This window comes from Lissotriton helveticus, chromosome 3_1, assembly GCF_964261635.1.
Source record: "Lissotriton helveticus chromosome 3_1, aLisHel1.1, whole genome shotgun sequence".
Classification (NCBI taxonomy): Eukaryota; Metazoa; Chordata; class Amphibia; order Caudata; family Salamandridae; genus Lissotriton; species Lissotriton helveticus.
The window spans coordinates 1,543,137,861-1,543,426,218 of NC_136061.1; the positions used below are offsets into that span (position 1 = coordinate 1,543,137,861).

At 44.5% G+C, this 288,358-nt stretch overlaps 1 pseudogene across 1 annotated transcript; it reads left to right on the forward strand.

The window, feature by feature from the left end:
• The first annotated feature begins 102,273 nt into the window (after window positions 1-102,273).
• On the forward strand, window positions 102,274-224,288 carry LOC144823607 (sodium channel regulatory subunit beta-2-like; annotated as a pseudogene). Its single transcript, XR_013608820.1, has 4 exons — window positions 102,274-102,555; window positions 169,646-169,812; window positions 209,400-209,607; window positions 224,089-224,288. The product of XR_013608820.1 is annotated as a sodium channel regulatory subunit beta-2-like (transcript).
• The last annotated feature ends 64,070 nt before the right edge of the window (window positions 224,289-288,358 follow it).

The window sequence follows — 288,358 nt, forward strand, 5'->3', positions numbered from 1 at the left end:
GTCAGTAGGTCTCTATCGACTATACTAAACTTAATTGTGAGTGTCAGCTAGCTCAGAGGTCACTAGAAACTTTCTCGAATTCACAAGAAGAGATTTGTTTCTGACAACCGCATAAACATGACATTTTTGTTTCCCACTGAAATAAATATCTTCAGAGTCGTGGAAACAATAGATAAGTATTTCACTCAGTCAATCGTGCATTCTTTGTTTCTACAGAGTTTGCAGAGAAATAGTGAGACGGGCATTTTCAATAAAAGGTTTATTGAACAGTCTTCTTTCTCATGCAAGAGAGGTGAACTGCTACAATCAGTAGACAGAATGCAATGTATAACGCGCACAGCGAGAATAGTATTATAAAATAATACTGCAATAGCATTGTATGGTTTCTAAGCCATATAAAAATACATACATAAATAACATAGGCCATAATACTCAACTGGTGCTTCTAAAATATGCCTAATCCAATGTACCTAACCTAGGTCTAGTACGAGGGAAGAAGTAAGTATGGTCTTTAGCATAGGTTTAGTTTCTGCCAAGAATCTACCAAAGGTTTCTCTAGGTTCTAATCAGCTCCATATCTTAGAATGAAGGAGGTCTGGTACCTCTGTTTCGGGACTCGATTCCCCAATACCCCGCAAGGGGAGTCAGAAACACTGGAGCTGTATTCCCAGCAGTGGAGGGCAGCTTCCTGATCAGTGCTTCAGCTGGAGAGTCTGCATCCTGCGGCACTTGCTGTAGCGAGCTGCGTCAGGCAAGTAGGTCGTCGTACTGCTCCGAACCACCGTGCTTTGCCATATCAAGTGAAGGTATATTTATACCTTGAAGTTGTTTAGGAATGCCATGTTTTTTTTTTTTTTTTTAAACTTTTATTGAGCAATTAAAATAAAAAGTACAAAGATGGGCCTACAACCACACGGGCTGGCCGCTAATAGCAACGCACAACATAAGAAGCAAACGAACACTTCCGTGGCCAGGCACAAATCAGATATCAAGTATTGCTCAAACCATATGACAGGACATAAAATTTTTTGTTTTTTTCAAACATAGAAACAACTAACTCTAAACAAGGCGAATGCACAATAATCAAAGTCAGCCCAGAAGGCGGAGGGGAAAGCCACTAATCAGGAAGACGAAAGCACAGTCAATGGGACTCGGCAAGGCCGGGGGAGGGACAGCGGGGAGGACAGGAAAATCTTAGAACAATATGAAAATTTCGTGAACGCCAGCCTAGGGAGATAGGGTAACATCGGGAGTGTCAACCAAGGGAGGGGTACAGATGTCACCACGATATTCGTTCCACTGACTCCAAATCTTCGTCCACGCCCTGGGTCTGCCCCTAGCCAAATAGACGGTCTTCTCTCAAAACATGGACCAGTCCATGTTATCTTCCCACACCGAGACCTCGGGAGGTCTGGAAGCGCCCCAGAGTTGCGCAATGTCCCGTTTCGCGACCATGTATCCCAAGGTCGCCCATCGGGTCTGAGCCACAGAACCGTCGGTGGGTTCCCACACATTCAACAGGCATCGTCGGGCCTCAGGCCGCAGGGCAATACCAGTCACAGCAGTCATCACCGCAAGCACATCAGTCCAATAGGCTGCCACCACTGGGCACTCCCAAAGAATATGCAGAAATGTAGCACTCATCCCACAACCACGTTTGCATAAACCATCCGGGGAAAAACCCATTGCTACCAGACGCGGACCAGTTACATACACCCGGTGGAGGATCTTATGTTGAACCAAGCGAAGACGGGCTGGGATGGCGACCTCTTTCGGAGAAGAGAGTGCCGATTGCCAATCCTCGTCATCTAAGTCCAACCCGTCCCCGACCCAAACCTCCCTAAGTCGAACCAGTAAGTCAGCGCGATTATTAATCAGTTTCTTGTAAATCAGGGAGATAGTGCCATCGGGCAGGTGTCCATCCAGAATGCGGTCCTCAAGGGGGGAGGACTCGGGCAGTGGCACATCAGGAGTCAGAACTGAGGCCAGGGCATGCCGGACCTGCAGATACCGAAAAAACTCTCTGTCACTCAAGTCATACTCGGCCTTAAGGGCCTGGAAAGACTTCACTCCACCCTTCACACAGACATCACCCACTTTACATATCCCAATCATATCCCAGCAGTCAAAGCCCTTAGAGGACCAGAGACATCCCAAACGTTCGGAAGCATAAAGCGGAGTCGCCATTGTCAGTCGAGTCTCCCATCCCAAACTCACATTCGCGGCGCGCCACACATTGACTGCGATCCTGGACGGGCCCATAAGATGGCGCCCGGCCGATCTGGAATAAAGCGCTCTATTAAAATCCCCTCCCGGCAGCTGGAGTTTATCCATCTCAAAGGCCGGATCGCGACCCGGGAATACATTGCGTGGTTAATGGCAGACAGCTGGGTGGCCCAATAATATCTCTTGATATCGGGGAGCGCTATGCCCCCGTCGTACCAAGGGATGGTAAGTTTCGCCAGGGCAATACGTGGACGCCCGTCCCAGATCAGTTGTCTTTGAAGACTCTCGATCTCTCGGAAATAGGTAGCGGGAACGTCGTCAAAAGAGTTTTGAAGTGCGTATAGGAATCGTGGCAAAGACATCATTTTAAAAAGGGCAGCCCTGCCCAGAGGAGACAGGGGTAGCTTACGCCAGCGGGCCACGTCCAGTCGCAGTCTAAGAAGCGGGGGGAGGAGATTACGCTTGAACCGGAGTGAAGAGTCCAGTGAAATAAAGATCCCCAAATACTTGAAGCCAGATTGGACAACCTGGATAGGAAATCTGTCTGGCAAGGGGGGCAACACACCTGAAAGAACATACACACAAGACTTAGCCCAATTAATAACCAGACCCGAGTCAGCACCAAACGAAGTAAGAACGTCAAATAGTACATTTAAAGATTTACGCGGGGAAGTAAGATACAGAAGAATGTCATCCGCGTAAAGCGAGACGCGGTCTTCAAAATCCGGTGACCAACGGATCCCTTTGAGTGAAGGTTCCCATCGAAGCCACGCAGCTAACGGTTCCAGGGCGAGCGCGAAAAGCAACGGAGACAAGGGGCATCCCTGACGGGTCCCTCTACCAAGGCAGAAGGGGACAGAAACCCGACCATTTACCACCACCTGTGCCAAGGGTTTGGCGTATAACAACTTCACCCAACCAATAAACTCAGGTCCGAAACCAAATTTCTCAAGAGCTGCCCAAAGATAGGGCCACTCCACCGTATCAAAGGCCATCGAGGCGTCCAACGAAGCCAAAATGGCCGGCTCCGTCAGAAGCCCCGCCCTCGCAACAGCTCCGTGGAGACGACGTAGGTTAAGAGCCGTGTTGCGATGCGGGATAAATCCGGATTGATCCGGATGAACCAAGCCACCAATGACCGTCAAGAGGCGGGTAGCCAGAAGCTTAGCCAGAACCTTGGGTTCAACATTCAACAGGGAAATGGGCCTATAAGACGAACAAAGGTCCCGAGGTTTACCTTCTTTGGGAATAACAACAATCGTAGCCAGACGCTGATCATATGGGAGAATACCCCGCTCCCGGGATTCCAAAAACATAGTGCGAAGATAGGGCGCCAGCTTATCAGGACTTAGCTTGTACAATTCAATAGGCAATCCATTCGGGCCCAAAGCTTTGCCCGAACGGAGTGAGCGAATAGCCGTCGCTATCTCGTCAGGAATGCCATGTTTGACGTAAAGTCGGGCATATGAACGCCATGAATGAACCCCTACGGAGTAGATGTTCATTGTAAAACTAACTGAGTTCTTGGAAAAATCAATATTCAAGCAAGGGGAAGTCCCTAACCGCTTAAGCTGGTTTTCCACAAAATCGTTGTGATGTTTGTTGAACGGATGGAAGTAGCCATGCCTGTATTTGGGTTGCATGGGCTATGCCTAAATAAGGGCTTGATTTCTATGCCAATTTAAGGGCAACGAGAATTGTACCTATATAAGGGCATGAATGGGAAAATCCATTCGGAATCTAAGACGCCATACAACAGTGCAGAGTAGAGTGTCAGAGTGCTATGGCATAAAGTGCAGTGGTGTAGAGTGCAATGGCATAGAGTAGAGTGGTGCAGGGTAGAGTGCAGTGGCGTAGAGTGCAGTAGTGTAAAGTAGGGCGGCATAGAGTGTAGTGGTGTAGAATAGAGTGCCGTAAAGTTGAGTGGTGCAGAGTAGAGTGCAGTGGCATAAAGTACTGTGGTGCAGAGTAGAGCAGCATAGAGTGCAGTGGCATATAGTATGGTGCAGTAGAGTACAGGATGGGGTGGAAGGGAAAAGAAGCAACATGGAAGGCAGGCAGGAGGGAGAGAATAGAAACTACATGGATGGAGATATGGTAGGACTGAAAACACAGGCACTCATATGGAGTTTCTGAACAAATAACAAAGTAGCTCAAAAAAACAGAAGCAGGTGATGGACACAAGTACATGGTCAATGCCCCAGGGGAGAGCCAGACACAGAAGAGGAAATGACGCCTGCAGGCCATGACAAATGGGAGTCAAGCAAATCTGAGTGACACTGAATCTAACAAATGATAAGCTATAGGCACTCTGTAAGCCCACTGTATCTAAACAAAAGTATCACAGAGACAGGACATGCACTGTTTAGGCCAAACCTAAAAACTGGAGTATATCTTCTTTCTTTGCACTCAGGGTATTCTATGGTTCTCTTATTTTATTTTAGGTTCATAGAGAAAAACATATTTTAAACGCAGACCTTTTAGCAAGTTACATTTTTGGAAAATGTGCTGCTTCTTAATAAACTGTTGTGCGTTTATGCATTGCTCCAAGGTCATGCATTGTTCCATGCCCCACCGGGAGACAACATAGAGGCCGCAAAGGAGAATCCGAACAAATGCATATCTGGGTTTAAATACCCGGTATAAATTATAGAATGCCCCCTGGACTGCCTGAGGTTTTCATCAGCCCTCTTTCTATCTTCTGGAAGACTAATGGTCCAGGAACAGGAAGGCCATATTTACTTTAAAGTGGAATTGCTCATTTTTTTTTGGACCCTGGAACCTCAACCTCCTCAACAAGTGCTTATTCCCTACCTTACTCTCCTTCCCCTTTCTATGTATGCCAAGGGCGAAACATAGGTCCCACATGCCCCCTGTGGGGCAGGGGTGGCCCACTTCTTCAGTCCCCCCAATCCTTCGGGGTGGGACATTCCGGCCCAAAGCAGATGAATAGTATACATAGAAGATACTCTGCAGGTGGGGTCCCAGCATTTTACGTTACGCAACTGATTTAAGCCACGTTAGTGGTGCCATTTTATATTCTGTTACGAAACAAAATAAAATAAATAATGCATCCATGTACAAATGTGAAAAAAATCCTTGTGAAGCCTTTTAGAAAATAAACATACTCGATAATCATCCACCCACTGCAGAGCCCCTGCTGCAGTGTGATCTCTTGATTTTGAGCAGCTGAGGAGTGCTCCTTTTCTACTGCGCGTGCTTCCTGGTAAAAGGCGTTTATAAGTACACGCCATTTCACTGTGCCAAGAGAGGGCTGTGATTCATTTCGTTAATGCCAGACTACAGCTGCATCTTCTGAGCTGTTTATATATTGAACTGCTCAACCTTGGAAAGCAGAAAGTAGGATCTCCATCTGTGTGCAAGAAGTGCCCTTCCGATATTATATGAAAAACGCCTGAATTAAAAAAAATACATCTCTGTGCTGCATTAACTGAAAAAATACAACACAACTTGTGTTTCAGTAGATGGCATGTTATTGTGAAAAATGCACACAAGCATTTAAATTAGCATCCACATGTCTAATTAGCGGTCAAAAACTTCAAAACAAATAGGTATCCATGTATCCACCATGAGCTTTAATATTTAATTGCAGTGCGTCTTAAACAGAAATGTTCATAAATGCGAAATATTGCATCCTGGCCAAAAAACAGCTGGGGGAAATGATTTCAAGAACAATTTTGATTAATATTAATTTTGTCAAACTCTAAGGATCAGGAGAGCAGCATGCGAGAGAGAGAGCAAAAACACACATGCACTGTCATGCAGTGCTGAAAGAAAAAGAGAAAAGTAGTTCCCAAACAGTGAGCACTGGAGGGGTTGACGCCAGCCAATCCGAGAGATTGTAAAGTCCAGGCAATCAGAGAGATGGTAAAGAGACTGTGCTCCAGTGGAGGGACAAACACAAGATGGACAGGCTGAAATAAGGAAAGCCAATGAACAGAAAGCTTGCAAATGAAAGTGACAATAAGGAGAACTAGTGGTAACTTATGGATGGGCTACAAGCCCCCTAAATGTTCTAGGTAAGCCGACAGTATGTCTTTCACAACCACATAGCTTGTGCTGTCTGGTAGGCTTGACATAACCAAGGCCTTCCAGAGCGTTCCCTCACAACTTAAAGGAGAGGTGTGGCGCCGCGGCCAGGGCGACTGACGCTGGAATCTGGGGATCACGGTTCGATCCCCGGCACCGGCGGCAGATTAGCCCAGCACCATGTGACTCTGAGCAATGGCTTATTTAATCTTCCCGACGGCCCCCAGCGCCTGGAGACCCTTACGGGTGATTGTTCACGCTTTACAAATGTATAATTATTATAAGTGAGCACAGCAGACCCAGCAGCTGGAATGACACAACAAGCATTGGAAATGCAATAGGTCTCGCATTAGAAAAGTTGGAGTTATTGGTCTTGTAAATGACATATTTTATTTATTTGTTGGTTTTTAAAATTGCTAAATTGATGGCTTTGTCATTTACAATGCCAATAATTATAACTTTCGCGAATGTGACACCTATAGCATTTGGAATGCAACATGTTTTGTATTTACGTGACTTAGATGGCAGCTCTGGTCGTTAGGCCACATCTCTAGAGAGCAGGAGAGTGCAGCAGGGGAGAGAAGCACAGCAATGCAATAGGTCTCGCATTAGGAAAGTTTGAGCTATTGGTATTGTAAAGGACACATTTTTTATTTATGTGCTTGTTTTGAAAATAGCGAATTAATAGCTTTGTTATTTACAATGCCAATAGTTTTATCTTTCGCAAATGTGACACCTATTGTAACACAATATGTGTTGTGAGGGTGAGTGAGGGTGAGGGTGAGGGGTTGAGGGTGAGGGGTTGAGGGTGAGTGAGGGTGAGTGGTTGAGGGTGAGTGAGGGTGAGGGGTTGAGGGTGAGTGAGGGTGGGGTGAGTGAGGGTGAGGGGTTGAGGGTGAGGGGTTGAGGGTGAGGGGTTGAGGGTGAGTGAGGGTGAGGGGTTGAGGGTGAGTGAGGGTGAGGGTGAGTGAGGGTGAGGGTGAGTGAGGGTGAGGGTGAGTGAGGGTGAGTGAGGGTGAGGGTGAGTGAGGGTGAGGGTGAGTGAGGGTGGGTGAGGGTGAGGGGTTGAGGGTGAGTGAGGGTGAGGGTGAGTGTGGGTGAGGGTGAGGGGTTGAGGGTGAGTGAGGGTGAGGGTGAGTGAGGGTGAGGGTGAGTGAGGGTGAGGGTGAGTGAGGGTGAGTGAGGGTGAGGGTGAGTGAGGGTGAGGGGTTGAGGGTGAGTGAGGGTGAGGGGTTGAGGGTGAGTGAGGGTGAGGGTGAGGGTGAGTAAGGGTGAGGGGTTGAGGGTGAGGGGTTGAGGGTGAGTGAGGGTGAGGGTGAGTGAGGGTGAGGGTGAGGGGTTGAGGGTGAGTGAGGGTGAGGCTGAGTGAGGGTGGGGGGTTGAGGGGTTGAGGGTGAGTGAGGGTGAGGGTGAGGGGTTGAGGGTGAGTGAGGGTGAGGGGTTGAGGGTGAGTGAGGGTGAGGGTGAGGGTACATGCTTTTCACTTTCTTCAAAGGTTGTCCGTGCATCAAGGGTAGTTGACTGAACTTTAAGTATAATAATTGTACGTACTCTTCGGTGGCATTGAGCTCACACCCTCGAATGGTCTTCGGTAGTATTGTTTCCTGTAGAATTCTATTTCCTGCTTATAAAGCGCATGTCTCGGTCAGTATCAGCAAAGTGGTATGTGCATGTGAAAGTCGGAGAGTTGGAGGCGGTTAAGGAAATGCAGAACATTCTGCAAAAGTAATGGGAAACCATTTTTATCTTGAAACTGTTTTTAACCGACAGTCTTTTATTCCTAATCATAGATAAGTGGGAGTAATACAGGGACTGGAGCAGCAGCGCCTCAGTTTGGATTGGTGTGGCAGGCAGGAGAAAGTCAGGAGAGGGAGGAGAGGGAGGAGGGGGAACTGCTTGCGAAATGAAATTAAAAGCGGCCGGCCGGGAAATGCTCTCGGTAGCATTCGTTTGAAGTGTGAAGCAGGGGGCGGGAGCAGCCTTTGATGTGCGGATAATTAGGGGAGGAGCAGCCAGGAGATCCAAGCTGGGGAACAGATGGCTGGCGATTTGGTGCTGTGCACGCGCATTTTAGGTCAATGCCCTTGCGCATTGACCTAAAAGCCACGGGCACAGCACCAAATCGCCACAGTTAGGTAAGCTTGTTTAAAGCCCTATAGTCTCGCTTCTCGCAATGCGCATGCGCATTGATAGGTCACGAGACCTAAAAACCCTTGTAGCTGCAAAGTCTGGTTTCAGTGTGCCTCCTCATCTGAAGACCTCAGTGTACCTCAACTAAAGGATACAGTGCGTCCTGTCATGTTTCTCTCCTCTATTTGCCCTGATTTTTTTGCCACCCTCTGTCTTCTTCCCACTGGATTCTTCAGTGGGGAAGCAGATGGCCTTCGTGCCCCAACTCCATTTGTCCTGTTTCCCCCTTGGACCGCACCAGCATAGCTGTTAAATGCGCTGGAAGGTGACAGAGTAAAAGCAGCATTGCCAAAGCCAACAGGTTTCGCCTTCTCGAACTCTATTGGTTTTGTCAATTGTTTGACTTGTTATACAGCAGCGCGAGCTGCTGTGCAGCATGGCTTAAAGTTAAAAAAGAAAGCACTATGACGCGGTCAAGTCTAGCCACGTCATAGTGCTTTTAAAAAACATTAGGCCATGTTGTACAGCAGCTCACTCCAGCCATTGTGAAACATATCTATGAAAACTTGACAAAACCAATAGATTTTTCAGAGGTGAAACCTATTGTCTTTGACAATGCTTGTTCCAATTGCACAGATCTACTGGGTTATATATATTGTGCCTTTGCTGTGCCAATGCATTGACATAACCAGAGCACACACAACAGCAAGATGCACATCTCTACGGCACTGTTAAATAATACTTGAGCACTGTGTGCTCACAGAAGCATGCACAGACTTGGAAATCTTGAGGCATATGTACAAGCCCCTATGGCCACGGAAATGTCACTTTTTGTGACGTTTCCACAGCAATAGGGGCCTTGCCTTATGTACAAGGAAGCGTTAAGCCTCTTAACGTGGGTTAACGCTGCTTGTACATAAGGCACCCTTTAGCGTGAAAGAGGTGTGCAGTGGGTGTTGTGGTGGGCGTTCCACTGCAACGCCCATTGTATTTGACGCTGCCCCCTATGTACAAGGGTGGCATACATAGGAGGCAGTGCCAAAATAAGACCAGGAAAACCCTGGTCTTAAGGTGGTGAAACGAGGAGAAATGCATTATTTCTCCTCGTTTTTTCTTTTTTCATGTGTGCTGCCTTGTGCAGCACAATTTGAAAAAGCAAAATGCCATGGCTTGTTTATGTTCAGGAAGGTGTACCTTCCTATACCTAAACAAACCTTTTTAAAAATGCCATTTTGTAACTTTCATGTGTGCTGCATGATGCAGCACACATGAACGTTACAAAATGCACTTTTAGGATTGTTTATGTGCAGGAAGGGACACCTTCCTACACATAACCAATCCTCCCCTGCACACAGACACCCTTGCACTCTGGTGCAAGGGGGCCTGCGTTGGCGCTAAGTTGTGAAACTTAGCTCCACTGTAGGGGGAATTTCAAGGCTTCACCACATTCTTGTAAAAATGATGCAGCCTTGCGTTTCCGAAGTGGCGGAGCATGTCGTTAAGCCCAGGAGGCTAACAACACGCTGCGCAACTTCATTGTTCATATGGCACCTTGTCTCTTAAATGCCTAGAAGGAGTAAGCCTTTTGGAAGCAGCGTCCATGGTGCCATTTTAGAGGTTCTTGTAAACTCTTCCTCTGTACATTCTACACTAAATCACTTAGTGTGTGCAGTTTTAACAAAAGGACACGAGATGGAGGGTGGGAGGGAAAGAAGCAACAGGACAGCAGAAAACGCTGTGATGCGGCCAGCGCTGGCCATCTCATATTGTTTTGTTTTCATATGGGAATGGGTAATAGGGACAATGGGAGGGAGAGGGTTAAGAGGGGAAGAAGTAACATGGTTGGAGTGGTGCCTTGTACAGTACAGTAGAGTGGTGTGTCGTAGAGTGATGGAAAGTGTCGTAGAGTGGAGTAGAGTGTTTTACAGTGGGGTGTCGGGCATAGAGTGGAGTAGATGGTTGTACTATGCAGTGTTGGGGCATAAAGTGGAGAACAGTGTTGTATAGTGTCACTCATCATAGTAGAATCTTGTAAAGTGGAGTGGCATAGAGTGGAGTAAAGTGTGGTACAGTGGGGCAGTCTAAAGTAGAGTGCTGTATGTTGCCATAGAGTGGGGTAAAGTATTGTGCAGTGGAGTACAGTGAAGTGGCATAGCATCAGGTGGAGTAGCATCTTCTAGAGTATACTGATGTGGAGTCGAGTAGAGTGGAATGGTGTAGTATACAGTGGAGTAAATTATTGTAGAATGGAGTGGTATGTGGTACGGTGAATTGGAGTGGTGTGTTGTCGAGTGTTGCAAAGTGTTGTAGAGTGGAGTTGAGTGTCACAGAGTAAAGTGTTGTACAGTGGAGTGGTGTTGATTAGAGTAAAGTGTGGTACAATATGGTAGAGTGGAATGGGATAGACTGTTGTACAGTTGAGTGGCTTAGACCAGCATACAGTGGAGTGGCGTGGAGTGCAATAGCGAAGTACAGTGGAGCAGTGTCTCAGAAAGTGGAGCATATTAACTGGGATGCAGCAGTGTAGTGGGAGTTGCATAAAGTGTCGTAGAGGGGAGTACAGTGTTTGTAAAGTACTACAGAGTAAAGTAGAGTGCTATACAGTGGAACTGACAGGAGTACATTGTTGTAGAGTGTTGTGCTATACAGTGGAGTACAGTGGAGGGGCAAAGACGGTTGTTGAGTGGAGTATAGTGTTGTTGATCAGAGCACAGTAGAGTGATGTAGAGTATAGTTGGGTAGAGTGTAGTTGAGTAGAATGGAGTGGGGTACAACAGGGACATGACTACAGGGCCCGGAAGGGAACCGTTTCAATGTCCATTGCTTATATCCTTACAATACATAAGCAGTATGGTTTAAAAAGACCACATCCCTGAACACAGAGCCGCAGTACACATTTTATAAAGTAAAATAAGGAAAACAGCTGATAAGGATCACATGAAACATTTTCCACTCTACACATCAACCTGGTATTGCAGTACCTCCAGGAATGGTGCACTTCCCCACACGAGGCAATCAATGTTGTTCAAAGAAAGTCAAGAAAACAAAAGTATCACTTCACTGGCAAACTCTTTTAAGTGGTGCCAATGTGTGTGGGTGTGAATATCACCAACGTGACCTGTTTGCGGCTAATCTGTCCTGCTTTATTTAGTTTTTGATTTAGTTTTTGTATTTTTAACCTTTTTTTTCTCTCTGTCCGACGTAGCACTTTGGAATAGAAAAAAAATCAGAAAAAGACGACAGTTGCAGCAAAAGTGTTTCTTTCTTTTTTGGATCCTTTTCACAGGGTCACACATAAAGGAAAGGAAAGGAAAGAGAGGGTAAAAGCCTTTGGTTGAAGGACCATCACATTTTTTATTTCCTCCACCCTCTATCCCTTGGTTTCAGCAAGTGAGGAGGAGCGAGACAGAGACAGAAAGAGATTGAATAAGTGGAAGAAAAGAGAAAGGGGGGACGGAGCTGCTGCAAGCGGCAGGGCAGGAGAAGTGAACACTGTAGAAAGGTGGGTGGTGTGAGATGAGTGTGGTGAGGCGCAGGGAGATGGGGTTCATTATATTGAGAAGGAGCCCCCCACACCATGGTGAGGCAGATAAATCCATGCGATTGGTTGGATTTATTGCAAGTGGACCAAAGACGTGGATTGTGACAAAACATATGCAAATAAATAAACCATTCTTGCTTGTGGATTAAAAAGTTTCTGCATCTTTTTTTCTGTTAATGAGTTACACGCACATTTTGGGGATAAAAACAGCAGTGACTGTGCCCGTTTAATTTGTTATCATGACACTGCCTTAAAAATAAACATAAAATGCTGTAGGCGAGGTGGGGTTAGGGTGGCAGGGGCCATGCATCCTCATTTTTGAGGCGCTGTTAAAGCAGTGCCTAAAACTCATCTTTGTGTTTCAAAGCGAAGGGAATACCACCTGTATGCATTATGAGTGTGTCCAGGGCTTCAAGCATGTGCAGAAGAGCAGGGAACATTAAGCAAGCATGGTGTGGTAACACTCGTTTAACCCCTCCCATGCTCATGACGAGCTCAGCTCGTCATGAGCCACGGTACTCCGGTGCTCATGAGGAGCTCGTCATGAGCATGGGGGCGCTGTGCGCGCCCCCATTGCCCCCCAGCACAGCAGGGGAATAGCCCCAGCAACCAAGGGGTTAAGCCCACAGCAAAGGAAAACAGATAATAAGGATCACATTTAAACATTTTCCACTGTACATATCAACCATGTATTGTAGTACTTCCAGGAATGGTGCACTTCCCCATCCAAGGAAAACATTGTTCAAAGAAAGACGAGACGCTGGCAAACTCTGTATAGTGGCGCAAGTGTGTGTGGGACTTTCTCCGTCCGTGGGAAGTACACGTACCTGATAAACGATACGGCATCCTGGTGAAAGGAAACAGGGCACAGAGTCAGACGTTACCCACCCATCTGTTAATGGTGGCTGCGGCAGCCCTCCTGTCTGGGACTGCAGCACCAGGCTCAAGGGGGAGTGGGAGGGGCTGAAATATATGTATCAGGTTTTGATACTTTTTTTATATTATGCACAAAGGCAGAACAACATTTAAAACAAACAAACATTGCAACCCTTGTGCATAATATATATTTTTTTAAAGTCTGAAATGGTAGACGGGCTGGCGATTTGGTGCTGTGCACGCGCATTTTAGGTCAATGCGCTTGCGCATTGACCTAAAAGCCACGGGCACAGCACCAAATCGCCACAGTTAGGTAAGCTTGTTTAAAGCCCTATAGTCTCGCTTCTCGCAATGCGCATGCGCATTGATAGGTCACGAGACCTAAAAACCCTTGTAGCTGCAAAGTCTGGTTTCAGTGTGCCTCCTCATCTGAAGACCTCAGTGTACCTCAACTAAAGGATACAGTGCGTCCTGTCATGTTTCTCTCCTCTATTTGCCCTGATTTTTTTGCCACCCTCTGTCTTCTTCCCACTGGATTCTTCAGTGGGGAAGCAGATGGCCTTCGTGCCCCAACTCCATTTGTCCTGTTTCCCCCTTGGACCGCACCAGCATAGCTGTTAAATGCGCTGGAAGGTGACAGAGTAAAAGCAGCATTGCCAAAGCCAACAGGTTTCGCCTTCTCGAACTCTATTGGTTTTGTCAATTGTTTGACTTGTTATACAGCAGCGCGAGCTGCTGTGCAGCATGGCTTAAAGTTAAAAAAGAAAGCACTATGACGCGGTCAAGTCTAGCCACGTCATAGTGCTTTTAAAAAACATTAGGCCATGTTGTACAGCAGCTCACTCCAGCCATTGTGAAACATATCTATGAAAACTTGACAAAACCAATAGATTTTTCAGAGGTGAAACCTATTGTCTTTGACAATGCTTGTTCCAATTGCACAGATCTACTGGGTTATATATATTGTGCCTTTGCTGTGCCAATGCATTGACATAACCAGAGCACACACAACAGCAAGATGCACATCTCTACGGCACTGTTAAATAATACTTGAGCACTGTGTGCTCACAGAAGCATGCACAGACTTGGAAATCTTGAGGCATATGTACAAGCCCCTATGGCCACGGAAATGTCACTTTTTGTGACGTTTCCACAGCAATAGGGGCCTTGCCTTATGTACAAGGAAGCGTTAAGCCTCTTAACGTGGGTTAACGCTGCCTTGTACATAAGGCACCCTTTAGCGTGAAAGAGGTGTGCAGTGGGTGTTGTGGTGGGCGTTCCACTGCAACGCCCATTGTATTTGACGCTGCCCCCTATGTACAAGGGTGGCATACATAGGAGGCAGTGCCAAAATAAGACCAGGAAAACCCTGGTCTTAAGGTGGTGAAACGAGGAGAAATGCATTATTTCTCCTCGTTTTTTCTTTTTTCATGTGTGCTGCCTTGTGCAGCACAATTTGAAAAAGCAAAATGCCATGGCTTGTTTATGTTCAGGAAGGTGTACCTTCCTATACCTAAACAAACCTTTTTAAAAATGCCATTTTGTAACTTTCATGTGTGCTGCATGATGCAGCACACATGAACGTTGCAAAATGCACTTTTAGGATTGTTTATGTGCAGGAAGGGACACCTTCCTACACATAACCAATCCTCCCCTGCACACAGACACCCTTGCACTCTGGTGCAAGGGGGCCTGCGTTGGCGCTAAGTTGTGAAACTTAGCTCCACTGTAGGGGGAATTTCAAGGCTTCACCACATTCTTGTAAAAATGATGCAGCCTTGCGTTTCCGAAGTGGCGGAGCATGTCGTTAAGCCCAGGAGGCTAACAACACGCTGCGCAACTTCATTGTTCATATGGCACCTTGTCTCTTAAATGCCTAGAAGGAGTAAGCCTTTTGGAAGCAGCGTCCATGGTGCCATTTTAGAGGTTCTTGTAAACTCTTCCTCTGTACATTCTACACTAAATCACTTAGTGTGTGCAGTTTTAACAAAAGGACACGAGATGGAGGGTGGGAGGGAAAAAAGCAACAGGACAGCAGAAAACGCTGTGATGCGGCCAGCGCTGGCCATCTCATATTGTTTTGTTTTCATATGGGAATGGGTAATAGGGACAATGGGAGGGAGAGGGTTAAGAGGGGAAGAAGTAACATGGTTGGAGTGGTGCCTTGTACAGTACAGTAGAGTGGTGTGTCGTAGAGTGATGGAAAGTGTCGTAGAGTGGAGTAGAGTGTTTTACAGTGGGGTGTCGGGCATAGAGTGGAGTAGATGGTTGTACTATGCAGTGTTGGGGCATAAAGTGGAGAACAGTGTTGTATAGTGTCACTCATCATAGTAGAATCTTGTAAAGTGGAGTGGCATAGAGTGGAGTAAAGTGTGGTACAGTGGGGCAGTCTAAAGTAGAGTGCTGTATGTTGCCATAGAGTGGGGTAAAGTATTGTGCAGTGGAGTACAGTGAAGTGGCATAGCATCAGGTGGAGTAGCATCTTCTAGAGTATACTGATGTGGAGTCGAGTAGAGTGGAATGGTGTAGTATACAGTGGAGTAAATTATTGTAGAATGGAGTGGTATGTGGTACGGTGAATTGGAGTGGTGTGTTGTCGAGTGTTGCAAAGTGTTGTAGAGTGGAGTTGAGTGTCACAGAGTAAAGTGTTGTACAGTGGAGTGGTGTTGATTAGAGTAAAGTGTGGTACAATATGGTAGAGTGGAATGGGATAGACTGTTGTACAGTTGAGTGGCTTAGACCAGCATACAGTGGAGTGGCGTGGAGTGCAATAGCGAAGTACAGTGGAGCAGTGTCTCAGAAAGTGGAGCATATTAACTGGGATGCAGCAGTGTAGTGGGAGTTGCATAAAGTGTCGTAGAGGGGAGTACAGTGTTTGTAAAGTACTACAGAGTAAAGTAGAGTGCTATACAGTGGAACTGACAGGAGTACATTGTTGTAGAGTGTTGTGCTATACAGTGGAGTACAGTGGAGGGGCAAAGACGGTTGTTGAGTGGAGTATAGTGTTGTTGATCAGAGCACAGTAGAGTGATGTAGAGTATAGTTGGGTAGAGTGTAGTTGAGTAGAATGGAGTGGGGTACAACAGGGACATGACTACAGGGCCCGGAAGGGAACCGTTTCAATGTCCATTGCTTATATCCTTACAATACATAAGCAGTATGGTTTAAAAAGACCACATCCCTGAACACAGAGCCGCAGTACACATTTTATAAAGTAAAATAAGGAAAACAGCTGATAAGGATCACATGAAACATTTTCCACTCTACACATCAACCTGGTATTGCAGTACCTCCAGGAATGGTGCACTTCCCCACACGAGGCAATCAATGTTGTTCAAAGAAAGTCAAGAAAACAAAAGTATCACTTCACTGGCAAACTCTTTTAAGTGGTGCCAATGTGTGTGGGTGTGAATATCACCAACGTGACCTGTTTGCGGCTAATCTGTCCTGCTTTATTTAGTTTTTGATTTAGTTTTTGTATTTTTAACCTTTTTTTTCTCTCTGTCCGACGTAGCACTTTGGAATAGAAAAAAAATCAGAAAAAGACGACAGTTGCAGCAAAAGTGTTTCTTTCTTTTTTTGATCCTTTTCACAGGGTCACACATAAAGGAAAGGAAAGGAAAGAGAGGGTAAAAGCCTTTGGTTGAAGGACCATCACATTTTTTATTTCCTCCACCCTCTATCCCTTGGTTTCAGCAAGTGAGGAGGAGCGAGACAGAGACAGAAAGAGATTGAATAAGTGGAAGAAAAGAGAAAGGGGGGACGGAGCTGCTGCAAGCGGCAGGGCAGGAGAAGTGAACACTGTAGAAAGGTGGGTGGTGTGAGATGAGTGTGGTGAGGCGCAGGGAGATGGGGTTCATTATATTGAGAAGGAGCCCCCCACACCATGGTGAGGCAGATAAATCCATGCGATTGGTTGGATTTATTGCAAGTGGACCAAAGACGTGGATTGTGACAAAACATATGCAAATAAATAAACCATTCTTGCTTGTGGATTAAAAAGTTTCTGCATCTTTTTTTCTGTTAATGAGTTACACGCACATTTTGGGGATAAAAACAGCAGTGACTGTGCCCGTTTAATTTGTTATCATGACACTGCCTTAAAAATAAACATAAAATGCTGTAGGCGAGGTGGGGTTAGGGTGGCAGGGGGCATGCATCCTCATTTTTGAGGCGCTGTTAAAGCAGTGCCTAAAACTCATCTTTGTGTTTCAAAGCGAAGGGAATACCACCTGTATGCATTATGAGTGTGTCCAGGGCTTCAAGCATGTGCAGAAGAGCAGGGAACATTAAGCAAGCATGGTGTGGTAACACTCGTTTAACCCCTCCCATGCTCATGACGAGCTCAGCTCGTCATGAGCCACGGTACTCCGGTGCTCATGACGAGCTGAGCTCGTAATGGCCCATGGAACGTTCGCACGCTGCGCTAATTCCCCTGCTGTGCTGAGCGTTCCATTAAACGGGCGTGGTCGTGACGAGCTGAGCTCGTCATTAGCACCGGAGCACTGTGGCTCATGACGAGCTGAGCTCGTCATGAGCATGGGGGCGCTGTGCGCGCCCCCCTTGCCCCCCAGCACAGCAGGGGAATAGCCCCAGCAACCAAGGGGTTAAGCCCACAGCAAAGGAAAACAGATAATAAGGATCACATTTAAACATTTTCCACTGTACATATCAACCATGTATTGTAGTACTTCCAGGAATGGTGCACTTCCCCATCCAAGGAAAACATGTTCAAAGAAAGACGAGACGCTGGCAAACTCTGTATAGTGGCGCAAGTGTGTGTGGGACTTTCTCCGTCCGTGGGAAGTACACGTACCTGCTAAACGATACGGCATCCTGGTGAAAGGAAACAGGGCACAGAGTCAGCCGTTACCCACCCATCTGTTAATGGTGGCTGCGGCAGCCCTCCTGTCTGGGACTGCAGCACCAGGCTCAAGGGGGAGTGGGAGGGGCTGAAATATATGTATCAGGTTTTGATACTTTTTTTATATTATGCACAAAGGCAGAACAACATTTAAAACAAACAAACATTGCAGCCCTTGTGCATAATATATATTTTTTAAAAGTCTGAAATGGTAGACGGGCTGGAGGTGGTGGTGGGGGGACGGATGAAAGAGCCAACAGGAAATAAAGAATAACAAGCAGGAGGGAGGAGGAGAAGGCTTCTGCAGCCTTAAGAGAAGGTGTGTCGGGGAACTGCGGTTGGGTAAGTGCTAGCTGTCATGCCTGCAACTCCAGCTACGGCGAAGAATTCATTAAGAAAAGAGTGCTGAGAAGCTGAAAATAAAACGTACTGAGTAAAGTCACATCTAACAGGGGCAGTCCTCATAAAAGGTTTCCGCAATAGAAAAGGAGGGACTACTTGAGACAATACCACCCTCACCACCCAAAAAAGTATTTTCAAAAGACAGTCAAAGGAGCCAATTAAAAACATGGATGGAACATGTGCAGAGTCTAAAGCCCATATCCTGAGAACAACACATTTTGAAGAGACAGCGCAAGTGCTGCCTAGGGGAGATCTAAAAAGCTATAGGTCTGGAAAGTTTCATGGAGATTTCTCAAACAGGTGCATAGTTATTAATGGTGAAAAATCAGAGGAATTCCTATCTATGTTAACACATACTGTAACTACAGAGTGGCTACTATATATATATATATACATATATATACATATATATACATATATATATATATATATATATATATATATATATATATATATATATATATATATATATATATATATATATATATATATATATATATATATATATATATATATATATGCTAGCAGCCCGTCCCGACGTTGTCTGGGTATGAAATAGAATGTGTGTAATGTGTGTATTTGGCAAGGGCAATTTATTTTAAAATCTCGCGATAGACAACATTTCTTGTTTCATTAGAATAGGGACGGAGAAGGCCCAGCTGCAGCCCTAGTTGATGTTAGCAGGCGCGTGTAATTGGTGTAGTGATCCACCGTCTGAGCCCGGCTACAGCCCTGGTTGATGTTAGCAGGCGCGTGTAATATCGTTGAATGAGAGAGTTATCAGCCGCGGGTAAATCCATTTAATGAGAGAGTTGAGTGACAGCCAGTAGGAGGGGCTGCTGTAATTGTCCCCGCAGACACACTCATTTGCGTGTTCCCCCGCTTGAGGCCCAGATGCAGGCCTGTTTGATGTTAGCAGGCGCGTGTTCCCCCGCTCGAGGCCCAGCTTCAGCCCTGGTTGATGTTATCAGGCGCGTGTAATTAGTGTACTGATCCGCCGCCTGAGCCCGGCTAGAGCCCTGGTTGATGGTAGCAGGCGCGTGTAATTTTGTTGAATGAGAGAGTTCAGTAACAGCGCACAGGAGAGGCTGCAGTAACGTTACTTACCACGCCTCCAGGTGAACGCGTTTGTCACGCCCCCAGCACACGGCCACAGCAGATGATCTTCTGAATAATGTACGACCCACATGGCATGAAGGGCGGAACGTAGCACACGCCCCCAGTGTTTCTCACGCCCCCAGCATGCCCCTTGATGCGGCGCAATTGCGTTCACATGGCATGTCACGCCCCCAGGATGCGCAGCAACGTAATTGGCGCTTGTATGTACGACTCACATGGCATGAAGGGCGGACACAAGCCCCCAGCGTTTGTCTCGCCCCCAGCACATGCCCACAGCCCACGATGTGATGGCCGTACCACACGCCCCCAGCGTTAGTCACGCCCCCAGCCCACGCCCACAGCACAACGCAGACACGCCCACAAGGGGCTACTCTGCTGGCACGGTTCTTTTACCTTTTAAATGTATAGAGGAGTTGGCCTTACGGCTAAGGTGCTCGACCTCGGGCCTGGGGATCTGGGTTCGAGTCTTGGTAACGACGCCAAACATCCTATGATTCTGGGCAAATCACTTAATCTCCCCATGCCTAACAAAAATTAATGTGTGTCCTCATGTAACGTAACTGGTGCTATGTAAAGCGCTCTGATACCTGATTCAGTTCGGGTCAAGTTTGCGCTATATAAAACTCTGCAAAAAAAAATATATATGGTGGCCGTCTGCATAGCCTATGTCCTTCTGCTGCAACTGCCCTTTCTACGCTGTATTGGGTGTTGTGATTGGTGCTGTGGTTACTGAGATTACCCGCCTCAAAGGTTTGGGCTCTCTCTTTATATTATTAGTATGGATATATATATATATATATATATATATATATATTCACTGAAAAAACCATAGGTTATAGACCATATATAGTTAGGAATTTGCATTTACAAAACCTTGAAAATTCACTGAAAAAACCATAGGTTATAGACCATATATAGTTAGGAATTAGCATTTAAAAAACCTTATTTTACTCACACAAAACCATTGAAATTCCATATATAGTTAGTTGCACTAACTATATATCGCGCACCCGCAATCCACTGCTGATCATGTCACATATTACATCATTCATGACATGGTCAGTGACATCACTGATGACATCACTGATGACATCTCAAATGACATCACTGATGACATCACTGATGACGTCTCATTTGACATCATTCTTGTGCTAATACGATAAACCTCTTCAGACTCTAATATAACCTTAGATACACTCAGTGTATACAGACACTCACACACTGCCACTCATCCATGGAGTTACTCACACACCCAGTCAGTCATGCAAAGAAACAATCTCACCTCCATTTCTTCAACTATGCAGTTATACACACCTTACTTATTGAAACATATACTAACACATATTTACTCTCTTATACAATCCCTGATACAAGTTCACAATGATCGATACAACCACTCACTCATTCAGTGGCTCTCATGCACAGTTATTTATATATGCCAACTCTCACATGTACTGTGTTTTACATATGTACTTACTATGACATGTAGCATTGAGATATCCATTCACTCATCAATACACTCATGCACACAGTCAACTGCCCATGTAGCTGTTTCCACATGCACTCTTGAACTCATACACCTAGTGAATAAACTGCTCACACATCTATGCACAGAGTCACACACCTTCCAGCCACCCCCACACAAACTCAATCTCCCATAGAAATACTTGGGCAACCAATTAATAACACATATAGCCTCTCGTATAGCTAATGATCAACACATGCAGCAGTTTACATCACAACAGACATAATGATGCACAAATTAAGACAGTTTAGTCACTAACCCATGCATTCAGTGAGACACATTTAATCACTCACTCATACAGTCAGTCACGCACCTACTAAATCCTTCATCCAGACACTTATACATCCACTCATTCTTCAATATGTAAGACATATTTTAACTTTACAGAAACATACAGTCACTGGATGTTGTCATCAGTGATGTCATCAGTGATGTCATTTGAGATGTCATCAGTGATGTCATCAGTGATGTCACTGACCATGTCATGAATGATGTAATATGTGACATGATCAGCAGTGGATTGCGGGTGCGCGATATATAGTTAGTGCAACTAACTATATATGGAATTTCAATGGTTTTGTGTGAGTAAAATAAGGTTTTTTAAATGCTAATTCCTAACTATATATGGTCTATAACCTATGGTTTTTTCAGTGAATTTTCAAGGTTTTGTAAATGCAAATTCCTAACTATATATGGTCTATAACCTATGGTTTTTTCAGTGAATTTCAATGGTTTTTTAATAGCAAATATCATAAGCTGTCGAATGTCAAGTACGTGGTAAGTAAAAACATTTTCGTGTTTATGCACACTGATCTGCTTTGAATGCTGCCCCCCACCCCTCATTTCTATTAGGAGTACTCTCTCTTTGCAGATAGTGAAGGGTAGTTAACGCAGGCCTTTGCCCCCGTTGTAATCCGTCGTGCCTGCTTCTCTCTCCATTTGATTGATTGTTCTCTTTGGTTCATTCTCTATTTACAAACAAGCACAGAGTCGCAATACTCTGTTTAGTCTTTGCAGATAGCGAAAAATCGTGTAAAAAAACAAAAGGAATCGAGCAAAATCAGTAGGCCACTAATGGGATCTCTTTTTGACCTCCCTAAAATAGAAACATTAGGAACAACCTGTTGATAATACCAATGTGTATGTACATAAGCGGCGTTCATTTGTGTTCACAGTACCCCTTGTTGATTGTTTGAATCGACCATTGAATTGTTCGAAGTTGGTTCTCTTAAGAATCTTCTCTGCCTGCAAACGAGGAAGAATAGGAATATTCTCTCTCCCTTTGCAGATAGTGAAGGGTAGGTAACGCAAACCTTTAACACGTCGTGCCTATTTCGTTCCTCATTGATTGATTGTTTCCCCAAACATTGACTGTTTGGGAATTGGTTCTTTTTGGAGGTATTCCCTGTTTGCAAATATACGTAGGAAAATCTTTGCAAATAGTGAAAGGGTACGTAATGCGGACCTTTCTCCCCCGTTGTAATCTGTCATGCCTATCTACTCCCCACTGATTGATGCACCTGTTTCACCCGGACCATTTACTAGAGATACGTCATCTGGCCCGACCAGAGAGCACCCCTAGTGAAAAGGACATATGCAATAATAACGAAGTGATCACTGTATCCTGTTAACAGAAACTTTAGCATGAAACAACCTGGAAAGAAAAGAATAGGAAAACGAAAATCAGTAGGCCACTGATGAACATGAACTTTTATTAAACAACGAACAAAGAAACGATAACATAACGTAATGATAAAACCTATTAATGTCCTAGAAACAAGAAAACGTTAGAAATATGCCAGTGGTGAGAGACCAGAAAAACAGTAAGAGAAACCAAATCACCCCTCGCTGTCCCACCGCCTGCCACGCCAAAAAAATCGATAGACTAGGGAAAATGCAAGTCAGTAGAACATCCGCCCCCACTCTGGAAACTTCCAAGGTGGGGCAGGGTTGCGGCTACGCCCAGCCGGGAGCAGCCCATATAAGGCGGGTCCTGCTGCCATGCCTCGGCCAGGAGATCCTAACGTAGGGTGTAGCCGGAGGAGAGGCCGAGGCCAGCGGGACCCGGCCAGGGGATTGCCTTTACAACGCTGAAGAGTTGCAGGGGGGGGGAATGTCTCCTCGACCCTCCCCTCTCTCTCCCAGTCCGGCCCCAGTGGCCCTTGAGAGTTTCAGGTAGTCCCGCCACATGCTCTTCCGGTCCGGCCACCAACGGTCGGGGGGCCGAGGCCGACGGGATCCGGCTGCAGCCGATAAACCAAGGAACCCGTTCATGGGGCCAGAGCCAGGGGCGTCCGGCCGACATCCACCGGAACCCCGGCCCAAAGACGGACGGGACATTTTTTCTTTTCTCCTTCGTAATAGCAGCGGCAACACGCCAGGCACCACTTCTTTCTTCAAAAATGGCTTTGACAACACTGGGGGGGATGTCTTGCACATGCATCCGACCCCCCCCCCGTCCTCATCGCCACCGGCCATAACAAATGTCAAGCGGGGCGCCGTGGGGTGCACTGGGAGGGAGAGACGGTGCGAACAGGCCTCTCCCGCCTCCCCAGGTGGAGGCTTCCCAGCTGCACCCTCAGCGCTCCAGGCGCCCCGAAAAGGGTTCGTCCACTGTGGCGATGCTGCAACGTCTCGCCCGGCAGGGTGGAGCCCGTCCGCTCATGTGACCCCGCGATCGCCGGTAGCTGCCGAACTCTCAAAATGGCGATCGACCTGGCAAGAGCGGGCCCAGCATGAAGAAATGGCCCGGTCACTGGTTGACTCCACCACCGTAGTCCTCCACGACCTTGAAGATTCTACAGGAGCCGCGGGAGTCTCCGACCCCCGATGGGGAATGACTGCCATGATCGCCCGTGGAGTGACGAAACTGTATCCGCGGGACGTCGGCGCTCCCATGCTGGCGCCAGCCTCACTTTGAATTACTAGAATCCTGCAGACCTCAGTTCCGGTGAAAGCACAGTGTGACCCGGTAGGAAAAATTGTTGCACCCCCTCCCCTTTTGAAGTGATAGTTCAAACCACCGATCCTTTCCTTTGCCCTTTTAACGGAACTTTGGACTGCCTCCCCCTCTTTTACATTTTCTAGAGAAAACAAAACATTAACCACTACATTACCATAGCAGTTGACACCAGAACTGTTTTCAAATTGAAAACCAACAACATCTTCAACAGAATCCTTTTTGTTTCTGCTGTGACCCTGCTACAGCACAGGCATTGTCCCCAGCAGTAATTCTGCAATGCCGGTAAGAATAGCTGTGGTGCCTACTGGACTCACTCACCCCCGCAGCGCCCCACGCCGTTATTTGCTGGGCGGCAACTTACTAGACATCACTTTCGTGCCATCTAGATTTCAGCGCGTTCTGCTGCCTTGGAACTATTCGCACAACAGACTGCTACTGATGACCCACCCCCAGGCAACATCTTCTGAATTTTCATAATTTGAAAGAACTAGTAACATGTCCTCATCAGGAATTCAAAAGAAATTGCCACGGTCTCTTCGTTGTTTAAATGTTTTTACTGTTTTTGTTTTGTTGTATATATTTATATGTTATTAAAGTTTTATATTCCTACTACTTTGTTGGAGTGCTATATATTTTCAATGTGACACATAATTGTAAAAACTTTGATGTACAAAGAGTCATTCCTACAATCTTCCGCTTCAGACTCGGTCCCCTCCCCAATCACAATACAGGATGGTTTTCAGATAGTAGGAACACGTGTGGTGTGACGGATCTCATCGGGTGTGGGCCTTGATCTACTAAAACTCCTTTGAAGAGGGGTGATTCTTTACAGCTGGAGCCATAAACTACATCTGCAGGGCTAGCTGATAGCCTGGACAATCGGACACAGAGGAAGAGGAGTGTCAGAGGGTGCGGTAGTGAATAGGGCGAAAGGGAGGTGTCGGGCGGGCACAGAGTGTGATTCTCAGGGAAGAGCAGCGCAGATGGGGGGAGGTTTATTGCCCATGCATAAGACAGAGAGCGGGGGTGACCAGTGCCTGGGGAAGATGCTTGCGAGGGTGGGGAGCCATGCTACGAATCGACAGCGTGCAGAGAGTGGGTCTGGTCAAGGCATCTAAAATGGCTGCCGTGCACGACAAAAGTGTGGCATTTCAAAAAAGGCAAGATGGCGCAAACAATGTTTTTCAACACTTCCTCATTTCCTTCGAATCGAACGTTAACAGACGTTGGTGCATATTACCAAAGTTAAGCGATATTTATCGCTAACGATGCTTACCAACGAATTTTTTACCGCTAAGCATCGTCAGAAATTATCAAAGATAAACCTTGCTATTATCAAGGTTTATCGCAAATGCGATAAAAAACGGCCTCAATGCATGAATATCGCTAAAAAGTCAGCGATATTCATGCATTACCGAGCTAATGCTCTTAGCCATGTTATCCACCTCCCATTGGATAACATGGCTAAGAACTGCTCAGGGCAGGTGTTACTTTTTGGAGATATTCGCGCTTAGCGCGAATATCTCCAAAAGTTGGTAATAGGAGATATATATCTTGCATGTTGTAATGCAAATTATTGTGGTATATGGAACTCATACCATAATCTCTCAGGAAAGCAGAAACTGATCCTTTTGGGACCGCCTGAGAAGGCCTAGGGGGTGAGGGGTACTCTACTTTGCCCCCTTTTCACGTTCCGAACTATTTTATTTTACTCTCTTCTGTAATTACACAAAATAGCAGCGATAAGATGCATCAGAGACACACAGTGAGAGAAAGGAGGCCGGAGATGAAGAAGAGATGTCAAATACACATTGGAGATAATATAGTGGGAGAAGGGAAGTAAATATGAGTAAACTTACCATGTAACATAAAAATGTTGCACTCTATACTATAAGTCTCATTTTATACTACAATCACTTCGCTACAACCTCATAAATTAAAAATAAAAATGAATAATGTCTCAAACTATTTTTGATTTCTAAATATAAATTTATTCTTCAGAATTTTCTAAATTTGAAAGAACTAGTAACATGTCCTCATCAGCAATTTCCTCTTCAATCATCTCATCTGGAATCTCCTCATTAAAAGTCTGCAATGATGATTCTTGTAACTCTATGGTCTCCAAACATTCGATAAATTCGCCATCAACAGATTGATCAAAAAAATCATTCAAGTCATCTCCTCCTTGTGACAATATTTCATTATTGGTGCTGTCAATTTCAATCAATGTAGTGGAATCATTCAAGTCATCTCGTCCTTGTGACAATATTTCATTATTGGTGCTGTCAATTTCAATCAATGTAGTGGAATCATTCAAGTCATCTCCTCGTGACAATATTTCATTATTGGTGCTCTCAATTTCAATCAATGTAGTAGAATCATTCAAGTCATCTCCTCCTTGTGACAATATTTCATTATTGGTGCTGTCAATTTCAATCAATCTAATGAAATCATACAAGTCATCTCCTCCTTGTGACAATATTTCATTATTGGTGCTCTCAATTTCAATCAATGTAGTGGACAATGCAAAAGAAATTGCCACGGTCTCTTCATTGTGAGCCATTTTATTTTGAAATTGCTTGCTGTAAATTGCAGAAAAAAATGATCACTTTCATTTATCGTTTTTAGTAATACATAATATAAAACTAACTTTATCAAGTATTTAGTATAACAGAAGGACTGCAAATAAATAACAGAAAACATTTTTCAAATTATCTTCAAGTGTACAACATAGTTCCCCTTACAAATTAACAACTCACCTTTTTAAAAGTAGGAGAAGTGTTAGTACTGTGTAAATCAAACACCAGAAATTCACCACCAAAAATTCCTCACAAATGTACCTCAGACAGTAGTATCACAAAATGGCTGTGGTTTCCTCTCATTTGAGATATATACATAACCAATTAACTTTCATCACACACAAATACAAAACCAAAGTAACATTTTAATTGGTTCTAAATTTCAACACTTTCAAATGTGTTTTCCCCATGCAATTTTCCATAGGACATTTACATACGTCTACAGCCTGAATGGCTGAACGGAATTACACCAAACTTGGCAAAATGGTACATCAAACCTAAGAGGTCAGGAAGGATCTACTATGCCCCCTTATGGTCATTTGCCCCTTCGCTTTGGCCTCCTCTTGTCTCTCGATCCTACCGAGAGACAAGATGGCGGCCGCTACGGACTGTTTGTAATGTTGACAGACGCCGGAGAACCAATCAGCTTCGCAAAGCTCCGTAACGCGAAAAGTACGCGAAGCGGAGCGCTGTTACAGATATATATCTTTTTTTGAACGTTAATTTCTCAAAATCCACTGGAGCACATATGTTGAGACCTAGCAAAGGCACATCGGGCTACCAGTCCCTAATATTTTGCCAAGTTTCGTGCAAATCCATTCAGCCGTTCGATTATTGACATTTAGATACGTCTACAGCCTGAATGGCTGAACGGAATTACACCAAACTTGGCAAAATGGTACATCAAACCTAAGAGGTCAGGGAGGATCTACTATGCCCCCTTATGGTCATTTGCCCCTTCGCTTTGGCCTCCTCTTGTCTCTCGATCCTACCGAGAGACAAGATGGCGGCCGCTACGGACTGTTTAGAATGTTTACAGACGCCGGAGAACCAATCAGCTTCGCTTCACAAAGCTCCGTTGCGCGAAAAGTACGCGAACTGGAGCGCTGCCCGGTCCGCTGTTACAGATATATATCTTTTTTTAAACGTTAATTTCTCAAAATCCACTGTAGCACATATATTGAGACCTACAAAAGGCACATCGGGCTACCAGTCCCTACAATTTTGCCAAGTTTCGTGCAAATCCATTCAGCCGTTCGGGCTAAAAGTGAGGCCAACCGCCCTATGGAAAACTCAATGTTAAAAACACGTTTTGGGACCCCCCTTTTTTCTCGACCCCCCCTGGACGAACCCCCCCCAATTTTCAGGGGCTGCTCAGAAACAAAATGTGCCATTTTCCTGAAAATTTCAGCCAATTCCGTCCACAAACGCCAAAGTTATTAGACATAGAATTTTCAAAAATCCCATAGAGAAAAAATCCTAACTATATATACCTACTGGCGACCGCCAGTAGGTAATATATATATATATATATATATATATATATATCTATATATATATATATATATATATATATAACACAGGTCTGTCCCACCTTCCTTCGAACAAACGCCAAAACAGTGTTGCCGCACATAGCGCATTTCGGCTGGCTCCCCAGCCTTTTTCAAACGTATATATAGAGTGTTCTTTTGGTTCGCTAATTACTTTAGCCCCGTTTGAAGAATCTTCACAAAACTTTAAAAACAAAAAGTTAATTCACCGCAGCTCCTTCCTAGAAACTTTTGGGGGATGATCTTTCAAGCAGGCGACGAAAAAAATGAGGTCCCAAAACACGAAATCCCCATTCATTTTTCATATCCGTCTTTAGACAAGTCAAAAGAAAAACTGCTAAACTGAAGTACACCAAATTTGGCAGGAAGCTAGATCTTGGTCAACAGATTGAGCGTTTTGTGATATGATATATATATATATGTGCTGTGTGCTGAATAAAGATACTTTGCCTAAACCTGGAGTGCTTTAACTCTCTTTCTGGAACGAGAGGGGGACCTAGGAGCTTTTATATATATATATATATATTACCTACTGGCGGTCGCCAGTAGGTATATATAGTTAGGATTTTTTCTCTATGGGTTTTTTGAAAATTCTATGTCTAATAACTTTGGCGTTTGTGGACGGAATTGGCTGAAATTTTCAGGAAAATGGCACATTTTGTTTCTGAGCAGCCCCTGAAAATTGGGGGGGGGGGTTCGTCCAGGGGGGGTCGAGAAAAAAGGGGGGTCCCAAAACGTGTTTTTAACATTGAGTTTTCCATAGGGCGGTTGGCCTCACTTTTAGCCCGAACGGCTGAATGGATTTGCACGAAACTTGGCAAAATTGTAGGGACTGGTAGCCCGATGTGCCTTTTGTAGGTCTCAATATATGTGCTACAGTGGATTTTGAGAAATTAACGTTAAAAAAAGATATATATCTGTAACAGCGGACCGGGCAGCGCTCCAGGACGCGTACTTTTCGCGCAACGGAGCTTTGTGAAGCGAAGCTGATTGGTTCTCCGGCGTCTGTCAACATTCCAAACAGTCCGTAGCGGCCGCCATCTTGTCTCTCGGTAGGATCGAGAGACAAGAGGAGGCCAAAGCGAAGGGGCAAATGACCATAAGGGGGAATAGTAGATCCTCGCTGACCCCCTAGGTTTGATGTGGAGGTTTTAAAAGGGCCCCGCGGGGCAAAAAAAAAAAATAATAATAATAATCGAACGGCTGAATGGATTTGCACGAAACTTGGCAAAATTGTAGGGACTGGTAGCCCGATGTGCCTTTGCTAGGTCTCAATATATGTGCTTCAGTGGATTTTGAGAAATTAACGTTCAAAAAAAGATATATATCTGTAACAGCGCACCGCTTCGCGTACTTTTCGCGTTACGGAGCTTTGCGAAGCGAAGCTGATTGGCTCTCCGGTGTCTGTAAACATTCCAAACAGTCCGTAGCGGCCGCCATCTTGTCTCTCGGTAGGATCGAGAGACAAGAGGAGGCCAAAGCGAAGGGGCAAATGACCATAAGGGGGCATAGTAGATCCTCGCTGACCCCCTAGGTTTGATGTGGAGGTTTTAAAAGGGCCCCGCGGGGCAAAAAAAAAAAAAAAATAATAATAATCGAACGGCTGAATGGATTTGCACGAAACTTGGTAAAATATTAGGGACTGGTAGCCCGATGTGCCTTTGCTAGGTCTCAATATATGTGCTTCAGTGCATTTTGAGAAATTAACGTTCAAAAACAAGATATATATCTGTAACAGCGCTCCGCTTCGCGGAGATAAAATTATATCTGTATTACCTAGCTGTTGCTAACACCAGTTAGCGACGGCTAGTAGGAGATAGCGACCATCTTGGGCCCCACTTTGCATGTGAGTGATATTTATCACTAATGACATGCAAAGTGGGCATGCCAAGATGTTAGCGACTGGAAACAGTCGCTAACATCGCTATGTCCTATTATCAACTTTTGGAAATATTCGAGATAAGCGCGAATATCTCCAAAAGCTAGCACCTGCCCTGAGCAGTTCTTAGCCATGTTATCCAATGGGAGGTGGATAACATGGCTAAGAGCATTAGCTCGGTAATGCATGAATATCGCTGAGTTTTCAGCGATATTAATGCATTGCGGTCGTTTTTTATCGTATTTGCGATAAACCTTGATAATAGCAAGGTTTATCTGCGATAATTTCTGACGGTAAAAAAATCGTTGCTAAGCATCGTTAGGGATAAATATCGCTTAACTTTGGTAATATGCCCCAACGTCTGTTAACGGTCGATTCGAAGGAAATCAGGAAGTGTTGAAAAACATTGTCTGCGCCATCTTGTCTTTTTTCAAATGCCACACTTTTGTCGTGCACGGCAGCCATTTTAGATGCCTTGACCAGACCCACTCTGTGCACGCTGTCGATCCTTAGCATGGCTCCCCACCCTCGCAAGCATCTCCCCCAGGCAGTGGTCACCCTCGCTCTCTGTCTTATGCATGGGTAATAAACCTCCCCCCATCTGCGCTGCTCTTCCCTGAGAATCACACCCTGTGCCCGCCCGACACCTCCCTTTCGCCCTATTCACTACCGCACCCTCTGACACTCCTTTTCCTCTGTGTCCGATTGTCCAGGCTGGTCCTAGGGTATCAGCTAGCCCTGCAGATGTAGTTTATGGCCACAGCTGTAAAGAATCACCCCTCTTCAAAGGAGTTATAGTAGATCAAGGCCCACACTCGATGAGATCCGTCACAGCAGAAGCGTTGCTATTATCTGAAAACCATCCTGTATTGTGATTGGGGAGGGGACCGAGCCTGAAGCGGAAGATTCCAGGGATGACTCTTTGTACATCAAAGTTTTTACAATTATGTGTCACATTAAAAATATATAGCACTCCGACAAAGTAGTAAGATTATAAAACTTTAATAATTTATAAATATATACAAGAAAACAAAAATAGTAATAACATATAAACATTTTTAGGGAAAAACAACGAAGTAGCGGTCGGCTGTGCGAATAGTCCCAACGCAGCACAACGTCCAGATTTCCGGCGTGGGGCGTCGCGGGGGGTGGGTCATCAGTAGCAAACTGTTGTGCGAATAGTTCCAAGGCAGCAGAACGCGCCGAAATCTAGATGACACGAAAGTGATGTCTAGTAAGTTGCCACCCAGCAAATAACGGCGTGGGGCGTCGCGGGGGGTGGGTCATCAGTAGCAAACTGTTGTGCGAATAGTTCCAAGGCAGCAGAACGATGGCACCAAGGTGATGTCCAGTAAGTTGCCGCACTGGTTTTGGTATCCTACAATGCTGCTCCGAATAACGGCGTGGGGCGCTCCGGGGGAGGCGGCGTGAACGGGCCTCTCCAGGTGGAGTGTCATCTGTTGTAGTGGGGCGCCCCTTTACCGTTTCAGTTGCCATTCCGTCCGTTTTTGGTCCACTGTGTCAAAAGCCGCAATTCAGCTGAGTTGCGCCCACTCTTGCGGTGCAGCGATAGGCGGCTGTCACAGGACTCTCAAAATGGCGGCAGGCTCTTTCCTTTTTGGGCCTGGTCCACTGAAATGGCCCTGGGACACCTTGGAAATCGGACGCTTGTCTGCTAGGTCTTGGACCCCATTCTCGAAAGCGTCCCCTCCGCCTTGAGAATTCATCAAAAGTTTTGGGGGCCCCGACTCCTGCAGGCTTCTGGTGGGGAGCGGCTGCCATGATTGCTCACGGAATGACCACGACGGAGCTACGAGATGGTGGTGCTCTCATGCTGACGCCAGTTTAGTCTGAAACATCCAGAAACAAGGTGGGGCTTTCATCGTTTGGGGAAAAAAAAAAAGTTTTCATCCAATGAAAAGTGTTGTTTTTAGGTCATATGATCAAGCCTTCCATCATTAGGAAACCAAAAGTAAAATGAACCAATGAAAAGTTTTATAAACAAGTCACATGACCTGTTATGCGGCATAGGGTATAAAACGCGGAGAAAATACGTTGGCACGTGAGGCGGCGTCAGTAGCGGACCGATGTGCGAATAGGCCGAAGGCAATACAACGCGCCAAGATCCGGATGGCACCGAGGTGGTGTCCAGCAAGTTGCAGCACTGGTGTGGCCATCCTACAATGCTGAAAGTCGGCGTGGGGCGCCCCATTGGCCTGTGAGTTTGCGTCAGTAGCGGACCGATGTGCGAATAGGCCGAAGGCAGCACAACGCGCCAAGATCCGGATGGCACCGAGGTGGTGTCTAGTAAGTTGCCGCACTGGTGTGGCCATCCAACAATGCTGAAAGTCGGCGTGGGGCGCCCCGTTGGCCTGTGAGTTTGCGTCAGTAGCGGACCGATGTGCGAATAGGCCGAAGGCAGCACAACGCGCCAAGATCCGGATGGCACCGAGGTGGTGTCTAGTAAGTTGCCGCACTGGTGTGGCCATCCTACAATGCTGAAAGTCGGCGTGGGGCGCCCCGTTGGCCTGTGAGATGGCGTCAGTAGCGGACCGATGTGTGAATGGGGCCGAAGGCAGTGCAACAATATTTTCGGAATAGAAGACACCACTAGGCGCTGAGATGCCAAGATCCGGATGGCACCGAGGTGGTGTGTAGCAAGTTGCCGCACTGGTGTGGCCATCCTACAATGCTGAAAGTCGGCGTGGGGCGCCCCGTTGGCCTGTGAGTTTGCGTCAGTAGCGGACCGATGTGCGAATGGGGCCAAAGGCAGCCCAACAATAGTTTCTGACTGACACCACAAGGCGCTGAGATGCCAAGATCCGGATGGCACCGAGGTGGTGTCATAGTTGGGAGTTCTGAGCAGCGGTTGTAACACTGTCTGAAGCTTATTTGCAGCTGCTGCAGCTTCACTACGCGTCAAGATCCGGATGGCACCGAGGTGGTGTCTAGTAAGGTGCACTGGTGTGGCCATCCTACAATGCTGAAAGTCGGCGTGGGGCGCCCCGTTGGCCTGTGAGTTTGCGTCAGTAGCGGACCGATGTGCGAATAGGCCGAAGGCAGCACAACGCGCCAAGATCCGGATGGCACCGAGGTGGTGTCTAGTAAGTTGTCGCACTTCTGTGGCCATCCTACAATGTTGAAAGTCGGCGTGGGGCGCCCCGTTGGCCTGTGAGATGGCGTCAGTAGCGGACCGATGTGCGAATGGGGCCAAAGGCAGCGCAACAATATTTTCTGATTTGAAGACACCACAAGGCGCTGAGATGCCAAGATCCGGATGGCACCGAGGTGGTGTCTAGCAAGTTGTGGCACTGGTGTGGCCATCGTACAATGGTAAAAGTCGGCGTGGGGCGCCCTGTTGGCCTGTGAGATGGTGTCAGTAGCGGACTGATGTGCGAATGGGGCCAAAGGCAGCGCAACAATATTTTCTGACTGACACCACAAGGCGCTGAGATGCCAAGATCCGGATGGCACCGAGGTGATGTCTAAGTTGCGGACTGATGTGCGAATGGGGCCAAAGGCAGCGTAACAATATTTTTTGTATGGAAGATACCACTAGGCGTTGAGATGCCAAGATTCGGATGGCACCGAGGTGATGTCTAGCAAGTTGCTGTACTGGTGTGGTCATCCTACAATGCTGAAACTCGGCGTGGGTCGCCCCATTAGCCTGTGAGATGGCGTCAGTAGCGGACCGATGTGCGAATAGGCCGAAGGCAGCACAACGCGCCAAGATCCGGATGTCACCGTGGTGGTTTCATAGTTGAGAGGCACTTCATCTGCAGTGGGGCGCCGAGATCCGGATGGCACCGAGGTGATGTCTAGCAAGTTGCTGTACTGGTGTGGTCATTCTACAATGCTGAAAGTCGGCGTGGGGCGCCCCATTAGCCTGTGAGATGGCGTCAGTAGCGGACTGATGTGCGAATGGGGCCAAAGGCAGCGCAACAATATTTTCTGAAGAGAAGACACCAAAAGGTGCTGACATTCCAAGATCCGGATGGCACCGAGGTGGTGTCTAGCAAGCTATGTAAATGTAAATGTAAATGTACAGGAATTTATATAGCGCAAATCACCAAGCGGTTTCTAAGCGCTTGCTTAGGGAACCCGTCCTGGTATTCCCCTGTGAGATAACCCTGGCAGGGTATCCGCAAGGTGAAAGCCAGGCATCCCGCCGCGAGGGGCCGTTGTGGAGATTAAGCAAGCTATTGCCCAGAGTCGCAGAGTGTGAACCCGTGAATCGAGTAGGCACCGGAGCGAGAATTGTCGAGTCCATGGACATTTTAGGACTCAAGACCCCGCCGAGCCGGGAATTGAACCCTGGTCCCGGGCTGACCTCTGCTTCCAGGTCTGCCTCCTCTAACCAGTGAGCCACACTTCTCTGCTATGCAGTTGAGTTGTGTGCGCACTTGCGGCGAATAGGTCGAAGGCAGCATAACAATGTTTTCTGAATAGAAGACACCACAAGGCGTTGAGATTCGGTTACCACCGAGGTGATGTCTAGCAAGTTGCCGCACTGGTGTGGCCATCCTACAATACTGCTCCGAATAACGGCGTGGGGTGCCCGAAGGGGGGGGGAGCCGGCGTGAATGGGCCTTCCTAGGTGGAGGCTCGTCTGCTGTAGTGGGGCGCCCCTTTACCGTTTCAGTTGCCATTCAGCTGAGTTTCGGCTGCTCTTGATGCTACAGCGACAGGCGGCTGCAAGAGGACTCTCAAAATGGCGGCCTGTTCTTTGGATTTGGGCCTGGTCCACTAAAATGGCCCTGGGACACCTTAGAACTCGGACGCTCGATTTTTTTTTCCTTCCCGGTACGTTACACGCTTCATCTGCCACGATGAACTCTCCAGAGGAACCGAAAAAAAATATAGTTGTGGTAACTATACCATGCATCGTCATATGGAGAGGTGGCACCAATTAATTATAGTGCTGCATAAAAGAGAGATTTGGAGGAGAACCCCTGACCTGCTAGTACATTCATCAAAGAAGTGGCACTGAGAGCTTCAGAGGCAAGGGAAACGGTCCCAAATATTTAGAAGAACTTTGGAAAGATTAAAATGACATGTTTAGATTGTGGCAAACTAATTTCATGTGGACAGATGAGTGTTACTCTAATAAATACAGCATATGAACATCATCATAGTCGATGGTTGGTAGAGACATTTTGACTATATCCTGGACCTGCCCGTCCTCGCCCAAAATGGCGCCGGAATAAATGGGACTCGTAACTCCTTGTTGTGTACTGGTTGCAGAACCTTGAAATCACGAGATACGTATGCAGTTTTGAAGCACATGGCGGGCGGGGACGAGAATTGATTGAATATTTCGACATCCCTATTGATATTAAGTTCTGATGTGTTATTGATTACTGTACTGTTGAAAGTTCGAATTAACGTCACCCATGGTACTTGCCCGCAAATGTATATCTAGATAATTTTATTGTAACTGGCCCTGTCGTATTTTAATTATAAAATGTACGTCCACCGATTCCGTAACTGTTAGACACCTTAGTTCTTGCAACCTAATGGCCCGCCCGTTACGTTCCTCTACAGTGTAAATGTCTATTCATCATATACGATTACAGTTTGCTCCGTGGCAGGCCCACGTGGTTATAGGCTCGTATTTGTATAATGAAATTTTCACAATAAAGGTTTTTAAAAGAAAACATGGTAGTAGTATATACATTGGTAAAGTTTTTAATAATAGTGACTGTTTTAGAATCATTAAAAGGCAAGTGAAATAAAGCAGACCAATTACATGAAGGGTAAAAGGTATAATACGAAGGAACGCAGTAAAGATAAATGGTCAAGGGCTGTTGTGTTTTCTATTCCTGCAACATAAAGTGATCGATAAGAATCTCATATTCAGGCGTATCGGCGACTAAGACAGCAGGTCGACCCTCTTTTGCTCAACGGCTCCGTCATGGGACGAAGAAACGCTCTTTTTCTCGAAAAAAGAATATATTTTACTTGCAGGACAGTTGTAAAATTTCCGGGAAAGTACATTAGCCTGGAACATTATAACATATATTTAAGAAAAAATAATGTTCGGAAGTAATGAAAAGCATAATTTTTAGGTCATATGACCAAGCCTTTCATCATTACAATAAGAAAAGTAAAATGAACCAATGAAAAGTTTTATTAACAAGTCACATGACTTGTTATGCTTACGTTACGCGCTGCGCGCCCCGGATGACTTCCGGATGCGCTAACGCGGCGCGTCATATGACGCATTACGCGACAACGCAGGTACAGAATATAGTCAAAATGTCTCCACCAACCAGCGGCCGGAACACAACCCCTTTCAGCAGGCTAAATAGTTCTGTTAAATGACAACAGAAGGGACAGGCAACAAGAACCATCAGTCAAAGAGGGGAGGGCTAGTTCTTCTCTACCGGGTTACATTGGGGCGCTACCGGAACTGATCGAATTGGTAGTCTACAGTGTTTCTGGATGTTTCAGACTGAAGCTGGGGTTAGCATGAGAGCAGCACCATTTCGTAGCTCCGTCGTGGCCATTCCGCAACCAATCATGGCAGCCGCTCTTTATCGTTATTTTGGGCGGGGTGGGTGGCGGAGCCGAGCTGTTTTGCAGCCATCATTGTGTGGAGTTCAGTTCATCTCACTAGTTTTGTATTTGTCATGAGGGGTTGTTCCTAATGTTTCTATTTTAGCGAGGTCAAAAAGAGATCCCATTAGTGGCCTACTGATTTTGCTCGATTCCTTTTCTTTTTTTTTACACGATTTTTCGTTATCTGCAAAGACTAAACAGAGTATTGCGACTCTGTGTTTGTTTGTAAATAGAGAATGAACCAAAGAGAACTAATTCTAAAACAGTAAATACTTGGATAACAATCAATCAAATGGAGAGAGAAGCAGGCACGACGGATTACAACGGGGGCGAAGGCCTGCGTTAACTACCTTTCACTATCTGCAAAGAGAGAGTACTCCTAATAGAAATGAGGGGGGGGGGGCACCATTCAAAGCAGACCAGTGTGCATAAACACGAAAATGTTTTCACTTACCACGTACTTGACATTCGACAGCTTATGATATTTGCTATTAAAAAACCATTGAAATTCACTGAAAAAACCATAGGTTATAGACCATATATAGTTAGGAATTAGCATTTACAAAACCTTGAAAATTCACTGAAAAAACCATAGGTTATAGACCATATATAGTTAGGAATTAGCATTTAAAAAACCTTATTTTACTCACACAAAACCATTGAAATTCCATATATAGTTAGTTGCACTAACTATATATCGCGCACCCGCAATCCACTGCTGATCATGTCACATATTACATCATTCATGACATGGTCAGTGACATCACTGATGACATCACTGATGACATCTCAAATGACATCACTGATGACATCACTGATGACATCTCAAATGACATCACTGATGACATCACTGATGACATCTCAAATGACATCACTGATGACATCTCATTTGACATTACTGATCACATCACTGATGACATCATTCATGTGATAATACGATGAACCTCTTCAGACTCTAATATAACCTTAGATACACTCAGTGTAAACAGACACTCATAGACTGTCACTCATCCATGGAGTTACTCAGACACTTAGTCAGTCATGCAAAGAATCAATCACACCTCCATTTCCTCAACTATACAGTTATACACACCTTACTTATTCAAACATATACTAAAACATATTTACTCACTTATACAATCCTGGATACAAGTTCACAATGATCCATACAGCCACTCACACATTCACTGGCTCTTATGCACAGTTATTTATATATGTCAACTCTGACATGTACTGTGTTTTACATATGTACTTACTTTGACATGTAGCACTGAGATATCCATTCACTCACCAATACACTCATGCACACAGTCAACCGCCCATACAGCTGTTTCCACATGCACTTTTGAACCCATACATCTAGTCAATCAACTGCTCACACATCTATGCAGAGAGTCATACACCTCCCAGCCACCCAGACACACACTCAGTCTCCCATACAAATGCTTGGGCAACCAATCAATAACCCATACAGTTAATCATATAGCTAATGATCAACACATGCAGCAGTTTACAGAACAACAGACATAATGATGCACAAATTAAGACAGTTTAGTCACTAACCCATGCACTCAGTGAGACACATTTAATCAGTCACTCATACAGTCAGCCATGCCCCTACTAAATCCTTCATCAAGACACTTATACATCCACTCATTCTTCAATATGTAAGACATATTTTAACTTTACAGAATTATACAGTCACTGGATGTAGTCATCAGTGATGTCATTTGAGATGTCATCAGTGATGTCATCAGTGATGTCATTTGAGATGTCATCAGTGATGTCATCAGTGATGTCACTGACCATGTCATGAATGATGTAATATGTGACATGATCAGCAGTGGATTGCGGGTGCGCGATATATAGTTAGTGCAACTAACTATATATGGAATTTCAATGGTTTTGTGTGAGTAAAATAAGGTTTTTTAAATGCTAATTCCTAACTATATATGGTCTATAACCTATGGTTTTTTCAGTGAATATATATATATATATATATATATATATATATATATATATATATATATATATATATATATGTATATATATATATATATAAAAACACTCTACCACTGCTTGTAATACTTATCACAGAACACGGACCACGAAATGAGTGCTGAGAGCTTTATTTAATGTCAGCCATTATATATATATATATATATATATATATATATATATATATATATATATATATATATATATAAATATATATATATATATATATATTCACTGAAAAAACCATAGGTTATAGACCATATATAGTTAGGAATTAGCATTTAAAAAACCTTATTTTACTCACACAAAACCATTGAAATTCCATATATAGTTAGTTGCACTAACTATATATCGCGCACCTGCAATCCACTGCTGATCATGTCACATATTACATCATTCATGACATGGTCAGTGACATCACTGATGACATCACTGATGACATCTCAAATGACATCACTGATGACATCACTGATGACATCTCATTTGACATCATTCTTGTGCTAATACGATAAACCTCTTCAGACTCTAATATAACCTTAGATACACTCAGTGTATACAGACACTCACACACTGCCACTCATCCATGGAGTTACTCACACACCCAGTCAGTCATGCAAAGAAACAATCTCATCTCCATTTCTTCAACTATACAGTTAAACACACCTTACTTATTGAAACATATACTAACACATATTTACTCTCTTATACAATCCCTGATACAAGTTCACAATGATCGATACAACCACTCACTCATTCGGTGGCTCTCATGCACAGTTATTTATATATGCCAACTCTCACATGTACTGTGTTTTACATATGTACTTACTATGACATGTAGCATTGAGATATCCATTCACTCATCAATACACTCATGCACACAGTCAACTGCCCATGTAGCTGTTTCCACATGCACTCTTGAACTCATACACCTAGTGAATAAACTGTTCACACATCTATGCATAGAGTCACACACCTTCCAGCCACCCCCACACAAACTCAATCTCCCATAGAAATACTTGGGCAACCAATTAATAACACATATAGCCTCTCGTATAGCTAATGATCAACACATGCAGCAGTTTACAGAACAACAGACATAATGATGCACAAATTAAGACAGTTTAGTCACTAACCCATGCATTCAGTGAGACACATTTAATCACTCACTCATACAGTCAGTCACGCACCTACTAAATCCTTCATCCAGACACTTATACATCCACTCATTCTTCAATATGTAAGACATATTTTAACTTTACAGAAACATACAGTCACTGGATGTTGTCATCAGTGATGTCATCAGTGATGTCATTTGAGATGTCATCAGTGATGTCATCAGTGATGTCACTGACCATGTCATGAATGATGTAATATGTGACATGATCAGCAGTGGATTGCAGGTGCGCGATATATAGTTAGTGCAACTAACTATATATGGAATTTCAATGGTTTTGTGTGAGTAAAATAAGGTTTTTTAAATGCTAATTCCTAACTATATATGGTCTATAACCTATGGTTTTTTCAGTGAATTTTCAAGGTTTTGTAAATGCTAATTCCTAACTATATATGGTCTATAACCTATGGTTTTTTCAGTGAATATATATATATATATATATCACTGAAAAAACCATAGGTTATACACCATATATAGTTAGGAATTAGCATTTAAAAAACCTTATTTTACTCACACAAAACCAATGAAATTCCATATATAGTTAGTTGTACTAACTATATATCACGCACCCGCAATCCACTGCTGATGATGTCACATATTACATCATTCATGACATGGTCAGTGACATCACTGATGACATCACTGATGACATCTCAAATGACATCACTGATGACATCACTGATGACATCTCAAATGACATCACTGATGACATCACTGATGACAACATCCAGTGACTGTATTTTTCTGTAAAGTTAAAATATGTCTTACATATTTATGAATGAGTCGATGTATAAGTGTCTGGACGAAGGATTTAGTAGGTGCATGACTGAATGTATGAGTGAGTGATTAAATGTGTCTCACTGAGTGCATGGGTTAGTGACTAAACTGTCTTAATTTGTGCATCATTATGTCTGTTGTTCTGTAAACTGCTGCATGTGTTGATCAGTAGCTATATGAGTAACTATATAGGTTATTGATTGGTTGCACAAGCATTTGTATGGGCGACTGAGTGTGTGTGTGGGTGGCTGGGAAGTGTATGACTCTGTGCATAGATGTATGGATTCAAAAGTGCATGTTGGAAACAGCTGTATGGGCGGTTGACTGTGTGCATGACTGTATTGGTGAGTGAATAGATATCTCAGTGCTACATGTCAAATTAAGTACATATGTAAAATACAGTACATGTGAGAGTTGACATATATAAATAACTGTGCATAAGAGCCAGTGAATGTGTGAGTGGCTGTATGGATCATTGTGAACTTGTATCCAGGATTGTATAAGTGAGTAAATATGTTTTAGTATATGTTTGAATAAGTAAGGTGTGTTTAACTGTATAGTTAAGGAAACGGAGGTGTGATTGATTGTTTGCATGACTGTCTAGGTGTGTGTGTAACTTCATGGATGAGTGACAATCTGTGAGTCTGTGTTTACACTGAGTGTATCTAAGGTTATATTACAGTCTGAAGAGGTTCATCGTATTATCACATGAATGATTTCATCAGTGATGTCATCAGTGATGTCATTTGAGATGTCATCAGTGATGTCATCAGTGATGTCATTTGAGATGTCATCAGTGATGTCATCAGTGATGTCACTGACCATGTCATGAATGATGTAATATGTGACATCATCAGCAGTGGATTGCGGGTGCGTGATATATAGTTAGTACAACTAACTATATATGGAATTTCATTGGTTTTGTGTGAGTAAAATAAGGTTTTTTAAATGCTAATTCCTAACTATATATGGTGTATAACCTATGGTTTTTTCAGTGAATTTCATTGGTTTTTTAATAGCTAATATCAAAACCTTTACAATGTATTATTCTTTAAAAAGAAAAATATTTTTTACATGTTTTTTATACAATTTTTTTTTTATTTTTTTTTTTGTTTCGCTCCCAGTACGCGTACCGGTTAGCTTCCCGTTAGCTCAATCCGGAGGCGCGACCCGGTACGCGAACTGGTAAACGTTCCTTTTGCGCACCTCTCGCGTTACAAAACAACATCGCGACGCTTCGCGTCAGCATGACGTTTCGCGTTCTCGCGTAATACGTCATATTACGTGCTACGTTCGCGTACCCGGAAGCGCAGCGGTACGCGAACCGGAAGCGATCCGCGGCGCGGCGCCGACCGCATAACGTAAACATAGCAGGTCATGTGACTCGGTAATAACACTTTTCATTGGTTCATTTCACTTTTGGTTTCCTAATGATGTAATACAAGGTCATGTGATCTAAAATGGACACTTTTCATTGGTTTAGAACTTTTGTTTTTCCCAAATGATGAAAACCCCTCCTTCTTTCATCACTCTGACTTTCATCTTGGTGAGAGAAAGACCCTTTATTGATACTTTGTGATGGCTTCATTAGTAGCTTCAGCTGGTGCTAGCCCACCACCTCCACCAAATCCAAGAAAGAGAGGACCACCTGCAGAAGTAATTTTGCAAGAAGAGGAAGAACAGGAAGAGGAGGAAGAGGAGGAAGAGCATGAGTTTTTGCCAGAGGAGCCCAGGAGGTACAATCGGAAGGAGAATTATATCTGGCAATTCTACAGAATTCCTGAGGGGCAAAAGAAAGTCAATGCACGTTACGTGTTTTGCCGCATATGCGGTGATAGATTGTCAAGGGGCACTGATAAAAAATACAGTTATGGCAATCATACTATGCATCGGCATATGAGTAGGTGGCACCCAAATAATTATAGTGCTGCCCAGCTACGTGACGAACAACAAAATCCCCTCCCAATGGCAAGAAGATCGGTGGTTCCAGAGGTGTCGGGACCAGAGGCGAGGGAGATGATCGCAAACATCCAAATGTTGTTTGGGCACGTAAAGCAAGTGTGCGTGGAATGTGGCACTTTCATCTGCTACAGAGAAAGTAGCATCACTTTGATTTTGCGAGCAATTCAAAATCATATTAATGTTTGTACGAGACGCACCAAAAAATAAATTCTTTTTTTTTTTTTTTGCTCCTGTTGAGCCCTTTATAATGGATCGTTTTTGTTTCCCCCCCCCCAAAAAAAACCCAAAAAAATTTAAAAACGTTCAGAAAATACAAAAAAAGTAAAAAAATGTTCAAAAAATACTAAAAAAAATATAAAACAACAAAAACATAAAAAAAAAAGTTCTTTTCAGAACTAACTCCCCATTATAAAAAAATTGGTAGAATATTTGGAACTCTGCCAACCTCTATTTCTCTTAGTTCGCTCCCGGAGCGCTACCCGGTACGCGTACCGGAAGCTAACCAAAAAAAATATTTTTAAAAAAAAAGAACAGTAAGTATAAGGTAAGCAAACAGACAGTTATGTTAAAAGAAAGACAGCTCTAGGGAGTAAACTAAGGATACTGTTACCTACAATCCACTGCTGATGATGTCACATATTACATCATTCATAACATGGTCAGTAACATCAACAGCAGTGGATTGTGGGTAACAGTATCCTTAGTTTACTCCCTATAGCTGTCTTTCTTTTAACATAACTGTCTATTTCCTTCCCTTATAGTTACTGTTCTTTTTTAAAAAACATTTTTTTGATCAGTCATAAACAGTGACATTAATAGAAACAGAGAGAGTGAACAAGAGTGAAGAACTATGGTCCTCCTCAGCCACCCTCAGAAAACCAAGGGGGTCAAGATACATCTACCGTGCCCCCTTCTACCCATTCTGAACATTATTTGCCCTCCATCTTGTATCTTAATTCGACCGAAACACAAAATGGTGGACTGCCATAACGCTGCTGGTTTGCGAACCGGGCAACTTCCCGGGAAGCGGTCCAAAAAAAAAAAAAGTTGGGAAAGTAATTCACAGACACTAAGAGTAATAGAGATGGAGTGAGTGAACAAGACTGAGGAACTATGAGAACAGAGGGACTGAGAAAAAGAGTGGAAGGAGTTGAGTAAATAGGTAATAGAGAAAGGAATGAGGAAAGTAGCAAAGGCAGGAAACTGAGGATTAAAGAAGTGAAGCAGTGGATCTAATAGTAGGTGAATGTGATAGAAATGTAACGAAAAGAGTACAACTATTTACCTTGTAATTGCCGTTAAATTAATCACATTTTATTTCTATACTTTCAATCTGTGAAAGAGAGAACCAACATTTGAAAAAAATTAAAATATGTATTTAAAAATTACAAAAGACAAGGGAAAATATTGAAGGACAAATAGTTTTTCAACAACTTTGACACTGACAGAAGCTTCTGCTTCTCCAGGTCCTCTACACAATCCTAAAGATATACATTTTAAACTAACAGTATCTTGATGCAGATGAAGTGAGGCCTATCTTAAAACATGGTGCATCTTTTGCATTGCTCTTGTTTCAGAAAAGTGTCGCTTCAGTATGCCAATAACATGTCTCCTATCCAGAGATTTGTTTGAGGTGAGGCCTACTCAGAGTTCAAGATGAGATTTACACTTGTTGAAGTGTACAGAGGAGATAATATCTGTGAAAGTCTACTAATGAAGTGAGTCATGTCCACTGCACTCTTCAACAAAGTAGAAACCTCCTATGTTTCCCTGGACAGACCTAAACTTGATCTGCACAATGTGATTCGTAATGATAGGAAACACAGGTGATGTAATTGAAATATGTGCAATTTATTTTGCTCATTTCACAATCACATCACTTGTGTTTCCTTTGCTTAGGTATCTCATTGTGCAGATGTAGTCCAGCATATGAAAGAATACGTAGAAGTGCAGCACTGCATACAATAAATTTAACACTTACAGAAAACTCACCTTCTCCATGCCTCCTACACAGTTCTACATATACATCATAAATGCAAACAGTACAGAATTAATTATACATGTTAAATGGTTTATTTTTGCTGTTCTCAGAATGTATCAAAATTCACTAAAAACAGTGACTTGAAGGTATTCATCATGTAACAGCGGGGAAAAAAAAACACAATCAAAATGATTGTGTTTAAAAAACCCATACAACATCAGAAATTAAAATTCAGAACTCCTTAAAGTTAACTTACTTTCCATGACGTCCAAGGATGTCCTATGAACAGCTTACACTCTTTTGTGCTGTTATTACTTTCAGCCCGCCACTTTCTGAAAGAAAACCTCCATCGTTTTTAAAAACACGTTACATGCAATAAATGACTTCTTGCTCTCTACCACTATTTTCCACAAGGCCAAATCTAGTCAGAGATATTTATAACTCTTGGATTTCTTGTAAGCCAATCCCATCATTTGGCATTTCCGCAACTTTCAGAATTAAAATGTTGAAGATCATTTTCACAATCCTGGAATAGTAATATCTTCCCCTTCTTGCTCAGTCATGTTCTACATTTCCTATGACACTGATACTGCTTAATATGAAGCAGACTTACACTACCTCTATGAGTACTACAATTATTTAATTCTCTACATCACTTTTAATCACAAAGCAATGTAAAACAGTAGACAGCATTGCAGACTTACATTCCCTCTACTCCATGTTTTGATTGGCTGCTTCAATTAGCTTATGAAAAGAAACAGTTTTTCTGAACTCATTTAAAGTGCACATACATCTCCATGATGTCCAATCCTATGATTAGAAGTTATGTCTCTGAACTACACTTATCCTCAAGGCCAAATTGTGTAGGAGCCATTAGAACTTCTTGAAATTCCACAGATCATATCCCGAGATTATTTTCCTAAAATTTTGGTTTTAAAAACACCAGGTAAGAGTTTTTAAGGTCATACGGCAATTTTTTTTTGAAAATTAAAACAGAATCATTGCAGAATGACCAGCCATTTCTAGACTTTAAATAAGCTGTGTAATGTCCTGATGATATTGAAGGGCCGTCATGATATATAATTGCTGTAGTTACAAAAGTCCTTCCTGATATTGACAACTGCGAAGCTACAAAAATTTTTATTAAAGTTGTCAATTTTGTTCCATCAGGCCTACATCGTTGGAACATTAAAATGACGTACTGGCCATATGTTCGTATAAATAATGTGGACATCATTTCAGATTTACATTGGCTACACTCCATGTTGTGATTAGCAGCTTTTACTAGCTTATTAAAGGAGACTGATTTACTGTCTGGCAAAGTTAAATATATAAATCTTTCTGAGTCTACACTAGTAGTACTTGATACCATACAGTTCTCGCAGTCATGCTGCCATTGATAAGAAAGCCCAAACAGCTGATCTACATCTACACCTTCAGCATGTAATACATCAAGCATATACATTAAAAACTCCTGACAATCTTGCTGAATATTTTGAGAGAATTGTGTTTGGCCTGAACATCTATCTAACAGATTTCTAATTTCAGACACACTTTCTATGTTTCTTCTATCAGTGGTACATTTCTCTAACACAGAATTTAACAAACTGCAAAATCTTTGATCAGAATTGACCACAATCTCTTCTTTTACATTTTTTAGAGAAAACAAAACATTAATTACTACATTAGCATAGCAGTTGACACCAGAACTGTTTTCAAACTGAAAACCAACAACATCTTCAACAGAATCCTCTTTGTTTCTGCTTGTAATTTTAGGTTCATTCACTTTTTGTCTTTTTGCTACAACCTCCCCAGTATTGTTCTCATTTCTTCGTTTCCGGCCTACCAGACGTTTCTCAAACAAAGGAAACTGAGGCAAATGTGGCGCATACTCTCTTCTTAACCTATTGTATTCCTTAACACAATCTAGATCTGCACAAATGTTTCTGACATCACACTCAATCAAGTACAATCCCGATAAAGTTCTAACTCGTGACAATGCCACATATGCCATACCCTCCTTGAACACAGAACTGCCAATATTCACCAATGCAGTGTCTACACTTAAACCTTGCGATTTATGAATTGTCACCGCATATGCCAAGCAAACAGGGAACTGCTTACGGCGAACATATAAGTCTTTTACAAGCAAAAATCTAGCAGAACAACGAGCAATTAGCTGTACTTCCTCAATGCCATCAAATTTAATTTTTAAAAATTCAATTCCATCTCTATTTCTGTATTTCACAAAATCAACAACATTACCCATTGATCCATTTACCAGACCTCTTTCAACATGTAAATTCCTTCTTAAAATTATACGGCAGTTCAAGCACACATTCAGAGTCTTTTCAAAACCTGCAGTTTTAGATATACTCTTCTCTAATGAATCCAATTTTGTTTTCAGATTCTCAGACAAAATAATTGTTGATCCCATATGCTCTACTCTATCAATAGCTTCCACTTTCACAATCTCTTGCTTTTCTAAATGCAACATTTTGTTGTTAAATTTGGCACATTCTGCAAGAGTTGGCATCAAACATATTCCAGATTTCTTATCAGTAATTTTCTGAAAAATATTCTCAGGCACAACATCTTGTTCTGATATAAATTTGACAGTAATCGTGCATGTAAAGCTTCTTTCCCATGCTCGGTCACTTTTCCAATTCTAACATCTTGTAGAATAGTCTTGTAAACTTCATCCTTTGCCTGACGCATATTTTCATGCAGTTCAGCATAATTGAAGTTTAACCATATATTGACGTTGCCAATGCTGCCTAGGCACTTCCTGGTATCTTCATGCGTGAGCATTTTGAACACAGGTTGCCCTTTCACTGGTGTCAGCTGCAGAAGATCTCCGAAAACAATGATGTGTTTGCCACCAAATAACACATCATACTCTGTTTTGAGAACTTCTTGCATCCTCAAATGCACAAAGGCAAGCATGACATTGGAAACCATGCTTACTTCGTCAATGATAAGAAGTTTCATTTTCCTCAAGATTCTTGAAACTTCAAAACAAGCATCTCCAGATAGCTTGTGATATTCTAATTTGTTGTCATGCTCCACTGGCAGCATCAGTAAACGATGTAAAGTAATCCCTTTAATATTATGTGCTGCCAGTCCAGTTGGAGCAGTGACAACACAAGACAGCGATGACTCTGTCCTTTCCTGCAAATAGCATGAAATTGCTTTAATGAGGAAACTTTTTCCAGTTCCCGCTTCTCCACTCACGTACAGTCGGACAGGCTTCAACGACGTACATGAGCACTCTTTCTTATCATGACTTAATCCATGATCAATTTGCATGGTAACTTCGTCATATATTTTCCTCTGCTCAACGTTGAGTTGCCTTTCCAACTCTTCTAAGTTAACCGCATCCTCTTGAGCATGTGCCATGGCTCTTTCCACCTCATTCATAGCAGTGGCAGCTTCATTTTCAATAAGAGGTCCTCCTAGTGGATCCTGACTCAATGAAGCAGAACTCTGACTGTCCTGAGAACTGTCTCTGGCAATCTCGGCTGCAATCGTTGCTTCCTGCTCAATTTCCGCATTCAACATTTCTACATATTTGGGAAAAGCAGGACATTCTATGGTCTCCTTGGCGGCATTGAAAGAGTCTTCGTAACAGAGGAAATCTCCAAGCAGTTCCTCTTCTGCACGCCAAGGCTTGAAAAGTTGCAAAAGTGCTAAATAGAAAAACTCCTTTTTTTCAGGAGATTCGCCACTCAATTTTCGATGGTTTATCAAGTGGCATTTTCTTTGCTTGACCAGACATCCCTCACTTCCTATTACAGCATACACTCCTTTCTCAGTATCTTCTTTGATGTTCCTCTTGAACATGTAATTTTGCAGAACCTCATACAGACAAACATTCTCTAGGTGACTGCTTCGATTTGGATAATATGTATCCAACATGTTTGTCTTCAAAATGTCGGTACTGTTTGGCTCCTTTTCCGCCAAATACTCAATTTCCCGCACAGGTTTGAGAACTCGATTACGCGTTGCAGCAAGACCAAGACTCGCCCAAACGATACTCCTGGACTTGGCATAGAGACTTGCTGAAGACAACCGGTCAGAACATTCGTACGCTCCGATTTCTCGATGCGACAACATCTTCAGACTGAAACTGTACAACTTCTTGCTGAGGCTCTTTTCATGGGAAATGTCCTCCCACATATCCTTCAATTCTGTCTTCTCTTTTTTGGTGATGTAAGACGTCACATACCGAGCCACAGCCATACAGTTATCAGCCACAAACTGTATATCCATGTTAGCATTCCACATGGACAAAATCACCGGGTTGTAGTCGTTGATGTACTTGGACTCTTCGTTCCTCTTCAAATTGTAAGTGTTTTTAGGTGATTTCTTCATCACATTATGTCGCAGCGACGACATCAAACTGTTTACTCTTCCTTTAGAAATCACCGGTCGTGGAAAGCCGAAACGACATTTGGTGTAGAACTTGTCTTTGTTTCGGAATTTACGACGGCAGTACTTTCCACATCGATGGCTTTGGAAACGCAGAACTTTTTCTCTTAGGCTTTTCTTCTCCTTTGCGTTTGGAACAGCACACGTAGAATACTGTTGGATGAAACTCATCACTGAGTCTTCTGGATCCGTTCCAAATTTAGGTGCATCCTTGATCCACAGCAACATATGTATATGAGGAGCACCTCTTGCTTGGTACTCCTTTCTCCAGAAGAAATCCAACACCTCTCCAAGAGGTGGATTCTTCTTATTCATGATGAAAGACATCATAGCTTCAAATCTATGATTGAAGTACCTACATACATTGACTGGATCCAAAGAGCACAGTTCTCCGGGTGTCTTGAATTCGATGTTTTCTACGTTAGCATTTGCCTCTCGTAGAAATTGAAGTAAGTCTTCCCAGCCATACTCGGCACAACTCAGAGTGAGGAACCATGTGGGAGTACCTAAGTTCCTCAGCATACATTTTAAATCACCATGACGACGGTACCAGTACTCATTAGTACCACGCTGACACGCCATGAGATTAATCAGGTGAGAATCCAAAATACTATCTTGGACATTCACTTTATCCATAAAATCACTTGCCGAGATGTTTTGCATGTGTATACCACTTTTCAAGATGTGGTTCACTGCATATGACAGTCCAGACAGATCGCTTTCAAACAGGAGATGAAACAAATAAGGAATGCATTGTCGAAACCTAGCATCTCCTGCATACAATCGCAAAGTCCGGTATTCAGAAGCAGGAATTTGATGAGGTCGCTCATCATATCTTCCTCCCTGACCTGTTGGAAAAAGCTGTGGGAAACACCGAGCTTCCAAACTTTCCTCCCAAACACTAATGGGACTCCCTTTGGCTTGTTTCATTTGAAACAACTCAATAGCATTCCCCATGACTTCCTTTGAATGCAAAGGATGAACACTATAATGTTCATATATTTCCTCACTAGTAGAGGGTTCTACTTTCTCAATTTGACCAGCACACAAATCGCTATCCTCTTCCTCACTTACTTCCTCTTCTGCAACATATACATTCTTATAGTATTTATTATTTTTTTTCAAATACAATGTTGCCTTTTTAACTTTCCTAACATCTACTAAATCTTGCCATATTTTCTTATTCTTTGTCGGAACCCCATTAACTAAGATAACCAGAGGTTCCTCTTCCACTTTTTCTACTCCAATTGTGTTAATGTTTTTCTTGAAATCTAGAGGCAAATAAACAACTCTTCCCTTTAATCCTCTCTGTAAATCTGATGGAGGCAATTTCCCTGTCTTTGGCTCCATTCTTACAATAGCCTGAAAGGGATGGATACTTTGAATCAAAATAGATTCATAAGTATTTAAGTCCTTCAATTCAGAAGGAATCTCAACCAATTCCAGATTATTATGAACTGCTCTAGCAGGCATCTGGTTTTGTTTTAATTTGTTACAACAATAAGTACACACACGTTGATCCAATCCCAAATCAAAACAATTTTCTACCATCAAGTATGTTGCAAAATCCTTCCATTCACTATTATTTTCCCTTTCACTTTTTGCATATAAATCCACTAACTTAGTCTGATTCTTATAATAAGTGCGTCTACAACACACACAAGTGAAATTAGGCCTCTCACTTGATTTCATGTCAAACGTCGCAATTTCCCTCTGGAAATTATCTGTACTGGAAACCTGTACACTATCTTCCAAATGACCCTCTACTTCTTGCTCAATTTCAACATTCTCCTCTTTACTTCCAAAGTAACAAAACTCAATTTCTTCACATATATTCTTCACATCTATTTCAGAACCATGCAAAAGAGCAGCGCATAATTGTTTCATCATAATTGCTGGACTCTTAGCATAATACAACAGTCTAACTAACTTCCTCACTTTGTTATGATGCACTGCTAGCATCCTGAAATGATGAAAAACACTCTGGCATACTCTCCTGGAAAGACAAGCCAGTGAATGACCATGCAAACCTGTCACTTCTCTCACTCTGCAAGGATCTAATTCTTGCAACAACCTTATTTTCTGCTTCAAACTTTTCTTGTTAAATGTCCGTACAAAATCACAAAGCAAATTGATGGAATCCTGTCGCACACTGCAAATACTACTACACTTCCAGGTGTACACAGGACCCTTAGCACGTCTTCCTAAAACCTCATTACCTAACAACTCTTCTGCCTCTGTTGTCACAAGTTTTTCTTTTTCAACTGGACAACCATCTTTCACTTCATAAGCACGACCACTGATGTCAACTGCATGCACCAAATCATTATCCTGGAAATAACTCTCTTCATTAAAAAATGCCTCACAGCTTGAACTATGTATCCATTCTCCAGAAAAAACTTCACAAAAATTACTACGATTAACTATTCTCTTCCATCTACTATTTCTTTTGAAATCAAAAATTGCCTTGTTTAGCTTCCTAATTCTATTGATTATCAAAATAAATAACTTACGTTTAATTTCAAAAGCCTGATCAATAACTTTCTCAACTTTTTTTTTTCTCCTATAAAAAACTAATTTCTGTTGACCTTTCTTAATATTTTTTAACAAATTGCCAATTATCCTGTTACGGAACATTCGTTTACGAATCTCCCTAAACTGTTGTTTCCTTCTACTATCATGCACAGATTTATCTCTTGCTCTAGCAGTAACATTTTCATTTGTCCTTTTCTTTCCATTTGATTTACTTGTCATGTTATGGATTGAAACATTTTCTGTACTAATATTTTTTTTATTAGAAATATTTCTTATGAAATATTTAGAGCTCTTACCCGGTGCTTTCTTCATGGCTTGAGAAATCTTTTTGTTAGAGGACTGCTGCGTTTTTTTTTTCTCCTGCTGTCTTTGACGTTTTGCAGCCTTTATCTCTCTTATTTTTGTAGGCATATTTAAATCTTGAAATGATCTGCAGTTGAATCTGAGGAAAAATATAATAAAAAATGTTATTAAACATTATTATCAAACAGTAAATCAGTAATAGTGATCAAAAACATAACACACTACTTGACAATTTAATTTGAAGATTTTTTAGTCATTGCCATTTTTTGGGAAAAGTAATGGTTTGCAAATTTATGACAAGGACATAATGGTGTATGCTTCTCTATAAGGCATTTCAGTATCTCTAATGTCATTTTTCCCATATTACATTATAAGACCTTTCCCCATGAAGCACATTCCTTGTAAATATGCTCCCACCTGTGCATTGCAAATTTAGATTTTGACTGTTTCAGACACATAGCCATGTTGAAAGTGACCCAAAAAAATTGCAAACGTTTTAAAAAAAAACATTCATGTGTCTTAATGACATTTTAAGTCATTTCCCCATGGACAATGTTTTCTAAGTGGCACAAAAGAGGTATACACCTATCATAAAACAATAACAGTGATCAAAAACTTAACACACTACTTGACATTTTAAATAGAAGATTTTTTTAGTCAAATTTACAATACAGAAATACCAGAAAAGAAATGACATTTATATTTATGTTACCTATGCTATTTTATATGTGAATCTGATCTAATTTTATGAGCATATTTTAATATTTTATTGAAGACACTACACATAACCTGTTTTTGAAGGTGTCTTTATTTTTAAATTAAACGGTTTACCTTTTTACTTTTTATTGATTATAAATTTAAAAAATAAATGTTTATAATTCCAAAGGCTCAAGCAGGTCAGCTTCCCATCCTATATCATATAATTCGGACAAATCTGCATCCTCATCACGCTCTTCTTCATCCTCAGGATTTAAATCATCCAATGGATCAACATCCACTGATGTTTCAATTACAAGTTCAATGATGAGGTCAAAATCAACTGATTGCAGATTGTCGCTCATGTTGAGGTTGTCTTTATCTTTAAATAAAGATAACAACAATGAGATGTTGCAGAGTAAGAGACAAATCTCACAGATTATAATAGTAAAATTATTTAACAAGAGTAACATTTTGCAGCTATTATTTAGCCATGTCCAGCGATGCTGAGCAGGTGAAGCCTATGTCTAATTTTTCACTGAACAGGACTCATCTGTTCTTAACCTTGGATAAGCCTCAACGACTCTGTGTCCCCTGCACATACTCAAATGTTAAAGTGCAGATTTATATTAAATGGCACATCCCCAGGCATGCACCAGTTAATGTGCACCACTGCTTTACCACCCATGGTGTGCCGCATTTACAATCAGATAGGAGAAAGCTGCTTCAAAACCCTGCGCCTGCTTGAAGCTGGCATAGGTCTTGACGCAGCATTGTATAGATGGGGCACCCCTGAGCCTTGCTGGAGCTGCATCGCACTTACGATACAACTCCAGCAATGCGCCACCTTTACGGCACAGATGCGTCACGCATCTGTGCCGTTTTTGCCCCATGCTGCGCCGCATTGTAAATGCAGCACAACATGGGTGGCGGAACAGTGGCGCAGGATGACTGTCACATCCCTGGTGATGCGCCACTCATCATAAATCTATCCCTAAGCTTCTTATCTTGTTACAGATGAACTGCCATATGTATCATCAAAATATTTTACATATTATAAATAGCAAATTTTAAGGAATAAATAGCGATTCTTTACTATTCCTAATTTGCAATGAGCAAATTGCTAATTGCAAATTACCCATTCATTTTCATAGGCTAGGAGGCTCATAGGAATTAATGTTGCAAGTTGTGATTAGCAATTAGTTCATCACAAAATAGGATTTTTTTCAAGCGTGCAGGGGTATCTCAAGAACACCCTGCTGCACCCCTGAAAAAGAAATTTGGGAGCACATGGCACACCTACATGCCCTAATGGCATGTATGGGCGTCATATGGGACCTTTTTTTTTTTTTTTTTAAAAATGCTTTTTGAAAAGAATTCGCAAATTACCACAAACTAGAAGTTGGTGGTAGTTTCCAAATCCTTAATATCATTTTTTACATATTTTTTTTTGATACATTGCATTTAAGGAATCACAAATTTTGAATTATTGACATTTTAAGTAATTTCCACATGTGCAGTGTTTTCAAAATATAATTTGAAAATCGTTTTTGGGGAAAAGTAATGGTTTGCAAATTTATGACAAGGACATAATGGTGTATGCTTCTCTATAAGGCATTTCAGTATCTCTAATGTCATTTTTCCCATATTACATTATAAGACCTTTCCCCATGAAGCACATTCCTTGTAAATATGCTCCCACCTGTGCATTGCAAATTTAGATTTTGACTGTTTCAGACACATAGCCATGTTGAAAGTGACCCAAAAAAATTGCAAACGTTTTAAAAAAAACATTCATGTGTCTTAATGACATTTTAAGTCATTTCCCCATGGACAATGTTTTCTAAGTGGCACAAAAGGGGTATACACCTATCATAAATCTGTCCCTAGCATTATAAATGATTAAATCAGGATGACAAAGATGTGGCCTATCCAGAGGTTTGTTTAAGGTGAGGCCTACTCAGGATTGCAGATTAAAGTTACGCTTGATGAAGAATACAGAGGAGATAATTTATTGTAAAGGCCTACCAATGAAGTAAGTGATTTCTACTTCATTGCACCAGTCATCATAAATGTATCCATAAGCTTCTTATCTTGTTAGACATCAACCGCCATATGTATCATATAACTATTTTGCATTTCCAAAAAAGCGAATTTTAAGGAATAAATAGCGATTCTTTACCATTCCAAATTTGTTTGAGAAAATTGCTAATTGCAAATTACCCATTCATTTCCATGGGCTAGGAGGCTCATATAAATGAAGGTGCAATTTGCGATTAACAATTTGCTCATCACAAATTAGGAATTTATTCCAAAGGTGCAGGGGTGTCTCAAGAACACCCTGCTGCAACCCTGAAAAAGAAATTTGGGGGCATATGGCGAACATAAATTTTAACAACATTCCTTTACCTCAAAAACGATTTTCAAATCATAACTTCAAAACACTACACATGGGAAAATTACTTAAATTGTCCTTAAGACACATAAAAGCGTTTTTTGATTGGCTTTCCTGCATGGTAGGGTCACTTTTAACATGGCTATGTAACATAAACATTCAAAATCAAAATTTTCTATGTACAGGTGGGAGCATATTTACAAGCAATTTGCGCCACAAAGAAAGGTCTGACATTAAAATGGGAAAAATAACATCAGGGACAGTCAATTGCCTTATAAAGAACCATACACCATTATGTCCTTCTCATGAATTTAAAAACAATTCCTTTTTCCCAAAAACGATTTTCAAATCATAATTTCAAAAAACTGCACATGAGAAAATGACTTAAAATGTCATTGAAACACATGAAAGCGTTTTTTGATTGGCTTTCCTGCATGGTTGGTTCACTTTTATCATGGCTATGTAACACAAACATTTATAATTAAAATTTTCATGCACATGTAAGAGCATATTTACAAGCAATTTGCGCCACAGAGAAAGGTCTTACACTAAAATGAGAAAAATAACATCAGGAACAGTCAATTGCCTTATAAAGAACCATACACCATTATGTCCATGTCATGATTTTATAAACAATTCCTTTTCCCCAAAAACGATTTTAAAACCATAATTTCTAAACACTGCACATGGGAAAATGACTTAAAATGTCATTAAAACACATGAACGCCTTTTTTGATTGCCTTCCCAGCATGGTTTGGTCACTTTTAACATGGCTATTTAACACAAACATTCAAAATCTAAATTTTCCATGCACATGTGAGAGCATATTTACAAGCAATTTGCGCCACAGAGAAAGGTCTTACACTAAAATGAGAAAAATAACATCAAGGACAGTCAATTTATTATAAAGAACCATACACCATTATATCCTTGTCATGAATTTAAAAACAATTCCTTTTCCACAAAAACGATTTTCAAATCATAATTTCTAAACACTGCACATCAGAAAATGACTTAAAATGTCATTAAAACACATGAAATCATTTTTTGATTGGCTTTCCAGCATGGTTGCGTCACTTTTAACATGGCTATATAACACTAACATTCAAAATCAAAATTTTCCATGCACATGTGAGAGCATATTTACAAGCAATTTGCGCCACATAAATCATAATTTTCTCCTTAAAGCACACTATTCTCTATCTAAAGTAAAGAAATATTTTCTCACCTTAGCAAATACTTTGAGTTTGAAAACAGTCTAAGAAACACACCAATTTGTCTTCAGCAGAGCAAAAGGTATGCACTCCAGAGTCTGCAGCTATCAAAAGCACAGAAATGGTGTAATTCTTCACACATATTTCTCATGTCACCCAATCAAAACTCTTCCCTCACTTTTTTTCAAATGAAAACCCTTCCCCCTCTGCCCTTTCTGCCTATTTTCCATAGCAACCAGCTCTTGGAGAAACTCTGGTGTTTGCAAATTCACACAACAATGTTGCAATTGAACTCTGAACTCTCAGTGCACCTGCATATCCAGTGCTTTCTTTCATTTAATGATTTTTTATTGACCACTCAAAATACATCTTTCAAACAACACATCTGTGCACCCTAACTTTCTGTTTTCATCAATCAAAATCCACCAATCACTGTTACTACTTCATGAACACAGAAACTCCACAGTTTTTTTCATTTCAAACTCACATTTTTTCAACTGCCATTTCATTGCCACACTTCATCTGACTGCAGGAGAACCTTCTCTCACCATGTTTTCTGTCTGGATTGTTGGTCATAGTTATATTCACTGGGCTCAAAGGTACGTTGAAAGCAGGAATTTACCTAACCTCAATTTACAAGATGTGGAAATTAAGTGGTTTGGCCACAGAGGATTAAAATGTCACCAATTGATACCATTGGTGAAAACCTTTATGCATTTGCCAAAACCTGACCTGTTAATTGTGCACTGTGGAGGTAATGACTTGGGCACTTTGACTGGTGTAGGTCTGGAAATGCTTTTAAAGGACACCTTTGAGCAATTAATGGCACTTTTTCCTCAGACTGCCTTGGTATATTCAAATATATGCCAAAGACAGAAATGGAGGTGGTCAAACCAATTTTGTCCACAAATTGAGAAGTCGAGGAAGCATGTAAACAAATCTGTTTCAGCTTACATGAGAGACCATGGAATGGGCTCCCTGTACAACAATAACTTGCGTTACTACATGCAAGATATCTACAGAGGAGATGGAGTTCACTTCTCAGATGAGGGCAACAGAGTTTTCACTCTGAATTTAAAAATGTGCATTGGTACCTACTTATAAGTACCAAAATGTACCATAAACCCAAAAGCTCTTCTCAGAGCTACCCTACATCTAATCACTCACAATTATTATTTTACTCTAACTTTTTTCACTAATTTTCAACAAAGTACACTCCCTGGGGCGCTACCCGGTACGCGTACCGGGAGCTAACCTCGCGAAATTTTTAAAAAAAATGTTTTTTTTTCGCACATATAAACCTCCTCAGCCACCCTCAGAAAACCTAGGGGGTCAAGATAAGTCTACCGTGCCCCCTTCTACCCATTCTGAACATTATTTGCCCTCCATCTTGTATCTTAATTCGACCGAAACACAAAATGGTGGACTCCCGGAACGCTTAAGGTACGCGAACCGGGGCGCTCAACGGTTCGCGTACCGGGTCGCTCCCTGGGAAGCGCACCATCAAAAAAGGTGGGAAAGTAGTTTACAGAAAAGCCACTGAAGACAATTTCACCAAATATAGATTAGCTCATACTACATACCAATCCCTACCATTTTCACAAATTTGATTGGAATTCCATTTAGCCATTTAGCCTGTAGACCTCTCTAAATACCGTGAGGTAAATTACTTCACAAAACACATCTGAAATGTTGGAATTGACAACCAATTAAAATGTTACTTTCATTTTCTACTTTTTTTACCTCACATTTGATTGGTTATGTACCCGAATATATATAAAGGAAGAGAAGGAAACACAGCCATTTTGACTACTACTTCCTGGTGTACATTTCAATAGGATTTTCATTAATAACTTCAACTTCTTTTTAAAGGTAAGTTGTTATTTTTAAAACTGAAGTATATTGTGCACTTTAAGTTAATATGGCAAACTTTTTCTGTTAGTTATATACTATCCCTCTGTAGTACTTATAAATTTAGATACACTTTTTTATATTCCTACTTCCACTCTGATACTATACACTGCCCAAAGATAAATTCTCTGTTAAAAACTGCCTATCTAAAATTAATCCCAACAGTGCCCTACCTCTACTAATATATATTTTTTTTATGCAAATTTCAGGAAAAATGGAAAGTGAACAAAACATTTCATTTGAAATTGTCCTTCCAGAGTCCAACACAGAAATCATTGATCCAAATGAGATTGAATTTATGGATGAAACTTGGGACCAAGAACTACTGCAATGTGTGCAAGCAGTAGATAACCTCCTTGCAAATGAGGACATTTTACAACCTCAGAGACTACAATCTATATTCCATGATTATGAAATTTCTGACAATGAAATGTTAGAAAGTTTAATAAATTATGAAACACAATAAAAAAAGCTTAAAAAAAAAAAAAAAAAATCAACAAAACCAACAATCAATTAACATACAGCATTTGAAAAGTCTATCATTCATTTTTCATTGTGATACGCTCCCCAGAACGCTTCCCGGTTCGCGTACCGGGCGCTAACCACGAAAAAAAACAAAAAAAAATTTTTTTTTTTTTGCTTAGCGGGGCCCCTTTAAAGCCTCCACATCAAACCTAGGGGGTCAGGGAGGATCTACTATGCCCCCTTATGGTCATTTGCCCCTTCGCTTTTGCCTCCTCTTGTCTCTCGATCCTACCGAGAGACAAGATGGCGGCCGCTCCGGACTGTTTAGAATGTTGACAGACACCGGAGAGCCAATCAACTTCGCTACGCGAAGTTCCGTTACGCGTCAAGTACGCGTACCGGGGCGCTGCCTGGTCCGCGCTTACAGATATATATCTTTTTTTGAACGTTATTTTCTCAAAATCCACTGCAGCACATATATTGAGACCTACAAAAGGCACATCGGGCTACCAGTCCCTACAATTTTGCCAAGTTTCGTGCAAATCCATTCAGCCGTTCGGGCTAAAAGTGAGGCTAACCGCCCTATGGAAAACTCAATGTTAAAAACACGTTTTGGGACCCCCCTTTTTTCTCGGCCCCCCCTGGACCAACTCCCCCCAAATTTCCAGGGGCTGCTCAGAAACAAAATGTGCCATTTTCCTGAAAATTTCAGCCAATTCCGTCCACAAACGCCAAAGTTATTAGACATAGAATTTTCAAAAAACCCATAGGGAAAAAATCCTAACTATATATACCTACTGGCGACCGCCAGTAGGTAATATATATATATACACACATATATATATATACATATATACACACACTATATATATATATATATATTTATATATATATATATGCATACATATATACATATATGTATATATATACATTTGGTCTAAGCAGATTGTCATTGAAAGACTCCGCTAAAATTCACTTCTGCAGGTGCCACTGCTTCTTCGTCCTCAGCAGTCCCTAGCTCCTTGCCGACCCCGTGCCTCTTTCACCCCCTCCTCCTCCTCCCCCACCTCCGCCTGGAAGTATCTCTATATTTAAGAGTCTGACGTGTGCAGGTGTCAGGTGCTGTGATTTGAGATGGGGGCCGCGGAGCCGTGTTGAAGCCGTTCCCACTCCAGCCCGGAGTCCAGCCCTGCCAGGCTACTGCTCTTTAATGCGGTTCCAGCTTCACGTCGCCGCCGCAGTGCATTTTCTGGCCTCTGTATTCGGATTCAGACCGTGCTGTCTGTCTGCAGTGAACTCAGAAGTGGTGGTTCAGGCCTGTGCGCAACTCTAAAATATTTTCAGTAAATTACTTTCGTGGCTTCATACTAAGGGTGAAAGTGCGGTGTAGCAGGTGGTGGAAACCCGTATTTTATTTTATCTGCTAATAGGGCTTGGTTTAGGAGCATGACGATCTGCTTAGACCTAATATATTAGCACACGATGTACCAAATTTACGACAGCAATCGGGGATGGTTTGCAGTTTGAATTTTGCACAATATCGCGGAGACGTACTGAGGTGAAACGCTTGTTTTTCCTAATTCAAGGAACATTGACAAAGCCAATAGATGTGTGTTCTCTCGAATGAAAAGATTTTTGCAGCTTCACTAACAGAGAGAGAACTGGCATTAAACGAGGAGCAGCAGTGCCAGCTTCTTGTGCCCACAGAGCAGTGGGAGCTGCCACCACCCTCCGGAAATGTACACCGAGACCGTATCCCACCTACTCCACCATAAGTGGGGTCACCAGATGTCTCCAAGTCACCGGGGTGTCTCTTTCAACTTGCATGCTTTCTTGCCTTTTTTTCCTCATCGCAAAATGTTGTTTTCATGTGTGTTTGCCCAGTTAATCAGTTGAGCGGAACAAAACGTACATTTTACAAAACGCATTCTTTTGTTAAATTACATCCAAGGATGAACACAAGGGGGCAGCTTGACTAGCCCCTTGTGCCTTCTTGCGCCGCCATTACGTCACCTTTTTTGAATCAAGGGTGGCGCAAATAATGCGGCCTATTTACAACCTGACGCATCTAGGGAGATGCATCACGTTGTAAAGCCCTGCGTCACATTATGCCTGCTCCAGGTATAATAATTGCAGGGTGGGCGTTCCCATGCAGGAAGGCCTCGTAAAAGTGGCGCAGTGAAATCCACAAGGTTTCAGTGCGTCACTTTTAGGACGCCACTGCGTCAAAACTTTATGCCTGCTTGAAGCAGGTGTAAGGAGTGACGCAGTACAGTAAGTATAGGCCTCAAAATACATTGCTGGAGCTGCGTCCTGGTTGCGACACAACTCCAGCAATGCGTGACTTTTGGAACAACAGATGCGTCAGAATTTCTGACGCATCTGTTAATCCTTGCGCCATGGTGCGCCGTATTGTAAATACAGTGCATCCATGGTGGCACAAGGGTTTCTCAGGGTGGCGCAGGGAAAGTGACGCATCTCTACAGATGCTTCAATTTCTAAAATCTGCCCCAAGGTTCTCTGGTTCCCAGTGACAATTTAAGGATTTTGGGGGCCCAGGGCCAGACATAGTCTAAGGCAGTGGCGGCTGCTTACGCTGGAGAGTGGTGAGGGCGGGCAAAACAATAAACTAGATTAACTTAATGCCAACATGCATTACATTATAATTTTGAAGGTAAAATATTTAATTTTAAAATGGTAATGTGGTGCATGTTGGCAATCTAGTTATACATACAGGCATAAAATACCTTTAAAAAAAGAACTGGAAATAAAAGTCACTTACCTCCGTCCTTGCTGCGGTGTTCTTCTCTCCTCGAGCGAGCCCCAGCCAAGTCCCCTAACCAATCCTGGTGCTGCTCTCATGCTGTATGAGAGCAGCACCAGGATTGGATGGAGCAGGCTTACTCAGCGCTCCAAAGAGCACTGAGGGCTTTGCTCGGTCTCAACCCAGCCGTCCAAGACAGCTGGGTTGAGAGGTTTGAAGTGCGCATGTCTCTGGCTTTCGCAAGACGGTGGCAAAAGAGACATGCGCACTTTAAGGTGCTCAGCCCATCACTCCTCTCTGCTGCTTCCAGTGAGCAGTGGCCAAGGAACAGCCATGACAAGGCGGGGATTACCACGCAATGCCATTACAACGCGGGGATTACAACGAAAGTCGTTACAACGACTTTCGCTGGAGGGCGCTGTTGGATAGGGAATAGTTTAATTTTCTATCCAACACCTTCCCTACTGTCAACGTGGGCTGGAGTTGGAATAGAAAATTAAACTATTCCACTATCCAGCGCCCTCCAGCGAAAGTCGTTGTAACAACATTCGTTGTAATCCCCGCGTTGTAATGGCACGCGTGGTAATACCACGCGTTGTCATGACATACAACCCTTTTATTATCATTTGTTTTTCACAGGGGGCATTTTAACTAGTGAGGCGATGCTCCTCCACCTTAGCGAAGGAGCCGCCCCAATTACTCAGGGTCAAACGCATCGTGTCTTCTAACACTGAGAGCGAAAAAGAACTTAATAACATGCTAGATCGATTCAAGACACGAGGATATCCCCAGGAGATACTAGACAAAGCAGCTTCCCGCTGCAAGAAGACTAATCGTCAAGATCTTCTTCAAGTCAAAACAAAAACAGAGAACACACGCATGGTGGTGGTAGCCAAATACTCCGTCATCAGCAACCAATTTAGAAGAATCATATCGAAACACTGGCCACTGTTGAGCACCGAACCAGATTTTCGAGGTGCTTTTGCGCAACAACCCTCCTATTACTTACCTAGAGTTAGTGTAGCGTGGTCCCAACTATCCTACAGCCTCTGGACAGCTCCATTCCTTCTATCGACTTTCACATTCCACTTACTTAGTATATGGTTTGTCGTGCCCCTAGGGCACCATTGTAATTTTGTGCAACTTATCGTATTTTTCCTAAGAGATTGTCATGTGCTTAGCCCTCTGATCTCATAAAGAGTTCAGAGGTGTTTGTTATTAATAAATATACTGTTTATTTTCATAACAACCTGTGTGGTGTCCTTTCATCTGGTATTCAAGGGGTTATATTGTGGTAAAACAGCTGGCTTCACATGCCAAAAGAGTTTAGCCTAAGACTGCTTTGTCCATGCTACCATTAGGATAGATGGTCTATAAGATTGACTTACAACCAATCACCATAAGGGTTGTTTGGACTGATACAAGGTGATCACTAGAACTAGTGAGCATCATATATCAGGCCAACTTCTCACATTGGTGGCAGCGGTGGGATTTGAGCTTGCTGTTGTTTTTTACCACGAATAATCTTGAAATATCATTTGAAAGATCACATAAGGTACTATAGGTACATATAACAAGCTTAGAAATACTCTGAGTTCTACTGAACCAGCTGTTGTAGTAGAAAGGGCCTAGCACACCCTGACTACGACTCTTAGCAAGGGATCAGTAGGAAAACCCATAGTGTAGGTAGGTGCATCACTTACACCTCACTAGAAAGCATGTCTACCCACGGAGAGACTTCAGAGACTCCCCTAGTGGTTAGTGGCCCTCCACAGGTCCTTTCCAGATATGCAGCTCTCAGTTTCCAGGAGATGAGACAATTGTGTACCTCCAGGAAATTGAAACAGGGTTCTAACCCTACCACTCCTTTTCTGTTAGGTCTCTTAGAGACATATGATGCCAGAAGGGCTTCTACTGCAGGCCCCTCTAATCCAGATGGGAGCATGCCCCCCTTAGAAGGCACACCTGGTGATCCAGACTCCAACCTCCCTGAAGCAGAGAATGAAGATAGGGAAGAAGGGGATGTATCTGAGGATGAGGCAGAAAATTGGCAACCTTTGGTCAGCAGACTTACAAGGGCCAACTTAGACCTACATAGGGAAGGAACTGGGGGACCCCCAGTGCTGACCCTTAGCAGGCCTAACTTTGGGGTTAGGAGAGATAGATCTCCTTCTAGGGACTCCAATAGATCTGTGCACTCTCATGCATCTGCTCAGAGGAGAATGACTTCCCCTCAGAGGAGAGAGCATGAAGCAAAGATGAAGGAAGTTAATCTGAGGATCCAAAGGGAAGAACTTGCCCTTGCCAAGGAGAAACTTGCCTTTGCTAGAGAGCAACAGTTGAGTGGGTTAGCACCCACTGGTGGCAGCAATATCCCTAAGGATAAAGACAGGAGTTTTGATAATAGACACCTGAGTAAAATAGTGCCCTCCTATAAGACAGGAGATGATATCCACAAGTGGATAACTGCTTTGGAGAGAGCCTGCAAAGTACAGCAGGTGCCCCAGAGTCAATGGGCAGCTATATTGTGGCTCTCCTTTGAAGGTAAAGGTAGAGATAAGCTCCTCACTGTTAGAGATGAGGATGCTAATGATTACCAAGTCTTGAAAACTGCACTGATTGATGGGTTTGGCTTAACAACTGAACAGTACAGGTTGATGTTCAGGGACACCCAGAAAACTCAGGCTCAAGATTGGACTGACTTTGTTGATTGTGTCATTAAGGCTTTGGAGGCTGGTTACTGGGAAGTAAAGTTACTGATTACACAGGATTGTATAATCTAATTATGAGAGAGCAAATTTTAAATAATTGTCAGAACCAGTTGTTGCATCAAAACGATTCAAAAGGGGGTGGTGATGGACAGAGTATCTGAATTAAGCAGAACACTCCTACCCAGGCAAAAGATCAGGGCTTGATCCATCACCGTTTTTTAGCTCACTGCACCATCCCAGTTCAGAACCTGGCTACATGCAAATTAGTCTGACCCTGGCCCAGTGCATCATGGGAACAGGGCAGACCAAACTACCAAGCCAATTCTTTACTGGAAAGGAAACAAGCTTCCGGGGACCGGTTTCTGGCATTACAGCCGTCTTCGGCCCAGCTTGCTTGAATCCTGATGGTGCAGTGAGCAAGGGACTCACATCTGAGCATACCCTTCCACACTTGTGGTGGCCAAAACGATTCAAAAGGGGGTGGTGATGGACAGAGTATCTGAATTAAGCAGAACACTCCTACCCAGTCAAAAGATCAGGGCTTGATCCATCACCGTTTTTTAGCTCACTGCACCATCCCAGTTCAGAACCTGGCTACATGCAAATTAGTCTGACCCTGGCCCAGTGCATCATGGGAACAGGGCAGACCAAACTACCAAGCCAATTCTTTACTGGAAAGGAAACAAGCTTCCGGGGACCGGTTTCTGGCATTACAGCCGTCTTCTGCCCGGCTTGCTTGAATCCTGATGGTGCAGTGAGCAAGGGACTCACATCTGAGCATACCCTTCCACACTTGTGGTGGCCAAAACGATTCAAAAGGGGGTGGTGATGGACAGAGTATCTGAATTAAGCAGAACACTCCTACCCAGTCAAAAGATCAGGGCTTGATCCATCACCGTTTTTTAGCTCACTGCACCATCCCAGTTCAGAACCTGGCTACATGCAAATTAGTCTGACCCTGGCCCAGTGCATCATGGGAACAGGGCAGACCAAACTACCAAGCCAATTCTTTACTGGAAAGGAAACAAGCTTCCGGGGACCGGTTTCTGGCATTACAGCCGTCTTCGGCCCGGCTTGCTTGAATCCTGATGGTGCAGTGAGCAAGGGACTCACATCTGAGCATACCCTTCCACACTTGTGGTGGCCAAAACGATTCAAAAGGGGGTGGTGATGGACAGAGTATCTGAATTAAGCAGAACACTCCTACCCAGTCAAAAGATCAGGGCTTGATCCATCACCGTTTTTTAGCTCACTGCACCATCCCAGTTCAGAACCTGGCTACATGCAAATTAGTCTGACCCTGGCCCAGTGCATCATGGGAACAGGGCAGACCAAACTACCAAGCCAATTCTTTACTGGAAAGGAAACAAGCTTCCGGGGACCGGTTTCTGGCATTACAGCCGTCTTCGGCCCGGCTTGCTTGAATCCTGATGGTGCAGTGAGCAAGGGACTCACATCTGAGCATACCCTTCCACACTTGTGGTGGCCAAAACGATTCAAAAGGGGGTGGTGATGGACAGAGTATCTGAATTAAGCAGAACACTCCTACCCAGTCAAAAGATCAGGGCTTGATCCATCACCGTTTTTAGCTCACTGCGCCATCCCAGTTCAGAACCTGGCTACATGCAAATTAGTCTGACCCTGGCCCAGTGCATCATGGGAACAGGGCAGATCAAACTACCAAGCCAATTCTTTACTGGAAAGGAAACAAGCTTCCGGGGACTGGTTTCTGGCATTACAGCCGTCTTCGGCCCGGCTTGCTTGAATCCTGATGGTGCAGTGAGCAAGGGACTCACATCTGAGCATACCCTTCCACACTTGTGGTGGCCAAAACGATTCAAAAGGGGGTGGTGATGGACAGAGTATCTGAATTAAGCAGAACACTCCTACCCAGTCAAAAGATCAGGGCTTGATCCATCACCGTTTTTTAGCTCACTGCACCATCCCAGTTCAGAACCTGGCTACATGCAAATTAGTCTGACCCTGGCCCAGTGCATCATGGGAACAGGGCAGACCAAACTACCAAGCCAATTCTTTACTGGAAAGGAAACAAGCTTCCGGGGACCGGTTTCTGGCATTACAGCCGTCTTCGGCCCGGCTTGCTTGAATCCTGATGGTGCAGTGAGCAAGGGACTCACATCTGAGCATACCCTTCCACACTTGTGGTGGCCAAAACGATTCAAAAGGGGGTCCCTTGCTCATTGCACCATCAGGATTCAAGCAAGCCGGGCCGAAGACGGCTGTAATGCCAGAAACCGGTCCCCGGAAGCTTGTTTCCTTTCCAGTGAAGAATTGGCTTGGTAGTTTGGTCTGCCCTGTTCCCATGATGCACTGGGCCAGGGACAGACTAATTTGCATATAGCCAGGTTCTGAACTGGGATGGTGCAGTGAGCTAAAAAACGGTGATGGATCAAGCCCTGATCTGTTGACTGGGTAGGAGTGTTCTGATTAACTCAGATACTCTGTCCATCACCACCCCCTTTTTGTAATTATTTTGGCCACCATGAGTGTGGAAGGGTATGCTCAGACATGAGTCCCTTGCTCATTGCACCATCAGGATTCAAGCAAGCCGGGCCGAAGACGGCTGTAATGCCAGAAACCGGTCCCCGGAAGCTTGTTTCCTTTCCAGTGAAGAATTGGCTTGGTAGTTTGGTCTGCCCTGTTCCCATGATGCACTGGGCCAGGGACAGACTAATTTGCATATAGCCAGGTTCTGAACTGGGATGGTGCAGTGAGCTAAAAAACGGTGATGGATCAAGCCCTGATCTGTTGACTGGGTAGGAGTGTTCTGATTAACTCAGATACTCTGTCCATCACCACCCCCTTTTTGTAAATATTTTGGCCACCATGAGTGTGGAAGGGTATGCTCAGACATGAGTCCCTTGCTCATTGCACCATCAGGATTCAAGCAAGCCGGGCCGAAGACGGCTGTAATGCCAGAAACCGGTCCCCGGAAGCTTGTTTCCTTTCCAGTGAAGAATTGGCTTGGTAGTTTGGTCTGCCCTGTTCCCATGATGCACTGGGCCAGGGACAGACTAATTTGCATATAGCCAGGTTCTGAACTGGGATGGTGCAGTGAGCTAAAAAACGGTGATGGATCAAGCCCTGATCTGTTGACTGGGTAGGAGTGTTCTGATTAACTCAGATACTCTGTCCATCACCACCCCCTTTTTGTAATTATTGTGGCCACCATGAGTGTGGAAGGGTATGCTCAGACATGAGTCCCTTGCTCATTGCACCATCAGGATTCAAGCAAGCCGGGCCGAAGACGGCAGTAATGCCAGAAACCGGTCCCCGGAAGCTTGTTTCCTTTCCAGTGAAGAATTGGCTTGGTAGTTTGGTCTGCCCTGTTCCCATGATGCACTGGGCCAGGGACAGACTAATTTGCATATAGCCAGGTTCTGAACTGGGATGGTGCAGTGAGCTAAAAAACGGTGATGGATCAAGCCCTGATCTGTTGACTGGGTAGGAGTGTTCTGATTAACTCAGATACTCTGTCCATCACCACCCCCTTTTTGTAATTATTTTGGCCACCATGAGTGTGGAAGGGTATGCTCAGACATGAGTCCCTTGCTCATTGCACCATCAGGATTCAAGCAAGCCGGGCCGAAGACGGCTGTAATGCCAGAAACCGGTCCCCGGAAGCTTGTTTCCTTTCCAGTGAAGAATTGGCTTGGTAGTTTGGTCTGCCCTGTTCCCATGATGCACTGGGCCAGGGACAGACTAATTTGCATATAGCCAGGTTCTGAACTGGGATGGTGCAGTGAGCTAAAAAACGGTGATGGATCAAGCCCTGATCTGTTGACTGGGTAGGAGTGTTCTGATTAACTCAGATACTCTGTCCATCACCACCCCCTTTTTGTAATTATTTTGGCCACCATGAGTGTGGAAGGGTATGCTCAGACATGAGTCCCTTGCTCATTGCACCATCAGGATTAAAACAAGCCGGGCCGAAGACGGCTGTAATGCCAGAAACCGGTCCCCGGAAGCTTGTTTCCTTTCCAGTGAAGAATTGGCTTGGTAGTTTGGTCTGCCCTGTTCCCATGATGCACTGGGCCAGGGACAGACTAATTTGCATATAGCCAGGTTCTGAACTGGGATGGTGCAGTGAGCTAAAAAACGGTGATGGATCAAGCCCTGATCTGTTGACTGGGTAGGAGCGTTCTGATTAACTCAGATACTCTGTCCATCACCACCCCCTTTTTGTAATTATTTTGGCCACCATGAGTGTGGAAGGGTATGCTCAGACATGAGTCCCTTGCTCATTGCACCATCAGGATTCAAGCAAGCCGGGCCGAAGACGGCTGTAATGCCAGAAACCAGTCCCCGGAAGCTTGTTTCCTTTCCAGTGAAGAATTGGCTTGGTAGTTTGGTCTGCCCTGTTCCCATGATGCACTGGGCCAGGGACAGACTAATTTGCATATAGCCAGGTTCTGAACTGGGATGGTGCAGTGAGCTAAAAAACGGTGATGGATCAAGCCCTGATCTGTTGACTGGGTAGGAGTGTTCTGATTAACTCAGATACTCTGTCCATCACCACCCCCTTTTTGTAATTATTTTGGCCACCATGAGTGTGGAAGGGTATGCTCAGACATGAGTCCCTTGCTCATTGCACCATCAGGATTCAAGCAAGCCGGGCCGAAGACGGCTGTAATGCCAGAAACCGGTCCCCGGAAGCTTGTTTCCTTTCCAGTGAAGAATTGGCTTGGTAGTTTGGTCTGCCCTGTTCCCATGATGCACTGGGCCAGGGACAGACTAATTTGCATATAGCCAGGTTCTGAACTGGGATGGTGCAGTGAGCTAAAAAACGGTGATGGATCAAGCCCTGATCTGTTGACTGGGTAGGAGTGTTCTGATTAACTCAGATACTCTGTCCATCACCACCCCCTTTTTGTAATTATTTTGGCCACCATGAGTGTGGAAGGGTATGCTCAGACATGAGTCCCTTGCTCATTGCACCATCAGGATTCAAGCAAGCCGGGCCGAAGACGGCTGTAATGCCAGAAACCGGTCCCCGGAAGCTTGTTTCCTTTCCAGTGAAGAATTGGCTTGGTAGTTTGGTCTGCCCTGTTCCCATGATGCACTGGGCCATGGACAGACTAATTTGCATATAGCCAGGTTCTGAACTGGGATGGTGCAGTGAGCTAAAAAACGGTGATGGATCAAGCCCTGATCTGTTGACTGGGTAGGAGTGTTCTGATTAACTCAGATACTCTGTCCATCACCACCCCCTTTTTGTAATTATTTTGGCCACCATGAGTGTGGAAGGGTATGCTCAGACATGAGTCCCTTGCTCATTGCACCATCAGGATTCAAGCAAGCCGGGCCGAAGACGGCTGTAATGCCAGAAACCGGTCCCCGGAAGCTTGTTTCCTTTCCAGTGAAGAATTGGCTTGGTAGTTTGGTCTGCCCTGTTCCCATGATGCACTGGGCCAGGGACAGACTAATTTGCATATAGCCAGGTTCTGAACTGGGATGGTGCAGTGAGCTAAAAAACGGTGATGGATCAAGCCCTGATCTGTTGACTGGGTAGGAGTGTTCTGATTAACTCAGATACTCTGTCCATCACCACCCCCTTTTTGTAATTATTTTGGCCACCATGAGTGTGGAAGGGTATGCTCAGACATGAGTCCCTTGCTCATTGCACCATCAGGATTTCAAGCAAGCCGGGCCGAAGACGGCTGTAATGCCAGAAACCGGTCCCCGGAAGCTTGTTTCCTTTCCAGTGAAGAATTGGCTTGGTAGTTTGGTCTGCCCTGTTCCCATGATGCACTGGGCCAGGGACAGACTAATTTGCATATAGCCAGGTTCTGAACTGGGATGGTGCAGTGAGCTAAAAAACGGTGATGGATCAAGCCCTGATCTGTTGACTGGGTAGGAGTGTTCTGATTAACTCAGATACTCTGTCCATCACCACCCCCTTTTTGTAATTATTTTGGCCACCATGAGTGTGGAAGGGTATGCTCAGACATGAGTCCCTTGCTCATTGCACCATCAGGATTCAAGCAAGCCGGGCCGAAGACGGCTGTAATGCCAGAAACCGGTCCCCGGAAGCTTGTTTCCTTTCCAGTGAAGAATTGGCTTGGTAGTTTGGTCTGCCCTGTTCCCATGATGCACTGGGCCAGGGACAGACTAATTTGCATATAGCCAGGTTCTGAACTGGGATGGTGCAGTGAGCTAAAAAACGGTGATGGATCAAGCCCTGATCTGTTGACTGGGTAGGAGTGTTCTGATTAACTCAGATACTCTGTCCATCACCACCCCCTTTTTGTAATTATTTTGGCCACCATGAGTGTGGAAGGGTATGCTCAGACATGAGTCCCTTGCTCATTGCACCATCAGGATTCAAGCAAGCCGGGCCGAAGACGGCTGTAATGCCAGAAACCGGTCCCCGGAAGCTTGTTTCCTTTCCAGTGAAGAATTGGCTTGGTAGTTTGGTCTGCCCTGTTCCCATGATGCACTGGGCCAGGGACAGACTAATTTGCATATAGCCAGGTTCTGAACTGGGATGGTGCAGTGAGCTAAAAAACGGTGATGGATCAAGCCCTGATCTGTTGACTGGGTAGGAGTGTTCTGATTAACTCAGATACTCTGTCCATCACCACCCCCTTTTTGTAATTATTTTGGCCACCATGAGTGTGGAAGGGTATGCTCAGACATGAGTCCCTTGCTCATTGCACCATCAGGATTCAAGCAAGCCGGGCCGAAGACGGCTGTAATGCCAGAAACCGGTCCCCGGAAGCTTGTTTCCTTTCCAGTGAAGAATTGGCTTGGTAGTTTGGTCTGCCCTGTTCCCATGATGCACTGGGCCAGGGACAGACTAATTTGCATATAGCCAGGTTCTGAACTGGGATGGTGCAGTGAGCTAAAAAACGGTGATGGATCAAGCCCTGATCTGTTGACTGGGTAGGAGTGTTCTGATTAACTCAGATACTCTGTCCATCACCAACCCCTTTTTGTAATTATTTTGGCCACCAGGAGTGTGGAAGGGTATGCTCAGACATGAGTCCCTTGCTCATTGCACCATCAGGATTCAAGCAAGCCGGGCCGAAGACGGCTGTAATGCCAGAAACCGGTCCCCGGAAGCTTGTTTCCTTTCCAGTGAAGAATTGGCTTGGTAGTTTGGTCTGCCCTGTTCCCATGATGCACTGGGCCAGGGACAGACTAATTTGCATATAGCCAGGTTCTGAACTGGGATGGTGCAGTGAGCTAAAAAACGGTGATGGATCAAGCCCTGATCTGTTGACTGGGTAGGAGTGTTCTGATTAACTCAGATACTCTGTCCATCACCACCCCCTTTTTGTAATTATTTTGGCCACCATGAGTGTGGAAGGGTATGCTCAGACATGAGTCCCTTGCTCATTGCACCATCAGGATTCAAGCAAGCCGGGCCGAAGACGGCTGTAATGCCAGAAACCGGTCCCCGGAAGCTTGTTTCCTTTCCAGTGAAGAATTGGCTTGGTAGTTTGGTCTGCCCTGTTCCCATGATGCACTGGGCCAGGGACAGACTAATTTGCATATAGCCAGGTTCTGAACTGGGATGGTGCAGTGAGCTAAAAAACGGTGATGGATCAAGCCCTGATCTGTTGACTGGGTAGGAGTGTTCTGATTAACTCAGATACTCTGTCCATCACCACCCCCTTTTTGTAATTATTTTGGCCACCATGAGTGTGGAAGGGTATGCTCAGACATGAGTCCCTTGCTCATTGCACCATCAGGATTCAAGCAAGCCGGGCCGAAGACGGCTGTAATGCCAGAAACCGGTCCCCGGAAGCTTGTTTCCTTTCCAGTGAAGAATTGGCTTGGTAGTTTGGTCTGCCCTGTTCCCATGATGCACTGGGCCAGGGACAGACTAATTTGCATATAGCCAGGTTCTGAACTGGGATGGTGCAGTGAGCTAAAAAACGGTGATGGATCAAGCCCTGATCTGTTGACTGGGTAGGAGTGTTCTGATTAACTCAGATACTCTGTCCATCACCACCCCCTTTTTGCAGTTGTTGCATCAGCACTTGATTGACTCAGATCTGACCTCTCCCCAAGAATTGGGAAAGAAGGCAGACAGATGGGTCAGGACAAGGGTCAAGCAGCAGAACCAGAACCAGGGTGGTGGCCAGAAGAAAGCAGACCAGAAGGGTAATACTGAGAATAAGCAAAATGACCAGAAGTCTTCAACAGGGCCCCAACAATCTAAGGAGGGTGGGTCCCAGAATTCCCAAAAGAAGAAGAATGATGGTCCTAAGAAACCATGGTGCCAATACTGTAAAAGTAAGACTCACTGGTTTAGTGAGTGCACCAAGAAAGGCCAAACTCCTACCACTACTGTCCCTAAGACACCTGCACCCCCTAGTACAGTTAGTAGTGGTAGTGTACTTCCCAAGGCTATAGTTGTGTTAACCCTGGGAACTGAGGTGGATTCTGACTTAGTCAGAATACCTACTCAGGCAGTTCTTGTTTGTACTGGGGACATGGATATGACCCCTACTGTAAGTCCTAGTACTCTGGGCAAATACAGGCAAACGCCTTTAATCAATGGAAAAATGGCTCAGGCCTACAGGGACACATGTGCCAGTGTCACCGTGGTGACACCAACATTTGTGGACCCTGACCAGATCATGCTAGGTTCAGACTACCTAGTGACCAATGCTAGCAATGTCACTACCAATCACAGTATGGCAGTTGTTAATTTCTCCTGGGGAGGGGTAACTGGCCTCAAAAGGTTTTTTAGTTAGTTCAGACCTCCCAGTAGATTGTCTTTTGGGCAATGATTTGGAATCCTCACTGTGGTCAGATGTGGAGTACAGGACTCATGTAGAAATGCTAGGTCTCTCCTCACATGTCCTTGCTGTGATCAGGTCACAGGCCAAGAAATGCCCAGCTGAACAAGTGCTGGATCCTGGAAGAATGGACCAGACACTACCCAAGAGGAAGAGCAGTAGGGGTAAGGCTGAGCCTTCCCCCCTGCCTCAGGTGGGGGATCAGCTCTCACAGGAGGCTGACCCAAAGACCCCAGAAGGAACTGTCCTAGAAGAACTTGAACCTGAACAGGTTGAGTTTCTTGGGACAGGGGGACCTTCCAGGGCAGACTTGAGACAGGCACAGTTAGACTGTTCCTCCCTTGAACCCCTCAGACAGCAGGCTGCTGCTGAGGCTGCAGGGAATGCTACAGGTGCCCATAAGGTATATTGGGACGATGGACTCCTATACTCTGAGGCAAGAGACCCCAAGCCTGGTGCTACCAGGAGGCTGGTCATCCCTTGTCTCTTAGAGGTTTCCTTCTCACCTTAGCCCATGAGATTCCCCTTGCAGGTCACTTAGGCCAGAACAAGACTTGGGACAGGCTTGCCCCACACTTTCACTGGCCTCATATGTCTGGGGACACTAAAGAGTTTTGTCGCTCATGTGTCACCTGTCAAGCCAGTGGAAAATCGGGTGGCACAACAAAGGCCCCCCTTATACCACTACCTGTGGTGGGGGTACCCTTTGAGAGAGAGGGGATAGACATTTTTGGACCAATGGACCCCCCAACAGCATCTGGGCACAGATTTATACTGGTGGTAGTGGATCATGCCACCAGGTATCCAGAAGCTATTCCCCTTAGGACCACTACAGCTCCTGTTGTGGCCAGGGCCCTACTTGGAGTTTTCTCCAGAATGGGGTTTCCTAAGGAGGTTGTCTCTGACAGAGGTGCAAACTTCATGTCAGGATACTTGACTGCAATTTGGAAGGAATGTGGTGTAAATTACAAATTTACCACACCCTATCACCCACAGTGCAATGGGCTTGTTGAGAGATTCAACAAGACCCTAAAAGGGATGATAAAAGGGTTACCTGAAAAGCTTAGGCGAAGATGGGACATCCTTTTACCCTGCCTCCTGTTTGCTTACAGAGAGGTCCCACAGAAGGGGGTTGGCTACAGTCCTTTTGAGCTTCTGTTTGGGCATCCTGTAAGAGGACCCCTATGTCTTGTGAAGGAAGGATGGGAGTTACCTCTCAAAAAGCCTAAGCTTGACATAGTGGACTATGTACTTGGTCTCCGCTCCAGGATGGCAGAGTACATGGAGAAGGCATCCAAAAACCTTGAGGCCAGCCAATAACTTCAAAAAGCTTGGCATGACCAAAAGGCTGTCCTAACTGTGTATCATGCAGGACAGAAGGTGTGGGTGTTGGAGCCAGTGGCCCCAGCAGCTCTCCAAGACAAATGGTCTGGACCCCATACCATCATTGAGCAAAAGGGAGAGGTCACCTACTTGGTGGACATGGGAACTCCCCGAAGCCCCCACAGGGTGCTTCATGTAAACAGGCTCAAGGCATTTGTCAACAGGGAGGACATGGGCTTGCTCATGGCCACAGATGAGGGGCAGGAGGAAGAGAGTGACCCTCTCCCAGACCTGCTCACTCAGAACCCTGATGATGGCTCAGTAGATGGTGTAGTCTTTTCTGACAGCCTCTCTGAACATCAACAAGAGGATTGTAAACAGGTTCTTCAATCCTTTAGACAAATGTTCTCACTGACCCCCAGTCAGACAAACTGGTGCACCCATGAGGTGGACACTGGTGACAGTCTGCCTGTCAAGAGTAAAATCTACAGGCAACCTGACCACGTCAGGGACTGCATAAAGAAAGAAGTTCAAAGGATTTTGGAATTGGGAGTCATTGAACCCTCAGAGAGCCCTTGCGCTATCCTGTAGTTCTAGTGCCAAAACCTCACACCCAGGATGGTAAGAGAGAGATGAGGTTTTGTGTAGACTACAGGGGTCTCAATGCTGTCACTAAGACAGATGCCTATCCAATACCTAGGACAGATGAACTGATAGACAAGTTGGCTTCTGCAACTTTCTTAAGTACATTTGACCTAACAGCTGGTTATTGGCAGATCAGGTTAGCTGAGGATGCCAAGGCCAAAACAGCATTTTCTACCCCAGGAGGTCTTTACCAATTTGTGGTGATGCCCTTTGGTTTGAAAAATGCACCTGCCACTTTTCAAAGGTTGGTGAACCAAGTTCTCACTGGGTTGGATGACTTTTGTGCAGCATATCTAGATGATATTGCTGTCTTTAGCTCCACCTGGGAGGATCACCTGATCCACCTGAGGAACGTTTTGGAGGCCCTGCAAAAGGCAGGCCTCACTATCAAGGCCACCAAGTGCCAGATAGGGCAGAGTCAGGTTGTGTACCTGGGCCACCTTGTGGGTGGAGGCCAGGTTCAACCCTTGGAGAGCAAGATACAGGCCATAAAGGACTGGGCTCCTCCAACCACCCAAACACAGGTCAGAGCTTTCTTGGGCCTGTCTGGTTACTATAGGAAGTTTGTCAAAAATTATGGGTCCATTGTGACACCACTTAATGACTTGACAAGCAAGAAAATGCCAAAGAAAGTTCAGTGGACAGTTAGCTGTCAGGAGGCATTTGATGACCTAAAGCAGGCCATGTGTACTGCACCTATTCTCAAGAGTCCTGACTACTCCAAAACCTTCATTGTCCAAACAGATGCATCTGAGTTGGGTGTGGGAGCTGTTCTATCTCAACTGAATATTGATGGTCATGACCAGCCTGTTGCTTTTATAAGCAGAAGGCTGACCCCTAGAGAGAAACGTTGGTCAGCTATTGAGAGGGAGGCCTTTGCTGTGGTTTGGGCCCTGAAGAAGTTGAGGCCATACTTGTTTGGAACTCACTTCAAGATTCAGACCGACCATAAGCCCCTCTTATGGCTAAATCAGATGAAGGGTGAAAACCCCAAACCTCTTAGGTGGTCCATTTCCCTACAGGGGATGGACTTTACAGTGGAGCACAGACCAGGGACTGACCATGGCAATGCAGATGGTCTCTCCAGGTATTTCCACTTAGAACAGGAAGACTCACCTGGTCAAGGTTAGTTTAATGTCTCTAAGTTTGGGGGGGGGGTTATGTAGGAGAGTGGGTTCTGAAATCCTATGGTCACCCCAGATTTTTGCTTTTTGCTTCACTGGTTTACGACTTTCCCTGGCTGTGGGCCTGCTAATCAGACCCACAGCCTAGCTGTTCTCTCTCTAAATTGACAACCATGTACTTTAGGTGCATTTACCAATTGGTACTGGGCCACCTTATCAGTCCCTGTACAGTGTACCTTAGGTATCCAGGGCATAGGTGTACCCAGGGCCTACCAGGGGCTGATAAGGTGGCTGAGTATCAATTGGTAAATGCACCTAAAGTACATGGTTGTCAATTTAGAGAGAGAACAGCTAGGCTGTGGGTCTGATTAGCAGGCCCACAGCCAGGGAAAGTCGTAAACCAGTGAAGCAAAAAGCAAAAATCTGGGGTGACCATAGGATTGCAGACCCCACTCTCCTACAGCAACCTCAAATAAATCCTCACGAGACCAAGTGATCAGCAACAACCAGAGACATATAAGGGACTTTTGCCTTGCTACAGTTGCAGCAACTTTCATAACATCATACCCGGGAATCAGACCTACCACCCGATGAAAGGCCATAAAATTAAATTGAAAGTCAATGCCACTTGTAATTCTTCAAACGTCATTTACATGTTAAAATGTCCCTGTGGTTTATGTTACATAGGCCACACGGAGAGAAAAATACGAGTGCGAATACTCGAACACAAAAGCAACATTCGGACTAAAAATATGAAGTCCACAGTCGCCGCACATTTTCTTGAGAATCAGCATACAGTGGCACAGTTGAAATATCTTGTTTTGGAACAAATCAAACCCACCAGGAACAATAAAAACACTCTCCTGAAATGTGAGAATTATTGGATCCGCTATATGGCCACGATGCAACCGAACGGGTTGAATGATAGGATGGAATTCCTATGCTATCTTTAATAGGGTTCAATATTGCTGTGATGTTGTTGAATCAGTTTTTGTCTTACATGCGTTTATGTTGTTCATTGTATTTTAGCTCATTTGCAATGTGACTGTTTTCTTTATTTTCACCATGACATGTCATTCACAGTCACCACATCACCGATTAGTGCACATTTACCCTCCCGTTTATTAACCTCCCATTCACTTCACACCGTTCTAACATGGCGACCACTTTACAAGCCAAACACATAGTCCTTTTTTAGCGTTGGGCACGACCAGACCCTCGGCTTTAACAACACGCTTTACGTTGAGATACTACCCACCACGCCACAAGTCATACGGCAGCGCGGTTACACAGCGGAGGCTCTTCTCTTTCGAGTAAGTACCTCACATGAGGTCCTTCACAGCGTTCGCACCGTTAGCACTATTTGTAACCAAATGCATATATTAATATCTTTCCAGGTTTTCCTGAGAACTCGTAGTACACGTGAGTGCGATCCACTGTTAGTCCGACTTATTTATCAGGTGTACATACACGCCTGCACCCGTTATTATTTTAAAACCGAGCACTGGATGAGACGCGCATTTTTAACTTCACTCACAGAGTAATTCGCGCATTAGTCGTACTAATCACAGTCACACAGCCGTTTGTTTGACACTTGATCACAGTTTCCGAGAGGAGCATGTTTCTCACACCAACTCACTTTCAGTAGGACAAGGCATGGCATGGACGCACACTATAACCCGCATCACCTATCTTAACAGCGCCTAGTGCATCAGCTTTACCGAAGTGTTCAACCATTAATGGACACATACTTTCTTTACTTGTAGAGTAATCCCCTGACGAAGGGCTGACTGGAAGCCCGAAATGCATTGGGAATAGCGAGCAGGGAGAATTATATTCATGGCAACATTGTAACTGTGATGCATTGGATTATTGGATATAACCATGAAGAGAATGAGTTGAACTCAGAATAAAAAAGACTCTTAAATTTGAACCACTTTGATTGTACGGAACTTTATCAAATTCACAAAAGCGCATAAGACCACCCTGGTCTCTCAGAGCAGTGCACTGAGGAGTCTTCCCCCTGGCTGGGGCAGCCTTGTAATAGTCCTTGTCATATTTCTCGCTGTGTGGATCAGATAGCGAGTCCTCTGTAGCACGCCACAGACAATTAACCTCAGAAAACAACGGATCTATCCGAGCGGTGCTAGTCCCATTCACTCCTTTTGTCAATTCCTAGAAATGGGTCAGAGCTAAATTCATAGCCATTATATGAGGGAAAAGATCTATGTAAATGGTGGGGTGTGATACTTCCCTCAAATGCCAGCAAACAAAACAAGTAAAAAGATTTCTTGCAGATGATTTAAGGGAGAGTAGACTTCTCCCCTGAGAATGTTTTGAAACTTTTGGGATCAAATTTGCTAAAGCGTTGCATACCCTTACAGGGCATTCATGAAAGATTCTAATGCTTTCATGGTGCACCAGGGAAGCATGGCCTTTCCTAGGAGAAGATCTCATTTTTTTCAAATGTCTTAAGTCAGAAATGACTTCCACTATACCAGGATCATAATTTTTTCATGGGCGAGCCCCTTATGCCAAGGAGTATATACAATATGACAGTGCCAGAAATTTACCATGGATACTTCAGCCACAGTCCTGGGTACCTCTAAAAATTCCCTCCGATATAGAAGGGTCAGCATTTTGCCATTGACAACCCTATAAAATCAGTACAGGAAATCTTATGATAAGAATTACCTCAAATATCATTTGCAACATCTTGCTATGGAGCCACTCCATATGCTAAGAATTAAAGGCATCATGTCATGGCCTTCAGCCAGGTGTGTTGATGCATGTTCTGTGTCCCGGCCGCTGGGTATGGCGGGGCTACAGGTTTCTCTGTTAGACAGTTCTAATCCCCACAGCTAATGATGGTGTACTAATAGAAGCATGTCAGGGCCTTCAGTTCGCCATAGGTAATACTTCCCATCCATATGTTATTAGTGCCCTTGTCCATAAGGCAAGTATGCCAGTATGCCAGGCCTGCTTCACACTTTCAAGCATAACACACATACACTCACACACATTCATTCTCTCACACACACATTCTCACTATATCTCTTGCACTCTTTCGTACATTTGCACTCTGTCACCCTCAGCCTCCCACAGACACACCACTCACACTTCCATTAGTCAATCTGCTTTTATTGTGTTAGAAAAGCTTGCCCTGCTGTAACTGCTATACCTGCCTTGTCGCTTAGTGAGAGTATAACATACGGGTTCACCCAAATGTAGTCACTGGGACCTGGGTATTATCAGTACTGAGAAAGAGGGGTCCCAGCGTATGGTCATTAATTATCACAATTCAAATAAAAATAAAGGAACAGTAAATAAAGCTACACCGTTTTATTCACCATGTAGCTATATGTTCAGTATCATATCTTGAATTCACAATTTACAAAGGCTGTGAGGTGCCCCAAAAGAGGAGGGAAGGAGGTGAAGGTGAGGGTGGTATAGAAGGGAAGTAGTGACAGTAAAAACAACAACCAAATGGTGCAATTATATCTATACGTTAATTTAAATATATAAACTAACACAAAACCATCGGTTCATTAAATCACTTGTTTGGAGATCATACTTCACAAAATACATAAATGTTATAATAGTGGGGTGAAGTTGATGATTCAGAAACAATTGTCGACGTTTCGACCCTCTAGAAGTTGCAGGAAATAGTGTTACCCTTGCTGCGGGGTCTTCATCAGGACAGGGAGGGGGCAGACAACCTAATTAAATAGATATAAAAAATCAATTAATTATTGCTCCTGACACTAGGTAAGCAATGAATGTAGCACACTGACAGCATTCTAGCATACCAAAATCAATTGTCGCTCTTTTTCGGTCTACCGAAGGATGGTGGACATCACAGATGTGTTTCAGATCCTATGATTAAAATAGGGAAGACATTAATGCAAAATCGAATCCTAATCACTATTGTTACTATGGCACTGAAAAGGCTGGAAAGGCACTTACATGCTGTGCCGGAGACGATAAGTCCTCTGTTTATTAGGAGTGGCGTAGACGATAAGGAAGAAACGAATCACATGTGGAGGTCACGGAGACTCTGTCAAAGAAAGACAGGGATGGAGAAACCTAGTTACCGATATAAACCGGGCTAGTGACGGTTCTGTGGCGTGCACCAGTAAACGGAGCTTACCCGAAGGCAGACTTCACGGGACCTCGTCCACGTTAAACCGTCGTCGGAGCCACCGGCACCACGTACTGTCAAGAAAAGGATCGGGTTACCTCTTGTTTATCAGAATGAGTATAGCATGTGAGAAGAGCCGTGATATGAACGGGCTGCGCTACTCACCAAAGACGGACTGAATCCGAAGTCTACGAAGCTCGCGTCTCACAATGGCGAAATGCGCTTCCTGTTGGACTTGTAACTACGGCAACTGCATCACGTGAGCGCACAGTTGCACTGTAAAAAGACTTAATGTCAGAATCGGAAAAATCCAGTTCTATCGTTATATTCCACGAAACCTTACAAAAAGTAAAAAAAAGGGGGGGGTTAAGGGAATTATCATACCCATGTAGTCTTTTAAGTACAACCAAACCCAGATTGTGGAGACGTCATTGTATTGCGTGAAACCTTGTACAAAGGGGGCCACAGACGGGTTGGTAAAGGGAATCGTCGGATGGATTACAGCCAAACCAGGTAATGGAGGCGGAAGACACTAATATGGTTTTATGATGAGCTGTACATTCTCTATGTGCGGGCCATGTAATATTCTTATACCTACCCGCAATCTATTGTTGTGGTTCACCCCTGCCAGTTGTATTAATCATCAACAAACATTACACCTGGCTTGAGTTATGAATCACGTATATGTTACCATCTCAATACATCAACATCACGTGCCGATCATGATATAGCTCATAACTGATTGAATCATTTCATATAGTCCATATGTACACCATCGTAGTGCGGGGAGAAAGTAAAAGATATTAGCAACATACAACCCACATTTGTCACATGGTTATCTCATAAATGGCGTACCAATCACAGGATGGTAAAGGCCATACAGATCAAAACTGCCCATAGGACCAATATCAATACATCAACATCACGTACCGATCATGATATAGTTTATAACTGATTGAATCATTTCATATAGTCCATATGTACACCATCGTGGTGCGGGGGAGAGAGTAAACGATATTACCAACATACAACAAATCACATTTGTCACATGGTTATCTCATAAATGGCGTGCCAATCACAGGATGGTAAAGGCCATACAGATCAAAACTGCCCATAGGACCAATATCAGAAAGTGGGCTAAAGGTAAGCTAGGGCAAAGTTGCCTATTGAAAGAAAGAGCTGTCAAGTTCATTGAGGCCATTTTGAATAGAGTAAAAAAACAGCATCCATTTTAACTCCCGTCTGTTGAGAATATTGGCAATACTGCCTCCACGAGGTCCCAAACTGGCTTTCTCAAGCACAACCCATTGTAGGCTGTCTGGGGAGTGGGAGGCTGATTTAAAATGGTCCACAAGTGGTGCCCCCTGTACCTCGCATCTAATCCGGCTCATATGTTGAAGGTTTCTCATTTTGGCCTTTTGTTGAGTTTGCCCAATATAGATCAGATTGCATGGACATGTTATTGCATAAATGATGTTAGAGGTATTACAGTTGCTGTGGGATTTGAGCTGAACTTTGCGTTGGTTATGCTCGAATTCTTTGGTTTGTATGGTGCTACTGCACGCCTTGCACTGCCCGCACCTAAAGTGACCGATGATTGGTGGAAGGTTCCATAAAGAGGTGATAGTTGGATCATCTGGAGTGGATATTAAGGATCGTACTACATAGTCTTTAATACTTTTTGCCTTCCTGAAGGCATGTAACGGTGTACTGGTTTGTTGGAGGTCATCTGCAATCAAATCCCAATGTTGACTTATGAAGCGCTTTATTTTGTTACTCTTGGTTGAGTACGTGGTCACACAGACCATCCGCTCATGTTGTTGGTCAATTTTGTCTCTAGGGGTGAGTAATTCTTCACGAGGGTAGAACCAGGCGCGTTTCCTAGCTCTTCTCACTAAACGTTGCGGGTATCCACGCTGTTGGAGACGATTAGCAAGATCTTCTGATTCATCAAAATAATGATCTTTGTTAGAACAATTCCTACGAATCCGCAGGAACTGTCCGAACGGCAAATTGTCACGTAGTCCGCGAGGATGGTGGCTGTTGTATTGTAAAAGGGAGTTCCTTTCGGTTGGCTTACGGAAAAGTGTTGTGAGTAAAATGCCAGAGTTTTCATAGATGGTAATGTCCAGGAACTCGACGGTGTGGCTGTCAGACTGGATCGTGAATTTAAGATGTGGGGATTGTTGATTGAGCCATGTATGAAACAATGTCAGTTGATCGGAATCACCATCCCAAATTAATCGGATGTCATCGATGTATCTCATCCAGAGACCCACATGGTCTCTGAATGGATTGATGTTATTCAAAACAGTATCCTCCTCAAATGCTGACATGTAGAGAATTGCCACATCAGGAGCAAAGGGGGCCCCCATAGCTACTCCCTTTGTCTGGAGATAGAACTTGTTTTTAAATATGAAAAAAATGTTGGTCATAGCTATCCTGAGTAAGGCAGTGATGAACTCAGTGGGTACTGTCACTGGAGCAGGTCGTTGATGGAGACATCTAGTTATTACAGCAAGGGCTTCCTCTTGGGGAATACTTGTATATAAAGAGACGATGTCACATGTGGCCAAGATTTGGTGTTGTGGGTCAAAGGGTAAACTCTCCACAATATTTATTGTGTGCATCGTGTCGCGCAGATTTGATTTCGTAGATGTCGCAAGCGGTTTCAGAAAAAAGTCAATATAACGCCCAAGGGGCTCAAGCATGGAGCCACAGCCTGAGACGATGGGACGTCCCGGGGGGTCAGTCATGCTTTTGTGAATCTTCGGTATAGTATATATGGTGGCCAATCTTGGATTCTTAGGATTCAAATACTGGAACTCATTTTCTGACAGAAACCCTAGTTCCAACCCCTCCTGAGTCAATTCCAGTATCCCAAGGGCTAGGGCTTTTGATGGATCAGATCTAAGTTGTTGATAGCTGACACCATCATTCAATTGTCGAGAGATCTCAATTTCATACTTGGACACATCCTGAGCAACAATGGCCCCCCCCTTTGTCTGCGGGTTTGATGATAACCTCTTTGTTGAAGGCAAGTGACTGCAGTGCTGCCTTCTCCTTGATGCTTGTATTGAATTTGGTATAGGTTTTGTCTTGCAGTGTTTTTTGTACATCTCTCCAGACAACAGCCTCATACGCCAGAATCTTGTGTGACATTGTACCAGATGCAGGGACAAATGTAGAGGGTGTCCTAAGACCAGTGTGTGATAGTGTATGAAAATCACTGAGTTACGAAAAAAAATATTTTAAACGGATCTTTCTAAAAAATTGAAAAAGTTCAGTACGTACAGTAAAGTTATCCGGTCTGTTAGTGGGAACATAGGATAGTCCTTTACTTAATACTTTCAATTCATCATCATTGAGGTTGTATTGTGATATATTGACAACTGGGCTAGGGGTGGCTGCAAGACTCACCACCGATAGTTCTTGTTGCGAGTTGTCCTTTCTCCATGTTGGTCCTGCTGGAAGTGGACCTGCTTCTGGGCTTGGCCTCGGCCGCCATCTCACTTCGTGGTGTCCTGTTGTTGGCCTCGTTGTTGTCCCCTGGGCTGATAGTTGCCCCTGCCTCTCAGGGGTCGCCATGATCCTTGGCCTTGTCCTAAAAAAGGAGGATACTGTGGATGTTGCTGGTAGCCGTAGTCTTGGTAGTTATAAGAGTAGCTCGGGCCCGCTTGGTCTTGTTCTCCCTCTGAACTGTAGGATGAATCAGAGAAAGTAGAGTAGTTACGTCTGCCACGGTAGTTTCCACGACCTCTATTGGTAAAACGCCCCTGATTATCCTGGCGATAGTAGTCGTCTTGGAGGTAAGGATAGGTTTTCTTCTTATCGTACAGACGAATGTCACAGGCAAGTTTCTCCAATTTACGATTCTGTGTGGTTAGATCGAAATCCTTGAGTGACGCCTCTATGTTATTTAGCGTTTCCTTAGCACTGGCAAAGTTGGCATCAGCTGATATTTCTGCCTTGAGTGCTTTGATCTCGGCTGCAATCAGTTGGATCTGTTCAATAGCAGTTTCAACCCCTAACACCATCCAATGGCGTGAACAGTTGTTGGCGACGTAACTGAACCCCTCCTTGAACTTGGGCACCTCAATAAAGATCGCTGGTTCAATTTTAATTTGTAGGCCAACTGGAATGATGTTTTCTTTGAGATATCTCGTGAGTAGGTGACCGTGCCACCGGGTGCGGACTAGTTTCTTCTCTAACCGTTCTAGGCATGATATTTTGTCCTTTAAAGTAAAATCGATGGTTGGGATATTGGTGGATAGAAAAATGTTATCTGGGTTTTCAAGAAGCTTATCGATGTATTCTTCAGAATAAGAGAGGAGTTCCCTTTGAACCATGGTGTGCTAAATAGAATTAAATTCAAAGAAGAAGAAGAACCTCGCAGACCAGCGTCTGCTCAAAGTAGAGTATAACATACGGGTTCACCCAAATGTAGTCACTGGGACCTGGGTATTATCAGTACTGAGAAAGAGGGGTCCCAGCGTATGGTCATTAATTATCACAATTCAAATAAAGATAAAGGAACAGTAAATAAAGCTACACAGTTTTATTCACCATGTAGCTATATGTTCAGTATCATATCTTGAATTCACAATTTACAAAGGCTGTGAGGTACCCCAAAAGAGGAGGGAAGGAGGTGAAGGTGAGGGTGGTATAGAAGGGAAGTAGTGACAGTAAAAACAACAACCAAATGGCCCAATTATATCTATACTTTAATTTAAATATATAAACTAACACAAAACCATCGGTTCATTAAATCACTTGTTTGGAGATCATACTTCACAAAATACATAAATGTTATAATAGTGGCGTGAAGTTGATGATTCAGAAACAATTGTCGACGTTTCGACCCTCTAGAAGTTGCAGGAAATAGTGTTACCCTTGCTGCTGGGTCTTCATCAGGACAGGGAGGGGGCAGACAACCTAATTAAATACATATCAAAAATCAATTAATTATTGCTCCTGACACTAGGTAAGCAATGAATGTAGCACACTGACAGCATTCGAGCATACCAAAATCAATTGTCGCTCTTTTTCGGTCTACCGAAGGATGGTGGACATCACAGATGTGTTTCAGATCCTATGATTAAAATAGGGAAGACATTAATGCCAAATCGAATCCTAATCACTATTGTTACTATGGCACTGAAAAAGCTGGAAAGGCACTTACATGCTGTGCCGGAGACGATAAGTCCTCTGTTTATTAGGAGTGGCGTAGACGATAAGGAAGAAACGAATCACATGTGGAGGTCACGGAGACTCTGTCAAAGAAAGACAGGGATGGAGAAACCTAGTTACCGATCTAAACCGGGCTAGTGACGGTTATGTGGCGTGCACCAGTAAACAGAGCTTACCCGAAGGCAGACTTCACGGGACCTCGTCCACGTTAAACCGTCGTCGGAACCACCGGCACCACGTACTGTCAAGAAAAGGATCGGGTTACCTCTTGTTTATCAGAATGAGTATAGCATGTGAGAAGAGCCGTGATATGAACGGGCTGCTCTACTCACCAAAGACGGACTGAATCCGAAGTCTACGAAGCTCGCGTCTCACAATGGCGAAATGCGCTTCCTGTTGGACTTGTAACTAAGGCAACTGCATCACGTGAGCGCACAGTTGCACTGTTAAAAGACTAGGGCCCAGATGTAGGTAAAATAGATTTACCGATTTTTAATTACCGAATTTTACCGATTTGGTAATTAAAAATCGGTAAATCTAAGGGGTGGATATGTAGGTATTCCGGATGTGCTGGAATACCGATTCTGAAGAATTCGGTATTTACCAATTCGGTAAATACCGAATCGGTAATGCCCATTCATTCCTATGGGCTTTGAAGCCCATAGGAATGAATGGGCATTACCGATTCGGTATTTACCGAATCGGTAAATACCGATTTGCACAAGGGTGCAGGGGGTGTCCCTTTGACACCATCTGGCACCCCCAAAACAGGCTTGGGTGCCATGTGGCAGGCATGGGCAGGTCCGCCTGTCACATGGCATAGGTGTGCATGCACACATGTGCATGCACACCGGAATCGGTATTTTACCATCAAATTGGATTTGATGGTAAAATACCGATTCTGTAAGGCCTCTGGGACTCTGAAGAGTCCCACCTACATCTCGGTGCCTCAGAATCGGTAAATTTACCGATTTTTTATTTAACCGAATCGGTAAAATTACCGATTCGGTAATTTTACCGATTCGTTAAAATAATGCCCCCTACATACCTGTCACCCATATACCGGTGGGTAACGGCCGAAAATACCGATTTTCGGCCGTTACCGACCGACCTACATCTGACCCTTAATGTCAGAATCGGAAAAACCCAGTTCTATCGTTATATTCCACGAAACCTTACAAAAAGTAAAAAAAGGGGGGGGGGTTTAAGGGAATTATCATACCCATGTAGTCTTTTAAGTACAACCAAACCCAGATTGTGGAGACGTCATTGTATTGCATGAAACCTTGTACAAAGGGGGGCCACAGACGGGTTGGTAAAGGGAATCGTCGGATGGATTACAGCCAAACCGGATAATGGAGGCGGAAGACACTAATATGGTTTTATGATGAGCTGTACATTCTCTGTGCGGGCCATGTAACATTCTTATGCCTATAACTTCTAGAGGGTCGAAACGTCGACAATTGTTTCTGAATCATCAACTTCACGCCACTATTATAACATTTATGTATTTCGTGAAGTATGATCTCCAAACAAGTGATTTAATGAACCGACGGTTTTGTGTTAGTTTATATATTTAAATTAACGAATAGATATAATTGCGCCATTTGGTTGTTGTTTTCACTGTCACTACTTCCCTTCTATACCACCCTCACCTTCACCTCCTTCCCTCCTCTTTTGGGGCACCTCACAGCCTTTGTAAATTGTGAATTCAAGATATGATACTGAACATATAGCTACATGGTGAATAAAACGGTGTAGCTTTATTTACTGTTCCTTTATCTTTATTTGAATTGTGATAATTAATGACCATACGCTGGGACCCCTCTTTCTCAGTACTGATAATACCCAGGTCCCAGTGACTACATTTGGGTGAACCAGTATGTTATACTCTACTTCGAGCAGACGCTGGTCTGCGAGGTTCTTCTTCTTCTTTGAATTGAATTCTATTTAGCACACCATGGTCGAAAGGGAACTCCTCTCTTATTCTGAAGAATACATCGATAAGCTTCTTGAAAACCCAGATAACATTTTTCTATCCACCAATATCCCAACCATCGATTTTACTTTAAAGGACAAAATATCACGCCTAGAACGGTTAGAGAAGAAACTAGTCCGCACCCGGTGGCACGGTCACCTACTCACGAGATATCTCAAAGAAAACATCATTCCAGTTGACCTACAAATTAAAATTGAACCAGCGATCTTTATTGAGGTGCCCAAGTTCAAGGAGGGGTTCAGTTACGTCGCCAACAACTGTTCACGCCATTGGATGGTGTTAGGGGTTGAAACTGCTACTGAACAGATCCAACTGATTGCACCCGAGATCAAAGCACTCCAGGCAGAAATATCAGCTGATGCCAAATTTGCCAGTGCTAAGGAAACGCTAAATAACCTAGAGGCGTCACTCAAGGATTTCGATCTAACCACACAGAATCGTTCAGAGGGAGAACAAGACCAAGCGGGCCCGAGCTACTCTTATAACTACCAAGACTACGGCTACCAGCAACCTCCACAGTATCCTCCTTTTTTAGGACAAGGCCAAGGATCATGGCGACCCTCGAGAGGCAGGGGCAACTATCGGCCCAGGGGATAACAACGAGGCCAACAACAGGACACCACGAATTGGGATGGCGGCCGAGGCCAAGCCCAGAAGCAGGTCCACTTCCAGCAGGACCAACATGGAGAAAGGACAACTCGCAACAAGACCTATCGGTGGTGAGTTTTGCATCCACCCCTAGCCCAGTTGTCAATATATCACAATACAACCTCAATGACGATGAATTGAAAGTATTAAGTAAAGGACTATCCTATGTTCCCACTAACAGACCGGATACATTTACTGTACGTACTGAACTTTTTCAATTTTTTAGAAAGATCCGTTTAAAATATTTTTTTCGTAACTCAGTGCCTTTTCATACACTATCACACACTGGTCTTAGGACACCCTCTACATTTGTCCCTGCATCTGGTACAATGTCACACAAGATTCTGGCGTATGAGGCTGTTGTCTGGAGAGATGTACAAAAAACACTGCAAGACTAAACCTATACCAAATTCAATACAAGCATCAAGGAGAAGGCAGCATTGCAGTCACTTGCCTTCAACAAAGAGGTTATCATCAAACCCGCAGACAAGGGGGGGGGGCATTGTTGTTCAGGATGTGTCCAAGTATGAAATTGAGATCTCTCAACAATTGAATGATGGTGTCAGCTATCAACAACTTAGATCTGATCCATCAAAAGCCCTAGCCCTTGAGATACTGGAACTGACTCAGGAGGGGTTGGAACTAGGGTTTCTGTCAGAAAATGAGTTCCAGTATTTGAATCCTAAGAATCCAAGATTGGCCACCATATATACTATACCGAAGATTCACAAAAGCATGACTGACCCCCCGGGACGTCCCATCGTCTCAGGCTGTGGCTCCATGCTTGAGCCCCTTGGGCGTTATATTGACTTTTTTCTGAAACCGCTTGCGACATCTACAAAATCATATCTGCGCGACACGATGCACACAATAAATATTGTGGAGAGTTTACCCTTTGACCCACAACACCAAATCTTGGCCACATGTGACATTGTCTCTTTATATACAAGTATTCCCCAAGAGGAAGCCCTTGCTGTAATAACTAGATGTCTCCATTAACGACCTGCTCCAGTGACAGCACCCACTGAGTTCATCACTGCCTTACTCAGGATAGCTATGACCAATTTTTTTTTCATATTTAAGAACAAGTTCTATCTTCAGACAAAGGGAGTAGCCCTGGGGGCCTCCTTTGCTCCCGATGTGGCAATTCTCTACATGTCACCATTTGAGGAGGATACTGTTTTGAATAACATCAATCCATTCAGAGACCATGTGGGTCTCTGGATGAGATACATCGATGACATCCTATTAATTTGGGATGGTGATTCCGATCAACTGACATTGTTTCATACATGGCTCAATCAACAATCCCCACATCTTAAATTCACAATCCAGTCTGACAGCCACACCGTCGACTTCCTGGACATTACCATCTATGAAAACTCTGGCATTTTACTCACAACACTTTTCCGTAAGCCAACCGAAAGGAACTCCCTTTTACAATACAACAGCCACCATCCTCACGGACTACGTGACAATTTGCCGTTCGGACAGTTCCTGCGGATTCGTAGGAATTATTCTAACAAAGATCATTATTTTGATGAATCAGAAGATCTTGCTAATCGTCTCCAACAGCGTGGATACCCGCGACGTTTAGTGAGAAAAGCTAGGAAACACGCCTGGTTCTACCCTCATGAAGAATTACTCACCCCTAGAGACAAAATTGACCAACAACATGAGCGGATGGTCTGTGTGACCACGTACTCAACCAAGAGTAACAAAATAAAGCGCATCATAAATCAACATTGGGATTTGATTGCAGATGACCTCCAACAAACCAGTACACCGTTACATGCCTTCAGGAAGGCAAAAAGTATTAAAGACTATGTAGTACGATCCTTCCTATCCACTCCAGATGATCCAACTATCACCTCTTTATGGAACCTTCCACCAATCATCGGTCACTTTAGGTGCGGGCAGTGCAAGGCGTGCAGTAGCACCATACAAACCAAAAAATTTGAGCATAACCAACGCAAAGTTCAGCTCAAATCCCACAGCAACTGTAATACCTCTAACATCATTTATGCAATAACATGTCCATGCAATCTGATCTATATTGGGCAAACTCAACAAAAGGCCAAAATGAGAATCCTTCAACATATGATGCGAGGTACAGGGGGCACCACTTGTGGACCATTTTAAATCAGCCTCCCACTCCCCAGACAGCCTACAATGGGTTGTGCCGGAGAAAGCCAGTTTGGGACCTCGTGGAGGCAGTATTGCCAATATTCTCAACAGACGGGAGTTAAAATGGATGCTGTTTTTTTACTCTATTCAAAATGGCCTCAATGAACTTGACAGCTCTTTCTCTCAATTGGCAACTTTGCCCTAGCTTACCCTTAGCCCACTTTCTGATATTGGTCCTATGGGCAGTTTTGATCTGTACGGCCTTTACCATCCTGTGATTGGTACGCCATTTATGAGATAACCATGTGATAAATGTGATTTGTTGTATGTTGGTAATATCTTTTACTCTCTCCCCCGCACTACGATGGTGTACATATGGACTATATGAAATGATTCAATCAGTTATGAACTATATCATGATCGGTACGTGATGTTGATGTATTGATATTGGTCCTATGGGCAGTTTTGATCTGTATGGCCTTTACCATCCTGTGATTGGTACGCCATTTATGAGATAACCATGTGACAAATGTGGGTTGTATGTTGCTAATATCTTTTACTCTCTCCCCGCACTACGATGGTGTACATATGGACTATATGAAATGATTCAATCAGTTATGAGCTATATCATGATCGGCACGTGATGTTGATGTATTGAGATGGTAACATATATGTGATTCATAACTCAAGCCAGGTATAATGTTTGTTGATGATTAATACAACTGGCAGGGGTGAACCACAACAATAGATTGCGGGTAGGTATAAGAATATTACATGGCCCGCACATAGAGAATGTACAGCTCATCATAAAACCATATTAGTGTCTTCTGCCTCCATTATCCGGTTTGACTGTAATCCATCCGACGATTCCCTTTACCAACCCGTCTGTGGCCCCCCTTTGTACAAGGTTTCACGCAATACAATGACGTCTCCACAATCTGGGTTTGGTTGTACTTAAAAGACTACATGGGTATGATAATTCCCTTAACCCCCCCCCCCCCCTTTTTAGGGCTCGGACTCCTTCCCAGTGAAACTGGGAGGAGTTTGAGAACTAATGTTAAAGGAGAAAAAAAAGAAGAAGTATCTCCTAGGGCCTTGGAGAGAGAAATTCCAGACATTCCTTAGCGTTTTCTGTCATCTGGTCAGTGATTCGTCTTCCTTGTGTTTTCGTTTTAATAGGCTTGAAGTGATAGGGTAAATGTAGTTTAGTTCCGCCATTTTGGGCATATTTCGTGCGTGCTCGCGCTAAGAAGTACATAAATTATAATTAGGAGCTGTCAGGGTGCCTCCGTTAGTGAACGGGCGCGTTCACAATTCTGCAGCGCTCAGCGCGCAGCTTCCTTGTTGTATTAGCAGCTGCTTAATGTATGTCCGTTTTTCGAGATTATATTTTATCGGTTTTTTGAAGATTACATTTTATCATACTGTGTTGTTTTAAAATCTTGCAATTCAGCCACAGAAAGCAGAGAACCCCACGCGCCTTTAAACCTGTAAGCAGACACTCGTCCTCCGTCACTAACCCTCCCAGACCTGAACTCCGTGCTAGTCCCTCCTGCACGGCCCCACCGACGCACCCAGTGTGCCTGAGCCCAGCAGCAAGCAGCCCCCAGCCGTCTATGAGTGGCTCCTTCCAAGCCTAATTTGTCAGATCCCGTTCTGCACAGCTGGGTGGGCAGCCCTCCAACAAATGGCAGCTGATAGCGACAAGCAGCAGGGAGGAGACACAACCCCCTCGGCAAAGCTGCCAGAGGCAAGTAGGCGTGGTATTTAGATGCCCTCTGCCACCCGGCACGGGCACAAATGGAGCTTTTTAAACACTGCTGAAAAGGTGAACGGGGCAAGAAGCCGGACGAACTCCGGATCAAGAATTCCACTGTATCAGCTGCAGCAATTCTACCATACCAGTCACAGTAGTACAATTATATATTGCGCACACTGATTCCACCCAGCTTTGTTCTGCAGAGACCTTGCCCTGATGCCCCAGAAAAATTCTTTAAACAGATTGTTTTCAATTGCGTTTTCCTTTGATTTAATTTTCTGAGTGGTGTGTGAGTGTCGATTACAGACAATTTGCAGAGAAATATGTTTGCTTTAACGTAACATCCATAAAAAAAGGTTATTTTAGATCTAAAACAGGACCACATGTGAGAAATGGGGGGGGGTCACAGAGATTACTTACAGTGATATTATTTCAAGATAATAATTTATTCTGCGTGCGTTGTTCGGGTGCAGGGGGAGGCTCTACGGACAGGAAAACATATTTAGACACAACTAAACAAAATCATGTATTCAGCCACAGAAACCCAAGGGCCCCACACGCCTTCCAAATTGTGAGCAGACACTCGTCCTCCGTCAATAACCTTCCCAGACCTGAACTCTGTGCTAGTCCCTCCTGCACGGCCGCATCCCAGTCCTTTACTTTACTTCAATATTGTTGTTATCTCCTGTATTGGGTATTTACTGGGTATCAGTGCTTCAAATGAAAAAAAAAATGTTGGTGCTTCTCAGAGGTGTGTTTCTTATAATTTATTGCAAAAGCTTTAACAAATTACCTCTAGCCTGGTGTCTGGGTTACACAGTAGAGAACCCACTGGATGAAGTGAACCCTACCCTTCCTGCCTGAGCCTCCTAACACTTACTCCGTACCTGTGAAATACCTCAGCGCTTAAACAATAAATGTACGAGCATTCTGTGCATTTAATCCCACCTGTGCCTTTTTCCTTGGCATCTTAAACCCCAGTGTTGGCCCCATGTTCAGTTTCAATCCTGGGCTCTCCATTGGCTCATTGTGTGATCGCTGTGAGGTTATGCTATCCTCCTCAAACTCTGTACCAGTTGGATTCAAGGTGAGGCGTCTGTAAAAAGTGGCCCCTGTACACTATACGTATGCCAGTGCCACAGAGCCTCTCCGAGGCCCCTTTTTGCCTCATAGGGATGCCATCCAAGGCGTTTGGGCACTTTTGTTGCTTTCCATTCCTTCTTTCCCTTTGTCGACAACCCATGTGTCCTCCGTACAAACCGGAATACAGACCACTCTATAAGCATTAGGTGCTGTTGAGTGCAGAGTGCTGTGTGCTGTTGAGTGAAGAGTGCTGTATGCTGTTGAGTGCAGAGTGCTGTGTGCTGTTGAGTGCAGAGTGCTGTGTGCTGTTGGGTGCAGAGTGCTGTGAGCTGTTCAGTGCAGAGTGCTGTTGAGGGCAGAGTGCTGTTGAGTGCAGAGTGCTGTTGAGTGCAGAGTGCTGTTGAGTGCAGAGTGCTGTAGAGTACAGAGCGCTCTAGAGTGCAGAGTGCTGCTGAGGGCAGAGTGCTGTTGAGGGCAGAGTGCTGTTGAGGGAAGAGTGCTGTTGAGGGCAGAGTGCTGTGTGCTGTTGAGTGCAGAGTGCTTTTGAGTGATGTGTGCTGTTGAGTGCAGAGTGCTGTTGAGTGCTGTGTGCTGTACAGTGCAGAGTGCTGTACAGTGCAGAGTGCTGTACAGTGCAGAGTGCTGTACAGTGCAGAGTGCTGTAGAGGGCAGAGTGCTGTAGAGGGCAGAGTGCTGTAGAGGGCAGAGTGCTGTAGAGGGCAGAGTGCTGTTGAGGGCAGAGTGCTGTTGAGGGCAGAGTGCTGTTAAGTGCAGAGTGCTGTTGAGGGCAGAGTGCTGTAGAGTGCAGAGTGCTGTGTGCTGTTGAGTGCAGAGTGCTGTGTGCTGTTGAGTGCAGAGTGCTGTGTGCTGTTGAGTGCAGAGTGCTGTTGAGTGCTGTGTGCTGTTGAGTGCAGAGTGTTGAGTGCTGTTGAGTGCAGAGTGCTGTTGAGTGCAGAGTGTTGTGTGCTGTTGAGTGCAGAGTGCTGTTGCGTGCTGTATGCTGTTGAGTGCAGAGTGCTGTTGAGTGCAGAGTGCTGTTGAGTGTATAGTGCTGTTGAGTGCAGAGTGCTGTTGAGTGCAGAGTGCTGTGTGCTGTTGAGTGCTGTGTGCTGGTGAGTGCAGAGTGCTGTGTGCTGTTGAGTGTAGAGTGCTGTTGAGTGCAGACTGCTGTTGAGTGCAGAGTGCTGTTGAGGGCAGAGTGCAGAGTGCTGTTGAGGGCAGAGTGCTGTGTGCAGTTGAGTGCAGATTGTTGTGTGCTGTTGAGTACAGAGTGCTGTTGCGTGCAGAGTGCTGTTGAGGGCAGAGTGCTGTTGAGGGCAGAGTGCTGTTGAGGGCAGAGTGCTGTTGAGGGCAGAGTGCTGTTGGGGGCAGAGTGCTGTTGGGGGCAGAGTGCTGTTGGGGGCAGAGTGCTGTTGGGGGCAGAGTGCTGTTGGGGGCAGAGTGCTGTTAGGGGCAGAGTGCTGTTGAGGGCAAAGTGATGTTGAGGCCAGAGTGCTGTTGAGGCCAGAGTGCTGTTGAGGCCAGAGTGCTGTTGAGTGCTGTGTGCTGTTGAGTGCTGTGTGCTGTTGAGTGCTGTGTGCTGTTGAGTGCTGTGTGCTGTTGAGTGCTGTTATGTGCTGGGTGCTGATGAGTGCTGTGTGCTGTTGAGGGCAGAGTGCTGTTGAGGGCAGACTGCTGTTGGGGGCAGAGTGCTGTTGGGGGCAGAGTGATGTTGGGGGCAGAGTGCTGTTGGGGGCAGAGTGCTGTTGGGGGCAGAGTGCTGTTGGGGGCAGAGTGTTGTTGGGGGCAGAGTGCAGTTGGGGGCAGAGTGCTGTTGAGTGCAGAGTGCAGAGTGCTGTTGAATGCAGAGTGCTGTTGAGTGCAGTGTGCTGTTGAGTGCTGTTGAGTGCAGAGTGCTGTTGAGTGCAGAGTGCTGTTGAGTGCAGAGTGCTGTTGAGTGCAGAGTGCTGTTGAGTGCAGAGTGCAGAATGCTGCTGAGTGCAGAGTGCAGAATCCTGTTGAGTGCAGAGTGCAGAATCCTGTTGAGTGCAGAGTGCAGAATGCTGTTGAGTGCAGAGTGCTGTTAAGTGCTGTTGAGGGCAGAGTGCTGTTAAGTGCTGTTGAGGGCAGAGTGCTGTTGAGGGCAGAGGGCTGTTGAGGGCAGAGTGCTGTTGAGGGCAGAGTGCTGTTGAGGGCAGAGTGCTGTTGAGTGCAGTGCTGTGTGTTGTTGAGTGCTGTGTGCTGTTGAGGGCAGAGTGATGTGTGCTGTTGAGGGCAGAGTGCTGTGTGCTTTTGAGGGCAGAGTGCTGTGTGCTGTTGAGGGCAGAGTGCTGTGTACTGTTGAGGGCAGAGTGCTGTTGAGTGCTGTTGATTGCAGAGTGCTGTTGAGGGCAGAGTGCTGTTGAGGGCAGAGTGCTGTTGAGGGCAGAGTGCTGTTGAGTGCTGTGTGCTGCTGAGTGTGTGACTATGTGACAGTGTGTGACTATGCAGGGTGACATTGGGAGTGTGCGGGTGAGCAGTGTGTGAATGTTACGGGGCAGTGTGTGAGTGTGCAGAAAACACCACACACACATACACCACACACACATAACGCACACACAAACCACACACCTCAGTCTCTCAACACCACACACTTGTCACCACTCAACACAACACACTCACCACCACACTCACTCCCCAGGCTCACCCCCACAGACTCACCAGCACACACTCACCAGCACACAGAAAACAACACACACACAACAACACACCCCCAGCCGTCAATGAATGCTTTCACCATGCACAAACACCAACAGCCATCATCCATCTGTGCACGCTTTTACCAAGCACACACCCACCAGCCGTCAGTGCACCCTTCCACCAGGCACACACACCTCCAGCCGGCAGTGCACTTTTCCACCAAGCAATCGCAGTATGGTACACTTTACTTTTAAACATATTCATATAAAGCACAGCATGCCACCATTGGTAAAATTACAATTCAACCAACATACTTCCACTACACACCACATGCACACACTCCATAACACATGGCAAAAAGACATTGGCATTTACAATGCCATTAGCTCAAACTCAAATAAATCCGAGCCCGATTGCATTTCTAATGCTTGTTTACTTTTTGTAAGGTTTCGTGGAATATAACGATAGAACTGGGTTTTTCCGATTCTGACATTAAGTCTTTTTACAGTGCAACTGTGCGCTCACGTGATGCAGTTGCCGTAGTTACAAGTCCAACAGGAAGCGCATTTCGCAATTGTGAGACGCGGGCTTCGTAGACTTCAGATTCAGTCCGTCTTTGGTGAGTAGTGCAGCCTGTTCATATCACGGCTCTTCTCACATGCTATACTCATTCTGATAAACAAGAGGTAACCCGATTCTTTTCTTGACAGTACGTGGTGCCGGTGGCTCCGACGACCGTTTAACTCGGACAAGGTCCCGTGAAGTCTGCCTTCGGGTAAGCTCCGTTTACTGGTGCACGCCACATAACCGTCACTAGCCCGGTTTAGATCGGTAACTAGGTTTCTCCATCCCTGTCTTTCTTTGACAGAGTCTCCGTGACCTCCACATGTGATTCGTTTCTTCCTTATCGTCTACGCCACTCGTAATAAACAGAGGACTTATCGTCTCCGGCACAGCATGCAAGTGCCTTTCCAGCCTTTTCAGTGCCATAGTAACAATAGTGATTAGGATTCGATTTGGCATTAATGTCTTCCCTATTTTAATCATAGGATCTGAAACACATCTGTGATGTCCACCATCCTTCGGTAGACCGAAAAAGAGCGACAATTGATTTTGGTATGCTCGAATGCTGTCAGTGTGCTACAATCATTGCTTACCTAGTGTCAGGAGCAATAATTAATTAATTTTTGATATGTATTTAATTAGGTTGTCTGCCCCCTCCCTGTCCTGATGAAGACCCCGCAGCAAGGGTAACACTATTTCCTGCAACTTCTAGAAGGTCGAAACGTCCACAATTGTTTCTGAATCATCAACTTCACGCCACTATTATAACAGTTATGTATTTTGTGAAGTATGATCTCCAAACAAGTGATTTAATGAACCGATGGTTTTGTGTTAGTTTATATATTTAAATTAAGGTATAGATATAATTGGGCCATTTGGTTGTTGTTTTTACTGTCACTACTTCCCTTCTATACCACCCTCACCTTCACATCCTTCCCTCCTCTTTTGGGGCACCTCACAGCCTTTGTAAATTGTGAATTCAAGATATGATACTGAACATATAGCTACATGGTGAATAAAACGGTGTAGCTTTATTTACTGTTCCTTTATCTTTATTTGAATTGTGATAATTAATGACCATACGCTGGGACCCCTCTTTCTCAGTATTGTCGCTTAGTGAAGCTTAATAAAAACATAACCCTGTTGCTGTCCTCTTAAAATATCCAAAGTGATTTATAAACAGAGGTGAATAAGAAAACTGAGCTTCTTGTCTAAAGTTGCCCCTCTCTTTACTGCCCTGCTCTCCTCAGACGCATTATGACTAGTTTTACTTTCCAGAAACCTTCCTTTCTGGGCATTGTTTTTTAGTGTTACACTACATAAGGGGCAGTAAATTGCAGAAGCCTGCTCGATCTGGGGTAGAAACTAATAGGACTGCTGGAAAAGAGGTAGCCTACCACTTAAAGCAGTAGAGTTGGGAAGTCTGCAGCACCTCTCCTTGGAGTGGATGGAAGTTCAGCCTACTGCTACGCTACCTGTTAACATTTACAGAATAGTGAACAAGTGAAGTGGTGCACTACCCTGGTCGTCTGTTTCAGTAAGAATAAGTAGTCATTTTCCTTTTGTGAAAAAACATTCTTCATTCAGATATTGCAACAGATATGTGCAAAATGCCTCAGCCAACGCGTTTCATTCAACGAGATTGAACTTTGTCAGGGCTGAAATGAGGTGTAACATAGATAATATAAGTATATACACATGACAACATGGGCACAGGACAAAAAAGAAAATAGGTATTTATGAAACACAATAAATAAGTTATACTACAATACCCACAAGGGACATAACCAAAATTGTAATGGGACTTATCCAGCCTATTTTCCTGTGCAATTTCATTCCTGACACCATCACCTTTTCTGCTTGCTTCTTTTCTCATCAACCTTTGCTTTTCTGTTTAATGCTATCCTCCCAAGTTCAATCTCTTTGAACGAAACTCGTTGGCTGAGGTCGTGGGCAAACTACCATGGTCTTCATATATCAGGGACTTATGTTATAGGATAGGCAACCCAAACATGTGGAGTAACCCTGAGGCAGTCTGCCCAACAATTTCATATCCAGATTTAGTTAGAGCCTATAGATCTCTCAAATTAGCCGCCATTCAGGGGAACACCCAAATTGGCCATCTAACAGCTGACTTTTTAAATATTAAAGCTGAGTACATCATTGAGTCTTTTCCAGATGATATACAACCTATTATGGCAAGAAAGCTGTACATCCATTTTAGAGTGGGGACACTGCCACTTCTTGCCTTTACTAATAATTGGTCAAAAGCCTCCGCCTTTGGGTGCCCTGTCTGTAATAGTGTAGATGAGTCTGACATTCACGTCTTTTTTTTGCCCTGGCTATAAAATTGCCAGATGGCGATGGCATGTGCCACTTTGCAAAAATTTAGGTTTTAGGCAGTGTATGGAGGCATATAGAATATTAAGAACTGATACTCACCCATCTATTGTATTTACTGTGTCCCGATATCTGAATTCTATGTGGATTAGACGTAGGCTGCTGCTAAATCCAATACCCCAAGCATAAGGCTCCCATATTGTATATGTTGCCACATTTTATCTATTTTTAATTTTTTAACCAATTTCTCAGCTAAATTTGAATCCTTTTTATATTTTGTATAAATTACAGTTTTAATGAAATTAAACTGGACAGTACCAAAATAACACATGGCCACCTTTTCATTAATGATTGTGGTTGCAAACTGTGTATTTGATCTGGCAGTTGTTGGACGCTGATCACTAGTCCTTTATTTGTTTCTCTTTGAATTTCTATTGTGCGATGAATTTTAATGTTGGTAATTTCCAAATATTTTTGGTTTTTATTCTTATGCACTATTTATGTTTTGTGATTTTATTGGTAATTACTTTGTATGGTTTAGTCTGACTGAAATAAAGTTTATTGGATTGAAAATAGTGCTTGGAGGCTGTAATTAAAGCCTACCGAGCAACAACACATGTAAAAGGGGGTATCCTCATGGGAGGTTACAAATGAAGACAAGGCGGTACTAAGGAGTGACTAACAAGCCTATTAACAAATCAGAAGCCAGCGTTTACGAAGGACAATGACACCAGCCAATGAAAAATATGGACGGAGAGCGTGCGGGGCTTAAAGTCCGTATTCTAATACAGCATGCCTCGCAGAACAGCGCATGCGCTACCCAGGTTTGACCTAAAAAGCAGGAAGGAAAATAAAAAGGAAAAGTGGAAAAGGGGATACAACTAACTATTAGGCATATAACATCCCTCAGCACCAACACACCCTTGTGAAAAGTAGTAGGGACAGTTGGACCTAGTTGCTTTGCTCCCTAAGTGCCTTTGTGGTATCATCAAAGTGGGGTGTATTATAATTTTCTGGCTACCCCCTTAGTTTTCAGCACCCTTAAAGATCTGGCACTGTGTCCGGCAGCCATGCTGTTACCCAAAGTAATGTGTCTTGCTACTTCTAGCGCTTTGCACTTTTGCCTGTGCTTCTTCTTTATCAGTTATGACATGCATTAATTATGGCATGGCTGTTTGTTCCCTCTGCACTCTTTCTTGTGCTTTCTTTAGCTGTTGTTCTCTAAACTTGAATCCACTACAGCACAGATGCCTGCTGCACTTTGCACTCTGCACTTTCTCTAGTATTTTAACTACCGCTCTCACTGAGAGGAGTTTGAGGTTTTCACTTCATTATGTTGGTAAGTTGTTGACTATGGTTCTGCAAACAGTATGTTTTTAATTATAATGCATTTGTTTCTGCCTGTACAGAAGTACTCTTGTGAAGGTTTATATTAACTGAACATTAAATTATTTACAACTTCTCTAACTCTAGCCTCCGCCCTGCACCTTGTAGAAAGGTAATCAGGGGCGTTTCTAACACTGTTGCAGCAGGTGCAGTGGCACCAGGTCCCAAAGTCCTGAGGGAGGAGCCCATTGAAACTTGGCAATGCTGTATTTTACCCAACAGTGAGAGGGGCCCTTTCCCTTGCCTGCCACTGGGCTGGCATTCTTGCTACTCTACTGAAGATAATGCTTTAAGGCTAAAAATACAAGTGTGCTACGAACTTGTTTGTTTAAAAGATCTCTTTGTATTTTCTTTGGAGCTCACAATCAGGTCCACTGGAATAATGTGATTGTGCGTCCGCGACGATTTTCGCATAATTATATATTTGCCACATAATCCATCATCTGCTGCCTAATCTGCAGAATTTAACAAAAAATTGTAGTTTCAAGCTCAAACGGTTCTCAAAAGTTACTAAAAATGCTGCGGCACGTGTTGCCGCTCCGTGGAAAGACTTTTGCAAAGGTCGACCGGTGACCTTTCTGTAGGTTATTGCTATATTTGGGTGTTACATTGGTAATAATGAGGTGCTCCAAATACCCAGACAGGATTAACAAGTGAACAAAGTACAAAATAATGAAGTAATACTAGTAAAACATGTGCTGCATTACGCCGCATAATTTGCCTTTTGTTGCCGCATAATGTACTCAACCCTGTTGCATAATTTGGCCCTCTCTTGCCGCATACTTCCAGTGGCCCTGCTCATAATGTACTTGGGCTCATGGGTGCCTCATATTGCCGCATACTTCCAGTGGCCCTGCTCATAATGTACTTGGGCTCATGGGTGCCTCATATTCCGTAGCAAAAGACACACAATTGATGGACGGAATGCAGAACAAATCAAAACATTCACCCCCAGTCAAAAGATCTTGGTTAAATCCATCGTTCTTTAGCTCACTTCACCACCCCAGTTTAAAGCTGGCCATATGCACATCAGTCGTGACCCTGTGCCTCATGGGAACAGTCCAGCCCGAACTGCCAAGCCATGCTATCCCTGGACCGGAAACAAGGTTCCTAGAACGGGTTTCTGGCATTTCAGCCGTCTTCAGCCAGGCTTGCTTGAATCCAGTGGCAAAGTGAGCAAGGGACTCACTTATGGCGGCCAAAGCGGTACAAAAGGGGGTGGTGATGGACGGAGCATCTGAACCAATCAAACACTCACACCCAGTCAACAGATCTGGGTTTAATCCATCACCGTTCTTTAGCCCACTCTGCCACCCCAGTTCAGACATGGCCATATGCAAATCAGTCTTGACCCTGTGCCTCATGGGAACAGCCCAGCCAGAACTGCCAAGCCAGGTCCTCCATAGCAGCAGCTTCACCTTGAGCCTCTTTACTTGTATTCATTCATCGTTTAGTTTGTGAAAGCCTGTGATTTTCTTGTCCCTGCCAATATCCCTCGTCCCTCTCTAGCTCTGCCTTTTCCTTTATTATTTTGTAAGCTTGAAAGCCTCTATTTCCTCAGCAGCATCGGTTTTTTCAGCAGCGTCGGATTTTCTTCATTACATTTAGCCAGTGTTTACCTTTTTTTAAGGACTCTCTGTCATGGATTCCATTTTAGTGAACGTGTAAAAACGCTGAGTCGGTGAGGGAGGCAGTAGGTCGACCTTGAAACTGCATAATGCACTTAGACTGTAGTCATATTTGTATTGTGGCTCTGTCAACAAAAGAAAGTGCACGCAACTTCTTGACTGACGTCTGCAGCTTCTGTCGAGGGCGGATCTACAGCCTGTGTGTGTGGTGGGGAGGGGAGGGGGGGTGGTATGCCCCTGCTGCACCATGCCAGTCACCTGCTGGATTCCAGCAGGGAAACATCCATTACAACGAAACTTTTACAACGCACTACCATTACGACGCAACTTTTACAACGCAAACCATTACAACGCATAGCGCTGGGGGGCGCTCTAGGATAGGGAATGTATTTAATATACTATCCAACACCTTCCCTACTATCCACGGGGACTGGAGTTGGAATAGTAAATTAAATAAATCACTATCCAGCGCCTAAAAGCATTATGCGTTGTAATGGTATGCGATGTAAAAACCGCGTTGTAAAGGCATGCGATGTAAAAGTATGCGTTGTAACGTCATACATCCTTCCAGCAAGATGCACCGGCTGCTCGGATGTGTGGCTGATGTGCAGGTGACATGTTCCAGTTCCGTTCAGATGTGCTAATGATGCAGGAAAAATATGCGTGAAGCTGGTAGGCCAGACGTTGAAATCCAGGTGTAATCACTCAGCGCGTTAACGCACGTGCTGCGGAGCTCTGTCTACCGCGCAGGTCACAGATTTCCATTCCAAATGAATAACTCGACGTGCTGCTCACCTACATTTGTGATAGGTGTTAACACTAAGTCAGGCGCTAAAACAACAGTGTGACGGCTCAGTGGACTGATGAAAACCAGTGAAATAGTTAAAGGGGGTGATGCACCTGTAGAAGGCGCGTGCAGTGCGCCTGCGTCCAACCTTATTCATTATTTTGGATGAGGCTGTGGTCCTCAGCATCTTTATAGCAGAGAGAGCTCGGAAGTGAGGTGCCATCTGTTCTCTCTCCTATCCCCACCTCCCCTACAGAGACGACATGATATTTTGTGGCAAAGGGGGAGGGGCATCTCCGCTTTCACTCTTTTCTCGGCTACCCACTTCCCATCCTTCCCCCTCGGTGGCACCTGCTCCTCGTCTGCAGAAGGCTTTTTACACATCGATATAAATCAGGACATGAGCGTCATCGCGACTTGAGTGGTTATCGGCCGGATAATATGTGACTGTGTTGTGTATGTAATATAAGCGCACCCCTCGCCCTGGTGCCAGCCCCGCTCGGCTCCCTGCGTAGAATGCGCTTTCCCGGCCCTCCCGCGCAGCGCGCCCTGAATTCTACCAACCAAAGAAAACACCACCCCCAGCCCACCCACCCACCCACCCCCACCCCGAGTGCTGGCCGCTCCCGCCATGTTTCAGGCGTTATCCAGGGCCGGGGAATAAAGCAGCGTCCGGGACATAGACCGAGCGGCTCTTAGCGCCTCAAATAGCGCATCCCACCAGAGCACCGCAGCGCGCATCCATGGGGAGCAGGGCGACCCCCGGGCTCCTGCTGCTGGCCGCCATTGTATGCAGTGGTAAGTGGGGTGGTGGTAAGGCTCGGATCCGCGCACTGCATGCGGAGGGGTGGGGGCTTTCTCCGCAGCCCACCCGAAGAGGGGCATCCCCCGTCACCCTGCAGTGCAGGGGATGGGTGCAACGGGAGAGGGGTGGGGGCAGGGGCATGCCGAGGCTGCTGCGCACACGGGTTTAATGCGGCAGCGCAAGGGGAGGGGGGGGGGGCAGTGACTGTGCAAAACGCACCGAAAGCATCACACTTTCACGAGGAATGCCGGAGAGAGAAAAAAACAGTTTCTCTTTACATTTCTGGCCTATCAAAAAAATTAATGCGAGCTTTGGGACTGCCCTGAGAGCCCTGCAGGGGTAATTTTTAGATGGCGGTACATGCTGCCCTTTTACCGTTTCTAAGCGCTATAAATGACAGATGTCACCCATACCACATTTAATGGCTTGCCAGCCAGGGATCGAAGGGTCCCCCGCAGCGCCGCGTTTCATAACTTGCCTTATGCGTCACACGGTTAGTGCCGCACCATTGCTTTGGGGTCCCTGTGTGTGGAGTCCTTCTGTGCACAATGGCCTTTATGTTTGAGCCGCCTGCACACTGCCCCTTGGTTCGGAGTGGCACTGGTGATGTTCGGCTGCACCACTGTGCCCTGTCCCTGTTTCTGGACTGCTGGGGGAAGGGATTTGGGAGTCTGGGGCAATAGTCTGTCACTGCTCTCGGGGTAGAGCGTCAGCAATGCACCCCTGCCCTGGTTGTGTTTAGGGGGTACGGGGGGACCTGCGTTTTGCACTACTGACCTGCGTGGCAGAATTTCAGGATGGCGTTTCTGTGAGAGGTTAGAGCTGTGGCCCTGCCGCACTGTCCAGACTGGAAGAGCAGCAAGTTTGCTCGTCTGTCCTGTGTAGCTCAGCTGTGCCATGGTCCTGTGTGAGAGCTGCACTATCGAGTCCCCTGCCTTGTGTAAAGGAGCTGCACGGTTGCACCACTGTCCTAATGGTCCAGCAAGGGGGAGTGGCATTGCTACAACACTGTCCTAATGGTCCAGCAAGGGGGAGCTGCATTGCTACACCACTGTCCTAATGGTCTAGGAAGGGGGAGCAGCATTGTTGCACCACTGTCCTAATGGTACAGGAAGGGGGAGCTGCATTGCTGCACCACTGTCCTAATGGTCCAGGAAGAGGGAGCAGCATTGTTGCACCACTGTCCTAATGGTACAGGAAGAGGGAGCAGCATTGTTGCACCACTGTCCTAAAGGTCCAAAAAAGGGAGCTGCATTATTGCACCACTGTCCTAATGGTCCAGTCAGGGGGAGTTGCATTGCTACACCACTGTCCTAATGGTCTAGAAAGGGGGAGCTGCATTGTTGCACCACTGTCCTAATGGTCCTGGAAGGGGGAGCTGCATTGTTGCACCACTGTCCTAATGTTCCAGGAAGGGGGAGCTGCATTGCTGCACCACTGTCCTAATGGTCTAGAAAGGGGGAGCTGCATTGTTGCACCACTGTCCTAATGGTCTAGAAAGGGGGAGCTGCATTGCTGCACCACTGTCCTAATGGTCTAGAAAGGGGGAGCTGCATTGCTGCAACACTGTCCTAATGGTCCTGGAAGGGGGAGCTGCATTGTTGCACCACTGTCCTAATGTTCCAGGAAGGGGGAGCTGCATTGCTGCACCACTGTCCTAATGGTCTAGAAAGGGGGAGCTGCATTGTTGCACCACTGTCCTAATGGTCTAGAAAGGGGGAGCTGCATTGCTGCACCACTGTCCTAATGGTCTAGAAAGGGGGAGCTGCATTGTTGCACCACTGTCCTAATGGTCCGGGAAGGGGGAGCTGCATTGTTGCACCACTGTCCTAATGGTACAGGAAGGGGGAGCTGCATTGCTGCACCACTGTCCTAATGGTCCAGGAAGAGGGAGCAGCATTGTTGCACCACTGCCCTAATGGTACATGGAGGGGGAGTGGCATTGCTGCGCTACTGTCCTAATGATCTAGAAAGGTGAAGCTGCATTTCTACAACACTGTCCTAATGGTCCGGGAAGATTGAGCTGCATTGCTACACCACTGTCCTAATGGTACTGGAAGGGGGAGCTGCATTGCTACACCACTGTCCTAATGGTCTAGGAAGGGGGAGCTGCATTGTTGCACCACTGTCCTAATGGTCCGGGAAGGGGGAGCTGCATTGTTGCACCACTGTCCTAATGGTACAGGAAGGGGGAGCTGCATTGTTGCACCACTGTCCTAATGGTACAGGAAGGGGGAGCTGCATTGCTGCACCACTGTCCTAATGGTACAGCAAGGGGAAGTGGCATTGCTGCGCTACTGTCCTAATGATCTAGAAAGGTGAAGCTGCATTTCTACAACACTGTCCTAATGGTCCGGGAAGAGTGAGCTGCATTGCTACACCACTGTCCTAATGGTACTGGAAGGGGGAGCTGCATTGCTACACCACTGTCCTAATGGTCTAGGAAGGGGGAGCAGCATTGTTGCACCATTGTCTTAATGGTCCAGGAAGGGGGAGCTGCATTGTTGCACCACTGTCCTAATGGTCCGTGAAGGGGGAGCTGCATTGTTGCACCACTGTCCTAATGGTCTAGAAAGGGGAGCTGCATTGCTGCACAACTGTCCTAATGGCACAGGAAGGGGGAGCAATAATGTAAAGAATGCTAGGGCTACTTCAAAAACAGAGACAACTTCTTATGTCATGATTAAAGAGAAAACACAATAGCAACACACAAGGACAAACTAATTTAGAAAAGTACAAAACAATTTATTTGTCTAATGATATTATTTCATTATTTAGTATTTTATAGACAGACACATGTAAAATGGAAACATTATTACTGTCAAAGCATTAAATATTAGCACAACTCTCACAGGCGCACAACAATCTTACCTCTATCACACAAAACCATACATACTAAAATCACACAAAATATACATAAATTGTCATAATTCATATGTTACAAATAATTATCATTATCAGAAATGAGGGGGACCGAGGAAACTATAATTATATTGGGATAAGTTGTCCGATCCTCTAGAATTGAGCAGATGTGGGGCACTTGTACTATGCACCACTGTCCTGAAGGAGGCGCTGCGCTACCGCCCCGCTGCTCCGCGCATTGCGGGGTTTTCATCCTATAGCTGCTAGATTAAGTGACAGTTCCAGGCGGTGGCGTAACGAATCTGAGTCCCACCCCTGCAAGGTACACGGAGGGGCAGCGCTCCGAGCTTAATCAGGAGCTCCCAGGGCAGGGTACTGTGCCGAGGAGGCCCCTCGAGCACCCCTCCTCCCCTGCACTGCGGGATCCTATGCTGCTCTACGCCACTGGTTCTGGACTGTGTCAATCTACCATAGAACCAATCACAGAGCCAGCAGTTTAACAGGGAGAGCAGAGAGGGCCAAGGGTCTGGCTTGGCTCTAAGATCCATAATAACAGTGACACATCACCATACATTGCCTGAAAATCATGTGAAAATAGAGCAAAGACTCTTCACAATTCAAAACAGAACATTTATTTAACGTGTGAAGCGTTGCACTTTAGTGCATGCGAGTGTATTGTAACTTTGAGTGAAATTTAGAGCTGGTACTTCATAAACATATATTTAGAAATATTCATGCACACCCCCATTGCACGACAACGACGTCACTAGTGAACCAAGAGTGCACTCTATATGTGGCCTTCCTTTTTATTATAAATGGGACAATAATCTCGAAAAATAAAACTTTTACCAGAGAGGCTTTTGTACAACGCACATCCTGCAGCAATGTATTTCAAAGTGCACTCCAGTGTGATGATAAAGGAAAAGAGGACACAGTCAAATAATGTAATTGCCTAGGATTACACAATTTGCTCAATCAGAGAAGACCGGTTTGCACTAAGGTAGTTTATATTGTGCAATTCAGCTGCTGGACGGGTATCTTGCCCTCTGCGGTTTCATATCAAAGGTTAATGCTTTGTCTTTATTTCTTTGAGGATCTCCCTGAGTAAACCTTGGTCAATAAATGCAGGTGAAACAGATGAAACATGTTACATTGAAACAGAAGATTTTCTACAAAAAATGACAACGTTGCTCATTTTAACATCAATTTCACCAGCTTCCCCTGACTTCATATAAAGATTGATTTCATGGAAGGCTCAACACCCAGATCCCTTACCCGTTCTTCCCGCCCTGTCCGTTATTTTACTTAACACCAGGTCAGCTGTTAAGCATCACCAGGATTTATTTGTGCTGCTTGATACCCACCAGCCTGACATGTTGCTTTTAACAGAAACATGGTTTTGTGAATCCTCCCTGCCTTCCCTTTTGGCCGCTCTTCCTTCATCTTATGTGGCCCTCCGTGCTGATCGGTCTGGGGGTAAGGCAGGGGGCGGCGTGGCCCTTATAGCTCGTACTGAGCACAACTTTCAACTTGTGTCCTCCTCTCCCATTATCCCTACCGAGCACCTGGTGGCTCGCTCCCTTGCTTTTTCTCCCCCACTTACTTGTTTATTAATGTACCGCCCTCCCCAGTCATCCCATTTGTTTTTACCAGCATTTCAGGACTTAGTAGCCACTTTAGCAATTAATCATACTTCAATCCTGGTATTAGGGGATTTTAATTACTGGCCCCTAGACCTTCACGAATGTTCTGCCTCTAAGCAATTTTCCGATTTTCTTGTATCCCTTAATTTTGTCTCGCATTTACAGACTCCTACACATATTCACGGCCATGTACTTGACCAGGTCTGGTCCCTCAACATCTTGGTCTCCTCCATGACCGTGTCCCCCTGCCCTTGGTCTGATCATGCCTTGATCTTCTTCTCCCTTTGCCTTAAGTCGATAGCTAAGAGTCCGCTTGCCAAAAACACCTGGGCGCGGAAATGGAACAGGGTAGATCTACCTGCACTGTCCTCTTCCCTCTTGAATTCTGCACCTAATCTAGAGGGTTTACCTTCCATCTCTCAAGCCGCCGCAATCGAGACTTGGCTTGTTGGAGGCTGTGACAAGGTAGCCCCATTTCGCCGGATATCAATCCGAAGACCTAAGGAGTCCAATCGATGGTTCAGCGACGACTTAAAGGAAAGAAAGTTGACTCTCAGGCAGGCCGAGAGACAATGGAGACGGCATTATTGCCCCTTATTAAAAACTCACTATACGACTCTACTGAGTGATTATAAAAGGGCCATATTAGGTGCCAAAACTGCATATTTTTCAGCCAAAATATTGGTGGCAGAAAATCAACCTAGGGAGATCTTCTCCATTGTCCACGACTTGGCCTATTCTGATAGGGCCACTCTGAAACCCCTCCCCACCCAGTCCCTCTGTGATTCTTTAAACTTATATTTTCTGGAAAAAATCAGCAACATTAAAGCCAACATTCCCCTTCCCTCCCCTACTTTTGTTGAGCCTCACCTCCCGGTTATCCATGGTTGTCTTTCTTCTATTCCCCGGCTTACTGAAGAAGTGTTCCTGGCAATACTTCCAAAAGTAAAGTCTGGATCTCCGGCAGATACCTGCCCAGCTCACATTTTAAAACAAATTTATACTACTTGTCCCAATCCGCCTATCTCCTTCCTCAATAGCTCGCTGGCTCAGGGTGTGGTAATTCCAGCTCTTAAATCTGCCACCATAGTGCCCATCCTGAAGAAGCCTGGTGCGGATCCTTCCGCTCCAGCTAATTACCGCCCCATCTCTCTTTTGCCCTATTTGGGCAAGGTGTTGGAGCGACATGTAACATCGGTCCTTAGTGCCCATGTAGAAGCCAATGGAGTCCTAGCATCTCGCCAGGCAGGCTTTCGACCTAGGCACTCCACCGAGTCCGTCGTGGTGTCGGTCCTGAACAACCTCAGGGAGGGTATGGACCAGAACAACTACCAGGCCCTGGTACTCCTCGATCTCTCCGCCGCCTTCGACACGGTTGATCATACCATCTTACTTTCCCGTGTCGGAGCGGCGGGAGTCGGGGGCTCTGCCCTGGTTTGGCTATCATCCTTCCTGAGGGACCGCACCCAGGCGGTCCGGTTGGGGGACTTTTCAGCCACACAACTCAAGGTCACTTGTGGTGTTCCCCAGGGCTCTTCTCTATCCCCTCTTTTGTTCAATCTCTATATCTATCCTCTGATCTTTGCTCTTCAACAACTGGAGGTCACCGTTTATAATTATGCGGATGACCTCCAGCTTATCTTTTCCCTCTCTCCTCCCTCCCATTCTATTTCCAACTTTCAGACTATTAAGATTTTCATCAGGGACTGGATGGACCACAACCATCTGAAGTTGAACCCTGATAAAACAGAACTGGTCCTTACGGGTGGTCCCTCCAGTCCCTGGAACTCTTTATTCTGGCCTTCTTCCTTAGGATCCCCTCCCACTCCCTCTTCCTCAGTTAAAACTTTGGGCGTCAAGATCAATAATCAACTTGATCTTCATTCACAAATTAATTCTGTTGTCTCTTCTTGCTTTCTTGTTCTCCGAACTATTCGCTCTGTTTCTCGTTTCTTTTCCTCCCCTGCACTTAAACTAATCATGTCCGCTCTGGTGATCTCCCGGCTGGATTACGCTAACGCGCTATACAACGGCATACCGGCGTATAGTCTGCGGAAGCTCCAGCTGGTTCAAAACCAGGCGGCCAGATTGGTGTATGGTCTGCCTCGTTCCCATCACTCCACCCCCTTACTGAAGGCATTACATTGGTTACCAGTTAGGGAGCGATCCCTTTTTAAAACTGGCTGCATGGTCTTCCAGGCGCGCCAGGGTACGGCTCCTGCCTTCATATCTTCCTTGTTAAAGGAGTATACCCCTGTTCGGGAGCTTCGATCATCCTCCCAATCTCTTCTCCATGTACCCCGCTACCGACGCAAGAAATGGGGCGGAACCAACTTCTCAATTTTGGCACCATCCTTTTGGAACTCCCTTCCCGATCACTTACGTCTAGCTAGACATTATTCCCTCTTTCGAAAAGACCTCAAGACTTTTTTGTTTACCCAGGCTTTTCCCAACGTTTTCTGACTTTAAATTCCCCTTCACTGGCTTGTTGTTCTCACTGTCAAACTAGCTTTCATAAGCGCCAAGAAACCGCATGGTGTATGTTGCGCTATACAAATATTTTAAATTCAAATTCAAATTCACCTACAGTGAAGCCAATGACACTATTAACAAAGGTCTGGGGGAGCCCACCAGGGTCACGTGACTCAGGTGAATGGGGGTGTGGCAAAGGTGTTGGAGACTGGGGTAAGAAACTGGGCACAGCAGCAACATGAAGGCTTGGCTGACACGAGATTCCAAGAGGACTTCAAGCTGAGCTAGAGCCTGGCATCCGACTGGAGCCTTCAGCAGTGCTTAAGTTGAGCCAGTGGTTTCTGGTGTTCGACACTGGCACTTATTTGCCAACACCGATACTTATGACAGTCTGCCACATGGTGGCGCTGTTTGTCTAATTTAAAGATGAGCTGACAGCATTAGTTTATTTATTAAATACACATTTAAACGGACTAACACCTGCTGCCCAAGCCATTCTCATGGCTTTGAGGGCCTGGAATAGTCTGAATTGCCACTCTTGTAGGAGTGTGATGGCTAGTAGTTGTGTTGGTAGTGGCGCTGGCAGGGGCACATTTTGGAGCAAGCTGCAGTGGCCTCCTGAGGAGGCACTTGCAGTTTTTTATTTTATTTGTACAAATTAAGCACAGGTTCAGTGGTTCTCCCACCTCTACTACACCACTGCACCGTGAGCCTTGGAGTGGCGAGGAGGAGTATTGCTCCCCTACGGCAAGACTGTCCAATATGTAGGCGATATAATAGAATTTTTTATCTAATGTGTTTAATGCATTTAGTAAGCCATTATCTGACTAAACACTTAAACCAAACATTATCACATAAACAAGTAACAAAAGATGTTTAAAAACCATAAGCAAAAAATTAGCTCTTTGTCATTTACACGTGATATAACATGAGAGCAAATTTACATAAAATCCTTAATGCATTCATCTGTTTACAAGTGCCTCTGGTTAACGTCAATAGACGCTGATTGAATTATTAACATCACATATTCTTAGTTTAAATGCATAGCGGTGCTGTACTGCAAGGTCCTTCTATAAAAATGATATTTCACCCTTGCTTGTTCTAGTTTTTAGGGCCTCTGACTCAAGTTGGTAATCTAAAAAAGAAGGACCTCATTTATGAGGTTTTGGCGCAGGCCAGTGCCGCAAGGAATCCTGCTGCACTGCCATGAGTCGAAAGAAAAGGGCAGGAAAGCGCTGTATCTATGGGATATAGCACATTCCTGTCCTTTTCCCTGCATTGGCGCACAATGGTCTGCCATGTGCCAATGCAGGCACCCTTGCATCATGGTGCAAAGGTGTCTGCGTTGTAGACAATCCCAAGAGGTGTTTTCCTCTTTCTACGTACACTGCAGACTGCAGCGCACATACAAAGAGGAACAAATGGGGAGATATAAGAATATTTGTCCTCGTTGCGCATTGGCATTAGAATCTGACGCATTACCATGAATATGATTCCTCTTAAATCTGGGAATGTTTCAGATTCCATGGGTGTTGCGTCTTTCCAGACTCGGCGGCGAGGGGTAGGTCCATCCACGGAGGCACGGGAACCCATAACCTGAAAGCAAAAAGGTTTAACCCGATGTACTACCCGCCGGGTGCTGTTGTTGTAGCTCACCATTGAACAGATAGGCAAAAACAGCGCAACACAGGTACACCGTCCTTTTCCATTTAATATTTATATTCCGATACAGAGGAAAAGACACTTTGTAGACAGTTTTCACGATTAAAACTTATTTTGATATTGGTCCTGAAGAATCGCTAGTCAGTGTACAAATAGCGTGAAACATGTCGACCCAGTCCTACACAAACTAGCCTAGTCTTGCACAAGGGTACATAACTTCCCTTCGAGTCCAGTCTAGATCTCTTTTAATTGGAGCAAGGGACCCCTAGAATAAACCTGATCTTGGCACCCGTAGCCCCATTTTAACCCACTGCAACGTCTACACTACCTTGGCCCCATACCCGCACTTCACCCATACGGCAGTTAGATAGAAGATCTCCGCCAAAGAGCCCCTCTTAGAGGTGTTGCCCGTTGGGTATTGCACCGCCGACCCAACGAGGAGCATTGCCGATGATGAAGCATGACACCTGCAAGGGTGTTTGAGGCCATTACATCCAACATATTGGATGCCCTTCCGTAGGTTTCCTTTTGGCTCCTACGACATCCAAACAACTGTACGGACCTAACATTTCCCCCCCCCATTATTAGGAACAGCCTGGTACCATTTATTGTTACTGTCACTTTGGGCGAACACTGTGGCTGGACCTACCACTCCCTTCTGTGAGTGGTGATTTTGCCTTTTCCTGTACAACAGGACTCCTCCCCCCTTTTTGTATACACTGTTGCGTAAGAACACATGGAACCCCCTTTCACACAGTGTTCTACGTAAAAGTGGCATGGCCTTGTAAATATGCTGCAGCACATTGTGCCACTGGAGCGTCAAAAAAGTGATGCTCTGGCAGCGCAAACATGTCACTAAGGGCCTCGTAAATGAGGCCTGAAATGCACTAGTTGGCCACATCCACTCAATAAATCAGTGATTTGTATGTGAACAGTTCAGGACTGGAGACAGTGTCCGTATTCACCTGGAGTGAGGTGACACCCTACTAACCCTCCAGCCAGCAGCTCACGCAGTAACAAGCTCTTAAAGCCTTCGGCTGCATTGAAGGCTGGACCCAACGTGCCTAGACAATCAACAGTCTTCAGTCTGGCGAAGAGTCCTGTCTCCCTCTTTCACCACTGAAGGAGCACGCCCACACAAATCTCACGCTATTAACAGCTTCAGACACCTTGCTTGACACTCAACATTCCTGTATTTTAAGCCTAAGAAATAAGGCGAAGTGCTCAATTTTGTGTATATTTTTGATACGTTTACCAAAAAAGCCCCAGCAGGCTTGCAAATGTGGATATAGGGCACTGAGCACAAATGCCTACATTAAATACACAAAAGGTGATGGGAGGCAGCATGCAATTTGTCAAACCACTGGCTTTTGCTCGGGGTAGCATTACAACCCATCGCTCTTTTGTACGCCATCCTACCTCAGTTTGGAACCAGCCATATGCAAATCAGTCTTGACCCTGTGCCCAATGGGAACAGCACAGCCCAAACTGCCAGGCCAGGTCCTCCCTGGACCAAAATACAAGCAACCCAGGACTGAAATGACTGCATCTGTCATATAAGGCACCCGGCCCAGCAACTATAGCCTAAGCCTAAGATAATCTTTGAAGGGAACACAATATATTGTGTATATTGTCCTGCAGTTTAAGCAAATTATTGCCCAGGAGGACTATATACATGTATCCGATGTGCACAAGGTAATTCGATGTATTCCCTATTATTGCCCAGTTTAATGCCAACAACCAGTTGTTTTGTTCTAGGCTGAATAAACCTCTCATAAAAAAAATTATACACTCTAGAAATTATGGGCCATATTTACTAGAAAGTGACGCAGTGTGGCGCTGTAAGCCATCTTGCTACGCCAAACTGCATCATTAGGAAAGTGAAGGGATGCATTGTATTTACAGCAGTACGATGCATCCCTGTGCTTTCCTCTGCGCTGTTACACAATTGACTGCCTAGCGCCAATGCAGGCACCCCTGCACTCTAGTGCAAGGGTGCCTGCGTTGCGGGGATGATTGTTTTTTTTGCAGGAAGGGACTCCTTCCTGCAAAATAAAACAATAAATGGAGTGGTTTTCCTTCTTCTATGTGTGTTGCAGAATGCAGCAGCTATAGAAAGAGCAAAAAACAAGGAGAAATAAAGATATTTCTCCTCGTTGCGCCACTGGGGAGGCTTTAGAATGAGATGCATTACCAGGTTTACGAACCTTGTAAATCTGGAAATGCGTCAGAATCTATGGAACACCCACAGCAAAACCCATGGAACGCCCTTTTCACGCAGAGTAATGTCTGAAAGGAGACCATATTTACAAGGCCATGCTATATTCATGCTAAGTTATTTGGAATGTGTGCACTTTCCTATGACTGGCGGTGTTTACTAAGCATAAAGTCACTACCTACAGTACAGATTACTGGGTGTACTAGTCCATGGAAATGGGTGTTTTCTGTAAGCCTCTGTATTCTTCCCTACTTATAACTGCACTATCTGCCCTTCCCCATCTGATCACCTCTTTGTGCCAACTTTGTGCTGTAGGAGCAAAGGCTGATTTCCATATCATAGTGATGAATCCCATTGTGATGAGTAAGGCAAAGTCTGCAAATCTGAGCTGTACCTTCTGTGTCTTAGGGCGATGCTGTAATCCCAATATACATCGTTCTGCTACGTCCCAGTTAGCAATCCCTGTCGCAGTTCCTATTACACTTGTGACATTGGCCCAGAAGCCAGACAGGCGTGGGCATGCCCACGTCATGTGTATAAGATAGGCATCGTATGTGTGACATCTTGGTCAGTGTTTCTGTGCAGCTGGGTACATTTAGTTTAGCAGGTGTGGTGTGAGGTAGGCCCTATACAGTATGTACTGTATAAATATGCATTTAGAGTTAAGGGACACCCTCTTGAGGTATTCCAGAAGAGAGTCCCATTCCTTATCTGATAGTTCCCTGCCAATATCTCTACTCCACCTTTCTCTAAGTGCCATGAAGGGGGTTGCTGCATGCGATCGGATGCCTTTATAAAGCCATCTAATCAGATGGCGACCATTGCCCATTAGTTACAGAGTATGAACTAGTTTGTGTGCAGGAGGCTCCTTGTTATCCGGTGGCCAATGTTTCTTAATAAATTTTGATATTCCTGCATGCAAAATGAAAAGGGATCGTGGAACTCCCTGTTCGCGAGTGAAGTTTTCATGATTCAGCAGCATACCACCCACAAACAGCATCCCTACCGTACTCACTCCTTCCCTTTCCCATTTATATATGATTTGCTCAGTTACTAATCGTGTAGGTGTGGGAATCCCTAGCAGTGGGGTATTTCGCAAAGGTCTGAAAACACATTTGTTTCCTGCATGACTCGCCCTGACGAACTGACTGTTTTAGCTGTTGTTGCTATGTTCAAAGCGCCGGGATGCCCTAGGGTAACTGCGCGCTATATAAAATTTTAAATAATAATAATAATAATAATTGGGAGCATATGGGAGCCACTGGTTGTATATTGTAATGCTCTTCTCCAGTAAATTAGGCCTATCCTACATAACACGGGGGCTGCAGGCGGGATCTTGCTTTGGGGCAGTAGTAAGGCATGGCGAGCGCTTGGGGGCCAAGGTTTGTGGCGTATACCCCAGTTCATGTAAGTTGCGGCCCTGTAAGCCACTACGCAAGCCATTGCAGCTGGATCACAAAGCAGTATGCCCGGAAATCTGGTGTATCCATGCCCCCTCTGTCCGTTTCCAACTGCAGCTTTGGCAATCCCACCCTCTCAAGTCCCTTCCACATTATCAAGTCCGATAAGAGTGTGTTCAGGGTTTTGATAAAAACAGTCTGGATCACAATTGGAAGGTTGGTGAAATAATAAAGTCATCGCAGGAGCATGACCATTTTGGAGATGGCTATTCTGCCCGCAACCGAAATGGGCAGTGATATCCAAAATGCTATTTGGGTTTGAAGTGCATTGACTATCCTCAGAAGGTTTCCATCTGGTAATTCTTGTGGGGCCCTGTATATTTGGATGCCTAAATATTTAAAGGTGTTTGGTGTAACCAGAAAAGTAAGGAGCCCAAATTGGATAGGTTCTGGGTGTATCTTTGGGTGAAATAGCACTGCATAGGACTTGGCCTCACTTATGACAAGTCCTGAAATTTGTTTAAACTGCTTAAATATGCGTGGTATGGGCTCGAGATTGTCTTTTAAGTTGTGAATGTAGATGATAATGTCGTCAGAGTATAATGGTAGTGTATGTGTAGTGTTACCAATGCAAATGCCTGTTCCTGCTGCCTCTTTCCGAAGTTTTATTACTAGGGGTTCAAGCACTAACACATATAGGAGTGGTGATAGCGGGCTGCCTTGACATGTGCCTCTGCCCACTGGGTAGGGATGCGATACATACACACCTGAACGGGCTCTCGCTGTGGGTAACATATAAAGCAATTTAACCCATCACACATTTGCAGGAGGAAAACCAAACTTGCTGACTGTTATCAACATGTATTTCCAACTGAGGGTATCAAAGGCTTGGCGCGGGTCTATGGAGATGCAACCGGCTCCTAAAAGGTTCTTAGGAGTGGCATCCAGGACGTGATGTGTGTGTATAAGTTGTGACAGGAAAGGAAGTAGTCGGCGGGCTAATATCTTACTTAGGATTTTATATTCAGTATTTAATAGCGATAGCAGCCGGTATCCTGAGATGTCTGTAGGATCTCTGCCGAGCTTGGGAAGTGAAGTAACTACGGCTTGCATTGTGGTGGGGTGGAGGTTTCCAGGTTCAGGCCAGGACTGGCCGTTGCGGGCACCGGGCAATTCCCCGGTCGGCCGCAAGGGTGGGGGCCGTTTTTGGGCCCCTGGGGGGCGTTTTTGTGACAGGGCCGTTTTTGCAGCAAAGCTGCAAAATCGGCCCTGTAACAAATTCGGCGGAAAAGCGGCCCTGGTAAAGAGCTTGGTGGCATCCCCCCCTCCCCCAGGGGGAGAAGGGGGGGCCGGCCGAGCACTTTGCCAGGGCCGGTTTTGGTTCCCAGTCCGGCCCTGTCCAGGTTCTAGAGCTGGGTGGGTTAGACGCTCTAAATTAGGGACTAATTTGTCCGAGAAACCCAGATGTTTTGTTGCGTGGGAGTTCCCGCATAGCTTCCTTGATCTCGGTTTTGGGGATTGGGCCTGCTAAATCTTTTTAATCCACCTGGGACAGGTGGGGACAATTAAGATCACACAGAAAGGTTTCTATTGTTTCCTCACCTATCCCTTCGGGGGGCCTCATACAGTGTTTTGTAGTATTCGCGGAAGGCTAAGTTTATGTCCATATGCATGTTCACTGTTGTGCCACTAGGTGTGGTAACGTCATGCATTGAGGTGGAGGGGGGTGGTGCATCGTTAAATTCGAGCTAGGAGAGTGCCCGACTTGTCCGCTTCTGCGTGCCGCAGTTGTGTGTAGGATTGATCATCTATTATGCATAGCCGTTCTAGTATATCTGCGTGTGTTATGCGTGCTTCTTGCAGAGATGCTGCTTTAGTGGGATCAATGACTGTTTCCTGCTCTAATTTATTCCGCTTGTTTTCTACCTCTTTCAAGTCTTAGTGAACCATGTGTCGGGCCCCTACTATTGCACTGCTAGCTGTACCCCTCACTACAGTCTTGAATGCTTCCCATTCGGTTAGTCGCGAGGACGCCGTATCGGCATTTTCAGCAAAATAATTGGTAATGTTTGAGGCCATAGAAACACTGCATCTTCTAGCATCTGCAGCAGCAACTTCCAGGAGGGGACTGGTGTAGGGATCCTCCCCCAAGACAGAGTGACCTCTAAAGGGTTATCCCTAACCTGAAATGCTTAATATGAATAAAGTGTACCCTGCTCAGAATTGGGCTAAACATATTCTGAGTAGCCCTCACTGCAAGGAAAGTTTCACAAATATTTACATTCTTTTTGTAAACTTAAATGTTGGAACATGTGAATTTATTAATATCTGTCATAAGTCTCAAAGCATCTACCGAATCGTTCCAGATTTAAATGTAATCAACGAAAACAGAATATTTTTAAACATTTATATTGCAAAAATAAAGCATACATATCTACAATAAAGTAAATGTAGTGGTAAGACAGTTATTGAACACATGAAGGCACCAACAAATGACATATTTTTCAATGAATGGAGAAAGGTCCTGTTCCTTTCTGAGGCAGAGGCGAAATGGCCCTTGGAACCAAGTAGTCCAAAGGGGGAGGCAACCGATTCTTTCGGAAAGACCATTGATGACATGTAGGTGGTGGTCAACAGTGGACCACTGTTTCAATACATCTTAGGTGATGGTCTTTATTATATCTAAATTCCTAATATTTCAGACTTTCAACATGTGTGTCACATATATCATCAATTTCCATAGTCCCTAATTCATATTATATCAGATGGGAATACTTGTATCAGTGACATCATACTTTTTCACACAGTAACATAGTAAGGTGCCATGTGCCCTGATGCACGCAAGGAAAATGTCCGCTTTGACTGGCTGCTAAAAAAGTTGTCAGGGTTCAATGGCCCTCACGAGGGCGATGGATCCCGGTGCAACTGCACTTGCTGCATCAATGGAAGCTAAGCCCCTGGTTTCACATATCCTATTATCATCGTACCTATTTACAGTAAGAAGCAAGGCCATGTAGTTTAGGTACGAATCATATTTTAATTAGGCACAAGCAAAATGTAATTTATGCCGGCATAATCTTGTGTAACTTCCGGCACTTTTCATTACGATTGTTACCTGAAATGCTTGAGATTACACCACTATGCCACATTGCGTAATTCAGACTTTGGGTAAAAATACTATTGCATGAGCAGAGGAAAAAACAAATAAACTGAGCTTGAGCTGATATTTTTTTTTCAACAAGTGTGATTCTGCGCTTTTTGTAGAATTAAATGAGTCCTCGTGCCAAAAATGGATGCAAGGGCGCATTTTGCCCCAAAAATAGTATGAATTGCCAAAGCCAGCATTTGGTCTAATAATGCATACTACAGGCATTTCACGTAATTTCTGCAAAGGAAATTCTGCAAATTTTGCCCAGGCCTAGTATTAAATCTTTCTGCCTTAGATAAAAATTACATTTGTGTAATGTAGCCAGGAATCAACAATTTTGTTATGTTATGTTATTTGGATTTGTAGTGCACAGAGATACTGCGAGGAGTGTCCCGGCACAAACCATAAGGAGTGAGGGGAAGCTGATTAGATCAAAAGGAACGTTTTCAGACTTTTTTTTTAAAGAGTGGGATCCTGAATCAGGGGCATAACACAGGTCCCCGCAGCCCCTGCTGTGTGGGGGGGGGGGGCCCACGCTGCAGGGGGCCCCCTTGGTACTGCAATCTGCCCAGAGAGCTCTTGATCGAGCCTTGAGGGGGCCCCTCTTCGTACCGTGCAGGGAGGTACGAAGAGGGGCCCCCTCAATTTTCGTTACTCAAGTGTCCTGAATGCTAGGGAGAGCGAAAGGCAGCGAATTCCAAGCTAGAGCAGCCCTCAAGGCAAGGGAACTGCAGCCCATCCACTGCAGTCGAAAGCGGGGACATGAGCCAGGAGTTGAGAAGCAGAGCGCAGTTGTCTAGTTGGAGTGTAGAAAATAAAACGTTTCGGCAAATAGATCGGACCGGAAGCATGCAGGGCACTGTGTGCCATGACCAGAGCTTTGAACTTAACTCGTTCGGCCACAGGCAACCAGTGAAGTACGCGCAGATGCTGTCTCACACTGCTTCTGATAGGGATGTAAAAGAGAAGCATGGACGCCGCATTCTGGACTACCTGTAGTTTGTTAAGCAAGTAGCCCGGGAGGCCAATGTACAGGACATTGGCATATCAATACGCAATACAATTAGGGCTCGGCGACCGTTTCTTTAGCAGCCCTGGGAAGAAGTGGTAAAAATTTCTAGAGCGATTTGAGTAACCCGAAACAGTTCCCCGCAAGCCTCTTGATCTGGGTAGAGAAAGAGAGATTCTCTTCAAACCAGATCCCCAGATGCTTGGTGGGTTGCCCCATTGAGGCCTGCAAAGAGAAATCAGCTGGCCAAAGTGCTTCTCTAAACTGAGGGGGGAAGCTTCCATAAAGGAGGATTTCAGATTTGTCCTCATTGCACTTAAGTTGAGCAGAGGCCAGCCAATGAAAAACTGCTGTCAGGCAATTTTTTGCAGAGGAGGTGGAACACTCAGATTTTCCCCAATTAAACAAAAGCTGGGTATCATCTACATATGCAATAATTTTGGCCCCCAAATCCTCCGCAAATTGAACCAAGGGTGTATGATAGATGTTAAAAAGGAGGGGGCTCAGAGAGGACCCCTGTGGAACCCCCGCAGACACCTTCTGCGGTGAGGAAGCACACGAGGGGAGCCATACCTGTTGCATTCAGCCCTCCCAAAAGGATTTAAGCCAATCCCAGGCAGTGCCCGAAATAACTATGTCAGCAAGTCGGGCAAGCAGCGTAGAGTAGGGAACAGTATTGAATGCAGCCGAGAGGTCCAGCAAAATCAGAGCTGCTTTCCTGCCAGCTTCCAAACAATCCCGAATGGCCTCAGAAACGTCTACTAGCGCTGACTTGGTGCTGTAGGAGGCCCTGAACCTAGATTGGGCCGGGTGTAATAGGCCCGCGCTTTCAATAAATTCAGTAAGCTGTTTATTCGTTGTCACCAGCAAGCCTTTTTACGCCATTGAGACATGCAGAATTCTACTAATGGTGAGGCCTTGGTAATCATGGGAAGCTTGGGAGCACATCTGATTGCTAGATTGTACAAAGGGCCAATGGGAAGGGGTACATTTCCCATCTCACTCGACCAGTCAGATTCTATCACCAGGCAGGACCTTCCATTCACCACCACCATGTTTGTTTTATCTGCATTAAGTTTGAGTCAGTGGCCTCACACTAACTTCTAGATTTGTGGATTTAAGGGATCAATGTATTAGTAATGAAATACTTAATATTTTTTATTAAAAGTACTTTCTACCGTCTAATTCCGCATTTTCCTGTTGCATTGCACTTCCCATTTAAGCTATTAGTTAAAAGAGAGTCCCTAGACTCTATTTTTTATAACAATCTGTAATTGGTTGCTCTGCTACAAAAGTTTTGCCTCTTTCCTAAAACAATATATATATTTTATTGTTCTTTTTACTGAACATGAACTCAGTACTACTTTCCATGCATATTTTACAAGATAGAACACATAATGTTCCATATATTGCATTCACTGTTTGGTACACTCATTTCCAACTTTCCTTGTCATCCCCCTTCTTTTCAAGGGCCCCTGTATGCCGTCCATTGTCACCAAACCGTGTCCCATTTTTTCGAACATCCTCTAGCTTTATATGTAGTTTGCTCAGCTCCAGCGCACCAGCCTAGATCCACCTCCCATTCCTTTAGGTCTGGGGGTTGGCTCGACCCCACTCCTGGCTATGTTCCTTTTAGCCACCATTGCGACTACGTTAAGCCATATTGTTGTATACTTAGGCCATTTAACTTGTCCCGTCACACATAATAGCAGCCAACGCAGCTCAACCGGGATCTCTAACACGGTGACCTCAGACATAACCCCCGTCACCCCCTTCCAGAAATCGTGGATGAAGCCACAGTCCCTGATGATATGACAGAAGGAGCCTATTTCCCCAAAACAATATATATACTCTACCGTTGTTGGTATTTCTTTTCATGATTTTAGTAGCACAATATCCCTGAAGGCAAGTGCTTTCGGTTCTGCAGGTGGCATAACCTCCATCAAGACTGGATCACTTACAACCAGCCTGCCCAAGCACAGCCACATAAAATACACAAGCATATATCGTCATCATAAAACCTTTATTCGGTCTTTAAACTGAGACCATAAAAGAATGTAAGTAAATACACATGCTTTCAAACACGATGATTTAGCAGTAATTTAAAAACCAATAATCAACCTTTTTTTTTAAACAGCTCCAGGTCAAAAACACAGCCACAGAAAAACAAACACGTTGATCAGATATTAGCTGTGAATACAATAAGGCAGGTGTTGCACAAGAAGGATTTTTCTCTTTAAGCAAGCAATGGTTATCATAAAATCCGTATGTAACTGTTTATAAAAAGCACAAAACAAGATAAAAGACATTGTGTTGTGCAGAGGGACTAAATCACACATGCAAGGGGTGAGGTGGATATAATTGATGGATATAATTGGCTTAGCGAGAAGGAAGCTTGCCTTTGAAACCTATTGTTTTATACTGTATTAAGGAAAGAGTGGTAGATAGTTACTATACGCGTGAAAAACTGGAGATAAACTTTTAGCATAGGAATTAAGATGATTTTTTTTTTCAAAGGTATGTTTATTGTTTTAACCAGAAACATGCGACAATCCTGCACATCTTCCCACGCAGGGGGGGGCAATCAAACCAAAGCCAAAGTACAATAGGTTGGAACAGGCCCCAAACCCCAACTGAACAAAGACCCCTGGCTTACAAAACAGCTCTCTAAGAATTACAGCTTCTAACAGTAACGGGGTTTGCCATGCAGTCGGACATGTGAAGCAGATAGGTTTCGTCCGCACTCTAGACGTCAGGTAGAGTGACCTACCCTTTTAAGGCAGGAGGCGACATCCGCCTCTTTGTGAACGTAAGTCAGAGTGACACCCCGCTTAGCTCTTCTTACGGGTATTGTCGGAGGAGAAATAATAAGGGAAGGAAAAAAGAACAAAAACACAGAAGCAAGATCAAGTACTAATCCTCCCCCCTTCCCCTCCCCCTTCCTTCCCCCCAGTGGTGGCAGCTAGTATAAATTGGAGGCTAAACTCACATACTGTCAGGGATTCAAAGCTGGAAAAGGTGGTGGGCTCTGACACTGGCAGGGCAAACTGCAGACGGGAGGCCTCTGGAGAGGAAAGCGACCATGGGGCCCCACCGGAACTCAAAGTTCTTAAAGTCATCCCTAAAAATGTCCGCCATGCGCTCCTGACACAATAGCTTCCATAACTGAGAGTGCCAGAGGGAGATGGCCGGCGCCTCTCTCTTCTTCCACGCCGCAGCCAGGGTGAGCTTGGCTGCCCCAATGCTAAGCTACATGATCTTCTTAGTTTGATGTTCCAAGGTCGGATCACGGAGGCCTAGAAGGGTAGTGGCCATTTACGTGATGATGGGATAACTCAGCATCTCTTTAATGTGGGCTAGAATTTCCTCCCAAAATGGCCGGATGATGGGGCAGTCCCACCAAATATGTTGGAAATCCCCCAAGAATCCACCCCCCCTCCAACACCTATCGGAGGTACCGGGAAAAATCTGCTTCAACTTGGTCGGGTATAGATACCAATCCATCAGGGTCTTCAAGTGTGCCTCCCTAAGTTCCAAGGAGTAGTTAAACTTCGCGATATCTGACCATTAATGTACCCACTCCTCGTCCGTGATATCCCGTTGAAGGACTCCCTCCCACATAGACATGTATAGGAGCTTAGGGGAAATTGCAGTGGAAAGTAAGAACCCGTATATGAAGGAGATAACACCCTTCATCGAGGAGGTCTTGGTGAGAAATGCCTCAAATTTCGTGAGGGGACGTGTAGCTGCTTCCCGCACCTGAGGGGAAAGTGCCGAGTGGAGTAGTTGTGCATGATGTTACCTTTCAGCGTCCCCAACCCCATAGTCCCGCTTACAATGCTCGAAAGTGAGTGGGTCGAAATTGTGGAAAAGATGTGTTAATGCAAGGCAACCTCCCTCCTTCCATGCCGCAAAGGGACCCTCTCTCATCGCTGGGGGGAAAGCAGGATTGAAGTGTAATGGTGTAAATGGGGAGGGAAAGGTGGTCTACCTATCGTCATTGGATACTGAGTTCCAAACTCTTAAAGTCGTGCGGGTGGGGGTGCTGATATACACATTCCTAGGTCTGTCGCCTTTGGGCCTCCATACCAAATCCCAGATTGTCCTACCCGCAACGCTTCTATCCATATGCAGCCAGTGTTTTTCGGACTCCAACTGCGTTCATTCTGCCAGTACCCGAAGTTGTGCTGCTTTATAATATAGATGAATATGTGGGAGCCCTACCCCTCCCTCTTTCCTCGGCTGGCGCAGAGTAGTGAAGGAAAATCGCACCCGTCCACCCTGTCAGATAAAGCTCAATATCATAGATTTCACTCGACGGAAAAAGTCCCCGTCTAGCTCGATGGGAAGGGCTTGGGACAGGTATAACAGTTTAGGAAGAAGGGACATTTTCACGGCGTGGATCCTCCCCAGCCAGGATATAAACATCAGCTTCCATCGAGCCAGATCGGCTTGGATCTTGGCCAGTATCGGGGGAAAATTGGCCGAATACAGTTTCCCCAGCATGGGAGTCAGGTGAACCCCCAAGTATTGAATGGAAGACTCTGCCCATGGGAGAGGTGTGAGTGCCTTGAGCCTAAGTACTTCAGAATGTGGGAGAGTGAGATTAAGGATGTATGACTTGTCTAAGTTAATTTTAAAACCCGCCACTGCTTCGAAACGCTCCAGTTCCGCCTGCACAAATGGAAGGGAGTGAGCCGGCTCAGAGAGGGAGAGAAGGACATCGTCCGCGAATAGAGTGATTTTGTGCGATTCTCCAGTGAAGGGCAGGCCCCGGATATCGGAATTGGCTCTAATCGCCAGCGCCAAGGGTTCTATGCTTAGGGCGAAAAGCAGAGGCGATAAAGGTCACCCCTGCCTAGTGCCCCTTGAGTGCTCAAAGAAAGAGGAGTGATGCCCGTTGACCGCGACCCTAGACCTGGGGAACAGATAGTTAGCACGGATCATAGATAAGAATTTAGCAGAAAAGCCAAAGGCCGGCAGTGACTGAAATAGGAAGCCCCAATCCACCCTATCAAATGCCTTTTCGGCATAGAGTCCTACTAGGACCGCCGGGATTTTAAACGTATTCACCTTCTCAATCAGATGCACCACCCGTCTAGTGTTATCATGGGTCTGGCGACCTTTAATGAATCCGGATTGGTCCGGATGAATGAGCGCCGGCATCAGATCATTAAGCAGTTTCGCGATTATGGAGGAGTATAGCTTCGCGTCGAGATTCAGGAGGGCAATTGGCCTGTAGAAGGCACACCTGCTAAGGTCCTTCCCGGGTTTGGGTATGATTGAGATCAGGGCCTCGGCCATAGTCCCCGAGGTCTCGCCATCGTCAGCCATACGATTAAATAACCGCACTAAATATGGACTGAGTTCAGAAGAGAAGGTCTTATAAAATATAGCCGTGTACCCATCCATCCCCCGAGCCTTATGGGGTTTCAAAGCCTTAATGGCTGCTACTACATCCTCCCTAGTGAAAGGGGCAGAAAGCGTTTTGTTCCATTCTGCAGAGACCTGGGGCAGTGGCAAGGTCCGTAGTTACTCGCGTTGCTCAGATGGATCACGAGAATCTCCCGAGTAGATAGTCTTGTAAAAGGCTCCGAAGAGCTCGGCCTTGACTTTGTCCCTGTGAGTGATTTCCCCCACGGAGTCCAGGATCCCCCCTACATATTCCCGCTCTCTCTTGTCGAGAAGTTGCCTGGCAAGATGTTTACCCACCTTGTTACCCTGAGAGTACGAAAGCTGCCTTAATTTCAACAAGGTGTATTCTGCCCTGTTATTATAGAGCGCCCGCAGTTTACCTCTAACTGCTGTCAGGTTGCGTTGTACTTGTCTAGTGGGATTCACCTTGTGTGCTTGCTCGAGAGTGGACAGCTCCTCCTCCAATTGCTCCCTCTCCCGTCTACGTTGTTTATTGAGGGTGGCATTTAGAGCTATACACTGCCCCCGAAAAAACGCTTTAAAAACGTCCCATGTTTTGTAGATTGTTGTGTCCCCATGATCATTAAGGGAGAAGAATTCAGTGATAGCCCCCCTCAGAGTGTCGCAAGAGGTTTTGTCCCGGGCCAGGGATGCTGGAAAGTACCATCTAGGGGCGGCCTGACCCCTCAAGCCCCAGTTAAGGCATATCGAGAACAAGCTATGATCAGAAATGGACAGCGGGAAGATCTTGGCCTCACGCAGATCCCCCCGAAGGGACTGGCTAAGAAAGATGTAATCTAGTCGGGAGTAGGACCGATGAAGGTGGGAGAAAAATGTGTAGTCTCGGGATTGGGGCTATAGAGCCCGCCATGTGTCTAGAAGGCCTAAGTCATGAATCTTCTGTTGTGTGTCCTGAGAAAATGAGCCCATGTCTGATCGTTGCGGGTGAGTGCTATCAAGATCTTTCTACCACACCAGATTAAAGTCCCCCATGAGGATCAACGGCCCCTCAGGAAAATCTGTAATTTTCTCCAGGAGAGCTTGGAGGAACCCAGTCTGGCCAGTGCTAGGAGCATACACCACTATAAAGGTACACAGTTTCCCCCGCAGTCGTCCCTTCACCATAACCCAGCGCCCATCTTTGTCACTTTGTACCCCCAAAGGTTAAAATTGCAAAGCTGATCGAAACATAAGGGCCACCCCCCTATGCTTCGTGGAGGCAGAGGACCTATAAATGAGCGGGAACTGTTTGTGCCTGAGACGCCCGTCCTCCATTTTAACAAGGTGGGTCTCTTGGAGGCCAACTATATCCAGGTGGTGATCTATGACATATTTCCAAAGCTTTTGGCGCTTCTGGGGAGAGTTCAGCCCCTTGACGTTCCAAGCCCCAATAGTAAGCGGCATCAAAGATAGAGATAGAGTCGCTGCGCTTTAAGATGCCCCCTCTCCCTCCCAGCCTGGGGGGCTACCGTGTAACTATCCACCCTGACATCCCTCCTCCCCGAACCTTCCGCTGCGCATTGGAGTCGTTCAGACCTCACCTGCCTCTCCTCTGTCATGGATTCACCCCCCCTGTCAATCCTCACCCTCCCATGCTTCATCCACCCAATTGCAGACCCCCCGATCAGAACCTTGCTGCTAACAAACAAAGTATTGCCACCACCACTGACCCTCCCACCCCACCCCCCAACCCCCGCAAAAACCCAAGAAAGAGGAAACCAGAACCAGGATCTAGAACCAATGTTCAGAAAACAAATGACAGTTCGTAAAACAAGCCCCAAAGACAGGGGAACATGGCACCAGTCTCTATTCTTCCAGTTCCGAATACAGGACTCCCTCACGGGCAAGGACATAAATCCCAATCGTTACCTCTGGAGGGCAGCCCCCTCCGACGCCTGCAACCAGCCCTCTTAGGACCTCACGGACCTGCATCTTGGGTGCCCAATGTCGCCTCAGTTACCATGGCCACAGATGCCACTGCAGCCCCTCTTTCTTGTATGCTCGCTGAGAGGTCGGGTCTACCTGCTGGCACAGGCCTGCCAACTCTCTGCCATTCCCCAGAACGCCGCCGTTGTCTGCTAGATGAACTGCCGCCGTTGGTTGGAGAGGCAGGCCGCTCCATACCCAGAATGTCCATGGCCACGTCCAAGGACCGCACTTGGACCAGTTTATTCTGCCATCGGAAGACGACCCGGAACGGATGCCCCCAGGAGTAGGGTACCTTTTGCTCTCTCAGGTAGATGGTGACAGGTTTAAATTCCCTCCGCATCGTCAGTGTGGAAGCTGCAAGGTCCTGAAATAACAAGGGGCGATGATCCCGGAATTGAAGGGGGTTAAAGTCACGTGCTTTTCGTAGGATCCATTCCTTCAGCTGAAAGTCATGTATGCACACCAAGATATCAGGGGAGGGGCTTTGGGGCCCCGAGGTAACCCAACTCGATGTACTCTATCCATTTGTATGTCTTGCAGGTCTTCCTCATTCAAGATATGCTTAAAAAGGCCTTCCACATACTCTCGCAGGTCCGACCCCTCTCCCTACCAGGGCACCGATCGGATCCTAATGTTGTTGCGGCAGGACCTATTCTCCAAGTCCTCGGCGTGGGCTTGTAGATCCATGTTCTGCTCTGTCAGACGGATCACGTCTTGCTGGAGCCGATGTATGTCCTCAGCTGTCCCCAAATCGTGCTCCTCCAGAGTCGCAACACGCTCCCCCACTCCATCCACTTCCCTCCGCACCTCACGAAGATCCAATGCCAGCTGGGAGCGCAGCTCCGATATGTCTTCTTTAATAGCTGTAAAAGTTCAATCATGAAAGCCTTGGTTGCGGGTTCCTCGTTCTCGTCTCGTCGCGGGGATCTGTCTGTTGCCGGTGAGGCAGGCTGTGTCGTCCCCTTCGGCATCCCGTCTTTCACGGGCTTGTCTTTCTTCAGTCTAGTTGTCGCCATTACGTCTTTCGCCTAGGTCTGATGATACCCCGTAAGGAAGACGAAGGGGGGGCTCCACTCCAATCCAGTGCCGCCCTGTGCTCCTCATGGCTACGGGGGACGCCGTCAGCTGCAACCGACCAGGACCAAATCGCTACCGTCCAGGCTTCACCCAGTAGTTCAGTCGCGTCTCATTTCTTAAATCCCACACAGCCCTCTCTCCTGCATGTGCGCTATAGGTGGCGGTCACGCACAGTGAGGCAAGGCGGCGAGATATTCACACTCCCTGAGCGCCCCTGACCGAAGGGCCTAGCTCACTGTGGGTGCGATGTCCAGAGCGTGTGGGAGGGGCGCCTCCTTTGCACTCAGGCCTCACCAGACTGCCCACAACCACCGGGCCTGCAATCGGAGCAGGGATCCGCAGCAGACACAGCTCCCTCGTCCCTTCCCTCTCTAATGCTGGGCAAGCACCGTCCGCCGAACTGCGGACCTCGATACAAGCGGCCCCACGCTGCTCCTCACCTCCACTCGGGGCCGGAAGGGCACCAAGCCGCGCGCCGTGTAGTTCGCTCCAAGGCCTCCGCTCCGGTCCCTCCAGCAGCACTCCACCCTCCCAGCTGGGGAGGGTCGGGCCCCGCTCTTAAAGTGCCATCGCCTGCTACGCCGCTCACCTCCTCGCAGACGGTTTCGTGGCCGTCAGTTATCGCCACTCCTCCCCAGGCTCCATCAACTCCCAGCTCCAGCGGCTCCAGGAAGGCCTGGACTCCTCCGCCTCAGGTAAGCAGCGCCGCCGCTTGCCTCCGCTCCGTCCCCGTTTCCAGCTCGGGGAGCAGCACACTCCCAGGCTCCGAGGCTTGTCTCCTCTAGCCCTCACAGCGGGATCGCGATGCAGCACCGGCAGCACAAGGGTGCACCCCACGCCGGATCTCACAAGGACCCGGAGTACTCCTGATCCGGCAGATGGGCAGGCGAACCGCGCAGCGGCTTCAGCCTCGATCTCTCCCGCAGCTGGGCCCAGGCCGCCGCCTAGGCTCAGCCTGAGTCTAGGCCACACGTCAGGCCGTGGCGTTTCTCCGATCCGGCGTAGCAAGATGGGGTCCCAAACCTCGTCCGGACCACAACGGGGCACCATGCGTCACAAATTCGGGACCGGATGGGCACCTAAAAGGTTGCTGTACAATGCGATAAATCTCGTGGCGCCGGAGGGACTGAGAAGCACGTCCTACTCCGCCGCCATCTTGGCCACGCCCCGGAATTAAGATGATTTTAAAATAATTACAGTTTTTAAAGGATTAATTGAATTGTAGTATTTTATTCATGGAAATACTGATGAAAAATTGAGTTGTATATTGAATTTGTATTGTAATTTTAATTGTTATGGCCTGTCGGCTGAAACAATAAAACGTTGTTGAAATCTGAGACCAATCTCTGGGTTCCACAAGTGAGCAATTAATGGGGTTCAGTCTGAACCAGGTTAACAAAACACACTGATAGCATAGTGATTGGTCTGAGCGCCGTGACACAGCGCTCAGCCAGGGTCTGCAGGGGTCGGCATGTTATCCATGCAGGCTGTAATGCAGCCTGCATGGAAAAGGAGGGAAAGTACGCATGACTGTTTTGGATGGCCCGAGAGGGCCGACCAAACAGTCATTGCACACAGGAGTGTTCTACCACTCCTCACCTGCAGCTCCGCCCCGCCCCCTCATGCACTGCTGCAGCGGAGGACAAAATAAAATGATTATAACATTCTGGTATTATCATTTTATTTTTTCATTTCTTTCGCTGCTTTCTGGCAGTGGTGTGGCGCTCCTCCGCCTTGGTGGAGGAGCTGCCACTGTTGGCCCACAGTCCCGTGAACAAATGATCGCTGAGCTCCTTATATGTGTTTTCTGTTTCGGGCATGAGAGGGAGCGCTTGTTAGCACAAGAAGCGCCTGCAGTGCACCTGCGCAAAGTGAGCATAGCCCACTGCGTCTGCTGTTCGCTGTGTGTCAGCAGACAGCCAGCAGTGGCAAAATATAACGTAGTGCGGGGGCAAACTCCAGGGGCCCCCTCAACACAGTACCCTGGCCAGAGAGCTCTTGAAGTTGGGGGGACTCCCTGTACTTTCCAGGGGGGGGGGGGGCTCAAGTTTTGTTACGCCAGAGCATGCAGCAACAGGGGAGCCCCGTTGTGTCTACAGTGCACTGTCATACCAGAAGATAAACACAGGGACCAGGGGCAGGAGAACCCTACTGTGTTTCACTGCCAGCCTGAGCCCCCGTCTTTCACTGCACTCACTGCTGGACTTGTGTCAGAAGGGAGCGCGAGACACAGGATCTAGCGAGTCCTGCTGTATCTGCAGTGTGCACTGTCTGCTTTGTCAGCCTATTTAGGGGGGCATAGGTTCAGAGAGATCCACTGTGCCTGCTGCTGTGACCTGCCATGCATATCAGGCATGGAGTCATAGAATGGAGACCCTTGTTGTGGCTGCAGTGCACTGCCAGAATCTGTGTCAGAACACAGACAGGCCCTGCATCTGGAATGTAGTATCTTAGGAGACAGAGGGGGCCTGGGAGGTTCTGAGACCCTTTGGGGGACATTTACTAAGGCTTTGTGATGGGGTTTGTCACTTTTATGGTGCAGCCTTGATGCGTTGCATGAATTGTAAGCAGTGCTTAATTTGTAAAAAAAAAAAGTGCCAGGGCACTCAACAGGAGGCCACTACAGCTTGTACCAAACATTACCTGTTGCACCGCTGCCAATGGCAGTACCAAAACAAGTACTAACCATCACGATCCTACAAGTGTGACAATTCAACCTATCCCTGCACCCCAGAGCTATAAGAATGGCTTGGGCGGCAGTTAATAGTCATTTTTAATGTGTATTGAATTAATAAACAACTGTTGTTGTGCTCATTTCTAAATAAGACAGAACAGTGCCACCATGTGGCAGACTGGTACACGCCCCAGTGCTGACAATCAAGTGCCCTGCCGAGCACAACAAGCTCAAAGTAAGCACTAATTGTAAGTAAATGTGCCTCCCCCCCCCCTTTGTCTGCAGTGCAGCCTTCCAGGAGACAGAGGCACTCATGGGGGTAGAGGGCTAGAGAGGCCCTCTGTATGCATTGCAGATTACCAAGAGACAGAAGAGCAACCACCGATCCAGGATGAGAGGCTTTACAGCTGCAGTGCAGCCTCCCAAGACAGAGAGATACACTGCTCGGAATGAGAAGTCCTGTGGATGTTGTTTATGAGGCCTTGCAACACTTTTGCACTGCTGTTGCGTCACTAGTGGCGTAAAAATGCGCCAAGTTTCTTATTTACAAGTGACGCTAGATGCGTCACTTTGTAAAGCCCTGCGCTACTTTATACCTGCGTCAGGTATAATGTATGCAGGGTGGGCATTACCTCACAAAAAGCCTCATAGGAAGTGGCACTCATTTCACTTCGCCACTACTAGGATGCCTATGCATCAAAATCTTACGCCTGCCTATAAAGATGAGCATCAGGCGTAGAAAAGGTTTGAGAAAAGTATATTTTAATTCATATACCACAAAACCCACAGGAACAGCTAGACCAACATCCCAACTCCTCCAGATCCAACCGTCTTCTCCCCAACAACCAAACCCCCACAATTCTAAATTACATCAAACAATTCTAAGTATGACGCAAGCATGTTCTACAGATGATCTCACAATATACAGATTGGCAAGACAGAAAATCATGGAAATAAAAGAAATAGATGTGGCCTACTACCACATGTATCTTTTTACAAACGAAAGAACAACAAAATAAATTAAACATCCAAAACATAATCATCAAACTTCTTGGGAATTTTAGAAATCCTTTTATGAGAGGAGGAATCCAATAGAGAGGAGGACCCTGAGGACTCCTGCATGTTAGGGACAGAAACAGAGACAGGAACAGAAGAAGTTCCTGGACCCTCTCCTGAAACAACAATTTCAGGAGAAACAGCAGCATCAGAGCCAGCATCATGGGCAGACCCATCAGTAGATACATCTGCAGCACGAGACACCTTACTTTGCAAAAGATCATTCCACACACAACCACCATCCTCATCTACAGCAAAAAAACGTTCTTGCCCAGGTTTGAGAAGAATAACTGAACCCTTGCTCCACCAACCCTTCTCAGAAAGAAAAACAGCAGAATCAGTAACTTTCTCCACCTGAAACGGGTTGGAAAATTTAGAAGAACCTTTACTAGATAAAGAAGGTTTCACCACACGAACCCAGTCACCAACCTTGATAATCTTATCTTTAGACTTGAGAGAGGCATCATGATAGATTTTGCCAGCCATACGCGACTCACAAATGTTCTGTTTGACCTCACCAATGATGCTACGCATATTGACATCAGCCCTGACACCCTTGACAAAGTTAGGTCTTAAAACAGATTTAGCATGTCTACCTCTCATCAGTAAATAAGGGGAAAACCCCGTAGAAGAATTAGGAGTAACATGGTAACTCCACAGTTTCTCTTTCAAAAATGGTAGAACATCCAATTTGCTCTCTAGAGCAGCCTGAATGCCCTCTTTAACAAACCTATTGGCCCTTTCAACTTGACCATTGGCCCTGGGACAATACAAAGGAGTGGTTTCAGATTTTACACCAAACTTTTCCAAGAAATCTTTCATTTTCTTGGAAACAAATTGCACCCCATTATCAGACAAGATGAGATTGGGAGCTCCTTCCAAACTGAAAATAAAACTCAAAAAGTCAATGACAGCATCAGTATTGGGATGTTCCACAAAAGTGAGATAAATCCACTTTGAAAAATTATCTATGACCACAATAGAAAACCTTTTCTCCCTACCTAAACATTCAAAGGGACCGGAAAAGTCAATGGAAATTTTATCCCAAGGACCAACAGCACCCTCTCTGAGGGATAAAGGTTGAGTCGAAACTTTCCAATGTTTATCAGCTCTAATGCAAACAGAACAATCATCAATAACCTTCTCAATACCAGAATCCATGCCAGGCCACCAGTAAAAGTTCTTGAGGATCCTCTTGGTGCCAGAAATTCCGGGATGACCAGCATGAGCAAGCTTGATAAGCTTGTTTCTTAAATCTTCAGGAGGAATAAACAGATCTTGACGTAACAAAATATTACCCTCAATGCTCAGCTCATCGGCAATCTGAGCAAAACTCCTCAACTTATCCTCCAAATTCCTAATGGGTGGCCAACCCTCACCAACAAATTTCTTGACTTTACTAAGCAGCACATCCCTGTCCATAGCTTCAAGCCAATCCTTCTCAGAAACACTAGATTCAAAGGAACTCACAGCATCAACTAGAGCTACAACACATTCATGCTGATCTAAAATGTCATTATTGTCTTCTTCAAAAGGAGGAAGTCTTGACAGACAATCAGCAGTAAAATTTTTACCACCAGGAATATGTTGTGTCTCGAAGTTGTACTCCTGTAGTCTAGCAATCAGTCTGACGAGTCTGGATGACGCCTTACCACTCCTGACACCATCCATCATGAAAACAAGGGGTTTGTGATCGGTGACAAGGATAAAAGGCCTGCCCCACAAAAAACTCTTGAACTTTTCGACAGCCCAAACACAAGCTAAGGCCTCCTTTTCAATAGTACTATAGTGCTTCTCAGCACCACGAATAGCCCTTGAAATAAAAGAAATCACTCTTTCTCTACCATCCACCACTTGAGTAAACACCGCACCAAGGCCCACTGTGCTTGCATCCACAGTGACGAAAGATTTGCCCTGGGGATCAAAAGTCTTAAGACCAGGTGCTTTGGAAATGAGTTTTTTGACACTGGCAAAAGCCTCATCATGAACTTTGCTCCAAATAAATTGAACACCTTTTCTAAGTAGCTGTCTGAGGGGTTCTACCACTAGCGCATAACCTTTAACAAACCTAGAATAGTACTCTCCCAAACCTAAGAAAGAACGTAAGGTATCTTTGTCTTTGGGAGTGCTAATTTTATCCAAGGTATTGACTAAATCCTCTTTGGGAAAAATGCCATCAGCCGTGATACGATGTCCTAAGTAATTCAGCTCTTCAACCAAAAATTTGCACTTGTCTTTGCTGACAGTCATACCTTTAGAGCCAAGAATTCCAAGAACCTTATTAAGAATAACATTGTGCTGATCACCTGTTTCTGCAAAAATCAAAATATCATCCTGGAATGATTGAACACCAGAAATGCCATGAAATAAATTCTCAATAAGCTTCTGGAATACGCTAGCGGCGGATGCCAAACCAAATGGCATCCTTAAAAATCTGTATAAACCAAAGGGTGTAGTAAAAGTAGTAAGATCCTTGGAAGAATCATCAAGGAGAACCTGATGATAGGCAGATTTGAGGTCTATAATAGAAAAAAATTTGGCACCATTCACAGCTGACAACATGTCCTGAATGCGGGGTAAAGGATGTGTGTCAACAATAATATTCTTATTGAGAGACCTCAAATCAACACACAGCCTCAAATCTTGGTTCTTTTTGAGTGCCAAAACAATAGCTGACACCCATTCAGAACTATCCGTTGACTCAATAATGCCTTCAGAACATAAGGTATCAAGGTGGACCTTCAATTTCTCACGCATGCCAAGCGGAACTATGCGTACCTTATGTTGAACAGGAACTGCATTTTTCTTTAACTTAATTTTATGCATGTAGCCTTTGACTTGTCCAACAACATTTTTAAAAACATTAGAATGTCTTTTGAGAATAATATCAAGACTATACTTGTCCATGTAGACATTGTTAACATCAAAATCTCTGAGTTGCAGAGGACGTTCAGAACCAGGACACAAAATTACACCTAGTCTGCCTAAATCAAACCACCCAACTATGTTCTTACCATCAATGGCAACGTAAATCTTAGTAAAAATTTTCCTGGATTCAAATTCTAGTGAACTTTCAAAGTAACCTAACATGGTAATATCAAAGTTGCCGAAAGCCTTGGGGTTGATGTCAGATTTATGGAGATTCACGTTTTTCCAATTCTCCTTGAAAAACACATCAGATAAAATGGTAATCGGTGAACCCGAATCAGCCATGGCTTGGAGCGAAACGTCACCAATTAACACAATACCTAAAGGTGCCTTAAACGGTAGATTGATGTTGTTCACAGAATACTCAAAAATATTGTCATAGATAGCTAACATCATATTCTGCAAATCCTCTTCAACAACATCAATATTACTAACCACTGAATTAGAAGAATTGGAAAATTTTTTGGGTGCATGGCAAACAGAAGAAAAATGGCCAACTTTACCACAAGTAACACATTTCTTTCTGATAGCAGGACAGTTGGCATTATTGGCTAAATGTGTTTTGGAACCACACCTATAGCAAGAAAACTTATTATTAGAAACTTGTTTCAAACTCATCTTTCCTTTGTTGGGAAATTGCACAGTACAAACAGGTGAAATAGTTTTGGAACTTTCAGCAGATATGACTTTAGAGGACAAAATGGATCTCTCAACACCTTTGGCTAAATCAATAGCTTCACTAAGTGTCGGATTGCGACACGCTAAAAGTCTTTCCTGAACCTTTTTGGATTCGCATTCAAAAATTAACTGATCTCTAATACAGTAATCAACAGTAGCACCATAGGCGCAATTAGCAGCTAGAACTCTTAAAGCAGCGACATACTCTTCAATAGTCTCATCAGGAAATTGCTTCCTTTTGTGAAAAGCATGTCTTTCAATAAGGACATTAGGCTCATCTTGAAATTGTTTCTCCAATCTGGCTACGGCTTCTTTATAAGGGTTCCATCCTTCACCACCGCCAGTAGGTGGTGGAATGGGAATCAAGTTTTTAAAAATTTCAATGGCAGCAGAGCCCAAATAACTGAATAAGATGGCTTTAAGTCTTTCTGGAGAAAATTTAGAACCATCAATAGCTACAATGTAGTTCTCAAAGCTTTCAAACCACTTCTTCCATTCCAATTTAGGCTTACCTGGAATTTGTAGAAAAATTGTGGGTTGATTACAGATTTGCGCATTAGCCATATTCTGAATGAATGGAGAAATGAAACAAAGTCAAAGGAGATATTGACAAAGTTAATAGAATATGGTATAAATGCAAATGCGCATATAGGGAATTGTAAAACAATCAGGAGCCAAGTTCAAAATATCTGAAATCACCTTCCCAAACAGAGAATTAAATATGAGCTCACGTGGACAAGGAAATGTACCTCAAGAAGAAAAATAATGTCTTAAATGCAACCAAATTTAAAGTGTGCGCACCACTGAAAATGCGCTAAATATGTAACACAGAACTGCAATAATATTATAGTCTATGAATAGTAAAGATGAGGTGAGCTATCCACGAAATGGTTAAAGTGTGCGCACCACTGAAAATGCGCTTGCAGTCATCAAAAGGATTGTAAAAGTGTGCGCATCACTGACGGTTAAAAAATTTTTGTTTGCGCAAAACGGCTTGAAGAAATAATGAAAGGAGTAAGTGTGCGCGTCACTGATGTAGCGCTGTACTCAAGTATACATAAAGGAATCTCACCACAGTTCCAGTAAGCGTAGCGAAAACACGCTGACACACAATACCGCTATGAAGGCTGAAGCGACGAAGCGTGCTTGGTGGAATCACTGGAGCGCAGCGCTGACACGCACGAAAGTGATTGAAGATAAGATGGCCGCCCCACGTAGATGCGTGATGATGTCACTGGAGCGCAGTGTTGAAGCGCACAATGACGAAGAGCAGGCTTGGCAGAGCGCGCTGGAACTCCGAGGCACAGTTGAATTAACGGACAGATCAAAAGTGCCAGAAAGCTTAAAACAGGTACAATTACAGCAAAAATACCTTGTTTGTAGTAGAAATTTCGCCCGAAGGCTAGAATAAATTAAAAAAATCGAGGAGAAGTCTTTGGGCTTGATCTCTGGATCGTGAAGAAAACGAAGTCCAGAAATTTCAATTAGCCGGCATGTTCAGTGGGTCTTGTTCAAGTTTCCCTCGTCGCCAATATAAAGATGAGCATCAGGCGTAGAAAAGGTTTGAGAAAAGTATATTTTAATTCATATACCACAAAACCCACAGGAACAGCTAGACCAACATCCCAACTCCTCCAGATCCAACCGTCTTCTCCCCAACAACCAAACCCCCACAATTCTAAATTACATCAAACATTTCATATACCACAAAACCCACAGGAACAGCTAGACCAACATCCCAACTCCTCCAGATCCAACCGTCTTCTCCCCAACAACCAAACCCCCACAATTCTAAATTACATCAAACAATTCTAAGTATGACGCAAGCATGTTCTACAGATGATCTCACAATATACAGATTGGCAAGACAGAAAATCATGGAAATAAAAGAAATAGATGTGGCCTACTACCACACTGCCTCACAGCAGGCGTAAGACTGATGCAGGCACATTTAACATACGACTTGCCCATATGTAATGACTCATTGCTGGAGCTGCGTCACTTTTGCGACACACTCCAGTAATGCATGTTACTGCGCCTACGGATACATCAGAAATACTGATGTATCTGTAACTCATTGTGACATGGAGCGCTGTACATTAAATACGGCACATCTATTACGTGTCACGGAGGGTGTAGTAAAAACTGACTCTTCGCTGTATTCAGGCAACAATGCGACAGATGTCATAAATTAGGTCCTATGTATATACAGTGCAGGCTACCGGGAGATAGAGGGGTCGCCGATGGAGGTGAGGGGCTCTGGGCCTGCAGTGCAGCCTCCCAAGACAGCGAGAGGCGCTGGTAGGAATGAGAGCCCCTGTGTACGCAGTGGCGGCTGCCAGGAAACGGAGGGGCACCGATGGAGGACGAGAGGCCCTGTGTCCGCAGTGCTGCCTCTGCCCGGAGGCAGAATGACAGTGGGGAGATGATGTCCGTGCTGGTATTTGCTGGGGTCAGCACTTAATGAAACCTTAAAGTGAATAATAAATAAACGTCGGCGTGGAATGGCGCCAGCTGGGGCATTGTCGCTGCTTCATCACTCGGGCGCGCGCTGACGCGACGGAGCGCGATTGGTCAGTCCTATCGATTCTGTGCGCGAGATCGTTGCACGCTCTGACAGACGGAGAGGGAAGAGCGGCTTTTACCGGCCTCAGCAGAAAGCGCGGCGCGCGCTAAGGAATGGTCCTCACCGACAGGAAGTGCCCTGGGGAGACGGCGAAGCAGCCTGCTGCATCCTGTTTCTAGAGTTCCGAATCCATTTACGGTTTTTTTCTCCTTATAGCTAGCACTCGCCTACAGATTTCTACAGCCGGGACATTCATCTTCTGCGCTTCTGCACATTACATACAGATAACACTGCAGCGGGCGCATTTACCCACTGACCTACCTTCCTTTAAATGAAATGTATGGAGTGCGCATTACACAATCAACCTACTGGAATATCACAAAGGGCTAAGAAGCTCCGAGAGTGACTTGCATTCCTTCGCTGCTCTGAGCCAATCAGTGATCGGCATTCTCTGGTAGGCGAGACTCGCAGTCACCGAATGGGACTGGTGATCTGACAATTATGGATCACAAATGTGTCAGCTGTTAAATCCTGCTTTGGCCCCGAGGAGGGAGCAAGTCCCTCTGAGCAGCGATCTGGTTCCGCCTCGCCGCCAGGCCACCACGCAGCAAGGGGCAGATGGCCCTCGGAAGCGCCTTAATAACTGTTGTCATGTCAGGTTTAATTAAAAGGCAGTTAGGGTTAATGCATGCCTTTTATGTTATTAAACGAAAAACATTCATTTAAGCCACAATCCTGTGAGGTCTGATGTGAACTGGTAAACTGTTTTCTACGTCTGGTTTTATAGAACAGCTGTCTACAGACCTCACGTGATCACAAGAAAATTCACATTGAGGAGCACTGCAGAGAAAGGGGCCTAGACTGATCTACATATTTGTGATCTTGAGTACAGAATGTGATTGGCCTGAAGTTGTGTGCCCCCACTGAAAAAGAGTGCTTGTATTGTATTTTGGGGATTTCTGATAAGCGTATGCTCAGTACAGTAGGAATGAGTTTGTTAATGTATTTATAGTGAAAATCCTATGTTAAAGTCACTAGAGAGTCATTGGTGGGTTGTTATTTCTCTGTGTTAAAGCGCACAGATAGGTATTTTGTTTCATGGAATGGCATGGATTACCGTAGCATGGTAGTCAAGGGTTGTGGTGTTGTTTAACCCCTATGTCTCACCACGGGTTAGACGATTTTCACTCTGATGAGGCTCGTAAGGCCCTTTTAGGAGAGATTGTATTCTGCTTCGCCATTTGTATTTTTGTGTTCAAATTTCTAATTTTATGAGTGAATGCCTGATGGTTTCATCATGGGACAGTTTATGTTAAATACAGGCGGCCTGATTTGGGTATGGTGACAAGCCGAAGAAAAATGGCATGGACTGATTGGTTCCCAGGGAAAATTTATGTCCAGTGCCACAGGTCTGATCTGTTTATTATCTAAAGGTATGCAAAGGCAGTGGCCTTGGCATGATTATTGTGAAAAACATTTGTTAAAGCAAATAGGCCTTTAACGATGGGTTATTATCACACTGTGCTATGGCTGTAGATGGGTATTTTTTATACGTGGATTCTCACAGATTACTGTAGTAGGTAAGGGATTTGGGGTTGGTTACCCACTCTGACAAACCTTGGGGGTAGAACATTTTATTGTGATGATTCAGGTTAGTGTTTTTTCAGAGGGGTTGTATGTTGTTTTTCCATCTGTGCCTTTGTATATATTGTGTTAATTCTATAACTGCGTGATGGTAGCCAGTTTTTGTGCACTTTTGTGTTGTGCCTGTGTTGGTTATGGTGTCAAACCAATGATAAAAGCCAAAGACCTTATTGGTTCACGTGGGAAAATATGGTACATTCCATAGGTTTGATCTGTTTATTATGAAAAGTGATGACGCAGCCAGTAGGTCTGACTTACTTATCATGGAAATGTGTTAAAGGCAATTGGCTTTTAAAAGCAGATTGTTACTACACTGCACTATATCCTACAGGGGAACCTCTAAATTACCATAGTAGGCAAAAACCCAGGGGATAGAAGATTTGAACTATGAACACCCTTAACAGGCCCTCTTATGAGAGGTTTTACACTGTTTTGAGAGAATCATTGTCTACACATTTGTATTTTTAATACAGTATACCTGATGTTTGACTTTGACTACATTTTAAAACAAATAAAACCACTTCCCTTGCGCTCGCCGCATCGTTGACTCAACAAGGTAAGTGGTTTTATTAAAAATATTTTTTTATTGAACTTATCCTGTTGTATGTCGACTTCCCCGACCCCCCACCCCACTGCTCTTACCTGTGCCGGCCGCAACTGAAAGATAGTGATAAAGCTGAAGGGATAATTGATTCATTTGGTTAATTGGGAATGACATTTTAGATGCCATAGGTCTATACTTATTATGAAAAGTTACAACTTTGACAGCATGCGTGATTTATTTGTTATGTAACACATATTTTAAAACGAATAGGCCTCTGAGGGTTGGTTGTTTTTTAACCATATTACAGCTTTCAGACATGTATTTTGTTACATGAAATCTCACAAATTAACTTTTTAGGCAAGAATTTTGCTGCTGAAGAAATGAAATCTTCATTCTCAGGGAATACTTACTAATAAAAAAGAACTTGGCACAGAAGCTGAAAATATGAAAAGACATCTTTATTAAATTTAATAAGTGAGGCCACGTCACACAGAAGCCGTAGCAACGGAATGAGGTAGTCTGAGGAATACAGAAAACAGAGGCCTTTTATATGTTTAGGGTTACAAGCTTCAGCATACAAGTAAGGGGCAGTCCTAGCTTTTGCAAGCATGCAAAAAATGCCTAACATTCCTTCTTACACAAGCCGGGACAAACCCATAATAAAAGGACCACAACCCATATCATAAACAGACCATGAAAGAAGGAGCAGAAAACAGATAAGAAGCAGAATAAGGGGTGTGTGTGTGCATACCAAACTCTACAATGTCCTGTGCTTTGATCCTCAATCTTGATCAGCTAAAGGGCAGGAACTGGTTTAACAAGGTCAGCTTCAGGCAACAGGGTCAGTTCACTCAGGTCAAACAGGAGTCAGCATGAACTCAAGCTAAGGTCTACATGTCCTCAAAAGACTAGTTTCTGCCACAATCATGGCCTATGTGAGGGCAACCATAAAATGGCTGCCATACACAAAATGGAACCCATGGGTTCAGAATTCACAGAACCTCAGACCCTCCTTTTGCCCTTACATAGGCAATCACTCAGTCTGTATCTGAATCGATGTCAATATTATCCGTTATTTCATTCACAAAGGCATTATTACTCGAATTATCTTTTATGGATCGCAAGGGATAGACTTCGTTGGCATAAATAAACATCGTCTGATATGCCCATACAGACCCATTGTAACTAAATGACAGAACCAAATAGGGAATACCTCTATCTGTAGTATGTGGCATAAGACCACACACCCAACAATTAGTGGTGTTCATTACTAACTGGTATTGATGCTGAAACTGTACAAAGGAATTATTCACAAATTCCGACCTTCTATTCTGCTCGTGTTCAGGTAAGATATGAAAAGAATGCAAAGAAGTAGTAGTAGGAAAAGACATAGGTTGGGAGGTGGGTGCAGAAGTCGATTGGGTAGTGAAGACAATCCAACCCACAAAAGACAACGTCATGCTTAAAAATACTAGAAAACATGTTATTAAGAACATATGGACAACAGGAGAAAGTAATGACCACTATTACAAACAAAATTATAATTTTTCCCAACTCTAAGCAGAAAGCAAATCCTAAAATGATATAGTAACATTTTCTATGGCTCCTATGCATTTCAGTAACTTATTATATGTTCAGGTGAAACAGTGGTGATCCTTATTAATGCTCTCAGATGAAAAGGGATACTCTTCCACAGAGAATGGACTTTATTCTGCTTTTACTAAACAGAATACTACTTTAAAACAATGCCAGCAAAACAGCAAAAATTTGTCTCCTAACACCCATTTTAATTCAATTGCACGGGAAATACCCAGAGTCCGTCCAAGCCTCTCCGGCAGGCTTCTATTGTTCATCAAGTCCTCTTGTGTTGTTTTCTTCCGCATGGGCCTCTTTGTTCAGGCCTTTCATGAAAATGGTCCTTCTCAGTATCCGTTGGAGTGCCCTCCTGGCAAACACTCGCAGCTTATTTGACAGTCTCAATGTCTCAAGGCAGTGCACCAATATCTCTCCTCTGCGGCAGGCACTACAGATAGTGTGCTCTTCATTGATCAAGGGCACAGATCATCTCATGCAGACCCAAGTACTACTAATCAGGAAAGAGCAACAGGCTTCCATACTCAGCAACACTTTCAGACTCCAACACTCGCTTTTCAGTGTAAGAGGATGCTTGGGCTGCTCTTCCATTTAATCATAGGTACCACAATGTAGTGCCTTTTTCCAATCCTGGATCCTCTGGTGCACTGCCTTTCCGTTGGAGCAAAGAAAAGGGCGGGGAGGGTGTGTGGCCAAAACTCAGGCCAAGGGGCTCAATGGACTGCCTACTGTCAGAGGTTACCAGCACATGACAGGTGAGAAACTAAAAACTTAAAATAACTGGAATCCTTCTCTTTCGCTCTATTGCACTGAAATTCTGGTTCTGTGATGTCCAATGCCGTCTGATGGAGCAAGTTCGATGCTTTGGAGGTACCATTGATTGCGCGCTGGCGATTGCTTGTCCAGCCTTACTGCTTTCTGGGTGCTGGGACTGTAGCTGACACTGATGGGAATTAGCTTTTCATCAAAGGTCCGCAGGTTATTATGACTTAATCCCGCAGAACCTAGTGACATAGGAAATGGGACACATTTGTTATTTTCTTTCAATTTAGTACAAAAACAGTTTGTTTTTGACAAGAGGATTGCAAGCAGGTGGCCTGCAATCTACGAGGGAGTGGCCATATACGCCATGAGACAATTCTGGTCTAGAACACACTGTCATTCTCATAGAATACATACAAAGACAAAGGCAATAAGCAAAACAGTGCCTCTAATTTCTTCAATTGGGTTTCCATGTGAGAGCATATCCTCTACCATCTAAGGGTAGATAACTATATGAGAATTTTATCTAAATGGATGTCCTCACACATAGTGACATCGTCTAATGGGGTAAACACATTTTTTCTCTCAATAATTACATATAGGTGTTCCTAAATTCCTTATCTAAAACATTTCAAAAGAGAAATCGCATAATACAGAGTATCAGGGACATCTAGATACCTCCTTTTTAATAACTGTGCATCAAGTGCACTATGCAATACACAGGCTAATGATCATCAAAATGTGGAAGCTTGTCTTATAATAGCATTGAGTCAGTTAACCAGTCCATCACTACCATGACGGTTAGACTGAAAAACATCGAGTTAGGCCTAAAGAAAATTCTTAAAAAACAGTCTAGTCATACAAAAGGGAATTATACATAATATAGGGGGTCTCTGATACATTACTGCAACCTGGAAGTGTGAACCTAATACAATAATAATAATAAAAGAAGGCTAACTGGTGAAAGGAATATGGAAAAGGGAAAATGGGACTAGGACACAGCTAACATCCCTAATTACTAGGGACGATGCAACATCAATCAGGGGAGAAGTGATGAAAGAAAAATCTATAGTAAGAACAAGAAATTACTTGAGTGAATGTTAGCTCTACCGCTGGCCGCTAAACCATATACGGTAATCTCAGCTAATGTTCCAGTTCCTTTTTCAGGAAAAAAAAAATTAAACCTTGTTTCCTTTATGGTACAAGGCCATACACTATTTAGGAAGCAGAACAAAACTGACTAATGTAATATAAAAATTAGGTCACCATGCACAAAAGTCACAGATCTATAATTTATCCTTACGTCCAATTCAGGATACATAATTTTAGGGCTGCCTGTTCCCTTAGGGGAGGGGCAGTACGTGACTAACAGCATGTGACACACTCTGATTCTGTATATCTCTTTTTTATTTTCCTTCAAATACCATTAAAGCCAAATTTGACATACACTGATGAAGTGTTGTCTTTTTTCTGTGAAATTTAGTGTCAAAGCAAATCTACCCAACTGTTTGCAGGATACACATCGTCATGTATATCCCTTCACAACACAGGTAAACTTGTAATAGTATCATAAGCAGTAACATAAAACAAAAAACATGCAAAAAAACGCACAAAACGGACATGTCAAGCCATCAGATATACTCGCTGTATATCAAGCACAAAAAACATAGACAAGACAATAACATATGTAAATGAGCGGTGACGCACCCACTTCAAGTCCTGTACTTTATGCACTGTGAACCTTCAGCCCAAAACCCACTATTTGGGCTTGCTTAATTTGTCAGGTTTAAAATCCTCACCCTCCTTTTGACAGCAAATCACCATTTAGTGGACATTTGGCTGTCAAATACAACCCACTATGTCTCTTCTGACACACAGGACCCGCAGGAACAATTCATGATAGGACCAAATACACAAACATTAAAAAAAAAACACGTGAACATTTCTTCCCAAAGGCTACGCAAAAACACATCCCTTTTTAACCAACCAAACTCACGTGTCTTGTCAGCCTTAAAATCACCCAGAACAATCCATGAATGATCTGTTGGCAGAAGCAAAAAAAAAATACACAACACACAAAAGAGAGACATTTCTCATAAAAACAGATATCAATTATAACTTTTAATCAGAAGACAAAACATAATACACATTAACAGACACAAAAATAAATTTCCATTACTTAACTGTTACCATCTTGTCAGTCACCTTGCAACATGAAGCCCTTTTATCTTTCCAAAAGTAAAATTCTTTCACTGACACTCCATGTTAGCCTTGCGCCACAATTCGTTCTCACTTAGGTATGTAGCCTTCAAAATTTCAATAAAAAGCTTCATCTTATTTTCTGTCTAAGACTTAATGCAATGCTTCATTTTCGGTCAAATAAAAGCAACTAGCAGACATTATTTTTAGAGGCAGAGATACAAATATATCATTTCTGCAGAGCATTTAGCATGTGTTGGGACTTTCAAATAAACCTTTTTCATATTTTTTTTTCTTTGGAATTAAGTTCTTTAATTTTATTGATGTTCTTATTTAGAGACCAGAAACCCCACCTTTTAGAAGCCTGTTTAGCAAGGTCATTCTGCATTCCACAGAGACAAGGCCCTAATTTAAAAGGTCACAAATATCAACATGACAGCCTCTTCCATTGTTTACAGGAAAACTAAAGATAGCATCTTAGCGTAACTTGAGCAGCCTGTTCTCCTAGCCCACAGCTTCTGCTCATTCTGAGGCTGACAAAGGCGAAAGGCCTTCCTAATTCCTCCTAACCTGCAATAATTCACTCTATTTTGAAAAATAATTTCTCCTTTTTAGGCGCTAAAAATTATCTCTATTCCCAGATTATTAAACAACAGTTACTGTGAATAATTCACCGAACCTAATAACACACATACCAGTTTTAGAACAAATGCTTGTTGCAATGGTACTCATTTCATCAACCTTAAATGAATCTCACTGGGTCATTTAAAAGCAAACCCCAAATGGGGACAATCTGCAAATTTGTATTATACCTAAATGTATGCATTTACTGAAGCCTAAAACACTTTAAAGCTATCATAAATGGCAAGAATGCTGTTTTAAATGGTCTATTTTACCCAAATTCGACTTTGATGTTTGGGGCACTTAAAAATAAATATCCTATACTTGTGGTACATATTAATCATCCTCAGAATGTTCTTTACAAATTACAGAGATTGGACATTAGACATATCCCATGTAAATCCTTAGAAAAATGAGTTTTTTACGCCTGCGCTAGGTAAGATGTCATATGCTAATGTCCTCATTATGCAGTGCAACACAACTCAAATTAAATTATAATGCTAGGAGGTCACAGTATGAGCATTAAGCTCCATGAATAGTAAAAAACGAATTTTGTAGCACTTATTTTTAATTATTATTTTTCATAATTAATAATTATTTTTAATATACCCAATCATTTTTGCTAATTTCACATATAAAAGCAAGCTGCAACCCTTGCCTATCATTTTAGACGCATTCATTTATAAGCCTAAGCACAGAAGCCTAACTTGAAACATGACAAAATTTGGCGCTACATTTTTCTTTCTAAAAAGGACAATTTTTATTTAGCAACAGAGCCAAGAATATGCGTATGCTTAAAGAGAGGAAACCCTTAATTGAAATGTCTTCCTGTAATACAAAATAACGAAGGAATGATATAAGTTGGTTTTTCTACAAAAACACACCATTCATTTTTGGGGGCCTTTTTATTCCTAGTGAATGTGAATTTTAATTTTATTTTTTTTAAGCATTTAGAAATTTTGCTTAATAGACTGAAAACATAAAGAACCAGAAACACACATTTGAGCTCATTTCAGACATAAACAGAAAGGGGTGAAACACTCAGGACACACAATACGGCGCGCTTTAGCCATGCATTTCATAAATAGCGCCATTGTAATTTACTTACAGAAGTTGCACTAATGGGAAAACCACATAGACATTTAAACACACATTTAACCCATAACTCAATACTCAGGACAGAAACCAAGGACAGCCCACAGACTACTTAAACCAAACCATTTGCAAATACTAGTTGTAAGTCATATATACAAGAAACGCTTCTCAATAGTGTTCCAAAAGACTGCAAAAACAGCCCATCAGACTGATGTACATCCAAGAAGCGAAAATACACTCAATTCACTAGCTTTGGCTAGCAGAACACCAAAAATCGCTCTGCATATCTTCATTCATAACATTGCGCAGAACAAAGGATCCTTATTTTGTATTATGTCCATATTTGAATTCCCTGGGGATGCAGAATCACCAAGGAAGAAATATGTTTGTAAATCTAAACCTATTTAGATATTTCCCGCTAGGGGGGGCGGCTAATTTACTTCACATCACACTATGGTACCTTCCAAAAAAGCAACACATTTTTCCATGTTAGCTTGAGAACAGGCATGCCAAAAAATACTGCGGAATACGCAAGTATTATAATCAAAGTGGTGCTTAAGGTACTTATCGTACGTGCACCGTTCAACTAAACCAAATGGAGAAATATCTCCTCATTGCCTGCCTACACAAATTGCAATTCGCATATACAAACCTATACAAATCCAAAAGTTGGCCAACACAAATTCCAAAGTTCCAAAGTTCCAAAGTTACAGTCCTAAATTTGCTAAGACCAGGCATCTTATAGCTCACTAATCTAGCTTCAAACTTCAAGGGGTTATCAAAAACGATATACTCGCAAATATACGAGACCCTCGGCTTTGGTAATTGCAATAGCCAAATCAAAACCAAGAATCCAACCCCTCGGCTTTGGTAATTGCAATAACCAAATCAAAACCAAGAAACCAAACAAAGTCGTGGGAGCGACCCACTTGTACTTCTTATTTTTACTAAACAAAAGGTTATCCAAATTCTAACTGTCAAGTTCTACATGACCTAACGGTCTTTTTAGAATACTCACGCCAAAAAGGTTCTCAGTCAGGAGTGACATCATGTGGAGGATCAAAATCAGGAAGATCAGAAATATACCGGGCTGCGAAGACAGAGAATCTCCAGAATCCTTGTGCACAAAGTAGCAGAGTCCCATCCTCTCCTCCTCAGTAGATTTCAGTCTCCTGACAAGATCACTCCTTCAGAAAGTCACTTCTCTGATGAAGCCCTACGTTGGGCGCCATTTGAAGAAATGAAATCTTCATTCTCAGGGAATACTTACTAATAAAAAAGAACTTGGCACAGAAGCTGAAAATATGAAAAGACAGCTTTATTAAATTTAATAAGTGAGGCCACGTCACACAGAAGCCGTAGCAACTGAATGAGGTAGTCTGAGGAATACAGAAAACAGAGGCCTTTTATATATTTAGGGTTACAAACTTCAGCATACAAGTAAGCAGTCCTAGCTTTTGCAAGCATGCAAAAAATGCCTAACATTCCTTCTTACACAAGCCGGGACAAACCCATAATAAAAGGACCACAACCCATATCATAAACAGACCATAAAAGAAGGAACAGAAAACAGATAAGAAGCAGAATAAGGGGTGTGTGTGTGCATACCAAACTCTACAATGTCCTGTGCTTTGATCCTCAATCTTGATCAGCTAAAGGGCAGGAACTGGTTTAACAAGGTCAGCTTCAGGCAACAGGGTCAGTTCACTCTGGTCAAACAGGAGTCAGCATGAACTCAAGCTAAGGTCTACATGTCCTCAAAAGACTAGTTTCGGCCACAATCATGGCCTATGTGAGGGCAACCACAAAATGGCTGCCATACACAAAATGGAACCCATGGGTTCAGAATTCACAGAACCTCACTGCGGATGACCGACTTTGACAAACCCTAGTGGTAGATGATTTGCACTCAAATAATTATTGATACAGTTCCTTTGAAGGGCCTGAGAAATGCAGTTGTCTGGCAGGATCTTGTAGTAAAAAAGTAATCAAAATACACACACACACACACATATCTATCTATATCTCTCTATCCCGATCTCTCTCTCTCTCTCTCTATACATATATATATATATATATATATATATATATAACTATATATGTGTGTATATATATATATATATATATAACTATCTCTCTTTCTCTCTCTCTCTCTCTCTCTATATATATATATATATATATATATTCCACCAATCTCGCTTCTTCTACAAACGGGCTGACACATGCTCAGGTACGGTAGAGAAAAGCTTTATTTTCACCATCCGGGCACATCTTGCTTTGATGACAATTCGCCACTGCTGTAACACCTGGCATACGTGTTTCGGCTTGTTTGCCTTCCTCAATGCCAGCTCTGTGTGACAGAGAAACATGAAGTTTAAAAAAGGTCTATAGCCAAGTGAACACACTCAAAATAGAAAAATACAGAAAAACATGGACGGGGATTTTAAAGTTCACGCATCAATACCCATTGGAGGAACCACATAGCCATAAACAGAGGACTGCGGGTTGCAGATAGTACCCACTCCGCCTGTAGTTTTATGTCCCCTTCAATTCACGCCATGTAAAATCACTGTGTATCGCAGGATGTTGGCCAATTCATACCACAACTGAGGAAAACACAGTCCAAATTCGGGGACATAGTTCAGTGACTGTGTACCCATCACAAAATAATGCTCTGACTCCGTCAGCTGTCAGGCTGCATTGTCCCCACTGGGGTCAACAGACGATGATTTGGCTTTCCTCCAATCGTCCTTTCAGCAGGCAATCTGCTGCTCTTTCCCCAGTGTACCAACACAAGTGCTACTGCTGGGGGGCGCTGCGATGCGTACCCTCATACGCTCATTCCAAAGTTTTGTCGGCTATTCGCAGAGCACCAGACCAAGAGGCGTGTCAGTCTTCACGCACCGACTGCTTGACACATACTCCACCAATCCCGCTTCTGCTACAAATGGGCTGACACATGCTCAGGTACGGTAGAGAAAAGCTTTATTTTCACCATCCGGGCACATCTTGCTTTGATGACAATTCGCCAATGCTGTAACACCTGGCAGACGCGTTTCGGCTTGTTTGCCTTCCTCAATGCAAGCTCTGTGTGACAGAGAAACGTGAACAGGGATTTTAAAGTTCACGCATCAACTCCCATTGGAGGAACCACATAGCCATAAACAGAGGGCTGCGGGTTGCAGACAGTACCCACTCCGCCTGTAGTTTTATGTCCCCTTCAATTCACGCCATGTAAAATCACTGTGTATTGCAGGATGTTGGCTAATACATACCGCAACTGAGGAAAACAGTCCAAATTTGGGGACATAGTTCAGTGACTGCGTACCCAGCACAAAATAACGCTCTGACTCCGTCAGCTGTCAGGCTGCATCCATGTCAAGGGACTAAAAATTGGTGATGAAGTCCCCATTGAGGGTCAAATTCGAGAATGGCAGATGCTTGTCCATATATGTCTCAAGGGATTGTACCGTTTTCCTCTGTTTTTAGTTCCCTAATGAAGGGCGCTCCCATTCCCCCAACGTGGGCTCTGATTGAAATGATCTAAATCTATAGAAAGGGAACTCAGGACAACCCAGCCAATTTCAGGCCTATCAGCCTAATTGATTGTACCTAAAAACTCTTTGCAAGGGTTATGTTTAATAGGCTCCTAGAATGGATGACTGTGACCTGGATATTATCATCCTTGCAGGCCGGGTTCAGAGAACGGATGAGCACATTAGATCAGGTCCTCCGATTTCAGCTCCTTTTTGGAAGTATGTCTTATTGGGGCAGGGACGGATCTATGTAGTATTTGTTGATCATAGATCAGCTTTCGATCTGGTTTCCCACCCCAAGTTATGGTAGGTGATGGTTGATTTGGGGGTACTGTATTACTTGTTGAATATGATCATGCGTTTGCGGTTCACACAAAAATATTTTTGCTCATGTAAAATGTGGTCAGATGGGTGAACTGACTGAGCTTTTTCCTGTCCAAAGGGGAGTGAGACAGGGGAGTGTCCTTGTCCCAACCATCTATTCACTTTTTATTAATGACCTAGCAACTTTTGTGGACTGTGTTAGTTCTGCTGCTCCGTCTCGCAAATACCAGAATACCCGCCCATGTTGTTTGCAGATGACACACTGCTTATTTAGAAATCCCCCATGGTTCTCCAAAGTATTCTAAATAGATTTGATTCTGTTTGCACTCTTAAAGGCTTAGACATTAATATCACAAAAACAAAGTTTATCGTACTTAACCCATACAGCACCACCCCCCCAATCCTGCCCTTAGACGTTCCCACTTGGAGCTGTACTTGGGAGAAACACTCACTGATCATTTTGACTGGCAACTGCATATAGTTAGGAGCAGATTAAGGCTAGAGCAGATTTTGGGGGGTACTGTAGAACTACAAAAGGGCTCTCCTTTCCACCCTATTTTCCCCACACTGCAAATCTCCAATTGCCAAGCACTTGGTTCAGCTCTCTATGGAGCAGAGCTCTGGGGGCACAGGGATGTGTCTAGCCTGGGAGTTGCTGAAAATCGTTTCCTGGGAGAGTTGATTGGTCTCCCCATTAGTACCCCATTGCTACCATTAAAGCTAGACATGAGTCAAAACAATGTAACAAATGTGGTTGGCTTAAGGCTCATACTTTATTGGAAGAGATTTGGCCCACCCCGGAGCTGGCTCCTTTCAGAGAGGGTTGCAGGAGATACTCTGTAGTGAGGGAGCCATTGATACCCCGTGGCTCAAGTATATTAGGACAACCCGTTCAAACATTGTCCTTAATCGCCTTTGGGATGCTCCCTATGTGTGAAGTGAAACATCTAAGGCCCAAATAAAGATTGCTTATTGGCAATATAAGCTAAATTTGCTGCACCCCCAGGCACAAGGAACCTTTACTATGTTTTTTCTCCAATATAAAGATAAGTATGATTTGAGAATCTTTTCGATGCTATTAAGCTGGCAGCTGCAAGGAAACTTTATATGCAATTTAGATACAGGTATCTTCCTCTACTTTCTTTTGCAGCTAGGTGAGTGGGGTGGGAGGTGGGGGGGGGGGGGGGGGGTGGGGGTAAATCGAGGTCCTCCAGGAATGTGCTTCATTCCTCTCAGCGAGTAAATGATTTGAGCATGTTTTATTTTTATGCCCGGCTTACCGAGGCCCTAGGAATTTGTACATCTGCCCATTGTGCCGTAACCTAGGCTTGGGATGTGTAGAGTGGCACTGAGAATTCTGAAATGTGACACTAGCCGGTGTGTGGTATTCGCAGTCTCACGTTATTTGTTGGCTGTGTGGAGGATGAGGCATTTTAACATAAAACAGAACCTCATTGATTAGTACCCCTCGTGGTCTAAATAATTAGACCTGTGGAGTGGAATTAATTAATTGCTGTATGATTACTTCTAGTGTTTTATATTATTTTTAATGTTTTTTACTATATATGTATTTATGCAATTTGTATTTATCTATTTTATTGTGATTTTAAGTGCTTGTACTTTGATGGCATATTGCCGAATAAAGTGGATTGATCTGATCTGATTGTATAGTCATAGAAGCAAGTCCATCTTTGACCCCACATGCGTAAATATTAAAAAGAGTCACACTGAGGTCCCTCCCCATATTGACTTCTTTTCCTAATATATCAGGGCAGTCAACTGCTTGTTCGCGAATCTTACAATTTAGGGAGGACTTCACTCATATTCCACCCTCAAGCCTCCCAAAATTGCTCGGCTTGGCTGGAGTTTGGTATGATAGTTAACCCAATTTAAAATAACGGGTCAGTAGACCAGGTTTCTTGGAAAAGCCATATATCGTAATTCTCAATAAATTCACACCATAGGGGTTGCGTCAGTTTGGCCCTGATTCCCGCCACATTCCAAGAGACCACCAAGGTCGATGGTGGTGAGTACATTTCAGGGGAGCTCCCCAGTGGTTAAGAAATACCTTTTACCTCAGTAATTACACTACTTGAGACTTTGGGCTCCAATAAATCGTTACCAGCACACAATGGGCCAAATAGAGTTAGTTTGTTGTTTTCTTGGAGAGGAGTGTGATTTGCGAGGGGATGTGAAGTGGCCTCCTGTGCTTGGGAGGAGTTACATAAGTCACCAGGTAATGATAATGCACCATCAACAAGGGGTTGATTATCTAAGCCCATCCTGTCATTATCCTATGTCCCCTGAAATGTGACATTTTCAGTTACTATCGTTGACAGACTACCTAATTGTGTGCCATGTAGGGGACTAGATCCCCTCAGATTGGCCCCAACTATGGGAGAGCTTCTGGTGGAAACTACTGGGGTTGGACCAAGAAAATTCTTACAAGAGCAGAGGCACGCAAGGTAAGTCTTTGATAAAAATAGGAGATTCAAAAGAGTGCCAGGATCTTCTGTATATCAATCGCTGGAATCTAACCCTGACTGGGCTGCAAGCCAGCCAACTGGATTCCATGTGACCGTGGGCATGCTGACTCCCAACCTAATGTACTTAAACTGAATGCTGGAATTATTTGGTGGGCAGGCCCTGACGTCTAAAACAGACTGCCAGCAATGTACCTATCATTTAGGCACAGCTCAATGTTCTCATAAGGCATCTCTGTATTAGAACATCTTCTGGCACTAATAATATCTTCTCTTATAACTGTACAGCAACCCCTAACACGCCTTATTCAGTAAATAGCTTTATTTTTTATGGACTCTTCATCTTCAAAACCTTTCGTGCCTGACAGTTTTGGACATTAGTCATGGCCAGATGAACCCCAGCCAAAGGAGGGCTAATTGTGTGAGCTTGCCTTCTTTGATTTATCCTATCACTGGAAACGGTAGATTGTGAGTTGCTGTTTCTATGGCCATTGAGTGCCCGGGGGGGCAGAAGAATTTGCCAAAGGGCTACTTCCTTGCAGGCTACCATATACTGCCTGAGTCAAATAAGCTGGTTTCAAAAGGCTCTCCCCATAATCATTCAGGGGCCTCTCTGTTGAAACTTCTAATGGGCCCTTGCTGAACGCCCCCCTGTTGGCGATGTGGGATTGCTTTGGCTCTTTAGTTAACTGGCTAACAGCGGTATTGGCCCTGTGATGGGTATATTGTTAGCCTACTGGATAAAACCTGGTCAATGTTAGCAGAAAGCTAGCCTATCATAGACTTAAGCTCTCCCACCTAGGCTTTAAGATCCATAATGAGAGAGACATAAGTGGCCATGCCATCCAAAGGTGGGGCTGGAGGAGAAGACAGATGAGCCTGCGGGAGTATACTATCACAGGTAATAGGAATGGCAGGATCATCATTAAACTGAAGTAAAGACAAATATCAATGATTACATGGTACAGGTGTACCTGAGAAATAATCAGTAACAATGCACACATTTGGCCTCGGTTGCTCAGTCCCCGTCCTTTGGTTTGATGGTACCTGAGCCAATGCCGTGTTTTTAAAAATAGCCAGCAATACTAGGAGATGGGTTTTTGTCTTTACCCTTTGCGTCCTGTATAGGAGCTGTGACTGCACTTATGATGGACTTCACCTCCTTGATTAGCTAGTCAATTTCGTGGAGTTTGGTTCCCAGAGTTCCTTCTAGTCATGCTGTGTTTTGCAGCGCCCTGCGCTAAGTCAGATGTCTTACATTTTCCGATAGTGGATTGGAACCCAATCGGTCAACTCATGTGCAGAACACGGTTGTTGTACTTTGGCCCACACTACTATTTGCTAGCTGAGACAGCTGTTAGTGTCACTCACGGCAAGGTCAACTGAAGGGATGTATGTCGTTACAACGCATGCCTTTACAACGCAGGTTTTACAACGCAAGTCGTTACAACGACTTGCGTTGGGGGGCGCTGGATAGTGGAATAGTTTAATTTACTATTCCAACTCCAGTCCCCAAGGATAGTAGGGATGGTTTTGGATAGTAAATTAAACTATTCCCTATCCTACAGCGCCCTCCAGCGCAAGTCGTTGTAACGACTTGCGTTGTAAAGGTACAGCGTGGAAAAAGTTTTGTTGTAAAGGATGTTTCCCAACTGAAGGGGTCAAGAAGATATCGTTCTGACAAAATGCATACAGGGGCACCACAAAGGGACCCAAAAGTCACCAGGCAGCACATTAACCCGTGGACTAGGGCCAAATACCATCAATCGGCATCAGTCCTCCCCTCTTTCGGCATTGTCAGCAGAGGGTTATTCATTAGGCAGTATATAGTGCCATGTTACAAACACGTAAACTTGTATAGCTTACAGATCAGTCGGGCAGTCAGTACGACTTCAATGGAATGCACAAACCAGTCTCCAGGTACCTTGAGTCCCTACCAAGCTTGCTGTCACCAAAAGATGAATTGAAGGGAGATAGCCTACCCCTGCTCCTCCTGTTGCTGATGGGCTCAAGATGGGCCAGCCCCTGGCCCAGTCTTTGCCCCAGTGCATCCTGCGCGGCGGGACTAGAGGACGCCCTTTATGGTGCCGATGCAAACCAGGTGTGAGAAGTATCAAAGACCGCCTCCTGGGGCCCCAGGCAGCTGGACCATGTGGTCCCCTTGAAAGCCACCAATAGTAGCAACAAGATGATTTCCAGGTCCCATGCGGCGAGACTAGAGGACGAGCTTTATTGCGCCGAATCGAGCCATGTGTGTGATGCACCAGAGACCATCTCCTGGGGCCCTGGTAGCTGGATTATGTAGTCCCCTTGAAAGCCAGCAACAGTAGAAACAATATGATTTCTTATTAGTGAAGTCAACCCTAACCACTGTGCTACATTCTGAATCCTGACTTTGTGCTTCCCCAGACCAAGCACTCTTGAAATATGCTTACCAGAATGGATGATATGCGAATCCTAAACTTAAAGTCCCCTTTGTCTTATGTAACATTTTCTAGACACTGATTTACACATATATGATTCATTATCTCTGTATGTGTGTGTTATAGAAATAGCTCAGACACCCTACACAGGTGCTTGCTGTGCCACTGGATTCAAGCTATTAGATGTAATGGGGTGACCCTGTAACCCTCAGGACCTGGGTGGGTGAATAGAAGAAATAAATAATGGTTTGGTCGGAGATGAAATACACAGTTATATAGTATTCCTTCTTATCCTGTTAATGTCCTCTGTTCCCATATAGGGTACACAGATGCTGGTGGTTTCTGGTTTCTGGATTCAAGCTAGCCTGGCTGATGAGGGGTGTTACCTTAAATGCGGCCTCAGGAGGCTTGTTTTCAGTCCAGGGAAGACCCGGCAGCACGAGCTAGACTGCTCACATGAGGAACAGGGCCAAGACCGATTGCTGGGTCCAAACCGGTGTGGCATAGTGAGCAAAACAACAATGGATTCAACCCAGATCTCCTTGCTGGGTTGAATGCTTGATTCATTCAGCACCCCGTCCATCAATCGCTGACCTAAGTGGGATGGGCATGCCCAGACGTAGGTCCCCTGCCCGCTGGGCCACTGGACTCAAGCCAGCCTGGCCGATGAGGGGTGCAACCCTGAAACCGGCCCCAGGACGCCCGTCACCGGTCCAGGGAGGACCCAGCCTGGCAGTTAGCTTAGCTAACTATAACTGCTGAATTTGACTCGTTTTGTACGAGTGAAACCTGAGCCCAACTATAACGTCTCTCTAACCTTTGTTTTCTTCCAGTGAATTTCTAAGGAATTTTTTACTGCATTTCCTAAATATAAGGTGCCTGGAATCTTTGTTTTTTTTTAGTACATTTTTAAGGTTTTTTTTAAATGCTAATTATGAACTATAACATCCCTGTAACCTCTTTTTTTCAGTGAATTTCTATAATTTTATACGGAGACGTCGCATTTGAAGAATGGTGGAGAAAGGGGACTGGGCCTACGACCAGCTTGAAGGAATCCCGCTGGGTAGGACTTACAGGAGGTACTAGGGGGGCGTTTTGGCCCCCAAGGTCCCTCTGGAGTAAAGGGGACTTCATCCCCCAACCAGCAGTGCACCAGGAGGCACGTTTGCAGAGTGGTGGAGAAAGGGGGCTTGGCCTCTGACAACCTTTTTAGCAATCCCACTGTCTGAGACTTACTGGAGGTAACAGCAGGTGTTGTTCACCCCCAAGAAACCTCTGGAGGCAAGGGGACTTCATCCTCCAACCAATGGAGCATCAGTGCGTTTGCGGAGTGGTGGAGAAAAGGAGAGGGACCTCCGGTGAGTTGCCAGGTATTTTATTTTTATGGAAGGGAGGCTGCTTAGCCCCCTTCCCTGGGCTGATTTCAGTGCCAGGGACCCCATCCACAAGGGCCAGGCATTTTTTAAATGGGAGGAGGCCCGCAGGGCCCTCCTCCCCAGGCCGATTTCGGCCCTGGGAACCCCATCCCTGGGGCCCACCCTTTCCTTTAAATTTTCCTTTTATTTTCTTATTTAAAGGGAGGGGGCTGCGTGGCCCCTCTCCCGGGCCTATTTCAGCCCTGGGGACCCCATCCCCTGGGGCCTGACCCTTTTTGATTTATTTTTTTAAAAAAGGGAGGGGGGCCTCAGTGCCCCTTCTCCCTGGCCGATTTTGGCCCTGGAGACCCCATCCCCCGGGGTCAGGCCTCTACTGTGGGTGCCCTGATCCCACCCAGGGCACCCACTCACCTGTTGGGGACCACAGAGGCACTTGAAGGCCCCCACAGTCCCTGACTGGCGTTGCTTTTTGACAGAGGGGGCTGCTAAGTATGCAGCTCCCTCTGTCCAAAAGCAATTCTGCTCTACTGCGAGTAAGCTAGAACATTTTACATGCTCTTGCTTACTCAATGAAGAGCAAAGTTTGCCATGGCTTGGCGGCAGCGGAAATGCTCCTGCAAGCCATAGCAAACTGCAATGTCCCAGGGATGGGCACCCAGGGGCATTGCAGAAACCGGCCCTGGGGGGTGGCAGTCCTCAGGGCCATTATTTGCTCCAGGTGGGGGGGCCGTGTGGTCCTGCATTGTTTTCTTTTGCCCAGGGGAGGTGGTTGTCCTCAGGGCCTTGGGGGGGCCCCCGCATTAACTAAGATTTTGCCCTGGGTAGGTGCCAACTGCTGTGCCACAGCTCCGCCGAAGATCGCTACTGCGCGCCTGCCAGGTTATGTCTAATTTACTGGTCTGATGGGTGGGCAGTGTTGTGGTCCTACTGCCGTGTTTCTTTCAAAGGTGACGGTACCTTTGAAAGATGCACTGCAATGGGAACGCCACATGGGGTTCCTGCACAGCATGGACTCGAAAGTCCATACTGTGCAGGACCCTGGATGCATGCACACAGGGGCGCCCATGTTGTGGCCCCTTGTATGCACCCCCAGGCTGAGGGGCACCGTGGCCCCTGTAGGTCCCCCTCTGTTTCAGCACCACCAGCCTTTTCATGGAGGAAAGACCTCCATAAAACAGCTGGCTGTCCTGAAACTTGTAATACGCATGGAGGTGCTGCAGCAGCACCCCCTGCATATTACATAGCCCCTGACCGCCGCACCACTGCCAGGGAACCACAATTCTCTGACAGAGCTGGCGGTTCAATTACGGTCTGACCGCCCAAGCCATGATAGTGCGGTCAGACCGCAAGTGCGGCGATGGCTGGACTACCACCGCCACACCACCACGGGTCTTGCAGTCTTCAGACTTCCAGACTGGTAATTAGGCCCTTTATGAATAGTTGAAGCTGCTATGATGGAACTTGTGCAATATATTTTATTTGGTTATGCAAATTAACCTATAGTTAAGTGTGTTTCCACATTGTAAGATATTTTGCACTATGCATTATGCACTTTATACTGAAAGATCTATGACTGCATTATGCGACTAGAGATTTAAGTTTAGCTACATGCCCTCATAGTTGGGAAGTTCTGTGTTGAAATCAGTACAAAATGTGTTTAGTTGAGTGTGTATGCACAAGTTAAGATTTATAATTTTGAAGTGAAAAAATATCCATTGTAACTTACGCACTTTAAAATATCTCATGCATTTTAATTAAGCTCTTGGCACTTTATGAATAGTGGAATTTGCCATGATGGAACTAGTACAATATGTTTTATCTGGTTATGTATTTTTAACCTAGAGCCAAGTGTGTTTTTATATTGTAAGATATTACGTATTATGCACTTTATATTGGAGAATTTATGATTGCATCATGCAATTGGTATATGTGTTTAGCTGCATGCCCTCATATTTACGTTGCTATGTGTTGAAATCAGTGCAAAATTTGCTAAGTTAAGCTTTTTTGCATTATAAGATATTTTTCACTATATACTATGTACTTTATGTTCAAAAGCGTATGGTCGCAATATATTATTATAGATATAATTTTAGCTGCCTGCCCTCATGTTTGGGATATTTTATTCTGGAATGGCCTTTGTTTATTTTCTAAAAAACATTCTTTGATAAAACAATTGCACTTTATAGGCCATTAGGTTTGGAATGTGAAACATTCACCAAATATATGATGCATAGTAATGTGCATTTTATTGAGGGCATGTGATATGAAATGATTTAGAAAAGTGCATCGTTTGGAAGGTAGCAAATCATCATATGAAGTGCATAACTATATTAAACATGCAAAAATTGACTTATCGAACCATTAGATATCAATAGAACACTACAGAGAATAATGTCTTATGGGAACTATAACTTGCACACTCTCCATGCACTGCTAATTACCACACATATTACATCACTCATGACATCTTCTTTGAGATCATTATAATAATATCACTGCAGCCTTTGCAATTAAATTATTGATTAGGAAATTGTGCATGGCGGGGCACATGTTATAGTTACCCTCAGGCCTGAGTTAAATTTACTTAAGATAACTAACTATAATTAGGATAGGATAGGATAGAATTTATAGAGAGCTCTCAAACCCGAACGTACCAAAGCGCTATAGCAGAACAGCGGAATCAGCAAAAGCAGCATAACTAAGAATCATGATTCTAAGATGAAGAAAGCCAGGTTTTCAGATGATTTTAAAGGACATAAGATATTCTGCTTCTGAGATATTGGTGGGCAGAGTGTTTCATAGTTTGGCGATGGCCACCGTAAAAGGAGCGCCCACCCCATCTAGTCTTCCGAAATCTGGGGATCCTGAGTTTTTTACAACCTGAGGATCTAAGTGGTCTGCCAGGAGTGTACCAATGAAAAAGCTCATACATTTGGGTAGGGTCCTTGCGATGAAGAGGGTTAAAAACTAAGCATAGGGCCTTGAAAGAAATTCGCTTTCTGATAGGTCAGCGCCTTGAGACCCTTGGGTGACTAGTTGTGCTTTACAAGTCACCTGATTGATAGGAAGCCAATGAAGGAAACAAATTCCTTCTTTAACCGAGTGATGTTTGGAAATGTTCAGAATAAGATGGGCTGCCACACTCTGTACGATCTGAAGTTTGTTCAGGGAGGAACTATTGATATTAAGGTAAAGTGCATTGCAATAGTCCAACCGTGAAGTGACAAGGGCGATAGTAACTGACTGGTGCCCTTCCGATGGAATGTACGGAAAGATCTTTTTCAGGGTCCTGATGATGTAAAAACAGGTGCTGATAATGCAACTGACCTGTGTGTCAAAACTCAAAGTATTATCAAAGATGACCCCAAAGTTTTTAGCTGACTTGAAGGGTTGGGGAGGGATCAACAGACATCTGCCCACCAAGTGTTGGACCAGATGGAGTTTTGAGAGTCAAATACGAGCACTTTAGTCTTGCCTGCAATAATCGTCAGTGAATTGTCTTTCATCCAGCAAATAATGCTGGATATGCACTCAGTGAACCTCTCCGCCACCAAAGGCAAGATACGTAAAATAATTTAAGTATCAACTGCATATGACAGCACTTGAACCCCAAATAAACGCATCCCATCAGCCATAGGGGCCACATAAAGATTAAAAATAGTAGGGATAAAAGATAAGCCCCGAGGCACCCCACCAGGGAGACCGTTCCCACTGATCCCAGCTTGCTGCAGATGCTGAACCATCCTTGCGGGCGAGACGGTAATACTGCCGACAGGTCAAGCATTACCAGGATAGCCGACAGATCGACATGGGCGCGGATACTGTCTGCAGCCACAATAAGGGCCGCCTCTGTACTATGGCCGGTGCAAAATCCATTTTGAGAAGGATCAAGGATCCCCTGAGTATCAATAAACTTTATCAGCTCATGATTAATATATTTTTCTAGGATCTTAGCAGGAGCCGGCAACCAGGAAATGGGATGAACATTTTTCACATTTTCTGGATCAGCATTGGCTTTCTTAAGAAGCGGAGGAACAACAGCTTCCTTCCAAATTGCAGGAAAAATGCCTGATTGTAGCATGCGGTTAAGCACCGTCTGTAAAAATGTAGCAATCAGATCCGAAGCAAGTACATTTTGGGCATGCAAGGATCAGACGGGGACCCGGATTTTATACTCAGCAATACATTCTCGGTCTGTTCAACAGAGATAGGCGGGAAAGCTGAGAGAAGATTGTCAGGGGAGCCAAATACGGATTTGTCAGAAAGTATTTAATCTGCAGCAGGCAGCTTAAAATTTAGAAAGATGTTGAGAACTTTATTTTGAAAGTATACTGCTACTTTGTTGCAGAACTCATGAGAAGAATCGCGCCTCCACTGAGTAGGGGGGTCTGATAACTCCTTCACTGCCTTAAACAGCAGTTTGGGAGAATAATTCCCTGCCCTAATTTTCTCCGTAAAAAAGAGTGCTTTAGTCTGTATTATGGCCTATTTATAGTCCTGAAACAGTACTTTATGTTTCTCTTTTTCACTAGAGCATGGAATTGCCCTCCATTTTCGCTCCTGTCTGCAGCATTTCTGCCTTAGGGTTATGAGCTCTGTTGGATACCAAGGTGCAGAAGTCTTTCTTCTAACTGCGACCGTGGTTTAAAGGGAGCAACACTGTCCAGAGCTGTATTAACCCAGGCTTGAAATCCTTCCGCAGAAAAAGGGAAAGAGCTGTCCTTGGCTGGTATGGAGGATTCAAGGGTGGGTTCCCAGCCCACAGCTGTGATTTTATTTATGTTTCTGCAGCGTGATTGCTTGGTAAGGGTAGAGCCCATTCTACATGTGAAGCGAGCGACAGATATTTTAAATTGGATCACCTGCTGATCTTCCCAGCTGAGGGGCAGGACTTTCTCAATAACCAGATTGATATGGTTAATAAAAATCCCATCTAGAATGTGACCAGTCATATGAGTAGGAGATTGCATTAGCTGTACAAATCCAAAATTGGACATAAGTTCAAGGGATAAGGCAAATTCTTTACACAGAGAACCGTCAAAATAAAAGTTGAAATCTCCTTGAATATTGAACTGGGAGGACATTAAATGAGGTTTCAAGGTCTGGCACCAAGCCACGGTAAAGCTAACCCGAGGGCCCGGCGAACGGTATACCAATAGGCCTGAAGCAGTGTACTTGCCAGAGAGTTTGAGCCTAAATAGGGCAACGTCCTGAGAGTCATCTGTACTCTTGGCCACAGGATTAAGGGTGCTGCTGAAAACCTCACATGCTATTAAGGCCAAGCCACCCTCCCTCCGGCCTTGACGATCACTTCTAAGAATAATATAGCCTGGGGGGTCCGTGACCACCAACTCAGGGTCAGAGTCCTCTTTTGTCCAGGTCTCCATGATGAATAGGCAGTCAAGATACAGTGAGAGAATTAGATCACAAACCTCCGATTTATGTTTAGTAAGGGAGCGCAAGTTAGTTAGCGACCCACGAATATGCATCAGACTGTCCCCCTCCCCAACATCATCATTTAGAAATCTATCCTCATCAGACCGATGGAACATATTGAGTAGATTCCCTGAATTAGAGTAGGAAATACAGTCAAGATGAAACATACAGTTCTACTTTGCTATCACATAAATTCGATTTAACTGGGCCTGCCCCCTTAGGATTTCTGGGTTGGAGGTCCATAAGTTGGGCATGTGAGTATTGCCTTAACTCACCAAAATTGGGATGGGACTTGAAACTGCCAGCATCCCTGGCCTCAGGCGCCGTGCAGGCACAGACGGGCCCAGACAGAGTTGCCTTTGGTGTGTCCACTGTGTGTGTACGCTGTACGTTGGCACCAGCCTGCACCTATGCTGATGCTAAAGGAGATCAGCTGGACCGCATCCGTCCAAAATGGCAGTCGTAACGGTCCAGCAAGGAAAGCCTATTTGCTGTTTCAGCTCCCTTCACCTAAAACGGCAAGGGCGGCGGACCAGGGAGCTGAAAGAGCACAGAACACACACCAGCGGTAAGGAAAGCACCTTGGTATTGCCCACAGCATATCATTGTGTTACCATTTCAAGATGGCCAGCATGTTGGTTCTAAACATGGCAGCCATGCCCAACGTAAAAACAATGATACTCTATGTTCAGTGCCATTGTAAGGAATCCACATGCTGCTATGTTTCATTTTCTTTGTTATTGCAAGCTATGCCCAGCATGTTTAGCTAGCTGCATGTTTTCATTTTTCTACTTTTATTCTTTTAATTTATCTTGCATACACTGTTGACGTTGCATGCGTGTTTTATTGAGGTAATTATGTGTTTTAATACAAGAAAGAGTCAGTGGATGAATGGATTAATGAGTGCAAAGATGCTTGACAGTGTGTATGTGTGCTGATCTATTGAGTACCTAAACCCATCAGGGACAGAGAAGACACTTTCATTAATAAACCATACCTAATGGTATTGCCAGTGTTTGGTCAACCGTGCCATGAGGCTGCTTTGCCTGTGTCAACTCATTCTTTCATCTAGGCTAAGAACTGGGGTTATACAGAATGGCTTCCAAACTCTCCCACAAGCTCCATATAGCAGCAGACAAAAGCACGATAGAAAAGGGACTCCCTGCATTGCCAGATGTTCAGTTTAAATGCATGGATTGTGTTGTCTCAGCTTCCAGCTCTGAGAACACTTGCAAAGCACAGGTTTTCCCTGGGCACCTCAGATTGAACCCGGGGGAGCCAGAGATGAGTAGTCAGGCTGTGTCAATGAATTGTGCCAAGGCTCTAGGGAGCCCAGGGCTTAATTTGAGCAAGTGTTGCTGATAGCTGCCAGGGCACTCATTTTTGGGGACCGCACTTATTTTTCTGCATCAGACATTTAATGAAAGCAACAGAGGGAAAAAGAAAGAAAGCAGAAAGACTGAGTAATAGATTGAAGGGAAAAACGCCATGAAGTGAGAGAGCAGGATCCTGCACGAGTGAGATAAAGGGTCTGTTAGTGGATTAAAGCGGCATGAGATGCTGTGGCGGCTCCTCCGGCAAGGCTCCTTGAGCAATGCAAAATAAAAATAAAACGATAATAACAATAAGTTATACCAGGTTGGTGGGGCGGGGCTGGCTTGCTGTATGCACTCACTCCCTACGTGCACATGACGGTATGACCAGCCCTTGAGGGCCGGCCAAACCATCATGCGTACTGGCATGTTCTCCATTCGGCTGTGTTGTACAGTCCCATAGAGAACATGCTTAGCCTCCTGAAGCACTGCCTGAGCAGCCAAACAGGCGGCTCAGACCAATCACGATGCTGCTCAGGGAGCGTGGTGATTGGCGGGGAAAGTCCGTAAGCTTCGGTGCTTCCGGTGCTTCCAGCAGACAGAGGAGAGGCGTGCGGCGGTGGCTGCGTCAGCTGCGAATATATGTTTCAATTTTAGGGTTTAATAGAAGTGTATTTTTTAATACTGAATGTAATGTGACTGTGAAAGCTAAATCAGTGTTGTTTGTAAATAAATAGAACTTAAACTAATCCAAAGGCACTACTGGGTTTCAGTATTCTTGTAATGGTACCTATTATTTACAGCGCTTACTATTTCGCTTATTTTTCAGGCAGCTGCAACTCCACCAGTATAATAGTCATAACATCTGCCCTTTGATTAACCGTCTGAGATGTTACAAATGGAATCCTAATCCATAATATACTCTGTGTCTACGTCCCTGCTACTCCTATGTGTAATTAATCCATTCTTTCAGATTCTTACCCTCCCCCTGAGACACATGAGTAAATTGGTCCGGGTGTAAATTGTCCAAGTAAATGTATACCATACACCAGTGATTCATTTGTAAATAAAATAAGTGCCAGAGTCCTTGTCAAGAGGCCACCGCAGCTTGCATCACTCATTGCTCTGCCAGCGCTGCCAATGACAGTAACTACACAATGTACTAACCCTCACACTGCTACAAGTGTGACATTTCAGACCCCCAAACTATAAGAATGGGTTTGGTGGCTGGTATTCGTTGTTTTTAATGTATATTGAATTAATAAACAACTGTTGTTCTGCTCATCCTTTGATTGCACAAACAGCGCCACCATGTGGCAGCTATCATAAGCGCTGGTGTCGACAATTCAGTGTCAATGCTGAACACCGGCAACCACCGGCTCAAGCACTGCCATGCACAGAAACGAGGGCATTGCGGCACTTGACTCAGATGTAAGACATGAGCAAGGTATTCCTACATCACCATTGAAGCTAAAGTGGGCCCTTTTAAACGTTGGTATTATTTTGCTGGTATTTGTGGGGCACACAATCTTCCATTGGTGTGTCATTGCTGGTAGTCCAGGAATTTGAGGGTTCCTCAGCAGACCGGGGTCTGCTTTGGCTTGTGAAGAGTTGCTATGGGTAATGTGGCTGGGTACATTCCAATGCTGGGTGATTGTGTCAACTTCAATGAGTTGACGGTGAATGTTCCTAGTCGTTGATGGTGAGACCGGAGGGCTGTAATAAAGTGATTAAATGTCCCCATAGAGCGTATCACAAGCCCATTGTCCAACATAAGTATATGAGTGTGTGTGAGGCAATCATCAAGCTCTCTTGTACATGGTGATGGCTTCTTTTTTATTTAATGGTTTTTTTGTAGTGCTACTGCACCAAAATGTATTAATGTGCATACATCAAAACAACTAAGCAGCTGCCAAAAGACATCTTGAAACTGATTCCTAACCTGGCATTGATACTAAAGGGTTAGGCCTGGTGTAAGGTGGCCAGAGCTGTGTTATACAGATCCTGGCAAAAGTCAAGTAGTTGGTTTGTGACACTGTCTTGGTGCTTTGCTGTTAGAGTCTGGCTGGCCATGTTTGATGTAAGGAAGTAACTCGTGGGTTGAGTGACAGGGGTTGATTTCAACACTGATGGGCTGAGAGAGAGACCCTGAGGAAGCAGCAGATTATGGTCCCATAGGCACCTATGAGATTTGCTGCTTCAGAAATGAATGCTCCTGGGCACTGATGCAGAACCTGAAATTCTGGTTTTCTCCTCAAGACTGAATCTAAATCCTCTGGCTTTTCAGCCACTGTATTTAGCAAAAGCAACCGTAACCTAACCATTGACCCAGCTAAAAAAAATACCTGGAGAGGTTTGGGTAGTGGGCTTGTTCGCTTTTCTCTCCCGGTGCCATTTGGGGCAGATAATACAATACTTTCCAGGGAGTCTTTTAGGTGCTAATGAATTCAGTCAGGGTGCCATACACTTAGTGAACAAGTATAGGCAAAGTCAATATGTCTCACCCACGGGCATGGCATTGGCAAACAGGTGAGGGTGGCTAGCTGGTGGGGGGGGGGTGGATAACAGGATACTTTTAAAAAGTACTATAAAGCGGCTATCACTGGCTGTTTTATATCAATTTTTAGATCAAGATTGCAGACAGGGGGTGGTGGGAGGGGAGTAAGAACCATGGATGGGATGAGAAAAACACAGAAGGGGCGGGGATAAGTTAAAAAAAAGAGAAGGTTAAGAAATAGGTAAGGGAGGGAGAGGTGAGGAGAAAAAACGGGAAGGGAATGGGAATAAGTTTAATACATTAACAAAAAGAGCAATGGTGCGACCAGAGTGGACCCTGCCTAGCCTGGGCCCACTCAAACATTTATCTCCTGATGGATTACTTATTTTAGCTACATGAGAGGTACAGGGAGAAAACTATCACTTGTTAACATCTCAACAGCTTGATCTGATTTTAGTATGGTTAAATTATAAATTTAGAAACATTTCAATATAGACCAAATTCAACATGCTCATATAGAAATACAGAAAGAATAATATAAGTCCAAATCTCCTGAACAGATTTAGGGCCTTATTACGACTACGGCAGTCTATTGCACTGCCGAAGTCGGGGCGGCAGTCCACCTGCCATATTGTGACTATAGCGGTCGGACTGTCACAGAACCACAACAGCTGCCAGGGATCTGCGATCCCTGGTGGTCTTGCAGTGGTGTGAGGCTGGTAATGTGCTGGCGGTGCCATTACAGCACTGCCAAGCATATTACTAGTTTCCTCACTGCCACAATTTTCATGACGGTGAGCCCATCATGAAAAGTGTGGCAGGGAGGAAACAAAGGGGGCCCTACATTGCCCCCTGTTGCCTCTGCACCATGGAGTGCATGCAGGGGGCACAACGACTGTATGTATGCACCCCAGTTCCAGCAGGACATGGACTTATTAGTCCATGCCCTACAGGAACTGCCTTTGACGCTCCCATTGCAGTGCATATTTCAAAGGCGCCACCCTGGGACTGCAAAAGAACTGCCAGCCAGAGACTTTAAATTCATACTCTGTTGGGCAGCCTATTTTGGCGGTCTCAGAGCGGTGCAGCGGCATGGTGGCCGCTCCAAGATCGCCAATTTCAAAATAAGGCCCTTACTCTATATAATTCAAAACAGATGACCAATTCTCTGATGACGATACAGATATTCTACAATAAGAATTGGGCATTACATTGTATCGGATGATTTTAGCATGAACAAGATATCTGTCCCTACACTACCTTAAAAGGGCAACCCTAAACTAAGAAGCATTTGGTAAAGATGAAATCAGAAATTCGTCAGCTGTCGGAGTCTTCAGTCGAAGACACTCCTACCATGTGTCAAGTAGCATAAAGCCACACAAGCAGAAGCATAATAGATCTGCTCTCAGTGAAATCCTAAAATGACTCCCCCTTTCCCTGACTACGTTTCAGCATTAAATATCAATTGCACTCAGGGTAGGTAATCCCAAGTGATCCTTGCTAATGAATTCCCATGGCTCCGGCTCAATTGGATACTTGCACCACCTTTCCCACATCGATAAGTTGCAACTTCATTCGTCCTTGGTCGTTCCTCTCCTCTTCCATGAGAGCTGGCATCCTTGCTCGTTACTGTGCTTCCCCTTGCCAGCTTCGTCTTCTCATGCCTTGCTATATAATGAAAACAAAACCCTTCAATGCTAACTAATGAGGCTTTGTCAATACCTGCAGTGGAAACAAAATACAAGCAAATATATTCAGCATTGAAGGTTAAATGCAAATTGCATGTTAGATTTTAAACGTGAGCATGAACTGAACTGGTTTCTCGAGGTCCACTCTAGTCAACTTTAACAGTGCACAGGGTTACAGAATATATGTACATTTCTAACCACACATTAAATGCAGCTTCTTAAGACACTTATAAATTGTAAAGGATTACAAAGATGTAATTCTAAATGCACCTGCACAGAAAGAATTCTTGTTACACGTATAAATGTTTAAACGCTCTTTTACACATACACATTTTAATTTATTAACCTCACAATGGGACACATTTTGTTAACTTCTCCTGTCACATTAACATATAAATGTTACATGGACCTTTATTAATACGTTCAATACACAAATTCTTCAGGAGGAGTGCTTTAAATATGCAATACTACACTCTCTCAAGTAACAATAATTACACAGAATATATTTGAGTGATGACTACTCATGATTATAATGCACTCTTACAGTATCTCAGATGGGATGAAGATTACACTTCTCCAACCTCTTCATGGCTCAGAAACAGTACCTGAACTCCAGTGAGAGCAGTGGATGCCAACGGGGGGCACTAATGAAAGTTAAATAATCTGTACTTGGTCCGCTCACAACGGCAAGCATAGGAACTGATGCATGACAAGCGTTGCCCAGTGAGAAGGCAACAAAGGAGAGTGACAACGATGCTAGTGAATGGAAAGCTATGGGCAGGTTCCACGCCCATTACTGAACACAAGAGTCTCGCAAGTGAAAGTACATGCACTAGTGAATGCTATCACAGGCTTGAACTAAAAATTGCCAATGCCTATAATTCCTTTTACTCACTCACGTTTGCTGTTCATTTCTTGCAGTTAAGGCTGCCTTATGTTATTGACATCATATGGTCAGCATTTCATTTTGTCAATGCGATGTGGCCAGGGTGCCATGTCATCGAACTCCAGTCCATGTGGCTAATGCTTTTTTATTGTAATACAGCTTTTATACATACCCCATGCAATGCCATGAAGCAATCCTATTTGCTTTGGGTTTCTAGTGCCCTTGTGGCACACACGGTTGACAGGGAGTTAGATGCAGTTTAGTCTACGTAGGGGTGTTGGATGAGGTGTGTAAGGTTCTATGAGGTGCTTCACACGTGATGTGGCAAATGTGCTACGTAGAAGCAGAGATGTTTTAAAGCATGGGCAAAGTGGGCAATTGCCCTTCGCCACCACCATCCAAGGAACAGCCTGGCAAAGTGAACTTTCTCTCTATCTCACATCTGTCTGTTTACCCATCTCAACCTTTAATGCATTCAATTTTGTTTGGCATCATGGAGCTTGAGTTAGCAAAAAATGGGTAATAAAATGCCAAGCTTTTCCGGACAGGGACCACTAAAGTATGTCTTGCTTGGGGCCCCCAAAATCCTTAAGATGATAATGCATATAAACGTCAGGTCTTGTGGAGAGTGAGAAAATAGGTGCAACCATACAAACCTGGTTCTTAGGAATGGTCAGTGTCTTAAAGTTGAAACAGCCCCTTAGCATGTGGATAGGCGCAGTCTACCAGGGCGTATATTGAGAGACGGACAGAGACATATTTCCTGGTCACACTTCAAAAGAACCAGGGTATAAACCATACATGGTTCATCCAACAGTAAAAGAGAAACAATCCCTGCAGTCACTGCTAAAAATCAGAATATAAATTGTGCGGGCTTTACTTAAAAAGACACAACCCCTGAAGACTCTTTCAGACAACCTGTATGTATGCAGTAGGGTCCACCAGGTTATATGCCACGCGGGGCCCATCAACATTCAAGAGAGGCGCAATCCCTGGATATAATGTCAAACTTCGGGGGGAACATATATATACCACGCCGACCCAGCCAGAAGGGAAAGTCTCACAACTTCTGCACCCCATGGGTACATAGAATGTGGGATCCACCCTAAAGCAAGGAGGCGTCACAGCTCCCGCAGGCACTGTTAGGTAACCATATGACTATGATAAATGGGCCAGGTGTACATCTTGGAGGACTGTACATCCATGAACTCTAGTCTTGGAACCCCATTGGACTTTTGGGATATAATCAGTCTACTCTACTACACCAAGGGTGTTTTCATAGACTCCGGTAACCCCCCCCTTACTTTAGGACGCATGGTCCAATCCTGCTGAGACTTATCATTGCAGAGCTATCACCAGTGACGTGTTTCTACACAGTCATTTTAAGGTTGGAGGCCCTGCTGAACCTTGCTGACTAGGAACCATTGCACCACCACGGCCGGACTAGGGAACAGAAACCAGCCCTGGCAATTCCTGGCCCTGGTTTGTGCTACTGAAAGGGTCTGGCCCCGGGGTTGGGGGTGCTAGTGTCAAGCTCCGCTGCCGCTTTTGTCACAGAGGGGGCGATATTTCAGCTCTGCTGCAAAACTGGCCCCCCAGTAACAAAACCGGCCCCCATGGGTCAAAAACCAGCCCCCACCCTCCCGGCTCATTGGGAAAATGCACAATGCCCGCTACGGCCAGTTCGGCCCTGCGCACCACGCTGGACACCTGAGAGGAGCTCTCTCTACTGTTTCCTGGTGGGTGTCAGAGCTAGATGTCTTGATGTCTTGATGTTAGACGTCATGCAAAAGTTAGGTTGCACTATGGTTGATGCCAAGAGGTTACGGCGCCATGTTGTCAGTGCCGCGCTCTTGGTGGCACAGCATTAGCCTCCTTACCCTCTCTCATTGGCTCACTCTTGTCCATTGTCTCTTCTTCTCACAGTGCCGCTCTCGCTGGGCATGGAGATCACAGCGCCAGCCATAGTCACCGCTCTCAATGGCACGGATTCCCGCTTGCCCTGCACCTTCAACTCCTGCTACAAGGTGGACAACAAGCTGTTCTCCATGAACTGGACGTACCGGGAGTGCGAGAACTGCAGCGAGGAGACGGTGAGTAGAGGGCGGTACCCCGAGATGACACCACTTTCATTGCTCCACCATCACCTTGATTCCTTCCCTACCCCTATACTTTCCTCTTGCCCCTATATTTTTTCTCATTCCTCTCTTATACCTCACTCTTTCAAATGCCTCATTCTCTCCCCTCTCTGCTTCCCCTCTCTTCATACGCTATCTCCTTTCAATTCAGTTCTGTGCCCCTACCACTATTTGTCCCCCCTTTTCACCTTCCTTTAACCTTCTCGCTCTTTTCTCTCCCTTTCTCTTTTCCCCTCCTCCTCTACCCTCCAATACCTTCCATTTCTTTCTTCGCCCTCCAGTTCGCAGGGCACTTCCCACCTCTCTTCGCCGCTTCTTTCTACTCCCTTGACTCTCTTTTACCGTCATGCTCTCGCTTGCCACCCGCCAGCCCTTCTTGCCTTTTCTTCTCAACGCCCTCAACATTTCATACATTGATTTTTTTAGCTCTACGCCGAGCTATTAAAAGCTTTTATTAGAATCTCTTGTCTTCTCCTCCCACTTTTCCAAAGCCCCCTCTGTTATATGCTGAGCAGCACTGCCCTCCATTATCGACAAGCAGTTGCAGTAATCAAACGTTCTGGGGGGGTTCTTTTCAGGAGGGCACAGATAGGGAGCTGGGGCGGGCACAAAATGTACCATATGTTTCATGATGAATTTCATTGCCACTTTATGCGGAAACCTGGCAGGAGATTTAATGTAGTACTCTACCGAACACAAACACCAAAACAAAGTTGAACAAGCATTGGCAAAGCCAATCAGTATCTCCTTTGGGCACTATTGGCTTTGCCAATGCCTTTTGAAGATGCTTTTCAGCATCAGACTTTTGCCTGGCACTGTGCAGCATCATCAAAAAAGCACAAAGGCACAATGTTGCAACTCTCAATAATACCACACACATGCATAATAAAACATGATGATGCCATTTGCTCTCATTTTGATATTTACTAATACAAAATGGTAAATGCCACTTATATTATTAAATTAAATAAGCTTTTGTAATGACAATTGGGCTCGCCTTTGGGGCCAACTGCTTTTGCGAAAGCCTTTGCTGATACGGTCCAGCGCTAAGTTTAAAAAAAGGTGCAATGACGCAGCTGCTGATGAGTCATGCCATTCCACTGGCATCTGTATGTGTGATGACAAATGTGTGCGCATGCATCAGAATGCATGCGCATACCAGCAAAATGAGGCGGACACCATTTGCTGTCATAATTAGTTCTCGCCTAGGTAGCGCATGCGCTGTCTCTTCGAGACCTGCACTATCTAGGAAATGGGCTTGAAACAACACCCATCTTTTCATTGGTTCCTTTAGAAATTCGGGCTTTCCATTAGTGAATACACTTAGTAGTTCCTCCTTTTGGAATTTTGTATCCTCCCATATGGACTGGCCCTTTTACATGTGTTCTTATTGTTCAGGTTATTTATACTTAGAGAGAACTCATTTTGTAGTTGGCCTGCCTCTTTGCTCATTAACTGTTCTGTTTACTTGTGCAACAAAACTTTGGTCGCTTCATGTGGTTGCCTCCACCTCACCCCTCCCACAACACTGCTCTGGTCTCTTGTGCTTCCCCCTCACCTTTCCCAGAGCACTGCTTGCAGGCCCACACCAACCCTCTGAGGCCACTGCTGTTTTGCTTGTTTGGTTAATTTATGCAGTATATGAAGCTCATGAGGGAGAGAACAACGCAGATAGCGAAGGGACAGGGGAGAAGTACATGAGAGAAAAACACAGAGAGTTTGATGATGGGCATTTGGAGGAAACACAAACGGGAGAGACGGGGAGAGCTGAAAAATATATGTACTCTCATGAAGTGCTTAACCAAAAAGAACAGAGAAGTTCCTTAAAATAGAAAAGAACTCAGGGAGTCACAGAGATAGTAAAGAAGCTATGATCCATGGGCACGGCAAACATAATTTTGAGAAACCGAGACAAGAAAAAACATTAAATAAAAAGTTACAAAAATTAGAAAGACAATAAAGGCAACCAATGGTAAGAAAAGGGCAGGCTGTAAACCCGTAATATGCCTTTTGCAACCAGATAGTTTGCGCTGTCTGGTAGGCTCACCTAAAAATAAAGATTTGTTTATAGCAAAGCTGCAAAATGTTTTTAAAAAAGGGGACTATGGGGGTGGGTTGGTATGGAGGAGAGTACAGGGGAGCGGGGTGGAGAGTGTGTAAAAGCATTGCATTAGGAAAAGAGCAATACAGGGGTGGGCAGAAGCGCATGTAGAAGAAAGAATACAGCATGTGGGAGCGGGAGGGAGAAGAACACATAGCGTGGGGTTGGGGATCTCAACATGGAGAGTGGTGGATAAAAGTATGCGAGAGGGCGAGAAGCACAGGAAAATGACACCAACACAGAGTATGGAGGAGAAGCATACGAAGCAGAGAAAGTGTGGGGGCTGTGGAAGAAGTACATGAGAGGGAAACACAGAGAGCATTAGGGGGCATTTGGGGGAACACAAATAGGAGTGAAGGAGCGAGCTGGAAAACACACACACACTCGTGAAGTGCTTAACTGAAAAGAAATGAAAGGTGCCATAAAAGTGAGCAGTTGAAGAATAGAAGTCAGCCAAACACAAAGATGTTATGCTCCAGGGGAGAGACAAACTTAATAGGAGTAAGAAAAGCCATAGAATAAAGAGAAAGCAAATGCGAGAGACAATAAAGCCAACCAATTGTAAGGAAGGGGCAGGCTCTAGCCCCTGTAAGTTCTCAGTAACACCACCACAATAGGTATTTTGCAACCAGACAGTTGCGTTGTCTGGCGGGTTCCATCTAAAAATTAGGGTGATGATAAGGCAAACCGATGGTACGCAATGGCCAGGAAGTAAGCACCTGTGAGTACTTGGTAAACTGGCAATAGACATTTCCAAGAAGACAGTTTGTGCTGTCTGGTAGACTTGACCTAAAAAACAGACCTCAAGAGAGAAGAGGGGCTGCAGACCGAATACACACAGTGGTAAAAGCTTATGTCTGTCTCTCAAACAGCGCAAGCAACTTAACGCTAGCTAGTACTAGTGCTCTCTATATCAGCAAACAGGCTCTTCTAACTTCTGGGAATGTAAGGCTATTTATTTTATTTATTTATGTTCTTATATAGCGCAGGACTCGACCCCCTGAGGGGTATCTCCGCGCTTGCGCTTTTACCAAAAAAGCCTAACCATGATCATAGACTGTGAGGGAATCAATATTTTAATATTTTAATATTTTAAGAGGCCGAAAATAAATATGTTTTTAGAGTCTTCCTAAAAGACGGAAGGTTGGTGATTTGTTTCAGAGTAGGGGGGAGTGAGTTGCATAAGATGGGGCCTTTGTAAGAGAGAGCTCAACCTCCCTGCCTAGCTTTTCTAATCCTTGGAACCTGGAGCAGTTGCTGCCTACTGGAACGCAAAGTGCATCCAGGACTGTAAGGGTTGAATTTTTCATTCAAATACTTGGGTCCAGTGCCAAACAGACATTTATGTATTGTGCAGCAAATTTTGAATTTTACACGTTGCCTAACCGGCAACCAGTGGAGTTTGTCCAGGAGGGGACGTTAAGCAGTCCTTGGCTGAGAATTGAGAACAAGTCTCGCTGCAGTTTTCTGGACCACTTGTAATCTTTGTAGTTGTTCCTCATTGGCCGAGATGAAGAGGCCGTTACAGTAGTCCAGCCTACTGATTACCAACGTCTGGACAAGTGTTTTCCTATAGTTATCAGGTAGGAATGGAAAGACACGTCGTAGCAGTCCGATGACACGGAAACAAGATCCTGCTAGTTGATTTGTATGTTCTTTAAACAAAAGTGCCTTACCGAGCCGCACACCGAGATTTTTTACGGTCTGTTCGGGCCTTGGTGCTGGTCCCAAATCCAGGGGCCACCATTCTGGAGACCACAGAAGCGTGGCCTCCCCGAACAGCATGACCTCCTTCTTGCCTACGTTGCACTGGAGGCAATTTAAGGCCATCCAGTCCGATATTGCCCTCATTCCGTCCGCAAAGGATTTTTGTATTGCGGGCGTGAGGGTCTGAAAGGGGAATAGAAGCTGAGTGTCGTCAGCATACGACACCGGGGTGAACCCATGTGCTCTTACTATGTCTGCCAAGGGGGCCACATACACATTGAAGAGTGTGGGGCTTAGACATGAGCCCTGTGGCACTCCCTTGGTGAGCTCCCTTGAGATGGAATGATGGGAGCCCAATCTGACTCCTTGTAAGTGGCCCGAGAGAAAGCTCTCCAACCATGACAGAGCCACACCTCCTATGCCCACCTCCCTCAGGCGACCGAGAAGTATCTCATGTGACACCGTGTCAAAGCCAGCGGATAAATCTAACAGCACCAGAATCATGGAACCCCCTCCATCCAGTGACATCCTGATATTATCGGTCACTGCGAGGAGGGCAGACTCGGTACTGTGATTGGGCCTAAACCTGGATTGAGAAAAGTCTAGACTCTCCGCTGCCTCTGTGTACTTGGACAGATGGGTGTTCACATGTCTCTCGGTCATTTTGCTAAGGTAAGGCAGGAGGGAGATGGGTCGGAGGTTTGAAAGGTCTGTCCATGGAAGTGCCGCGTTCTTTTGGATAGGGTTCACCACCGCTTTTTTCCACTCCGTGGGCACATGTCCTTCCCTGAGAGAATGGTTTATTACTGCTTGGATGTGAGGTCCAAGCAAAGTGCTCAGGGAGGCAACCATTTTGGCGGGCAAGAAATCATCGGGAGACCCCGATTTTATGTGACTAATGAGAGAGGGAAGATCTAAGTCACTGACTGCTGGAAATGTCATAAGTGAAATATCTCCATGTATGGGCAGAGTAGAGGGGATAGAGATTTTGCTCTTTTGGCTAGGAGCCCTCATAATTTTATCATAAATCAAATTGATTTTATTTTCAAAAAACAAAGAAATTTCATCACATAGGAATTGGGAAAAATCATCTGGGCTTTCACATGCTACTGGTTTTACAAACGCCTGTAGTATTTTACATAGTTCCTTGGAGGAATTACCCGCCTCTGCGAGTTGCTGAGTAAGGCTGTTCTTCCGTGCCAGTTTGATATTTTTATAGTAATTAGACTGGGCTTCATGATGTGCTTTCTTGCTTTCCTCTGTTCGCGTTTTCCTCCAAATCTTTTCTATCTTCCTACACCCCTGCTTCTCTATTCTGAGTGCTTCAGTATACCATGCTTCCTGCTTGGAGATGGGGTATTGTTTATGTAGCTTCAGAGGGGCTAGTTTATCAATTGCCTCTGTGAGAGAGTTGTTGAATTTGGATAATGCGGACTCCACATTATCCTTTTCTATAGGGATAGGTTGCTTCCATACCCTCTGCGGTTCCTCTACCGTTACTTTGTGCCACTGTCAACGCCAAATTGGCAGGAGAGTGTTCTTTTGAGAGGGTTTGTCCACTCCTTATAAAGAGAATTCCACTATAAAGTGGTCAGACCAATTTATTTGAGCAGTGGGTTGACACCGTACTTTAGAGCAATTGGAGAAGAGCAATTCTAGGGAGTGACCTCCTTTGTGTGTGGGTCCGCTGTTCTGCAAATCTAAATCAAGGGTGGATAGGTCAGCAAGCAGAGATATAGTTTCTGGGTGCGCAGAAATGTCTGCATGAATATTAAAATCACCGAGAAGAATAAAATCTTCCTTGGCTTTAAAATGTGGAGCTAAAAGCTCCAAAGGAGAAAGAGAGAAGCCCACGCTAGGTCCCAGTGGGCAATAGACTAAAGCTCCTTTCCAAAAGATTTTTGTGGCAGAATTAATTTTAAAAATCATTATTTCTAATTGTGGGCAGTACTTTTGTTCTAATATAGTAACCTTCAGGTGTTCTTTGTACATGATGGCTAGACCACCACCTATTTTTTCTGGGCGATCTAGATTTACAAACTTATATCCTAAGGGAACCCCTAGTGCTGTAGCAGGGACGGTATGGGGTTTTAGCCAGGTTTCCATTAGGAAACATAAGTCTGGTTGCAGTGTGTGTACCAGGTTCCATACTTCAAGTTGGTGTTTAGGCAGGGAACGGACGTTTAAGAGAAAACACTTTATCCCTTTTAATGGTGCTGCTTTCGCTTTATTTTCCTCGATATTGGAGCTAGCGTGGGATGCTTGAAAATGACAGTTGATACATGAAAAAGGGCCCTCTGGACATGGCCAGGAGTATCTAATACATCCTTTCAGTGGAATTGTCCTTAAGTTTAATAAAGTTTGGGCAGAGTACCTGATAATGCGTGTCCCTGCAGATGGTTTGTCCATATGAATCGAGCCCATAGCCCTTAGCCCCGTCCTGTCGCGGACGGGCGCCAGGCCCGGACTGGCCGTAGCGGGCACCGGGCAATTCCCCGGTGCGCCGCATGGGTGGGGGCGAGTTTTGGGCCCCTGGGGGCCGATTTTGTTACAGGGCCGTTTTTGCAGCTTAGGTGCAAGATCGACCCTGTAACAAAATCGGCCGAAAACCGGCCCTGGCTAAGAGCTCGGTGGCACCCCCAACCCCCCGGGGCGAAGGGGGTGAGCGCTTTGCCAGGGCCGGTTTTGGGTCCCAGTCCGGCCCTGACGGGCGCAGACGGGCAGCTCTTTGGCTGCTCTTCGGCGTGTCTTCGGCTGCGCGCCCGGTAGGGGGCGAGGGCTAAATAGCCCCTGAAGTAAAACCACTAGAGCGCTACCCGCTCCAGTGATTGCCGGAAGTACCTGGCTCTCACCTGCCTGCCCTCCGCACAACGGTACTAGTTACCCTGTCGGAACGGGGCGGACAGGAAGGAGAGTTGAGCCAAGGCTTCTCGCTGCCCTCAGGAAATGAAAGACTGCTTCCCCTCCTATTAGATCAGGTAGGGAGAATCGGCGCGATGGCGCTCTATATAAGTATTAATTCTGGCGTGATAACAGTCAGCACAGAATGCGAATTCAAAGTTTAAAACTGTCCAATACAAATACAGTGAAATTAAAAAGGTTTACACAAAAACAGCATAGAGCGCAATTTAGGCAACCTGGTCGAAGCAAGCGGGTCGGGGACACTGCCACCGACGCCTTACCGCCGCTTCGCCGTTGCTGATGCTCCGCCTAAATAGCCCCTGAAGTAAAACCACTAGAGCGCTACCCGCTCCAGTGATTGCCGGAAGTACCTGACTCTCACCTGCCCGCCCTCCGCACAACGGTACTAGTTACCCTGTCGGAACGGGGCAGACAGGAAGGAGAGTTGAGCCAAGGCTTCTCGCTGCCCTCAGGAAATGAAAGACTGCTTCCCCTCCTATTAGATCAGGTAGGGAGAATCGGCGCAATGGCGCTCTATATAAGTATTAATTCTGGCGTGATAACAGTCAGCACAGAATGCGAATGCGAAGTTTAAAACTGGCCAATACAAATACAGTGAAATTAAAAAGGTTTACACAAACACAGCATAGAGCGCAATTTAGGCAACCTGGTCGAAGCAAGCGGGTCGGAGACACTGCCACCGTCGCCTTACCACCGCTACCCTGTGATAGGGCAGTGAACTGCACCATTGCCTTCTGAAAATTGGTTATGTTATATTGTTATCTTTTTTAAGGTTGGACCTGCCTGATGGTGCCCGCTCTCAGGTTTCAAAAGATTTATTGTGGGCTAGCCAAGAACTTGCTGGGTTTACAGCATGCCCATTGATTTCTATTGGTTGGCTTAATTGTCACTCTCATTTGCTTTCTTCTTATTCGTTTGCTTCCCTTGCCCAACTTGTGTTTGTTCCTCCCCTGAAGCATAGTCTCTTTAGCACCCTCTTGACTGGCTAATAAATGCCCTTCCATTGTTTACTTTTAGGAAACAACTTTTTTCTTTTGGTTAAACACTCCATCAGAGTGCATGTGTTTTCCAGCATTCTCTCTCTTGTGTTACTCTTCCCTCCTCCTCTGTCCAATATCTTCCTCTCCAACTCCCCCTGCTCTGTGTTTGCTCTCCCCCTTGTGGCTGCTCCCTCTCACACCCTTGTGCTTCTCCACTTGCGCTCTGTGTTGCTGTTTCTCTCAGTTACCTCTCCCTATCACCCCTGTATTGCTGTGTCCCTTGCAGGGCTTTAAGTGGGCCGGGTCTCACCTGGTCTGAGCACCAGCAGTTTTCTTAAGGAGTCCGCAAAACGGATCTCTATCGGGCTCTGTTTTGTGCCATGGCACAGAAGGTCCGTTTTTTTCGAGCCTTATAGGGGAAGGGACATCCTTTCAAGAGAGTAATTTTCTCTCTGGATTTCTCTTCTCTTTTCAGAACTAAGGAGCAGCAACATTGTTGTGGTGTCACCAGGGCTTTATGTGGAAGCTTTTTCAGTATTATATACAAGCCACAGTTGCTGCTTATTTATCTTATGCAACTAACAACCATTGACAAACCGATAATCCTGACATGCTGTAGGTATGATGTTACTTGTTGTATCATATATCTGGATGCAATGGCAGAAACAAAAAAATACCAATCGGGCGGCACACTATGCTAAGCACAAACTTTTAGCTTACGTGATTTTAAGCTACGCCCTTAATTACATTGGCCACGCCTCCTTGAGAACCCCCCCCAAGTTTTTTTATCCCACTTAAAGCCCTGGTCCTTTGTATATTTCATCTTCTACCCCTATTGTTCTCTCCCCCACCGACTTCTGCTTGCTCCCCATTGCTTCCCTGAATCCACTCCCTACTCACTCCTCTATTGCCGTCCTAACCTCCGCCATTCTGTTTTTTTAATATATATACTCATTTTGTAAGAGGGCCAGGAAGGAAATTGCTGCCTGCCATCAACAAAAGCACTTTCACTCACTTACACTTTTTTATTGACCGATCTAAGTGGTGTCCTCTATCGTTGATCAGCCAATAAAAAACATAAAACATGACAAATAACATAAGACCTTTTATGAGGTCAATAGCCTACATAGGCCAGTCAAAAACAAAAGTGCATTCCTGTCCACACAGCTCTGCCTTTCAATATTCATAACCCTAAGAACGAGTTGACTGACACATGGGTGCAATCAGGTTGATCAATTTACTGCTATATCTAATGCGATTATCCTTTGGTGAAGTAACTTGAATAGAGGGCACCTTAAAATTGTGGCAGGCAATATCCATCTACAAACTCGTGTGTCAGGCAATGCCTACTCCTGTTTTAATCAATTGTTTTTATTATAAGCATCCAACTCTCCTTGTTGTCTTAAATGTTTCTGTATGTATTGTTAATTGTACTTTTAAGGTCATATTGACCGAAATAAAGTTTTTATTGACTATTGACTGCAATTAGGACGCTTATCTTCCTGTCTCAGAAATTAGTTGTTAGGTCCAGTCCTTTGTTTATGGCTATCTCATTTTATACTGTTTAAATCTGTGTCAGGGAGTCTTGCGAATGGTTACTTACCACGCTTCGAGGTGAACGCCTTTTTGACGCCCCCAGCACACGGCCACAGCAGACGATCTGATTAATGTACGACCCAAATGGCATGAAGTGCGGAACGTAGCACACTCCCCCAGCGTTTGTCACGTCCCCAGCGTGCCCCTTGATGCGGCGCAATTGAGTAATTGGCGCTTCACATGGCATGAAGGGCGGACACACGCCCACAGCGCGGACACACGCCCTCAGCGTTTGTCACGGCCCCAGCGTGTCACGCCCCCAGCGTGCCCCTTGAAGCGGCGCAATTACGACTCACATGGCATGAAGGGCGGAACGTACCACACGCCCCCAGCATACGCCCACAGCAGAACGCAGACACGCCCACAAGGGACTACTTTGCTGGCACGGTTCTTTTACCTTTTAAATGTATATGGTGGCCGTCTGCATAGCCTATGTCCTTCTGCTGTAACTGCCCTTTCCAACGCTGTATTGGGTGTTGTGATTGGTTTGTGGTTACTGAGGTTACCCGCCTCAAAGGTTTGGGCTCTCTCTTTATAATATTAGTATATATATATATATATATATATATATATATATATATATATATATATATTGATACGCCTCGGTTCCTTTTCGCCAGAATTTTCAGTGCTCTCTCGCCGGTTCGTAAATCCCCGCGGCAGAACCACGCCGCATTTAAATCCACAACCAATTCCCCCAGCTGGGAGAAAAACGGGACTAACTCGCGTTTGTCTTCACTTATGTGCTTTTTTATTTAATCTTCACAGCATGGAGTTTCTCAAGCAGGCAGGCACAAATCTACGGGTTTCGGGATAGCATATCCCTTGTTCATGATCAATTTGGCTCCAGGCCCTCAGTCTCAATCTAGTGAGTCACATTATTACATCATTTCCTGTTTGATGTTATTTTGGTCCTCGGCCTTCTGGATGATGTAGTTTTTTGCAATTTTTTTATAATTTTTTGTATCCGTCTGCATAGCCTATGTCCTTCTGCTGCAACTGCCCTTTCCAACGCTGTATTGGGTGTTGTGATTGGTGCTGTGGTTACTGAGATTACCCGCCTCAAATGTTTGGGCTCTCTCTTTATAATATTAGTATGGATGTTAAAAGTTTGATGAACTGTACCATCATGTTGATGGAGCTTTCTGTCAATAATTTAGCGCATTGATAGGGATCAAAGTGACGGCAGTTCTTGCCAGTGTTAATAGATGTCCGCTGGGCTGGTGGACATCTGCAAATTTGGTGGGTGGATTAGCTTGAGCTACAGTGCCTGACCGGGCTGTTCCACTCCCTCCAGCATCAAATTGAGTTAGACAAAACATCACTCTGTCAATGACCCTAGAGAAGCTCGTCTGTCCTGAACGGCATATACTTGGAGAGTCTATGAGCATGGAGACACATTTAGCAAACTACTCTACTGGCTGGCCACTAGAATGATGACCTCCAGGATAGTATCCAAGATCCTTGACTGTACCAGGGTGCGACGCTGTAAAACTACAGATGTTGCATCAACGTTTGATGACTATTATGGTGCCCTCTATGCTCATCAACCGCAATCTCAAAAAGAACGTACCTGCTCAATCCTTGCAGATAACCCCTTGCTTTCGCCCACCTTATCCTAGCGGAAATATCTAGTTTTACCTATTACAGTGAATGAAATAGAGGGTGCTCTGGCCAAGATGAAAGCTGGTAAACATGGGCTGGATGCCTTTCCCATTAAATAGTACCACACATTTCAAGATACCCTCACCCTAGTCTGTTATGCTCTTACGTGGAAGCTGCGTCCAGGGCAATGTTCCCTTCAGTACTTGATATTGTGACTATAGAGATAACTCATTAAACAGGGCTGGCTACAGAGTAGAGCTCCTCTTATAGGCATATTTCACTGATTAGTTCAGACATCAAGATTTTCGCCAAAGCCTTCACCCATAGGCTCCTCAAGGTGCTGCCATTCCTTGTTCACCTGGATTATTGTATCTGCATGCTAAGCCGCAGGAAGAGTCATTGCATTAGAGGCCTAATGCTGGAGGTAGCGTGCCTTCAAGGTATACAAAGTCCCTGCGTCGTCCTGCTTGTGGACTTTGAAAAAGTGTTTGATTCTGATGACTGGTTCTTCCTCAACAAGGTCCTCGTGTGGATGGGATTCGGACCTTGGTTTTAGCTCTACGGCTCCATCCGCCCAACTGTGAATTAATGGTGTGTTGTTTGACCTATTTCCAATCCCTAGAGGTGGCTGGCAGGACTGCCCCCATCGCTTCTTTTCTTTGCCCTAGCTATGGAACCTTTGGCTCAACTGATTTGGTATGACGTGCAGGCACAGGGCTGGTGCTGGGGTGTGGGGAGGTAAAGAGAGCTGTTCTTTATACTGATGACATTCTTCTATACTTGACTAAATCCCAGGAAATAGGGACATGCACATTGTAGATCCTAACTCTTTATGAAAGAATCTTCTGGACTCCAAACAAATTATTCCAAATCATTGTTGATACCTCTTAAGGGTGATTCAGATACGACTGCCTGGCAGCCATCGATCCCACTTAAGTGGCTCAGTTTTCAATACCTGGGCATTTATATCTTGCTTGAACCAGGCCTGACTTGACGCCTCAAAAGTCCCCTCCCCCCTCCCCCTCTCCCCCTGTCCAACATGAAGCAGGATATTCAACAATGGCCCCATCTCCCACTCCACATCCTCTGCAGAGTAACATTGTTGAAAATGATGACTCTTCTCTGCTTCCTCTACATTTTGCAGAACTTCCCACTTAGGATCCGGCCTCCTGGTTCTATAACCTTATGGCCATGATTCACTCCTTTCTCTGGGCTGACCGTCCTCCTCGTATCGCCCTAGACAAATGTAGCCAATCAGTGTATGATAGAGTGATTGGCATGGCAGAAGTGTGGTTAAATTAATAGTCATTGCAACTCCTTGTGATAAATGATTGGCTGAATGGTGGATAGGGGGACCCAAACTATTGAGCGCAACTGTCCCTCCTCTTAGGCCACGATAACATTATGAACATACTCTATGGCAGGCCTACCCCCAAACATCATCCAGGAAACACCAGAGTGGTGCTCCTGGCCTTCTGCTTGGTGCTACTTATGACAGGATTGGACAGGAAACTGACGCTCTGGTAGGAAAATAGTTTTGTCATGTTTCGCTGTTAGAAGGGTTCGGTATCATTTTCCTGGGAGATGTTTGGCAATGACCTAACATGGAATTTTTTCAAGTCCTTCAGTCCCAATTTTTTTTCCCCCAAAACTCAATTCCACAAATATGTACAGCTACGACATGCACCTACATGCCACCAAGCTGAGATACTGGAACCCCTTGAATACAGTCCACTCAAAACTAAACCCCTCATGGGTTGCTTGGGGAAGGGGGTTATCGCCTAAATGTATTCATCATTATTGATTAATACACTAAATAGGTTTGTAGACCTCAAACAGAAATAGGAGGGCTAGGTGGGTCCTTTGGACATTGCTGATTAGAAAGATTCTGGGATGCTCCCCTCCCCTGACTTTAGTGATTGCTTCCCCATCTGCGGCTCATTCAACTAAAATAGTTACATGCTACATATTTCACACCTCGACTTCTTTGGAGTGGCCTCGGGCTCACTACTCGCAACTTTAGTGATTGCTAAATATGGGAGGGCCATTGAAGGGTACTTACCTGGGTATTGGGGACACTAGTGGAATTGTCCCCTAGAGTTACACTATTAGGTATGTGGAAAAGTAAATTTTGCCATGTTCTGTGTCCCTACGTGTTCCCCATCTTATGTTGTATGTGCATGATTAATATGCATATGTATTCCCCATGATCGATTAAAGACGCAATTACAGTTGTGTCCATCTCCAGTATGCCAGTTTCCAGTTCTCGTGAAAGCTACGAGTATTAAGCCTATGTAAAGTTATGTTGCCACGTTTTACAGTGTGCACGTTAAATTCATTGAAAAGTCCCTGTTTCTAGGCCTCAAAAGGGCCCGGACTCAGATTCAGCTCCTGTCTCCTGAACCCTCGCTGAGGAGCGATACAGCCCCCACCTGTATCCCTGACCCTTCACTTACTTCATGCCTCGCAGTGCCCGGCCCGGCCTGGCTCTGCCTCCCAGTCTGCCAAGAGTATGTTATGATTCTAGTTATCAGCCCAGCTCTCCTTCTCTGCATTCCTAAGCTACTGAATCGCATCAATAGTTTCCGTCATGGTCTAGCCTTTACGTCTCCATGTAAGAGAAATACTGTATTAATGGTCATTTAATATTCCTCAACACGCACTACATGTAGAATAATACATGCACCAGTCTTAGTGTCTGTTAGCCTTTACCCTGATAACTTTTGGATTCTATCAACATGTTCTCTAAACATCAGATACTAGATAGTGTTTAGGTACATGTCGCTCTGACTCTCCAGACTTCAGTCTCTTCTTCTAGCGCAGAAGTCATAGCCCCCAGCTTCTCCCTAGTAACACGTCATTGTCAGTTTGCGCGCACCACTAGGTTAGAGGTCCCGGCTCCTTAGGTAGCCCCCTCCATGTTTCCGCCCCATTTGTGACATATTCTGTTACGTTTACATCACATGTCTATGTTCACGCCTCTTGTTACACCTACTTTCTGCCTTATCTTTCGCGACTGCTACAGGCCCTGCCCACTGTTACGCCTACTGTATGTACTGTAATGCAATTGTTTTAACTATATATACTTGTGTACTGTTATTAAAAGCCAGCGCGCGCTCATTCCAGCTCCTGCCCGACAGCTGTCGGGGCCCCCCTGTTGGCTAGCCATCCCAGATCTTGCCCGTGCAGGTTGTCCTGTTCCTGTCCTTTATGCTGTATTAAACCTGCAAACTCCTACTACCTCGAATCTTGACTCTTATTTATTGAGCTATCTGTTATTGTTATATCTAGTCAAAAATAGAGGTATTATTTATTTATTTACCACATAATGGCGCCCGAACAGGGACTTGCCCTTTCCCCACGCGCCGGTGAAGCCACGCAAGCCCCCTGATCCTCTGCAGCCGTGACGGAACCATACCGTGCACGTGCAGATATTTCTGCTTCAAGTATCCCTCAGGCCCACGGAGGAGACGGAGGTTGCGGTCCAGCATCCAGACGAGGCGGTGGAGGAACGCGGCGAGTCCCGACCAGAGCCCAAGCCGAGAGTCCAAGGTCCGAGGTATCCGGAGGCCCACCCGTAACAGAAGTCCGAAGTTCGTCCGTCCGGCGTCGTAGCAGTCCAGTCCAGTCCGAGGCCTTCCGTTCTTGCTGCCCGGTGAGTACCGTTGCTGGGGTAGTATCTAGACAGGGTCAATTGCATTGTCTCTGGTCCGTGGGTTTGGGTACACAGATCCAACACGAAGTGTCCACTTAGGTGGATGCGGGTCCTGACGTGTCTCTTTATGAGACCGGTAAGTTTCGTACTGTTTCAGCAGTGCATCTAGTTTCTGTTCTAGTCCGTTCTGTTCTCGAGAAATTCATGTATTCTGTTTTCAGTATTCCAGGTAGTGTTTTGTCCGAACTGTTATCCTAAATGTCATTCAGGTATTTCAATGTCGTGGTATGAATGTGTTGTTTAGTAATCATCGTGTTCATTGTGTATTGTATTGTGTCTAGACTCCAGCCCAGTCATGCCATTGTTTTCCAAGTTACGTCAGTTAAAAACTAGAAAAGGTCTGTTAGAAGAAGCAGTTCCTGTCCCGCCTAGGGACAGTCCAGGTCATTTTATGTATCAAAAGCATGGCATAAGTGCCATATTGTATCTAGATTTGTGGGTGGAGTACACCAAACAGTTAGAAGAAAAGTATAGATGGCCCGTATCGGGTACATGGGATGCCGAGTGCATCATGCGAGTAGAAGAAGTATTATGGAAAAAGAAAGCCAGACAGTCACAGAAAGATGCCATCGAGTTATGGCGCAAAGAATCTCATAAAAGAACCGAAAAAGAAATCAGAAAGTCAGAATTAAGTCGAGAATCCTTAGAAAAAGCCCAAGAAAGGGAACTAATCGAAATAGGTGAACGAGTTAAAACCGAACAGTCAGACAGGCAGAGAAATGCCCTTATTAAGGGTATGTATCCTCTTCTTGCCGAGGGCTTGCCAAAAGCAACCCCGGAGGCATCCAGTAATTTTCCGCCACCCTTAGTTCCGACCAAGCTACGTCACAAACAGACCGCAGCTGATATTTTTCTCTCGTCCTATTTGGACGACACAGTCCCAGAATATGCAAATCCTGTTCCACCAGCTCCTGTAAATAATGTAATTCATGGTCCTCCAGCCACCGGGGCACCTGTTACAACACCTGTTACGGTACCCCCGGTCCAGCCCGTAGTACAAATTCCCGCCACATCAGTCACTCTGCCAGCACGAAGAGTATCAGTCGACGATTCCAGTATAGGGGCCGCGGGAGGAGGTCCTCCTGGTACCCCGCCGCCAAGTAGACGTTTAGGAGCAGTCGAGTTACATGAACGTGCGTTACAGCGTACGCCCAAATATAAGACTATTGCAGAAATCAGGCGACTTCTTACTGAATGCTGTTATGATCCAGTCCCAGGCGAGGATAGTATGGTTATATATTCCGTACGTATAAGGCAGGTGTCCGAGTATTTGGTCACCCTACCGAATATGAAAGAAGATCTAGACAGAATGTATCGTTTCATTCGTACAGGACAAGATCCAGAAAGTATTGGTGAAGTCATGTCTCTCAGGAAATCTGAGATCCAGTTCATGTTATTAAAGTTTCTGATCAATTGTTTAATTAGGGAACAAGATTCCCCGACTAAAGATCCGAACGAAATGAAAATTTTGACAAAGTGGAGTGATAATATAGCCGAGGGTAAGCACAAGACACTCAATAGTATAGAGAGTATGTACAAGAAAATACGTAAAGAAATAATAAGGTTACACGAACAACGCAAAGAAGCACAAGTAAGCGAGAAAGAAAATGACTCTTCTACTGAAGAGGTAGACGACGAGAATCTCGCCAGAATAGCGTATGTGGGTAAATCTAGAATTCCAGACCGACATTTACGCCTAGAACACAAGAAAGTCTTTCATCTTCCAGCACCGGAACAAGGTTCTCTAGAACAAGTATTTCAAGATACCGATCAAATTCTGAAATCACGAATCGGTTATAGTGAATTAGGTACTATGCATGAACAAGAACTAGCCCGATCAGCAGTCCGATGGATTACTGATTCTACCACTTTTCCAGACGAAATAGTGGCACAAATGTTTCTGAAACTGCCCCCAGCCGAGCAGCGACTGGTGGGTATGTATATGATCCAACACCTCATTACACTGTATGAGGGTCAACATTCTGATCCAGGTCCGTTACATGATGTCCTGAACGAGTTACTCCAGTATAGATGGAAAGGTTTAGGTACCGATTTAATTAGTGTCATTCTAGAACAGCGCCACAAATATAGTATGTTTTTGAACCCGCATTTTGTTCATGTCTCACCTCCAGAAAGTAAACCGTTTTACATAGACAGACAGCATCCGTTACGAGAAGTACACCCAGTTAGGACAACGGGTGGTGAAATGCAACGAGTATTTGTTTACACCCCAGTTACCAAGATGGAACTCTTAGAGATGAAGAAATTAATTCCCTGTCACGACAAAGATCCAGCAGGGTTCCACCGAGAATTAAAAGACATGCTCCGTATGGGAGAATACACGTATCCAGATATTATTAAAATGTTAAAAGTCCTGTTGCCCGCAGGGGTATACGAAAAACTCAAGGAAAAAGATTGGGAGGTGGGAGAGAAAAAGATCGATTGGACAGCTCTAGAAGCTGAAGATAAGATACGAGTACCAGGTACCGGTCTTGGAGATAAATGTAAAGAATTACCAGAATTATTGATACAAGTTTTACCTAGATTATTAGCCACTAAAAAGGAAGACTGGGATGCAATCTCAGCCTGTAAACAGAAACAAGACGAAGACACTAGTGATTTTTATTCTAGATTTGAGAAATGTTTTATAATAAACAGTGGTTTGAAGACGAGTAGCGAGTCATACCCTCATCTTTTTGTTACTAAATTAGTCGAGAATTCAAGTCCACAAGTTAAGAATCGAGTTTTGAAAGTCGAAAGTACATGGCAAGCTAGTACTCCGTCCCAGATGTTACAGATGCTCCAGTATCACCAGAATAGAATCAGAGAAGAGCAAGAACACGAGAGAAGACGTATGAAAGACACAAAAATGAAAGTACTAGTTGCACAATCTGTTCCTCAAGACAGTCAGAAGAGGGGACCGAATCAAGCCAGTCATCTTGCAGCTCCCGTTAAAGGGACATGCAATTATTGTAAACAGCCAGGTCATTTTATAAACGAGTGTGCAGTTCTGAAACACAACATAGCCACTGGTAAGACTAAAGAAAGACCACGTCCGCCTAGACAAGAACAAGTTTCACAGACTTCTCAGCCACAGAATGCACCACAGACAGTTCCAGCACCGCAGCCTATCGCTGCAACTCAGCATGTTACACAGCAGATGTACCAGTATGCACAGACAGAGTATCCAGAGTATCAAGCGTATTCATGAAACAGCCTAGAGAGGGAGGTAGGCTTGCCTCTCATCGAGATTCCTGTAGATCAAGAAGGTCCCTATGTTCACAGTCAAGTATTAGGGAAAGACAGAAAGTTTCTGATTGATACAGGGGCAAGTAGGACTACCATTAGTCACGACGAGGTTCCAGGGGCTCCGCTCTCAGGCTCTAGAAATGTTTCCCTTGGATTTTCAGGAAAGCCTATTGTAAACGAGATTTCAAAGCCAGTTACTCTAGAAGTAGGTCCATTGTCCCGAACTACTGATCTATTACTTACGAAGTCATGTCCAGAAAATTTGTTAGGCATTAAGACACTGAAAGAATTAGGTGCAGTTATTTGCTGTTCCCCAGAGGGAATACGTTTGTTTTTACGTGACTTCAAGGGTCACTATGTTTTACGAGATTTTGATCCAAGATTGTCTAATGTCCCGCAGCATCTATGGGCGCAAGGTCCAACTGATGTTGGTTTTATGCAAATCACACCCCATCGTGTGACTCTCAAGCAAGGTATAGTCTTGCCACGAATCAGACAGTACAGATTGCCACCTGAGGCTGTAGCAGCCTTATCCAAAATTATTGACGAGCTCATGGCTCAAGGAGTAGTTGTAGAAACTGACTCCAATGTATGTAATTCTCCTATCATTCCAGTCATGAAACGTACTGATCCAAATGCACCCCCAGTATATCGATTAGTGATTGACCTTCGAGAACTCAATAAATGTATCATTCCCCAGTATCCAGTTGTTCCAGATATCTCATCCCTATTGACAGCCATTGATTCTGAGGCAATATTTTTCACAGTAATAGACCTCAAGAACGCATTTTTCAGTGTCCCCATTCATCCAGACAGCCAGTACCTTTTCGGTTTTTGTTTAAATGGAAGGAGCTATAAATTCACACGAGCTCCTCAAGGTTTCACAGAAAGTCCTAGTATTTACAGTCAAGCACTTAAGAGACACCTAGACAACATTCACATGCCAACTGACACTGCCCTGCTCCAGTATGTCGATGATCTACTGATCACAGCCCGTTCTGAACGTGCTTGCGAGCGAGCATCACTTACAGTTCTGTACTTCCTAGCCGAGATGGGGCACAAGGTGTCTCCTTCGAAGCTTCAATTCTGTGTCCAGCAAGTGATCTACTTAGGCCACTTGCTGTCCAAGTGGGGTAGGCAGTTGACACCTGATCGTATCCAGTTAATAGCGAGTCTTCCTCAGCCCAAGAACCAGAAGGAGGTACGTGCTTTTATCGGCCTCACTTCTTATTGTCGACAGTGGATTCCTCAGTATGCATTTCTAGCCAAACCACTGATACAGTTAACGACACAGGAGGCAGCCGTATCGACTGTTCTCCCTTGGACATCTGAACATACACTTAGTTTCAATGAATTAAAGAAAGCTTTATGCCAAGCACCCGTTCTAGCTACACCGAACTACAGTAAGCCTTTCACACTTTTTGTCACAGAACGTGATGGTACTGCATTATCTGTTCTCACACAAGATCAAGCCGGACAGTACAAGCCCTGTGCTTATTTTTCGAGCACACTAGATCCAGTAGCCCAGGCTCTGCCTGCGTGCCTCAAGTCAGTTGCAGCCACAGCACTAGCTATCAGACAAAGTGATTCCATAGTATTAGGACACTCCCTGACAGTACAAGTTCCACACTCCGTGGAAGTTCTTTTAAACCGAACACAGACCCAGCACTTGACAATTGCACGTTTGACAGGTTATGAACTGACATTGTTCCAGCCACACATAGAAATCAGACGCTGCAATGTTCTAAATCCTGCTACACTGTTACCGTCAGTTACTTCAAATCCTGCCACACATGACTGTGTGGAAGTTGTTAACACTATGACAAAGCCAAGACAAGATCTGACAGACATTGCCTTACCTGATCCCGACCTGACACTTTATGTGGATGGTTCATGTATGAGAACGAGTACAGGAGAACTAGTAGCCGCGTATGCAGTGACTACTGACACTGAAGTTATTGAAACACATCGTATTGACACCCTGTCTGCTCAGGCAGCAGAGCTAGTTGCTCTGACTCAAGCCTGCATACATGCCAAGAACCTGAAAGTTAATATTTACACAGATTCACGCTACGCATTCGGAGTTGTACACGACTTTGGAGTGCTCTGGCAGGAGAGAGGTTTCATGACTTCTCATGGAACCAAGATTCAGCATGGTCTCCTTATTCAAGCTCTGTTAGATGCAATACATTTACCAACAGCTATCGCTATCATGAAATGCAAAGCACATACGAAAGTTACTGACATTATTTCTCAAGGTAATGATCTAGCAGATCGAACAGCCAAGCTTACAGCACAGTCACCAGACATACCAGTTAACAAGACACCGACATCCACTCTAGAACAGACTACTTGTATGACAGTTAAGGACCCTACTCAAGATGTCATAGATATCCAGTTACATGCTACTCCCGAAGAAATCAAGAAATGGTCCGAACAAGGAGGGGTCCAGACAGATCAGGGATGGGTGACGAAGGGTAGAGCCACATGGTTTCTCCCCGACTCAATGGTTCAAGTCATTATCAATACCGCACATAGTCCTGCACACTTAGGAGAAAAAGCCATGTTAGACAGTATCCAGAACATTTGGTTTAACAAGCATTTACGAGCTGCAGCCAAGCAGAAAGTCCGTACTTGTATGATATGTTGTCAATTCAATCCAGGTAAAAGTGTCCCGGTGGAACAAGGTGGATTCCAGCCCCCTGACCACCCTTTTGAAGTCCTCCAGATGGATTATATTCAGATGGAGCGATGTCGAGGTTTCAAGTATGTCCTTGTAGTTGTATGCGCTTTGTCCAGGTGGACAGAAGCATATCCAGTCCCAGATTACACAGCCGCGACCACTGCCAAGCAGCTGGTTCGTGAATATTTCCCCCGCTATGGACTCCCAAGGGTCGTATATTCTGATAACGGCCAGCCATTCTCATCTGAACTCATGAAGCACGTTTCCCTTTTGTTAGGGTACCAGTGGAAGTTCCATTGTGTACGCCATCCAGAAGCAGCCGGTCTCGTAGAGAGACATAACCAGACCCTAAAAATCCGCATCGCCAAAGTTTGTAAAGAGAAAGGTGTAGACTGGCTAGTAGCTCTGCCAGTCGCCCTATTTTATATGCGCATGGTCGCACATTCCAGATCAGGTCTGTCCCCTTATGAGGTCGTATTCGGCCGCCCCCCGAATGTGTGGGGTACACCCAGACCCCGAAGTATTACAGATGTTTCCAGTAATATGCTGACAGATTACCTAGCTTCCTTGATGTCTGCCCTACACTCTTGTCGTTCACAGGTTGCCGCCGCATTTCCAGACAATACCGAGGTGAAACCGCATGAAATTGTTCCAGGAAGCTTGGTTCTCGTCCGGAATTTTGATCGTTCGAGTCCGCTGGAGCCTCGCTGGAAGGAGCCGAAGTTAGTCCTCCTGACCACCCGTACTGCCGTCAAGTTGGAAGGCAGGAAGGGGTGGGTGCATCTGTCACACGTCAAGAAATTTCACGGACTAAAAACTGTTTTCAAGAACTTTTCCAAGGATTGTCAAGATTTTAAAGACTGCCAAGAAACTATTCTTAAGGACTGTCCCGCAAATGACATTGATACCAAGCCTCCCCTGTTAGAGAAAACTCCACAGCAGGAGTATAAAAGTAAGCTCCGGTCTAGTAAAATAAGTCAGCCAGTTTAATTGTCTAAGTCCTCCCCTAGGTGAAACGGTTAGACAGGTATCTGACATGTATGAAATAGACCCCCATAGTGAGAGAGTTAGTCAAAACTCAATCCGATGTATCGTTTTTCTAAGTTTTATATTGTTTCTCAGCTTGATGGTTACCTGCACGAGCTATGCATTTCATTTATGTTTTCCAATTTCTCATGTAAATAAGTATTCTAATGCTACAGTAGAGCACACGTTTAGTGATCTGCCTCCTCACGAACTATCCTATCGTCTTGCTATGCGCAACAATTCATTCATCCGTATGTTACATTATTCACACCAGACCAGCAATGTCACTAATTGTTGGGTGTGTGGTCGACTTCCCCCTTTCCAGACACCGAAGGGAGTTCTGCCACTGTTTCCTTATCCGTTTTCACATAATGGCTCATGTGGAGCCTGGTCCATGTTAACGTCATCCACAACAGATATGTCCTTTTTGAATAGTACATGTTTTCCAGACAAGCAAGGTCTTCCCCACAGAACAGGGTTAGATCTAGAAAATGAAGTTTATAATTTAGGTAATTATTCTTCGAAATTCATGGTCCTGAATGTTCAGTCTGATCCTACTCCAGACTTACCCGCTATTTCAGTATTACCAGTCAAAGGCGAATTATGTGTCAGAAATAATGGTTCCATACATGTAGGACATAGTGATTGTACTACTATTGTCAAGTATAGTGACAGTGGGAAATCTATTTTCAAAGCTTCACGTCATTCTTATTTTGTTTGTGGTCAGACCGCATATGTTCGTCTGCCCCTCGATTGGGAGGGAACCTGTTACATTGCCTTCCTACTGCCACCAGTTTTCCTAGCCCCATCTGATTATCATAGAAACACACATCTAGTACACATTAGACATAGAAGGGAGATTGAATCCCCGATTGTCGATCAAACTGAAACTGCTCTAGAACAGTATACAGATTTCAATAGAGGTTTCTTCTTCTTTATAGGACCTATCCAGAATAGTAAGTTAATCCGTAGGTTAACAAGAACTCTTGAAGCAGTAGTGAATGAGACTGCCTCTGCCCTAGGTAACTTAACCGAAGAGCAATCTGCTATGAGATTTGTCGTGCTCCAAAATCGTCTCGTTCTTGACGTCATACTGGCCGATAGAGGAGGAGCATGTAGAGTCATCGGATCTAGTTGCTGCATTTTCATTCCTAATAACGCGCCGTCTGTTTATTCAGCTATAACCAGACTTCATAAAATTGCCCATCAGTTACACCAGAATCCAGGCACCTGGACATGGTCCGGTTGGTTTTGGAGTATTATTTCTGCCTGGGGATGGAAAATATTGTCACTTCTAGGTATTGCAGTAGCGATCATATTCAGTTGCTGCCTCTGTATACAATGTGGCCCTGCGATTTGCGGCATTTGTGCTACCTCTTGTATTCCTAGTCCCAAGTCCCGTCCTAGATCCCGTTCCAAGAAAATTCGAGACGAGCAAATGATACTGTATGAAATGATAGATGGTATCATGAATATTGATGTTTCCTGATGGAAACGTAGTGACAAGGAGGGAATGTGGAAAAGTAAATTTTGCCATGTTCTGTGTCCCTACGTGTTCCCCATCTTATGTTGTATGTGCATGATTAATATGCATATGTATTCCCCATGATCGATTAAAGACGCAATTACAGTTGTGTCCATCTCCAGTATGCCAGTTTCCAGTTCTCGTGAAAGCTACGAGTATTAAGCCTATGTAAAGTTATGTTGCCACGTTTTACAGTGTGCACGTTAAATTCATTGAAAAGTCCCTGTTTCTAGGCCTCAAAAGGGCCCGGACTCAGATTCAGCTCCTGTCTCCTGAACCCTCGCTGAGGAGCGATACAGCCCCCACCTGTATCCCTGACCCTTCACTTACTTCATGCCTCGCAGTGCCCGGCCCGGCCTGGCTCTGCCTCCCAGTCTGCCAAGAGTATGTTATGATTCTAGTTATCAGCCCAGCTCTCCTTCTCTGCATTCCTAAGCTACTGAATCGCATCAATAGTTTCCGTCATGGTCTAGCCTTTACGTCTCCATGTAAGAGAAATACTGTATTAATGGTCATTTAATATTCCTCAACACGCACTACATGTAGAATAATGCATGCACCAGTCTTAGTGTCTGTTAGCCTTTACCCTGATAACTTTTGGATTCTATCAACATGTTCTCTAAACATCAGATACTAGATAGTGTTTAGGTACATGTCGCTCTGACTCTCCAGACTTCAGTCTCTTCTTCTAGCGCAGAAGTCATAGCCCCCAGCTTCTCCCTAGTAACACGTCATTGTCAGTTTGCGCGCACCACTAGGTTAGAGGTCCCGGCTCCTTAGGTAGCCCCCTCCATGTTTCCGCCCCATTTGTGACATATTCTGTTACGTTTACATCACATGTCTATGTTCACGCCTCTTGTTACACCTACTTTCTGCCTTATCTTTCGCGACTGCTACAGGCCCTGCCCACTGTTACGCCTACTGTATGTACTGTAATGCAATTGTTTTAACTATATATACTTGTGTACTGTTATTAAAAGCTAGCGCGCGCTCATTCCAGCTCCTGCCCGACAGCTGTCGGGGCCCCCCTGTTGGCTAGCCATCCCAGATCTTGCCCGTGCAGGTTGTCCTGTTCCTGTCCTTTATGCTGTATTAAACCTGCAAACTCCTACTACCTCGAATCTTGACTCTTATTTATTGAGCTATCTGTTATTGTTATATCTAGTCAAAAATAGAGGTATTATTTATTTATTTACCACAGGTATCCTGGATGACTTGGGAGGACCCCATAGAGAGGGCACTCTGGAGGGTCTGGTGTAGGCACAACCTTGGCCAAGAGAGACATCACCTGCCGCTGGAACTCATCCCAGCCAGCTTGCATATCAGAGCGACAGGCTGCTATGGACTGGTGTGCAACGCTGGAGGAACCTATGTATCAGGCCTGTGGTTGCCCCAGCAGATATCTTAAAATATGGGGGCACTGGTGGAATTACTTTGAGCTGGTTAACAAACACTGTTATGCTAGATGTACCTTTGTGCACTGTTACATTCCTTTACTGTAGCAATGATGCCTGGAGATGTCCAGCTGGGGTGATGTTGATATTCACTCCTGCAACTTTTATGGCAATAAAAGTTGTGTTATAAAACAATTTGGCTTGCGGAGAACCCTTGTGTAGTGATGAAGGTACTACACCTTGGTATTGTGGTAGTAAAGTACATACCGCTATATCAACAGTTTAACTTCTGTCTACCAAACTCTAAATCAGGGGGTACATTTTGGGGTTTCATCTGCTGCAGAGGTTTTCCAAAAAGCAGTAATGGAAACACTGACAGGTCTCAATGACATCATCAGCTTGAGTGATGAAGTACTCATTGGTGCACTAACCCTGGCTGAACAGAATCTGAGAATCTGTGAGACCCTTCAGAAGCTGAGAGAAGTTGGATTGACCTTACACACTCAAAAATGTATATTTCTGAAAAGCATCATCAAATCCTTTGGACGTATATTTTCCAATGAAGGACTCAGTGTCAACCTTTAAAAGGTCGAAGGCAACCGCAGAGTGCCAGCATCTAGACCTGCAACAGGGGTCCAACGCCTTTTAGTCATGATGAAGTATTGTGGGTATTTTATATGACATTTAGCCACCATGTCTCAATACAGCAACAATCTCACCAAGTTGACTAAACAACGGGATTCATGTCTGGTCCCCTACAAAGCATTTGAGGAGATCAAATCAGCAATTTTGAAAGACACCACCATACACCGATACAAAAAGAAAAACAGAATTAACACTACATGCTTACCCGGTCAGACTAGTGACAGGCCGCTTACAAGAACATCAGAAGCTCAATGGAACCCTTAGCTTTTGCCAACAAAACCCTAAGTGAAAAAGATAAGATGTACTGACAAATGGATCACAAAGCTCTTGGCATACAGTGGGCCTGCATCCCTTTCCACTTACATCTCTATGGGAGAGACTTCACACCATAATGGATCACAAACTGCTCAAACCTCTCTTCAAGGCAATATCCCATTCTTTCGAAAAGTGGGTAGCTCTAGCATGCTCAGATGTGAAATACAGGCGCGGTACAGACAATCCTGCATATTATCTCTCTTCACCCTGCACACTATGAACCGGGTGACCACTGCTTAACAAACACAACAGAAGAATTTGTCAACCTCCTTTCTAATCAGTCTAACCAAAAGCCAGGGCCGGACTGGCCGTTGCGGGCACCGGGCATTTTCCTGGTGGGCCGAAAGGGTGGAGGCAGGTTTTTGACCCATGGTTTTGTTATTGAGGGCTGGTTTTGCAGCAGTGCTGAATTATTTACTCCTTGTATCAAAAGCGTCAGCAGTGCTTGACATTAGCAGCCCCCCTTCTGCCCCGGGCCGGCATTCTCTCAGTAGCACCCCCTGCCTGGGGCCGCTAGAGCGGAACTGCCAGAGCTGGTTTCTGTTCCCAGTCCGACCGTGCAAAAGCAATATCATTGGATGGCGCAGATCAGGTGTCCAGAGAGGACGCGTGCCTGCAGTTTACATGGGAGGCAATGCATGACAATACATGGAGTACATTCCTAGTGTGACACAAGGAGAAAGATGAAGACACTTGGCAAGCACTGCTTGAGAAATGGAAGGCGGGAAACAAAACTCACAGGAATATCGACATTCCTAGGTGGGGGCAAGCTCATAATTCAGAAATCACTTCAAGAACTGTTAATTTGTCTAGCTCACTAAGGTCACCCTGCATAGCAAAGACAAAGGTTAACGGAAAAAAGTATGGCTGCCACAAATGGGCCTACTCACTGGAACGGTCATAAAGAATTGCATAATCTGCCAGGTCGCACCCAACACTCTTCATAATGGAAGAGTCTAGCACAGAGCTCTTTGTGGAAATGGTCCAAACCTGCGCGGTCTACCGGATGGACAACAACGATTGATCTTCATCAAGGCCAGGTTCAAATACCCTGTGGGGGAGATTGTAGCTTCCATTGCCTCCACTAACATCAAGCCCAAACTAGAAAAAGTCTTTCCTGCATATGGAGGGCCAGAGAATCTCAAAACAGACAATGAACCGCCTCTAATGGACAAGATGTGGTAATGTACTTTTGTTACCTGCCTATTATGCACCATAGGTCATTTATATTTATATGTATTACTTTGCCCTTTGTTTGTGTCTACTGCATTCGCTGCTGCTGCAGAATGTTCTATTTAGGATGTATATAGCTGATTGGTAAGAAGGCTGGAGACAGTTGGGAGAAGTCTCTACGGTGGTGGCTGGAGGTTCAATAAACTTATGTTTTCTCCCATTTAACTCTCTGCAGTTGATTAAGAACAGGGATACTTCACAAGAGTTCAGAGAATACCACAATTGTCTGCATATTCACCAAAATAAAATCACGCACCAGTGGCCCTTGGCACACAAGGAAGTTGAGGACTTCATGCACACACCAAATACAACATTTCAGATTGTGGTGGAACGGGGAAGGTCACTGAATGGGCATCGCACAATTTTCTACGAGCTTATATAAACAAGCCTCACTGTACAACGAGACACTTATCAGCAGCTGCCAATGTTATGAGAGCTCCAATGGATACCATACCAAGACCCCTAGGATGGAAACCATGTGTGTTGGACCACAAAGACAGCCAGAAAAGGAAGAGAAGCAATAATAAAAAGCTGGATGGCACAAGAAGAGTAAAAAAAGAAAAATACAAGTAGGAGATCAGATTCCTGTCAGCGATTGACAATCAGAAAGGACATTTTGACTAGTGTATGAACATGCACTGTGGATTGTCACAAAGACAAATGGGACCATGGTCTTGGCTAAAGGGGAGGGAGGTTTGAAACAAGCACATGAAATGTCACAATGTTCAAGAAAATGTATCCTGCAGATTAATCAAGTACCTCATGAGAAGAAGAGTGTGAAGTGACTGCCTAGACTAGAACTCTGAAGGAAACACTGCAATGGAAGAGTTGGGAGCTACCCCATGTGGAAGCGGCATATTGAGGATCATATGAAATTTTGCAATTTTGTTTAAAGGTGCTAAGAGATGTACTATATTATACGGTGTTATACTTGACATACGTGCACTGTGGTGACACCTCATCATTAATGAGACAATAAAAGAACACCAGCTGTGGTCAGGCATCTGTGACACCAAACTAAAAGAGTGTTATTCATGTTGTTCCTTTTTCCACCCTGCCCCACCAAAGCAGACCTGCCAAATTTAAAAAAGCATTTATTTCAGCATGTGAGGAGGGTAAGAGGACTTGGAGGGAGATGGGCCTTGTGCTGACAACTACCTAAAAGGATCTTCTGCCCTCTTTCCCCACAAATCTCACCCACCTCCAAAAAAAACAAAGGCTTGCTGAGGTTGCCGCTGATATCCTGGGGTGTTTTCACACCCCTTATGGACATTGGCTGATTAAAACCTTAAAAGATGACTCGATAAGCCACTGAGTGCAGGGGGACCTCCTTGTAACAAGCACTGACTCAGCGCAGGGGCATCGGCTCTTGGCGCTGCAACACGCCGTGAGGGAAACGGCAGGACCTTGGTACATTGGGAGCACCGGGAGACTCCCTCCCGCCTACAACCCCCAGCAGCCTCAGCAACCTCGGGGGCGGCGCGCCTGACACGCGTCAGCAGAGCGCGCGGAGGCGCTACAAAACACCCAGCGCCCGTGAGCCTCGGGGGACCTCCTTGTAACAAGCACTGACTCAGCGCGGGGGCATCCGCTCTTGGCGCTGCAACACGCCGTGAGGGAAACGGCAGGACCTTGGTACATTGGGATCACTGGGAGACTCCCTCCCGCCTATAACCCCCAGCAGCCTCAGCAACCTCGGGGCGGCGCGCCTGACACACGTCAGCAGAGCGCACAGAGGCGCTACAAAACACCCAGCGCCCGTGAGCCCCGGGGGACCTCCTTGTAACAAGCACTGACTCGGCGCAGGGGCATCGGCTCTTGGCGCTGCAACACGCCGTGAGGGAAACGGCAGGACCTTGGTACATTGGGAGCACCGGGAGACTCCCTCCCGCCTACAACCCCCAGCAGCCTCAGCAACCTCGGGGGCTGCGCGCCTGACACGCGTCAGTAGAGCGCACGGAGGCGCTACAAAACACCCAGCGCCCTCTCGCCCCGCGAGTCGCGCGCGGGAGCGCCCGGGTGAAGCCCGGGTCAAGGGCGGGGCCGTCTGTGGCCGTCAGGGGAAGACAGAGGACAGGACAGGCTACCCCCTTAAGATCTACGATCATGGGTAAGCGTAAACTATTATGCAATGGGAGTCAAAATAGTAAAAATTCTAAGATTCCACGGAAGGCGGACTCAATACTATCATACCTGACCACAGCTGTGGGAGCTATCACGAAAGAAATTGCTAACGCGGAAAAAGAACTGGCCATTTCTAACACATTAGGTGCCAAAATTGTTCCAGCCCGGGAAGGGGACAATACCGCGACTACCTCACCTGATACAGATACACAGCTTGATGCCCCCGCGGTTTCATGCTCCAACTTAGAACCTGGCGCCCCGATCACCGAAGCCACAAATGAGAAAGGACAGGCTATAACCTTATCCCAAGACATGAAACAGGCATCACCAGATAACCCAGGCAAAGGGGCAAGACAACAACATAAAAAATGCACCAAGAAGACCAAGCACACTGATACGTTGACCGAATTCAGGGAAGATGATCTGATCAACAGACTCAGTAACAAAATTGAAGGGCTTGTAAACTTACATCTAGAGCCCATTTTAACTGGTCTAGCAAAGGACATAATCGACGTACTAAATTCGTGTGTGGCAGGACTGTTGAAAAAATGTACTGTGATAGAGTCCTTTATACAAGAACAGCGTGAGCACCTAAAATTAGCTTCCCTGCCCACGATCTCGCCTCTAGAGGCACATACGGCAGATGGGAAAAACGGTTCTCTGGTAGACAGTGACACACCCATTGTTAGACCAGGGACTAGCAGACTAATGCTGGAGGGATTTATTAGTCAGCCACCTGCAGGGAAAAAAACACCCGATACTAAAATTAGTCCTGATGCTCTAAGTACGCTAAACACTTGTAAAGATACAAACGAATTACCATGTAAATCTAAGCTACATCTCCCCCCACAAGCAGCCCCCCTGGTAGCTGTGCTATCAGGGGTTCCCCCCTGAAAACAAAAGTATATGAGAGCCCCAAATACTTAATGGAGAAGACTAAAAACTGGTGTCAGGATTATTGCAGTGGTGATATGGATATAGCTGCTCATATTAACATGGTGAGAAGGGTGGGTTGGGTTGGCTCCAGAACAAAGACAATTGAAGGGGACTGCGTGGTGATAAATTTCAAGACCCGGGGTGTGGCAGAGCGTTTATTCTGGGATGGCTCAAACATGACAAACCTCGGTATTAGACCTCTACCCCTGGGGTATTTCTACCCACCCCCTCAGGTCAAAGCAGGGCTGCTGCCCGTCCCTGTTGTCCCAGCTGGGAACAGAGTACCAGCCCCTAGCCAATATGCCCATATGACTACACAGCATGTAACAGAGGGAAGTATCCCACCCCGTATCACAAGCAAAAACGCCCGACTAACAAACCCATTGGCCTGCACACTTGTAAATCGTTTTTCTCCACTTTCAAACTTGGGAGAAAACGATTGACTAAAAAACCAAGAGGCTTTTGTTTGCGCAGCAGGAACAACAACCCAATCAAGTAGAATAGTGAGTTGGAACATTGCAGGCGTAAAAGCCAAAATGGGGAACGGCACCTGGATTAGCTATCTAAAAACATTTCATATAATAGCCTTACAAGAAACTTGGGGTCACCAAAATAGTTTCTCCTTGGATGGGTACTGTCATTTTCATGTTCCAGCCAGGCAAAGTGGGGCAAGGAGAGCCAGAGGAAGGTTGATCACTTTGATCTCTCTAGAAATAAAGGGATCGCTTAGACAGCTAGATTCAGGAGGCCATAATTGTCTGGCAGTAGAACTCTCAGTGCCAGACTCAGGCAATATATTATTTTTAAACTTTTATAACTCTCAAGACACAGACAATAATTTTGATGTGCTAGAGCAGTTATTGTTGCTATATAGCAGTAGGTCAATTTCCTTTGAAACAATCTTGATGGGGGACTTAAATATTCACCCGTGTGAAAATAAGTGTGGGAGTAAGACATACGAGGGCCCACAGTTTTCAACGCACTCTCACTTCGAGCACACCAAACAAGGGGAGGATCTGGAATTTTTTTTTGCTAACTGGAACCTCTATGAGTCGGGGTGTGGTGAGGTGGAACTTAGGATCCTCACATTTAAAGGGAAGGATAGAGACAAGGGCACAGTCATTGATTATATTTTTTTAATCTCTTTTATGTTAGGATTAGTTTTTAGGTATATCACAGAGGTTTCAACCTTCAGTGACCACAATCCCGTGATAATTGAATTATCAGTTACGGGAGTGCTGTCCTTAAGATCCACCTCCCAAAGGCTGGCAAGAGAGGTTATACCAACGGATCAAGGAAGAAAATTAAAATGGGGAAAAGTGGTCCCAGAGACGTTTATATTAGAAATCTTATTGAATACAGGGGCTGAGATAAACACCTGCTTAGATGAAACGGCACAAGGGCCAAACGTCATAAATGCATTTAATAATATCTGCGCACATATAAATCAAAAGCTGACAGCCAAGGGAAAACTCAAACCCAAAATAGAGAATAGATGGTTTGACAAAAAGTGTTCATCTGCACACACAGCACTCCTTAAATCCCTAAAGACCATCCCAAGAGATAAGGGGTTGGTAGCCCAAAACAGAGCAGCTTACAAACAAGCTATGCATGTTAGAAAAAGGGAATTACGAGAGGAGGCATGGACTGATCTGCTATCTCCTGAAGTCTTGAAAGACAGTACCAAATTTTGGAGAATAGTAAATCAACCTCTGTTTGCAAATGATGTCAACACTGTATTAGATTGTAACATCACGGATGAGGCCTGGATTGCCCACTTTGAGCAGATATATAGTCTCCCCCAAAGCGGAGATAACACTATCAATCAAGTACTAGATCATTTAAGGTTTGAGATTGTGGAAATTGAAAGGTCAATAGGGGAAATGACAAAAAACAAGGCCCCAGGCCCGGATGGGGTTCCTGCGGACTTGTTTAGAGTCGCCCCTAAGCTGTGGGCAAAAGTTCTAACAAACGTTTTTAACTCAATTGGGCAGGACAGTATCCCTTCCACATGGGTTACATCAATTATTTTACCAATTTTTAAGAAGGGATCCAGACAGGACCCCACTTGCTACAGACCCATTTCGCTGATCGACTCCTCTGTAAAAATCTTGGGTCGGGTCTTGTTGCACAGACTGAACAATAGTTTAATTGATAGAGGGGTCCTGTCCAAGGCCCAGTATGGTTTTAAATCAAAACACAGCACCATAGATCAATGCTTAAATCTACACCTTCTAATTAACAAGTACACTGTGGCCAAGGAGGGGTCCATGTATATGGGGTTCATGGACCTCTCCTCTGCATTTGATTTTGTAAATAGATCCAAACTCTGGAATATCCTGCTTGAAATGGGGGTAGATGCATCCCTAGTAAATTTTATAGCAGACCTGCATTCAAACCTTACGGCTAAAATCAGAGTGAACTCTGATGGAAGATGCACCACGCAGTTTAGGTCAGACAGGGGTGTCAGGCAGGGGTGCATCCTAGCGCCCCTGCTGTTTACACTTTACATAAACGCCCTAGAACAAAGCCTGGGGGTGGTTTCCGCGGACGTTCCGCGTGTGGGGGAACTGGTCATACCAGTTCTCCTATACGCGGATGACGCAGTTCTCCTGTCACGAACCGGGGTAGGTCTACAAAGACTGCTGAACGCTTTTGGTACCTTCATGCAGAACCTGGACTTGAAAGTAAATGCCAAGAAATCCCAGGTTCTGATTACAGGAAGAAGTAACTTAAGGACCAATGCGAAAAGTTTCTTCTGTAATGGAGAAATGGTCTGTAGGGTCTCCACATTTCCCTATTTGGGGGTGGTTTTTGACCAGAAGGCCACCTGGCGCACACAAAATCACAGTCGTTCGGTGGCATTCACAAGGACAGTCTCAGGCCTCATAGGGGTTTAGTGAAAAGCTGGGAGCTAAACCAATTAAGGCAATTTTAAAGGTGTATGAATCCAAGTGTTTGTCGGTTGCAACTTACGGGTGTGAAATATGGGGCTACACCGCCGTAGAGAAAATACAACAAGTAGAGAACAAGTTTCTAAGAAGTGTACTGTCAGTTCCTCAATCAACCCCTACTTTCTCAACTCACACAGAATTGGGAATCGGGTATATATCCGATCGGATTAAAATTGCACCCTTGATTTATTGGTTGAGAATATGGCTAAATGATGAGATCCCCTTAAACCATTCAATAATCAGGGACTGCCAGACACTGGACAAAGTACATAAAATTTCATGGCTGGCGTACATAAGAGCTGGGTTCCAGAAAATAGGGCGTATTGGTTTATTTACCTCCCCGGAAACAATAACCAATAAAGACATTGCCTTAACAAAAAAAGCCCTCCTGGACCTCTTATCCCTAGAGCGGGAGGAATTAGAGATGAAGAAACCCAGGGTAAGAGAGAACTATGCATTGGTTACCTGCACAGGCCTAGAATCATACCTGACTATAGTTAACATTCCTTATCACCGGTTTCTCTTGACCAGATTTCGGTTCAATCTAATTCACTTTACCCTGGGCGTTTATCATCAATGGTGCAGTCCAGAACGGGCAGATCCTTGCTCATGTGATAACTTTTCCACCCAAAATACCCTACATTTTTTGATGTTCTGTGAACATTTTAATGACTGCAGGAGGAAATATTTACTACCAATTCTCAGAGAAGCAGGATTTGTACAGGTTAGGCCTGCACTTGTGTACCTAAAGCAACTCAGTACACCTAAAATAATGTTTCATGTTGCTAGCTTTTTGATTGCAGCCAACCGAATTAGGAAAAAGAATGCTATACTTTTACCGCTCTTAAATATCTGTGAAGAGTAGTCCCCATGTTCTGGGACAGGCCGACCCTATGGAACTTTTACATAAATGTGTTTTTTAGAAAAAAAATTAAAATGTGAGATATAATTAAGATACATATTTTTTTTTAAACATTTATTGTATGGAATGATTTTTAAGAAAAATGTATGAAATGACTTTTAAGAAAAATGTCGTTTATTTTTGGAAATTTGTAATTAACTGTGTATTTATCGTAATTGACTGTGTATTTTTTATGACTGTGTTTTCTTGTCTTTATATGATATTAATTTATCGAAATAAAGGAATTGACTGACTGAGTGCAGGGGGTTCAACTTGTCTTCCCTGCTACCTTATGATTTTGGATCTGATGACCGTGTGAAGGGTGCCGATATTGGGTGAAACACAGTGCCACTTTGTGAATTGACAAGCCTGCTACAGTGAGGTCAGGGGATGGATAGTTCTTTCCTACATCCACCCCCTGATGTGTGGTGAGAGCTGCACTGTATATAGGATTCCTTCTGGAAGTATACAGCTGGTCTGGGACCTTTAACAATGGTGGGTGGGGTTGGAAACAGGAAGCACCCTCTGACCTACATTTCCAACTTACATCAGATGAGTGATGCTTCCTACTCTTACAACACACTCTCCTCTAGAGCCAACGCATAGCAAGAAGTTACTGAGCAGAGGATGCTGGGAAGATGACGTATTATGCCAGGCATGTGGTAAACTGGCGACAAAAAACTACCTGTAGAACTAAGCATTGGGTTTGACACTGGCATCAAAAACTCTTACTACTCATCTCAAGAACGCAAACATTTCTGGTAAGTCATGGATGCTTACTCTGAATTGGTTATGTAGGGTTAAATCCTATTTGAGAAGGTAGTTTTGCTATCTGTTCCAACCATCGGGCTCAATAAAAATCAAAATGGAGGTGTTGATGCTCGAATTTACACAACAAAGAGAGTTGAATTAGAACCGTCTGAGTCTTCATAAGACTAAGTCAAACAGATAACTAACATAAGGATAATCTCTAAAGCAAATAGCAGCCAGAACCAAAGTAAAGTTCAACAAGAGGACTGATATAGAGTCTGCCTCCGAAGCAAGTGTAAAAAACACTAAGTATAAATCAAATGACAGACTGACATTGAAGCTGCACAATTAGGAAAACATCGAAAATCTGGCAATCTAAAAAAACATGACATTTCATAGGCTTTTAGGCAAAGAAGCCACACTCAGTATGGTGAGTTATGACATAATAGGGCTAGTTTAACAAAGATGCATTTGCCTAAACCAATCATTAATCAAAACACACAATGTATAAAATAAGATATATTTAGTACACACCAATGTTGCTGCATAATAATACAGAGGTATGTCTAGGAAATGAAGGAGATGACATGACATTGATATAATACAGAAATACAGTACACAGTCCAGCTGATGAATGGTCCCTAGAAAAGACTTGAGCAAAGGACCTTGAATGTTACAAAGACCTGGACATCCTGAGCATGGATTCTTCGTTTAAAAGGCACATTAATACAATTCCATTTTGCAAAGTGAACACCACCATGAATGAGGTTTCTACTTTGCTGATTTTCTGAAATGGAATAGAGCACAGAGAAACACATACACTTTTCGTTCACATAAAATAAAAGTGTAATTTCTTTCTGCCAATGTGTAATGATGTAATTGCTAGCTGGTTCTGGCCTAATTAGGCTAAATTAAACACGTCTAAATTAAGCATTTTTTTATTATTAGAAACACATCTACAATTGCATGGGATTCATTTCTGAGTGACTGATTGTCAGATGTGCTAACAAAAATATAACTTTACATCTTGTAAAATATTATCCCAGGTTTTGAATTCAGAGTGTGCAAAGGGGCCTAACAAATAAGACAGGTAGGGATAGATCCTGATTCGTATGAGAGTATGACATGAAATGAGTTATGAAATAGGAACAGTTACACAGTGCTACCTGATCTCCTTATAAAAATGCCTTTTATTGTGAAGTAGAACAAGCCTGGGGTTCATCATCACGGCAGGCTGAGGATTTAATCTTTAAAAGGGTTGGGCTCTTTAAAACTAAGCAGCTAAAGGCACATAACCTTTCTAAGCTGAAGGAATTGTCTCTGGAGAGAACTTACCAGGAAGCGAGATGGACAAGGCCGCGATGAGAGAGTGATTGCTCTCAAACATGGATCTGAACTTTGCTAATGCATTGTGCCTGAATCTATAGAATGTACATTAGAGCCCTATGGATTATCTTTGTACGTAAAGAGCATTTTCGAACATGATACGTTGTCCTTGGAGCATATTTTTCCTAGGAATGTAATGCGAGGTATAAAACTTTTCTACAGAGAGAAAACATTTCAGGGCACAGATTCAGCTGGAAGCAGGGACATTCTATAATTTCATTTTTCTATAATCCTGCAGATTAATTATATGTGCACAGATCACATTTCTGCATAACTAGTTTAGTGTGGGACTATATTTTCTATAAACTGCTGAATTCCTCTTGACGCACAGGAACCTTTCTGACGTTCTGCAGTAGTTGTGTAAAGTGTAACAAGGGGTCTGACCTAGTTTCTTGTAACATGTGATATTCAGAGTTTAAAACTTCTCACAAATAATACTTAGTGTGCTAAATTCAAAAATCTAAATTTGGCCCCTTAAGCAAGAGTTAATCTCTGAGGATGTTGCCAGGGTGGGATGATCAACAAGAATGAGCAAAGTGTGAAAATGAGAGACAGTCCTGCTTGTTACGTTGACTAATTGTCTGCTAAAGGCTCAGCTTTAGGCACCCACTAAAAGAACCTTGCCTGCTTTCAGGGAATACAAACTGAAAACTCTTACTGTGTGCTAAGGTACACAAAGTCTGTCCCCCAGTAACAAAACGTGACGACATACTCCTTCCCTCTGCTCTAACTGACAAAGTCTCCTGCACCTAGGAACAGGTTCCATGCAGGTGAGCCTTCAAAACTAGTAGTACAGACTTGAATCATGGCCTCAAGTTCAAAGGGCACACTGTCAGAGGATGGGATTATACACTCACAAAAGTGAGGTAATGTATTCAAGGTGGGACACACACACACTGGAGGATTTGCTTGACTCTCAATACTCAACATTGTCTGCTCACCCGGGTGCTCCTCCAAACCGTGACGGTGACCCGACCGCCACCTTGCTGGTATCAATGCAGCCCTTTGTCACATCACAGACCAAATTTGTGGCCCCTGGGAAATTGTTTGTGAGTACCCATGGCCTTGAGCCAGGAAACACTAGCAAGACCAACTTGTTGAGGAGGGGGCAGGTAATACTGGACTGCGCCTTTTCGTGTGGCATAGCCTAGGGCCAAGAGAGTACATTGGTTACCTCTTCTACTGTCGTAAACCACACCCCGCTCATAGCCTCGCCCTGTCGGCTTCTGTCCTCTATCTTTCACTCAAGAAGCTGCCCTTTCTTCCAAACAGCTGGCTCTCCCACCAGCATGTTATCTCATTTGTTGCTTGTGTTTGTTCCGCCTGCGCTTCAGCCACCATGATACCCTGCAGAGGCTTATGTCGGGGCTACTTTTCCACCTAGTGGTGGCGTGACACAGGCCCTCGCTGCTCCCGAAGTGCGCGGGGGCCGAGCTGCAAGGGGCACCCTCAGCACAGTACTCTGGCCCGAGAGCTCCTGACTAAATCTGAAGCGGAGGCCCCTCCATGTACCTGGCAGGGGACCCCCTCAAGTTTTGTTATGCCACTGCCACCTTGCTGTGACTTCCTCTGGCTGTCACAAGTGTCACTTACAGTACCCATCCCTCTGCCTCAGAGGGGTCTCAGTCCGGATTGTCTTCCTGGTAAGAAATGTTGGATTTATTTGGTTTCCGGTTTTAACCGGATGTGTAGATTTTCATTTCGGGGGCGGGGTTCAATCGTTGTTTTTCGAGTTAAACGGAAATCCGGAAAGCCTATATATAATTTAAAGAAAATCTTAAAATCTTTAGTAGCAGGAAAATTGGAGGTGGAAGACTGTGTATTCAGTACAAAGAAGACTTGTAATGTGATATTGACTAAACTGACATAAGGTACAAGAAATTGGAGAAGTATTCATGGGTCTCCAGATTTATGATATTAATTGGAACGTACTGATGTGTGTCATTAATGCTATCTTAACATATTAAATCCATATAGATACATGTAGCTCCTGCGTCAATAATCTTTGCGGCTTGTTTCTCATATTATTGACATGATAATGATCATGACAAGTAAGCATGTGGTGAGCTAATTGCTGTCACAGAGCGATATACCCTGTTCTCCATATCAATTCTCTAGCCTCCTCTATTTGTTCCATTCTTCATTATTTTTCTCACAACCGTCCCTCTTTCCCATCCCTTCTTTCTATGGCATCACTGAAACCTTCATCTGCCTATCTCGCTTGCCCACCTGAGCCATTCTCCCTTGCCTGACTGTCACACTTTAGCCCTGATTTCCAAAGGTTTCTCAGAATACAGTGCAGCACCCAAAGTGGCTGTGCTAGTTTGCGTGAGAAGGAGAGAGCAGGAAAGCACCATCTCTACTAAAATATGGATCTCTCCCTAGCCAATTGTCGGCATCATGTCTGGCATAGTTTTGCACTGGAAGGGTACCCTTTTAGTACCAAATACTATGCTTATACTAACTTTAAAACTTTTCCCACTCTAAATGTGTGATGTACAGTGCAGCACAGTTGCAAAGTGGGAAAAGTTAAAAGAAATAAAAACATTTATCTTTTTTCGCCTGCTTCAAAGAGGCATTATTTTGTGGTGCAAAACCCTGTCTATTCTTGTTAGTAGATATGGTTTTGCATCAAAAACCATGGGTGGTTGCATGGGAATGCCCATGTACCCAAAAAGGAACGCCCCTGGACGCAGAGCAAGGCAAAGCAAGTTTTGCGCTGGAAAGTAAATTTTAAAAGAAACATTTTGCACAAGTTTGCATCACTTTTGTGATGCAAACTCAGCGCAAAATGTAAGTAAATCCGGGCCTTTGTATTTCTGTATATTGTCTTTTTATGCCTACTCTCCTATTCTCTATCGTCCGCGCCCCCTTTTCACCGCTGGTTGATTTGTCCTCTACCATCTTTCTATTTATGGCACTGTGCAGTAGTGGTATCAATGGGATGTGGGCTTAGTCGTACTTACACCATCTTCGACCCACTTTTGTCATTCCCTATCCCCTTCTGCCCACCACAGTTGCTCTCAACATCTCTTCTTCTCTTTTTCTTCCTCCATGTTCAATTGTGTCTATGTTCCTGGTGTCATCTGTATCACTCTGTGTCTTCTTATTCTGGGCTTAGTCTGAGCGTCGTTGGCTCAATCGCCATGTCTGTATGTCTTAACTCAATCTGCCATAGGCCATTTAGTCTTCAACAAACACTGGCGGATCCAAACAGAAAAATAACTCCGACACCCTAGGAGAAAACTCCCAGGGAGTCAGGCTCATTAGCTTTTTTATTTTTCAAAAACAAGGTGCCAGTTTGGGAGTTTATTTTTGGAAAACAAAAAGTTTGGTGAGCTGCTGGCTGAAACATTTCGGAAGCTCACCAAACTTTCAGTGCCCTCAGAAGAACTGCTGTGATGGCAGCTCCTCACTGAAGCCTCAATCACCTAGCCTGGGGTCACGGGGATCTTAAAATATGGCAGACAGTTGTCTAGCCGGGGTGAACAAGAAAGACTTCTGCTACTATCATGGGCGGCAGACCACCCAACAAAGTCAAAGTCAGGCCCTAAATCTGTATCAGTTGATGCGTATGTCCTCGGATCAGTCTGTGTGTATGTGGAAGATGCCGGGGAGTTATACCAGTGGAACTTGGCTGAGTATGTCTGTCCATAGCTCGGTTTCAGATCTGTGGATCTTAGCTCAGTTTGTAATTCTTAACCCAGTATCTGCATGTGTCCTTGCCCAAGTCTGAATCTGTCTTTCAGTGTGTGTCCCATGATAATTTCCTATCCTTTCTTTCCAATTTCACAGTTTATCACATTCCGCTTGAAGGTCATTAACCTGAAGCTGGAGCGCTTCAAGCACATTGAGTTCACAGGGGATACGGCGAAGAATGACGTGTCCCTCACCATTCGCAACGTGCAGCTGGAAGATGAAGGGATGTACAATTGCTACGTGAAAAACCCACCAGACCGCACAACTGGCATTGGCAAGATTCTCCTTCGAGTGGTTACAGAAGGTTTGTGTCTAGTCAGTATGCTTAAAGTCCAAGCAGTCCAGGACAGAGGGTTGATAGCATTGTGAGGGATAGAGAACAGATGTAAAATGTCTAAGAACTGTTGCTAAGCATTACATCCAAGAGCAGAGTTTAGGGGAGAGTTGCTACGTTTCCAGTATGGGGAATCCTGACTGATGCACCAGTAGCATTGTGCTTGTGGGAGCCTCTAGTGTGACAATGGAAAATGCAGGAGGAAACGCCATTCCTATTAGGTACAAACTGAGTGATCGAAACTTCATCCCAAATGCAAGGTCATCAAACCCGCTTTCTGTCAGATGTATCTGAAAGGTTCTCTCTTTCCCAATAGATGCAGCTCAGTCAGCCACATTCATTGTGAGAGACAAACTCAGTGATCCTCACTTCCTGCCAAAGACAAACTCTGTAAGCCCACCATGTCCTGCCAGAAAAACCCCAGCAAGCTCAATTTTTCTGTTAGATACAGGCTCGGACAGGCTTATAGGGCAAATCAGACTGTGTCCGATGGGCTGGTCTGACATGTCAATGTGTGAGCTGATGATTTGGCTGTTTAAGGGTCTATTTTAGGATTTGCTGAGCCGGTTTTTACTGTTGATTTCTCAAATATTAAAACAAACATTGCCTGCAGTAAGCTCAAATCCATGCTGTCTTCCATACCCCGCAAAACACTTATACAGAGTGTATTTACAAGTTCAAAACTGCCCCAACTTCCAAACATGGTTCTCTCTTTTAGCTTTCTAATTCACTAAGGGGGACCACTTTTATTTTAGTGCCAGGGCCTGTTTTCTGTCCCAGTCCGAGCCTGCTTAGTTACAAATTCACCTTTGCTGATAAATGCAGTTTAACAATCACTACTTAAATATTAACCTTCCTGTTCCATGTCTGCTAATCTTATATGCATTCCTGCCATTAGACCTTCCAAGCTAGATGAAACGTCTTTTAGCTTTCTTACTTCTAAAGCCTGAAATGCTCCGCTTAGATTCCATTGAATTGCTTACTTTTTTTCATAAACAACTAAAAACATAAAATGTATTTAGGGCTTTATAGATGTGATATTTATCACAGGCCTAATCCATGAATATCAGACTTGGATGAGTCAGAATTTATCAGGTAGGTAGCACATCAAAACCCGCTCGCCTAGTATTTACAAAGGATCCCCCCCCCATCCCCCATAAATTTCGGCAGGTTTGACCTGTGGATATTTTTTATGGGGATTGAAGGATTTGCCAGGCTAACTCGCGGGCATTCCGAGTTAGGGTACCGGAAGCCCGATATATGAATACTCCGTTCTGCTCCTTAACAGATGTACTCGGACACAACACGCTGCTTGTGACGATAATTTTATTGCAGGAAACAACGCATTTCAGCTCTTGCTGTTTCCTGCAATGAAATTATCTTCACGAGCAGCGTGTTGTGTCCGAGTCAGAGGCGCAACTTGAGCCAAATTTCGGGGGGGCTAAGAAAAAATTTCGGGGGGGCTGAACCTTTAATCAGTAGGCAGAGTGGAGCTGCAGGGCCTCCAACAAGGGGTGAAACAACAGCAAGGCCTCATTAACATTGAAATGGTCTTTTAAAGACCTGTTAAACGTTCGGGTGCGGCTGTGTGTGTGCCCGGGATCTGTCTCATCCCGGGCTGACACACACGACGGGGGGGGGCTGAAGCCCGGTGAGTTCAATGGGTGTTGCGTGCCTGGTCTGAGTACATCTGTTAAGGAGCAGAACGGAGTATATATATATTTATATATATATATATATATATATATATATATATATATATATATATATATATATATATATATATATTCCAAACAGCAACTTTACAATTCGAAAGAAGTCAACTTGAGCCCAAATTATGTTAGCGTGAAGATTTATTTAACACACAGGGATGTCAAACAACACCCGACGCGTTTCAGTGCAGCCGCACCTTGGTCACGGGTAACAATAGTTTTTTCATTCAAAGTTTATAAAGTGAACAAACCATAAACATAAAAGTAGGACTACTTGTCTTTTCACAGATGAATATTGAACCACTAAATGGCGGCCATCTTTGAATATCTTATCAGATAAAGCATGCATCTACAATTCTCAATGTTTCATAAACAACATTGATAAAGTGATAGCAACTATAATTGAGGCTCTAGTTTAAAACCTCAAGACATAAAAATTATCAATTATTCATTTAAATGTTGCAAAACGAATCCAACGCGTGCGTGATATATTCTTATTTGCAAACTTGCAATTCTGCCCTAGTGGGCTTTGTTAACAAAATTAATATATATGATATATACGATCTTTTCGGGATACAATTCCGCCCTAGTGGGCTTATGATTAAAGTTGACACTTTCATAATGTCTTGATACTCCAAGTTTTGATAAAGAAGATGCAATTGCTTATATTGATCCAAAAAATCTTCACGCTAACGGATTTGGGCTCGAGTTGACTTCTTTTGAATTGTAAAGTTGCTGTTTGGAATACTTGAGGGTCGCCTCCTCGCTCGAGCCCGCCGCCGCTAGACGGCTGGGGGACTGGCGAACTTTGTTGGAAATATATATATATATCGCCAGTAGGTAGTTATAGTTAGGACCTAGTTTCCATAGGAAATCCGCAACATTCTATTTGGAATAACTTTGGTGCCGGTTGACGAATCTTTGCGAAATTCTCCAAGAAGATCGCCTGCTCCGCTCCTTCCCTGAAAGTTTGAGGGTGATTCGTGAAGCGGGTATTGAGAAAAAAGGGGGGGTCCCAAAACGTGTTTTTCCCATGCAATTTTCCATAGGACCTTTAGCCAGGGCTACAGCCCGAACGGCTGAACGGAATTACACCAAATGTGGCAAAAAGGTAGAGTTTGATTCGCAGATTACCCTTTTTGTTAAATGGTGTAAATCCGTTCAGTAGTTCCTGAGAAAATCAAAAGTAAAATCATAGATATATCTATAGATGAAGTACCGTACGCGTATGGTAAGCGTACCGTAAAATGTACAATTACGAGCACGAGCTGCGTGCTGATTGGCTGTCAACTGTCTGTCAACACTCCAAACCAGGAAGTGTTGGCAGCCATCTTGTGCCTCGGTAGAACCAGCCCCAAGGCAGCCCCCTGCAAGGCGCCAGGGGGCTGTCTTGCAGAGAGGTGTAAAAAGGGGCGTGGCCTCATTACACCTCTCTGCAATGCAGCCCCCTGGTGCATACTGGAGGTTCCTGGTGGGCTTGTTGGCCCCCAGGGACCCCCAGTATGCAAGGGGAATTAGTTCCCCCTCTGCAAACACGCGAGGGGGCTGCGTTGCAGAGAGGTGGAATGAGGTCACGCCCCTTTTTACACCTCTCTGCAACGCAGCCCCCTGGCACATATTGGAGATTCCTGATGGGCTAGTTGGCCCCCAGGGACCACCAGTATGCAAGGGGAATTAGTTCCCCCTCTGCAAACGCGCCAGGGGGCTGCGATGCAGAGAGGTGTAAAAAGGGGCATGGCCTCATTACACCTCTCTGCAACACAGCCCCCTGGCACATACTGGATGTTCCTGGTGGGCTAGTTGGTCCCCAGGGACCCCCAGTATGCAAGGGGAATTAGTTCCCCCTCTGCAAATCTGCCAGGGGGCTGCGTTGCAGAGGTGTAAAACGGGGCGTGGCCTCATTACACCTCTCTGCAACGCAGCCTCCTGGTGCATACTGGAGGTTCCTAGTGGGCTAGTTGGCCTCCAGGGTCCCCAGTATGCAAGGGGAATTAGATCCCCCTCTGCAAATGCGCCAGGGGGCTACGTTGCAGAGAGGTGTATTGAGGCCACGCCCCTTTTTACACCTCTCTGCAACGCAGCCCCCTGGCACATACTGGAGGTTCCTGGTGGGCTAATTGGCCCCCAGGGACCTCCAGTATGCAAGGGGACTTAATCCCCCAACTTAGAACGCGCTACGGGGCGCATTTGCACAGTGGTGAAGGTAGGGGGCGGGGCTTGAGGTGATATGTGTGCAAACATGCCCTGTGGCGCGTTTTAAGTTGGGGAATTAATTCCTCTTCAATGCAGAGGTCCCCTAGGGGCCAACTAGTCCAACAGGTACCTCCAGTAAGCGCCACGGAGCTGCGTTGCAGAGTGTTGTAAAAAGGGGGCGTGCCTCTGAACACCTCTCTGCAACGCAGCTCCCTGGCGCATACTGGAGGTACCTGGTGGGCTAGTTGGCTCACAAGGGACCTCAGGATTGAAGGGGAATTAATTCCCCAACCTAAAACGCGCCACAGGGCGTGTTTGCACACATGTCACCTCAGGCCCCGCCCCCTTCCTTCACTATTGAGCACAATATTCCTCTAAAATCAGCGGAACTACGAATTCAGATTTACTCACCTGTTATCACGAGAGACGTCAGTGCTGCATCTTTGAGCCCAGTACGGACCCTGAAAAGTAAATCTAAGCGTACTTACCAGTAACTTGTATGTCCTTCCATAGGAATCTATTGTGTGGTTTTCACCAGAAAAGTTTCTATTTTTGAAACGTACAAATATTCCTGTAAAATCAGCCGAACTACGAATGCCGATTTACTCACCTGTTATCAGGAGAGACCTCAGTGCTGCATCTTTCAGCTCACTACTGATGCTGAAAAGTAATTCTAACCATACTTACAATAACTTGAATTTCCTTCCATAGGCTAACATTGACTGGTTTCACTTGGAAATGCTTCTAAGTGTGGAGTTTTGGTACTTAAAAAAATTCCTTTAAAATCAGTTGAACTACAAATTCCGATTTACTCACCTGTTATCAGGAAAGAACTCAGTGCTGCATCTTTCAGCTCACTACTGTCCCTGAAAAGTAATTTTAACTGTACTTACCAGTAACTTGAATTTCCTTCCATAGGATATTATTGCCTGCTATATAAAATATATATAAATTAAAAAAATATAAAATAAAATAAAATATATTACAATTTAAAAAATAAAATATCTAAAAATAAATACTTTAAAACAATGTAGTAAATCAGTATACAAATATAACAATTAATACATTTAAAAATGATCATTTACAAAACCTTTGAAATTCACCGAAAAAACATAGGTTTCATCCACATTATAGTTAGGAATTAGCATTTAAAAAACCTTAGGAATTCACTGAAAAAACCATAGGTTTCAGCCACGTTATAGTTAGGAATTAGCATTTAAAAAACCTTAGAAATTCACTGAAAAAACCATAGGTTTCACACATGTTATAGTTAGCTGGACATTTCACTCATACAAAACCATTGAAATTCCCCCCTTATAGTTAGTTCAGCTAACTATAACTCGCGGGCCCGCAATGCACTGCTGATGACGTCACATATTACATCACTCATGACATGGTCAGTGACATCACTCATGACATCACTGATGACATCTCAAATGACATCACTGATGACATCGCTGATGACATCTCCTTGTGAAAGAGTGGCAGACCTCCTCTCAGCGTAATATAACCTTTGATACACACATTCAAAAATAGAAACTAAAATTTTCAAAAAAATTTAGATATCAATACCAGTTACAACAACCTATTCAGTAATTCCAAAATCTACATACACATCCATTCATTCACCAACAGTTCTATATAGTCACTCATACATGTACTCACTTATCATATGTACTCATACACCGATACATCCTGTTACACACCGATACTCATCCATAGAGTTACTCACACACATACTCACACATGCAAATAAACTATCAAACATCCATTTACTTGCATATACAACTATACACACACCACTACACTTACTTCTACAGAAACTTACACATACTTACTCTCTTAAACAATCACTTATAGAAACACATACTTATTTATACAGGAACTCTTCCAATCTCTCACTCTCACATATACTCACTTATATACATCAATACTCACATATACTAGTTTAAAACATATGTACTTACTCATAAAGACACTATTGAGACAGTCATTCACTCATTAACACACCCATATACACACTCATCCACCCATACAGTCCTGCACACATGCTGTCTTCAAAACACATACAAACAGTGAGCCACTCATTCATGCATCGATGCGCTAAGTAATACTCCCCACCGAACCATATAGACACTCATACTGATACTCAAAAAAACCAACTAATAACTCATATAGACACTCATGTAGCTATTCACCAACCCATGCAGCCACTTATAGACAAAGTGAGACACTAATACAGGTATTTACATATTTAAACATTACTCGCTACTACATGTATTCATTAAGATGCACTTAATAAGTCAGTTATGCAATCATTTTTACAAAAAAACATCCATTTAGACATTTATTTACCCATTTATTCTTCCATCAACCTTTAGATATACATATATAAAAATGTTTTATTTTTCAGACAGACACACATTCACTGGATGATGTCATCAGTGATGTCATCAGTGATGTCATTTGAGATGTCATGAGTGATGTCACTGACCATGTCATGAGTGATGTAATATGTGACGTCATCAGCAGTGCATTGCGGGCTCGCGAGTTATAGTTAGCTGAACTAACTATAACGGGTGAATTTCAATGGTTTTGTATGAGTGAAATTTCCAGCTAACTATAACATGTGTGAAACCTATGGTTTTTTCAGTGAAAAAAAAAAAAATATATATATATATATATATATATATATATATATAAATATATATATATTTGCTCCTCCATACCCAGGAAAAGCCGTCGCCTGCCAAATCAACGGGTGTGTCGGCTCAGTGGACCTCCCGAGTCGCGGTCCTCAAATATCACAGTTTCCTCACTTCGCAGCGCGTTGCAAGGGATGACGACACTTTGTTCCGGCCTCAAGAAAAATGTATTGGGTCAGCTATATATATATATATATATATATATATATATATATATATATATATATATATATATAATAAATAAAAAAAAAATCCCGAACGGGAGAAAATGGATCGCACTCACGGAGATGTTAAAGGTTTTTTAATCCTTTTCAATTTTTCACGGGCAAATACCACAAGCAGCATTTCAGTCTGCCTGAGACCTTGTTCATGGTTTTAGCTTAACGGTTTGTTAAGGTCAATTAAATACAAATGTGTATCTTACAACTTCTGGTTCCTAGATCGCGAAGCATTATGGAGTATGTCGTTTTTATACGTACGAAATTAGTGAAAAACAAAAGTGAAGGTAGTGCAAAATCAAAAAGAGATACATCATAAACATGCAATATTTTTCATATAAGCTTTTCCCTTGTTCTCATAATTTCTAAAACGGGACAAATACATTGCATGTCATAGCTTCCTAACCGAGTATATACATAATTTACAACATATTAAGGACTTACACCAGGCGCGCAACACCTATTGGGCCCACGGGGCTTCAGTCAACCCCCCCCCCCGTCGTGTGTGTCAGCCCGGGCTGCCACAGATTTGCGGGCTGGCGACTGTCAAATTGCAGCCGCACCCGAGTACTTAACAGGTCTTTAAAAGACCGTTTAGACCATTTACTTGTAAATTAGGGTTTTGTTGTGTGTTTTCCCCTTCATACCACCACTCTGTCTGTGGTTGAAATAATTAGCCCCCCCCCCGAAATATTTTCCAGCCCCCCCCCCCCCGAAATTTGAGTCTAGCTGCCCGCCTGACTCACACCCTCGCATGTCCAAAACTACTGCAAGAGACAACAGAGTCCAACCCTCCAGCACATACCATATTTTCCACTCCTCTTTATAAACATTGTGATTAAAAAGTACGGAAAGGGGGCGTGGCTTGGATGGCAACGCAGGCAGACGCCTAAGTCCAAGAGCTCCGCAACCCCGTAGCAAACAACGGCGAGCTAAACAGCGAAACTGCCCGGAATCCCAACAAAAAAGGTAGCGGCGGTCGTGGGAACACTTGGGGCACAAGAAGAGACGAAACAGAACAATAGAGACGGCAGGGCGGAACCGAAAGAAGGCAAAGAGTGCCGGCAGCGGCGAGGTGAACAGCACAGCTAAGATGGCGGCGTAAGCAGGGGGATATTACGTATAGACCACCACACGCTGCAAAACAATCCTCCAAGCAACGCGCAGAAGGACAAAAGGACGAACAACGCGCTAAGCTGAAAGGCTGCACCGGCGGGACAAGACGGGCCACAAAACGGCGATCGATAAGTCCGTGAGCCTAAAGTGCGTACACGGCGTGAAACTGAAACCAACCCCCACTACAAGGACCCAAGGCAGCCATCTTGAGTTGGGCGGCACGCCAGTGATCCGAAGAAGGAGAGCGCAGAGAGGCAGAATAAGCACTAGGAGCGGCGATCCAAACTCGGAACATCAAAGGTAGAGAACGGCACAAGGAGGTACTAGGGAGCTGGCCAAATCTACTCCGCGGCACAGTAATCGAAAGAGACCCCGGAAGGTGGCCATCTTGGGAGGGGCAAGCTCGGCCCAAGCACCTGGGACACGCCCACAGCAACACTGGGTGAAGGAGGCTCCAGAAGGAAGCCACAAGTTTTCGTCACGAAGGCTGCACAGACTAGGCGAGCCGGCGCTAAAACCGAACACACGGGAAAGCGGAAGGTGCAGGTAGCGGGTCGTGCTGGAACCACAAGCGGCAGGTGAGCAGCCTAGCGAAGCACCAGCTAAGCGACCTGTGCCAACCCCCCCCCCACCCCAGCGGGTAGGTCCGAGCAAGCCACACAGAAAGCAACAGCAAGCAATAACAGGGAAAAAAAAAAGGGGACAAACGAAACGAAACCGAAACTACACCTACTTCGGGAGACGGCCGTCTTGAGACCTCACCAGAGGGGGGCCAGCTCCGCGCAAACACAGCCAGGTCGCAGATTAAGCTGGCTACGAGGCTGCGCAATTAGTGGCATAACACGACGAACCCAGGCGCTACTCTGGGCAGCCAACCCACTGCATAGACCTAGTAGCAGCATCCGCAACCCGCAATACACGCCGACAACCAAGCAAGCAAGAGACACACCGCTAAACATAAACCCAAGGCGAAGTCGGCTGGATCGAGCGAGCCAATTCTGGCCCAATACAAACCAAGTGTATGACGGCGCGGAGCAGCATAGAACGCAGCCAAGCAAGGGGTAAATAGACAATACAACTAACGTAGAGGAAGCCAAGCGGTGACCATATAAGGCGGACGTACAGAAGCAGCAGAAAACAAACCTAAGCATAGCCCTCCCAGAAGCGCATGCAGGAAGACCAAACAGGCAGCGGGTTGCTACTAAAGCAGGAGCAGCAAACCCACAAGACGACATACAGTAGAAGCGCACAAAGGGAGTCCTGGCGTCCAGTAAAACCAGAACAAGAACAATAAGGTGACCCAGCAGGTTCACTTTCAGCGAAACCACGAAAGACAGGACAACCGAACAAACAGGCAGCAGTGGACCACATCAAGCAGGCCAACAGATAGGCCAACAAAAAAAAGACAGGTTGTCCATACACCTCGCGAGAAGAGGATTTGACAAAATGGCTGGCAGGGATGACAAGATAATGCAAAATGTGGTTGACAAACCACAAAGGATCCGCTCCTTTTAAATGAAACTGCTGAGTTTCTTCACTCACTTATTCATATATTTTACCAGTTTTCATTGCATTTCATTGAATTATAGCATCACGAGTGAAAAGATCATCGATTGCATAATTTCTTTTATTGATTCATCTTGGTTTTTTTAAAATTTCAACATCATTAAAGAAAGTTCATTGTGTTCATGAAAATTCAATAGTTTATATCATGCCCAATGCATTTCGGGTTAAAGAATAGTAACCCTCCGTCAGGAGCCTGTTGAAAAATAATGATAAGAAAACATTCAGAACCCTAGCATTCAGTGAAAAGCAACAGTACACGAGTGTCACATATATAATCTGCAGCTAAAGCGTTCTTACTGGGTAATGCATTTATATCAACGTTATGGTGAACAAAAGAGACTGCTAGCTCATAAGTTTAAAGAAAGTGAACAAAAATATCAACTGATACGAGCCAATTCATCAGAAACAGGGTAGCTATGTGTGAAACCATTACGCTGGTTGTTACGATCATTTCTAAAAAGATTAACCGATCTAAACTAGCATGGTCCGGGGTAGGTAAGGAAAACAACCGTGGAGGTAGACATACGTGTTGCATCAGACTGTATGTTCGAATCTGTGTTCCGGGCCACGTGGGTGTGTTGGTAGCCTATAGAGGTTTTTTTTAATCTACAGAGATGCTCACGTGTTGGCTAAATGGGAGGGTCAAGGTTCGGCGGCTTCCAACTGTAGATTGAATTGACGTGATCTTTAAACCGCGGGATAGAATAAGACATGGCTTATTAGCAAGAGGAATAAATTAGAGCGCAACAATATTAAATTAAGTTATTGCACTCTAATTTATTCCTCTTGCTAATAAGCCATTAAAAAACCCCTCTATAAGCTACCAACACACCCACGTGACCCGGAACACAGATTCGAACATACAGGCCCGAACTCAACAGACAGGGAATTCTGGGAGGATGTGGAGAACGAGCTCAGCAACATCCCTCAGGGAGAGCTGTTGATCCTAGCGGGAGACATGAACCAAACCATCGACCAGCCACACAGCACAAGAGCAAAACACACTCAAGAACATATGCGCTAAGTTAGAGCTGTCAGACCCATGGAGGCTACAACACCCCAGTGCCGGAGAGTACACATTCTACTCACACCCGCACAACTCATACAGCAGAATTGATTACATACTCATGTCCTCCACCCACACACACCTCACAGAATCAACGGAGATCGGCCCTATAACAATCTCAGATCACGCACACATAACCCTCTCAATCAGCGGGAAGCACAATGAGAAGCCGAGTCGTAGCTGGCGTCTCAACAGCGACATACTAGAAAGCCTTGCAAATATAACGGAGGTAGAAGGTGCGATAAAAAAGTACCTAGCATTTAACGACATTGAGGAGACAGACACCACAACCCTTTGGGAAGCACTAAAAGCCACGATAAGAGGGAAGTTTCTGGGCATCAAAGCTAGGATGAACAGAAACAGGAGGAGGATAAAGGAGTTAGAAAAGAACCACAGTGCGAACCTCGTAGACAGGAACACGCTCACCGCACTTACAAAAAAAACGTATGAACTTAACAAAACACTAAGCGAAAGGGCAGGCACTTGGATTAACAAGTACAAATCCATAAACTTATGCTCAGCAAACAACCCAGGCAAAGCACTAGCAGGTTACCTGAAGGCAAAGCAAAGGCAACACTCTGTTGCAGCGATAACAGACAAAGCGAACAAGACACACACGGCCAACAAACAAATCCTGGAAACCTTCAGGGAATTCTACAAGGAACGATATATGGCGGGCAAATCACTGGCGACAGACGGTGGAGCTAACCTGCTAGACAAACTTGCACTCCCCAAACTCACTAATGAACAAAGAGACTCACTCGAGCAAGACATAACTGAAACCGAGGTAGGGATGGCAATAGACTCCCTAAAGCCAAACAAGGCGCCGGGCCCGGACGGGTACACGGCCGCCTTCTACAAACAATTCCAGCACCTGCTTAAGGGTACCATGGTCAAAGTCTTCAGAACATGCGCAAACAGAGGTAACATGACGAACTCGATGGCGGAGGCGAACATCATTGTCATCGCCAAAGAGGGGAAGGACTCACAGTTCCCGCAGAACTACCGCCCGATTTCTCTAATAAACGTGGATTGCAAAATCTACGGCAAAGTAATGGCAGCAAGGCTGAACACCTACCTGCCTCACCTCATAAACAAATCGCAAGTAGGCTACCTGAAGAACAGACTCTCACAAGACAACACTAGACTACTATGCCACCTCATAAACCGCACGGCCAACAGCATGGAAAAGGCAGTAATGATTGCGCTTGACGCAGAAAAGGCCTTCATAGAGTCTCATGGCCCTTCCTCGACCAATGCTTGCGCAAATTCGGACTAGGTGACAAATACCAAGGGATGGTGATGTCACTCTACCATAACCCCCGAGCACGAGTAGTGGTCAATGCGACAACGTCGGCTGTGTTCACCCTAGAGAGGGGGACAAGGCAAGGCTGTCCACTCTCACCAGGGCTGTTCCTACTCGCACTAGAACCACTCCTCCACATGAATAGGAACAACCCACTGATAACAGGCGTACGTGTCGGAGAGAACGCGTTCAAACTGGCAGCGTACGCCGATGACATCCTAATCACCACAAATGACCCCGAAACCTCAATTGAAGCTCTGATGCAAACAATTGAGGAATATGCGCATGTCTCAGGATACAGACTAAACCGCGACAAATCTGAATGCAAGCCAATGAACTGTCACACAACAAAAACAGTGCTGGGCACGTCCGGACTAGCCTGGCAAACGAAGCCCCTGAAATACCTGGTTCTCCTCTTTGGAAGAGACCTAAGGTCGACCCTGAACCACAACGAGGAGGCAATGCTGAAGAAGATCAGAAGCAAACTAGAGGCCTGGAGCCCTAAATTCATCAGCTGGTGGGGTCGAGTCGAGACGATCAAGATGATGATCACACCAATGCTGAATTACCTGCTAAGTATGCTACCGCTAACCCTAACCGCAGACTTTCATAAAAAACTGGACAAGGCAATCAACTCATTCCTATGGAGGGGGAAAAAAGCCAGAATCAGCCTCTCGAAACTCAGACTGAAGAAAGATCTGGGGGGGCTGAACATGACTAATTATAAGGCCTTCCAAACAGCATGCCTGGCGAAACAAGGCATACACTGGATCTCCCCTACGCCAGATGACACGCCAGTCTGGATTGATCTGGAAAGGGACATCCTGGGGGGGGCCGACCCACTAATGGCACTGACGGCAAACAAACACCCAGAGGCCAATAATGCAATCTTCAAAAATACCAAAGCGGCGCTTCTCAGAGTAGACAGAGATATGGAATTCAGTATTAAAGGGTTGAAATGGGAATTAATCTGGCATAACCCTAGAATAACACACAGGGGGAAAACACTAGCGAACAAAGAGTGGTATGGGAGGAGCATCACAACACCGGCCCAGCTGGCGATAGGAAACAACCCGCTCACATTCGAAGCGCTACAACGCACACACAATCTACCAAAACAGGAGTTCTACGAATTCCTCAAAATCAAGGCGGCAATCACCAAAGCCAACCTCTCAAAACACAAACCCTTCATCATACAGTACACACACAACCTAAACAAGATTGGACACCAAACCGCACACATATACAAACTCACCACCCCTCGCACCAGAACACTGAACAACAAAACCTTGGCATTCTGGGAAGGGAAGCTAGAGAGAACTCTAAGTGAAGAAGAGAGGGCCAAGTTCTGGATCTCAGCCTCCAAAAACAAAGTAACCCCGCAGCTAGCCCAAACAAAGTACTGGCTACCACACAGACTATACTGGACACCAGCCAAACTTGCAGCAATAGGTGCCAGTGAAACAAACTCATGCTGGAACTGCCACAAGGCAAAGGGTGACCTGTCCCATATCCTATACGAGTGCCCCAAGGTCATAGTGTTCTGGCGCAAAGTACATGACTTCATTGACACGCTCATAGGAAATAACACAAAACGTGGACTACCTGGTCTTGCCACGGCCTTTATGACCACAGAGCTCCAATCCAAAGAAGACCGCGACTTAGTTGACCTCCTGCTAACAGTGGCGGCCAAAACAATCCTAGCTAATTGGAAAAACACAGGAAAAGCCACTTTCAAGCGATGGTTCAACTGGGTAACCTTCCTGAGGGGGGCAGACAACATCACCGCAAATCACCACTCAGCGAACCACACCGCCAAAGGGGGAATGTGGGCCGCCCTGGACGCTCACCTGGAGCGATAAATTCCCCCCCCCTCTCTCTCTCCTTTTCCCCTTTTTTCTCTCTTTTCCTCTTCTCTTCTTCTCTCTCCACCGCAGCCAAGAATTTTGTTATACTGCATTGTATTATACTTGTAAAATTTATTTTCAATAAAATATTTTGAAATAAAAAAAAGTACGGAATAACTCTTCAGCCCTGCAGAGTCTCATTTTACTAATATTGATGATGTCAATATAATCATAATAATATATATGTATAAGGCAGCAGGAGTTACCAGACATACCAGAATTTTATGGCCAAGAGGTAATGAAAGCCAAGTTGTTTTGCCCTTTAGTGCTTTTTTTAGCACTTTTTTCTGCAGTATCTCTGGAGACTCCTCCGTTGGAGTAGAGGAGCATTGCCTCACTTAAAATACCCCCAAAACCCCAGAGATAAAAAATAGAAAGATCATTTATTACCATTTTATTAATCAGCCCGTTGCCCCGAACAGAGTGTCAGGACAGTGGCGGACTGCTGCTGCTCTTAGTGCCAGGACACATTTGCTGGTAGAGAGTGCTCTAGAAATGGTCTTATCAACCAGGCTGTGAAGCGGTCAATATCCCTGAGGTCACCCACTTCTCCCCTTACAGTGACTCTGCACTCTTGTCTTTTGCGCCGCCACTGCCTTGCCTCCTCATATGGGAACGGTGTGCCTCTCTCTCATGTCTAACCCATGCCTGTCTTTCTGTAGTACCCCCAGAACGGGACTCCACGGTGGCGGTGATTGTGGGTGCCTCAGTGGGCGGCTGCCTGGCAGTGGTGATTCTCATTCTTGTCATCGTGAAATGTGTCCGGCGGAAAAAGCAGCAGAAACTCAACACGGAAGACCCTAAAACCGACGAGGAGGGAAAGACTGACGGAGAAGGGAACCCCGAAGAATGCTCTAAGTAAGACCCTCTGTTCAGAACACAGCAACCCTACACAGAACACATCTTCTCAAGACAGGGCACCTCCTCACACGCCCCCTTTCCCAGTACACACCACCTCTAGAGAAAAAAAAATCCTCCCCCATCCAGAACAAATCACACATGCCCAGAACAAACCTCCCCTGGACAGTACAACTGTCTACAGCTTCCTCCTGCCCTGTGCACGTTGCCCTCTCCATATCCCATCAGGAAACGCATATTCATAGCTTAGAACACTTCTTTCCTGCCTAGAACAGGTACACTCAACCCGCACAGAACACCTCTCGAAACTTCTTCCCTGCACAGAATGCCTGTCCACACCTATCCCCTGCATAGAACTGAGGTATGTTAATTAATGGAAAAAAGATAACTGAGAAATCACATTAAAGGTAACCGAATCATGGAAAACCAATTTTTAAGGAAAGAACATTTTAAGGAAATACAAATAAATTGAAAATGTAACAAAACATTTTAAAGGAAAGATCATTTTAGGGAAACATCCAAAAACACATCCTTGGGTGATGATTAGGGGTAGTGAGTGGTTTTTGGGTTGAGAGATGGGTGGAGTTTAGGGTTGGTAAGTGGTTTTTAAGGTTCACAGATGAGTATGAGTGGAGTTTAAGGGTGGTGAGTGTTTTTAGGGTTCATGGATGTTGGCGTGTATGGGTGTTGCTTTTTTTAAAGTTTTCCGGCTGGGTGGAGTTTAGGGCTGGTAAGTATTTTAAGGGACCAAGCATGGGTGGACTTTAGGGTGGTAGGGGGTTTCTAGAGTTCACAGATGAGTGGAGTTTAGGGGTGGTGAGTGTTTTTTTGGGTTTAGAAATGGATGGCGTGTGTGGGTGTTGTTTTTTTAATGTTTTATGGATGGGTGGAATTTAGGGCTGGTAAGTATTTTTAAGGTTCAGTGATGGTTATATTTTTGGGGTGATGAACGTTTTTTAGTGTTCGGGAATGGGTGAAGTTTAGGGTGGTGGGGGTTTTAAGGGTTCAGGTACAGATGAAGTTTATAAGTTTATATATAGAAAGGGTTTTTAGGGTGCAGGGATAAAGGAATGCAGGGGCGGTGAGGGGTTTTAGGGGTCATGAACATGTGACTTGCAGGAGTGGTGAGGGTTTTTTTAGGGTTAAGGGAAGAGTGGAGTTTAGGGGCGGGGCGGGATTTTCAGGATCCGGGATGGGTGGGGTTTAGGCATAGAAAGGGTTTTTTAGGGTTCCGGAATGGGTGGAGTTTCGTAGCAGTGAGAGAGTTTTAGATTAAGAGAGAGGTAGAGTTTTGACTGGAAAGGGCTTTAAGGGTTCAGGGATAGGTGAAGTGTTAAGCTAAGAGATGGGTGAAATGTATGCTTGGGAAGTCAATTTAGGGGGCAGAGATGGGTAGTTGTTAGTGGTGGTTAGAGCCTAGAGCATTTTAAAGCATCTAAAGTAGTTGTTTGACAATATAAAATATATAAATCTGAAATAATGTCCCCTGATATAAAATATTGAAATAAATACTTTGAATTGTTTCTGAAAGTAAGATAGGCAACCATTTCATTTAAAGCTGAAAAAATAAGTATGTAGAAACCAATAAAAAAAATACTTTCTCTGAATTTGTTTCTATAAAATGTTAAATTCCATTCATACTGAAACTTTTAAATAAACTGTTAGATGTAATGGTTTCTAAGTATTGGTATTCCATTAAATCGTTTTTCTATGACATCACATACAACCGCATAGAATGCCTCTCTGCATCTGTATCTTTTAGAGTACCCCTGTCTACACCTATGTCATGCAGAGAACCCCTGTCTTCAGGTATTTAATGTAGAGAACACATAACCCATCTCAGTACCTCTCCCCTGAATATAATAATTCTCTGTGCTTCTTCCATGCACAGAACAACTCCCCCAGCACAAAACTACTGTATGCGAGAAACATTTGCCTTCATCAGCCACTCACGTTAAGGAACATACTTTGGACCAAATCTGGACCATTAACTTGATAGTGTCTGCTCTATCTACAGTATCATGTATTTGGTCAGATCATTATTTGATAAAATTTACTTTAGAGTACCCCATCAGGAATATAACTCTAATTAAAGGGGGGAGCTGGGTACGCAAATGGAACACGTTTGATACAAACGACTTCAGTAGTACTTTAGCAAACACAATACCAAAGTATACTCCTGATGTTAACATCGAGGAGGAAAATATTTCAGCTTGGCTACTGGAGGCTAGCAACAAATATGCACCATTGAAAAAATCAAGAGTGACTCGCCGTTTTGAGACTCAGAGGTGGTTCCCCCCTGAACTAAAATCTCTAAAACTCACTCTCCGCCAATTGGAAAGGAAGTGGAAGTTGAACTATTCACTAAAAGACAAGGTAAACTACCTAACGGCCATGAAGGAATATAAACAATGCATTCTAAATGCTAAAGCTGCTCACTTTTTTTCTAGAATTCTTACTTCCACCAATCAATCTAAAGAAATATTTATCATTGTAGAGGAAGTGTCTAATCCAGAGAGAGTATTGAGCAATCCCACTCCTTCACAAGCGTTTTGTGACAAACTTCTTCATTGAGAAAATTTCCCTCATGAAGGATAGTATTCCTACTCATATTGCCAAGGAAGCCGCCCCCTCCATATATAAAAAATGGGAAACATCCTTTACAACGCAACTTTTACCACGCAGTGCCTTTACGACGCAACTTTTACAACGCAAACCATTACAACGCATTGCGCTGGGGGGCGCTCTAGGATAGGGAATAGATTTAATTTACTATCCAACACCTTCCCTAGTGTCCACGGGGACTGGAGTTGGAATAGTAAATTAAACTATTCACTATCCAGCACCCCAAAGCGCTATGCGTGTAAAGGCATGCGTTCTAAAAACCACGTTGTAAAGGCATGCGTGGTAAAAGCATGTGTTGTAATGTCACACATCCATAAAAAATGTTTGTTCCTTTTACTCTTTTCCCCCTATCGATACTAAGATCTTTCACAGCCTTTTGCTTAAAGTCAGCTCTGGTTCCCCTACAGACTGTTGTCCTCCACATGTTTTAAAGGAGGTCTTCATTGCCCTACCAGGTCCTGCCCTTGTCCTGCTAAATGATTCTCTATCTCAGGGCTGTGTACCCAAATCCTTCAAAGAGGCTACTGTGATCTCTCTTTTGAAGAAACCGGGAGCTGACCCCCAGACACTATCTAATTACCACCCTATTTCCGTGCACCCGTATCTGGCTACGGTGTTGGAGGCCCATGTGGCAAAGTGTCTGTCCAAATTTTTGGAACAGACGCATTTTCTTGATCCACACCAAGCGGGCTTCCGCCCCGCCCATTCCATGGAGACAGTCATTACTGCAGTAATGGATGCCCTACGTGAGAAAGCTGATAAGGGTATTCCCCAGGCCTTGGTGCTGCTGGATTTATCTGCAGCTTTTGACACGGTATACCATGGTAAACTGGTGGACCGTGCCAAGGAAGCAGGCATCCAGGGGCAAGCCTTAATCTGGATATGTTCCTTCTTGGAGGATCGCTTCTAGGCAGTTCACCTGGCCCAGTTTATAGCTCCTAAGCAAAGAACCATATGTGGGGTGCCACAGGGCTCTTCGCTCTCCCCACATTTATTCAACTTGTGCCTCCTTCCATTGATCAGGTCGTTGAAGGAAAGAAAAATGGCCACTTTCAACTATGCTGATGATTTACAGCTGCTCTTCACCATTGATAATTCACCCCATTCAGTCTAGTTTTTTCAGTCAACTATGCGGTTCAGCAGTCACTGGATGGACAGAAATCACCTAAAACTAAACCCAGGAAAGACTGAACCAATCTTGACAAGTGGCAGCCAGAAATTCTGGGGCCCACATTATTGGCCAGGAGTACTGGGACCCCCTCTCACCCCTTCATCTTCCAAGAGCCTCGGAGTCATAATATACAATGACCTGTCTCTAAAACCGCATGTGGGACATGTTTTCTCTTCTTGTGCCGACCAGCTGCGTAAAATGAGAAAGATAAGTAGATTGCTGACCCAAGCTGCGCTGCTACAGGTTGTAATGACTATGGCTTTATCGCGCCTAGATTATTCCAATGCAATCTATCTTGGATTACCAGCTGGTCTTATGAAACGGCTGCAGATAGTTCAGAACCAGGCAGCTAGACTGATCTACCGGCAACCTGGGCGGCATCATGCCTCCCCCCTTTTGAAGGAATTGCACTGGCTCACCATGCCCCAACGCTGTGTATTTAAGATCGGTTGCCTGGTATTCAAGTCACTGCACGGGCAGGGTCCTGGATTCATAGATAGTCTCAATTCCAAGTACTCTCCATCACGGAACCTTCGCTCTGCACACCTCCAGCTACTGTCAACACCTACCTTTAAGTTAAAGCGACAAGGAGGAGCCGGGTTTGCAGCCCTGGCCCCCAAGTTATAGAATTCTATCCCTCTTGAAATCAGGTCCACTATTCATCTACTGAAATTCAGAAAATTGCTTAAAACTTGGTTGTACATTCACGCTTACAATTGAACTGTTAAACCTTCCTGAACTTTTTAGAGTCAGCGCCAACAAACCAACCGGTGAATGAGCGCTTTACAAAACATTATTAACATAACATAACAATTTGTTTTGCCAGTCCAGGCAGATAAATCTAGGGACAGTCACTCAGTGGTGGATGACACGCAGGTCAGTGTGTGTCTTCCACTGGCAGAAGTTGTTGAAACTCCTCTGACCGAAACCTTGTAGTTCCTCCACCTCTAAATGATGTTGGAGAATCCCAACTTTGGCTTGTCGGGTGATCAGCCAATTCATGTTAGTTTGCACCCTTAGCCAACCTCTGAATGTGGACCATGAACAACAACAACAGCAGCAGAGACAAGGGAACTTCTAAAGAGATAGAAAGCACAGTCCATTCCCCCATTCAAAGGACTCTCCTGGCCACCGATTCAGCAACCACCTCCTCATATCAAACTCAGATATATGATAACCACACCAGTGCAGCAGTCCTCAATCTCCGCACCATGACTAGCAGCACAATCACTCACCAGGTTTCTAAAGCGTCAGTAGCCATTTAGTGCTGCATGGGATTCAATACCACCCCATATGAAGGACTCAACCACCACAACTGACTCAGGTTAGGCAGAGGATCATAAGACCTGTAACCCCACTGTGATATATATATGTAGGGCTCCCGGTTTTATAGTGTTTATTTTTTTTTAACATTTTCATCTGTATTTAGCCATATATTTTTTGGGGCCATTTAATCTGTATTTATCCATATTAATTTTGTGTTTTGCGTAAAAATGAAGTTGTAAAACTGTAAATTTCCATATTTACTTAACTGATCGAAGCGCACTCATACTTTGATGTCTGTCATGTTTTAGCTTTTTAAGCTGCAAAATATTACATAAAAATACATCCACTGATAAATATTAGCATTATACCACAAATGTATGGTTACATATGCTGTTATTTAAAGAAATGTCCTCCTGTTTTTTCATATCCCATGCAGTCAGCTGTTGAGCTGTTCGGCTATATTTTCATGAAAGACAGCATGGAGGTCCACTTAAAGAAGCACCATTTTCTGTATTTATCCACATTAAAAAATATATTCGGACAGAAAATATATTGTTTTCTGTCTGTATTTATCTGTAAAAATGGAAAACAGGGAGCCTTATATATATTCCTGCCAGAGGCAACCCAAGACCTGCATCAAGCCCACGCGGTTTTTTCCAGTAAGTGCAAACTAGCACCCTAGGCTTCTGTATCCCCCAAGCCTTCTAAAATTGCAACCATAGGAAGAAGCCAACACTCCATATGCACTACATCTACTCAACTGGAATGCGTTTAACAGAAACCCTCTCACCCCATGGATACACCCGGTGTAGACATACCCGTGTATACTGTGGATTCAGAACATGTACGTGTGGTTGTGGCCTTGCCAGCAAATGATGGGTGTCTGAACATGGGTGATATCTGCACATCAGCTCTCAAGATATTGAGTGAATGTGGTTAACCATCTCTCTCTACACGTTCAGTGTCCTCTATCCCTACACTCTGTCCACGCTTGTCCCTCACTGCATTTCGCCCAAAGCGTTTGTGCCCCGAAGGTCTGTCAAGAGTTCTGTTCCCAATACACTACAGGCCATCCAATAGCCTGTGCTCCTTGTTCACTGATGTTATTTGCTTCTGCCTTCTGATCTCTTTCTCTCTGACCCTTCTCCAGGCGCCAATAGTCAAAGCAAGAATTCAAGAAGCGAGGAGGTATCGTACGTCAAGACCTACTGGACGTGTGCAGAAACAGAGAATTCCTGCTGCTTATTTAGAGGACGGACTGTTCGCTTGCCAGCTGGTGCTGTCGTCATGATGTCTGTCATTGTGTCTTCTCCATCCATCAGGATATAGTTTTAATTTGTACATTGTATTTAGTTTGCACGATTTTTCACATGCCTTGGTCCCTGCAGGCTTCGCGGGGTCTCTATATGTAGTGTTTAGAGGTTAGTAATGAAATCTCGGTACCAGGACACCGCTGTCCATTGTTGACATGGTGCCTTCTAAGGGCCTCCAATGGATATTGTGTGTTAGGGACCTCAGCAATGCCTTCTGAGCATTTGTGTACAAATGAGATCAATACAACCTCCTTCCATTCAGCCTCAAGTTCCAGGCCTCACCTCTTCAGGTAGGGCGACGCCTTCGCCTGACAGTGGCCTATGGGAGGAGATGTCTGTCGTGTCTGCGCTGCTAGCAGGGACGGAGCTCGGCTGAGGTGCATTCACTCTCTGGAGCACTTCCGTCCACAGCACTGTGGAAGGATATGTGATGCTGTCCCATCCTTGGTGGTAGCAGGATGGATTGTATGATCTCTAGGGATCAATTGCAGCATTTTCTGACATTTATAGAGCTGATCATGCCTTGCTTGCCTTCTAGGAGGCAATCCCAGGATTGCCTGAACTCTAGAAAGCCATGCCAGGTGCCTGACCTCTTTGGAAGCAATCTAAGAGTGTCCCAGCGCTGGAGTGTTGGATGTGTGTCTTTTCTCTAGGAGCCAATCCTGGATTAATTGACCATCAAGAATCTGCCCCCTACATAGTACATTTAGGTTTTAAAGACCACCAGGGAAAGAGACTACAACTGTATGTGCTCTAGCAGGCTTGTTAACCTCTAGGGCATTGCCTGACTTCTAGGAAATGAGCACAAGATTTTCCATCTTCTAGGAAGCCAGTAATGGTTGTTAGGGAACCAGAGCACCATTGCCTGACCTCTAGGAAGCCAGTGCAGAATCGGCTGACCCCGCAGTTTTCTCCCAAATTCTTATTTGTGGTAATCCCGTGCCCAATTGAGCCTTCCACTCATGGGAGCTGGGGAGCTCCGACTCGCGTCTCCGGAAACCATGTTCCTAGCGGGGGCCTGCAGGTAAGCATCACAGGCCCAGTGGAGAATATTTTTAATGGTTTTATATATTGCACCAATGGCCTTGACTCTAAGCACATCCATTGGGCTTCTCAAAATAGGAGACATTGGGCAGCAATGTGAATGCTCGAAAAAGCAAGCAATTTTTCAGTGGTAGAACCCATCGCGTACTTTGTGCCACCGTACCTAAATCCTTCACGCTTACGCTCGAAGACCCAAACTAGACGGAGAGCGAGTTCGCATTTCTTGCACTTTTTTCCATTCCTTTTTGTTTCTTATCATCTGTATATACTGAAATTGCCATCTGTGCCACACTCTTAGGGTGAGCTGGTGTGACCTGTGAAGCTGACGTGTGCTGCACTTTGATAGAATAGGATTTCATGATACATAGCAAAAGTTTCAGCCTGACCGGAAGAAACCAAATCATTCCCTTAGATCACTGGAATTTTTAAAGTAAAGGACAGTTTGCGTCCCCCCATTAGTATTGAGGTAAAACCTGTCTGCCCTTGACCTTCAAACAAGGCTGTTTGATTGCTCACCACAACTGTTTTCTATTTGGTATGCATATTTTTGTTTTTAAAAAATAGACTTTTTGTACTTTTTCATAATCCCTCTACAGAGGAGCCAAATGAAAGGCTCAGATTTGTGTCCAATGGCAGCTAGGTTGAAGGGTTTGGACAGGGATCAGGATCAGAGACAGAAGCAACAGAGTTCGGGCCCTGGGGTAGTGCCCAGGAGTAGTGTCTAGAGGTCAGTTTCAGAAGTTGGGCTGTGAGTTTGGAGCTGAAAGGGCGGGTCAGGTTCAGCTCAGGGGTAAGCTTTAGGTATTGTGTGAAGGAGTTGGCTTGATTGCGGAGCTCAGGCATATGGGTCGGCCCTAGTGGTGTAGCATGTGGTCCATGTCCAGAGACCGGGACTATTATTCTGGAGCAAGGGCTGGGTCTCATTGTTCGGATCACCTTCTGAGAGGTAGGACCAGGATGCAGAGATTGGGGGTCTGTCCCAGAAGCAGGCACTGAGACCATTCATAGGGTTAGAACTCAGGGCTGGAACTCAGTGGGCGTGCCCTTGTCTCAAGCCTGGGGATAGAGGCCTAAGAGGCGAAAAGGCTTCTTGCGCCAGTTCGGCGTGCTCTGACATCACTAGAAGCAATGCATCATGGGGCTGGGCCTAGATTAAATGCACGTGCCAGCTCCCACACACTTCAAAAGATGTATAAGGTATTTTCAATGCGATAGGTCTTGTAAATGACAACAGCTTAAATTCTCGCAAATGCGAGACCTATTGCATTGCACGTTTTTTTTGTTTACAAGTGCTCATGCCGCACTTTCACATTTAATAGAGGCCGCGCCCCTTTAGACGAGTCACGCCAAAAGAAAGGGGCACGGCCACCATTAAAGTGAAAGAGCAGTATGGGGCTCTTTTACCAAAAAAAGCATTTGGTGGTTAAGTTGATAAACAAATGCTTTTTTTGTTGTAATAACGTCCCATGCCCCAGTTTCACTTTAATAGCGGCTGCGGACCTTTCTTTAGACACGGCTCATCTAAAGAAAGGAGTGTGGCCTCTTAACGTGAAAGTGCAGCATGGGGCACTTGAAAACAACAAAAAACAAGTAATGCACTTACGCAGTATGTAAACAGGATATGCATGTATGCAACCATGTCAATATGTAAGCTCTTGGAGACTGGTTGACCTGAGTTTGGAAATAGAAAATGTTTTTTCCCCCTGGTGATCTAAGGTGTACTGTTAGGAAATGTTTGTTCATTTGTGCAGTGGGGGTGGGGAGAAATGGAGTGTATTTAAAATTTATAGTGCAACGCTCCGGTTAAAAAAAAGATCAAAGGCAAAAGAAGGCCGTAGATAGGGGAGGGAGGGGTAACAAAGGAGGAAGCGTCCAATCAGATTTACGTGGAGGGAGCGTGTTTAAAAGAAATGCAAATGCGAAGAAGCAGCCGCCAATACTGAAGCCAGCATCCAGTGCATGCTGTGTACATTAATTAAGTAAATAGTTCTCAGAACTCCTAATGAAAGCTCCCTAGTAAAGACACATGTAAAAGGGCCAGTCCTCATGAGAGGTAACAACAGAAGACAGGGAGGTACTAAGGAAGGGCTAATAAGCTTATTAACAAATCAGAAGCCAACATTTACAAAGACAAGGACAAAAGCCAATGAAAAATATGGGCCGGAGAGTGGGCGGAGCTTCAAGTCCATACTTCAATGCAGCATGTCTCGAAGAGACAGCGCAAGCGCTGCCTAGGCGAGCCCTAAAAGGCTTTTATTTTTAGGAGGAGAATGTGTCAGTTTGTGCTGCACAGAGGGTAAGGAAAGCATAAATAAACAAATCACCGCCCTGAGACCTCTCATTACTGAGGGCGCCGTGTTTGGAGAGACTGCATGGGTAGGAAACAGGAAGTCCAGTTTCCAGATCAGGGGCAATGGCAATTCAGGGACGCAATCACACTTAGTATGTCCTCTCATAATGTCAAGAAACAATGCTTTTTTTTTATAAAGGTGGGATTTCGGGTGGGCACACATGCTCAGAGCTACTACTGCCATTTTGTATCCAACGGTATTGTCCATTTCGGAGCCGTTTATCTGTTTTATGAATGTCCTCGGTATTTTAATGTATTTATGTATAAATATTACAGCCCGCGAGCTGCTGCCCTGTTTGCCAAAGGAGGTTGGGGCAGGAAACGCTAAGTCAAATAGGTACTGGAGGATTTGGTTGTACAATAATTACCTGTAGGACACCCTTGCTCAAGACTTATTTGTGAGATAGCACCCCTCAGAGTCTGCGGTGAACTTTACTACTGCCTTTCATCGAAATCGGCCTCCTAATTGAGTGCATGGTGTGGACACATTTGCAGCAGAGTGACACGTGACCTTCAGTGCTCCGGCCCCATCACACATGAGACCTGCTTGCTATTAGCAAGTGGCGACAAGACGTCTTCACCAGCTCTACCACCAAAGTGTGCCCCACAACCACCCTCGGCTGTGTCCTACAGCGTTTGGCCCAATCCCTTCAGTTCCAACCAATAGATTACAAACTCGCCACCACCCCTATTTGCACCGAAGGGTTGTAGACCCCCACCTCCACAGTTCTACCCCTCCATGCCAATGCTCAGCAGTACTACATACCACCGGTATATAAGGATGGCTTGGGCGGCATTCAATAGTCATTTTTAATGTATATTGAATTAATAAACAACTTTTGTTGTACTCATCTCTAAATTGGACAGAACAGCGCCACCATGTGGCAGAATGTTACAAGCCCCGTTGCTGTCAATCAAGTGCCGATGCTGAGCACTGGAAACCACCAGCTCACATTAAGCACAGCCACTGCTCACTGTTCAGCCTTCAGGGTTAGCCACCTCTCCCTCAGCGCTGCACAACTTCGGCAGCCCCTACCCCATTCTATGCCAAGAGTTACTTTTTACACACATTTTACATGCAACCAGTGCTTTCAATGGACATCCATACATGCTGGTACTCACTGTCCAGAGTCCCTGAGAGTACTTACCCATTTAAAACATTGCATGCAACCATGCACAAAAAACACACGTTGCTTTAGTAAAACTACTCACACCGCCAAATGTTTCGCTACCACATTAGGGGAGGGGCTTGGTTATAAACATAATGGTGGCAGGAGGGGTGAGAGAGGGCTTTTGTAAAGAAGGTGGGCTGTGCTAAAAAAAATCCTAGTCATATTCCCAGAGCGGCCAGGGAGCGCATCCTGCTCCTGGAAGTTTAAACAATCCTCTCTAAAGGCATGTATAATTTAGCAACCAAAACAGCTATTATATTTCTCTTTTGCCTAAAACGCAATCCACTTCATTGCAAGTTGGGAGAAGAACTAATCTTCCCCATTTTTTTTTCTAAATCGCTCTGTTGTGTGCTCCCAAATGTTGGCATGTGCCTAGATGGGGCACATATTTTGTTTAAACCATAAGCATGTTATTCATTACTAGTAACGTTTTTTTGTCCAGGTACTCCTTGACTGAAAGTTAAAAAAAACACTTTTCTTTACACTTTTGCTGCTGTAACTGTCTGCATTTCCAGGCCTCCTTTGACCTGAAGTCAAGTCTGATTCTGAGATTTACAAAACAGAGGATAACTTTACTAAGGAATTTCTCAAAAAATGTAAATAAGATTGATGGATAAAGTTTAGGAGTATAAACAGAGCTATAAATTGAAATGTTAATATTAAGGAAAACCACAAATATATTTGTAAATGTATGTCCATTTTAGGAAATTACTTATGAACTAAAGGAAGTTGTTGTGTAAATTCTTTTAAGCATGTCCCTATTTGAGACACTCTATTTTAGGGGCTTAACGATAGAGCATGCTTGAAGCTGGTGATCAGCCTTTAGAAATGATATTTTTGTTTTATCGGTTTCTAATGAGTGGATGTAAAAGAGGGATTGTCTAATCTCATGCTCTATATGTTGTAGTCTCACATAGGGGAAGATGGCCCTGATTGGCTGTGTGGCTGATATACTACGGGCTTAATTTATGAAAACCTGTTGCATCGCTGCGTGAAAACAGCGATGCAACAGTTTTCACTGCGCCCTCCTGGCGACATGATGGATGCACCGTATTTAATGTATGGTGCTTCATGTCGCAAGGAGTTACAGATACATCAGTATTTCTGACATATACGTAGGTGCCAAAGTGGCGCATTGCTGGGGTGTCTCTGAAAACTGACGCAACTCCAGCAATGTGTCCTTTCGCCTGGGGCAAGTGATATGTGGACGGGCCTGTGTCAGTCTTACGCCTGCTGTGAGGCAGGTGAAAGATATTGACGCAGTAGCATCCTAGAGGTGTCACAGTGAAATCTCATAGATTTCAATGTGCCACTTCTACGACCCTTTATTGCGGGGGAACACACACCCTGCATACATTATACCTGGCGCAGGTCTAATGTAGCGCAGGCCTTTACAAAGTGACGCATCGGCTTAGTTGCGTCATTTTGTAAATATGGCACAATGTGTCACTTTATTTACGCCACCGCAGCATCACAAAAAGTGACGCAACGGCGGCATAACAGTGTCTCAGGCCTTCATAAATAAGGCCCACAATGTATATAAGTATAAATGTTGATTGCGTTTTTATATGCTAGATCTCTGCCATATTGTGTACAATGGCCCGACTGCTAATGCTTCTTGCTGGAATATTTGTACGTCTTTCTTACTGTGGGCCAGCTCTCACTGGTCACCTTGCATTTTCTTGTGCACATTGTTGTGTGTTTTTTCATGGTATTGCCGCTGTTTGGGTTGGGTCTCTGTGGGACCGGCTGGTGTTATTGAAACGTTGTAACACAATAAAGAGAGGTGAACCCTGATTCTTTGTAAAAAGTTTATTTATTTTAGTTTGGAGACTTGGGCTGAGGGTGGGCGGTTGAAAAGAGTTATTGATACTACACCGCACAGAGTAATTGAATTGTGGCTGCAGTGCAGAGGAATTCTCTGTTTGGTCTGGTTAATTCCCTGTCCTCTAACATCACAAAGTTATTCCAAACGGTTCATAAAGATTTTTGCCTTGTGCTCACCCTGCTTTTGCGAAGGCAGAGCCATTTATGAAAGAAAAGGTGCAGTATGGATGGCTACCGTACATGTAACATCTGACCCCAAACCTGGGCCACCACTGTGTTTGAGCAAAGTCAATTGTGAAAGAAATACAGGGCAAATAGGTTACTTTCCTATAACACTTGTCCACAGAGTGGGCCATTGCCTTGTCATGAAAAGACACTTTACGTGGTTTTCATGGCCTTGTAAATACGGCACGTTCCTGCATTTTTAGAATTACGCAGAGCAGCGCTGCAACATTGCTAGAGGCGCAGTGCCATTCTTTTGTAAATGAGTCCCTTTGCTCTTAATGGATAGAGTCACTTGTAAAAGAATGGGCACAATACAGATAGGTTATTTACCTGCAACATCTAATCTCAAGCTTGGCCTATAATCCTGTTTGAGTACAATCACTTGTGAAAGAAGAAGTGCAGTATGGATATGTTATTTGCAGGAACATTTAATAAATATCCTGTGTGTCATATCTAGATTTGGTGCAGCACATGTCACTTGACCAGGCGGGCAGTAGAATACTTTAAAAAAATGGTCTTATTTTTGCACAGGTTTTTATGCCAGAATGTTCAGATTTAGTATCCTGGTAGTTTGAGGTCTAACACCAATACTGCAACTTTTGCATCATCAGAAATGTCCCATGTCTGGCTCTCTAGACTGTACTCCTCTCTTCTGTGTTAGACTCCTAAGAAAGTCATGGTATTCCTCTGTAGATTTTTGATTTCTGCTTCACTTAACATGCATGCATGGGGTCTCCCGTGTAATGCGTCATGCCCCCAGAGGACAGCTCTGAGGTCATGAGGTTCATCTTAAGTGCATCCCTCTTTTTTTAGCGTGACTGTTGTAGTCCATCCAGGCTGAGAGGGACTAGGAATGGGGGCATCGTTAATTGCAGCAGAAGGAACAGGCCCCTTTGCCTGTTGTCCTCAAGGGAGAGAACCGTACTAACCTCACCAATTAAAAAAAAAGTCAGTCTAGTCCCCATCAATTGGGTCCTTCACTCCATCTATATGAGATGTGGCTGGAAAATGCATGTTTACTCTGCAAGCGTGAGGGAGGGAGAATGTGGAGCGTGTGTGTTGTGCTTTAATGTGTAGGAACAGAGTCCATCTTGAAACTTTTTGTATGAGTGGCTGACAAAAGGAAGCTGAAGGTGAGTAACCCTGGGCGAAGTACTACGCTACGCTCGCGTAGTTTGCAAAGTTTGCGCTACTTCACACTGCGCGAATTGCACGTAGCACAGTGCAAACACGCATAGCGGTCATTCTTTGCTTGCACGCGGTCCTCAAAGTCAAGTTGGCTACAGCGAGTGAGCAAAATGACATCCCGGCGAGACTTTTTCTTCGTTCGCGATCAGCAACATCAAGTTGCCGATCGCGAGCGTGGAAAATAAACCTCCCGGCGAGATTCTCAATACGGGGTAGTCAGGTTTCTCATTGCGAGTGGTAGCGTATGCTCACGACCGCTCGCGAATCACTACCAGTCCGCGTTGAGAAAGCTGCCGGCTCGAGTAGAAATCTACTTGAGCAGCAGAAAACAACCGCTTGCACTGTGCAAGATGCGGTTTGCACTCATTGCAGTGTGGACAAGCATCTGGCACTGTGCAATCAGTGTGAACAGCATTTTGCACAGTGCACTAGGCAGTTCGCCTAGCTCGCGTAGTGTGAAGTGCACTTCGCGTAGCTACGTGTAGCGCTACTAAGTATACTAGGCCCAGGGTTAAAGGTGAGTCTCCATTCTGGTTGAGAGAAGGCCCTGCAATGTTCCACACCTCCACTGTAAGGCGAACCAGGCCCCAGGAGCTGAGGTGGGTGTGACCTCCAGTTGACGTGCAAAGGAAGCCCGAGGCTTCTTCCTGCTGACTTTTCCCCAGAATTGCTGTTGTATTGTTGTTGGGTGTAAGTGCTCCTCTCTCCCTTTTGCCGTCTTTTCCCCCTCCCGTCAGGGCACACCAGACAACACCCCCTGTCCCTGCTGATTCTGCAGTGTGACTCTCTAAAAAGCCCAAAACCTGACATGATGGGGCTTTGGAATTAACATTTTGGACTGCCGGTCAGGGACAACCCTAAGGTTAGTGTGCCAGGGTACTCTTTACCTAGAGTGGAATTCCTCAGCATGGTGCCTGGGTTATCTGCTGATCTGCAAGGCTGGGAGACCTGACTGCAAGACTTTATGCCATTTCATCAAGAATACCCCTGGAAATCCTGAACACTGCTAGAAGTGCTTTTTGAATCTTTCCTTGATGAAGGTAGCCAACTACTGTGAAGGGGATGTTGGAAGGTACCCATGCAGAAGGAAAAGTTGTCAAGAAGAGGGGATCATATTCCAGTAGGTTGCTAATGAAAGAAGCTGTTCAGATGGATACAAGAAAAAAAACAAAAGAAACCAAAGCAGCAAGCCCAGTAGGAGGATCAGACCTACAACAACTGAGGTGAGCCCCCTCTGTCTATGAAACTTTCAATGAGTGTCCATGTTGTCCCATAAAAGGTCCTTCTTACTTGCCTGGTGTAGTAAAGTGCCCTATTTTGACATAGTCACCCGCACTTTTTCGATTTCAACTGGAAATACACTGGGTTCCTGCTAACCAGGTTCTCAGTGCCAGATCTCTTTCCCCAAACCATGCAATTGTACCCCCAATTGGCAATACCTTTAGCCCCCCTTTAAGTCCCTAGCTGATGGTACCCTTGGTAACTAGGGTAAGGAGGCTGAAGAGAGTCCTTAAGAGCTGCAGCACTAATTGTGCTACCCTGAAGGACCTCTCACCAAGCACATACAGACTGCCACTGCAGACTGCATGTCTTGGTGCAGACAAAAGTGAAAACACGACATGGCACACACCCCTGTGTGCCATGCCCGCAGACACTGCATGCACTGTAGGTACATCATCCCTACAGCAGGCCTTACCGCCCTAAGGCAGTGTGTGCTATACTATATATGAGGACATAACTTCACAAGCAGATATGCCCCTGTGCTAGTCAGCCCTATTGCTGCCAGTACAAGGAACTTCTTTTTAATGAACCCACACAGATGCCAGTGTTGGATTTATTAATACATGCACACAGAGGGCACGTTCAGAGATGCCCTCTGAAAAGCTACCAGCCTCTTGTGACTAGACTGACTGATTTTTGCTGGTCTGTCATCATAGACACATTTCTGACCCAAAAGGGAAAGGGCTTTGCTCTCAGAAGGTCAGAGACACAGCCTGCTTGGGAAGAGGGTGTTCACAACCCCTCCCGCAGGATGATCTGCTTATTAGCATTTCAAGGCAGGGGAGCTTCAAAGAAGTCCCCGCCTGTGAGGTGAGAATCTGGCTACCCGCACAAGAGAAGATGTGAACCTCCTTTGTCCAGAGCTCTTTGGCACCTGGACAGACCGATCTCTTTTACTCGATAACACCCTAAAGATTCTGGGCCGTGTTATTTAAAACAGGATTTTAGACTGGACAAAGGAAAGCGGCATTTTATCCCCGTGCCAACTAGGTTTTAGAAGTAGGGTTGGGACAGTTGAACAATGTTTAAATCTTAATTTAGTTATCAATAAATATAACATTGCTCGCTCTGCCCCCATTTATTTAGAGTTCATGGACCTGTCATCCGCTTTTGATTTAGTTAACAGGTCCAAACTTTGGTCTATTTTATTGAGTTATGGTTTGGACCATTTATTGGTCCATTTTTTCGCATTCTTACACACTGACCTTAAAGCGCGAGTAAGGATAGGAATGGGAAGGGAATTATCAGGACCAATTAAGGTAGGAAGGGGAGTAGGACAGGGGTGCGTTTTAGCACCCCTGCTTTTTATTATTTATATTAACGGATTGAGTAACCATCTGGAACAGTCTACTACAGATGTCCCTATAATTAATGGCAAATTGTTGCCTGTACTTCTCTACGCTGACGATGCGGTCCTAATGGGCCGCACACCAAACTCCCTGTGCACCCTAGTAAAATTTTTTACAGAATACATGGACGGACTGGATTTACGGGTGAACTTTAAAAAGTCATTTATCATGTCATGCAGACCAGGGAAACATCAGCTCAACTCTATATTGGTAGGGAAAGACAGACTTACTTCCACTCACAATTTCCCATACCTGGGGATGGTCTTTGCTGTGAATGGCTCGTGGACTGGGCATTTAGCCCTCTCCACGAGCAAATTCTCAAAGGCCATCAACTCCATTTTAAGTATCCCCCGACCTAAGAAAACAGGCGCCATTGAAGCAATTGTAAAGATTTTTAAACTACAGTGTGTCCCCGTAGCTACCTATGGGGCTGAGGTATGGGGCCTGGCGAAGAACCAGTGTATCCAGCAGGAAGAAAATCGGTATTGTAGAAAGCTGCTGGGAGTGCCGATTTCCACCTCCCAATACATCTGCCACAAGGAACTAAACTTACATTTTATATCTGATTTTATTAGTGCTCGACCTACGTTACTTTGCAACTCTGTCTGGAGGAATAAATCAGCTACCCTGACCCAAGAAATTATAACTGACTGTCTAAAATGTGAAAGAGGAATGAAGATTCCTTGGCTCTCGGGCGTTTATAAAAGTCTGTGTAGTATTGATAAAGGTAGCATCTTTATTGACCCAAGCAAAGTTAACTTGATACATAAGAATGACTTGAAGAAAGCACTCTATGCACTTTATAACACAGACAGAGTCAGGGAAGAATCTAAGAAAACTACAGTCCTTACCTATATGGGCAGGAAATCATATAGATACCCTTTGTTATTATATCTAACTCTGCCAATGACAAATTGGGAAAGATGTCTTCTGTTTTGAATGAGGGCTGGAACTGTAAGATTCTTGTTAAATTTTCCTCTGGGCTATTGGCCAATTTTCGATAATATAAAATGTCCTTGCGATGGGGTTAGCACACAAAGTGATTTGCACTTTTTCTTTGTTTGTAAATTGTATCTAAAATATGTAAAATGGTTTTTAACTCCTTTTTTTAAAAAACATAGACCAATTACTTTGGGGGAATCCTATTAACTGCTGCTTTCCTTGTATAATGAAGAATTAATTTGTCGCACTAGCACTTTTTTGAGAATTGCCGTTCGAGCTCGTAAAATGATGGACAATGCCTGAGTTTTTCTCTGAATATTAATTTGTAAATCTGCCTGATGTTTCTATGGCTTAATTGATTTTATTTGGATTTTATAATAATTGTGTAAATGGTGTATGTGCTTTTATGAATTCTTGGAGTTTGAATAAAGATTTATGAACTGAACGGAATACATGCACAAGAGGGCACGTTTAGAGGTGCCCTCTGAAAAGCTACCAGCGGCCTCTTGTGAGTAGACTTACTGTTTTTTGCTGGTCTGTCATCATAGACACATTTCTGACCCCAAAGGGCAAAGGCCTTTGCTCTCAGAAGGTCAGAGACAGAGCCTGCTTGGGAAGAGGGTGTTCACAACCCCTCCCGCAGGATGACCTGCTTATTAGCATTTCAAGGCAGGGAAGCTTCAAAGAAGTCCCCGCCTGTGAAGTGAGAATCTGGCTACCCGCACAAGAGACGATGTGGACCTCCTTTGTCCAGGGCTCTTTGGCACCTGGACAGGCGGTAAAGATAGCTAGTCAGGGAGGTGTGCCAACCCTCAGGCTAGTACCACGCCCAAGGAGGGCTCCCTGAAGTGGACATGACTTTTCAGCATTGGCCATCTTGAAGATGGCAAACTTAGGAATTCGGAGAAAGGGTTATGCCCACTTCCAACAGCAAGTGGCCATATGGGGGCCAAAGGAAGGTAGCTCATTGGCTACTACCCTCAACCTCCCATAACACCCCGAAATTCAGGATTTAGAAATCCGATGCCGGAAAGCCACCTAACCTGAGCGAAGTAGGCCAATGGTGCCAAAGTTGTCTCTAGACCCTCCAGACTCGACGTCCACCTTGGGTTTCCCCACTGTGGACTTCTCAATGATGCCTACAGCCTCTGTTTGCAGGCCCCCTCTATCGCAACTGCTCCTGCTAAGAAAAACCAGCCGCTTAAGGACACCTCTGCACATGTCGCCCATGGAGAAGAGGACCAAAGGATTCCCTACATCCCCGAGCATGATGAGGCCTGAGCCCTCCTATTGGGTCAGCCAGATTGGCATCCTAGTCAAAACCTGCAGCCTCTTTTTGTGAAGACTGATACTCATTGACTTCTATTGGGCATCGAATGCTGTTTTGCACCCTTTCACCCGGTCGCTGGTGGTGTCTGGCTGGTGTTGCCTTGGACCTTGCCCTCCACTCACTTTAAGACCTGGACATTGGTGTCATAAGTCGCTGTACTGTACCTGAATACCGTACTTGTTTATCTTCCCATAGAATAACATTGCAGCTTCTGAAAAATGCACTAAGTGTGCTGATCTCTTCATTTACGAATGGGCGGAGGGTGCTGAGTTAAGGAAGCAGCACAAGAATCAAGAGGGAGTGGTGCAGCACTTAATGACAGGCAGGGAAGGCCATGAAGAGTGTGCACTTGCCTTTTTTAGGGTAGAGCCTGCATGACTAACGTGCTAGCTCATGCATTCTCACTTGTGAGACACTATTGTTTGCAAAAAGGGCTTGGGGGTTAGCCAATTGTTTACCATTTGCTGACTTGCGTGGCACTATTCTGCAGACACCAGCAAAAGCTGAGGTCTGGGCTTCCCTGCTTGGTGTGTTCCAGGGCACTCTACTCCACCGTACTTCACTCCACAATGCTCCACTCCACTTCACTTGCCTCCACTTATCTCCACCCTACCCCACTCCACTTCATTCCACTTCACTCCACTCACCTCCACTCTAATCCAATCTAATCTACTTCACTCTAATCAACTTCTTTCAAATCAACTCCAATCCACTCCACTCTAATCCACTCTACTTCACTGCACGCTACACCCGTGCACTCCACTCTAATCTACCCCACTCCACTCCACTATACTCCACTCCAATCCACTCCACTCTAATCAAATGCAGTCCACTGCAAATCATTCTAATCTACTCAATCCCCTCTAATCCACTCCATTATACTCCACTCCTGTCAACTCTAATACACTTCCCTCCACTCTAATCCACTCCGCTCCAATCCAACCTAATCCACTCCAATCTAAGCCCCTCTACTTCACTCCACTATACTCAAATCAACCCCACTATACTCCACTCCACTTTAAGTGTATTCCACTGTACTTTACTCCACTGAAATCTACTCCACTGAACTCAACTTCACTGCATTCTACTCCACTCCAAACCACTCCACTTCACTCATATCCACTTCAATCAACTCTAGTACACTACACTCTAATTCACTGCACTCCAATCCACTCTATTCCACTTCACTTTCCTCTAATCCACTACCTTTGAATCTACTACACTCCACTCTAATCCACTCAAATTCACTCCACTCTAATTCACTCCACTTTAATTTACTGTACTCTACTGCAATCCACTGTAATCTACTTCTGGGCACACCACTCCACTCCAATCAACTCCAATGTACTCAAATCCACTCCACTCTTATCTACTCGAATAAAGTTAACTCTAGGCCACTCCACTATAATTTAAACCACTCCAATCTACCCCACCCCCACTCTAATCCACTCCACTGTAATCCACTCATCTCTAACCCACTCTGCTATAATACACTCCTCTCCACTCCACTTTAATTCACTCGTATTCACTCCATTTTACTTCCACCCACTCCAATCCACCCCACTCTAATCCACTCTACTGCATTCCACGTTACTTTCATTCACTCTACACTAATCAACTCTATTCTAGACCACTTCACTCTAATTTACTCTCCTCTCATCTTCTCTACTCCACTGCAATTCACTCCACAATAATTCACTCCCCTTGCATCCACTCCTTTCCAATCCCACCTATTTCACTCTACTCCACTCTTCCCCACTCCACTCCAATCTATTCCACTCCAATCTAATCCACTACAATAAACTCCATTCCTATCTACTTCAATCCACTCCACTCTGATCGAATCAACTTTAATCTGCTCTACTCTAATACTCTAATCCACTCTGCACTGATGCACTTCCCTCCAATACACTTTAATCCAGTCTACTCTAATCCACTCCAATCCAATCTAATCCACTCCACTGTAATCTAATCCCCTCCACTCAAATCCACTCCACTTCATCCTAATCTACTCTAATACACTCTAATCTACTACACTCTAACACACTCACCACATTCCACTCCACTCACCTCTACTCCACCCTAATCCACTCAATTTCACTCTAATCAACTTCACTCTAATCCAGTCCAATCCATTCCAGTCTAATCCACTCCCATTGAATCAACTCCACTCTGATCCACTTTACTTCACTGCACTCTACCCCACTGCACTCCTCTCAATTTCAATGACCTCCACTCCACTCAAAACCACTCCATGTCACTGTAATCCAATCCACTCTAATCCATTCCACTCCACTCCGCTCTAAAACACTCCAATCCACTCAATTCTAATCCATTTTAACCCAATCCACTCCACTCCAATCCAATCCACTCTAATCCACTTCAATTGTATCTACTCTACAATACCCTACTCCTCTTTAATCCACTCCAATCTACTTCACTACAATCTACTTTAATCCACTCTGAACCACTCCAATTCACACATTTCTGACCCCAAAGGGCAAAGGCCTTTGCTCTCAGAAGGTCAGAGACAGAGCCTGCTTGGGAAGAGGGTGTTCACAACCCCTCCCGCAGGATGACCTGCTTATTAGCATTTCAAGGCAGGGAAGCTTCAAAGAAGTCCCCGCCTGTGAAGTGAGAATCTGGCTACCCGCACAAGAGAAGATGTGGACCTCCTTTGTCCAGGGCTCTTTGGCACCTGGACAGGCGGTAAAGATAGCTAGTCAGGGAGGTGTGCCAACCCTCAGGCTAGTACCACGCCCAAGGAGGGCTCCCTGAAGTGGACATGACTTTTCAGCATTGGCCATCTTGAAGATGGCAAACTTAGGAATTCGGAGAAAGGGTTATGCCCACTTCCAACAGCAAGTGGCCATATGGGGGCCAAAGGAAGGTAGCTCATTGGCTACTACCCCCAACCTCCCATAACACCCCGAAATTCAGGATTTAGAAATCCGATGCCGGAAAGCCACCTAACCTGAGCGGAAGTAGGCCAATGGTGCCAAAGTTGTCTCTAGACCCTCCAGACTCGACGTCCACCTTGGGTTTCCCCACTGTGGACTTCTCAATGATGCCTACAGCCTCTGTTTGCAGGCCCCCTCTATCGCAACTGCTCCTGCTAAGAAAAACCAGCCGCTTAAGGACACCTCTGCACATGTTGCCCATGGAGAAGAGGACCAAAGGATTCCCTACATCCCCGAGCATGATGAGGCCTGAGCCCTCCTATTGGGTCAGCCAGATTGGCATCCTAGTCAAAACCTGCAGCCTCTTTTTGTGAAGACTGATACTCATTGACTTCTATTGGGCATCGAATGCTGTTTTGCACCCTTTCACCCGGTCGCTGGTGGTGTCTGGCTGGTGTTGCCTTGGACCTTGCCCTCCACTCACTTTAAGTCCTGGACATTGGTGTCATAAGTCGCTGTACTGTACCTGAATACCGTACTTGTTTATCTTCCCATAGAATAACATTGCAGCTTCTGAAAAATGCACTAAGTGTGCTGATCTCTTTATTTACGAATGGGCGGAGGGTGCTGAGTTAAGGAAGCAGCAAAAGAATCAAGAGGGAGTGGTGCGGCACTTAATGACAGGCAGGGAAGGCCATGAAGAGTGTGCACTTGCCTTTTTTAGGGTAGAGCCTGCATGACTAACGTGCTAGCTCATGCATTCTCACTTGTGAGACACTATTGTTTGCAAAAAGGGCTTGGGGGTCAGCTAATTGTTTACCATTTGCTGACTTGCGTGGCACTATTCTGCAGACACCAGCAAAAGCTGAGGTCTGGGCTTCCCTGCTTGGTGTGTTCCAGGGCACTCTACTCCACCGTACTTCACTCCACAATGCTCCACTCCACTTCACTTGCCTCCACTTATCTCCACCCTACCCCACTCCACTTCATTCCACTTCACTCCACTCACCTCCACTCTAATCCAATCTAATCTACTTCACTCTAATCAACTTCTTTCAAATCAACTCCAATCCACTCCACTCTAATCCACTCTACTTCACTGCACGCTACACCCGTGCACTCCACTCTAATCTACCCCACTCCACTCCACTATACTCCACTCCAATCCACTCCACTCTAATCAAATGCAGTCCACTGCAAATCATTCTAATCTACTCAATCCCCTCTAATCCACTCCATTATACTCCACTCCTGTCAACTCTAATACACTTCCCTCCACTCTAATCCACTCCGCTCCAATCCAACCTAATCCACTCCAATCTAAGCCCCTCTACTTCACTCCACTATACTCAAATCAACTCCACTATACTCCACTCCACTTTAAGTGTATTCCACTGTACTTTACTCCACTGAAATCTACTCCACTGAACTCAACTTCACTGCATTCTACTCCACTCCAAACCACTCCACTTCACTCATATCCACTTCAATCAACTCTAGTACACTACACTCTAATTCACTGCACTCCAATCCACTCTATTCCACTTCACTTTCCTCTAATCCACTACCTTTGAATCTACTACACTCCACTCTAATCCACTCAAATTCACTCCACTCTAATTCACTCCACTTTAATTTACTGTACTCTACTGCAATCCACTGTAATCCACTTCTGGGCACACCACTCCACTCCAATCAACTCCAATGTACTCAAATCCACTCCACTCTTATCTACTCAAATAAAGTTAACTCTAGGCCACTCCACTATAATTTAAACCACTCCAATCTACCCCACCCCCACTCTAATCCACTCCACTGTAATCCACTCATCTCTAACCCACTCTGCTATAATACACTCCTCTCCACTCCACTTTAATTTACTCGTATTCACTCCATTTTACTTCCACCCACTCCAATCCACCCCACTCTAATCCACTCTACTGCATTCCACGTTACTTTCATTCACTCTACACTAATCAACTCTATTCTAGACCACTTCACTCTAATTTACTCTCCTCTCATCTTCTCTACTCCACTGCAATTCACTCCACAATAATTCACTCCCCTTGCATCCACTCCTTTCCAATCCCACCTATTTCACTCTACTCCACTCTTCCCCACTCCACTCCAATCTATTCCACTCCAATCTAATCCACTACAATAAACTCCATTCCTATCTACTTCAATCCACTCCACTCTGATCGAATCAACTTTAATCTGCTCTACTCTAATACTCTAATCCACTCTGCACTGATGCACTTCCCTCCAATACACTTTAATCCAATCTACTCTAATCCACTCCAATCCAATCTAATCCACTCCACTGTAATCTAATCCCCTCCACTCAAATCCACTCCACTTCATCCTAATCTACTCTAATACACTCTAATCTACTACACTCTAACACACTCACCACATTCCACTCCACTCACCTCTACTCCACCCTAATCCACTCAATTTCAATCTAATCAACTTCACTCTAATCCAGTCCAATCCATTCCAGTCTAATCCATTCCCATTGAATCAACTCCACTCTGATCCACTCTACTTCACTGCACTCTACTCCACTGCACTCCTCTCAATTTCAATGACCTCCACTCCACTCAAAACCACTCCATGTCACTGTAATCCAATCCACTCTAATCCATTCCACTCCACTCCGCTCTAAAACACTCCAATCCACTCAATTCTAATCCATTTTAACCCAATCCACTCCACTCCAATCCAATCCACTCTAATCCACTTCAATTGTATCTACTCTACAATACCCTACTCCTCTTTAATCCACTCCAATCTACTTCACTACAATCTACTTTAATCCACTCTGAACCACTCCAATTCACTCCCCTCCAATCCAGTCCACCCAAATAACTCAACTCTAATCCACTACAATCCACTCTAATCAATCCACTCCACTCTAATCCACTCCACTGTAATTTAATCCCCTCCAATCGAATCCACTTCACTTCACTCTAATCCACTCTACTGCCCTCTAAAACACTCCCTTCTAATAAACTGCACTCTAATACACTTCAATCCACTTTAATCCACTCGCCCTAGCCTTTTACGCCACACCTAATCTACTCCACTCTAACCCAAGTCCCATCTACTCCACTCGAATCCACTCCACTCTAATTTACTCTACTTTACTCTAATCTACTCTCCTCCAGTCCATTCCAATCCACTCAAGCCAACTCATCTCTAATCCCCTCCACTTTAATACACTCCACTCCAATCCACACTAATCCACTCTACTTCACTCTACACCACTCTACTCCACTCCAATCCATCCCAGTGCACTCTAATACACTCTGATTCACTCCACTCTAATACACTCTACCCCAATCCACTCCACTTGAATCCACTCAAAAGCAATCTATTCCACTTCAATCCAGTCCACTTCAATAAACTCCACTCTAATCTACTCCAGTCCACCCCAATCAAATCCACACCAAGCCAATCAGTTCCACTCCACTCTAATCCACTACACTCCATTCTAATCCAGTACACTATTCTAATCCACTGCACTCAACTCCACTCCACTTTAACCCACTCTTATCCATTCCATTTCATCCCATTCCAATCCACTTTAAACCACTCCACTATAATACAGTATACTCCACTCCACTCAAATCCACTCAACTCTAATCCATTTAACTCTAATCTGCTCTACACAAATCTACTATACTTCATTTCAATTAATTCCAGTCTACTCAAATTCACTCCACTCTAATCCACTCCACGTTAATCAACTCCACTCGAATTCACTCTAATCCACTTTACTTCAATCTACTCCACTCCACTCCCTTCCTCTCCACTATAATAGACTCCAATTCACCCCATTCTAATTCACCCCAATCCACTCCATTCCAAATAAACTCCAGTCTAGTCCACTCCAATCCTCTCCATTCTAATCTACTGCACTCTACTCTAATACTCGAATCCACTCCACTCCAATCCATTCCAATCCACTCCACTGTAATCCACTTTATTCCACTCCAATCCACTTCACTGTAATCCACTCCACTCTAATCCACTCCAGTCTAATCTACTCCAATACACTCCATTCTATTTCCACTCCACTCGAATCCACTCCACTCTAATCCACTCCACTTTAATCTACTACACTCCATTCCACTATATGAAACTCTACACTACTCTAAGCCACTCTACTCCAGTCTACACCGCTCTACTCCACTCTACGTCACTCTACTCCACTCTATGCCACTCTACTCCACTCTGTCCCACTCCATTCTACACCATTCCACTTATCAACACTCTATGCCATTCCACTGACATTTTGCGTTATGTCAAGTCATGAGGCTGACGATTGTGGGAATTAAACAAGAAGAACTTTAGAAACCTTATGCTGCTCACTGGCAGATACCATATTACTAGTGACAACCACCCTTTTCAAGCCAGTTGAGTGATTGTACTATGAATATCGGCACTAAGATTATTATGGTACAAGAATATCATGGAGAGAATAAACAGGGACCTTGAAGATATATATACTGCACTGGCATATATGTGGAGTTAGGTATAGGAAATCTAGACTTACCTACCTGTTGATATTTTTGTTCAATATTGTGTTACATCAATATTATGGGGTCGATATACCTAGTAGAGAGCATTACAAAGAAAACATTTTCATTTCTAGCATTTCTGGTTGTTTTGATTGATCCACATATATTTTTTATGTAAAGTGTTTATTTTCTTTTTAAGACAAAGCATGGGCTAGAAAATACATTATTAACTCCATTGTGTTGTGCTGAGTTCTGAGTCTCCTGCTCTTATTAACTTCCTGAGTATGCATTTGAATGCTCTGCCTAGCCACCGTGAGGGTCAAGTGCTAAAGGGGTGTACTTGGTGCTCAGTTTGGGTTCAATCATTAGGGGGCCAAGGACACCAGAGGTAAACAGCAGCAACTGCCATAATCAGAGCCCAGTAACCCTTGACTCCCATGTGACCCTCCGATTCACTTCCTGCACCGTGTCAGTGCTACACTCCCTGAACAAGCGCTGTCACACTATAGGCAGACCTTGCAACTCTGTGTGGTCCAGTGGCGGCTGGCAGGGAATGCGGGCGGAGAGGCGAGCGGGATGGGGGAACCAGGGGTGTGAAGGGGACAAAATATTGAAGGAAAAAAAGAAATCACGTACCTCTTCACGCCGCGACGCCTCAGCCTCTTCTACCTCGTTGCTGACTCCGTAAGCACACAGGCTCCGCTGAGCCGATCACAACGCTGTAATGCAGCGTTGCGATTGATCTGAGCGCCATAGTTCGGCGCTCAGACTGGGACGGGGAGCCTGTGCATGTACCCTACCCAGGCTGTAATGGGGGTGGCCGGGAATGGGGGCAAGGGGTGAGCGTGGTGGGGTGAACAGGGGGTGAAGGGGACAAAATATTGACCAAAAAAAAAAAGAAAAACACTTACCTCTTCATGCCGCGGCCGCCTCTGTCTCTTCTCCCTCGTTGCTGACTCTGGAAGCACACAGGCTCCACTGAACCAATCACAACGCTGCAATGCAGCGTTGTGATTGGTCTGAGTGCCGTAGTTCGGTGCTCAGACTGGTACGGGGAGCCTGTGCATGTTCCCTACCCAGCCTGTAATGCAGCCTGGGTGGGGAACATGCAAAGTGCCTAGGACTGTTTGGCCGGCCCTGAAGAACTGAAATCTTCATTCTCAGGGAATACTTACTAATAAAAAAGAACTTGGCACAGAAGCTGAAAATATGAAAAGACATCTTTATTAAATTTAATAAGTGAGGCCACGTCACACAGAAGCCGTAGCAACTGAATGAGGTAGTCTGAGGAATACAGAAAACAGAGGCCTTTTATATGCTTAGGGTTACAAACTTCAGCATACAAGTAAGGGGCAGTCCTAGCTTTTGCAAGCATGCAAAAAATGCCTAACATGGACATGCAAGGTCTGCCAAATGACAAACCCATTTTACAGTTGTCCGGCCCATAATCAATCATTGAACAAACCCAACATTTAGACAAGCCGGACAAACCCATAATAAAAGGACTACAACCCATATCATATACAGACCATAAAAGAAGGAACAGAAAGCAGGATAAGGGGTGTGTGTGTGCATACCAAACTCTACAATGTCCTGTGCTTTGATCCTCAATCTTGATCAGCTAAAGGGCAGGAACTGGCTTAACAAGGTCAGCTTCAGGCAACAGGGTCAGTTCACTCAGGTCAAACAGGAGTCAGCATGAACTCAAGCTAAGGTCTACATGTCCTTAAAAGACTAGTTTCAGCCACAATCATGGCCTATGTGAGGGCAACCACAAAACGGCTGCCATACACAAAATGGAACCCATGGGTTCAGAATTCACAGAACCTCAGCCCGAGACAGCTATCAAAGCAGTCTTGAGCACTTAGTATACACAGTCCACTCCTCCTCCCTAACCCATTAGCCCCACCCTAAACCAGCCCCACTGAAACGAAAAATACAATGATAATAGCTCTGTTATTATTATATCATTTTATTTTTCCCCTTTCCACTGCTCTGGGAGTAGTGGGGCGACGCTCCTCCCCCTTTACAGAGGAGCCGCCCCTGGTGCGTCCTTAGAAGTTTATATAACAACCTGTACATTCAGATACAAACGTAGACTAAAATGTTAATCTTCCCTTCGTGTGTCAACAATCGGTTCAGCAGAAGAAACCCAGGAGCACATGGCACCATGTTTTTGTGATGACTTTGTCACACTTTGCATCAAGTATTGCAAGTTCGGCAAAACCTGCCCGTTTGTTCAATTTGTGTTTGATGTTTATTAATAGTTTATAAAAAAAATACATAAACAAATCCATTATACCATTTGACAATAATCCACTTTGGTTAAAACATCCAGCATAGGGAACAAATAACTTTACATGGACTAAATACACACTAAACATTTTCATGACTTTATCCAAACCCCTACAAATGCAAAACTCCTGGGTAAACACACTCACAAGAGTGCACGTCTTCATGTACTAGGTATGAAAAGACAGTTCGTTAGCATCCCAAAAACAGATTCTCCTAAGGGTCGTCCGAGGACAGAGGACCTCATATATGAAAGGGTTTAGCATTAGCAAACCCTCAGATTCGGGAAATCAGAAGGTTCAAATGTTAAAACCCTTTTTCAAACGTACTAAACTCACGTAGCGACTACTTGGAAAAAGTTTTCTGAACTGCTAAATGGGTTTTAAAATGGTTTCGGAATTGCTTTATGACAGAGGCATGTTTTTTGGCTTCCCTACCATGTAGATTATAACCCTGATGTATCAATATTTTACAGCCGTAATCCGTTGAAAGGTTACCAACTCCTAAATTGGGTTGTAACTGATTCACAAAAAGGAAGTGCCCCCTTTAAATCCCTTCCCCTTTGTAAATTCTGAGAAACGATTCAGGGAGAATAAGTGGTCCATGGGCCCACTGCTAAATCGCAGGGAAACTTCTTATGAGAAGAAAACATTTTGTTTTAAATGCGGTCCCTTTTCTTTTAGGGAAAACGGGCTGCCTTAAAAAAAAACTCCTTATATAAACATAATCACAGACATGATGGTCTGCTTACCCTTGCAGGCCACCATCCCGGTAATTGTGCCCTATTGCATGGTGGTGCACATTGTGACCACCCTGATGAATATTAATTAGGCAGTTAGTTCTGTGATCCCGCTGCGATTGAGTATTTTGTGAGCTGACCTATTTGTACATTGGTCGGTTTGCAGAATATTATTCCAGTCACACAACTTTGCTGCACAATTTGCTACTGCTATTTGCAAATAGAATAATAGTAAAGTAAGGAGGGGAACCTTAGTCTTGGAGCTGTCTGCTTGGGGTTCAAGTTCATCTGGTTTCATCTGGCACCCTTCCTCCTATAGGACGTTGAGAAATACCAAGAGGGAGCCTTACATTATAGATCTGCAGCACCAGCTTTTCATCTCTGAAGAGGATGGGGCCACCTCCAGGCAGGGGGTCCGTTTTGACTGAAAGAGATGGAATGCTCTAATGCTGTAGCATAGCATAGTCTTTAGATTATCAAGTCAAGTCAAAGTAACTTTATTTCGGCCAACATGACCTATAAAGTACAGAATTTACAGCGTTCATTTACGAAAATACATCAGGAGAGTTAAAATAAAACTCGTAACATTTATAAGAATTAAAAAGACAATTAAAAAAGCAATATATAAATACCTAAAATCAAGGATTTTTGTTTAAAAAGCAGGGTGGCTAGTATACAATAAATACGCAAGAAGGTTTTGGGTCCGACACACAGACCAGCCTGGACCTCAACACTTGGAAAACAGAACGAAATGGCTAGCCTTGAAATTTCAAATCCAACTTGAAGCCCACACACCTCTTAAATGCTGCGTGGCCAAGCTATTTATTTAGCAAAACATTTATTTATAGTTCAACAACAGTTTCAAAATTCTTAAAAACATGGCATCAGAAGAAAGCCGCTGTCAAAAGCAGTCAAATCAAAAACAAAAACTGAGAATTGTGCACATAATCAATACAAACAATATAAACGTGAATATTAAATAATCAAACAATCACATAATTAGAGACACCAAAGAAACATTTTGGATACACTACATGCAGTCCAAATCAATTATAATCAAAACACATATAACACTGAAGGGGAAAAGCATCCAGTCCTTTGACTAAAATACCAGTGGACAGGCGGAGTAACAGATGGAAAAGAAATGCCTGCCTATCTCACAAGGCCTGTGACTAAATGTTCAGTTTGGTTGCACGCTAGGGCACATACGAATGGAGTAAATTGGTCCCTAGCTGCACACTCCTTTGTTGTCACAGGCTGGGGGTCAACGCGTTTCGAACCCAAAAGGTTAAGGGTTCTCCTCAGGACAGGGACTGGGTAAAGTCTTGACTGCACCACGAGCAAAAGAGAATTGCAGGAGTGGAGGTGGGCTGTAGAACAGAACAGGTTACTCTGAAATTGTGAAGGTATCAATCACGAAGGACGCCCGCCAGGCGGTGCGCTGTTGTTGAGTTCCAGCGTTCACATTCTTTGGCGAAGATGCACGTCATATGTTAAGGGGAACGGCTGTGTGAAGACAGAGTCAAGAGTTCTTCCTCACGTAGGGCGGAGATTAGTTCTGCCGAGTGGCGCCGGTGTGACACAGGGATTAAATCCAGGCTGTGGCCGGAGGCGTTCGAAGAGTCCTTGGACGCTTCGCCAAAGAATGTGAATGCTGGAACTCAACAACAGCGCACCGCCTGGCGGGCGTCCTTCGTGATTGATACCTTCACAATTTCAGAGTAACCTGTTCTGTTCTACAGCCCACCTCCACTCCTGCAATTCTCTTTTGCTCGTGGTGCAGTCAAGACTTTACCCAGTCCCTGTCCTGAGGAGAACCCTTAACCTTTTGGGTTCGAAACGCGTTGACCCCCAGCCTGTGACAACAAAGGAGTGTGCAGCTAGGGACCAATTTACTCCATTCGTATGTGCCCTAGCGTGCAACCAAACTGAACATTTAGTCACAGGCCTTGTGAGATAGGCAGGCATTTCTTTTCCATCTGTTACTCCGCCTGTCCACTGGTATTTTAGTCAAAGGACTGGATGCTTTTCCCCTTCAGTGTTATATGTGTTTTGATTATAATTGATTTGGACTGCATGTAGTGTATCCAAAATGTTTCTTTGGTGTCTCTAATTATGTGATTGTTTGATTATTTAATATTCATGTTTATATTGTTTGTATTGATTATGTGCACAATTGTCAGTTTTTGTTTTTGATTTGACTGCTTTTGACAGCGGCTTTCTTCTGATGCCATGTTTTTAAGAATTTTGAAACTGTTCATGAACTATAAATAAATGTTTTGCTAAATAAATAGCTTGGCCACGCAGTATTTAAGAGGTGTGTGGGCTTCAAGTTGGATTTGAAATTTCAAGGCTAGCCATTTCGTTCTGTTTTCCTAGTATACAATAAAGGCACGTCACAAATCCATAGAAAATTTCATTTAAAGTGCATAGTGATTTTAAAAATAGATTGGACAAGCTAAAACGTTGATAAAAAGGAAAAGGAGCAAGAACCCTTCAAATAAATGATATGTTACATTGTAGAGGGAGATTTTGTGAAGTGGTGAAATTAGACCTGGCAATTACCATTTCTAATCTGGTGGCTCGTTTAGTGTTTTTAAGAAAGACCCTTCTTGCACACCACATAGAAAACAAAAACCCCGCAACTGAATAGACAATTGGGATATTGAGATCGTATTTCAATATCCTGAACACTTCAACGCAACGTCTGCTGCCCAGGTTTCTGCTGATCTGCACCAACCATCTTTTTCTCGCTTTATTGTACCCCGGGCAACCAAAAAAACCATGCAACTCAGATTCCTCTGGATAGTTACAAGCAGGACACCTATCCTTGTTTTGCGTTTTCCACTTGGAGGTGAAACAGCGGAGAGGCAGAACCCCAATTCGGAATTGCAAATAAAGTTTTCTAGCTGTCGGGGGTCTAATAAGGTCGAGAACCTTTTCAAAGACAGAATTGTCCTTTATTTCCAAAAAGGTTGAAGTTAATTTACCTATATTGGAATTAGAGTGTAGTAAGGCCATTCTGTAGTTCTCATATTTGGCCTTCATTTGTTTCTTAGAAATTTGGGGGCATGCTACCTCTGGATCAGACCAACATTCCCCCAGACCCATGCCAATTGACAGATGTTTAATATGGGGGAACCAGGGAAGTCTAGCAGCACCCCTAATTTCTAGAACTTCGGACAATTCTTCTCTATATGGAAGGAACTCTGGTGTCGACCATAGGCGACGTCAGTATAAAAGGGGTCTGAGACATAACACTTCCTCCAATTGCAAATCTTTAGATTGTAAAACGGGCTTCCAGATGGTAATTTACCTTTACAATGTATGGACCAACCTTATTCTGACTGTAGGACATCTCCTAAGAAATAATAAATGTTGCCTATTGTCAGCGGTTGCGGTAAATGATGGTGCGTACCTGTAGAATATGATGAAGGCCTCCAAGCCCTCCATATCGCCCAGATATTCCTTGACATTGGGCTGAATGGGTCCCCCTTGAAGGGCTGGGGCCCCCTGGAGGGTTGGAATCTCCCTCCTCCGCATGGGGCCTGTGTCACGCCCCTACCTATTGTTGAATGCGCTCTTGACAACCAGGAAGAAGACGATTTTCAACCTGATGCCACCAGCACATCACACAGGCCACTCGCCACAAGGAGATACTTTACTTTGCAGCAATCTTGCTCTTGGCAGACCAACAAAGACCTGTACTTTTTTAGTAGTTTTGTACAGCACAGGCATGGCCATAGGGCATTAGAGTGATTGACAAGAAAAGCCCAAAGGTACACGTAACTTGTCTCATTGTAAAATATGAACGTGCAAAAACAACAGATATGTACAGACTGAACTGAAGTCCACAAGGCAAGGCATTTACAAGTCTTGGATCCTGCCAACACTCACCACGCGGAGTAATAAACAAGCATTTGCAATGCAATAGGTCTTGCATTAGTGAAACTTTGAGCTATTAGAGGTGCAAATGCTAATGTTAGTTATTTTAAATATCCCAACAGTAGAATAAGTATTGAAAGATAGGCCACTAAGCAAGGAAAGGGTGAAATACTTCAGGCTGTTACAAGGTGTCGCCCCTGGAGTTGTATAGGGACCTCTATTAGCCACATAAGGTACTGCACCCTTAATGCAATTATAAAGAGAAAGATTGCAGCAGAGCATAACTTTCCATTTATTTTTGTTGGAAGTGAGATGTTTGTTAGCTTGTGATTTAAAAATGCACCACTGTTGTTTATTTAAATGATTAATTTTTAAAAATGCAAGCTAGCACAAAATCTCACTTCTAATAAAAAACAAATGGAAACATATGCTGAGCTGCAACTTTTCTATTTATAATTGCATTAAGGGTGCAGTACCTGCAATGGACCCCCAGCAGATACGAAGAGCAATAATTAGATGAGACGTACCTCATCTTACAAGCTCTTGTGTTTTCTGTTATCGTTTTAAAAGCTTGGATTTCCAAACTATTTAACCTCTTTTAAATGGAAATATATTAAAACGAAATAGAAATTTCTGTTCAGTTGAGGTGTGTCAGAGATTTGACTAATCCAAGAACACGCGGAGTGTCAGTAAAGAGCTGGGACTTTACGCTCTTCACTTGAAACCAAAGGTACAAGTACCATATCAAACCTTCACCATTTAAAACAAAACAATGCAAGCACTATATTTGGGTACCCCTTTTGGAGATTTCCAGCTCACCTCCATTACCGTTTCAGTCTTAATCCTGCGGTGAGTCAAGCGTCTCCAAGAGCTGAAACTTGATAGGTTGAAAAAATTGACCGCCTACACTGATTTGTCAAACGCAGCCACATTTGGGTTATTTATAATTCCACGAAGAAAGGCAAGTTCTCGGCTGAAGCCCTTTGTGGAGAACGAGAGCAAGTGTTTGAAAAAAGGGGGAAAAACAAGCAATTAAACTTGATTTATTTAGTCTCTTATTTTTGATAATTTTATGATTTCACAATGTATCCATGAGCTCTCCCCTCCCCCTTGCAATTAGCAGTTTATTTGTATTGACCCTATTCTGTGCATTCATAGACAGTGAGGTTAGGAAGACCTTGCAAGCAGTCTGCCAGGCTGCCCCGGGCCCCCGAAGGGGGCCCTCCTAGGAGGGCGGCCACCCTTAGTGCCACACGATGGCACAGTCACCAGCAGTTTAGTGTTTAGGGACCCGAGTGGATCCCCATGTGATGTCACTTCCAGGGGTGTGGGGGGTGGGGGAGAGGTATTTATACCTCCTCCGCCCTCTGAGCGCCCTCTTTTCCTGTTCCTGATCAACGGTGCCCCTCCTGCCTGGCTGCCCTGATGCTGTTTTTCCCTCCCTACCGCAAACCTGGCTCACGGGCAGGGGGGGTGCTTCAACTAATCAATTTTACTTTGTGTTGCAGGCGGAGTTCCAGGGCGATCCAAAGGCTGTAAGGTACAGAAGGGCACCCTCTACAGGAGCACAGTAAGGGTGCTAAAGCCAATTATCCCCAGGGAGGTCCTCGCGCGGGATCCTTGAGGAGCAACGGCGCCCCATTAGTCCTACGGGTGGTTGTGAACCTGAGCAACCAGGGGTTGCCTGCAACTCTCCGCCCCCCGTACCGGGAAGGGGCGTGAGTAAGGGGTGGACTGGCGGTCTGCCGGAGGGAGGGGCTATCCCCTCCCCCAAAATGACAACACCCCTTGGTTAGTACCACCGGGGTTTTATGGCTCATCAGGTGGGCAGGCGGCGAGGGGCCGCCTGCCCGAGGATTGCCCGTAAGTTAGCCCACCATGTTGGCATATTGTTATGCAAATAAACCTGCAGCAAATTTCTCCACCAAAATTGTGTTGTGTCTGTTATTACAGTTATTGCTGTGGGAGGGCTGGGGAATGTGCCGATATTGGCACTATAGCGAGTATCTCTGAAGGGAGGCAGCATTTATAACCATCATGATAAACCATGTTGAAAACAAAACAAATCTTGTGAAGTAAATGGCACTTTGGTCCATTTCTTTAATTGTTTCATTGCACATGAGGTATTCCGTACTTTCAAGTGAATGCTGGGCTTAAAGGCTATACCAGAAAATGAAAACTTCTCATGTATAGGTCTGTAGGATACAGCAGAAGTGCAAGCTTCCACTGCCACCTATTCCCATGTCTCCCCAACTGCTCGCTGTGCCTTGGGCCTGTCACCGTGTGGAAAAAGGAGCATTCCGCTGGAGCTCCCATTTGATCCGTGGCCGCTCTGCTGACGATTCTAAGAGGTGTGCTGATTGGTGGATGATGTAATAGGGATTTACACCTATGTTGGCCTTGGTCCACAGGAGTGTTGACTGAGTGCCAGTTCATTTCACATTTAGCGCCCAGAAAACTGCACATGTTAATTAATGGACTCATCTCATCACCAAGATGTGATGCATTTAAATCAGCAAATGATAATGTTTCACCTTATTCCAAGTTTAGTCTGAACCCTGCACAGATTTGTATTAACATTTCCAACGATGTATAAATAGATGGACGCTCTCGAGTTCACATTTGCAGGTAAGGCTGTTTTGTGGGCAACAAACTAAATAAAAAATATGTTACATTTATCATCGGAATTGTGTGCTTATGTTGCCAGCCACATAAAAAGTTCACTTAACACAGCAAATAAATCTAATTTTAACAGATAAAATGATAGCCAGCCTTTCATGGCTGGACAGGATTTCAAGGGACTAGGCAGGGTATTGAGGCCCAACAGTATGGAAAAAGAGCCAGGCATTAACATTATGGGGCATATTACCAACGATTAGCGATATTTATTGCTAACGAGGCTTAGCAAAGAATTTTTTGACGCTAAGCATCGCCGGAAATTATCGCAGAGATAACTTGCTATTAGCAAGGTTTATCTCAGAAGTGATAAAAATCCTCGTGCTAACTGCCAAATGAGAGATTATCGCTGCAAAACCAACGATAATCTCTCGAAGTTTGGCGTTAGCATGATGATAGGGGCTCACAAACTTAGCCATGATATCCACCTTCCAAGGATATCATGGCTAAGTCAGGAAAATACCAGGTGTAAAAAAAGCAGCGCTAACCGCGGTTTGCGCTGCTTTTTTTATCACTAACAGGGTTAGCGAAATCCTTGATAATAGGAGAAATGTCGCTTAACAACATTTCTCCTATTATTTTTCTCTGGAACGCCCCCTTTGCATCTCATTAGAGATGCAAGGGGAAGCATAGAGAAAAAGGGTGCTAACATGCAAATTTGTGTGTTAGCACCCTGTTGCTGATAGGGAGATAATTTTATCTCCGCTTTCTTGGCTTTTAAAGCCAAAAAAGCGGAGATAAATTCCTTGATAATATGCCTCTATATTTGTAATAATTTGCACCTGACATTCGTCCATGCCTCAAAAGAAGCAAATCGGTGTTGCCGGCAAAACGAATGCCTGCCGAGCCGACTCTCCCTGTGCAAACACTGCAACTCTTCCTTCGCCTCCTGCTTTACCTTTAGCTTTCCTCACAAAACAAACTTGAAACCAGTGCTTTACTGTTAGGCTTACTTGCCGGCTCAACTCCCATAAGGATTTAAGACGGCCATTAATTCTTCCACATTGAAGCATTAGTCAAACTTGCCTTTTGTTAATGCATTCACAGACACTTTCTAAAGTTCTCTGCTGCAATACATTTAATGCCACTGAATGCAAGAACTTCCCTCGTCTCATTCCGGAAACGCTGGCCGGCTCCTAGCGTGCCAGATAAAGCACCAGGGCTTGTGGGATCCATTTGGAAAGATAAAAGTAAATTGTTAATCATGCGTTATTTCCCATGGGTGCAAAGAATACAAGCCTTTGTGGTACTCGAGCTTTAGCTGTAAACATCGTAAGCTCCAGCGCGGGTGCCATGATTGCTTAAAAAGTAAAGAACTAGAAAAGCGTGTTTTTTTCTATTTCTTTCATTTTTAAGCAATCGTGATACCCATGCTTTAGCTTACGATGTTTATAGCTAAAGTGTGAGTGCCGCGATGGTAACAACAATAAGCAAATAGAAAAGAAATGGCAGCTGCATGTTTTTTTTCCTATTTGTTTACTTTTGTTAAAATGTACGGCACCCACGCTTAGGCTTTGAACATGCTAAAGCACGGGTGGCACAATTGCTTCAAAAGTAAAGAAATAGAAAAAAAATCACTTTTGTTGCTTCTGAAGTAATCATGGTACTGACCGCGCGGGTGAGGACAAGCCAAAAAAGTAAATACATTTTTTTTAAATGCATACAGCCGCTATTATTAGTGTCAGCAGCCCAGTTACATTAAAATAAAATTAAAAAAACATTGCGGGAGAGCGTGTGCAGGACCATTAACAAAAGAGTGCTCGGAGGCTGTAATTGAAAGCTAACGAGCAACAACACATGTAACAGGGAGTGTCCTGATGGGAGGTAACAAAAGAAGACAGGAGGCACTAAGAGGGTCTATTAAGCCTATTAACAAATCAAAGTCCAACCTTTACAAAGGACAGTGACAGGAGCCAATTAAAAAGATGGGCGGAGAGTGGGCAGAGCTTACAGTCCATACCTGAATACAGTATGTCTGCAAGCGCTGCCTAGGTGAGACCTAAAAAGAAACATTGAAATGGGCCCTTGCCATGCACTGTATACATGACCTGACCTCCAGCAAAAAAATATGGCGCCTTAGAGGTAGTGGCGCTGTGACAGTTTTTAGAGGGGGGGGGTGCTGCCAATAATGTTATGCCACTGAAATTAGACATTTTGTTACAACTCAGAGCACTACATAAAGGACAAGTGTAGCAAATGAACCATGTTGATTCAGCAGGATTATGGTAGCCCTGTGGTATGTGTCCTGGGGTGCATTTTGAAGCACATTAGGGCATATTTACAAGCAAATGTTGGAGCGCAGAGCTTCTCCATATTTGGCAGCGCAGCGCTCTGACATTCTCAAAACGCAGGGATGCGCCATATTTACAACAATACGGCACACCCTTGTGTTTCCCTATCACTTGGAGCTAAAATCAGCTGCTGAGAACCAATGCATACACCCTTGCACCATAGAGCAAGGGTGTCTGTGTTGCATGGAATATTTGTGTATGTGCAGGAAGGTGTCCCTTCCTGCATATAAACAATGAATAATTCTGATGTGTTACTTCACACACAAAAGTAGCAAATTGTCATTATTTAATGATTGTTTATGTGCAGGAAGGGATATCTTCCTGCACATAAACACTCAAAAATTGTCATGTTCCTCTTTCCAGAGTAAAAGCAAAAACTAGGAGAAATTAATATATTTCTCCTCGTTGCGTCATTCTAACGCCTGCTATTGCATGGTATTTGTTTTTGGCGGTGTCTCAGATTTACACATCCTTGTAAATCTGGGGCAGTGTCAAAATGCAAGGGGTGTTGCGGTTAAACGCCCACAACAACACCCATTGCACGCCCCTTTCATGGAAAGTGATGCATTTAATGGGGCTGTATTTACAAGGCACAATTAAGCCACTGAAAGTGGCTTAGTGCCTCTTTGTAAATATGGAGAAGGGTACAGCGCCACCAAAACGTCGCTAAAAGTGACAACTTGGAGATGCTATGCCCTTGTACATATACCCCATTGTCCCAAATATAGGAGTAAAGCATGAAGTGTCAGGGTGTCATGTATTCCTATCGGTTCTGAATCGATCCCCCTATTCCTGACCCTATTCTAGTTAAACAAACCAACAAGTTAACTAGCAGTCAGCCCATGAGGCAGAAAACCCCCATGATGCAGATACCGTTATCTGACGCAGTCACACTACGGCACAGGAACGTGTTATCTGATTAGGTCATAACGCTTGCGATCTAATTAGACAAGCGATATTCCTCCAGCCCCTGATAAGGCATACGGAGTTCTCATAACAAATCAAACCTATGACAACCTGGGCAAAACCCTGCGGCCATTGTTTTGATTTCACCGAGAACTTTAGTAAAAGAATGTGCTAACGAGCAAGTCGTATGACATCTTTATTGACGTATCTATGTCCATCCTTACGTCAATCTCGGCACCTTAAAGGTATAAATATTACCGATCTTGCCATATGCAAACACACGCGTGGTGACGAGACGGAGCAGCCATACTTGCCGAAGCCAAGAGCAGAGCAGACCCCGCTGGCAGCAGCCCCGCCTTCCTGACGCGCTGAGAGACGCGCTGCTTTCTCCTGCCGAGAATTCAGCACCGGCGTTTCCGGGTAGCCCTCGCAGGCAGCCTGGAATATCGAGACCAGAGAGAGAGATACCATTCCTCATTCATCCTAACTTCCAGGTACAGAACTGAATAATCCCTCACAGAGAATTCTTTAGTTATTCACTTGGCAAAAACAAACTTAACTTAAACTGTAACCTTCTATTCCCGCCCACGTATTAGACTTAGGTCAGGTACACGGGGTAGGCGTATCTAGAAACACCAGTTGAGTACGTTTAGTCAAATGTATATGTGTATGTAATATATTTTATTCATTTTAAAACATCATATGGCTTAGAAACCATATCAATGTTTTTACAGTATTATTTTATACTATTGCTTTTAATGTATGCACTTTACTTAACTATAAGTATTGCAATAATATCGATCCATTTCTCTTGTATGAGAAAAGAGACTGATCAATAAATAACACCTTTTTATTGAACACGCCCGTCTCTTCCTTTTCTCTACATTCTGATGAGACTAAGAATGCACGTACTGACTGAGTAAAATAAATTGCCTTTTGTTCACACGACTCTCGAGATTGACTCTTGATTAGGGGAGAGCAAAGTTGTCATGTTCTATGGTTGTCAGAAACTAAATCCCTTCTTGTCTAATCAGGGAAGTTAAGTCCTCCTTGAACATTCGAGAAAGTTTCTAGCGAACTCTGAGCTACGCTGGCAAACCCAAAACTTTAAGTCTAGTATCGACAGTAGTAGACCTAGTTAACGTCTGGCCTAGGCCTTTACTGCTGTAGGTATTATTCCAATGCGCAGAGCCTATTGGGAAGATAGGAACTACACTACATGGCGCCCAACGTGTTTGGAAAGGGCGATAAAACTAACGTAAGACATTTAGAGTAACTCAGTCGTGCTTTCTCACTCAGACCCTTTTCCCAAATACTCCAAAGACGTCTGGAGTGGGTGAAAGGTTATATCCGCCAGACCTCGCAGGAGGGAACTCCTATGTATGGTTCTTGGTATAGTCAACGTTGAAGGATAAACAGTTCCAAAATATTGTGCATCTAATCTTTGTTCCATAAGAAACCTGATCTGCAAACAAAAGACATAAGTTTCCTGTCGGTATAATGGCAGAGAGTGATGATGAAAGAGAGGCAGTTAGATTAGCAACTGAACTCGCAGATGCTGATGCTACCATGCAAGCAGCAGACGCGGATATAATACTCATTCCGGTCATCAAAAGGAGATCTATAACCTTAAAACTTATAGAAAATGGACTGACACCTAGAGGTGGCACAGTCATATTCGTAATTGAGGCACACGAATATCGGCAGACAGAGGTATACTATTCATGGATACATTTTCCAGCAGCAAATGCTGTAACAAAGTACTTCCACTACTACAAAATAGAGGAACCTCCTGAAATGTACACTCCTTTCGAGGAGGTGGAAGTACCACTCAAATTCCAAGAGCATTTGCTCTTATTTGATGGCGCCCTAAAACATAATAATCACATCACCAGGCTCGGTCCTTTAGGTAGACCAGGAGCAACGTGGCGGGTCCTAGCCGGATACACACCACACCCAGACATCGAAGGGATGTCTACAGGAGAGCTGTTAATACAGCTAAAACAATTACTAAAAATTCATAGACAATTAGTCCAATATGTAATGCGGACTTCAACAATTCAGCCAGCGATTAAACTTCCACAGCTGACCCCTCACCAGGGGAACACAAATAAAATTACACCACAGAACATCCAATCCTGCCTAGGTAAAGTACCGGCTAAACGGGAACAAATACCATTCTGGTTGGCACAGAAAATTACCCAAATAGAGGCGGTGTTTCCTGACACCACCCCGCTAGAAAAACACAGGATTCTGACTATCTGTCTTCCAATGGGAATCGCACCACACATAGAGGACTGTGACACTTGGGGTACAGTCTTTGCTTCCATCTACACAAAAACGCACGGTGTTCCATCCATTTCGGTGATACCAGATGTGCTAAAACAAATTCAAGACGAATATGGTCCAGAACCTGCTTTAACTCTTGGTATGAAATTACTGAAAGACTTCAAGCAGGTCTCGGCTATATTATTAGCCAATATAAAAGGTGAAGCAGCAAACGTGGCGATCCGCCAGAGGTTAAAAGAGACAGATATAGCAGACCAACCAGCTGAAATTGCCAGAATCATAGAAAAATCCTATGAGGAACTAGGTAGAGATAGTTTAGGTGGAATACCAGTAAAACCGCAACTGACTGAAAGTCCAGAAAAAATATTTTTTAATAACAATTCACCAAAAAAAAAACTGGGATGGAAACAAACAATCCAATCCTAAAGAAAAGAAATTCCAGTCCAGAGGAAGGTCTCCTAGGCGAAGAGAAAAATCTCCAAACCGAAGACAGAGGTCACCGCAGAGTGACCCCTCTGGGAATAGATATAACCTTAGAAATAGGGATAATATTAAAAAACCTGATAGATATCAAGACATTGATACACGTCCCTCTCAATCTTTTCAGAATTCCTCGCAGAAATCGGAAAGAAGAGGACGATCAGAACAAAGAGAAGAGCACGCCAAGTCCAAAGACAAGGAACCTGCTCAGCTAAAAAAGAAATTACAATTTCCAAAAAAGAAGGTAGCCAGTATCAAGGTAGTTAACAATGCCGAGAATACTGAGGACACAACTGAAAAACGGAGAGTGGGCTCAGACAATGCTAGACAGTGCAGCAGAAGTGAGCATAGCTCGCAAAGTCCTTATGAATCATCTGGAGACAGTGGACACGAATGAATATCTTCAAGTGGAAACTGCAGACACCAGGGTTAGCAAACCTCACAAGATATATGAGATAACATTACGTATAGAGGGAGATAAGACTAGGAAAATAAGGGGACTATTTTGGGATAACCTCTCCAAGGGTTATGACATCCTTCTAGCTGAAAAAGACTGGCCACCAGAGTTTGTCAGGGAGTGCCCTCATGGCGAAGAAGTAATTATGCCTGCCTTCTCAAATCAAATTCCAATTCATAAAAAATACACACTTGCTAGAAAGTGGGCAGTGGCTCTAGCACCTGCTTTATATAAAAATCATGTAGGATGGGATGAGGATTCTCCTCCTCACAAAATCCAGTTAAAATCACAACCTACTGCACAAAGGCAGTACCCAATTAAGCAAGAAGCTAAAAAACAGGTAAATGAAATACTAGATCAGCTAGAATACCAGGGGGTGATTGAAACTTGCACCTCACAAATGAACAATCCTTTGTTTCCGGTCTCCAAACCAGACAATTCATATCGTCTAGTTTTGGATTACCGACACCTTAACACATGTTGCAAAACTTTTGCAGTGCAAAACTCACACAGTGCTGCACTAATGAATAACATAGTGCGCAAAAAATACAAAACAACCTTGGACATCTCCAATGGATTCTTTTGTCAAAACATAGCACCAGAGAGCAGATATTTAACTGCATTCTCAGTAAATGGCACTCAAAAACAATTCTGTCGGTTAGCCCAGGGGTACAAGAACAGCCCGGGGGTATTCTCAGCGAGAGTAACAGAATTACTTCAACTATATGATGATGAAGCATTATCTTATGTCGATGACATTTACTTAACAGATGATGACTTGGAGACTCACTTGAAAAGAGTGAACACCATAATACTTGGGTTCGCAGCAGAGGGTTACAAATTCAACTTTAAAAAGTCCAGAATTGCCCATCTGACGGTCCTGTACGTAGGATATGAATTATCAAGTATAGCCTGGCTGACAATTTTCTAAGAACTAGAAGAATTAAAAAATCTAGAATATGAAGAAACATATCCTCTGCCAATCGACATTCTGCCTTTACGACATTACGCCTGTGTAATCTATACAGACGGACATGCTCAACCCTCCGTTTGGGGAGAACAAGCATACAACCCCACATGTGAGATTACAAAAGAAGTGTGGCGCGGAGGTAAACTAAAACCTCTATTAACAAAGACACACTCAGTAGAAAGTAATTCAGAACAACAAACTGAAATAATAGCATTGAAAATGGCGCTAGATAATGCGGATCGCAAATTCCCGACACTTATAGTGTCAGATTCGTATTACTGTGTCAAATCATATAACAGCGATTTGCAGACATGGATTCAAAACGGTTACAAAGATGACACAGATGCACCAATAAAGCAGAAACTGCTCTGGGAACAAATAGCTCTTTTACAAAAAGAACTACCAAAGACTCACGTGACTCACTCACTGAGTCATCAGCGTGATGGCGTTCACGTTGTAGGGAATTCATTGGCTGAAACAGCCGCAGCGGCAGCCACTAAATCGGCTCCCGTAGTTCGAAAAAAGCGTACATTAAAATACATTGACGGTGAAACAGTGCTGGCGGTGAAAACGTCATCAAAAGGCGACTGCTCAGCGTTACCGATCAACTATCCACTCAATTATACATACATAATCGATGCAAACTCCGTCCCTTTTGCTCGAATCCCTGGAGTGGGGGATAGAGTGATTCCAAACATGGACAGGAGAAACTTGTTAATCGCAGACGCACACATGGGCGAGGGTCTCAGACACCTTAAATTAAAAGATTCTCTGGAAGAATTACAATCACGGGACTGGTGGCCAGGCATGAGCCTGCGTCATACCATGTTTGTAAAAAACTGCCCAAACTGCAACAGAGATCGCAGTGGGGAGAGAAACAGTTTGATACCTCGTCGTATTACGGCAGATAATATTACCAGTAAAAAGAATGGCTTGCGATTAACATATACAGGCTAGTTTCCACTTATAATGTAGATCACCAGCACTCGGCTGACGTCCGGACTGTTATACAAAGATTTGCGAGTCTAAATGGCATATACGCTAAGAGCATGCTACGTTCGACCATTGTTTTCACTCAAGCCCACCAGCCTGGGGGGGAAACATGGCCGAATGAGCACAGTCCAGCGGGAATCTTCTCACTTCCTTCCTGAGGGTACGGGATGGTGTAAAGAAAAAACCAAGGCATAAAGCAATCTATAGCGGAAAGGATATTAGGTTCGGGAGCTGGGTGGGTCAAACATCTAATAAGTGTCCAACGTAGTCTCAATAACTTGCCAAGAAATTCTCTGAAGGGATTCAGTGCGTACGAATTATTATTTGGAACTAGGATGATGATCTCTGACATTGATAGTCAGACTTCAGTGGTGAAAGAAAAAAGCTTTGATATCAAAGACCGTTTGGCTATTTTGCAGGACTTAAACAAAACAAGAAAAGACCTGAGCAACATAAAGTTGAAACAACAGCCAACAACCACTGAAGAACCACCACCTGTCCCAGCAAGACCTGTCTGGATTCCAAAAGTCGGGGATCTAGTCAGGGAAAAGATCGCGGTAAAGAAGGAATTTGGGCCTTCTTACAGAAAAGCAGTTCCTGTCTTGTCTGTCAACGGGACAAGATCAGTTGTACTACCGCCACTTGCTGGTAAAAAGGAGAACCAAGTTGTATCAATCGACCTGGTAAAACCACAACATGTGGCCGATAACAAACAGTAGGCCAAGTGGACTCCCAATAAGTAGCAGAACACCAAGGTTTGCTACCAGTACAGAGGTCCTAACGAAGAGGCTCATCACATTCGAAACGCCTACAGAAGAACAACAAGGACTATGCAACAATGCAATAGAACTCAGACCTCTGAAAACCCAAATAAAAACATTTAGCAGAGACACACCTATCTATAATGAAGTACCAAGTGAAAATGCAAGAAACAAAAATCCTGAACCAATTGGAACAATTGACAGAACTGCATCCGGCTACTTCATAAACTTCGATGATTCCTCTGAAAGCCTCAGAGAATCAAAGACACAGCCATCATCAAAATCCTTTAAAGACAAAGCTAAGGAACTTTTGAAACAACTGAAAGAAACATATCTGATTTCTCCATGGATTGAATTTTGGGTGGGTTTTGGTGCATTTATCCTCATACTTTGGCTCATCATGGTACTTACTTTGGGACGCTTCATTGAGGGAAAATATGCCAAAATGGACACAGCAAGTCAGAAAATCAACTTGATCCTCAAACCACACACATCTTCACACGTCGAGAAAAGAGAACTTTCTTCAGCAAACTTCACAGCCAATCCGATACCTGGTGGGGTAGCCTGGGACAACACTGACTATGAAATTTATGGTCCGGTCGAGATCCTGAAATATCCACACCAAATTAAGATCTCATTGAGTGACTTTGCAAAACCAAACTCATTTGCTGATGATTGGGACTTCGAAAGCATTAATAATATGATGTCTGACTTAGTAATGTCTGCTAAATTTACCAAACATGATTATTTGCAGGGTTCTACAAATTATGACAGTATGTATTGCTATAACCACTATGGTAACCACTTTTTACATAGATCTGCACAACCTAGGGAACATTGTGCAACACCTCCAAAAGGGAGCTCAAGAACCGTTTACGACAAATATTCATATTTTTCAGGTTTTAACACAAGTAATGCTGAAACATTTTATTTTAAATTGTCAAACAAGACAGGAACCAAAACCATGATAACCAACACAAAATTGTTATATTCAGACTCATTTTTTGAACAAATGAATACTTTTGGATTTGATTATTGGGACAAAAATGTTGAATTGAAAAGTGTTTGGGGCACAAAAGAATGGCAAGTACAGGGTATAGAAGCTTTGTTTAGAGCCTGCATGATCCCAGAACAAATGATATTTTTAAATGACACTGTTCAACAGACCACCTGTCTTGGCTTAGCCAAAATCAAAGATTTAAATAAACCGTCTATTCCAAAACCAACAATGTTTAGCAATAACTCTGATACAGATGAAGAGATAGACGTAAACCATATATTAAACCAAAACAGAACACATCCTGATTGGAAACAGTGGTTGATCTGGCCCACAGATACTAATAACTGTCAAGACAGATTCCTGAACAAAACACAGGGTTTCAAAATGAACAGGCCAGACCCTAGATATCCTCAAAGACATCACCCAGGGATAATAACAACCTACAGTGTGGGCAAATTATGCCTCCAATGGCTACAAACTTCCACACTGGCAGAAATTAAGCAACACCTAACTTTACTTACTGATGGTGCTGACTTGCGTGATTTCACTTTGGGACCACGCAAACAGCGTCAAAAGCGTTTCATAGCAGCCTCTGTATATGCAGCATACAATGAGGCCTGGAAGGTTACTCAAATTGAAACAGCAGAGAGAATACGGGAAATTGACCGTATTAATTTGGAAAAATCACTTTCTGTAGTGGACAATGGGTTAATGACTCTGTCCTCCAGAATTTTTTCTTTGGACAGCATTGTGTCGTCAGCAATCGATATATTATCGCAAGACTTACTGTTATTACAACATGGTCAGTCACAATTGCGTTCTATTGTACAGCTTGGCTGGACGTTACAAAATCTGCGTTCAGGCTATGTGCCTTGGCGTTTAATCAACACAACGTCACTATTCCAAATCTTTAACCTTACTGATAGACAAATCGGTATGGCGCAAAAGGGTGCTGATTATACAATCTTGAGCATTGAAAAACTAGAAAGATTACCAATGACAATGTCAGAACGACCTGTCAGTGAATGGATAATACACGGAATCATAAATATTCCAATCTCAACCTTCAGGTTTCAATACTGCCAAAAATATATACAGGCTGGCATGTACGAGAAATTGGGAAAGGGGTACCTTAAAACAACATGGAACCTGCCCTATTCACATGCATGTGTCAGTAATAAAGGACAGAAAGTGTTTCTTAGTGGCAACAATTGTGCGATGTCACTGAGTGGCACACTTCTGTGTAACGGAATTAGTTTGCATGGAGCCTGTGAAGGGAATTCATACAACCTTTCATGTCACCAGCAAGGCGCACCTGCAACAGAAATAGAACCATTCTTTCAAAGACTCTATAATGGGAGTTACATTCTTATTGTAGACCGCAGATGTTGTAGTCTTATGCCCGGGACTCCTTATCTAGTTACTACGACTGCGAAGGTCAAGTGCTGTGGACGCTCATTGTTCCCCAGCTCCTTCCCAGACAGGGAGGCAAGGGCATGGCCCGATTTGAAAATTACTTCTATTCGAATAGATACTTTAAGCAGAATGAAAACAGTCCTTCTTCAGACGCCTACCAGGCTCTCGTCATCAAAAGAAACGTATGATCTACAAGTCGCAAGGACGACTGCAGAGATACATACATTATTATCAACTAATTCCCCCGTACATTTCGCGGAAATCCTGAATGAAATCTTAAATATTTCTGATACCAATGGGGTCTCAAAGGTATTTAAGACAGTATTTTCGATGGCATTAACACCATTCAAAGCCATACTGGGTATTTTTCCAGATTTCGTCCATTCGATTTTTGGCGGACTTCCCCTGATCTTGGGACTAATTGCAGGAATCCTATTCTTAGTCCTTATTTTTCGTTATGGCAACCCATGTCACAGACAAAACTCTTGCGACAAGGGAAGAAACAATCCTAGCCATTGGATACCGGGACCAGATATCAAAAATCCTGGGACTCTCCCGGCTTAGAGACCTGAACATGACTTGGTTTCTATCATTTCGACCAATGTGGCAAAGATGTGTTTTACCTGTATTGAGGTGTCTGCTATGCGGAGAAGAATGCGTGTTAGACACCTGTCTGACGCTACAATCGGATGCGCCGATGGATGCAGAAACATTGTTGAGCCCGATCAAGGTTCATGCTTTGTGCTGCCCTCAAAGGCTACCAATCCTGATGACGGCATTCGTGGAAGCTTCACCACTGCGATTGATGGGTAGTGAAGTTCAAGATGAAAGCAGCATCGAACAGGTACGACCTTCTGTCAGTAATGCAAATCAGAATGTCAATGGAGACAATCATGCGCAAGAATGCATGATTACACCTATTTCCGAGTTAGTGGAACTTTCCCAGGAAGCTGTTGACAGTTTTTTCGAAAGCCTAAATGATATGATGTTCTCACCCGAACAGAAATAGAGACTTTTGAGCAAGCTCGCACACGGCGTTCCCTGAATTCGGCCTTCAACTTTAAAAATAAAGTCACATGAACATTTTCGCTCCAGTTCACGGACAGCAGTTTTTTCAGCAGCCCCAAATATTTTTGCATATTTTTCGGGACACCATCTTCTGCTTAAAGTAAGAACTATTCTTAGAGAACTAAGGTTTCTACATTTTAGATAGCTTATAGACATTAGCTGCCCGCTGGCATGTTCATAAAGATATTTTATTCTGTGATGGAATGGTCTCGAAACTTTTTTCTGTCAGAAACCATTTCATGTGTAATTCTCATATACCAAATAAGCAATAATGTATACAAATGCGATTACTTTGGCATTTTTTCTACAGCTTGAGTGCATACCATATATATATGTCTGCAATTTTTTTCAGTATATTTGAAAATTTCAAAATGCATTTATGTATTTTGGGGTGGTAAGGTATACACACTACTCTATAGTATGTTGTACTATGTTATACTATGCCTAGATTAGTAAATATGTCCATAGTTAGCGTGGAGTGGGTGTCATGTATTCCTATCGGTTCTGAATCGATCCCCCTATTCCTGACCCTATTCTAGTTAAACAAACCAACAAGTTAACTAGCAGTCAGCCCATGAGGCAGAAAACCCCCATGATGCAGATACCGTTATCTGACGCAGTCACACTACGGCACAGGAACGTGTTATCTGATTAGGTCATAACGCTTGCGATCTAATTAGACAAGCGATATTCCTCCAGCCCCTGATAAGGCATACGGAGTTCTCATAACAAATCAAACCTATGACAACCTGGGCAAAACCCTGCGGCCATTGTTTTGATTTCACCGAGAACTTTAGTAAAAGAATGTGCTAACGAGCAAGTCGTATGACATCTTTATTGACGTATCTATGTCCATCCTTACGTCAATCTCGGCACCTTAAAGGTATAAATATTACCGATCTTCCCATATGCAAACACACGCGTGGTGACGAGACGGAGCAGCCATACTTGCCGAAGCCAAGAGCAGAGCAGACCCCGCTGGCAGCAGCCCCGCCTTCCTGACGCGCTGAGAGACGCGCTGCTTTCTCCTGCCGAGAATCCAGCACCGGCGTTTCCGGGTAGCCCTCGCAGGCAGCCTGGAATATCGAGACCAGAGAGAGAGATACCATTCCTCATTCATCCTAACTTCCAGGTACAGAACTGAATAACCCCTCACAGAGAATTCTTTAGTTATTCACTTGGCAAAAACAAACTTAACTTAAACTGTAACCTTCTATTCCCGCCCACGTATTAGACTTAGGTCAGGTACACGGGGTAGGCGTATCTAGAAACACCAGTTGAGTACGTTTAGTCAAATGTATATGTGTATGTAATATATTTTATTCATTTTAAAACATCATATGGCTTAGAAACCATATCAATGTTTTTACAGTATTATTTTATACTATTGCTTTTAATGTATGCACTTTACTTAACTATAAGTATTGCAATAATATCAATCCATTTCTCTTGTATGAGAAAAGAGACTGATCAATAAATAACACCTTTTTATTGAACACGCCCGTCTCTTCCTTTTCTCTACATTCTGATGAGACTAAGAATGCACGTACTGACTGAGTAAAATAAATTGCCTTTTGTTCACACGACTCTCGAGATTGACTCTTGATTAGGGGAGAGCAAAGTTGTCATGTTCTATGGTTGTCAGAAACTAAATCCCTTCTTGTCTAATCAGGGAAGTTAAGTCCTCCTTGAACATTCGAGAAAGTTTCTAGCGAACTCTGAGCTACGCTGGCAAACCCAAAACTTTAAGTCTAGTATCGACAGTAGTAGACCTAGTTAACGTCTGGCCTAGGCCTTTACTGCTGTAGGTATTATTCCAATGCGCAGAGCCTATTGGGAAGATAGGAACTACACTACAAGGGTAATGGGGTAAGAGAGCACATTTTACTTGGAAAAGTCCTGTTGAAATGGCCATTATATTTGTATCGGGCATGCAGTTTTACTGCTAAACCTACATGTCACACCAACAACAACTTGTTGAAATTTGATTTCTGAGCATATTTGTCTCACACAAGTAAAGTGTTTCGGTTTGTTGTGCTTTATGATGCCTCATTTGCTCTTTACTCGCTGCGATATACTTTGAATTACTGTAAAGTTAATTTACAAGTAGTTCAGTTTTGTGTGTTGGAAAACTTTTGACATAATGTAAACTTCTCTTTTCACACTCTCTGCACACAAGGAGGATTGTCTCTTGTTTTCAAAAGCCACTGACTTTGTAAGAGGAGGGAAAATTAAATGCCAATTTCCATATTAAACAAGCATTGAAAATGCATTAGGTCTCGCCTTTGATTAAGTTAAAGCCATTTGCTTTGCTATACAATACCATTAGCAAAGCAAATGGCTTTAAGTTAATCAAAGGCAAGACCTATTGCATTTGCAATGCTTGTTTGGCTCTGTCTTGCACATTCAGTCGTGCATTCTGAGAAGGGAGAGGTATAGGACAACACTCTGTTCTTGCATGCTTTCACTGTGCAATTTGGTAGTGATGCTGGGTGGCTGCAAAGCAGTTCACCTAATGTGCTTTTGTTGTGGAAACAACCGAGCCATAGAATTTATGCTGTCAATCAGTAGAATGAGAGGTCAACAGGATACTGCAGTGTTTCCAACCTCAGTGGCACCCTTACCTTTAGTACCAGCCTGTGTTGCTGTGTGCTTGCTTTTCACGTCTGTGTTTCTATCAGGGATGCATATCTATAGCCTGGACCCTAGTATATATATTTATATCATCTGTTGTTTACTGCAAGTGATCTAAATAGGGTCTCTGATCTCCTTTCAGGAATTTTTTTTGACTTATACTAAACTCAAGGGTGAGATAAGAAGGAGCAGGGAAGGACTTGGGGTTGTGAGAAAGAGGAAGTGAAAGAGCTTTGATGTGCAATGCTGTGTTCCATCCTGTATTAAGTGGACGAGAGTCTGCCTGCTTCTATGAATGTGGATTCGGTTTTGAATGCATTCTTGTCTTGTTGATCTCTGTGTACGAGCACCCCAAGTGGTGTGTGGTGCTGCTGACTGTATGCACTGAGACTGCATGCATTGAGATGTTCACAATCAATTCTACAACCTCAGGGGCACCTAAACCCTCAATTTAACTTCAGTTTAATTATCGTTTATATAAATTATGCTCAAGAAGATAGAGTAAGATAATAAGGTACTTGGAAAGCAGAATGAGTTGAGAGGTGGGTCGAATCCAGCTGTTCAGTAGTTCTCAGTGACTCCCCCCACTGTCACAAGACTCCAGCAGACTGCCAACCCCAAGAGCTCTCCCCTTTCATGTCCTGACGTCCTGGATCTGCTTACCAGAAAGCAGTTCATGACAAAGTGATACTAGGATTAGGGCTAGGGCAGCTTCAGCTTGCCAAATACCAAGCAGCAATTATGAGCCCACTGACATGGGTGCTGACGGAAAAGAATCATTTCACCCCGGGGTTGACAACAACCTTGTACCTCCTGTGAATTACAGTGGAATTACTTCAATATTCCAGGTAGGAAGAAGAGTCAGTCCGTCGTAAAACGTAGTAGTTAGTAATTTCATTGTTTTGCACTTGCAATATATGGTGCAAAGTTACAGAAGTTTTCGTAAAAAACTCATATTTTCTAGTAATTATTTTAAGTTGTATTGATTGCAACCCTCTTCAAAAAGATTCTAAATGCCCAGGAACCTCGCTCGTTCAGAACAGCCCTCATGTCATCCCCGGCTATTGTTTATCTACTTCATAACAGAATGCAACATGTCATTGCGAAAGAAACGTGGTTATTCCCAGCGGGCGCTCCAGCACACCCAGGGGGCCCTGCATTGCACGCCAAACTGACGACCATACATCCGGAAGACATAACAGTCATGCAAGAAGGGATTAAAAGAAGCGCAAAAGCTTCCGGCAACACAGAAAAGATGTTCAAGTTAAAAAAAAAAAGTATCCCGGAAGAGGAAGCATGTAATAATAAATATGCGTATATACTGTGTGATTAATTGGAATTGGGAAGCCCTCTGAATTCACAGAAAGGCAATACTAAGTACTGTGTAAAACTCCCCAAAAAATGGATAACTGCAAATACTTTGCAGAAAAAAATCCGGTAGTGTATGTGCAAACGGGAGTGGGCATTGTGGGTATTTGCTAAGACGAAGGCAAGCTTTATGAGACCGGATTGGACATGCTTGCTAGGGACGTGAAGGCACGGCAGAATGACAGAGAAAGCTGGCAAGCAGGGGGACATGAGTAGGGGGCATGGCTATGGAGAGGCAGTGGAAAGGGCAAGTTGGAAAGAGGCTGGAGCCAAGGGCACGCTGAGAGGATCGAGGCACGCTGAGCAGAAGAAAGGGAGGGCTAGCTGCCGGGGAACGTAGCTGGGCTGCCGGAGACGCGATGATGGGGAAGAGGACATGCTTCATAGAGGATACACTGGATAAAGTATTCGAGGAGCATTGGAAATAGCAAGCGCTCGCCAGGCAGCCGCGGTTATGAAGTATACTTTTCTCTTTTTGAGAAGGTTCACTTGGACGGGCTCGCCTGCTTTCCTTCTGAAGTAAAAGGTTTCTTATCTTTATGGGGCCATGTGTTTAAACATGGCCCCATAAAGAAAAGAAACCTTTTACTTCAGAAGGAAAGCAAGCAAGCCCATCCAAGTGGGCCGTCTCAAGAAGAAAAAAGTCTATGTCACACAAACCTCTTTTCCAATGGCTGGACACCATTTAGCATAAACGGGGATGCCAGCCAATGGAAAAGAGGGGCGGGGCTTAAAGCCTGTTACTGAAAGCTACTGATAAACATAAAATCTCCCCGAACGAGCTGCGCATGTGCGCAGCCACGCTAGCCGAGACCTAAAAACGGTAAGGAACAATTTGTCAGAAGACATAGCCTGGCATTTCACCTGTATTTAAACGCTACAAGATATCAACAAACTTGAAGGGCCTCATTATTGATTAGTCTCCTTTTGAACTCCTGCAAGAAGTGCTTAATTTAGAAAGTTATGTGCCAGGGCCCAAGATATTGCTTAGGATGTAACTACAGCTTCCCCCCCCCCCTCTGCCCCTACGAGTGCTGCAAAGTGCCGGTACCAACGGCCTGGACACGCACATATTAATATTTTTTAGTCTATATTGAATTGCTAAACTGTTGTGTTTTTCTTAAAATCGGCAGAAAGTAGCACCATGTGGGGGACTCTCTTAAGTAAAGTGCTGGGTCTTAGAATTAAGTGCTAGTACACAGCAAGACGGCACGGGTGACTCCTCCGCTAAGGCAGACGTCAACCCACTGTTCTCCGAGCAGTGTAAAAAGGAAAGATAAAATGATAATAACGCAACGTTATGATAAATAAATTTTTCCTACTGCAGTGACTCAGTTGTTTCCTGCGGGCGAGGCTGGGCTCCATGATGCAGGGTCGAAGAAGTGGTTGCGCATGCGAAATGCGCATGACAGTTTGGCCGGCTGTCTCGGGCCGGCCAAACAATCATGAGCTCTTGGCATGTTCTCCACCCAGGCTGCATTACCGCCTGGGTGGAGAATATGTCCAGGCTCCCAGTCTGTAGCTGAGCTCTGAACCACGGCGCTAAGACCAATCACTACGCTGCATTTTGCAGCGTTGTGATTGGCTATGGAAGCCTGGGAGCCCGGGTGCTTCCTGCTGCAGACTACAGGATAAAGATGAAGAGGACGGAGGACGGAGGAGAGGCGGCAGCAGGTCGACTGTACTCAAGTAAGTGTTTTTTTTTTATCCTTTTCATTTGTCCCCACCTACCCCCGCCCTCCCCGCCCCACAACCCCCATCTGGGAGCAGCCAGTACTGAGCCAGCGTTTGTTCTCAAGGCACCGGCAACAGAGAGCAGTGATTTGCAGGACAGAAGGGGGTTTGCTTATAAATATCTTTATAATTGCTAACTTCAGTTATCTCTTGTACAGAAGAACTTTTTGAAGTTGTCAAATTCAGGACCCCAATACACAAGTTTTTGGCAGCAACATTAGTTACATAGGCCACACCCCTTGGAAAGGATTGCTAGGTATGCCTCTTTTACCACTAACCTTTTAGAGATCCCTCCCCTCCAACTTTTTAATTCCATTTACATCCTGGCATTTAACAATTGGGAGTAAGTCTTCACACACACACACACACACACACACACACACACACACAATATCAAACACGGTCCAAATAACAGCGCGCTCTCAGTGCAAGGAAAACAAAGGTTTAATCACCAACGTTACGTGTTTCGAGAACTTGTCTCTTGTGTGATCAAGAGACAACGTTGGTGAATAAACCTTTGTTTTCCTTGCACTGAGAGCGCACTGTTATTTGGACCGTATTTCAAATTGACTGTCGGCAGTGGTTCTACCGACGCATAACGCACCACCAGACTACGGGCAGATTTCCTGGGAGGAGCCCTTTTGCTGTGGTAAAATATATATATATATATTCACTGAAAAAACCATAGGTTTCACACTTGTTATGGTTAGGAATTAGCATTTAAAAAACCTTTGAAATTCACTGAAAAAACCATAGGTTTCACACCAGTTATATTTAGCTGAACATTTTACTCATACAAAACCATTGAAATTCCCACGTTATAGTTAGTTGGACTCACTATAACTTGCGCGCCCGCAATCCACTGCTGATGATGTCACATATTGCATCATTCATGACATGGTCAGTGACATCACTGATGACATCACTGATGACATCTCAAATGACATCACTGATGACATCACTGATGACATCTCAAATGACATCGTGCTGCGTCACTTTTACGCCACCGGTGCGTCACTTTTTGTGACGCACCAGTGGTGTAAAAAATGCGCCTTGTTCAGTCATATTTACAAAGTGACGCATCTAGGTAGATGCGTCACTTTGTAAACCCCTGAGCCACATTATACCTGTGCCAGGTATAATGTATGCAAAGGGGGCGTATTGATGCAAGGAAGGGTCGTAGAAGTGACGCAGTGAAATCTATGAGATTTCACTGCGTCACTTTTAGGACGCCGTTGCGACAAAATCTTGCGCCTGCCTCAAAGCAGGCGTAAGACTGACGCAGGCCCTTTCACATGGGGCTTGCCCCATGTGAAAGGATGCATTGCTGGAGTTGCGTCACTTTTGTGACACACTCCAGCAATGCGTCACTTTTGCGCTTACAGATACGTCAGAAATACTGACGTATCTGTAACTCCTTGCGACATGATGCGTTATACATTAAATATGACGCATCAGGAATGTCGCAAGGACAGCGCACTGAAAAGTGATAAAGATGCCCTTTAAAAGCATTTCCAGACCTACCCCAGTCAAAGTGTCTAAGTCATTTCCACCACAGTGCACAATTATAAGGTCAGGGTGTGGTAAATGCATAAAGGATTTTACCAATGGTATCAATTGGTGACTCCTCAATCATCTCTGTCCAATCCATACAATGTCCACATTTGGTAAATCAAGGTTGCAAATGCGCCTTGTTCAGTCATATTTACAAAGTGACGCATCTAGGTAGATGCGTCACTTTGTAAACCCCTGAGCCACATTATACCTGTGCTAGGTATAATGTATGCAAAGGGGGCATATTGACGCAAGGAAGGGTCGTAGAAGTGACGCAGTGAAATCTATGAGATTTCACTGCGTCACTTTTAGGACGCCGTAGCGACAAAATCTTGCGCCTGCCTCACAGCAGGCGTAAGACTGACGCAGGCCCTTTCACATGGGGCTTGCCCCATGTGAAAGGATGCATTGCTGGAGTTGCGTCACTTTTGTGACACACTCCAGCAATGCGTCACTTTTGCGCTTACAGATACGTCAGAAATACTGACGTATCCGTAACTCCTTGCGACATTATGCGTTATACATTAAATATGACGCATCAGGAATGTCGCAAGGAGAGCGCACTGTGAAGTGATAAAGATGCCCTTTAAAAGCATTTCCAGACCTACCCCAGTCAAAGTGCCTAAGTCATTTCCACCACAGTGCACAATTATACGGTCAGGGTGTGGTAAATGCATAAAGGATTTTACCAATGGTATCAATTGGTGACTCCTCAATCATCTCTGTCCAATCCATACAATGTCCACATTTGGAAAATCAAGGTTGTAAATACCTCTGTTAGCTGCATATTTTTGACTCCAGTGGACATAGCTATGACCCACAAACCAGACTTTTGGCATTTTGAAGGTAGATGTGCTTCTAGTCAGATGAGTTGTGGAAATGAAATGGCAGTTTGATTATGAAAAAAAGTGGTTGAGAATCAGTGCAGTTGAATAACCAGAAATGATTGGAGATTTCTTAACACAACAGCTCTTTTCAGAGCTAACTTACCTCTAAACACTCTACATTATTTTTTACTCTATTTTTTTACACTGTTTTTCCCCGTGGTGCGCTCAGGGTGCGCGTACCGGAGAGCGCACCTGGGAGCGCACCCAGCGCTTACCCCGCGGAAATATTTTAAAAAAAAGTTTTTTTGCCCTTCAGGGTCCTTCTAGGCCCCCCTCAGAAAACCTAGGGGGACAGGGGGTGTCTACTCTGCCCCCTTTTAATTATTCCCCCTTTCTTTTTCACCACTTGTGTCTCGATTCTACCGAGACACAAGATGGCGGACTCTCCGGACTGTTTAGAATGTTGACAGACACCCAACAGCCAATCAGCTTTCCGCTCGCGCACTCCTGTAGCGCGCCGGGTGCGCTCCCCGGTACGCGTACCGGTGAGCGCTCGGAGCACGCCTATAGATATATATGTGTTTTTGAAGTTCATTTTCAAAAAAACCACTGGAGCAATTTTCACCAAATATAGCAAAGGCACATCTGTGTACCAGTTCCTACAATTTTGCCAAGTTTAGCGTAATTCCGCTCAGCGGTTCGGGCTGTAGACTTGTCAGACCGTTCTATGGAAATTAACATGGGGAAAACACGTTTTGGGACCGCCCTTTTTTCTCAGCCCCCACCCCACGAATCCCCCCGAAACTTCCGGGGAAGGAGCGGAGCGGAGCTGGCCAAAATTTTGTAAAATTACACACAAATTCCTTAACCGGCGCCAGAGTTATTCCCAATAGAATGTTGCTGATTTCCTATGGTAGCCAATCCTAACTATAACTATATATATATATTTATATATATATATATATATATATATATATATATATATATATATATATATATATATATATATATATATATATACATACATATATATATGCTCTTTATTCACATCGCCGTGACCGGGTAAAATCACAGTGCATTGTATGAATTTACCACCTCAGCACAGTTCAAAATTGAAAACAAACATTGACAAAGCCCGTATGTTTCATCTGTTTGATCTATTGGCTTTGACAATTATTTTGCAGAGGCTGTGCAAGATCATTAAAAAAAAGTGCATGATGGCGTATGTGTTACCATGCTTCATCATGAATGCTTGTGCCTACAGAATGATGCCGGCACCATTTTTATTATTTGCTCCAAAATGGGGGGATAGTACTTGGATCAGGTACTACCTCCATTGCGCATGCGCTGCTGCTGGCGCTTTAATATTTTAACGCGTCCTGCTTGGACATTTGCATCACCTATTTTGAGTTCGTTTTTCCTGGTTTTTAGCGGGATTAGGCAGGGCTCCACACCCCTCCCTCCCTCTTACCGCATTTAACGGAATTTCCATCGCCGTTTTGGCGAGTCCGGGTCCCGGGGGTTGCCCTGTATAGGGGCCATCTTGGATTGGGCTCCTCTCAACTTTGACGGCCGCCATTTTGGAGCGTCATCGCGCTCGCGCTGGGCCTGGAGTGCCTATTTAAGGCGGTTTCACCATCCTATCTGCCTTGACAGGTACTACCTCCATTGCGCATGCGCTGCTGCTGGCGCTTTAATATTTTAACGCGTCCTGCTTGGACATTTGCATCACCTATTTTGAGTTCGTTTTTCCTGGTTTTTAGCGGGATTAGGCAGGGCTCCACACCCCTCCCTCCCTCTTACCGCATTTAACGGAATTTCCATCGCCGTTTTGGCGAGTCCGGGTCCCGGGGGTTGCCCTGTATAGGGGCCATCTTGGATTGGGCTCCTCTCAACTTTGACAGCCGCCATTTTGGAGCGTCATCGCGCTCGCGCTGGGCCTGGAGTGCCTATTTAATGCTCTCCTCTACCGCGCAGCGGGACGCGCAGGTGGGTCGCCTTCGCTTAGCCGGAGTCGTGCCAGAGTCCTGCCCGTCTGCGCTCGTCAGCGACGAGGAAGCGCAAGGCGGGGCAGGTCCTAACCTTCGGTCAGCTTTGGACATCTCCAGTTGATGTTGGTATGTTGTCATACTCACGGTCAGAGCTGTTGGCTATAGGACATAGAAACAGGGACTACTTATGTAAGCCTGTCGACCCATTAGCAGGCCCATATAGTTGTGCCTGTAAGGGTTGGTCACTCGTGAGCCCCACTAAGATCCGCTCCCTGGAAGACACCACCCCTATTACACGCACGGTTGGCGCGTCTCGGGATCTCCGGCTCTGGTGTTTAAACGTGAGATCTCTGGTCAAACACTATCAACTCATTCATGATCTGCTTGAAAAAGAAGATCCTGATCTCTTCTTATTGACTGAAACCTGGCTTCAGGACCCAGATTCGGCTATTTTAAACCTTGCCTTTCCTCAGAACTACACGGTCTTTACGTCCAACAGGACCACAAGAGGAGGGGGTATTGCCATGGCAGTTAAATCCTGCTTTCCTGCTGAATGGAAACCCGCGGGGCTGCCTGCCTGTGAAAGTGCTATCTTCAAAGTTGCTTTTAGCCATCAGTTTACGCTTAGCGGTATGCTCATCTACCGCCCACCTGGCAATGATTCTATCTTCAAGTCCGCACTGGCCGATATGGTTAGCCCTATAGCGATGGGTTGTGCTAACTTTAACATCATAGGGGACCTAAATATCCATTTTGATAATAGGTCGTCCACAACCGTGAACACTCTGCTGGCGGATCTTGAAGCTCTTCAATTCACCCAGCTTGTCACTCTTCCTACCCACTCAGGGGGCCATATTTTGGACCCCTTCTTTTCCACGCTTGAGGGGGTGAAGATGTCAGACCCGATGCATATGGGATGGACGGATCATTTGCTAGTGGAAGCCTTTTGTCCTATCCACGATAAGTCGTTTACATCAGTGGACAGGCCGATCTTAAAAAGGCTTTGGCATAAGCTCAAACTTGAAGATTTTTACAATTTACTGGAACAGAAACCTTTGAGCGCCTTTGTCAACGTGGACCAAGGTTACCAACAGTTCTGCACTTGGATCTCTGAGGCTCTTGACTCCCTTATACCTTTGAAGTGGTCGAAGTGTAGGGCAAAAACAGCTAGCCCTTGGTATAATGAGTCTCTTGCCGAGCTGAAAAAATCCTGCCGGAAAATAGAGAGGGAATGGAGAAGATCTTATGATCCTACTCTGAAAATCCGGTACTTCGCGGCTCTAAAGCTCTATCACAGGGCCATCTGCAGAACTCGGGCCGCATTTTACGCTCAGGAATTCGCAGCCAGCACTAACCCTTCCAAACTGATCTTTAAGGTCCTGAAGGACCTTATGAAAAAAAGAGCCACCTCAGAGGTGATTTGCACAGACTCCCATTGTGAGAATCTTGCCACCTTTTTCCTGGAGAAAGTGCAAAAAATCTACCGAGGATTTGATTTATGTCAGCCGACTCTTGAGGTAGCTGATTCCGATCCTTTGGGGTATGAGACCCTGGCTATAATACCAGATTTGTCTATTGAGATCTTTGACAAACTTAGCCTTAGGGTTAAATCAGGCTCCCCTCTGGACCCGCTGAAGCCGGCTCTTATTAACACGCTCTCCCCGCTGTGCCGAGCCCCCATATTGAATCTCATCAATATGTCGCTGTCCAATGGAGTGGTTCCCACCGCCTGGAAACAGGCGGTGGTTACTCCTATACTAAAAAAGGCCAACTCTGACCCGCGGCTGTTAGAAAACTACCGACCTATCTCCCTATTGCCTTGGATCTCTAAAGTAACGGAAGCCCATGTCAACTTAGTTCTGGCTGAGTACCTGGCTCGCAACCAGATACTGGATCCCAGTCAGAATGGCTTCCGGCCAGGACACAGTACCGAGACGGCGCTACTTTACATCATTGAACATCTTCGCCAGGTACTTGACTCAGGACGTACAGCAGCGCTTTTACTATTAGATCTTAGCGCTGCTTTTGATACTGTGTCCCACCATATATTGATCCAACGCCTAGAGGAAGCTGGAGTCACTGATATCGCTCTTAAGTGGTTTCGATCATTTTTGTCTGATCGAACCTTTAAAGTGGCGATACCACCAGGCCAATCTACCATCTATCCCCTGGAGCTGGGAGTCCCACAGGGCTCCTCGTTGAGCCCTACAATGTTCAACCTCTATGTGAAACCGTTAGCTGCGGTCGTCAAACAGTGGGGTTTGGTGATGACCTCATATGCAGACGACACGCAGCTGGCGGTGACACTTAGTGGAGACCCTGAGGTGGAGGCCCCCAGATTCCGTGCGGGACTTGTGGCAGTAGCAAGCTGGCTTCGCACCAATTGCCTACAGTTGAATGCCACCAAAACTGAGGTGTTGGTGTTGGGGAAGCACGCTGAGCTATGGGGAAAGCAGTGGTGGCCACCAGAGTTGGGCGTTACTCCGATCCCAGCGTCCGGAGTGAAAAATCTAGGCATCTGGCTGGACCCCGCGCTCACCTTTATGGATCACACCAAAAAGACGGCCGCCACGTGCTATGGCATCCTGCGGGGCATAAGGCCGGTCCTGAAGTATTTTGTTCCCCCCACCAGACAGCTTGTGGTCCAGGCGTCGATTTTATCCCGACTAGACTACGGCAGCTCGCTGATGTTGGGGGTGAATCAGGCGGAGGCCTCTAGGCTCCAAAGGGTACAAAATGCCGCGGCGCGAGCCATTGTGGGCCTCCCCAGACACTGTTCGGTGTCAGGTACCATCTCGGCCCTTCACTGGCTTCCGGTCAGACAGCGGATTAAGTTCAAGGCGCTGTGTCTGGCCTTTAAAATTTTGAAATCTTCTTCGCCGCCGGCACTTGCCAATTTACTTACTCCCTACATCCCTCTGAGATCACTAAGATCAGAGGTCCTCCACTTGGCAGTCTGTCCCCGCTTTAAATTGAGTAGAATGGGCGGCCGCTCATTCCGGGTGCTCGCAGCAGGGCTATGGAATTCGCTCCCGGTATCCATCCGAGCTCTTAATGACCTGTTCGCCTTTAGGCAGGCGATCAAAACCTTCCTGTTTCCCGCTTCTTAATAACCTTCCCTTCTTTTAATATGTGTTATGTTACAGTGCCTGTCAGAAGCGCCAGGACGCCCCTTTGCTGGGGCAGCTGTGCGCGATAGAAATATAAATAACATAACATAACATAACATAACATAACATAACATAACATCAGTAAATGCAAAAAAAGTTACAATTTGCTTGTGTGAAGGTGCTTTTTGAAATTTTGAATGGCCCAACAGCAAATTGCTGCTGCTGGACCCTCCAAAAAACAGCAGTATTCAAAATTGTATTGAAAGGACTGTGAGGAATTGGGGAGAAACAGAGGAGGGGTGCATGAGAGTTACAGATGCGGGAAGTAAAGGTAAGTGGGAAGTGGGGCAAGCGACCAAAGGAGGAGAAAGGTACCTTTTTAAAAAAGACAAGCCAGGGAGGGAAGGGGAAAGCAATGGACAAGCCTTGGAGTGGGAGGTTAATACGGGAGCAACACAGAAAATATGCACATTTTCGTGGAGTGCTGAAAGAGAAAGAACAAGTTGTTCCCTGAGTGTGGGCAGTAGAAGGATACAAACAATCCAATTGAACAGAATGGCAAATAGGCTATGCTCCTGGGGATGGGACAAACATAAAAAGATGGAAGGAAAGCCACCATATAAGAAGCAAACAAATGAGACTGACAAGCATGCCAGCTAATGGCCAGCGGTGTGCTCGCTCTAAGCCCACTGTAAGTTTTTGGTATGGTCCACAAGAGTTCTTTTCAAAACAGATAGTGAAAGGTTGGTGGAGAGGAAGCAAAATGACAACTGAGCTAAGCAAGAATGAGGAACAAGGTTGGGGGAGAAGTACACAAGGGAGTTAACTGCAAAACACACACTCTCACAGAGTGCTTAAAGAAAAAGAAAAAAACAGTACAACCTCCAAAGGAGGGACAAACACAAGAAGAGGAAGGAAAGCCTATAAAGGCTGATGTATAAGAAACAAGGAAATGAGCATAACAATGAATCCAACCAATGGTAAGCAACGGGCGGGCTTTAAGCCCACTATAAGCTAACAAAATGTCTTGTAACAGAGTGTGTGCTGTCTTAGGCGAGACCCAAAAAATTTACCCATGTGCTAGGGGAGTCTCTCCAGTCTTTAGAGTCTGCTGGGGTAACTTTTGTTGCCCTGAGAATTAAAGAGGTACCACAGGGAACAAGACCTCTTAACACAGGGGGTGCCGATGGGACAGGACAGCGTGGTCGCAAAACGTAGAAACACTCAGCAGTCACCTTAAAGACACCAGGCCGGAATACAGTTGTTCATACCTGGTATGAGCAACTGTATTCCTGAAAGGCTGGAAGGCTGGAAGAAGAAACTGTGTGTGTGAAATGCAAGGCTGCATATTCAGTTCACATAAATAGACTCCTGAGTGAGTTGGGGGAGGGGTGATTGGGATGGCAAACTACTTATAAATAATGTAATAAAAAGCGTCTTGACACGTCGGGTATTTTGAGCACTTAAGAAATGAAATAACAAGACATAAATGTTAACACAATTTGTATGGCAAATGTATCTGATGTAAGCATGTAACAGAGTAGCGTGCTAACTGTCCTCAAACACTTTAGCACCTCTTTGTGGGCATGAAGCGCTATATAAATACTTTACCATACCACACTATTTTTGCGAGGCTAGCGCTAATCGCGTCCCTGGAGAGTGTATCAGCAGCCTATCTGACTGCAAACAGACTGTGTCTTCCATACACCACACAGGGAACCCCTAAAACTTCATAAAGTGAGCCACAACACCCCAATTGTCACAAGGGGAGCAGTGTACCCCAACGCCACAGTAGGTCTCTTTCACATGACTCAGTGAGCCCCAAATACCCGAATGTCACTCACTGAGCCTTAATACCCAATTGTCACTAACTGGGCCTTGAGCCTCCTAATTTCATTTGTGAACACTCACATTTCACTCACTGAGCCATAAACCTCCAATATCACTTAGACATGAACCCTTATTGCCACTCTCTTAAACCATGGGCCCCTAATATAACTCAGTGAGCCATGAACCCCTAAAACATTAACTGTGCTGGGGCCCACCTCAGTTAAGTGAGCTGTGAACCCCATACTATCACTCAATGAGCTGTGGCACTCACCCACTACCCATTGCATTCAGTGA